The sequence below is a fragment of the Quercus robur genome, chromosome 5 (assembly GCF_932294415.1).
Source record: "Quercus robur chromosome 5, dhQueRobu3.1, whole genome shotgun sequence".
NCBI lineage: Eukaryota > Viridiplantae > Streptophyta > Magnoliopsida > Fagales > Fagaceae > Quercus > Quercus robur.
Window position 1 is genome coordinate 21380506 of NC_065538.1, and position 288358 is coordinate 21668863.

A 288358-nucleotide genomic window follows, 5' to 3' on the forward strand; every position below is an offset into this window, starting at 1 on the left:
GAGGAAAGTCTATGGTGGAGGGCCCTGCTACTCATTTCATATCAAGGCAGAAATTATAAGCTAACCTCTTGGACTTAAATGTAAACTTACATTATAAACACAAAAAGAAATGGAAACATTTACAATTTTTGTGTATTTATGTACTGTAAGTTTATATTGCAACTACAATATAAACATATAGAGGTATAATCACCAAAAAGTTACTAAAACAATATTATTTCAGTGCTTGACGGCTCAATGTATAAGGCAAGTGAGTCTAAGGTCCCAAATAAAAAAGATTTCCAAATTTAAATAATAAAAATATCTATTTATTTATGAAAATATTAATTAGGCCCTGATATTAACCAATAAATAAAAGTATTTTTTTTTAAAAGAAAAACAAGGCCCTCAAATTTTTTTTTTTTTAAAAGATATATTTTTATCTGTTAAGATATTAATTAGAACCCAAATATTAATCGGAAAATAAAAAAAAAAATTTTGTCAGAGAAAAATTAAAAAAAATTCTTTGAATGTCTGTGACTAACTGTTGCTGTTGAGGTTGGGCTGCCGTTGAGTCTGCTCCTTCAAGTTTCTTCTCTAAAAAAAACTATGTTTCTTGTTTTACTTTGCTTTTTTTTTTTTTTTTTTTTTCGTTTTCTTAGAGTAGCATAGGTTTTATAAAACAAAGCCCCTAAAAGGTAATTACATATCACTACATTTCATAGTTATCTATTACATTTTTTATTTTTAAAATAACTTTCCAACTTCAATTTCTTTGTTTCTTTATGAGATGATCGACGCCCAAAAATTCAATGTAGCATATAATATCCTAGACGTTAACAAAAAAAATATTAATTTTCTAATTATAATTTCATTAAATTTTCCAATCACATAATTTTTAGTGAATTAGCCATAAATCAATTGAAAGAAAATGTTAACAAAACTTGAAAACAAAAACTTAATTAATAGTTTTACATCTCTAAAAGTAAGAAAAGTCATACAATGAAAAATATATATCAAAAGTTAAATAACGTTTTTAATTAATATTTAAATATAAGAAAGAGGTACACTTAGTATTATCGCCTTAATAGGCTCCCATAAAACATTGAGTCGGCCCTGTTTCAAGGCAATATAGTTTCATGGGCAAAACTTATCATTGAAAATCAGCTTGTAAGGAGAGCGTATTCAAGAGTTTTTATACACAAGACATTTTAATCTAGCCTCTAGGTAGCCCCTTCTGAGTTTTGATCACAAAGCATCAACTTATTTGATTTCATACTCACTGAGCTATATCTAATTACTTGATGTGATGGTGGGCTCTGATACTACATAATATAAAACTATGAGTAGAAATCATCCTTAAAAATTGACTTATAAGAGGAGGGTACCCAAAACTTTTATACACATATTTAAGTTTTGTGGGGGATAAAATCTGTCAGCGAATATTGGGCCGTGGTTCATGTACCAAGCCCAACCACGATAAGAAGAAAAGGCAAGGAGCGCAGGATATCCCATCCTGACTATGACGTGCCGGGCCTGTTTAGGGGCGTCCGAGGAGGAGTACCTCCTCGGACTCGCCAAGTGAGTGTCAAATTCGCACCTCCCACCTGGCGAAAAGTCACTCAATACGAAGGAATGGTGCATGGCGTCCAGGAAAGGGGGACAGCCACAACTGCCGCATTAAATGCCAAGGAACTACTTTTCCAGCCGCATTAATGTGGAAGGGACAGAAAGGTAGAATCATCTTGGCCAGTGCAACTCACAGAAAAGAAAAAGGATGGCCTATGGGACAGGCACTCGAGTGGAAGGTCCGATGGTTGACAAGTGTAGGGTCATTATCTTAGGAAGGATGCTATATAAGAGAAGAAGATCCCCATGGAAAAGGGGATCGGAAGCTGAAGGAAGAAAAAGATAGAGAAGGAAGATAAAGATAGAGAAGGAGAAAAGAGATAGAAGTATAAGAAACAGCCCCAGGGACCATTACTCCAAAAGCTCGCAGGGATATCCTTACGTTCAACTGGTTGCATGGCATGGTCGTAACTGCGTTTCCTCTGTCAAGAACTAGTTCTGTAACCTACTCTCTACAAATTCATTGTTGAGGGACTTTTGGGCCAGAACCACCTGCCTTTTGTGCCTGAGCCCTAAAAACGTGCCCCTACAATTGGCGCCGTCTGTGGGAAGAACTTGTATCTCGACAAGTGAAACAGCAAGGGATGGAAGGATCAGGTCCGCGCCAAACCGGACGTACAGAATCTCAACGACAGGACAACTTTGTAAACCTTGAACGAGCAAAGGACCAAAATGATCAACGAAAGGGCAGTGTGAACACCGCTCACACGAGTAGAAGTCGCTCGAAAGGGAAAGATCATGCGTCCCACCAGCACAACGAGCAGAAGGCTCTACAGCAAGAGATAGAGGATTTGAAGAAAAGACTGCGGCGAGCCCAGTAAAAACGTCCTTTGCCCATTTCGGATACTAGCAGTGGTGAGGATGATGAATATAGACGAAGGACGAGGACCCCTCCGAGCGAGACGTTCTCCTATGAGGAAGAGAGGCCTCACAAACGCGGCCGCAAAAGCCCACCTTACCAAGGCTTAGTCAATGACGCCATGAGCAAGGCCCTGGATCGGATCTCCCAGTCGCCATTTACCCGTAGAATAGAGCGGGCGGTGCTCCCTCGGCGATTTAATCAGCCAACGTTTACCCTGTACAATGGTCGAACCGACCTAGTGGAACACGTGAGCCAGTTCAACCAAAGGATGGCCGTCCACTCCAGGGACGAGGCGTTAATGTGTAAAGTGTTTCCCTCCAGCCTGGGGCCCCTGGCCATGAGATGGTTTGATGCCCTCCCACCAAACTCCATAGACTCCTTTAAACAGTTGACGCAGGCCTTTGGCTCCCGCTTCATCACCAGCACTAGAGTTCCTCGGCCCCTCGATTCCCTTTTATCTCTGTCCATGCGTGAAGGAGAAACGCTGAAGGCCTACTCGGACAGATATTGGGAGGTGCACAACGAGGTAGAAGGAAGTCACGACGACGTCGCCATCAGTGCCTTTAAAAGGGGCTTGCCGACAGAGCATGGCTTAAGAAAGTCTCTTACGGGGAAGCCAGCCACCAGCGTTCGGCAACTCATGGACAGGATAGATAAGTATAAAAGGGTCGAAGAGGACCAGCAAACCGGGAAGGGAAAGGCGAAGTTTGTCCCTCAGGAGAGAAGGGACTCCAGGTCGGACCATTTCAGTAGCAGCAATAAGCCGAGAAGAGATTATACGGAACAATCGAGATCCACAGGGGCTCAAGTAGTCCACGCCGTGTTCCGAGAGCCATTACACGAGATCATGGAGAAAATAAAGCATGAACCCTTTTTCCAATGGCCAAATAAGATGGCGGGCGACTCCTCAAGACGCAATCAGAATCTATATTGTGCGTATCACCAAGAGCCTGGTCACGTTACTGACGAATGCAGGAACCTGAAAAACTATTTGGATCGGCTTGTCAGAGAAGGAAAGCTAAGGCATCTGTTGCAACGCCCTGAGCAATCAAATGTCGATACCAGGCAAAGCGCTTTGAGACCACCAATAGGCACGATAAACGTCATTCTTGCCGCACCTGGGAGAACCGGTTCCGGCCCGTTCAGAGTAATGTCAGTGGGCAAGTCCCCGGCAGAGCCAGGTGGAAGGGAATCCAGGAGTGCTAGAGGGAGGGCCCCGCCATTAATTGGGTTCACGGAGGAGGACAAGGAGGGAACTATTCAGCCCCATGACGACGCCCTAGTCGTGACGCTCAGAATAGGAGGTTATGACGTGAAGAGGGTGTTAGTTGATCAGGGTAGCGCCGTGGAGGTGATGTATCCAGACTTGTATAAGGGGCTGAATTTAAAGCAGGAAGACCTGTCTCCATACGATGCTCCCCTGCTTAGTTTTGAGGGAAAAATTGTCATCCCGAAGGGCATGATCAGATTGCCTGTGCAAACAGACATGGAAGTAGTGGAAATGGACTTCATCGTGGTGGACGCATACTCACCCTACACAGCTATTGTGGCACGGCCATGGCTTCATACGCTAGGGGCTGTGTCGTCTACCCTGCACCAGAAAGTGAAGTATCCGTCAGAGGGCCGAATCAAAGAGATAGTGGGGGATCAAGGAATGGCCAGGCGATGCATGGTGTCGGCAATTGCTCGACAATTAAGCAACGTGCCCTCCACTTCAACCGGGAATACCTTATAGCAATCAAGAACCCTGGTCCTATCTACCGGTAATGAAGGACCGGCCACGGAGGTGAGTTGCGAAGAGCTGGAGAAAGTGTTTGTCGGATCAGACCCCGAGAGATTTTTCCAGATCGGCTCGGAACTACCAGCACAGGAGAAGTCGGCGCTGATTAATTTCCTGCGCCGAAATGAGGATGTATTCGCTTGGGATCCTTATGAAGCACCTGGGTTTGACTCAGACCTAATACGCCATCACCTTAACGTTAATCCGGCCATTACCCCAAAGAAGCAGCCCCCTCGGCGCCCATCAAGGGAGCATGCAGACGCTGTGAGGGAGGAGGTAGCAAAATTGAAAAGAGCTGGGGCTATCAAGGAAGTGTTCTACCCCGAATGGTTGGCAAACACAGTCGTGGTGAAGAAGAAGAGCGGGAAATGGCGAGTCTGTGTGGACTTCACGGACTTAAACAAGGCTTGCCCAAAGGATCCTTTCCCAATGCCGCGGATAGACCGACTGGTCGACGCAACTGTCGGGCATCCCCGAATGAGTTTCTTGGACGCTTTCCAGGGCTACCATCAGATATCCTTGGCCGTGGAAGACCAGGAAAAAACTGCCTTTGTCACCCCAATTGGTAACTATCATTACAAGGTAATGCCTTTTGGCCTAAAGAATGCCGGTTCGACCTATCAAAGGATGATGACTAGGATGTTTGAACAGCAGATGGGAAAAACTGTCGAGGTGTATATAGACGATATGGTAGTAAAGAGTAAACTGGTGACCAAGCACATCAGGGACCTTGACGAGGTGTTTCACATTCTGAGAAGGTACAAGCTGCGACTGAACGCCTCCAAGTGCTCATTTGGAGTGGGATCGGGGAAATTCCTTGGCTACATGGTAACCCATCGGGGGATTGAGGTTAACCCTGACCAAATAAGGGCCATTCATAGTATGCAGCCTCCTCGGAATCCCAAAGAAGTCCAGAAGCTTACCGGCATGATAGCAGCTTTGAACCGTTTCATCTCCCGCTCGGCGGACAGATGCAGACCTTTTTTCCTCCTGTTGCACAAGTGGAAGGGTTTCGAGTGGACTGAGGAGTGTGATGTAGCATTCCAACAGCTCAAGGAGTACCTCGCCCGACCTCCGATCATGTCCAGTCCCGAGGCCGACGAGGTGCTCTATGCATACATCGCAGTCGCCGATCATGCGGTTAGCCTAGTACTGATCCGAGAGGACAACGGCACGCAACGGCCCGTGTATTACGTAAGCAAGTCGCTACAGGAGGCAAAGACACGGTACCTCCCCCTCGAAAAGGCAATATTGGCTGTCGTGCAAGCTACAAAGAAGCTTCCCCACTATTTTCAAGCGCATACAGTCGTTGTGCTAACCCAACTTCCATTGAAATCAGTGCTCCGTAGCGCCGACTACACTGGGAGAATAGCTAAATGGGGAACCATCTTGAGCGCCTTTGACATCAGATATATGCCACGCACCGCCATAAAAGGTCAAGTCCTTGCCGACCTGGTAGCTGAATTTGCGGAGCCAACCTTGGAAGGGGTGGAAGTGCAGGGATCACCGAACGACGATAGGAGATTGGTCAGCGCGATTTCTGTGCAAGAACACGATAGGTGGAAAGTATATATTGATGGTGCAGCAAACCAAAAAGGTTCCGGAGTGGGGCTCGTTCTAATCTCGCCCGAAGGTATAACCTTGGAGAAGTCGTTGAGACTGGGATTCCCAGCAACGAATAACGAAGCTGAGTATGAGGCACTGCTGGAGGGGATGTCCATGATCCGAAAGCTGGGTGGGAAATGCGCGAGCATATTCTCGGATTCGAGACTCATAGTGGGGCAAGTAATCGGGGAATTGGAGGCGAAAGATGAAAGAATGCGACGGTATCTTGCCCGAGCTAAACGCCTATGCGCCCACTTCGACGACCTCAGTTTAACGCATATACCCAGAAGCGGGAATACCCACGCCGATTCTCTGGCAACACTGGCCACATCCTCGGCTCAGCCCCTTCCGCGGGTTATTTTGGTTGAGGACCTCTGCCGCCCCACGGAAGAGGAGGCTAACGGTATTCGGGTACACAACGTCGGTGAGGGGCCAAGCTGGATGGACCCTCTTGTCCAATTCTTGAAGAACGATTCCTTACCGGACGACAAAGTCGAGGCCGACAAAATCCGGAAGAGAGCTCCTCGATTCTGGTTGTCCGAGGACTCCAAGCTCTACAGGCGTTCATTCTTGGGGCCATACTTGCTGTGCGTGCACCCAGCTGCTACTGAACTCATTCTGGAGGAGTTGCACGAGGGGATTTGTGGAAGCCATACGGGGGGCCGGTCCCTCTCCCACAGGGCTATGACGCTGGGTTACTGGTGGCCGAGCATGCATAAGGAGGCTCTGGAATATGTGAAGAAGTGTGACCAATGCCAACGGTTCGCTCCGAATATACATCAGCCGGGTGGGGTACTTAACCCATTGTCCAGCGCTTGGCCATTTGCACAATGGGGCCTAGACATATTAGGTCCGTTCCCCAAAGCTGCCGGGAACAAGAAGTTTCTTCTCGTCGGCACCGATTACTTTACGAAATGGGTTGAGGCTGAGGCGCTGGCAAACATTAGGGATGTTGATGTCAAGAAGTTTATCTGGAAAAACATTGTCACCCGATTCGGCACCCCACACACCCTAATCTCGGACAATGGCCTGCAATTTGATAGCAAGGCCTTTAGGGAGTATTGCAGTGAATTGGGCATTGTCAACAGGTACTCTACACCAGCCTATCCGCAGAGTAACGGACAAGCCGAGGCAGTTAACAAAACCATAGTGAATGGGCTGAAGAGGAGGTTGGACGACGCGAAAGGGAGGTGGGTTGAAGAACTCGCCCATGTTTTGTGGACGTATCGCACCACGCCCCGCCGATCCACTGGAGAAACCCCCTTTTCGTTGACCTACAGGGCCGAGGCCGTCATCCCATTAGAGATAAATTTTCCCTCCCAGAGGACTGCTACATTCGACCCTATTGTTAACAATGGGCTACTAGGGAAAAGCTTGGACCTCCTTGAAGAGAGAAGGGATTGCGCGATGGTGCACCTAGCTCAGTATCAACAAAAGCTCAAGCGGGGCTATGACGCCAAGGTGAAGTCAAGACCCTTGACGCCTGGAGACCTAGTGCTGAGAAAGGTCCTGGGCAATGCGAGGAACCCTGCATGGGGAAAACTCGGGCCAAACTGGGAGGGTCCATACCGTATCACCTCTGTGGCTGGCATTGGAGCGTACTATTTGGAAGACTTGGACGAACGTGTAGTGCCACGTCCATGGAATGTAAATAACCTGAAAAGGTACTTTTACTAATGAAGAATATTTTACTTGATGTCGCTCCACTGTGCAATTTTCAATACGTGTTAAACAGAACCCAAGTCCTGCATGGCTCCTCGGACCACAGACTTGGGGGAAATTAACCACGCAGCAATTTTCAATACGCGTTAAACAGAACCCAAGTCCTGCATGGCTCCTCGGACCACAGACTTGGGGGAAATTAACCACGCAGCAATTTTCAATACGCGTTAAACAGAACCCAAGTCCTGCATGGCTCCTCGGACCACAGACTTTGGGGAAATTAACCACGCAGCAATTTTCAATACGCGTTAAACAGAACCCAAGTCCTGCATGGATCCTCGGACCACAGACTTGGGGGAAATTAACCACGCAGCAATTTTCAATACGCGTTAAACAGAACCCAAGTCTTGCATGGCTCCTCGGACCACAGATTTGGGGGAAATTAACCACGCAGCAATTTTCAATACGCGTTAAACAGAACCCAAGTCCTGCATGGCTCCTCGGACCACAGACTTGGGGGAAATTAACCACGCAGCAATTTTCAATACGTGTTAAACAGAACCCAAGTCCTGCATGGCTCCTCGGACCACAGACTTGGGGGAAATTAACCACGCAGCAATTTTCAATACGTGTTAAACAGAACCCAAGTCCTGCATGGCTCCTCGGACCACAGACTTGGGGGAAATTAACCACGCAGCAATTTTCAATACGCGTTAAACAGAACCCAAGTCCTGCATGGATCCTCGGACCACAGACTTGGAGGAAATTAACCACACAATTCTTTCATCAAGGGTTAACCGTTCATGATTCACGAAAAGCGTTAAAGGGAGCCCAAGTCCTGCGCGGATTCTTAGCCATGGACTTGGGAAAAATCAGCATTGTAATCGTTGTAGCTCAACTATAAAGTGTGGCAATTCTAACGTCTTCATTCATTATTGTTGGGCTTTAAGACCGATATTCATTCATGATGAAAACAAAATAAAGTAAAACAGCGATATATGTAATTAAATAACTTTTGTCATATCATGTTCAAAATAATTCAGTTCAGAAATATTAGCAAGGATCAAACAAAACAAAGTACAAAAGCGGGACAGACGGATTCCTATTCTACGTCCCTAAGGGTCCTTAGTTGGGGCAGGCTGATCATCCACTGCTGGGTTCTCCGGGGCGATCTCCTGGGCCTGGGCAAGGATCTCGCTGATGCGAAGACTGTCCTCGGGTGACTGGCCCTGCGTAGCTTGCTCCATGCCTCCAGTCTCGGGAATGGGGGGATCTGCTGGAAGAAGCTCAGTGGAGGCGACCTCCCCAGGAGTCTCACGTATCTCCGCAGGGTAAAAGATGTTCTCAGCTTTCCTGAGATCAGAATCTGCGGGGACGGCTGCCCTATCCATGGCCAATCCCCAGGTCGAGGTGACATAATCCCTGCAGACAGTGGCGACTTCCTCTGTCAATCTTTCCTCAGTATCGTGAACCCCACGTTCATACGAAGCCGCCACAGCCTTCTCGGCAACCTCCCTGGACAAGCGGGCCTCCTCCTTTGCCCTTGCAAGCTCCGCCTTAAGCTCTGAAACCGCTTGTTGCTCCGTTGAAAGTCTTTCCTCAGAGTGTCGGAGCAGCTTGCGCAGCTCTTCGGTTTGCTTTTCAGCATTCTTCAGGCCAGCCTCTGCACTCGCATTGGCCTTCTTCACCTCTTTTAGCTCATGATCCTTACGATCAAGATCTCGTTTGAGATCGCTCGCGGCCCTCTCAGCTGTAACTCGGGACTGAGCCTCCTTATGCGCATCCTCACGGGCTTGCTTGGCCCACTCCTCAGCAACATAAATTTGTTGGGTGACCTGCACTCAGACGGAAATGAAGACGATACCAAGATAAGACGACAAGAAAGTTCTCAACACGAAGATAAGATAGAAGATTCCACTTACCACAGCCATGTCCCTCTTCAGTGACATGAAAAGCTCTGGCTGATGAATCTTCCTGAGGCCTTCCATATCACGAGGCAAGAGTAGAGGCTGCTGCAACGCTTCAGCCAAGAACGAAGCTGGCTCACGCTGGGACTCCCATAGGGTCGCATCCCAGAGGATTGGAGCGCCATCTAGCTCGATCCGAGGAGACCACGTTCGTGGTGCCCTCTGAGTGACCGCCTCATCGCGGCTCTCAGTGGACCTGGTTCCTTTTTCTCGGGGCTCTTTCGTTTCCTTGCCTTTCTTTCTAGGCCCGGCTTTCTCACGGGCAACCTATCCCTCCTCCGCCTCTTCTACAGGCCTTTTTCGCCTTAGGTTAGGCATAGGCTTCAGCGCCGCACCCGACGAGGGAAGGGGAGGAGGAGCGGGGGATTTGGAGACAACCTGCCCTTTCGGGAGTTCCTTAGAGGTCTGCCCTTTGGACCTGTTGGATAGGAGACCCCTGAGGCCAGTCCTCGGCTGGAGATCCATCCCTTCTTCCTCTTCTGTGTCCTCGCTGATATCAGGCTGTGTGATGACCAAACCAGTACCAGGAGCCGCTGAGGCACGGTCTAAATCAGCGTCAGAATCAGAGATCTCTACTACTCTGATTGACGCCTCCCCTTCCTCAGTAAACTGGAACTGGTCTATCTGATCCTCTAAGGATGAATGTGAAGAGCCGGCCTCCTCCTCCTCCTCTGGGATAACTACTGGGGGAAAGATACGTTGGGGAGGTAACCGAACAGGAGGCAGATCTGTATCAGCGAGGAACCCTGGTATGGACACGTCAATCCGTGCTAATCTCGGACTACCGGCTCTAATAGCTTGCCCGGCTTCTACCTGGGCTCGAGTGAGCGGAATGTAATCCAAAATCAAGGGAGCCGCCCGAAGTTGTCCGTCCTCGCTAACAAAAATCTCGGACCTCAGGAGGTAATTTAAGGCTGGGACATTGAATAGGCTCAGCCGAGGAGTTGTTCGTTTTTTGTCTGCAAAGGCCGTTAAAAGATTTATGTTAGTCCGAAGAGACATGCAACCAAACCAACAAGTTCAAAATAAAAAAAAAAAAGAAGAGAAAAAAAAGGGGGTGGAGGAGCTTGAAACTAAAGTCCTCCCCACGGCATCTAGTCCTACGACACCCCACCTGGCTCTCCCGCCCTAGTCGGACAGTGAGGTCCGTCAAACCATGGCCCGGAGACGATCAAATGGTCGTCCTTCAAGCCTTTGCTGGACTTCGATAGGCAGGATATCAACTTCACTTCGTCATTCCTAGACTTTAGATAGTATGTGTCGCCGAGCTTATGGCATTCATAAAGATGAACCACGTCGTGCCATGAGAGGCCGAGGTTCATCTGACCGTTCAGGGTTTCGATACACCCTAGGATCCGGAACAGGTTAGCAGTGCATTGATAGGGGGCCAACCTATGACCACGTAGGTAATCCCTAGTTATTCTCCCCATCGGAATAGTCATTCCTCCTTCCACGAAGGCTATCATTGGAATTGCGACCTCTCCTGTTCTCCGTTTGAGCAAAATGTCCTCCAGATGACAGTATTCTAAACCTACCTCCGGTGGGATACGATACTTCGCCCTGAAGCCCGCCATACCGGCCGGAGAATCTACCATTTTCTCAAGCCTACCCATCCCCTCTAATCCTAAAAAACAACTTGAAGGCAATATGATTAATGAAGAATGATGGAGAAGAAGCACGCACTTACGGGTAAGAGGCACGAAGGAGTCTCCAAAAGAGTGGCAGTGGGAGTAAGAACGGACTGAAGGAATAAGCTCTGAGAAGTTCCGAATACTGAAAGGCTCGTCAAAAGTGAGGGACGAATACCCTCAAAGCCTGTTATACTCGATAGAAGTTGAACAGACGCACTCGCGTCTAAGGCACGTGAAGCGCTGTCCACCGTAGATCCTGCCTCCAACCGTTGGATGGGGCGAGTGTAAAACCTCGGAAGTTGCGGTTACTATCCCCAGAATCATTAACTGCCCACAGCATTAATGAGGCACGTAAAGGCGTGCCCTCACCCCCTACACGTGTGAAGCAGTGATTCACCACGAGCCGTCTAGTGGGTATCAAAATCCCGCCTTTTCTCCTCGGACCCAGAAAAAGGCCGGCATTTTGAGGGGCTATTGTGGGGGATAAAATCTGTCAGCGAATATTGGGCCGTGGTTCATGTACCAAGCCCAACCACGATAAGAAGAAAAGGCAAGGAGTGCAGGATATCCCATCCTGACTATGACGGGCCGGGCCTGTTTAGGGGCGTCCGAGGAGGAGTACCTCCTCGGACTCGCCAAGTGAGTGTCAAATTCGCACCTCCCACCTGGCGAAAAGTCACTCAATACGAAGGAATGGTGCATGGCGTCCAGGAAAGGGGGACAGCCACAACTGCCGCATTAAATGCCAAGGAACTACTTTTCCAGCCGCATTAATGTGGAAGGGACAGAAAGGTAGAATCATCTTGGCCAGTGCAACTCACAGAAAAGAAAAAGGATGGCCTATGGGACAGGCACTCGAGTGGAAGGTCCGATGGTTGACAAGTGTAGGGTCATAATCTTAGGAATGATGCTATATAAGAGAAGAAGATCCCCATGGAAAAGGGGATCGGAAGCTGAAGGAAGAAAAAGATAGAGAAGGAAGATAAAGATAGAGAAGGAGAAAAGAGATAGAAGTATAAGAAACAGCCTCAGGGACCATTACTCCAAAAGCTCGCAGGGATATCCTTACGTTCAACTGGTTGCATGGCATGGTCGTAACTGCGTTTCCTCTGTCAAGAACTAGTTCTGTAACCTACTCTCTACAAATTCATTGTTGAGGGACTTTTGGGCCAGAACCACCTGCCTTTTGTGCCTGAGCCCTAAAAACGTGCCCCTACATATATATATATATATATATATATATTACAATTTTGGTATCTATATTTTCTATAACATGATTCCTCTCTTTGATTTGAAATTTTTTTGAAGGTAAAAAAATATCCTATCTAGTAACCAATGGGTTCTCCTACAAATGTTTTAGGAATATGGTCAATAACGTCAAAATATTCCCCATAAAATTCCCTTTCTTGAATTGGATTGTTATGTGTTTCAAAAATACCCCCACGTTCTAAGTTTAAGCATGACAAAACTTGAGGACAACATGTTAGAAATACATCTCTACAGGTAAAACTTTGCCTACAAAATAGGACTACTCTCTTACTAATCTAGATCTTTAAAACAACTTGTAAGGACTAGATTTGATATCCTAGCCCAAGGTGTGAATGGACTTAGGCCCAAAAAGCTCAAAACAATAAATTTGTAGAGAATGGGTTAGAAAACTGGGTTTTAGTTAACCAAACAACAAGTTAGGTAGGTTTGATGACAAAAGAATGAAAATACACAAGTGTAAACTGAAGAAAAATCAGGGGAGAAACATTGTAGCAATCTAGAACCAGACTTATAACATTACCTAAGAACATTATATAAGAACCGTGTCCTCAGACTTCGCCGAGGACATTTTTTCTTTAGTTTACACTTGTGTATTTTCATTCTTTTGTCATCAAACCTACCTAATTTGTTGTTTGGTTAACCAAAACCCGGTTTTCTAACTCATTCTCTACAAATTCATTGTTTTGGGCTTTTGGGACCTAAGTCCATTCACACCTTGAGCTAGGATATCAAATCCAGTCCTTACACAACTCTACTTAAATAATAATAAAACAAATAAATAAAGGTCACCACATTTCACCTTTTTTTCTTTCTTCTATTTTTACTTTATCAACACAACTTACCTGTTTTTTTTTTTTTTTTTTTTTTTTTTGAATTTTCCACTTCCTTAATCCCTAATTTGCTACTCTCATGTTGTTGTTGTTGTTTCCCTTCTAAAATCTCCTTTTCTTTATTTTGAATTTGAAGAAAAATAAAATACCCCTAATATAAAACCATTACTATAACTTCTCATCTATATTTTTAAAATTAAGGCACTGCCACATATCCTTATTTTATTTTTTTAAAATTTTTTTCGGAACTAGGAGTCAATTCCCAATTATCCCAATCACAACTTCTAAGAGATGTCTATTCGAATTAGTAGCATTTGTTCAAATATTCAAAAATAAAAATAAAAAACCAACCCACATAACCATGAATGCATGATTCCATCAAGAAAAAAAAATCATGAATCCATTATCAGTTGCTAGTTGCCACACTTTACTTTTTTCTCACTTCTCCCACTTCATTGCACCAAAAAATAAGATAATTTCAAGCCCAATTTCCACTGGAAAAAATATTGATATTTTAGTAGTTGGTGAAACCATTTTGTTGTTGGTGGAGGGGCCTAAAACTTCACCGTTCATGGCTTTTCCTATCAATCTATTCTCCTACAAGTTTTTTAAGAATAAGAATGTTTATAAATTGTATTTTGTTATTCATTAAATTAATTTTTCTTTCCATCAATGAAGAATTATGACACTAAACCCAAAATAAAAAAAGAGAGTATGATGAGACTTGTAACATATATGTGGTTTCCAATTAGCTCAACTTGAAAGATCTTATCATCGAATAAGAGATCTAGGGTTTTATTCATGTCTACATAAAAAACCAATTGATATCTTGGTCAGATGATAAAGGGCAATAATTAAGAGTGGACGTCACAAGTTGAAACTCTCCCTCTAAAAAAAAATAATAATAAACTCTCTCACTCCGTTTGTTTTAATGGATGTCTCTTTCTTCTTTCTTTTGTCAAGCTCACGTGGGATGGGAGGCCACAATTGTTGACTTATCTAATTTTTTTTTTCTCATTATTTAAACACAGGCAAATAGTTTTATCACAAGGTACTTGAGTTTCATAAATTCGAGTTTAAAAAAAGTGATACATTACTACTGTGGGGCCTAAGAGTCTGATAAGCCCGACCCACTTCATACTAAGGCCCAAGGCACGCACCGAGAAGAGGCGTAGCCGAGGACATACAATGAGAGACCAAATGGCCTAGGGATATAGCTGAGGACGATTCTGTCCTCGGCATCCTAAAGCACTCCTGGAAGAATGAGCAAATACGATATAGGAACAGTTCATGGAAAAGCTAAACACCTCCGCATTGATAGGGAAAGGACCCCTGAACAGTGTGGCGACAAAGGACAAGGGAAAGACTGTCATTACTGCAATTAAGTACTCTGCGCTTGACAGGGTAAATGCTTGCCAGCTTTTACAACCACCCCCAACCACTTTGGGTATGGGCTGATAGGACAAGTATCAGCCCTAGAAAGTTGAACCTACACGTGGACGTAGGAATGAAGGAAAAGGCGAGTATAAAAAGGAAAGAGAAGCAATTACGGAGGGTGGGGGACATATCGTCCCCCGGGTCATGAAATCCTGAAAAAGGAAAGAATAAGAGCACCAAGCCCCTCGGATGAGGTCTAAGGCCGTACTGGGGGAAAAGTCTTATTAGATATGTTAAGTTCACACTCATGCGACTACCATGAATGCCATAACCAACCACTATTCGATGACCTAGGCCTAGCCTTTCAGCCCACGCTCTACAAATTTTATTGTTTAGGCCTTTAACGTGCGAACCCAATATCAATTTGGGATAGTTACAAATCGAGTCCTTACAATTGGTGTCGTCTGTGGAAAGGCTTGTGCGTTAGCACAGGTGCCAGTTAGTCATGGTGGGATCAGGCCCTCGTCGACAAGGGTCCCTCGAAAGAAATAGTTTTGGCTGTGGGGCTAGCTAGGCGAAAGCCTCTCCACCGTTTCCAGCAGTTGTTGTTCTAACTCAGCTCCCACTCAGGGCTACCTTACGAAGTGCCAGTAGCACGGGTAGTCCTAGGGGCCTCCAACATCAAGTCAATGCCCCGTACCCTTGTCCAGGGGTTAACCCTCGAGTCAAAAAACCAAGGTCTTGCATGGTCCTCGGACTCAAACCTATGGGGAAACCAAGTACTTCAAAAAGAAAACCTAAGTTTTGGACAGAACCAAGGTCTTGCATGGTCCTCGGACTCAAACCTATGGGGAAACCAAGTACTTCAAAAAGAAAACCTAAGTTTTGGACAAAACCAAGGTTTTGCATGGTCCTCGAACTCAAACCTATGGGGAAACCAAGTACTTCAAAAAAAAAACCTAAGTCTTGGACAGAACCAAGGTCTTGCATGGTCCTCGGACTCAAACCTATGGGGAAACCAAGTACTTCAAAAAGAAAACCTAAGTTTTGGACAGAACCAAGGTATTGCATGGTCCTCGGACTCAAACTTATGGGGAAACCAAGTACATCAAAAAGAAAATCCAAAATTTGGACAGAACCAAGGTATTGCATGGTCCTCGGACTCAAACCTATGGAGAAACCAAGTACATCAAAAAGAAAATCCAAGTTTTGGACAGAACCAAGGTATTGCATGGTCCTCGGACTCAAAACTATGGGGAAACCAAGTACATCAAAAAGAAAATTCAAGTTTTTGACAGAACCAAGGTATTGCATGGTCCTCGAACTCAAGCCTATGGGGAAACCAAGTACATCAAAAAGAAAACTTTAGTTTTGGATAAAACCAAGGTATTGCATGGTCCTCGGACTCAAACCTATGGGGAAACCAAGTACTTCAAAAAGGAAACTTTAGTTTTGGACAGAACCAAGGTATTGCATAGTCCTCGGACTCAAACCTATGGGGAAACCAAGTACATCAAAAAGAAAACTTTAGTTTTGGATAGAATCAAGGTATTGCATGGTCCTCAGACTCAAACCTATGGGGAAACCAAGTACTTCAAAAAGAAAATCCAAGTTTTGGACAGAACCAAGGTATTGCATGGTCCTCGGACTCAAACCTATGGGGAAACCAAGTACATCAAAAAGAAAATTCAAGTTTTGGACAGAACCAAGGTATTGCATGGTCCTCGGACTCAAGCCTATGGGGAAACCAAGTACATCAAAAAGAAAACTTTAGTTTTGGATAGAACCAAGGTATTGCATGGTCCTCGGACTCAAACCTATGGGGAAACCAAGTACTTCAAAAAGAAAACTTTAGTTTTGGACAGAACCAAGGTATTGCATAGTCCTCGGACTCAAACCTATGGGGAAACCAAGTACATCAAAAAGAAAACTTTAGTTTTGGACAGAACCAAGGTATTGCATGGTCCTCGGACTCAAACCTATGGGGAAACCAAGTACATCAAAAAGAAAACTCTAGTTTTGGACAGAACAACCAAGTACTTCAAAAAGAAAACTTTAGTTTTGGAAAGAACCAAGGTATTGCATAGTCCTCGGACTCAAACCTATGGGGAAACCAAGTACATCAAAAAGAAAACTTTAGTTTTGGACAGAACCAAGGTATTGCATGGTCCTCGAACTCAAACCTATGGGGAAACCAAGTACATCAAAAAGAAAACTCTAGTTTTGGATAGAACCAAGGTATTGCATGGTCCTCAGACTCAAATCTATAGGGAAACCAAGTACATCAAAAAGAAAACTGTAGTTTTGGACAGAATCAAGGTATTGCATGGCCCTCGGACTCAAACCTATTGGGAAACCAAGTACATCAAAAAGAAAACTTTAGTTTTGGACAGAACTAAGGTATCTTATGGTCCTCGGACTCAAACCTATGGAGAAAACTAGTTATTAGAGAATGTCTTAAGTCCTAGACACAGCTGCAATCCTGCTCTATCCTCGGATCCCCAGTTCTAAGGAAACTAACGCAACCGAGTGTTTGGACCTGGTACATTTATATCTCGGCCCTAGGACCGGATGCCAAAAAAGGGCTAAGGCTATAAGTGTTGTCAGGAACGTGGCAAAGCACCATAGTGCTCGGTGACCCTGTCGGATAGTTCATTTCAAGTCGCCCATCCTCGGATGATTACCCCATATGTAAGACAGAGCATTCAGCTGTTATCTTGGTTAGTCTTATATGGTTAACCCACTTCAGGTCGGCGTTATTATGCCTGTTAGTCTTAATAAGTTCAAAGTGATAGCTTTTTGTTAACAAAACACACCAGCACATCCATTCATGAAATAGCTATTGTAGAAAAGAAAGAATACGTAAAATGGAATAACGTCATCTTTTATTAGACAAAGAAATAGTACAGCGTACAATAAGGGGCTTAAGCAAGCCTATACCGAAAGCTAACTACAAGAGCAAAAAGAAAAGCAAAAAGGAAAAGATACGGGGGAGCGTTAAGTCCTTAAAATTCGGCTCTAGCAGCGACTAAGCATATCAGGATGACCCTAGTGATGGAAGAGAATAAGAAGCAGAGGCAAAAGGTGGCACCAGGGAAGGAAGAGAGGAAGAAGCAATTGAACCTAACCCCCGTGCCAACTCTGACTGCAATCAAGCAAGTGTCATATTAGTAGCGCTTGAGACAGAGCGGATGGTACCGACGATGAGAAACCTCAGTGCTGTCGCACCAAAAATCTAATGCGACCTGCACCTGCTTCGGATTTTGGTTGAAGGAAGAAGAGGCTCCTTTCTTGCCTTGTCAAGGGAAAGAAATGCTTTGAGTCTTTGTCTCCCTTGCCCTGATCGGGCCATTGTGAATCTCGAGGAAGCCCAATGCTTCTGGAGAGGGTGTGGTCTCTTTGCCCTCATCCCAGACTTGACTATATCACTCCCTAGGGCTCAGCCACACTGGTAATAGGGGCTATGGGCATAACTGGAAAGGTGGGGATTTGGAAGGCTTAAAGGGTTTGAGAATAAAGAAAATGACCTCCTACTGCATTCCTTATATAGGGAGCAAGTCGGGTGGCATTTATTTTGCACAGATCTCTAAAGAAAAGCTACAAATGTGATAAGTTCCACCCAACTCCCAACACCATCTTCAACCGTTGGATTTGCGTCGCCTCGTAAAGGGAACTTATTAAAGATGCACCTCGTGCACCGAAACGGCAAGAAAGTGGCGTGAGTAAAGCTAAGGGAATGTCTCATAATCAGGAGCATGCCCCAAGCCAATGAAGGGGCACTGACATTGATGAAGGACGAGGCTTGGCAAGCCGTGACATAGGCTCGACGTCGCCAAAACCCTCCTCTCCTTCCGATGGGCTGGAAAACAGGATTTTGAGGGGCTATTGTGGGGCCTAAGAGTCTGATAAGCCCGACCCACTTCATACTAGGGCCCAAGGCACGCACCGAGAAGAGGCGTAGCCGAGGACATACAATGAGAGACCAAATGGCCTAGAGATATAGCCGAGGACGATTCTGTCCTCAGCATCTTAAAGCGCTCCTGGAAGAAGGGGCAAATATGGTATAGGAACAGTTCATGGAAAAGCTAAACACCTCCGCATTGATGGGGAAAGGACCCTTGAACAGTGTGGCGACAAAGGACTGCTATTACTGCAATTAAGTACTTTGCGCTTGATAGAACAATGCTTGCCAGCTTTTACAACCACCCCCAACCACTTTGGGTATGGGTTGATAGGACAAGTATCAGCCCTAGAAAGTTGAATCTACACGTGGACGTAGGAAAGAAGGAAAATGCGAGTATAAAAAGGAAAGAGAAGCAATTACGGAGGGTGGGGGACAGATCGTCCCCCGGGTCATGAAATCCTGAAAAAGGAAAGAATAAGAGCACCAAGCCCCTCGGATAAGTTCTAAGGACTGGAGCCGCTCCGGCCGTATCGGGGGAAAAGTTTTATTAGATACGTTAAGTTCACACTCATGCGACTACCATGAACGCCATGACCAACTACTGTCCGGTGACCTAGGCCTAACCTTTCAGTCCACGCTCTACAAATTTTATTGTTTGAACGTTTAACGTGCGAACCCAATATCAGTTTGGAGTCGTTACAAATCGAGTCCTTACAACTACATATTTCTCAAATAGTAATAAAATACTAATAATTTCAAAAAATAATGGTATCCGGCTATTTTTGCCTCTTCAACGTCTATTTCTTTTCCTTCCATTTTGACCAACAGTTGGTGGATTTTGGTCTCGCATATTCTCTTCCTTCCGCCTCTCTTAACAAAAAAAAAAAAACTCTGTTATGGCCAGCAAAGTGAGCAATGTTATCCTCTGTTTGTTATGTTTGCTATTCTTCGTGGGGCCATCTTCTTCCCTGCTAGAGACATTAGTGCAGATAAGGATGGGTTCGCAGGGAGAACTTACGACTGAAGGTTACGTCCTTGCAGATGATTGTAAGTCTAATCCAGAAAAGCCATGTGTGGCGCAAGAGATTCCTGAGTGCAGGAATTCTACATTTCCATCGGAATATTTCCGTCAATATTATTTCGACCCGACCCTTACGAAGGATGGATTCAAGTTCAATGAAGGTGAGAACCTGACCATTATGGATTGTGAGGCCAAGTGCTTCAACAACTGTTCTTGTGTTGCCTATGCATCTACAAATCTGGATTTCCAAACTGGCTGTCAGATTTGGAGCACACGGCCAAGTACTGCAACGAATTATTCCGAGGGCGACGACATGTACAAAGTAATCCACTTACTCGAAGTCCAAGGTAAGACGAATTAATTCATGCTCGATTTATCAAATTTATGCATATAATTGGTGTATTACATGTACATATATAAAGTATGAACTTACGAAATGCATGAATTTGATGTGTTAGGATTGATTTACTGATTGCTAGATGTATATGTTAAAGTCTAAGGGTGAGTTTTGGTTTAGCTCTTTGATATTTTACCTTTTGAAAAAGTGAAGTGTGGTACGAAATTAATTAAATTTTTTTAAAGAAAAAGCAGAGCTTAAAAAAAAAAAAAATGCTTTTTGAAAAAATAGATCTTTGTTTGACCAACCGTTGTGAAAATTGTAGTTAGACTTAGAGGTGTAAATTACTAAAAATGACATTATATATTATTATTATTATTATTTTTATTATTAATGATTTCTTTTTATTTATTTATTTATTTTTGACTTCTTGTGAATAAGAAATGATTCATTTAATTTTCCTTGAATTGGAAGATGCAATAACTATTTTAAAATTTGATAATTTTGATTATATGAGTCTCTAAGAATTATAATTTTATTAAGACTTACCTTTCCTTTTGTAATTATCATACTCATCAACAGTAACTATTCTTTTTTATTTTGTACTTAAATATAATGAGTAATGCTAGATTCACAACATATTTACAATAGTTTTATAACAAATCCTAAGTAAGAAATTGTTATTTTTAAAAAACACAAGTTCAATTAAAATTTTACTACCAGTGGTTTAAATCATTTAAAAGATGTTTCATTATTTTTATTTTTATTTTAATAATCTATTGTAGTTGTTTGTTTTTATATTAAAATTTGAGTCGTACTCATACCAATATGGTCGATACTGTATCGTACCGGCTGGTACCATCGGTATGTCCTGTACCGGTATGTGCATTGGTTTTTAAACGTCATCATTTCGTACCGGTTTAAATACCGGGCGTACCAGCCGATACAGAAATAAACTTCTTTTTATTTTATTTTATTTTTTTTTTTTTTTTAAGTTTTGTAATTTTTGAATTTTTGTAAGAGTAGAATGGTAACTTATTTGCATTAACTTATTAGTATTATTTTTTTTTTTAGTATGCTAAAGTTTAAAGTCTAAAGCCATGATTTTTTTTTAATTGAGTTAATGTTTTATAGTAACCTTTTATTTTTATTCTAATACACACACATATTTATAAATATATATATAAAAAAATAGTTGTAAATCCAAAACGATATACCAGTATTGATCGGTACCGAATTATATCATTCCACTAGTCAAATTAGTACAACCTCTAGTACGAGATTGACTCCTTGACTCGTACTCATGCTTACACTATATGGCTCAAAATAAGTATTACAAATTATTTAACAAATTTCTCTATGTAACTCATTATAAATGAGTTAAAATGATTTCCATATTATCTTTAGTTCATATATGATTTTTTATTAGGCCGTATGTTGCATGGATATCATATTAATGAGACTATATTTTGTAACATCGCATGATGGAATAGACGGCCGACGACGACTTACTTCTGACGGGAGTGACAACCAAGTCATGTGGACTAGGACATGGGCAAATAGGTGGTGGATATGGCTCATCGTGGCAATAGTGGGAATTATTATCACCTCGTCTTGCTGTTTATTCTTTAATGAAAGATTGATGAAGAAAGGTAATTCTAATTCATGCTCCTACTATAAATATTTTTGGGTATACTATTGATGATAAAAGTACCATCAAATTTTCTAAGTTATAATTAATTTGCGTATATGTTAATTAGAGGAGCGAATAAGGAAGGCACAAAAGATGCTCCTCCTAGAACTTGGAGCTAATGCAATACATTCAACTGTACATGACAAAGTGAAGAAACTAAATAATGATAGGCAAGGTAGTCATGATTTGCAAATCTTCAGCTTCGAAAGCATTTCCGCTGCTACAAGTAATTTTTCAGCTGAAAATAAACTAGGACAGGGTGGTTTTGGACCAGTTTATAAGGTCTCTCTCTCTCATATCTAAATTGAATGAGTTGAAATAAAAGTTAAATATTTATGGTCGATAGTGGAAATCTTATTCAGAAATGGTGAATTTAACATTTGACTATTATTCTAACCAAATCTACCACCTTAACCAATGCTCTCTCTTCATCTATTTAGTTTCTGGTACAAAATTTAAACCAAACCTAGCTTGCTAGGCTAAGCCAATTTATCAACTCAATAAATTAGCACTTGAGCTCAGCCGAAGGTAATCTTCACAGAAAATTAAATAATGAATGTGGAGACCAATTTAAGATGACGTGAGTAAAATTTGACTAGTTTAATATAATTTCAGGGCAAATTATCTGATGGGCAAGAAATAGCAATAAAGAGACTCTCGAGATGTTCTGGACAGGGATTGGTAGAGTTTGAGAATGAAGCTATTCTTATTGCTAAACTCCAACATACTAATCTTGTCAGACTTTTAGGGTTTTGCATTCAACAAGAAGAAAAAATACTAATCTATGAGTACATGCCCAACAAAAGCTTAGACTTCTTCCTCTTTGGTAGGGACATATCTTCATTACTAAGAAAATTTTCTTATGTGGTGATATTCTTTTTTTTCTTTTTTATAAAGTCAATCAATACTTACCATTTGCTTGCAATTATTTCCTATGAATTAGATTCTAGTAAAAAGTCTCTATTAAATTGGGAAAAGCGCTTCAACATCATAGAAGGCATTGCTCAAGGACTAGTTTATCTTCATAAATATTCAAGACTAAAAGTAATTCATCGAGACTTAAAAGCAAGCAACATTTTGCTTGATCAGGAGATGAATCCAAAAATTTCTGACTTTGGCATGGCTAGAATATTTGGGTTGAAAGGATCAGAAGAAAATACAAATAGAATTGTTGGAACATAGTAAGTATACATTGCATTTCAAGTCAACATAATTTAATTTTATTCTATTTGTGAGTGTAAGTATATGTGCTTGTTCATATGCTAAAACTTATTGGTCAATTATTTTTTTTTCAGTGGTTATATGTCTCTGGAGTATGCCATGAATGGAGTTGTTTCAGTAAAAACTGACGTATTCAGCTATGGAATCCTACTACTAGAAATAATGAGTGGCAAGAAAAATAATAGTCGGTATCACTTTGATCATTCACTAAACCTTATAGGATATGTAAGTTTATCTCTTTAACTGTTATTAATTTGTAAATGGTATTTTTAACTTAATAGTTAACATTTTGTGTACAACTGGACTTGTATCAGGCATGGCAGTTATGGAATTGTTAAATATTAGCATTGATACACCATGTTGAATATGCTAGTATGGATGCGGAAGCGAAAGCATAAAGTATAAAACACAATAACACACGAGGTTTACGTGGTTCAGCCTAACGGCCTACATCCACGGAGGAAACCCTAAAGGGCTATATCAATAATATATTAGAGTGTAGTACAAATCCTGTATTACAATGAATCATAACATGTGTATATATAGTAGACTAAACCCTAGACTAATAGACTTCTAGTACAAGTAGGAGACTTGGCTTGCACACAAAGTAGAATTAGGTTTGGGCTTATGCTAATGGGCTAATATATCTTTAACACCCCCTCTCAAACTCAAGATGGAAGCTTGATGAAATCTTGAGATTTGATAAGGTTGAAAAGATCCCTTGAATGAAGTTTGGCTCTGTAACGGTAATTTGACGAAAGTAATGGTCTTGCAGTGTTGATGCGACTTCTAACGGTGGCTTGACTATACCGGAGAGTTTTGACGGCAGTAGTAGGAAGCCAAAGAAGATGAACGCAGCAAAAAAAAACACCGAGGAAGATAAAGATTGCTCTTAAATATACCGCAAGGACAGAAAACCATGGCCACAAGAAGGTGGATCTGATACCATGTTAAATATTAGCATTGATACACCATGTTGAATATGCTAGTATGGATGCGGAAGCGAAAGCATAAAGTATAAAACACAATAACACACGAGGTTTACGTGGTTCAGCCTAACGGCCTACATCCACGGAGGAAACCCTAAAGGGCTATATCAATAATATATTAGAGTGTAGTACAAATCTTGTATTACAATGAATCATAACATGTGTATATATAGTAGACTAAACCCTAGACTAATAGACTTCTAGTACAAGTAGGAGACTTGGCTTGCACACAAAGTAGAATTAGGTTTGGGCTTATGCTAATGGGCTAATATATCTTTAACAGGAATGAAGGTAAGGGTTTAGAACTAATAGACCCAATAATTCTAGACGAGTCACGCCCTCCATCTGAAGTATTGAGATGCATTCATATTGGTCGTTTATGTGTACAAGACCAAGCAAAAGATAGACCTTCCATGCTAGAAGTGGTTTCTATGCTTTCAAATGAAGCTCTTCAACTTTGTCCTCCAAAACAACTGGCATTTTTTATCAACTCTGTTCAAGAAGAATCGTCAGAAGATTCTGAAATCAAGCTAGAAATCTATTCCATAAATAATGTCACAATTTCAGATATGGAAGCCAGATAAATACTAAAACACTAGTTTTGTGAATGTAATATAAAATATACATGCCTGTTTGATAAAGCTATACCCTGTTGTGACTATACGTGCATGTAGATGTGAGTTTAATAGTTTATTAGGAATTTTAATAAGGGGCATGTGCCTAAACCTAATTAGTTTTATCTTTCTTCTTGCTATAAGCAACGAGAAGAATTATTGATTTGCGTGAGAAGTAGTAACTTTACAGGATTAGATTGCTTATGATGTGTGTCACTAATATGCCTTATTATGTATATATTAGTAGTGTACATTGAGATGAGTGATCACACCATAATAAAATATGCACCCTCACATACAATATTATTATTATTATTTTTAGAATCCACTTTTATAACCACTTTGTGGGATGATGTTGCTTCACTAAGGGCACTAACATTTGAGGATGCATACAAGTCTCTATTTTACACCTTAAAAACACACTTTATTTATTTTACCATCTCATTTTACAACTCATTCAATATTTCAATTTCTATTTTTACATACAACTTATTAAAATAATATAAACAAGACAAAAACACCATTTTGGTCCCTACATTTTGGTAGCGGTCAATTTGGTCCCCGTTATTTTTAACTTGCAATCAATTTGGTCCCTGCTATTTATTCACTAACGAAAAATGCATATGTGACAAACGTTTTGCTTTGTTGACGCACACATGGCTAAAATAATAAGATAAAATCAAAGAATTAAATATTAAAAAATCCACGTATGCATTTTAATAAAAAAGAAAATTCCACATCAAACAAAAAATTCTGTAAAAATTAATTGAAAGAAACAAATATAGAAAATGATTTTTTTTTTAAATCCACAATTTCTTTTATTTTCTTTTTCTACTATTCTTGCGCATTATTACCTCCCAAACACAAAGCAATTTGAAAATCCCAGCATTATGAAACCCTTCACCAAATTAAACATACAAATAGAACCTAGCAAACACCAATCACGAACAAACACTGAAAAGATCTCACCTGCCCAAACCGTGTCAATCCTTTCACCTCTCTAACGATTCCACTTCTAGTACGTACATGATATTATTATCCTTACCTATGGCTATGGTGGCTAGCAAGTGAATGAGAACAAAAGAAACACAAAATTAAGCAATGGATGAGTGTGAATTTGATTAAGGAAATCCTAAACTTTGTGGACAAATTTGGGATAATTTTTTGATGATTTTATTCAAGAGTGCTCTACTGGTTTTTATACCAGAACTTACAATATAATCTTCAGAAGAATAAGGACTCAAATAAAAAATAAAGGACTCACAACAACTACTACTACTTAGCAAAAGACACTAAACCGCTTGATAATGTTAACATTGAAATAACAATTGGAGTTGAACTCGAACTCTAAACTAATGCTCCGTTTGTTTCGATGCAAAATATTTTATAGGTAAAAAAATTTACTGTAAAATATTTTCAAGTCTTTGGAATGACAAAATACGTGAAAATGCAAGCCACCACCAGCCACCCCAAATGAGCAAAAACCACCAACAGCCACCCCAGCATAAACCATTATACCACCACCAACCACCCCAAAAACTAGATTTGGAAGAGAGAAAAAAGATAGCCACCACCTAAAAATCTGACTGTTAAACCACAAATCTAAGCACAAACCACCAACAATCCACAACATATGGGCATTAAACCACAAATCCAACCAAACCACTCCATAACCACCCAAAAGAAAGCCAAAAAAAAAAAAAAAAAAAAAAAACACTCACAAACCCATATTGAAAACCCAAAAACCCACCGAGCCAAAAACTCAGATCAGAGGGGCTCGACCACCAATCACCGTAGAAACAACCTGTAAAGACAAAAATGGAACTGCGATCTACTATCAACGTCGACCCACATCTCCATCCCAGCCATCTACTGCCACCCTTAAACCTAGACACCCATGACCCATAAATCATCCCAAAACCCAAATTTGTAAACCACACAACAATATATATATATATAAATTTAAAAAAAAAAAAAACCCTATGGATGAGTCAACGACGGTGGAGGTGGCCAAGAATCTGTGGAGCCGATGAACATTTAAGAATAAAAAGAACTTAGGTGGAGTTGGTGATGGGTGGCGCTAGCAAAGGGTTGAGCTAGTGTTGGGTGGCATCGACGAAAGGTAGAGCTGATTATAGGTGGTGTTGAAGAAGGTGGAGCTAGTGGGAGAGAAGGATCGATGGTGGACCGGGTTATGGGTACAAAATAGAGAGAGCATGAAAGGGAGAGAGAGGCAGATGTATCGGGTGGACTGAGAGAGTGCAAATGTAAAATATTTTACCAATATTTCAAGTATAAATCATTTTACAAATTTTTGCCTCAGTTGTTTTAGTTGACTGAAAATATTTTACTGTTGACCAAATGTTTTACCTTAAAACAAACACCATAAAATATAAAAATATTTTCTTGAAAATATTTTACATCGAAACAAACGGAGCATAATTGAAGATGATATGATGATATCCCACAAGACCCACATCTGGGTCCTAATCCTTTGCCATTTCGACACCCACCCGCGTTGCTTAATTGATCTGAGCAGACCCACCACCATCAAGCCCAACACCACTACCTTAACCCATTGAGATTAAGATTCCCCATCAAGCCCAAGCTCCACCATGACCACTCTGATCTAAGAGAGGGAGAGAGAGAAAGAGAAAGAGAGCTAGTTTGTGAGAGAAGTGTCTAAGTGTGTTTGCTGGGAAATATATGCAAAGAGAAAGAATAGAAAAGAAAATTTGAGTGTTGATAATTGTGTGATTAGTGTTTGGTTTCAGATTTCTGTGTTTGCTAGGTATTGTGTTTGGTAACTGAGAAAATGCAAGAATACAAGAGTAAACAAAAGAAATTGAAGATTTTTTTTTTCAATTCACTTACTTTATTTGTTTTCTTTCTATTAATTTTTTCAAAATTTTTTTGGTTGATGTGGATTTTTATTTTTCATTAGAATGCTTATGTGGCTTTTTTAATGTTTGATTATTTGATTTTATATTATTATTTTGGCCATGTATGCGCTAACAATGCAAATCGTTTGCCATGTATGCATTTTCCATTAGTGAGTTAATGGTAGGGACCAAATTGATGGCAAGTTGAAAATAACAATGACCAAATTGACTTCTACCAAAATATAAGGACCAAATTGACTATAACACCAAAATGTAAGGACCAAAATAGTGTTTTCACCGATAACCAATTTGATTCTCTCTCTCTCTCTCTCTCTCTCTCTCTCTCTCTCTCCAGTAAACTCATACAACCCCCTTCCACCAAAACTCAACCACAAACACCAATTCTTCACCACTAAAATTACCCCAAAAATTTTTTGCCACCGCCAACCCTAGCACCATAGTCAATACCTATCCCAAAAATCAAACTGAAAGCTCGAAAATGTGTTAAAAACACAAGAACTGTTCAAACCTCCAAATCAAAGTTAAACGACTCGATTGATTTTACTCTAACTTATACTAAGTGCGGAATAGAGTAAATGCGAGCAAATAAACAATATAACTACTCTAAGCCATAATCATTAAAACACAACAGTAAAATGAAAGCTAAAAGAGTAGGGAAGAAGAATGCAAACACAAGATAACACGCTGATGTGTTATCGAAAAGGAAACTGAAGTACTCGATGTAAAACCTCTCCGCCGTCCTCCAAGCAGTAAATCGATCCACTAGACAATCAGTTGGGATACACAAATAGCAAGAGACCCTCCAAGCTTAATCTATCCAATGCTCCTAAACCCTCCAAACTCCTACTCTAAAAAAGCTTCTCAGAACCGTGTCTTGTCTAGTTCTCCAGATCCTGCAATACGCCCGATTGCATCCACCAAAGCTTGGCTTCTTCCGATACTTCCCATCAGCACCAAAACCTCACTTGACGCTCTGAAAGGGTGTGGTAAGTGTTTGGGCTATCAACCTCTCAAGGATATGGAAATGGAGAGGTAGGAGTTGAGGAAAATCCACAATGAATTCTATAGAGAATTGTGGGTATAACAATCTCTAACTCTCAAGGATAGTGGCTAGGGTTTTCTCTCAGAAGCACTCCTTAACATCTATGGTTAATGTGGGTATATATAGTGTGGGTATAGAAAGTGTGTATCAGAAATGACAATTCCGCAAAACAGAATGTTTTGCGGGTATCTCGCGGGAAGACCTTACCTGCGAGACACTTGCGAAAACCAATTGTCTCCATCCTATCCTGACTCTTCGCATTCCAGTCATGTGCAGGGCACATGCTTCACTTCGTGGGAAGCTTACTCACGAGCTACCAGCAAAAACAACTTTAGTCTTCAATTGCTTTGAGTCTTCACACTCTCTCTCTCACACACAACCCTTACAAATAAATCCCACATAAAATACAGGGTACATAAGATTGAACATAATTACAATCAAATTTGGCACAGAATTAAAGCCAACATAAACTAGTTGTAAATTACAACTTTACATTCTCCCCCTTTGGCTATTCCATGACAAAACCCCTAAAACAGACCTTAGACTTAAATGTGAGTTTGGGAACAGTGGAAAAACTCACTCACGCCTAATCTAGAAGCTGTGAAGTACTTGCATGTATATACCTGTAACCTGAAACACTCACACACAAACAAAACTTTCATTAAGCTTATGACAAGTTGAATACATGGTACGTATAAGAGCAAGTAAAGTGCGATCAAGTTAATAAACACTATATAACGATTAAGCATATCTTGATCAAACAAGGTCAGTCATTAAAGAATGACTACAATGAACATTTAGCTAGTAAATGCTCATCCGAACATGCAATGCAATAAAGACCAATCACAATGATCAATTGCATTTCCAACACACAACCAATGCACAATACACAAAGTATTTGCATCTAGGATACAATATCCTATAAGGGTACAAGAGTGAGGTACTTAAGATAGTTTAGCAACATCTAAAAGTACAAAAATGCTACAAAGCAATGAAAGAAACACACGAACTGAATATTAAAACCAAAGTACTTAAGCTTTTAAAGGAAAGCAATAAAACTATCAAAGAGTTATAAACACTAATAAAGTTTAAATCGAACATAAAAATGCTAAACCGCCAAGAATGAACCAATAAACCAATGACTATGCTCTGCTCCCCTCAATTGTGCATACTCCCCCTCAAAATTTTCTCCCCCTTTTTGACTGGAATGGCCAAAGGAGCTCGAACTACTAGGACTCTGAATTGGATCCCTACGCCATCGATATATCCTCAATCTGAAAAGATAGAGCAGTAATCTGACCTTGGATGTATGCAAATTGGTCCTCGGTGTGCTGAACATGGTAGTCAAGCATGGTATACATCTGCTCTACCCTAGCAATGAGGCAATCAAGATGATCGGGTCCCTGTGCTTATGCTTGAGAGGATGGTTGAGCAGAAATTTCTAGTGCTGAGGTGAATCTGTCAATCTCCCCCTCAGTATCTCCACCCTCTTCCTCAACATGATCCTTTGGTATTTGTGAGACGCCAGTCTTAGATCCGGTGATGTGAGCTTTGCTTTTGGTCACCATATTAGCACCAATGGGATAGTCTCTTTGTACTGTGGTGAGACCGCTTGGAAGTTTGAGCCTTGACTTTGCAATAAGGCCTATGATGAGAGTGGGGAATAACATGATACTTCTGGAGTTCCTTTTTTCAATGCTCTTGGTCAAGAGATGGAAGATGTGTCCACAGATGTCAATCTCTGTGTGTGTGAAGAGATCGTATAAGAAAATTGTCCTTGGAGAGGACAATGTCGCCAAGTTGGTGACTGGATACAAATTGTGGATCATGACATATGCTAGAGTCCTCATCTCTGGGTTGAATGGAATGATGTTCATTGACTTCTTGTTTTGTGTACCACTAAGAAGTCTCACCATTGGCTCAAGAGAGTCCAATCGATCATCATACTGAACAGTAATCTGTTGAGAAGGTGGACGAACTTTGAGGAATTCTTGGATTGATTCCCTTGTAATAACAAATTCCTTGTGTCTCACCCAACAATTAATGTGGTCTCCATCCACAGTAACATTTGAAAAGAACTTTTTGATGATTTCTGAGTACACATTTCCACTTAGATTTAGCAGCTTCGTCCATGTCCTCTCCTTGAACACATCAGGAATGCAAGTGTCCTCAAGAGTCTCCATTCTAACAACTTTTTCCATAATAATTGTGGCTCGTTTGTAGCAATCGTTATAAGCCATGTCTGCTTCAATGGACTTGAAGTTGTTAGAGTCTGTACGAGGATACTTGGAGGATTTCTTGGAAGCAGAATGCTTGGTGGGAGACATCTGCATAAGGAAACACACAATAACAACAAAAAAATTGCAGAAACACAAAAACAGAACATAAACTTGATTAGTGTCAAGTTAGTCCAAAACATAAGCACAAAGACTTAAAACAGAACACAATAGAGTTAAAACAACATGCTTTAAAAGCTAAACCATATGAATAATAGCAAAATGCAAAAATATAGCAGCTGTGCATGTGTGTGCATCTAGTGTGCATGAGGTGTGCCTAGTGTGTGCTTAGGTGATGCATGGCAAGGCATGGTGAGGCACATATGGGGCAAAGTGTGTAAAACACACACCCAATGATCAAAACATGTTCAACAAGATCAATCATGGGTAATCCCAACAATTGGAACTCATTGGAGTCCAAACTAACAAAACAATGTCACTTGAGCATTTTATCAAACACATGGTATGCAACACTACACTACACATGTGGGCAATGCATGGACATATGAAAATATGCCTAAATACATTATCAAAATGCCACAAGGGGCCAACACAGATACAATCAAGACAAATGGGGCACAGCCTAATCAAGATTTTGAAAATTTTTTGCCCAAAATCATAGTTCCCAACCCCTTTTTCAAAAATCCCCAATTCAACAACCCTAAAACAAATTCTGCATAATCTAGAATGAAAAGCCAAAAAGAATGTTGAGAAACATACCTTTGAAGAGATTTTGTAGAGATTTGTACTTGAAATTAGAGTGTTTTGAGTGAAAATCAAATTTGGGTTGAGAAAGGTTTGAGTGAGGCAAAGGAGGGAACTCAAGAGTGTTTTAAAAAACTGTCACATCAGCCTTATAAAACTGAAAACATGCATTTTTCGCGGGTTAGATAGTCACGAAATTACTCGCGAAAAACACCACTGAAGCACAAAAACTTTCGCAGGAAGCTTTTAGTTGCGAAACAGTCGCAAGACAGTCACGAAAGTCTTTGTCTGAAATTTGTGTTTTCCAGTTTTTGCCTTAACCTCTTTTCGCGGGAAGTGCTTAGTCGCGAGCTTCTCGTGAAAAGGCCTCTGAACAAGTTTTTGAAGACCAACACAAAAATGCATTTTGAACAAAAACTTAAAGCACGAAAGTATAGAATCACTTTCAAAAACATAAAAAATACTAAAAAAATATTTTTGGGTTTGATCGGCAAGCAATTGAGCATACACATCACATTTGAGCATGTACAATCCCACAAATGAAATAAGCATTAATTGAACAAAAACTTGTGTATTGTGGTTGAGTATCAAATGTGGAATAGTCCTTAGACCAGAGTGAAGCTTCAATGATCAATTCAATCAAGTCATACACAATCGGTACTAAGTCAAGAGGTCTATCTCAATTATAGAAGTGAACATATATGACCTCCCACAAGAAAATGATTACAAATATTAGAAGCTTTTCATTTGGCTTCTTTACAAATCATAACATTTGATCATTTTGAACAATACATCTCATTGTGAGATCGGTGCTAGAAATTTTTGATATTTCAATATTGAGAATAAGCCTTTGGCTTTTTGAGCACCATACATTTCAATAAAAAAATCGCTTTCCCTTTTTCCTAGTCAAATACTAGTATGTGTGACAGCTTTTACAGCTCATTATCTCTTTTCATTTTGAGATTTACATTTGCTAAGCTCTTTAAACAAAAACATAAAAATAAAGTGGGAAGAGATATAGGCACAAGTCTATGCAAGTGTCAAGACCATCAAAACTATTGACCAATCATTCATGACAAGTTTGAAGATCTATTTACAACAATCACACATAGTTTTCAAGATTTTTCCCAAACCGATATATGTGCATACAAAACAAGCTAAGATTGTAAATGCACTACGCTATTAGTACGAAGATACTAGGCCAAACTCACATGTGATATACACAACACCAGTAATAAAACTTTTTGGAGATTTTTCAATTTTTTTTATGGATTTTTGAATTTTTTTTTCAACACACTCAAAAACAGAACATGAAAAGTAAGATCAACAAAACAACAAGTACATAACAAAACTTGTAAAAGAAACATCCTATAAACTAGAAGCAATGACACAGGAGAAATATATATGTCATGATGCATGAACCTATGACCCTAAACATTGGAGGAATTAATGCATGGACATAGGAAGTGATCATGCATAAGTACCCTTCTTCACCCACTTTTTATGAGTATTTTGGGTGAGAGCCTTAGATGGTGGGGTACGACCAACATAACTTTCAAATCTCAGAGTGAAGCTAGTAAGGCACAGTGATATGTTCTTCAACATCTCCATAACGTCTCCAATGAGATGTCCCTCACTACCTCCCTTAGCTTGTGCACCCTTTGGCCTTCTCTTTGAAATTTCTTGGTCACACATAGAGTCAATCTTCTTGAGTGCATGAAACTTGAAACAATTCGGCCTTGTGTGCCTTTGTACGCCACAATGATGACACACATGCTTCACTTGAGGTCCCCTTTGATATTTGGATAATGACTTCCCTTTTTCCTTTGGTCTTGTACCAATGGTTCTTTTTACAGTAGCAAGGGTCTCAATCTTAGGCTTTACTTCTTTGAGTTTCACATCATTCTTAACTGATATAAACCTTACTTTCTTCTTGAGTTTGCTGCTAGAACTTCCTTCTCCGGTATAGCCCAAACTGGTCTTATCATGTGAAGATTTTTTAGAGGACAGCACGTTGTCAAGTTTCTTGGTGGAGATGCGCTCAACCTTGACATTACCTTGAATAATTTCAAGTTCAAGAAACTTGATCTTAGAGTAAGCTTCAACCAACTCTCCCTTGAGTCCTTCTATTTCACACTTTGCTTCCTTAAGTTGCACAAGTATACACCTATGTTCTTCTTCAACCTTTTTGCTGCTAAAACTTCCTTCTCCAGTATAGCCCAAACTGGTCTTATCATGTGAAGATTTTTGAGAGGACAGCATGTTGTCAAGTTTCTTGGTGGAGATGCGCTCAACCTTGACATTACCTTGAATAATTTCAAGTTCAAGAAACTTGATCTTAGAGTAAGCTTCAACCAACTCTCCCTTGAGTCCTTCTATTTCACACTTTGCTTCCTTAAGTTACACAAGCATACACCTATGTTCTTCTTCAACCTTTTTCATATTTTTCACAGCAAGGTTTGCAACTTTGGCGTATTTGCCACAATCTTCTAGCAGAGAATCATATGCTTCTTAAAGGTTGTTCTCCCCTTCATTTGGCACACGTCTTCATCTTCCAATTCTTCAATTTCCTCATCCTCAGAAATATTACCAAGTTCATCAACTGAATTGCTCAAATCATCCTTTGAATCAACGGAGGCAATAGCCATAAAGGCCCTATAATTTCCTTCATTGTTACATTCTCCTTCCATATCTGAGTTTGAGCTTTTAGAATCACTAAGGATAGTGGCAAACACTTTACCCTTCCCTCTCAAATAGTTGGGACACTCCTTCTTGAGATGTCCATGACCGTTGCATTTGTAGCACACGATTCCTTGAGGGGATTGAGAGTCCTTCCCATCTCTCTTCTTGAACTCTTTCTTGTCACCTTTAGGGGATGAAAACCTTCCTTTGCTGAATGAATTCCCGCTATTTTTCATCTTCAGAAATTTTCGGAAGTTCTTTGCAAGGAATGCTACCTCCTTCTCCACATCATCTTCTTCGGAGGAGTCATCCATTCCCTCGGTGATGGTTTTGAGAGCAAGTGATTTGCTCGACTTGTGGGAAGGCAGTCCAAGTTCATATGTTTGGAGAGATCCAATGAGTTCTTCGATTTTGATCTTATCCAAATCTTTACTTTCTTCTATAGCTGTGACCTTTGCATGGAAGCTCTTCGGTAAGGACCTCAAAATCTTTCTCACCACCTTAGCATCCTCAATCTTCTCTTTGAGATTGAGCTTAGCAATTACGATTTCATTGAGCTACCCATAGAATGAATCAAAAGACTCATTATCACCCATCTTGAGCTCTTCGAATCTGGTGGTAAGCATCTGGAGCTTTGTGTCCTTAACTTTCTTAGTACCCTCATAGGTAGTCTCAAAAATCATCCAAGCTTCCTTGGCAATCTCCACATGCAATATCTTGTGAAATTCATCAGTAGACACACCACAGAATATAGCGTTAATAGCCTTACTATTTGCATTAGCCAAAGCAAGAGCTACCTTGTCCCATTCAGACTTGGGTGTCATGGGTTTGACATACCCATTCTCGACAGAGTCCTATACTAACTCATCTATAGCACATAGGAATGCCCTCATACGGACTTTACAAAATGCATAGTTGCTCCCATCAAAGAATGGTGGAGCATTGAGCGATTGTGATCGGTCCATCACAAAGGGGTCAAGGATCACACTCAGGTAATAAAACTGCAGCGAGTGTAGTCGCTCTGATACCAATTGAAAGCTCAAAAATATGTTAAAAACACAAGAGCTGTTCAAACCCCCAAATCAAAGTTAAACGGCTCAATTGATTTTACTCTAACTTATACTGAGTGTGGAATAGAGTAAATGCGAGCGGATAAATAATATAACTACTCTAAACCATAATCATTAAAACACAGCAGTAAAATGAAAGCTAAAAGAGTAGGGAAGAAGAATGCAAACATAAGATAATACGTCGATGTGTTATCGAAGAGGAAACCGAAGTACTCGGCGTAAAACCTTTCTGTCGCCCTCTAAGCGGTAAATCGATCCACTAGACAATCAATTGGGATACACGAATAGCAAGAGACCCTCCAAGCCTAATCTACCCAATGCACCTAAGCCCTTCAAGATCCTACTCCAACAAGGCTTCTTGGAACCGTGTCTTTTCTAGCTCTTCGAATCCCGCAATACGCCCGATTGCATCCACCAAAGCTTGGCTTCTTCCAATGCTTCCCAGCAGCACCAAAACCTCACTTGACACTCTGAAAGGGTATGGTAAGTGTTTGGGCTATCAACCTCTTAAGGATATGGAAATGGAGAGGTAGGAGTTGAGGAAAATCCACAATGAATTATGTAGAGAATTGTAGGTATAACAATCTCTAACTCTCAAGGATAGTGGCTAGGGTTTTCTCTTAGAAGCACTCCTCAACATCTGTGGGTAATGTGGGTATGTATAGTGTGGGTACAGAAAGTGTGTATCAGAAATGACAGTTTAGCAAAACAAAATGTTTCGCGGGTATCTTAAGGGAAGGCCTTACCCGCGAGACACTCGCAAAAACCAGCTATTTCCATCCTGTACAGACTCTTTGCATTCTAGTCATGTGCAAGGCACATGCTTCACTTCGCAGGAAACTTACTCGCGAGCTACCCGCGAAAACAGCTTTAGTCTTGAATTGCCTTGAGTCTTCACATTCTCTCTCTCACACACAACCCATACAAATAAATCCCACATAAAATACAAGGTACATAAGATTGAACATAATTACAATCAAATTTGGCACGGAATTAAAGCCAACATAAACTAGTTGTAAATTACAACTTTACACAAACCTCATAGCTAAAAAAAAAAAAAAGAAAACTCAACCTCAACAGCCACCATTCCTACAACCGATTACCACCACCATCAATAACCACCAGAATGACAGAGAAAGAGAGAACCACCAAAACGACCCACCACTAAAACCCAGTAGCCAATCCCAACCCAGCCACTACCAAAACCTGACATCAAAACAACCATTACCGAAACCCACCCAAACAACCACCATCCTACTACCACACACATCCCAACAATCACCAACCAAAAAATAAAAACCCACAAAATCAAAGCAATTGCTGATCCACCATGACAACAACCCCACTTGGAAAGCCATTGAAAGTTCCAAAAAGATCATAGAAAAAGGTACATGCTAGACCACCGAAGATGGGACATTTATCAATATTTGGCAAGAACCATAAGTTCCTTGGATTCCAGAATTCAAGCCCAAACCTAAATCCGAGTAAGTTTTAACTGCCGAACCCCCACTTATGGTTTCACAGCTCATCAAAAATGACCTTCAAACTTGGAAGGCTAACCTTATCCATGACACTTTTGATGATGCCTCTGCTTAAGCCATTCTTTCCATTCCACTTCCTGTCAGACAAGCTGATTTGGGTGCACAATTCTAAAGGAAACTTCTCAGTCAAATCAGCTTTATCCTCTATGATCCTACAAAGAAACATCCCCAGCCCATCCTAGCTGCCCTGGAATAAACTTTTGAAGCACAAAATGCCATTGAGATCCAAAATGTTGTTATGGTGCGTTGGGGTTAATGCCCTTCCCACAAGAGAAAATATCCATCAAAAGATACCCATCTTAGACTTAAGCTGCGTTCTCTACAATTATGAACAATAATCACTTACTCATCTCTTTCTCTTCTACCCCATTGCTATGGCTATTTGGTTCGGTAGTTGCAAGGGGTTCAAAACAAATGAGCATGACATCAATTCCCATGAAGGTATTGTTGATGCTCGATTTTACACCCATAATTTAGTTTTGGAAGATGACTAAAATGACCATTTCAAATACCTAAGAATCATAGTTGCATTACATGCATTAAATCATTAATTGCATATCATAAAAATGATCTTGAGATTCTAACGATCGCAATGGTATGTCCGATCCCAAATCGGACCGTCAGATTGAAAGATATTACAAGATCAAGTTTTCACGGTTTGCACGTATTCATTTGGGTGGAACTGATCACATGTGATTAATTGAAATTAATTTTGATTGGTTAATAATTAAAATTAGTTAAATGAATTTTTGTGATTAGTTAAGTATTTTTCTTAAAGTGAGATTTGTTGCATGGGATTAAAACAAATAAGCTGATAATATTTAAAGATTGTAGATAATTAGGCTTTTGGGATAATTATATTTAAAACTAGTCGCTAACCCGTGCAATGCACGGAAAAGCTATTGACTCTGCAAAAAAATGAAGAAATATTTAACTTCTATACTTTTCCATAGTTTAGAAGTGTTGTCTAACATTGAACATTATTGAGTTGCAAGTGCATAGTTACCAAAACCTACAAAGTAATTTACAATTCTTAAATTAATAAAGCAAAACTTCCAATAGTTATATACACACACACACACACACTCAAAACTAATATAAATTATAAATATATAAACAAAGGCCATGATATGTGGAAGACACACTGTAAACACAAAATTTCTCAATTGCAAAAAATCTAACAATTGAAAAGAAATATGGTTTACAAATATAAATTTGTATTGATGAATAATGAGTACAATCTCTATTTCAATTCTTTTACAAAAGAATACCCTCTGATTCTATCTTCTTTGAACTTAACTCGAACAAGAAATCTTCTTGACTTTAGTTGGAAGATGGATTGATCAGTCTTCACAATAAATCTCTAGCTTTGAGCTTATTAGAGATTTATTGTCCTTCAAGTTCTTCAAGCCCTTCAAATGTTCTTCAAGTTCCTCAAAGATTCTTCAAGTTCCTCAAAGATTCTTCAAGTTCTTCAAAGATTCTTGAGAAAGAATTCCTCTAGAGCTTGGGCCTCTTGAAAACTTGGTGTTCAAAATGAGAGGGGATGTCCTCTATTTATAGTGGTTTCAGAGGATAGACTCCACTTTGAATTAATATGCTTGAAAAGATGTAGTGGACTCTTAATTGGCCCAAATTCTTCTTAGAGATAATTATCTCTATTTATCTATTTTGATAATGATCATATTTTGATAAAGATAATAATCAACAATGATAAATAATTATCTCTATTTAATTTATTTTAATAAAGATAATTATCTATCAATTTTGAATAGAAAATTTATCTTTATTTTATTTATTTATTTTAATAAAGATAATTATCCATAAATTTTGAATAGGAAATTTATTTTTATCTTGTGGGCCAAATGACACGTGGCAAATTTCGATATGCCAATGTGATGTCAATTTGGATGACACATGTCATCGTCTAATTTTATTAATTTAATGACATTAATTTAGAATTTGTCACTAAATTTTGATGTGGCATTTTATAATTGGCTTAAAATTTTGCCTCATACACACACCAAGTTTCAAATTTGAGTAGCAATATGACTTTCTCATAGTAATAACAATATAGACAATTTAAAAACATGAAACAATATCAAAATTATAATACCTAATTCCATTATCTTTTATGTTGAATCCAAACAAATAATTAATTGAAATGAATCCAAAAAAATAATTAATCAACCAAAAATCATAGCTTTTGTAAGGACCTGATTTAGACTTCTAGCCCAACGGGTATCTAGACTTAAGCCCAAAACAATAAATTTGTAGAGAATGGGTTGGAAAACTGGGCTCTAGTGAATCAGATAATAGAAACAATAGGTTTTGATGTTAAAGAGAGAAAGATAACAGAAGTTTATTAAGGAATAATGTTCTTGGATTGGTCCGAGGACACTGATTCTTAAGTATTTACTCTTAAAGCTTTATTACAGATCTGTTTTATAGTTTTTCCTCTCCCCTCCCATGGAGGGTCTTTCACGTTATATAGCCCTCTTTGGACCATCTTGATCCTAAACTTGTTGATCAACTAAGTTCTCACTTGAGTACCTGTCCCATCAGACACCTTCTTTGGCTTTCTGTGAGTTGCATTCGCCAAGGTAGCACTGTTCAGAGGTCTTCTCCTCATAAATGCAGCCAGAAAAGTAGTTGTAGTGCATTTAATGCGGTGGTAGCAGCTTTCCCTTAGATATTTTTTAGTTTCCTTTCTTCTTGCACATTCATGAGACACGTTCCTATCGCTGGAGCTTCTTGGAGGGTTACCTTAGTTGCTAGAATACATGCTTGAGTTGCATTCATCATATCCGAGGAGGAGCTTCTCCTCGGATCACCTTTCGTTCGTTCCTCACTTATGAGACTTTAACTGGGAACCCCTGACAACTACTTGCTCCTCCTCGGACAATTCAGCGTCCCCGGACAAAAACCCAAGGCCCAACATATTATTCTGGGACTTTATCCCCACAGCTTTTAATAAGAAAACAAAAAATCACATGAACTTAAATAAAAAGCATTTAAGGTGAAGAATTAAGATCAATCTACTGATACGCAAATACCAAAAACCCCAAGACTTAAAACTTCAAAATTTATAGAATCTCCAAATTCTACTTCAAAACCAAACCAAATTCAACAAATTTATATATAACATGCCAAATAAAAATTTATGACATAAGTTGTAGCTTTGATTTATCTCCAAAAAAAATAGAGATGCTTTATCTGCCATGTACAATAATAAAAAAAAAATAGTAGAAATTTCAACCCAAAAACCAAGCCCACGAAAACAACGTCAATATAAATATGGAGATTAACCCAAATACTCAAAAGAAAATCAATTCTTAACATAATAAAAGAATAAGATAGAAAGAAAATTTCAAGCACATATGAAAGCAAATAAAAAATTCGACATAAAAGATAAAATTCATTAATAACAATATAAACAAATATCCACTTATTTTGAATTGAAATTTTATTAATAATAACAATATAAACAAATTCAACATAAAATTCATTAATCAAAGAAGAAAGTTGAATCAGATTGCTTGCGTTTTTATTTTTATTTTTTTACATTAGTCTCTATTTTATTTTATTTTATTATTTTTTTTGTTGGGACATATGTGATTCACTTGTTAGGAACATATGTCACTATTTTATGTAATTGACTAATCCTTTGAAAAAACATACTTTACTTGTATTTGGGTAGATCTAGGATGTGTTTAATACTTCAAGAAACTGTGTTTCAAGATCAAGTGTTAAAGCCATACAAGTCTGTCCAAGAAACAAGCTGAAGAAGTGTTGTTCATTAAAGTTCGATAGCTAGCTATCTATCGAGACCTGTAGAGTTGTTGAAGCCTATGGCTCGACAGTAGCTTGACAGATAGGGTATCTATCGAGGTTTATGAAAAACAGAATTTCAATTCTGTTTTAACTCCAATCCGTGATTATGTGTTTGGGCTTTCTTTTCTCATAACCCTAGACATATAAAATGATTATTTTAAGGGCCGTCAAAGAGTTCACAAATTGCCATATAAAATGATTATTTTAAGGGCCGTCAAAGAGTTCACAAATTGCACAAGTGTTAAGCAAAGTTTGTTTAAGCAAATTGTGATCGAAGACAAAATTTGCCCTAATTTATCATTCTTATGAAGAAGTTGCTGTGTTTGTGTACCATAGGATTTTGTGACCAAGTATCTTCTTGATTTTCATCGTGGATGAACTGAAGAACTTTGCAGCCAACAACCTTCTCTAATTGGTGATTGAAGTCGCGTACTGGGATCCGCACAATTGGTTATTCACGTATTGAGAGCCGTGCATCAAAAGGAGAAATTGTCACTACAGAACAAGTCCAATTGAGTATTGGGGTAAGGGTTCAACTGTAGGTTGGTATAAGGTACTGGGATTCCTTTACTTGTAACCGCTTGTTGTGATAATAGTAGAATTTCGAGAGTGGTGACCTTAAAATCACCCTGTAGGGTTTTTGCCATGTTGGTTTTCCCCATTCGTAAACAAATCACCGTGTCAAATTTATTTTCCGCTGCATACTTAGTTTATTGGTGATTTGTTTGTGCTACCACGCATTTACATGTTAATTAACTTAATTAATTCGCTTAGCTAAATTAATTGGTTAATTTATCACAAGGGGTCAATTCGTTTTGGCCTATCATTTTTAAATCCTAAAGTGAAGTTAAGTTTAGGGTTTTAAGATGGTAATTGCTAAGATTTTGAGGAGGGAAGAGAAACTCCTAACAGGAGTCCCTTTTTTTTTGGTTACATGAGTCTCTCTTTTTTATTTTTCTTTTTTTGAATTCTAAAGTGAAGTTAAGTTTAGGATTTTGAGGTGGTAATTGTTAGGACTTTGAGGAGGGGTGAGAGAGTCCTAATAGGAGTCTCTCTCTCTCTCTCTTTCTCTCTTTTTCTTAATCTAACATGAGTTTTTTTTTTTTTTTTTAGTCCTATTAGAATTTTTGTTTTTATATAAATTATCAACGTTTGAGTTTGAGTTTAAGTTGGACTTAATAGAGAGATAAAGTTTTACTCATTGTTAAGTTGAATCAGATTGCTTGCATTTTTATTTTTTTTTATTCTTTTTACGTTAGTCTTTGTTTTTTTTTTTTTTTTTTTTTCCTAAGGTGAAGTTAAGTTTAGGATTTTAAGGTGGTAATTGCTAAGGTTTTGAGGAGGGAAAAGAGACTCCTAACAGGAGTCCTTCTCTTCTTCTTTTTTTCCTTAATCCTAACTTTTTTTTTTTGGTTACGTGAGTCTCTCTTTATTTTTTTTCTTTTTTTGAATCCTAAAGTGAAGTTAAGTTTAGGGTTTTGAGGTGATAATTGTTAGGACTTTAAGGAGGGGAGAGAGAGTCCTAATAGGAGTCTCTATCTCTTTCTCTCTTTTTCTTAATCTAACGTGAGTCTTTTTTTTTTTTTTTCAACGTGAGTCTCTCTCTCTCTCTTTTTTTTTTTTTTTTTTTTTTTTTTAAGTCCTATTTTCAACGTGAGTGTCTTTTTTTCTTTGTATTTTTTGTTTAAGTCCTATCAGAATTTTTGTTTTTATATAGATTATCAACGTTTGAGTTTGAGTGCAAGTTGAATTAATTAGAGAGATAAAGTTTCACCCCTTATTAGGTTTTGATTAAACAAAAATAATTTTGTTTAAAAAAAAATGATAATGATGAGGTTGAGTTTAAGTTTGACTTATTAGAGAGATAGAGTTTCACTACTTGTTAAGTTTGGACTAAACAAAAATAATTTTATTTAAATAAAATGATAATTTTATTTAAATATTGTGCTGAGGTGGAAAATTGTGAGAACCTGAGAGGTTTCGGTTATATATATATATATATATATATAAATAACTAGTCGCTAACCCGTGCAATGCATGGGAAAGCTATTGTGTATAAATTTAATGAAACATAAATGTATGAAACACAAATTTAAGTATAAAATAAATGAAGAATTAAATCTTTATTATCCTCAACTATCCATAAAATGTATGAAACACAAATTTAAAGAAATACTTAATCAATATTTCAAATAAATTGAGAAAAAAAACTTTAAAAGTGTTTTTTGTATCTTCTTCCTTTGTTGCTTCGTAATAGTTATTGAATATGTTCTTTTGTTTTAATTTTAAAATTTAAACTATCAATTAGCGTCTTGCATCTGACTAATTAATAAAATCAAAATTATGCAATGGCAATGGTTGGAATCTTACTTGTAATAACCTAAGAAAAGAAGTGGCACAATTTTATGGGACTTCATACTACATTATTTGATTAATTTTGCTAAAGGTAGCATTATGTATGCAATTAATATACAATTTCTTAAATCATAAGCTATGTACACCCAAATCCATGCATGTTCATTTGGTGTGCTCACTTTTATTCCTTTGCCTTTACCTTTACCTGATTTTGTGGACTTGCTAGTAATCCTCCAACAAAAGCAAAACTGTGAAGACTTGATTGGCATATGGTGGCCTTAACTATTGTTGTTCCCTTTAATATTTTAGAACCCTACATTTATGGTTTTCACATTTTTGTTAGTTCCACATGATTAACAAAAGTCATCTTTGATCTACTTGGGAACACTCATTTGCTTTTTATCTTTACTGCATTACAGATATGACATGGCTTTAAACCATTGGCAGTAGGAGTCGCATGTTCCAAAAAACATTCATTTGTGAACTATAGTAAAACTCATTCGATTGTGAACTATAGTAATTCTCATTTGTGTGCTGCAAGTACTCTTACAAATTTACTCTATCTCAGCAAATAGAAAAAAAGTGTAAAGCAAGGAAAAAAGAAGAATGGTTCATGTGTGAGTGATTGATGTTAATTGATGTGGTCATTTGCCTTTGTCTTATTTTTATAGACCTCAATGTATAGCTTTACGTGTTTGTTTGAATGGATGTAAGTGCTATATAATGTCTCAGTTGTAACCTTAATAGAGTAAACAACTCATTCAGCCCAAGAAAAACAATTGTCTATGTAAATTAAATGAGGAAGAGGCAAAATTAAAGAGCTTTTTTTGGGGTAAATGTTCAAATAATTCAAGAAAATTAAATAAAATTAAATAAAAAAGGGCCCACTATTCTTCCAAAAAAAACTTATTGGTCCCACTATCATGAAATCATTTTTTGTTGAAACCTAGACAAAATCCTTCCTATGAAACTTCAAATCCAACTAAACTGATAATACTCAAAAAGAACATGAAATTAAAACTCAAAAGAAGAATATCAAAATTCAATGTTCAATACCAACCCCACCACAAAATGCCCTATCAAATCAGCAAAACTCTAATGTAATGAGACTTTACAATTGTAGACTCACAATTCATTTCCAATAATATATTGAAAAACACCAAGGCACCTTTAAATCACACTAAAATCCATAATCACGCCATGAAATAAATCATAATCAAATCAGATCCACTTCACAGTTTCCCAACCCCTCATTCACGAAGCTTGAAATTATCTTCTAAAATTATATACCAAATGGATAGAACCAAGTCCAAGTTCAATATCAATCTCGTAACCAATGGTCAAAAATATCAATAAAAATTTCCAAGGTATGACCTCACATTCACATACACACAGTTTATAATGAATTAGAGAATGAAATTGCAATTAATATGATCTCACAGACTACAGTATTTGTAGAAAGCAAATATTCAGTATATGATGTATCATTAACAATAGCTGCATCTTGTGCAGTCCAAGAATCTAATTGTTCATTAACACCCAAATATCAAAAGAATGAATATTAGACAATCTTAAGCTAAACTATGTTTTTTCAATCAGATGAATGCTATAGTAATAATTATAAAGAAAGAGAGGTATGGAAATACATTCTCCAAGAGTCACAAGCATCAAATTCTTTAGTTTATTTTTCTCATCAACAACAGGTTCTTAGGTTCCAAAATTAAGACTTAACTCCTAATTATTTAGGGTCAACATAAATATTGGAGCAATATCATGCACTACACATTCACCTTTTTTTGCATTTTATAATGTTCCTCCTCCATTTAAGAAAAAACACAAGTATGATCACAGAGAAAGTTCATTATTTACTACCTTCATGAACAAAGAAGATTCAAGTAAATGTCATCAATTTGTTATAAGATATGGTTGTTTAGTTATGACAAAGCCAATTTTTACAATTAGGAAAATCAAAACACAAAAGCTTCTTTTAGCCAAAGTTTTTTATTGACGTATTAATATATTTTTTGGCTTGTGACAGATCCAAGCTTCTTTTTAACTGAAATGCTCAACACTAATCTCAAAAAATTTAAATACAAAAGCTGCTGCTCTTGGCCTAATAAGTGAAACTTTTAAATTACATTAACACTTTTTTAAAAATAAGTAGGTTGCTGAATTAAATAAATTCTACTCATTTTTCATATCATCATGACTTATGATTGATACATAACAAAAAGTAGTCAATGACCAATAGCAACTAAAACCAAGAGTCACAAACCATAAAGTGGCTATAAACTAATGCAAGAGTAAGTAAGGCATTTTGTCAAACATGGTGTGCACAAAATTTCAATGTCTTAGTTATTAACGTTTGTTATTATAAAAAAAAAAAAAAATTTAAACAGAAATACACATCCTATTGACAAATTGAACAGTTCCTGTAATGCAACAAATAACACAACAAACAGGCAGAACAAACAAATTGAGGAGTATTAAATATATGGAACTACATAACTAATCAAATTCTGCCATGAATAATTTAAAGCCAGAAACCCAACTCTTCCATGGCTTTTATATTTCTCACCAACATGTCTAACATATGTTTTTATATTGCCAAAGCAAATGTGGTGTAATTTGGAAAATTGACTAAAGTTGTCTAAATCAAAACATACAATGGAAAAACAATATTTCTATCAAATTAGTGGAAGGAACCAAAAAGACAGTAGCATGATAGTGAAGAAGAGATTGAGCAATAATAGTAGCGTGACAGTAAACAATGAAAGGGAACAATGAAAGAAATCAATTTATCGTAGTGATTTTGCTGGCAGACCAGTGGTGCAAGGCTACTTTGTTCTTTCTCCTTAACCTTCGCTGGGTTTCTTTTCGTAGAGAGAAAAGAGAAAGCATAAAACGGAAAAACGCAAAGAAGAAAACAAAAAGTCAACAGTGTCAGTGAAGAAGAGATTGAGCAATAACAATAGCGTGACAGTAAACAATGAAAGGGAACAATAAAATAAATCAATTTACCATAGTGATTTTACTGGCAAACCGGTGGTGCAAGGCTACTCGATTCTTTCTTCTTAACCTTCAATGGGTTTCTTCTCGCAGAGGGAAAAGAGAAAATAGAAAACGGAAAAACGATAAGAAGAAAACAAAAAGTCAACAATATATATAAACAATAAGTAGTTATAAACCTATCTCACCGTCAATACCAATCCCAATATCTGACATATGAATCATAAAAAATTCAAACCCATAGCTCTGTTTCCACTAAAATTTCAAATACACAATCCCAAAGAATCAGAATTTAAAATTCCTTATGAATTTCAAATTTTTATCAAGAATTAAAAGGCTCACAAATCAATGCCTACAGAGAAACTATACATTAAAATCAAGTTTCTAAGTGGTAGCCACATGAACCCAGATAAGAATTCACAAAATTAAATCCAAAAAAAAAAAAAAACCTAACAATACCCAACAACAATATTTGCAAAAGAATTGAATAAAAAATCAAAATATTACTTATGCAACAACAGTAATTCAGTCAAGGAATCAACAAAAAGAAGCAAAGCCAATGAACATTAAAAAACAAATATTTAGAAAGAGAAAGAGAGAGGGAAAGATTAGATACATGATATTAAGAGCATCTCACCTGCATAACTGGGCCTGCGACATTGGAGATTTTGTGATGGCTATGATGGGTAACGGCTCAATCATGGGTGGGAGAGATGGCTATGGTGGACTATCAGGGATACAGAGAGAACAACTTAGAGAGGCAAAGAGAACGGTTGGTTTTAGACTTAAGGGTTTTTTGTTTGAGAGATAGTTGGGTTTTAATAAGAATCAGGTTTGTAATTTGTATTTGGTGGAAAAAAAAATTATTATTATTTATATAAATATTGCTGAAGTAGAAAATTTTGGGAGTTTCAGAAGTTTATATATATAGATTATTTTAAAAATCCTAATTATCAGTTTGGGATGAGGTTTATCATGAAAATAACTCTAAAATTCGTCCAGATATAGTTTTAATATCTGTTTGGATCCACGTTTTGGGTTCACGTTTGCATTTTTTGCCTTTTTTTTTCCTAGCGCGTATGAATAGTAACATCACATGAATTCACTATGCAGGAGACAAAGTGCACTGTTCATGCATTGTTCATGCATTGTTCACGCTTCAAAAACGTGCTAATCCAGTAGCACATTTTAGATTCACGTTCCAAGGCACTTTTGGCATAGTATAACTCAAAATTCAGACTAGGCTATTTCTGGTAAATTTGTAGAGAATCGAATTTCCCTTCAGCTATCAAAATATAAGCTTAATCATAATTTTGAGTAAAAAGATATGATCAAAATAATGAAACTTGTTCTGATCTGAAAAATCAGCTTTCTCTTATCCAAATCTCATTTTCCTTAGGATTTTCCCCATACGTTTTTTTGCTTATTTTTTAAGCTGATTGGACTTAATTTTTAAGCAAACCTAACTTATTTTCTAAGCAACTAACACCTCTATAGATAGGGGAGGCCTCCCAACATTCAAGACCCCTTTTCTGATTTCTCTCTCCCCTTACGTTAGAGAAGTTCTGGAAGCTTTGCTTTAGGACTTTCTTTTCTGTTAAGAGGCCTCACTTAAATCTTTAGAAATTCATTCTCTCTGATCTCTAGGATAGTTCTCTGCTAGTGGATTACGTTCATGTAGGTATGATTCTAACCTTACTTCCATAACATGATTTATTTTAATTCCAAGAACATGCTTTCATCTATGCTTTATTTCCATGAATGTGATGTTTTTTTTTTTTTTTTTTTTTTTGTAACCATGTTTGTCATCTATTATTACATGTTCTCTTTTGCTTTCAAAATTTTTCACACGATTAGTTGATGAACATGCCTAGATCTAGGGTTGAATCTTTTCTTAAGATTTTAGATTTACAATTTTTCTCTATGTTTTTCAAAAATAAAATTAGATTTGCAATTTTTCTCCATGTTTTTCAAAACAAAAGTCAGATCTGCATTTTTCTCTTTGTTTCATTTTCAAACCGAAACCAGATCTGTATTTTATTTATAAAATCTAATCTATATTTTATTTATAAAAATTTGATCTATATTTTCTTTATAAAAATCTTGTCTGTTTTTTTAAAAAATCTGATCTATATTTTTCCAAATAAAAATCTGAATGTTTTTTAAGTAAAAAAAACTAGATCTGCATTTTTGATAAAAAAAATTGGTGTTTTGAAAATAAAAATCTGTTTTTCTCTCACATTTAAAGAATTCAAATCAGATTTGAATTTTTATTAAAAATTCATTCTTTTTCTTTCCCAAAAAACTCAGATCTAAATTTTCACCAAGCATTCTCATCAAATCTTTTTTACGTAAAATAAAATTGTGGATCTAAGGTTCTTGAATTGAAGTTTAACCCTAGGTCTAGGTTTTGACATGGCATTTGTTGCATATCATTTCATACTTTGAATATGGATATTTAATGGTCATTTAAAGTCTAGAAGACCAAACTCTGTTTGGACAGGGTGGATGCCTAACACCTTTCCATCCTATAACCTAGCCACCGAACCTTAGAATTTTAGGTTGGTAGGACTAGTTAGTGCTTTATTTTATTTTGGTAGATTGTATCTAAGACCAAAGTCTTGTATTTCTTTTAAATAGATTATATCTAGGATGAAGAAATTGTATTTGTATAATCAATTAATGAAATTTGAGGTATTTTGGACATGTGAATTTATATTGTATTTTTTCTTATTATTTTTTAAAAAAAAAGTGGCAACTCCACATATAATCCTGAAAAGGGAAGGTGCCGATGCCTAAACCCTTTTCTGAGAGCGCCCAAATTTTCTGGTCTCTCACAAGTATATGCAAACTTATTCTAGAACCTCTCTACAAATGAGCATGATATTACTATTTCACTCTCTACAAATGTTGATAGGATTGTAGAGATTGAAAGATAGAAAATGTTCATAATATAAGGTGAAGAATTAAGTAGATAACTTTTGATTAAACATGAAATTATGTTAGATTAGCAAAGAGGTTGACATAAAATAATAAGGCATGTGAAGATCTCATTTAATCATCTCAAGTAAGTTTACTCAAAGCATAAGGTTAACACTTACTCCTTCTTTGTTTACATTATACATCAAAAAAGTTTAAAGAGTGCTAAAATGCTATGTTTTATGCAGTTTGTTCCTCTAGATTTATTTTTTGTAATTGGAGCTGATATACTAGTGTTGAGGGCCATTTGTGAGAGTCCAGGTAGAAAGAAGGAAAGCCCAATAACAAGGGCAACAAAGAATTGGCAAGCAGACAGCAAAACCATTAGGCCCAAGCGGCAGGAATAATGGATCACAGGCCCAAGAAATGAGCAAATGGGCCTTAAAGAGGCAAGTGAGCTTAAAGAAACCCAGAAAGAGAGAAATAGCATCCCATGGGCAGTGTATGATGTAGAAAAGTGAGAAAGGGCTGCCGCAAGCCCAAAGTAATGCAAACTAAGAAAGTAAGGGGTTTGTGGCAGGCCCATGAACTCCAAGGATGAGAATAAGGTTATTGGGCCGGGGAAGCCCAATGAAGTTAGTAAAAGCCCATGGGAATGCAAAATTAGCAAAAGGGTCAAGGAAGTCCAAAGAAAGCAAATGGGCCAAGGATGCCCAAAAGAAAAACAAAGGGACACAGGAGCCCATAAGTAAGAAAAACCAGTGGTCATACCAAGCCACTGGGAAAAAGAGTAAACGGCTGGCCTAAAGAGGCCTAGCAGGATTAAATCATTACAGCAGGAATAACAGAATAATATGGCAAGAAATGAGGGAAATCAAGAAGTGGGCTAAAGAAATATAAGGCCCATCATCAAATAAAGCCCAGCTCCTGAGAGGAGCGGGAAATCAAAAGGTAGCCCACATAAAAGGTTAAAGAAAATGGACGGCAGTCTGTGCAGAATAGCCTCCAGACCATGGCAAACGAATGGGCAGCAGACAGATTTTGGACACATATGGAAGGAAGGCACGTGCAATGCCCAGGCACCACCAGCCTGTACCTAGCCAATACAGAGCATGGTGAGGTTGGGGGTCAGAGATTCAGAGGGCATGGTTAGGTGGTGGGGAGAGGGGAAAAATCTATTTTTGAGGTTCCGGCTCAGGCTCTTTCGGGGAGGTGTCCTGCTGGGATGACTTATTACCCAAAAGAGGCAAGCTGAGTTGAAACCACTAGGTACATACCATGAGGGTTAGGGAGAGAGAAAGAACCCAGACTGTAGCAGGTAAGGATGCCACGACAGACAAGCAAAAAAAATACTCTTCTTTGTCTGGTGATGGGGGGGTGGTACCCAAACAGAATAGTGATGGTCGGCCAGTACACCTAGACCAGACAAAGGAGGTTAAGGGCTAAAATAGTAAAATCTGGTCACGGCAAGCACTATAAAAGAAGGGTCTTGCCGTGAACAAAAAAAAAAAAAAACCATGGGAACTTGAACTGAAAAAATAGGAATTTGAAAAGAGAAACTAAGAAATAGAGAAGGAAACGAGTGGGAAAGAAAGAAAGAAAACACCCAGAAAGAAAACAAAGTGAGAATTAGAACGGCAGGTATGCACCGGTAGATTGATTCCCTCTCTCCCTCATGAAATCTTGCTCTCTGTGAAAAACCTCAAGGAGCCTCTATGCATAAACCACTCAAGTCCGTTTCCCTTAGGGTAGTTAATCTCTACAGCAGGACCTTTTTTCCTGAGAGATTAATTGTGTTGAGAAGGAACGTTCTTCCCTCTCTGGTTTTGCTCCTACGGACTGAACTTTAGTTGATTTCCTAACATTTTTTATTAACCCTTACATATTAATGCTCTTTCACTCTGTTTTGCTCTTTCCCTTCCGTAAAAAATGATCATTATTGTTGCTGTAACTATGTGTGAGGATTGTTTGGTCATTTCCCACTGAGTGACAAATATTTTAGTTATTCTATTATTATTATGTCTGTCTGCCACAACTTCCCTGAAACAGTTCTGCCTGCCGAGAGCACGTTCCTGGCAAACCTGGCCTAGTTTGCGTACAAGCCGGACCAACTTGAATTGCAACTGGACCGGTCCCGACTCCCTTATCCAGAAAACTTGGGCCTAGTACCGCAGGAAGCAGCCCAATACTGCTAGCACAGCCCACCACTTTACAACTAGCTACTTAATAACATGCTTGATGTCTTTTTCCTTAAAAAAAAAAAAAAAAAAAAAAAAAAAAAAAAAAAAAAAAAAAAAAACTCTCCTCAATATGGCCATTTATTACAAGAGTATTAAAATAATTTCCATTTAATTTACTCTAGAAGAATCTTGATAATAGCTAAAATTTTCATATTTATATCATTATTGGAAAGCATTATCATGCATTTTATAGTTGATTTTGGAATAATGCTAAATAATCATTTTTGTGCTTAATTGAATTTTAATGCGTAAATTTGTTTAAATAAGTGGATTTGTACAAAGAAGAAAGCTAATGGACTTTAATTTACAAGGGCCATGATGAAGTCAAAGAAGGCCAACCCAATTAAATTCAAGTCCAATTGGAGCAAGGAATCAAAGGAAATTTGCACCTAATCCAAGTCCAATTCGGATTAGGATTCCAGCTTGCGGACCAGTTAGTATTTGGAGCATAACTTTTGGCTCAGATGTCCAATCGAGATGATTCAGTTGGGCTGGAAAGCTAACTTAAAGGGCTACAACTTTGTAGTTTATCAAAAGTCCGAATTCTAAAGTTAAATGGGCAAAAAACGTTGGTTAATTGCCTAAAAGCCTGAGATTTTCTCCAAACGGGAATTCAACTTGTAATAGGATTCCTTGACCTATTTAAAGGCTCTTTAGGGAAAAATTTAGAAGGGAATTTCCATAGAACATAATTTAGGTTTTCTTAAAGTTTTTTTATTTTTTATAGTTTTACTTGTGTTATGGCTTACTAGAAGCCTTGCTAAGGCAAGGGGTGAAACCCAACCGTTTATTGGTATGTTCTTAACAATTATTTATTGGTTTTAATGCTTATGTTTTTATGTTTTTGACTGTTTTACTCATCTAGAAAAGTGTTTAGTTCTGTATAATCCTTTGATTTATCATAGACTCTGAGCAAGTTAAATGCTTAGTATTCCTTGCAAACTAATTCACTAGTTTTGTTTTGTCTAAAATCAATCAATTGCATGAAACTACCATAGACAATTAATTCTTTAGTTTTTATTGTTAAATCATCCGACTAAGATCATCCTTCGTATGAATTTTAGTTGAGTTATAAAATAAATATTGTTAAAACTATCAATAGATGTGTTGTGTGTGGATCCCTAAACCTTAGTGCCTTAATATATTGATATTTTCTCTCAATTTAAATTATCTTTACTAAACTATCAAAAATATCTTCAGTTAAACTTTATTATTTTAGTTTTATTCTCTTGTGGTTTGCTAATCAATTCCCTTTTCCCCGTGGATTCGACCTTGGACTTTTCAAGTTATTACTTCACGACAATCCTACACTTGGGAGCATTATTTAAGTCGTAGCAAAACTCTGTTAAACTTTCAACTTTCAAGTGGTTTAACAATCATTAAGATAATTTTGATAATGTTAGTAAAATATACAATTTATACTTTCATTTATTATTAAGTTTGTTATCAAAGTTTTAACTTTATTACTAATAGTTTACAATGAATAAAACTTTATGTTCTAAGTTCTAAAAACTTTTAAATTATACTTCATTTAAAATTTTATTACCAAATGTTTCCAGTTATTTAAAATAAAATTAATATTTATTTAGATTAAAAATCATATAACTTTATGTTTTAATATGTATAATTTATATACTACACACCCTGTATGCATAAAGTGACTCAATACATGTATGTATTACATGTTTCAAAATTAATTAGTTTTTATCGTGTGGCTCTAAAATTATTAATATAGTTTCAACATATATAACTTTTAATTAAGTGCATCACATGGGAATAATACTATCTTTTAAAATAAAATAAAAGAATATATGTGGTCGTGGATCTATTATTGATCTCAATTCAATTGAAATTGAGGTTTTTTTTTTTATTTTGTTTTTTTTGTTTTTTTTGTGAGAATACTAAGTATTTTTCACACACACACACACGAGGAGAGAGGAGAAGGTTTTTTTTAACGAAACTTACAATGGTGTATATCCAAAAGTGCCTAACTCTTGGATACACAGCACAGGCTTTAAACCTCTTTAACTCACACTCATTTTCCAATGTGGGATTAACTCACTGTTTTTTCTATTGAGAATACCAAGTATTTTTAACACACACATACGGGGAGATGAGAGAAGGTTTTTTAAAGAAACTTACAGTGGTGTATATCCAATTGAAATTAAGGTAATCCTGAGTTGAGTTGCTATTACGTTAAATCGAACAAAAATAATAAATATATACGTCAATACTAACATATATATTGCAAGTTGCATGAGTTATAATTTAGAGGTGTATTCCCCCCAATAGCCACGAGTGCCGAAACCTTAAGTGTTATGGACAACTCCTTCTTCAGATTTTTTTTCAAATCAACTTTGATGGAGCCAATTTCAAAGAAGAAAACAAATCTGGGATAGAAGTTATCATTTGCAACTCTTAGGGACTTACGATTGCCTCTTTATCTCAACAGCTACCACACGCTTTTCAAGTTCAGGATATAGAAGCTATAGTTGTAGGTCAGACTCTTGAGTTTGATGCAGAGATTGGGGCTAAGCGAGCTGTGTTGGAAGGTGATTCCGAGGTGATCATGAAAGCATTGGTGGAGGCAGGGACAGAACTAGGATTTGAAGTCGAGAAGGGCAAATATAATTTTCTTGAGGAGGGCAAATATAATTTTTCTTGGGCTTATTTTCTAAAATCTCAAATATATACCTACTATTTAATATTTTTAAAAATTTGGGGGGAGGCTACAGCCCCCCTTAGCTTGTACACGGTTCCATCCCTTGGTGGAGGATGGGGTACTCAGCCTCTCTAAACCCTCTTATTCAAGATTCTAAGTTTTTTACTAGGTCTTCTTCTTAATTTTTTTACTCTCATACAAGTAGAGAAGGTAATAAACTTGCCCATTGTTTGGCTAGGAATTCTCTTACTGTTTTAGATTGTGTTGTATGGATGGAGGATGTTTCACCACAGTTTTATTCTATACTTCAAGCTGATGTAGCTAGTTTTCATTAATAACGTTTCCAATTTTTCCTCAAAAAAAAAAAGAAATATTATATACAAATGTTATGAAGTATCATTAGAATTAAACATCAATGATTATGACGTTCATATTTTATAAATAAATAAATTATATAATTATTAATTTTGATTGTAATATTTTTAAAGAGTTTCTTCTCAATTGGATAGCTCAGAGTTACGTGCTACGAGGGCTGAAGAGTGAAGACCTATCCTTCTTTCATGGAACACTGTATTGACTCTAGAGTATGGACATAAATAAAATTCCAATGGTCCACTATGTTCCCTTGCTCTTTCATTTCTCAAAAAAAAAAAAAAAAAAAAAATGTTCCCTTGCTCTTTCCTATTATTTCAAAAGCGTCCACTCCACTTTATTCCACTCACCCGAAGAAATTTGGAACCATTGACATATTTGGCAAGATGAGTTGACTTGGAAAAAGTTTCTTCTTAAACTAATTTGGAGATAAATCCTTCAAATTCTTCATATATTTTTTATTGGGTGCAAATTTTGAAAATCTGACCATTGAATTGCATGTTCTTAGTATATCATTCATGCTTGCAAAATAAAAAAAAATAAAAAATCAATAAATATATATTTAATCAAGTGTTTAAATTTCAAGTTTTGTGATATAAAATTATGCATAAAATATAAGTTTATTGATTGAATAATAAATGATATTTGATTTGAATGAAATTTGATATGCGTATTAAAAACGTAAAGAATATATAATTCAATAGTTTGATTTTCAAATTTCACATTTAATAAAAAGTTATTAGAAGAGTTTGAAAAATTTCTCTTTAAACTAGAGAAAAACCTTGTCCCCACTAATGGGTCCACACGCTTAGTTACAGGGGTATGAAGAACACTTTTACTTAATTCGCACAAAGCCTTCTGACCCTATGGCACTTGCATAGGAGCTTGGTCCTCCATATTTTCACTTAAAACATGAATTGATCCCTTCCTCTACGTAACAGCAGCTTACCGTAAAAAGACTTTTTTTATGACCAGCAAAGCACATAAATTAATAGGGGCTGAAGGGGGATTCTAGCATTTTACCCTTAATTTTTAAAAAAAATTGGTATATGCCCTTGTTTGCAAACTATATAGGGGCGTGCCCCTGTTTCGATATTCGATTACCCTAAAATCGAGTTCAATTAAATACTCGATTCGTAGAAGATCGAGTTATGCCCGATCAAACTTAAAAAATAAAAAAAATAAAAAAATAAAAAAAAAATTTGCATGGAACTCGACTTTCAGGAAATCGAGTTCTATGCAAAAAAAATTTCATAAGTGTAATTCCCCATATTCAAGGTTCCATATAGTGGCGTTTTTAATCCCTATAGTGACGTTTTAAAGCCCTATAACGGCGTTTTCCTGCAAAAATTTATTAGTGTAATCCCCAGTTCAAGGAGCCCTATAGTGACGTTTTAAATTCCTATAGCGGCGTTTTCCTGCAAAATTTTTTATAAGTCCCCATTCTAGGTTCAAGGAGCCCTATAGTGGCGGTTTTTAAGCCCTATAGTGACGTTTTAAAGCCTTATAGCGGCATTTTGGAACTCGACTTCCCTAAAATCGAGTTCCATGCTTTTTTTTTTTTTTTTTTTTTTTTTTTGTTGTAGTTTTATTGGGCATAACTCAATTTTCTATGAATCGGGTATTTCATTGAAACTCGATTTTAAGGTAATCGAGTATTGAAACAGGGACATATCCCTATATAGTTTCGAAATAAGGACATATTGTTAAATTTTTTAAAAATTAAGGATAAAAGGTTAGAATCTCCGGGGCTGAAGACCTGTCAATCATTGATGAAACGCTGTATTGACTATGGGCTATGGACTCTGGAACATGGAACTTTATTACTGTATACAGTATACGTTCAACATTATTGGTCCACTTTTCTTTCACAATGTCAAAAAGTATCCTGGGGAGGGGCCCCCGTGTGAGAAAGTAGGTAGCGCAGTAGGCCCAATTAAATATTTTCCCATGTAAAATGCATGTGATAGACATTATCACAAAACGACAATAGAGGATTCTAGGCCCACCCCATGTGAGGAAGGATACGTGATAGACCGGACACTACTTTTTGAGTCAATGGCCGACGTAGCAAGGACCTTATGGACATCTATTGCAGTTTGCCGTCTGATCTGTGAAGCCTTGAGGGGTTCTTTTCAATAGTCTCCACACATTCGGATAATAATAAATATTTAAGTATTTGACAAGTTCTAAATATTTTCATTAATAAAAAACAAAGGGAGAAAAAGACCCAAATAAACGAAAATACTCATTTATAAATTCTACAATGTGAGTATATAAAATGTTGAATAAAGTATGTTAGGTTCTAAAGACTTAGGTTTTATATATTTAGAACTCTAATATGTATTGTTGGCAAACCATGATTAAAACAATATGTTTAGTAGTGTTTTAATCTTGCTCAAAGTTGTATGTTTTATGTAAAGTTGGAATTGAGCTGATGCAGAAGTTACTATGCATTTCAGCCTGGCTCGATTGATCAAAGCTTAGGCTCGATCGATCGAATCTCTGGCAGAATGCGTTTTTTTGTAGATTTCCAACTCAGCCCTAGTTTTTTTAAAACGTTTAGGGTTTTCTAATTTGTCCTAAGTATAAAAGGCAAACTCTAGCCACGATTTAGTGTTGCTCATATTGCTGTTTGTGTAAATCTCTTGTGAGATCTAGAGGAACTTTCCTTTACACAAATTTAGGGTTTTCAAGGAGGAGATATTTTCTACACCTTGATGATCAACTCTGTTGCTGCCACTAGAGCTTAAAGAAAACACAAGCGGGTGTGCTTGTATTTGGTGGTGAATCCAAGAAAGAAGGAGTCCGTGGATTCGGAACTTGCACGTGGTCGTGTCAGTAGGTTCTACTGGTGGGTAGCAATAAGAAGTTGAGCGTTGGGCTTGTAAGTCTTATTGTATGAACTTCGATTCTTTCAAGATAGTGGATTCAAGTTTACCTTGAGGATAGCTAGGTTAAATCCTCCTCAGGTTTTTACCTATTTGGTTTCTTGGGTGATCATATTATTGTCTTATTTACTTTCCGCTGTTATGCATGATATGATTGTTTGATTGTGATAACTTAGACTTAGAATTTGGACTAAGTAACAACTTGACTAATTAACTAGGTTAATCCAATTGTGTTTTAAGGGGTCTAAAAACCATCAAAGTAAACAAAATAATGACCAAAATTTCAAAATCTTACCCTAAAAAAAATCACGGCAGGATTACACATTGACTTTTTATGACAGTGCAGGACAATGGTTTTTTAACCCAAATAATTTAAAGAAGTTTTGAAGAGTTATAAAAGAAAACCATAATATGTCTTTGAAAATCATGAAGTCTAAAAATATAATAAACAAACTGTCATATATTAATTTTTTTAATATAAAGTAGAATTACGCAAGATTGTTTTAGTTATTTTTATATAATATATATGACTAAATAAAATTTGAAAAAAAAAAATTTGTAACCAATAAAATAAATGAGTAGTTGAAGCTTCAAACTATTGTTTATATTACATATATAAACTTTAATTCATTACTTTTCTTAACGAAGTTAAAATGTAATATATATAAAAATATATATATAAAAGTTGAGTACAAACAAACTCAGAAATTATGGGTGTTTTAGTGAATGTGAAAAACAACCATCAAGGTTGACAGCTAAATGCAATGAGAAATGATGGCCAGTATGAAACAATATTGATTGAGGGAGATCAGAGATTGACAAATCGGGTATCAACAATAAGGTTAAATCGTTTGCAACACAAATTTCACTAATTAATTTTATCAATTTAGATTAATTTAATTGGAGAACAGAAATTTTCATTGTTTTTTGCCCTGTCAAAGATATTTTATATCGCTATAGTTGGTACAGGTATCATGTTTAAGAGCTCATATTATCATTCAATATTGATACCAACCATGAACCATTCACAAAGGGATACATTGATTGTTAAAGTATCTATTATCTATTATAAGAGGTTAATAATGCAATATTCCATTATGCATTTTATCATGTGAAGGAAAAAAAATGATAGGTTAATTGGAGAGGGAAAAAAAAAAAAACAAAACAAAACAAAGGGAGAGGATGATTTCATTTAGTTAAAATAAAATAAAACAATATATGTGGCGGTTGATCAATTATTGATCTGGATTCGACAGAAATTAAGGTTTTTATGAGTTGAGTTCTTATTATGTTGATTACAAGATAAAAAATAAAATACATATACGTTAATAATAATAATGTATATTGCATGTTGCGCAAGTTATAATTTAGTGGTGAAAAAACTTAATCATCCATAATCCTTTGTTGTTTTATGATTTTTCTGGCATGTCCTTTGATAGGATTAGGCCTTACTTTGTTCCTTAAGGTTTTCCTGCACTAATAAGATCCTGGTTTACCAAAAAAAGAAAGCCATGAAGCATCTTTGGAAATATACTTTACTGACTAGGGTGTGCATATTTCATCAAAAAAAAAAAAAAAAAAAAAAAAAAAAAAAAAAAAAAAAAAAAAAAAAACCAGAAGTAGTAGAAGAAACAAATCAAATGATAATATTATCAATTTTAATTTTGATTGTAATCCTTTTAAAGAGTTACGTGCTTTTGGGGTGAAGAGCGAAGACCTACTTGAATGTTCAAAATGTGTATAAAACACTATGAACGTTTAGACCCTCAATTTCCAAATTATCAATTCAGGCTTATTATCAAATAATTAATGTGCGGAATATGAACATAAGCATATAACAGAATTGATAAACAATCTCAACCAAATAAAATCACATCCACAGCAGAAATTAAATGGAAAATATTAAGGGAAGAGAGATGCAAACACAAGGACAACACAACGATGTATTATCAAAGAGGAAACCAAAACCCTCGGCGTAAAACCTCTCCGCCGCTCTTCAAGCGGTAAATAATCTACTAAAGAATATAGTTGGGATACATGAACAGTAGAAGACCTTCCAAGCCTAATCTACCTAGTGTACCTAAGCCCTCCAAGCTCCTACTCCAACGAGGTTACGTCGAACCTATTTCTTCTTTAGCTTACCAGATTCTGCTATAGCCCATAGCATCAACCAATATAAAATTGGTCCCTTCCTAACTGCTTCCTAAACACCAAATGGCCTTCTCATAGATGTGGGTATGGTGAGAAAATGTTTTGTTAATGTACCTCTCAAGGATGTAACAATGGAGATGGTGAGAGTAGAGGAATTTGAAGAGTCTCTATGTGAAAATTGGGGATGAGTCAATCTTATTTTTCTCTAGGGTTTCTCTCTCAATATTCTCACTAGAAACTCTCTACAATTCGTGGGTATAAGGGATATTTATACTTGTATGTGTTTGGAATGCGGAGAGTCAGTTTTTCCAAAACAGAGCTGGCTGGCAGCTTGGCCTCGCAACTTGACTGAGCTGGGAGTTCTAGCCGCGAGGTAACTGAACGGCCAGACTGGAATTTTTGTCCTGTAGTGCTACAACTGGCATGACGGTTCAGCTTCTTTGCACGCTTGGCACATGTGCAACTTCTGGCGGCTTGCAAGCCTCGAGCTACCCGCGAGATCCAGTTGCGAGTCCCTGATTCTTTTGTACAATCTTGAGCATTTCTTCACACTCTCTCACACACTACCCTTACATGATTCCCACCTAAATACAGGGTTACTAATTGCTAAAATACAGGGTTACTAATTGCTAAAATACAAGCAAATTTGGCACGGAATAAAGCCAACAAGATGGTTGATAAAATTCAACCTTACAATCTCCCCATTTGGCTATTTCGTGACAAAACCCAAAAACAAACTCTAGACTTAACATGTGAGTTGGGAACAGTTGAACAAAACTCACTCACACCTAACTCTAAAATCTGTGTAGCTCTTGAATCATATGAACAAGTATCTCCTAAAACACAACAACACAATATGATCATTTTATGTAGAAAAACTTGTAATTTATATGAGGCAAGTACAATGCGATCAAGCAAAATGGAATTAAGTAATAAACCATGACTTGACCATACAAGCAATCACTATAAAATAGTGACCACAATGCTCATTTACACTTGGAATGAACATCTGGACATACAAGCTAATAAGCTCAATGCAAATCACTTGCATGTCCAACACTCAACCAATGCACAATACATGAAGTATATGCATCTAGGAACAAGATCCTACCAGGGCACAAGAGTGAGAGTACTTAAAGAAAATGCATAACATTTAGCTAAAAGTACTAGACTACAAAGCATAAAGGCTGCATAAGCATGGTACAAACCATAAAAGCCTACAAACACATGGAAACAAACCCTAAAAGCTTACAAAAGCAACATGGGTACAAATGTACCATAAACAAGTACCATAAGATACAAAAGTTTTAATAAAAACAACCATGAGTTTAAACCAAAATATTAACCAAAGTGTAGCATAGTATGTAGCAAACCTATAATAAAAAAAGATTATCCAAAACACAACACCAGAAACTATAGAACATAAGCATAAAGTAAACTACTTAAGATAAGTTTTTGGCATGCTCCCCCTCAAACAGACACTCCCCCTCAAGATCTGCCCTTCAAAAATTCTCCTCTTTTCTGACCGAAATGGCCAAAGGGTCATTGATGAGTGGAAAAGCTATCAAACTTTGCTGAAAGAATGTTCATCTGGTTTTGTATTGCAGCCAGCCTATCAGAATGCTCATTCTGGACAACTCTAAGTCCATTAATCCTCTCTAGGATGATCTGGAATGCATCTGGAGGTACAACTGATGAAGATGAAGCTCTACTCCTCTTGCCACGGCCTCTTGAGCTTGAAGCTTGTCCTGCAGCCTCTGTCTCAGTGTCCATGGGTTCACCTTCAGCTTGGTCACCTTCCTCTTCATCACCTGGGAAACGAACTTATATCCTTGTGATGGTTAGTTTGTTGATGGCTGAGGGTGTAGGCATGAGGCTGATATCTTGAGGGATGGCAACACCTTTCAGTCTAAAAAGCCTCATAAGAAGGCTGGGAAAAATCAGCTTGGCCCTAGAGGTTGTTCTAGTCTCATCCACAATGGTGTCAAAGATGTGAGAGTTGATGTCTATGAAGGTGTTTTCCTTGAGCTCCATGAGAAATATACCTCTGGCATTATTGATTGTAGTCAGCTTCCTAACTGGGTACAAGTTGAACATCATGATAGTGGTTAGACACCTCATGTTAGTTGGGAAGGCAGTAGTGTTGAGGCATCTCCCCTCTCTTACTCCACCAATACGAGATTGGATAGTTTCTATGGATAGCATCCTGTCCTTGTAGTTGGTGAAGTCATGGTCATCTAAACTTTCAAGACCTAGCACTTTATCTATATCACCTACATCTATAGTGAATTTCTTTCCTCTAATCCAACAATTTAACTCATCCTCTCTCAGCATAGCATTTGCATAAAATTCTCCGATAAGAGGCTCACACACTCCAGGCAAGTTACTCAGCAACCTATCCCAACCTCTGCCCTCAAAACAACTTGGAATGAAGGTGTCCTTCAAATCCATCAGGTCTACGAATCTTTCCTGAATGATGGTTGCCCTCAAGTAGAAATCTCTGTATCTTTCAAAGTGTTGAAGAGACCTAAACTTGGTGTTGTCCATCTTCATCCTTTTATCAGCCTTCTTGGCAAGGATCTTCTTCTTTGTAGGAGAAGGAGCCATCTGTAAACACAACAGAAAATGCCACAAAACAGAGCATAATAGATGGACACTCAGAACATTAGTAACACGTTAGTGTCACAGAAAAGGACAGAGTATTGCACCAAAACATTCAGACTTAACACAGTTCAGAATCAGGCATTGAATGAGAAAACTAAAATCAGAAAGGCATAAAACAACCTATCAACAATGCTTATGCATAACACATTTGGACAGTAAGCACAATCAACTCAATCATGAACACACTAGGGTACATCCCCAAGCACATACTTCAACATGCAATAATCAGCTGTATTGAAGTAGTGTAAACAAAAAGATTTGTCTATGAGACATATCTTAATGAGTATGAGATGTTGAAACCAACACAGAGCAGACAGTATCCTCAAGGCAGCAACAGCATATGAAATCAATAGACAAAAATAACATCAAGGTAAAACATTATAACCCCACCAACAACAACTCAACTTTATTGAACCAACTAGACTCAGATTAGTCAACAAAAATTCATATCGGGGGCACCAAACGAGATATCCAACATATTTAGCATCTTAAAGCCAAAAACAACAGAGCCCAAAACCCCAAACCCAACATTAAGAATAAACCCATGTTCGAACAACACAAATCTCTAAACATCAACAAATCTTCACAAATCTAAAAGAACAAAGCCATAAACATGAAATATATAGTGAAATGAGAAAAACCCATACCTTTTTCATGAAGATTGATGTTAAGATGGTGAAGAAAAATGGAGTTTTTGAGACAAACACGGTGAGTTTAGGAGAGTGGTGAAATGGGGAAGACAATGAAAAGACACAAAAGTTCGAGGGAAAAACTGAAAAATTTTAAAAACTCCTCTTAAAATGCAAAACACGTGATTTTCGCGTCTGAGTCAAGTCATGTGCAAGTCGCTAGGGCCAGCCGCTAGAACACTTAAAAACAAAAAATTCGAAATATTTTTTAAGTATTTTTCGCGACTGGAAAGTCTACCCGCGAGAGAGTCGCGAGGTGAGTCGCGAAAATCTCTGTGTACCCCTCACGACTGGAACTTTCACTCGCGGACAAGTCACCATACTGAGCCATGAGAAACATAAAAACCCAAATTTTTGAAAAATATTCTAAGTATTTTTCGCGACTGGGACATTGACTCGCTAGTGAGTTGTGACAAATCTCTGTGTGGGCTTGCGACTGGGGCATGCGACTGGACCAACCCGCGACTGAGCCGCCAGAACAAGGCAACACTGTTTTTGAAATTTTGACAATTTTTGTAAAAACAAAATACTTTCCAAAAACAACTAAAACACTCAAAAATATTTTTGTGTTTGATCAATAAGGATTGAGCATGTGAAAACACATTTAATCAAGTACAATCACACAAATAAATATGGCATTCATTGAACATAGGCATGTGTGATGTGTGTGGATATAAAAAATGAGATAGTCCTTAGTCTAATGTGAAGCTTCAATGATCAATTCAACCAAGGCATACACAATTAGCACTAGATAATATGACCCATCTCAATTATAGAAAAATACATATATGACCTCCCACATAACTTGATTACATAACTTTGAAACTTTTCATTTGGCTCCATATACATCATATCATTTGATCTTTTTGAATCAATACATCTCATTGTGAGATCGACACCTGAAATTTTCGATATTTCAATTTGATGAGATAGTCTTTGACTCTTTGGGCATCAACATTTTTCACAAAAGTCACTTTCCCTTTTTCCTAGTCAAATACTAGTGTGTGCGAAGGCTTTTGCAGCTCATTATCTCTTTTCATTTGTTGAGCTCTTTTAAACAAATAAACAAAATAAACAAGTGGGAAGATATATAGGCACAAGTCTATGCATGTCTCAAGATCAACAAGACCATTGACTAATCATTCATAACAAGTTTGAAGATCTATTTACAACAATCACATAGATGTCAAGATATCTCCCACAATGATATAAGTGCATAGGATACAAGCTATGCTCGTAAATGCACAAAGCCATTAGCACAAAGGTACAAGGCAAAACATGCTTGTGACAAAACTCAACAATGTCGATCAAATTTTTGGATTTTCTACTTTTTATGTGTTTTTGGATTTTTGACAGAAAAGCAAGAAAAAAATTGATAAAAAACAACGATGTAAAAACAAAAAAATAAATAAACAAAAACAAACACAATTTTCCAAAACAAGCTATCAACTCAACATAAAGCACACACCCAAGCAAAGTCACAAAGTATAGGAAGTATTAATGCATGGACATGTTGTAATGCTTATGCATGAGTACCCTTCTTCACCCACACATCATGTGCGTTTGGGGTGATATCCTTATAGGATTGGGTATGAGAGTTAGGACTTTCAAACCTTCTAGTGAAGCTTTCCAAGCAGTTGGTGAATGCTCCAATCATCTTCATCACATCCATAATTCTAGGATCACCATTTCGACCTCTTGATGGCTCAACTCCCAAGTCCTCTTGTCATTTCTTGGTCCTCTTGACCTTTGATCACTAGCATTCCTCAATGTTCTTAGCTTATGACAATTGGGTCAGGTGTGCCCTTGTAGTCCGCAGTGATGACACACATGGTTCGTTCTAGGACCTCTTTGTGATCGTGGAAGAGATTTTGCTTTGGCTTCAGACCTGACCACAGATTGATTACGAGGCTTGTTCAAAACCCGTTGGTCAGCCACATTCTTCTTCTTTTCAACATTTGCCTTCTCCACAGTAAGGGCAACTACAACCGGCTCTTTGGCCTTCACAAACTTCACTTCTTTTGAGATATTCACAGCTAAACTACTTTCTCCGGTGTATCCCAATCCGGTTTTGTCGGAGAAGGTTTTTTGAGAGGAAAGGACATCATCAAGCTTCTTTATGGATACTCGCTCTACCTTGGCATTTGCTTGAACCACCTCAAGCTCAAGGACTTTCACCTTGGTGTAAGCTTCGGTTAGCTCGCCATTTAGCGTCTCAATCTCACACTTGGCCTCCTTGTATCTCACTAGGAGGCTTCGATATTCCTCTTCTGCTTTCTTCATCTTCTTCACAACCGCCTTGGCCACCCTTGCATACTCTCCCGACTTCTCAAGAAGTGAGTTGTAATTCTCTTAAAGACCGGCTGTATCTTCATCTTCTTCAGCATCCGATTCTTCCACAATTCCCATTGATTCCTCATCACTATGCTCCCCAAGTTCTTGCACAAGCAAATTCAAGTCCTCCGAGGACTCAACATGAGTAATAGTCATAAATGCTGAGAAATTCCCTTCTTCATCATAGCTATCCTCCGAATTAGAGGTAGAGGAATATGAGTCACTGAGAGTGGTGGCATACGCCTTGCCCTTCGATCTCAAGTAATTAAGATATTCCTTTTTGAAATGGCCATGCCCATTACACTCAAAACAAATGACTCCTTGAGTAGTTTGGGACTTCTTCCCTTCTCTCCTTTTGAAGTCCTTCTTCTCCTTTCCGAAACTCATGAATTTCCCTTTATCACCAAATTTCTCATTGTTCTTGAACTTTAGAAATTTGCGGAAATTCTTTGCAAGGTAGGCAACATCCTTTTCGACTACATCCTCATCCGATGAATTGTGAGCTTCTACCCTTTCATTTATTGTCTTAAGAGCAAGTGATTTGCTCTTTCTTTGATTTGGCAATGAAAGCTCATATGTTTGGAAAGAACCAATTAGCTCTTGGACTTTGATTTCATCAAGGTCCTTGCTCTTCTTAATTGCGGTCACCTTTGCACGAAAGCTCTCCGGCAATGAATGAAGAATTTTTCGTACAACTTTCGAGTCCTCCGATTTCTCTCCCAAGTTAAACTTGCCGACGACCACTTCATTCAGCTTGCTATAGAAAGAGTCAAAAGACTCGTCCTCACTCATTTTCAGCTCCTCAAACCGAGTGGTCAGCATCTGCAACTTGGTGTTTTTAACTTTCTTCGTTCCCTCGCACATGGTCTCCAATATCTGCCATGCCTCCTTGGCAATGGTAATGTGAGAAATCAAATGGAACTCATCTGGAGACAAGCCACAAAAAATAGCGTTAAGTGCTTTGCTATTAGCATTTGACGCCGTGAGGGCTGCCTTATCCCATGTGGATTTTGCTGCCTCCGGCTTTATCCAACCTATTTCAATGGCATCCCAAACAGCCTCATCTATTGAACACAGAAATGCTCTCATCTGCACCTTCCAAAAGGCATAGTTGCTACCATCAAAATATGGTGGAACATTTAAAGATTGAGATCGGTCCATCTCAATATAGGGTCAAGGATCACACTAAGGTAATGAAATCTGTAAGGTTGAATTTAATCAACCATCTTGTTGGTTTTATTCCGTACCAAATTTGCTTGTATTTTAACAATTAGTAACCCTGTATTTAGATGGGATTGTTGTAAGGGTACTGAGTGAGATAGAGTGTTGAAATGCTCAAGAGTGTGCAAGAAAACAGAGACTCGCGGCTGGATCTCGGGGGTAACTCGCGGCTACAAGCCGCCAGAAGATGCACACGTGCCAGGCATGCCAGAAGTTGAAGCGTCATGCTAGCTGGAGCACTACAGGACAAAATAGGACAACTGGCCGTTCTGTTATCTCGCGGCTGGATCTCGCGACTCAGTCAAGCCGAGAGGCCAAGCTGCGAGCCAGCCCTGTTTTGAAAAACCTGACTCTTCACATTCTATTCTCACCCCAGTATAAATACCCCTTTTACCCACGAAAGAAAGTGAGCTTCTAGAGTGAATTTTGAGAGAGAAACCCTATAGTAAAACAAGATTGATTCATCCACAATCTTCACATAAGAGATTCTTCAAATTCCTCTACTCTCTTCCTTTCCATTATTAAACTCTTGAGAGGTCTTTTACCAAAACCTTATCTCACCATATCCATTACTGTGAGAGGGTTGTTTGGTGTTCTGGAAAGCAGTTAGGAAGGAACCAATTTACATTGGTTGATGCTATGGTTAAGTAGCGGAATCCGAGAAGTTAGAAAAGAAATAGGTTCGACGCAACCTTGTTGGAGCAAGAAGTTTGGAGGGCTTAGGTACACTGGGTAGATTAGGCTTGGAGGGTCTATTGCTGTTCATGTATCCCAACTACATTTTCTAGTGGATTACTTACCGCTTGAAGGGTGGCGGAGAGGTTTTACGCCGAGGTCTTCAGTTTCCTCTTCGATAACACATCGTGTGTTGTCTTTGTGTTTGCATCTCTCTTCCCTTTATCTTTGCCTTTTATTTTCTACTGTGGATGTGATTTTAATTGGCTTAGATTGTTTACCGATTCTGTTTATAGCTTGTGTTCATTTTCCGCACACTAGTTGTTTATCATAAAGCTTGAATTGGTTATTTTGTATTTGGGGGTCTAAACGTTCAAGGGTGTTTTTATACTAATTGAACTTTCAAAACCAATGTAAGTGAACCCACTCTGATACCAATTGAATGTTCAAAATGTGTATAAAACACTATAAACGTTTAGACCCCCAATTTCTAAATTATCAATTCAAGCTTATTATCAAACAATTAATGTGCAGAATATGAACATAAACATATAACATAATTGATAAACATTCTCAACCAAATAAAATCAAATCCACAGTAAAAATTAAATGGCAAATATTAAGGGAAGAGAGATGCAAACACAAGGACAACACAACGATGTGTTATCGAAGAGGAAACCGAAGTCCTCGGTGTAAAACCTCTCCGCCGCCCTCCAAGCGGTAAATAATCCACTAAAGAATGTAGTTGGGATACATGAATAGTAGAAGACCCTTCAATCCTAATCTATCCAGTGTACCTAAGCCCTCCAAGCTCCTACTCCAACGAGGTTACACCGAACCTATTTCTTCTTTAACTTACCAGATTCTGCTATAACCCATAGCATCAACTAATATGAAATCGGTCCCTTCCTAACTGCTTCCCAAACACCAAATGGCATTCTCATAGATGTGGGTATGGTGAGAAAAGGTTTTGTACCTCTCAAGGATGTAACAATGGAGAGGGTGAGAGTAAAGGAATTTGAAGAGTCTCTATGTGAAGATTGGGGATGAGTCAATCTTGTTTTTCTCTAGAGTTTCTCTCTCAATATTCTCACTGGAAACTCTCTACAATTTGTGGGTATAAGGGGTATTTATACTTGTATGTGTTTGGAATGCAAAGAGTTAGTTTTTCCAAAACAGAGTTGGCTGGTGGCTTGGCCTCATGACTTGATTGAGCCGCGAGTACTGAATGGCCAGACTAGACTTTTTGTCCTGTAGTGCTACAGTTGGCATGACAGTTCAGCTTTTCTGCATGCTTGGCATTGTGCAACTTTTGCTGACTTGCAAGCCGCGAGCTACCCGCGAGATCCAGTCACGAGTCCTTGATTCTTTTGCACAATCTTGAGCATTTCTTCACACTCTCACACACACTACCCTTACATGATTCCCACCTAAATACAGGGTTACTAATTACTAAAATACAAGAAAATTTGGCACAGAATCAAGCCAACAAGATGGTTGATAAAATTCAACCTTACACTATTATTCTTTGATGGTCCACTATGACTATGTGCTCCCTGTTCTTTTCTGTTACTATTTCAAAAGCTTCTACTTCATATTTCACCATGAATTGACTCAACACCCCACTTATGTGTCCACACGCTTTGTTACATGGGTACAAAGAACACTTTTACTTTTTTGAATTTAAGAGAGCACGTAATGTTTACTTGGTTCACACAAAGGGAATTGTTTGGAGTCTCAAAGGACCTAACTAAACACATAATTTTTGTCACAACTCGTCATGTGGTGAGTTGTGTAATTGTTTTTGGTCCTAGCATTTTCCTCACACAACACCTCCCAATCCCATGGGCCATGCCATTTGTAGAGCTTTTTTTTTTTTTTTTTTTTTTTTTTTTTTTTTTCCTTTGTTTTTTAGAAGAACTTGTATACAAGCTTGGTAATTTGCACTTAAAAATGAATTGATCCATTCCTCTACATGTAGCTTACCGAAAAATACTTTCTTGTGACATGCAAAACACAAAAACTTATATTAATTTTGGTATTTGTATGTAATTTTTTTTTATTAATACAAGATAGAATTTCTACTCTAACCTACTCTAAGTGTATATGTGCGTGAAACTACATCCTGGAGACTTGAACCACGGCTCTTACCCCCCACACCCCACAAGCATTTATAATTGTGGAATGAGCACCGCACTATGGGTGGGCGGTGGTTTTTTTTATGTAATTTTCAAAATTTTAGATTTAGGGTTATTATTCCATGATTTTAAGTGCATTTATTAATATTTTTCTAGTCAAATTAGAGTCATGTTATATATAGTAGGGTATCAATTACGATCTTTTTTAACAGTTTTTTTTTTTCTCATCAATCAAGTTTAATAGATTTTGGTTTAATAAAAATTCTTAGACTTTTCTACTTTTTTTTTCCTAATAGATTCCTTTAGGAACTCTCCTTGTGAATTTAAGAAAAAAAATTTCTTGAGAAAGAGGTATTTTGTTTCTAATGACTTTCTCCCTGCATCCAAAATTTATCCTTTATTTTATGTGTTTGATATTCTTGATAGTTTGCGGAAGAAATAGCAAAAAATAAAAAATAAAAAAATAATAATAATAATTTCATAAGCCATTATACCACACAATTATGGATTCCAAATAGAAAAAAAATGTCTACCACATGGTAGTTTAGATGGTTATATTTTATTTCTAACACCTTAGTAAACCCTAAAGAGAGATTGGACATGGGATCCTTAGGGATCTCAGCTTGCAGTAGTGGGATTGGTTAATACCTTTAAGAGGCTATTGAATTGACTTAGAACTCTTCCTAATTTTATTCCTTTTTCTTTTTCTCAATCATACACCAAAATATTTTTGACTTTTACAAATTGTAATAATGTCCATCAACACATTACATTGACCCTTGAAATTTAGAGAATTACTGATGTCGCAGAAGTTACAAGAAAACAAACACATTACTTTCTGAATGGAAAAGAAACTAAACACGTTAGCTTTTCAATGAAAACTTCGAATCCACAAGAGGTCCCTTGAATCCACAAGGTGATAGAGTTCTGGAATCCACCAAAGAGAAATAGACAAAGTCAATATTTTTATAAATCTGAAAAACTAAATTGCCCTGAAGGCTACAATATGTTTAAATAGTAAAAGAAACCCTAGAGTGGCTATGAAAACATCCAGAAACCCTAATCGGCACTAACCACATAATTAGGTGGCAAAATAGCAATTTTTGCCAAAAATAGAAAAAATTTGGTAATTGTGGAAATTAAAAATACTATCTCTAAGAGACATCCAAAAAATAGACGGGACTTTATTCTAACTTTTAAATTAAAAGTTATTAACGAAAAAAAATATTTCTATAAATAGCAAAAAAAAAAAAACTTTTTTCTAGCCCTTAACGAAGGAATTTGCCTAAATTTAGGCGACACTTGAGTTTCGAGTTTGGATCAGAATTTTGTTTCCCTTCAACTTGCTAAATTTCATGCAATTCCGACATCGTCACTCTGATGGCCTCTATTGGCACCCCCTTAATCTTTTGTTGTGACTTCCGATACCCTTACTACTCTAGAAAGACCTATGCTATCTGTTCCACATCAATTACATATAAGGTATTTACCTACGTGCAATTTCTCTGTCGCTAGCGAAAGCTAGGGTTTTCCTAAGCTTCTCCAAGGCAGTAGAATTTTCTTGTCCCTTCTTCTTGAAGGCTTGTTTTGTCCCTATAGTAGACTCCTGTCTACTATAGGCTTGTGGTATTTCTTCGTGGGGGTTGGGAAACATTTTTTCTTATCTCACCACAATGGATGAGATTACTGAAGGCTGGAGTAGATTATCTCTACAAGGGTCGAAGGAAGATGGTTTCAAACTTCACTCTAAGATGGGGTCTGAGGAATTTGTTTTGGTCGCAAATTTTTTTACAAAAAGAGTCCTCAATACAGATGCCATTGTGAGAAGTGTCTCTCAACTTTGGCGCTTTTGGAACGGTTTTAAGATCTAGGACCTTGGAAATCACATTGTTCTTTTCATCTTTGATAACAAACTTGATGCCGATAGAGTTCTAGCGAGCCAACCTTGGAGCTTCGATAAGTTTCTGGTGGCTATTCAATGGTATGAAAAAAGTTCACCTGCACGTGATTTAGTTTTTGACAGGGTTCCCTTTTGGGTGCAAGTGTATGACATTCCCTTTCGGTTCGCAAATAAGGTGGTGGCTGAAGGGATATGTTTTGGTATTGGAGAAGTCTGCCCATCAGATTTCTCTGTGATGGAGGGTGGTGATTTTCTGAGAGTGCGAGTCATTCTTGATATTTCAAAGCCCCTCAGTCGTGGACGTAAGGTTACTTTTGATGATGGTTCAGTGGGTTCGGTGTCCTTCAAATATGAAAGACTACCTAATATCTGCTATTGGTGTGGGTGTATTACTCATGGTGATAAAGATTACGATTTATGGATCGATAGCGAAGGCACTCTGCCTATTGAAGCTCGTTAATATGGAGCGTGGTTACGAGCACCTCTGTTTAATCCAATCCGAAAATCCACAGTGGTTGTTCCGGGGTTTTACAAGCAGAAAAAGGAGAATTTACGTCCAACCACTACTGGTGGTCTCGCACCCATGTCTAAGCCGCAAAACCCATCGGTGTCATGATCTGCTTTGGTAGCTCATACACAGAAGGTAACTATTGAATCTCTGCATCCCATTATTACTAATCCTATTTTGAATAATGATTCCAAGATTTCTGAGGATTTTCCTCCGGGTTTTGAGGGTCAAAATTTCAAAAAAGGAAACTTCACACAGCAATTACAAGAGATTGATGAGGAGTTGACGAAATTTGATGGTATGGAGGGAATTGACATGAATGCAGAATCTTTACCTAATCAGGACTCTAATACTTTACTCAACCCTGTTTCTCCAGAGATTCACGTACCACAGATTCCCATACTTTCCGTAAATGGGTTTTTCTCTTCCTAAACTTTAGAGTCCACGTTAGTCAAATCTCCTTTGTGAGATATTTCAAACTCACAGGGAACTCACCAACAAGGCACTCATCTACCTGGATCAAAGTGGACACGTGTTACACGAACTACCCCAGGAGTTTCTGAAATTTTGGATGCGCATGCAAGGGATAAAAGAGTTTTGCATTCAGCTTTCAATCATTGTGGGTTACAAAAGAAGTCAAAATCAGTTTCCCAAGATGATAAAGAAAATAATCTGCTATTGGCGGCTGCTGGTCTCCAGCCCCGCCAGGGCCATGAGTCTGTTGTGTTGGCACTGTCAAGGGCTTGGGAACCGGCCAACAGTTCAGGAGCTTGGTAATTTTGTCCGAGCATAAGATCCTTTAGTGGTATTTTTGGCCGAAACGCTACTGGATGAAGCAAGACTTGGTAGTATTCGTGATTCTCTTCAATTTGGTCATCATCATGGGGTTTCAAAAATTTCCCATGGTGGTGGTCTAGCTTTCTTTTGGAAAAAGGATTTTCATTTGTCAGTCGAATCCTCTTCTCAGAACCACATTGATGTAGTGATAAACAAGGGTAAGGATAATGCTTGGTGTTTCACAGGAATTTATGGGGCGCCTGAAACTCACCTTAGAATGGAAACTTGGAATCTGATACGTGAGTTACAAAGTCAGTTCTCACTGCCTTGGTTGTGCGGTAGTGATTTTAATGAGCTTCTTAAATCCCATAAGAAGCATGGTGGTCGTCTACGACCTTATGGACAGATGGAAAAATTCAAGGAGGTATTGGATGAATGTAACTTGTTAGATTTGGGATACGTGGGTAATAAGTTCACTTGGTCCAAGAATTTTCCTAATGGAGGGATGGTGTGGGAGAGACTGGATAGGGCCGTGAGCATGGCAGATTGGATCGATCTCTTCCTTGCCACGAAGGTGCAAACCTCATCTTGTGTGTCCTCTGATCATAGTTTGATCTTGATTTTGCCGGACAATTTTGGTGTAAAATCACAACGGCCTTGGCGCTTTGAGCAGATGTGGTTCAAAAATAGGGGCTATCGTGATACAATGGTGGAGGTATGGGATAGGGCAGTATCGGGTTTACCCATGGCAGCAGTGGTATCCAAACTTGAAGCTTGTCAACGTAAACTAACACAGTGGAGTAAGCACTCCTTCTGCAACGTCTCTATAGAGCTGAAGGAGAAAAGGAAATTGCTTTAGGTTGCTGAGAGGGAAGCAGCTCAAGGGAAGAATGTTGAAGTTCTCATGCAGCTTAAATCTGAAGTTAGTGATTTACTAAGATTAAAGGAGAAATTTGGCAGCAAAGGAGTCATGTACATTGGATGGTATCCTGGGATAGAAATTCAAAATATTTTCACAACCGAGCTTCTCAACGATTTCGGCAGATAACATTACAAAGCTCCGTAACTCTAAGGGTGAGCTAGTTTCAGGTGAAGAGAATATTTCGGCCATGGTGACAGATTATTACTCAAGCCTTTTCACCTCATCAAGTCCGGTTGGAATTGAAGACGTAGTGCAGTTCACAAAATCGGTGGTGACAGCAAAGATGAATAGCAATCTGATTAGGTCTTTTTCTAGGGAGGAAGTGGAACTTGCTCTAAAGCAAATGGCACCCCTTAAGGCTCCTGGACCCCATGGCATGCCCCCTATTTTTTTCCAAAAATTTTGGAACACTGTTGGAGATGACGTGGTTGAAGCAGTTCTCTCATGTTTGAATTCCAGGACTAGTTTGCCAGGTTTGAATCACACCTTTATATCTCTTATTCCTATAGTTAAAAGCTCTGAGTATGTCACTGAATTTCGGCCTATCGCTCTTTGTAATATTTTGTATAAGCTTGTGTCTAAAGTGCTTGCTAACAAACTGAAAAAGGTTTTGCCCCATATTATATCAAACTTTCAAAGTGCTTTTCAATCGGACAAGGCAATATCCGATAACATTCTTGTGGCTTTTGAATTACTTCATCACATGAAAAGGAGGAAATCAAGGAAAACAGGGCATATGGCTTTGAAGTTGGATATGGGCAAGGCGTACGATAGGTTGGAGTGGATTTTTCTCCAACGCATGGAAAAAATGGGTTTTCACCCGAGATGGGTTGGTTGGATCATAGAGTGCATTAAGTCAGTCACTTACTCAGTGTTGATAAATGGTGAGCCAAAAGGTCACATTGTCCCGACGAGAGGTATTCGCCAAGGGGATCCCCTTTCCCCCTACCTCTTTCTTTTATGCTTGGAAGGTTTGAATGGTCTCATTGAGCAAGCGGTGAATGAAAGACACATTGAGGGTTTTTCTCTTTGCAAGTACGGCCCAAAAATATCTCATCTATTCTTTGCGGATGACAGCCTCCTTTTCTGTCGAGCACGGGTGGAAGATGTGTTAAAAATACAAGAAATATTGGGGAAGTATGAAGTTGCCTCGGGTCAAAAAATAAATTCTGAAAAAACTACCATCTTTTTTAGCAAGAATGTTCTTATGTCTGCAAAGGAACAAGTGAAGAATCTACTGGGGGTCCTAGAAATCAGAGAATATGAAAAATGTTTAGGTTTTCCAGCAGTGGTGGGGCGAAATAAAAGGGCTAGCCTAAATTATATCAAAGACTGAGTTTAGGGCAAACTTCAAGGTTGGAAGGAAAAATTATTATCACAGGCAGGTAAGGAAGCTTTATTGAAAGCAGTAGTTCAAGCCATTCTGACTTTTGCTATGAGTTGCTTTCGATTATTGTTGGCCTTTGTCAAGATATTGAGATGCTTATTCGTAAGTTTTGGTGGGTCAGAAGGGAGATAGGAGAAAGATTCATTGGAGTAAATGGGAGGTGTTGTGTAGACCAAAAATGGAAGGGGGTTAGGTTTTAAGGACTTATGTAAGTTCAATGAAACTTTTCTAGGAAAACAAGTGTGGAGATTGCTACATGACATGGACTCTCTATACAAAGTGTTCAAAATGAAATACTTCCCAAACTGTTCTCTGTTTTAAGCAAAATCCTCCTCTGGCTCTTTTGCTTGGAAGAGTATTTTATGGGAAAGACACTTGATTGAGAAGGGGGCACGGTGGAGGGTGGGTGATGGGCAATCCATTAGGATTTTCCAAGATGCTTGGTTACCAACTGAAAGTGGCAAAATCTCTTCACATCAATCTGATTTTGGTCCGGATGCAACTGTAGCTATGCTTGTAAACTCGGCCTTGGGTTAGTGGAACACTCACCTCATTGACTGGCACTTCTATCCACCAGATACAAAGCTTATAAAATCTCTTCCTTTGTGTTCGATCCCACAACCATATAGACTGATCTGGCCAAAGGAAAAAACAGGAATTTATTCTATTAAATCGGGGTACAAGCTTCTGTGTGAGTGGAAAATGAGGAGTTGAATCAACCACAGATTCTTGACACTGAAAAGAGTTTTTGGAGTAGCATCTGGAAGATAAAAGTCCCAGGGAAGATAAAGCATTTCCTTTGGAAAGCATGTTCCAATTCGCTGCCGACAAAGGAAAATTTGATGAAACGAAGAATCCTACAAGATTCTGTGTGCCAGTGCTGTTTGAATGGTTCAAAGGACAAGGTACACTCATTGTGGAGCTGTGATGGTTTGAGGGAGGTTTGGAATGTAGAGTTTGGCTGGGTGCACGGTTCAATAGTTCAGTGGACCTCTTTCTTCTGAGCTTTTGAAGCTCATTCAGACAAAACCACACTTAGTTGCTATGTTTGCAGCTACGGCGTGGTCTATTTGGTATCACAAGAATAAGCTTCGCCTGGATGAACCCTCTAGACCGTTGGGACAGATTGGGAGATTTGCTTGGGATTACATTCGTGATTTTCAAAATCTGACTTGTCTTCCTTCTTGCTCAGTTCGCACAGCCCCTCGAAGATGGTGTCCACCTGCAGATGATGTGTGGAAGGTAAACTTCAATGGCATAATGTTTGGTGAGTCCGATGAAGTTGGAATAGGTGTGGTTATCCGAGATTCCAGGGGTGAAGTGAAGGTTGCTTTGTCCGCAAAGATCAAGAAGCCACCTACCGTGGATGTGCTGGAGTTGCTTGCTGCCAAACAAGCGGTGACTTTCTCACTTGAAACTAGTACTACTCGGGCAGTGGTTGAAAGAGATTCTGCTACAGTGATCAAGGCAATCTAATTCGATGATTGGGAGTTAGCTCAGGGGGGTCACCTTATTCATGATATCTCTACTTTAAAAAACTCTTTTAAGAGTATTTCTCTCTCATGTTTTACAGCAAGGTAATGCAGTTGCACATGTCTTAGTCCAGAGAGCTAGACATTCTTTTCTTTTATCTGTCTGGGTGGAGCATGTTCCACAAGACATTGTTTCTTTCTTTTTTGCATGATCTTTGTTTTTCTTAATAAGGAGCAACTTGGGTTTTCCTTCTCAAAAAAAAAAAAAAAAGAAGGTATTTACCTATAATTTAATATATTTTTCCTTCTACAACGCTATATTCTCCATAAACCACAACGACAAAATTAAAATCAATGTCAAGTCCCTAGCCTATACAAAATTAAAATCAATGTCAAGTCTCTAGCCTATGTAATACTTAATTTCTTAATTTTATTATTCTGTTGGACTCCAAAGTAAAAAACTCTTTATAAATACTATATATTACTCATTATACATATAACTCAACATGTAATATAAACATATAAAAACATCACTTCATCCACAAGATTAAGTTTATGAGTTTGGGTTCAACTATGTTATAATAATCACTCATTCTTTTCACTATTATTCATTGTTGGAGTGTTTGAGTCATAGTTCTCAATTTATGGTGTTTAAATATTTTATTTTGAGAACAAACCAGGATCAAATTTTAGTTTTTGAGTAACAAGGCTGATTGGCATTGTTGTAAATATTTTGAAAATCATGAACCTACATGATTTGACCAAAAACTCTATGAATGACAGCTGCTGGGGCCTTTTTTTTTCCTTCTTTTCACGTTTCCTTCCCTATTTTTCGTTGTCTCTCTTTTTAAAAACCCTTTTCTATTTAATAACTTTATTGTACATGTTAAATGCGTCGTGACTTTAAAAAAAGAAACACATTCTATTTTTCACTTTTGAAAAATATGTTGGCCGTTTCTTTCCTAATATTTCAAAAACATCAGTTTGATTATTGACTTCCAGTCACCCAAATAAATGTGGAACTTTTTTTTTTTTGGTTGTTGAAACCCTTTGATCAAAGTTTCCACAAAATCTTCAGCAAGATGAATTGGTCAAGGTCCCTCTCCCCCCACTCATACGGTTGACCAAGTCAATTTCTTGAGGATTTGACATTTACGAATGGTGTGTTTTGACGTTAATATATTTTTAAAGAAATGAGTTATTTTTTAAAAGGTATTGCCTATAAAACAATCTTATTTTTTTATGTTTAGTACCGATTTTAAATGAGTTAGAAAATAATCTTCTAATTTCTCTTATTTTAACTTGCAGTAAGATAGAGTTTTTTTCCAAAAAAAAATTAGTTGAAAAAAATCTCTAAAAAATAAGTCATACATTTTAGGTTAACCAAATATAATTTTCCTTTAATTCGTTTTTTAATACTATCAAACACTGAAAAAAAAAAAGAAAAAAAAAAGCAAAAAACTATGTTTGCACAAGATTTTTCATTAAAACAAATGGAGCGGGAGAGTTTATTCTATCCTTCTACTGCATCTCATTTCCATATATATATAGTTTTTCTTTTTTTGAGAGGGAGAGTTTCAACCTATAGCGTTCACTCTTAATTATTATAATTTATTATTAGACTAAGACACCAATTAGTTTTTGGTGTAGATGGGAATAAAACCCTAGATCTCTTATTCAACGATAAGAGACCTTTTAAGTTGAGTTAACTGGAAACCACTTATACAGTACTAGCCTCATCATGACTCTTTTTTTTTTTTTTTTTGGTTTAGTGTCATAATTCTTCATTAATGGAAAAAAAAAGTAATATAATGAATAACAAAATACAATTTATAAGCATTCGTATTCTTAAAAAACTTGTAGGAGAATAGATTGCTAGGAAAAGCCATGAATAGTAAAGTTTTAGGCCCTTCCACTATCAACAAAATGGTTTCACCAACTACTAAAATATCGATATTCTTCCCTTGGAAATTGGGGTTGAAATGATCTTAATTTTTGGTGCAATGAAGTGGGAGAAGTGAGAAAAAACCGAAGTGTGGCAACTAACAACTGATAATGGATTCATAATTTTTTTTTCCTAATGAAATCATGCATTCATAATTATGTGGGTTGGTTTTTTATTTTTATTTTTATTTTTGAATATTTGAACAATTGCTACTAATTCGAACAGTCATCTCTTAGACATTGTGATTGGGATAATTGGGAATTGACTTCCAGTTCAGAAAAAAATAAGGATATGTAGTAGTGCCTAAATTTAAGAAATATAGATGAGAAGTTATAATAATGGTTTTATTGTAGGGGTGTCTTATTTTCTTCCAATTCAAAATAAAGAAAAGGAGATTTGAAAAAAAAATAAAAAAAATTAAAAACAAAAACAACAACAACGTGAGAGTAGGGATTAAGAAATCCAAAATTTCAAAAACCCAAAAAAAAAAAAAAAAAAAAAAAAAAAAAAAAAAACCAAAAAATGAGATAAGGAGATTAGGGATTAAGGAAATGAAAAATTCAAAAAAATAAATAAATAGAAAGAGAGAGAAAAAAACCGGGTAAGTCGTGTTGATAAAATAAAAATATATAGAATAATAAAATAGGTGACCTTTATTTATTTATTTATTTTATTATCATTTAAGTAGAGTTGTTTTAAATATCTAGGTTAGTAAGAGAGTGCTTCTGTTTTGAAGGCAAAGTTTTAGCTGTAGAGATGTATTTTTACCATGTTGTTCTTGAGTTTTGTCATGCTTAAACTTAGGGTGTAAGGATATTTTCGAAACATATAACAATCTAGTTCAAGAAAGAGAATTTTATGGGAAACTTTTATTGACCATATTCCTAAAACATTTGTAGGAGAAGCCATTAGTTACTAGATATGATATTTTTGACTTTCAAAAATGTTCAAATCAAAGAGAGGAATCATGTTATAGATAATACAGATACTAATATAAATTTTTTTTTTTTTTAAGACCAACCAAAATTGCAATATATATATGAGATAGGTTCAAGTTACACCTGGTAACTCTACAAAAGTTACACCTTTTTTAGATCGTAGATTTCTAAAAGATCTAACAGTTAAAAAAAAAAAATCATTAAATATGATTGCTTCCATCTTATTACCTAATTAATACTAGCATTCTCTCTTTCTCTCTCTTTCTCCTCATTTATTGCTTTCCAAGAGATAATATTTTGTTCAACACAACCTAAACAAAAAATCTAATTTTCTGGTTAGACTGCGTTGAAGCAGCAGATAACTTTTTTTTTTTTTTTAATCAGATAAATTTTTCTCATCAGATAATTTTTTTTTTAAAAAAATCCGGTGAAGATAGAAGTATATATTTGTGTAAAAAAAATAAACAAAGAAAAAACTGAGTTTGAACACAGGGGCCACCCCGGTGGGCCATGGCTGCCAAACACCAGTAAACAAAACAAAGAAAAGTTCCATAAAATTTTTAAAAAAATAAAAATCCAATTGGTCCTTTAAAAAAAAAGACCATAAAAATTTGAAAGGTAACAAGTCCAGAGGACCTGAAATCACCACTGAAAGCTCGAAATGTGTGAAAACACAAGAGCTTGTTTAGACCCCCAATTCAAATTACGGCTTGGTTGATTTTACACTAATTTAATACTAAGTGCGGAATAGTGTAAACGCAAGCAAACAAGCAAGAAAGCTACTCTAATCCATATTTAAAGCAACACAACAGTAAAATGAAATGAACAAGAGTAGGGAAGAGAGATGCAAACACAGATAACACCGAGACGTGTTATCGAAGAGAAAACCAAAGAACTCGACGAAAAACCTCTCCGCCGCCCTCCAAGCGGTAATCGATCCACTAGACAATCAGTTGGAATACATGGGTTAGCAAGAGACCCTCCAAGCCTAATCTACCCGCTGTACCTAAACCCTCCAAGCCTAATCTACCCGCTGTACCTAAACCCTCCAAGCTCCTACTCCAACAAGGCTTCTCGGAATTGTGTCTTGTCTAGCTTTCCGGATCCCACAACAAGCTCCATGTTGCATCTGCCATCCTTGGCTTCTTCTAATTGCTTCCTAGTAGCACCAAAACCTCACTGGACACTCTCAAAGGGTGTGGTAAGTGTTTGGACTATTGACCTCTCAATGGTATGGAAATGGAGAGTTAGGAGATGAGGAAATTTCACAAACAAATGTGTAGAGAATTGTTGGTATAACAATTTCTAACTCTCAAGTATTTTTGCAAGGGTTTTCTCTCAGAAGCTCTTCTTTACATTTGTGGGTAATATGGGTATATATATTGTGGGTACAGAAAGTGTGTATCAGACAGTACAGACTGGCAGAACAAAATGTCTTGTGGGTGTCTCGTGGGAAGGCCTTACCCGTGAGATACTCGTGAGACACAGCTGTCTCCATCTATATTGACTCTTCGCATTCCAGTCATGTGCAAGGCACATGCTTCACTTCGCGGGAAGCTTAGTCGTGAGACACCCGCAAGAAGTCTTCTGGCTTCACTTGCTTGAGTCTTCACACTCTCTCTCTCTAACACACAACCCCTATAATCACATCCCACAATAAATACAGGGTACACAAGATTGAATATAATTAAAGTCAAATTTGGCATGGAATAAAAGCCAACAAATTACAAATTTGTAAATCATGACTTTACAATCTCCCCCTTTGGCTATTCCGTGACAAAACCCTTAACACAGACTCTAGACTTAAACGTGAGTTTGGGAACAATGGCAAAACTCACTCACACCTAATCTAGAAACTGTGAAGCACTTCCAGTTTATACTTGTAACCTGAAACACTTGCACACAAACAAAAAATTCATTAAACTTATGACAAGTTGAATACAAGGTATGAACAAGAGCAAGCATAAAGTGACCATGTTTGTAAACATTTGATAACATGTATACAAAAAATTGATCACACAAGGGCAGTCATTAAAGAATGACTCCAATGAACATATAACAAGTAAATGTTCATCTGGACATGTACAATGAAGCAATCACTTATGATTACTTGCATGTCCAATCACACAACTAATGCAAAATACACGAAGTATATGCATCTAGGAACAATCCTACCAGGGCACAAGTGTGAAGTATTCAAGACATTTTAGCAATATCTAAAAGTACAAAGAAAATGCTACACAAGCATTGAGATAGTCACAAAACATAATATTTTAAATAGCTAAGCATAATCCTGAACTATGAGCAAAGCAAACATAGTTAATGTAGCACAAAACTCTTTCTCTCTTTCTCCCTCTATCATATCACTCCCCCTATCATGAATCGTAGGAGCTGTGATGAACTTGGAACATATATACCTATAACCTAAAACACTTGCACAAAACACATTAGCCCCTCAAGGTAAAGCAAGTAATAAAAGGACAAGTATAATGTAACAAGTAAACTGCGATAAAGTAAATATGATGTGAAACATATGAGCAATTTGATCAAACACCAAAATAGTCATATAGAAATGACTACAATAACCACATAGCAAAGCAAATGATCATCCGAACAAGCATAAGAATGTATGCATGTTCAACACATAAACACGATGTGATGAGAGCAATAAAGCATAGAACACAAAGCACCATAAAATTCCGAGAAACCAAGCATAAGGTAAAACAAGGTTTTCTTATAAAAGAATGTCTTCTCCCCCTACGAATGTGCACGTGGATCATATAGAAATGACAAAAGTATACACTCCCCCTTTTTGTCACGAATAGACAAATAAATCAAGAGGAAGGTGGGAAAGAAAAGTAGATATGACAAGGGCAAAAGATGATGCACGAGGGGTACAAGATGAATGAGAAAATGAAGCTCAAACATAAGACAAAAAACATCTTTAAAAAATATGCTACAAAGCATAAAGAACATATGATATGCTAAGGATGATGGAACATGATGTAAACCTAGGCATGACATAGACACAAAAACATGTTATGTGTGCTAAAAGGTCTAAAAAGACTTAACTAGTACGAGTGAAGAGCAAAACATGTCAAGTGTTAGAGTGTGTGCAACAAGGTGCATCTAGTGTGCATCTAGTGTGCATGTGAGATGCATGACCAATGCATGAATAAGCACTCACGGGGCAAAGTGCATAAAACACACCACCAATGATCAAAACATGATAAACATGAATAATTATGGTGATCCCCAAAGTTTGGTACTCATTGGAGTCCAAAACAACGAGAAAATGCCATTTGGGCATTTTATCGAATACTTAGAGTGCACACACTACACATGTATGCTAAACAATGCATGAACATATGAAAAATTTGCCTAAAAACATGTTATTTTGCCACAAAGGGCCAACATCCAAAGCAAATCATCATTTAAAACAAAACCTAATCAAAAAGATTGACAAAAATTAAGTTTTCCAACTCCCATTTGAGTAAATCCCAACTATGAACATAAAACCCCTAAAAACATAATCTAAGGATCAAAATCAATGAAAAGTGTTAAAGATTACCTTAGAGATGTTAATGGAATGAAAAACACTTGAATTTAGTTGGGTTTTGATGTAGAAACATTAAAACAGGGGTTTAGGAGAAGATGTGAGATGTTTAAAACAAATAACCCACAAAATGCCCTTTAAAAAGCTGATCTGGAAATTTTCGGGGGAAGCTGACTCACGAAAGTACTCGCGAAATTTTTCGCGAGTAAGCCTTACTCGCGAGCTACTCTCGAGACAGTTGCGAAACTCTCTCTCCAAAGCTGAAAAAACTTTAAAATTGGACCATTTAACTCCCAGTTGAGCTTACACATGAAATGGGTCATGAAAACACCCAGAAAACATGTTTTTCACACAAAAACAACTTGAAAAACTTTGAAAAACATGGGTGATACAAATCACTTCCAAAAGCAAACAAAAAGAACAAAAATCTTTTTGGTTTGATTCACATATGGTTGAGCACACACACATCACATTTGAACATGTACAATCACACAAATGAAATAGATATACATTGAACATTAAACTTGTGTGTTGTGTGTGTGGATCAATTGTGGAATAGTCCTTAGACTAGAGTGAAGCTTCAATGATCAATTCAATCAAGTCATACACAACTGATACGAAATCAAGTAGTCTATCTCAATTATAGAAATGAGCATATATGACCTGCCACAAGAGAATGATTACAAAATTTAGAAGCTTTTCATTTGGCTTCTGCATAATTCATGACATTTGATCCTTTTTGAATAATACATCTCTTTTTGAGATCGGTGCTTGAAATTTTTGATATTTCAACATTGTGATTTAGCCTTTGGGTTTTTAAGTACCATACATTTCAATTTAAAAGGTCACTTTCCCTTTTTCCTAGTCAAATACTAGTATGTGCGACAAGTTTTTACAGCTCATAATCTCTTTTTCATTTTGAGATTTACATTTGGTGAGCTCTATTTGTAAAAACATAAAAATAAAAATGGGAAGATATATAGGCACAATTCTATGCAAGTATCAAGACAAACAAGACTATTAACCAATCATTCATGACAAGCTTGAAGATCTATTTACAACAATCACACATAGATTTCAAGATTTCTCCCACAAAAATATATGTGCATACATAACAAGCTAAGCTCGTAAATGCACTACGCCATTAGTACAAAGGTACTAGGCCAAACTCACATGTGAAAAGTGCTCAAACATATACGATCAAACTTTTTGAATTTTTCACTTTTTATGTGGTTTTGGATTTTTACACACACAAAATAAAGACATAAAAGTAAGATCAAAACAAAAACAAAACAATACATATAAAGAGATGCATGATGCACAAATGTATGACAATGAAGCATCTAATGCATGAAAAGTCCTACAAAGATCAAAAGAAGTAGATCAAGGACCAAAAGAGCAAAAGCTCAACCATAGGAACCCTTCCTCATCCAAATGGAACTATTGTTTGGAACGAGTGTCTCATGAAAAGCGAGACGAGGGTTGGAAGAATGAGAATCGGAGATGTACATAGACAAGGAGGTAACAACATCAAAAACTTTTTCCAAAAACTTACCATTTTCCCCTAAAACCGATTTAGTTTTCATAGCACAACTTCCAAGAAGCTCAAGTTTCTCTTTTCTTCTGATTCTTTTAAGAGCTTGAAACTTAGAGCAATGAGGTCTTAGATGACCAAAGGCACCACAATGGTGACAAACAATGTGTTTAGGCCCACTAGGCTTTTTAGGAAGGGGTCTGGCAACATGGGTTTGTTTTTTCTTCAACTTATGACATTGAGGTCTTATATGACCAATCACACCACAATGGTGGCAAGTAGGAACAAACTTAAATCCACTCAATTCCTTAGGATGGGACCTAAACAGAGGCTTTGGCTTGAGAGCCTTTCTCTCCACTTTTTGATTTCTTTTGTGTGGAGGAATGTATACCGATTTGTCCTTTGAGGTAGAACACACAATAGACACACAATCGGGTACCACAACATGATTGCAACATATATTTTCTTCCGTTTTAGCAACAGGTTCAGCAATCAAACACTTGGCATGCATCTTAAGAGATTCATTTTCAGATTTAAGATCATCAACAAGTTTGTTAGATAAAACAAGTTTAGCATCCAAGTCCATATTCAAACATTCAAACATTCAAACTCTTTCAGCTTTTCAAGAGAATTTTCAGCAAGGTTCTTATATTTCTCAATCAATTTGTTGGATTCATTAAGCTTAGCAATCAAATCATCATTTTCAAAAATTAACTTGCTCAAATTCTTATGAAACTTGTTAGCCTTTTTCTTCAAGAGTTTGACATTTGGAAAATCAACAACAACACTCATAGATTCATGTAACATGGCATCACAATCATGAGGATAAACACTCATAGAGGCATTTTCACAAACACATGACATGCTACAATCATCAACAACCATAGAAGCATACAAAGCACTATCCATGGCAAAACACACAAGGGGTCAAGGATTACACTTAGGTAATGAAACCAAATCAAGTGTACCCGCTCTGATACCAATTGAAAGCTTGAAATGTGTGAAAACACAAGAGCTTGTTTAGACCCCCAATTCAAATTACGGCTTGGTTGATTTTACACTAACTTAATACTGAGTGCGGAATAGTGTAAACGCAAGCAAACAAGCAAGAGAGCTACTCTAATCCATATTTAAAGCAACACAGCAGTAAAATGAAATGAACAAGAGTAGGGAAGAGAGATGCAAACACAGATAACATCGAGATGTGTTATTGAAGAGGAAACCGAAGAACTCGACGAAAAACCTTTCCGCCGCCCTCCAAGCGGTAATCGATGCACTAGACAATCAGTTGGGGTACATGGGTTAGCAAGAGACCCTCCAAGCCTAATCTACCCGCTGTACCTAAGCCTTCCAAGCTCCTACTCTAACAAGGCTTCTTGGAACCGTGTCTTGTCTAGCTCTCTGGATCCCGCAACAAGCTCCATGTTGCATCTGCCATCCTTGGCTTCTTCCAATTGCTTCCCAGCAGCACCAAAACCTCACTAGACACTCTCAAAGGGTGTGGTAAGTGTTTGGGCTATTGACCTCTCAATGGTATGGAAATGGAAAGGTAGGAGATGAGGAAATTTCACAAACAAATGTGTAGAGAATTGTTGGTATAACAATTTCTAACTCTCAAGTGTTTTTGCTAGGGTTTTCTCTCAAAAGCTCTCCTTCACATTTGTGGGTAATATGGGTATATATAGTGTGGGTACAAAAAGTGTGTATCAGACAATACAGACTGGTAGAACAGAATGTATCGCAGGTGTCTTGCGGGAAGGCCTTACCCGCAAGATACTCGCGAGACACAGCTGTCTCCATCTGTACTAACTCTTCGCATTCCAGTCATGTGCAAGGCACATGCTTCACTTCGCGGGAAGCTTCGTCGTGAGACACCCGCGAGAAGTCTTCTGGATTCACTTGCTTGAGTCTTCACACTCTCTCTATCTAACACACAACCCTTACAATCACATCCCACAATAAATACATGGTACACAAGATTGAATATAATTACAATCAAATTTGGCACGGAATAAAAGCCAACAAATTACAAATTTGTAAATCACAACTTTACAACCACGTAATGTCTGAGGATGATGTTGTTCTTTTCTCCAAAGCCAGCCCAAAGGATGCCTCAACAATCTTTGAAGGCGTTGAAAAGTAATGTAGATGGTTGGGCCAATGCTTGAATCGAAGTAAATCAGGAGTTTTCTTCTCAAAACGCACTATTCTTCAGTCCTGCAGAACAATAAAGCAAACCCACCAAATGAAAAAGCTCAAAGTTAATGCTATGTACTTGGGTGTACCAATGTTTCTCTCCAAAGACCCTACAAAAGATTTTATATTCCTTGAAGATTTTAAATTTCTTTTTTGGTAAGACTGCGTTGAAGCAGCAAGTCCAGAAGGTCTACCTTCCAAACTTTTATGATCTTTTTCTTTTTTTTAAAGGACCAATTGGAATTTAAAAAAAAAAAAAAATTTATGGAACTTTTCTTTTGTTTTGTTTACTGGTGTTTGGCAACCATGGCCTACCGGGGTGGCCCCTATGTTCAAACTCAGTTTTTTCTTTGTTTTTTATTTTACACAAATATATACTTCTATCTTCACCGTAAATTTAAAAAAAAAAAAAAAAAAGTTATCTGTTGCTTCAACACAGTAAAAAATGATACAAAAAAAGATATCTTTGTTTACAATACAAAAAATCTCCTATAATGAATTGTACAATGATTGGAGTTATGCCAATGAAGAAAAAAGGAACAACATAAGAAAAAAATTGATACATAGATCAAAAACTTTAGATATGGGATTTCTTGCTCCGGATGTACTCGAAAAAAGAATTCTATTGTCTAATAATAATGTGACTCAAAAAGAATATTTAACTAAAATATATGATCCTTTATTGAATGGACCCCTAACCAGAAAATTAGATTTTTTGTTTAGGTTGAGTTGAACAAAATATTATCTCTTGGAAAGTAATAAATAAGGAGAGAGAGAGAGAGAGAGAGAGAGAGAGAGAGAGAGAGAGAGAGAGAGAGAGAGAGAGAGAATGTTAGTATTAATTGGGTAATAAGGTGGAAGCAATAATATTTAATGATTTTTTTTAACCGTTAGATCTTTTAAAAATCTAAGGTCTAAAAAATATGTAACTTTTTATAGAATTACACTAGGTGTAACTTAAACCCATCTATATATATATATATATATATAAATTAGCCAGAATATGTTACCCTTTTTGAATTGATCATGACACATTCCTCGAGGGGAGAAAAAAAAGGGATCCTAATTCGAACCGTTATGCTTCCTTTTAGTCATGTTTTGTTTCATTATAAAATTAGGTCAAACCTAAAAAAAAAATTCCGTTAACATTGTTTATAAAATGTATTACTTAAAAAAAAAAAAAATTGATATAACATTCTACGAAAACACACAATGACTTTCTTCCCCTATCTAGTGGCTAGGTTTACATTCTGATGTTGTAGACCAGTGGTCCAACAGCCAAGGGCTAAGTTTATATGTCACACCAAAGACCTAAAAATATTTTATTGTGAAAAAAATAGAGATAATATATGGATAAGTTTAATGGGTAAAATAAAAATTAAATTGAACAATTTTTTTCCCAATAATATATTTATAACTTCATTTTCATTTTATGAGAATTTTTGCTTTGTTGAAAGTTTCAACCTTTTGAATATTTAAGTTTAAGAGATTCTAAAAAAAAATAAAAAAATAAAAAGGAAGATGCTGGATCAAAGCACAAATTATATATTTGGAATTAATAGCTTCCTTTTTTAGATGAACAAATTAATAGCCTTTAGAGCATTGTACTAAAAAAATTAATCATAATTTTAATACCCAAAAAAATTATTTTATTTATTTTATCACATCACTTAATAATACAGTCTATAGTCAATATCAGTTTAATTTTGGCAAAACCCACCTAACCGCCTCTGCCACTAGAACGATAGCTTTTTCAGCAATATTTGCACTTAAATATGAACTGATCCTTTCTCTAACACAGCTTACCAAAAATTCAGATCTTGGTCTTTTTAGCCAAGAAATTATTCTCAAATCTCAGTGCTCCAATAGCCTGATTGGCTTCATCAAACTTTGTGGAGATTTCTTCCCGCTCAAGCTCCACATCACTGAGCTTCTTGGTGGCTAACCTATACAACTTCTCATGCTTTTCCAAGACCTTGTATAACTTTGCATAGGCTATGTGGATGTCATCTTGTTCATCCATCTTCTCAAATTTTGACTCCACCAAGTCCTCTTCTTCATCCATATCTTCAACAATTCCCTCAGTAGGATTTATAGTAGCAGTGAAGGCATTTAGGATTCCATCATCCTCATTGTCAGAATCATCTTCAGGCTCGGTGTCACTTAATGTAGCAGCAAGTGCCTTGCTCTTCCTAATGGTCTTGAGATATGTAGGGCACTCTTGTTTCATGTGTTCGAAGCCTTAACATCCAAAGCATTTTGGTCCTGAGGGAACAGTGTACTAACCGCCATCCCTAGCATCCTTCTTTCCTTTGTCTTAGTTCTTGAACTGAGACGAACTAGATTGCTTATGGTCTTTGTCAAATTCTTTAGCATTGGCATTCTTCATAAACTTTTTGAATTGCCGAGTGATATAGGATTTCATCTTAGAATCTTCATCGTCTAAAGACTCATAAGTGTCACTACTCTTGGCCTTCAATGCCATGCTCTTAGCCTTATTAGATTTCCCTATCCTTGTTGTAGAGAGGGAAAATTCCCGACCTATCACAAGCTAACACGTCACATTACCAAGTCCACAAAATACAGCCAATTACAAGCACCACATACTGCTGCTAGGTTTTGCTATCACTATTCAGAAGCCAACAGAAATTTGCCAAGTGTCATGCAAAAACCAATCACACATCAGCGCACGTGTAAGCGATGACACAAACAGCTTCGCACGTGTAAGCGATGACACAAACAGCTTCGTACGTGTAAGCAATGACACAAGCAACCTCGCACGTGTAAGCAATGACTTAAGCGGACCAATCAGGCTGTGACATGTGTCACCAATCAAGCTCCGCCACGTGTTGCTCACCCACCTCTAAACTCCTATAAATAGAAACCTTCCTAAGACATTTAGGAGGACCAAGACACCAGGAAGGGGACCAGGAAGATTCAGAAGGACCGGATTCAGAAGGGAAAAAGCTCTGCTGGAATCAAGCCCTGAAGCCTCCAAGAACTTCAAGAACTTCAACCCCAAAATCGAAGAACATTCGAAGCAGAATCATCCAGATCATCTACCTAGATCCTAAAGTTTGCGGGAATCAAGCTCAAAGGTTCGAAAACATCAACAAATCATAAATCAGTGAAGCTCTTCGGATTCAAGCCTCCAAAGCCCCGAAGAACTTCCACCACAAATCTTCAAATACAAAGAACATTCGAAGCAGAATCATCCAAACTATCTGCTTAGATCTCAAAGTTCACTGGAATCAAGCTCAAAAGCCTCCAGAAACCTCAAACAACCACAAATCAGCGAAGCTCCACGGATTCAAGCCTCTAAAGCACCGAAGAACTTCCACCACAAACCTTCGAAGACGAAGAACACACGAAGAACACAAAGAACACGAAGAACAAAAGATTTCTAACAAGCTCATAGCCAGAGATTCATTGTAATTCTGTTCCAAAGATCTTCAATCCATTCTTCAGCCAAATTGAAGTACATTGGGTGTTCGAATCAAAATCACATTACTACAAATCCAATCAACAAATCTTTTAAGGAGATCGAATCAGAGGATAACTCTTTTGTAATCACAGAGAATTGTACCACACAATCATCAATACAAATTTGCATTTGTGAAACTATTTCACTTGTTTGACTTATTTCGAACTGAGAAATTTAGTCGCTTACAAATTCTGGCACGCCCGGTGGGACATCTCTACCTCTCATCTCATTCTCCTTCAAAGAAAGAAATCAACATCACCATCTTGCTGCCTACTTCAATGGCTTCTAGCAAGAACATTCAAGCTTCAACAATAGCTGCTTCAACTAAACTTGGTACAACTACCACCAACCACTGCATTGGTGTAATCAATTGTAGCCAACCCAAAGCAAACAATCAACTTCAATCTCAATCAACCAAGGAAGCCAAGGTCCAGAAAATCATCTCCTTAGACCCTCTTATAAGAAACAAGGTCATCAACAAGGACATCTCCACCTTGGAACACCTCAAGTATGGGGGCAAATCCCCTTCTTCCTACACAAGAAGTTGGTCGCACGATTTCTCTCCCATCAAAGGGAACCCAAAAGATGAGATTCCACGTGCTCACATCAAATCACTTTCTTCTCCATCATCTTGGGAAGTTGTGTCAGTCATGATGACTAACACCTCTACCATGGAAGAAAAGATGGCCGAAATGGAACAAAGGGTTGTCCTTCTCACAAAAGCACTTGAAAATAAGGACCTCCAAATTGCAACTTTGATGAACAAACTCGAAGTACAAGATCTTGGTGAATCAAGCCATGGTCATAAATTCACATCTACGAAGGATGACGAAGGGAGAGAAATTGAAAACACTCCCCGACGAGAACAATCTACTTCGGTTGCTTCGTTGTCAGTCTAACAATTACAAGACATGATAACAAATACCATCCGAGCACAATATGGAGGTTCTTCTACAAGTTCTCTCACATATTCAAAACCCTACACAAAACGCATCGACAACATGAGAATGCCAAATGGGTATCAACCCCCTAAGTTCTTGCAGTTTGATGGCAAAGGAAATCCTAAGCAACACATTGCTCACTTTGTAGAAACTTGTGAGAACGTAGGGACTCAAGGAAGCCTCCTTGTAAAGCACTTTGTCCGTTCTCTCAAGGGAAATGTCTTTGATTGGTATACAGACTTAGAACCTGAGTCAATTGACAATTGGGAGCAACTCGAAAGAGAGTTTCTTGACCGATTCTATAGCACACGTCGCACAGTGAGCATGATGGAGCTTACTAATACCAAGCAATGGGAAAATGAGCCAGTGGTCGATTATATCAATCGGTGGCGTTCTTTGAGTCTAGATTGCAAGGATAGACTTTCTGAAATATCTGCTATAGAGATGTGCATCCAAGGCATGCATTGGGACTTCTTTACATCCTTCAAGGGATAAAGCCCCGAACATTTGAAGAGTTAGCAACTCGTGCCCATAACATGGAGTTGAGCATTGCTAGCCGCGGAAGTACAAACCCTCCCATACTTGAGAAAAGCATAAAGGAAGTAAGGAGGAATGACAGGAATGCAAAAGTCAGCCTCAAAGACCCAATGGTTGTTAACACTGTCGTAGTTAAGGTTCCAAGAAGAGGAGCAAAGGCAAATGAAGAACAGCTTGAAAGGTGGCAAAAGAATGAAGTGCGTCGCCTAACCTTTAAGGAACGTGAGCAAAAAGTATATCCGTTCCCCGATGAAGATGTGCCAAACATCTTAGAACAACTATTGCAATTGAAGCTAATTGAATTGCCAGAATGCAGGCGACCAGAAGACATGGGGAAAGTTGATGACCCTAACTACTGCAAATATCATCGCATCATTGGCCACCCAATACAAAAATGCTTCGTCTTCAAAGAACAAATCATGAAGCTTGCCAAAGAAAACAAGATTGATCTAAACTTCAATGAAGTTGTTGGGTCAAACCATGTGACCGTTGCTTGTGATGTACTTCCAACTCTCAGGCAGGGGGCAAACACCATTGGAGCTCACAAGTTGATCGACAATGATGATGGCATAAGGATCGGTCCCATCAATGGGAAGTTCCTTAAACACTTCTACACTTGAAAATCAAGAATTGCTCCTCGGTAAGAGCTTAAACTACCCGCTGTAGCGCTGCAAGAGTACATGATGTCTTCCCATTACCCTTCAAAGCGTACCAATAAGGAGAAATTAATCCCACTCCATGTCAACAATTGCGAGTGTGGCGTAGCGGTTGGACGCCCGTGTCTCCCTTGAGGCCAAGGTCTCGGGTTCGATTAGTGGTGATACCCACTATTACACACTGCGCTCCCCTTTTTGCAAAAAACAACAACAACAACAACAACAACAACAAAAATCATCAAAAAAAAATCTTTTGAACTACGTGATGACTTGATCCCTCTTAAAGGTACGTAGGCAACTTAGTATCTTTTACTAAGTTCAGTCACGCATTAAAAAAAAAATCATTAAAAAAAACATCAAAAAAAGAAGAAGAAGAAATTATCAAAAAAAAAAATCATAAAAAAAAAGAAGTCATAAAAAAAAAAAAAAATCTGTTGAACTACATGATGACTTGATCCCTCTCCGGGTTACCTAGGCAGCTTAGTACTTGTCACTAAGTTCAGTCACATGAAAAGAAGAAGGATGACCAGTCTAACTTGAGGAGTTTTCCAATAGTCATCAATGCGCTTTTAAGATCCCTTTGGTTGGCAAGACATTGCTTAAAGACAAACGACTGTTCAATAGGATGATCAAAGATCGTTGTAGTAGAAAATGAAGACTCTAAGGAGTTGACGTTGCTTAACTTTCTTTGAAATGATGATGAACATACATTGATGCTTGGTTGTAGAATAAAACAAAATCTCCAACTTCTTTTGCAAGAAATGAAGTCTTCATGGCATTGCCCATCTTCAATGGATATTCTCCCACATTTCTGAAATATGCTTTGCATCACTTATCTCCTGGGGGCATCTTCTTGTACCTTGCAAGTTTAAGCTACACCATTTCTCTTCTAGGTTGTGCCACTTCATAACTCTGAAATTAGAATCACATCATCTCCTTTCTGAGTGGTGTCGTTTCACATCATCTCCTTTCTGAGTGGTGTCGTTTCACATCATGTCTCTGAAATCTGGATGACGTCAACTTCCTCCAGAATGATGATAGATTATATATCTGGAGTCGGTGTGGCATTATCTCTCCTCTATGGGCATGTTCGTGCAATGTCAAAATTCTTGGTAGCATGTTTCAACATCTTCAAAGTCTTGGTAGCATGCTCTAGCGTCTTCAAATGTTATGCACCCTTGATGTTTGAGCTATGTTGCCTCTAAAAATTTGGTGCGACTTTAATGCGAGTGCAAGTGCTAATGTGGAGTGTTGTCGTGGCTTCATGGCAAAGACGAACGTTGGCATGGCTTCGGCACAAATGAAGTGTTGGCATAGTTTCATGATAAAGATGAGTGTTGACACGGCTTCGATGCGAATGAAGTGTTGACGTGGTTGCTTCGATGCAAATAAAGTGTTGACATTGCTCCACGGCTTCAATGTAAATGATGGTGCAACTTCAAGTGCTAATGTGGAGTGTTGTCGTGGCTTCATGGCAAAGACGAACGTTGGCATGGTTTCGGCACAAATGAAGTGTTAACATAGCTTCATGATAAAGATGAGTGTTGACACGGCTTCAATGTGAATGGAGTGTTGACGTGGCTTCATGGCTTTGACAAAAATGAAGTGTTGTCGTAGCTTCATGGCAAAAATGAACGTTGGCACGACTTTGGCGAAAATAAAGTGTTGACATAGCTTCATGACAAAAATGAAGTGTTGACATGGCTTCATGGCAAAGATAAACATTAGCATGGCTTCATGATAAAGATTCTTGATGTGGCTACGTTGCAAAGACTGTTGAGATGGCTCTGACGAAAAGACAAGTGTTGGTGCAGCTTCATTACAAAGGCAAATGATGGTGCAATTTTATAGTAGACACAAGTGCAAATATTGCTTCATGACAAAAATGAATGTTGGCATGGCTTTAATACAAGGATAAACGCTGGCACTGCTTCATGGTAAAGACTCTTGATGTGGCTACGTTGCAAAGACTGTTGAGATGGCTCCGACGAAAAGACAAATGTTGGTGCAGCTTAGTTGCCAAGAAAAGCATGCTGCATAACAAAAACAAGTAACAACAAAGAGTTTATCAGAAGAAAATCTCATGGCACGTCTAAAAAAAAAAAAAAAAAAAATCAAAGAGAGAGCTTCATTTCTAATATCTAGCCTGTGGTAAAAAAAAAAAAATCAGTACGAATAAAGGAGGTCATAAAGAAAAAAAAATGTAAATATATATTAAAAAAAAAAAGAAAAGAAAAAAGAAGGCATAATTTCTCTACACTTAGAGTATTATGTTACCCACCAGAGATGCTGCTTGTACAACTCAATGCATACCCCGGTGGCTTTATATAGAAAACTTCTGAGAGACAAGACAAAAAAGGAAAAAGAAAAGTAGGCAAGTCATTAAATGCTGCAACTGAACAATTGGAGCTCAAAGTCGGATTTTGCAAGCTCAAATGCACTCAAAGTACAGAAAATCTGCACCAAAATTTGAAAATAAAAGATGGCATTTAATGCAGAGAAACAAAAAAATGGAGGCTCATCACCTACCTTTTGACCCTCAAGTCTAAACGCAGTCACCCTCCTGACAGAGCAGCTAGCGTAGAGTGGACTAAAAAGTCTAAAATGACAACAAGTCCAACAATGCGGTTTCCCATTCCGGATTTCTACAATTTCTGACAAGATTTCACAAAAAATCAACCCACAGAAATCTTCCAAGGACTTTGATGAACAAAACCCAGAAGAATCTTCAGCGACGGAGCCACCATGCACCGCCACAAACTCCTAAACGTCCCACGGGTTTCTCATTCAAATCTGCACAAGTCTGAGAAAATTTTCATAAAACGGGTGCCACCACTAGATCTATCGGCCTACGATCTACAAAACCTTAAAATTTCAAGCCCAAAACCGGTTGCACGCGCCTCCACGCGCTGCCTCGGACTCGCGACGACCCACGGCCAAGTCTTTCAAATCTGTGCAAATCTGCCCATGATTTTAGAAAACTGACCATACCAAGGTCTTCTACGGCCTTAGATCAACAAAACCCAGAAATTTCAGGCCTGTGCCTCCACGCGCCGCCAAAGTATTCGGCGGTGCTGCCTTCAATTTCACGCGCTTACACGCGCCGATAAGCACAGCCAGCGCTCACACGTGCCACAGTGCCGCACGTGCCACGAGTGCCACACGCACCCTAGCACTGTGACGTCATGGATGACGTCATTCACTGCTGACCCGTTTGTCCAGATTTGACCCAGACTGACCCGGAAATCTGACCCGGTCCGAACTGCCTGAAAAAAAAAAAAAAAAAAAAAAAAAAAAAAAAAAAAAAAAAAAAAAAAAAAGAGAAAATGCTTTGACCAAGCGGACCTTTGACCATGACCAAAAAGTCAAAAATTTCAAAACGGACCTGTCCCACTCAATTTTTCGAGTACATTCCGATTTTGGGACTCATTTCTTCATTCGAGGCTCGAAAATTGTGCAAACGTCCAATTTCCAAAAAGTTGACTTTTGTGCAAATGTTGACCAAACGTCAAAATTTTTAAGATGGACCTATCTTGCTCAATTTTTCGTGTACATTCCGATTTTGGAGTCCGTTCCATCATTTGAGACTCGAAAATTGCATAAATGGCTCAAATTCCAAGATAGTTGACTTTTATGTTGAAATCAACCTAAAGTCAAAATTTTCAAGCAACACTTGCCTTGCTCAATTTTTCGTGTACATTCCAAATTTGGGGTCTATTTCTTCATTTGAGAATCCAAAATTTCTCAAATAGTGTGATTCTACAACTGCTAGCGTTAAAGTGAACTTTGATCAAGAATCAAGACGTTTGAGCAAAGCTTGTCCTATTCGGACTTTCACAAAAAATTCTGATTTTGAAATCCACTTATTTGTTTTGGACTTGGTGATCACCAATCAAACCCACATCTTTGAAGTACTGACGGTGTCCAAAACTTAAGCTCCTGAGATCAAAATTTGAGATTCATCCATTTAAATGGGATCTCCTCAGGGTAATTCTCCAGACTTCATCAAGACTTCTCTCTCAAAGTACAAATGAATTCTCACAAGTGTGTTGGAACTTGAAGTTACACTGGGTCATTAATTCAACCTACCATTCTTGTTCGGTGCCTACCAGTCTCCAACTTACCATTCCCGTTCGGTGCCTACCATTCCAACCTACCATTCCCACCTACCGTTCTTACCAAAAATTCTCAACTACCATTCTTAACTACCTACCTACCTACCATTCTTCATCTCTCTACTATAAATTGGAGGGCCGGGTTCACCAAAAACTCATCAAAAAAAAAAAAAAAAAAAACACTGAATCATGAAATGAAGATTTGCTTCTTTCAGATTTTCAAGTCCTCCTTTTCACAGCCATTTCTTACTATGGCCTCATCATTCTCAACACCTAGCAACCAATTTTGCTTCATAATCAGTTTGAGATCAACCTTCTCATGGTTCGGTTGAAACCCTATTTACAACATCGTTGCAGTTTTGAGATCCAAACAAATTTTGTTTCTCCCCTTAATGACCGCATTTGTCCATAAAATTACTCATAACAAGGCTTGTATCGACCTCCCATGCTTCCGTGGACTTGGTTGGCCAGGAAACCCAAGTCCAGCGGACACACCTGTTCCTAACCTCAGGGCTCCCGTAGTCTCTTTCCAATTGCTTGGTCTTCTAGCAGAAGCAGTGGTTCGGAACGAACAGCAACTTGGCTGGTTTCTAAGACCAGAATCACAAGTTGGCTCCATCTTTCATTTTTCTGTGCTTTTCCAACAAGTGGCAGTAGGTGAAGATGGTAAAAAGTGTTGGGGTATCCTACAAATTGTCTTCCATCCAACACTTAAAACAACCTCCATGGCACCAGCTCATCAAAATTCAGCCTTTGGTGCCTGTAAATGGTCATCAAAGCCTTATTCCATGTCCCCACTACTATGGGACCCAAAGGTCATCGTTGCTGGTACCTCAAAACTCATTTTCTGGAATTACTCCAACTTAAAATCAGCTTGAAGAATTTCAAAAGGTACTCTTCTGAAATTACTTCAACTTAACGTCTGTCGGCATGGTCCCATCAGACAGGCACATTCAATTACTTGCCGCCGGACCTCATTCAGCATGCAATCAGTCCCATATCCAAAGGTGTACTTCCCATAAACATCTACACTAGAAGTTCCCCAACATACAGGGCCAGCACCATGGTGGCATATGTTTTGCCCATTTGCTTTACTTCATCTCCATCTTCTTTATTGCCACCACCAGCATACCCAGAATCCATAAGCTTCTGAAATTACCTCAACTTAACTTGAGTGATACAATTACACACGCACATTAAACCACTTTCCCACATGCCCTCGCTGTAATCCAAAGCATGATCTTCTGAAATAACTTTACCAGAAGTTCTTAAGAACACGAGGCTAGCCTCATGACTCTGCATGCTGCATCCAGCCACCATTCTCTCATCTTCCCCATCTTCTACACCCTGTGATCGCCTTCAACGGTCCAAAATACTCTCTTGAAGTTACTTCAACTTAACCTCTGCTGAGAAGGCTCCATCACGCGAGTACATTCAAATACTCGCAGACCCATTTTCGGTCTCATCAAAGCCTTTCATATGGGTGGGTCTACTCTTCGGAAATTATTTCATCCTGCTAAAAGCTCCACCACCTTTAACTACTTCACTTAAAGAGTTAAGTACCAAAAATCCATTTTTCGAAACTCATTCCCACACCACACTCCGAGACTGTGTGCGTGAACGAGTCTCGAGGGGGCATTTGTAGAGAGGGAAAATTTCCGACCTATCACAAGCTGACACGTCACATTACCAAGTCCACAAAATACAGCCAATTACAAAGCACCACATACTGCTGCTAGGTTTTGCTATCACTATTCAGAAACCAACAGAAATTTGCCAAGTGTCATGCAAAAACCAATCACACATCAGCGCACGTGTAAGCGATGACACAAACAGCTTCGCACGTGTAAGCGATGACACAAACAGCTTCGTACGTGTAAGCAATGACACAAGCAACCTCGCACGTGTAAGCGATGACTTAAGCGGACCAATCAGGCTGTGATATGTGTCACCAATCAAGCTCCGCCATGTGTTGCTCACCCACCTCTAAACTCCTATAAATAGAAACCTTCCTAAGACATTTAGGAGGACCAAGACACCAGGAAGGGGACCGGGAAGATTCAAAAGGACCGGATTTAGAAGGGAAAAAGCTCTGCTGGAATCAAGCCCTGAAGCCTCCAGGAACTTCAAGAACTTCAACCCCAAAATCGAAGAACATTCGAAGCAGAATCATCCAGATCATCTGCCTAGATCCTAAAGTTTGCGGGAATCAAGCTCAAAGGTCCGAAAACATCAACAAATCATAAATCAGTGAAGCTCTTCGGATTCAAGCCTCCAAAGCCTCGAAGAACTTCCACTATAAATCTTCAAATACAAAGAACATTCGAAGCAGAATCATCCAAACTATCTGCCTAGATCTCAAAGTTCACTGGAATCAAGCTCAAAAGCCTCCAGAAACCTCAAACAACCACAAATCAGCGAAGCTCCACGGATTCAAGCCTCTAAAGCACCGAAGAACTTCCACCACAAACCTTCGAAGACGAAGAACACACGAAGAACACAAAGAACACGAAGAACAAAAGATTTCTAACAAGCAATAGCCAGAGATTCATTGTAATTCTGTTCCAAAGATCTTCAATCCATTCTTCAGCCAAATTGAAGTACATTGGGTGTTCGAATCAAAATCACATTACTACAAATCCAATCAACAAATCCAATCAACAAATCTTTTAAGGAGATCGAATCAGAGGATAGCTCTTTTGTAATCACAGAGAATTGTACCACACAATCATCAATACAAATTCGCATTTGTGAAACTATTTCACTTGTTTGACTTATTTCGAACTAAGAAATTTAGTCGCTTACACTTGTTAAACCCAACTCATAGGTTTGTAGATTGCCAACCAACTATGTTAAAGGAATTTTGTCAATATCCTTCGATTCCTTAATCGCGGTGATCTTCGCATGAAATCTCTCCGGTAGAGATCTAAGCACCTTTCTAACAATCTTGGGTTCGTGAATGATTTCCCCAAGATTAAAAGCTGAGTTCACTATGTCCTTGAGTTTGGAATAGAACTCATCAAATGACTCATCCTCCTCCATCTTAATCTTTTCAAAGCTCGTGGTAAGCCTCTGAAGTTTTGAATCCTTGACAGCCTTAGTTCCTTCATAGGTTGTCTGGAGAATAGTCCATACTTCCCTTGCTGTTTCAGTAGAGGATATCTACTTGAACTCCTTATTCGTGACCGCAATGAATAAAGCATTCAATGCTCTGCTATTGAAGTTAGCTGCCTTGATCTTAGCATCACCACAATCGGCCGGCACTTCCATAGGCTTGGTCCAGCCTATCTCCACAACTTGCCACACTTTTTCATCTAATGACTGCAAGAAAACTCTCATGTGTACTTTCCATTATGCATAGTTAGTGTTATCAAATAAAGGAGGTATAATTAGAGACTGTCCTCTATCCATGACAAACAGGGGTCAATGGATCTCACAGCAAAGATTAAACCCTAATCAGAGTGTGCATGCTTTGATACCACTTGATAGGCCAAGAATGTATTGACCCCTTGTAATGAATTAACAAATTAATTAGCCAAGTTATTTAATTAATTCAATTAGCATGCAATACGCATGGTAGCACAAACAAATCACCAAATAACTAAATGCAATAGAAATTAAATTGACATGGTGATTTGTTTACGAATGGAGAAAACCAATACGGCAAAAACCCCATCGGGTGATTTTAAGGTCCCCACTCCCAAGAATCCAATATTATCAAAACAAGCGATTACAAGTAAAGGAATCCCAATACCTTATACTAATCTGTAGTTGAACCGTTACCCCAATACCCAATTGGACTTGTTTTGTAGTGACAATCTCTCCTTTTAATGCACGACTTCTAGCATGTGACTAACCAATTCAATACGCGGATCCCAGTACGCGGCTTACTCATCAACTTGAGAAAGATGTTGATTACAAAATTCTTCAGTTCATCACACAATGAAGATCACGAAACTCCTTGGTTACAAAACCCTACGGTTTACAAACACAGCAGCTTCTTGAATAGGAAGATGAACTAGGGCATATGTCTCCGATTCACAATATGCTTGTGAAAAACTTTTGCAATGAGTTGCATCAGCTGCGACGGCCCTTAAAACAATCTTTATATATGTTTAGGGTTGTGAGAAAAGAAAGCCCAATCATGTATTCACGGATTGGATGAAAATCAGAACTGAAAATCTGTTTTTCATAAATCTCAACAGATAGCCTATCTATCGAGCAGCTGTAGTGCATTGGGCTGAAACAACTTTTTAAATCTCGATAGATACTAGCTGTCGAGTTTTACAATCTAGCATTTCTTCACTTGATTCTTCGACAGACTTGCATGGTTTTAACACTTGAACTTGAAACCTTGTTCCTTGAAGTATTAAACACATCCTAGATCTACCAAATTACAAGTAAAGTGTATTTTGTCAAAGGATTAGCTAATTCTAAATGACATATGTTCCTAACATAATTCACATATGTCCTAACAATTACTACTTCTCACGCGAATCAATAATTCTTCTCGTTGCTTATAGCAAGAAGAAAGATAAAACTAATTAGGTTTAGGCACATGCCCCTTATTAAAATTCCTAATAAACCATTAAACACACATCTACATGCATGTATAGTTACAACAAGGTATAGCCTTATCAAACAGGCATGTATATTTTATATTACATTCACAAAACTAGTGTGTTTTAGTATTTATCTGGCTTCCATATCTGAAATTGTGACATTATTTATGGAACAGATTTCTAGCTTAATTTCAGAATCTTCTGACGATTCTTCTTGAACAGAGTTGATAAAAAATGCTGGTTGTTTTGGAGGACAAAGTTGAAGAGCTTCATTTGAAAGCATAGAAACAACTTCTAGCATGGAAGGTCTATCTTTTGCTTGGTCTTGTACACATAAAAGACCAATATGAATGCATCTCAATACTTCAGTTGGAGGGCGTGACTCGTCTAGAATTATTGGGTCTATTAGTTCTAAACCCTTACCTTCATTCCATAACTGCCATGCCTGATACAAGTCCAGTTGTACACAAAATGTTAACTGTCAAGTTAAAAATACCATCTACAAATAAATAACAATTAAAGAGATAAACTTACATATCCTATAAGGTTTAGTGAATGATCAAAGTGATACCGACTATTATTTTTCTTGCCGCTCATTATTTCTAATAGTAGGATTCCATAGCTGAATACGTCAGTTTTTACTGAAACAACTCCATTCATGGCATACTCCGGAGACATATAACCACTGAAAAAAATAATTGACCAATAAGTTTTAGCATATGAACAAGCACATATACTTACACTCACATATAGAATAAAATTAAATTATGTTGACTTGAAATGCAATGGATACTTACTATGTTCCAACAATTCTATTTGTATTTTCTTCTAATCCTTTCAACCCAAATATTCTAGCCATGCCAAAGTCAGAAATTTTTGGATTCATCTCCTGATCAAGCAAAATGTTGCTTGCTTTTAAGTCTCGATGAATTACTCTTAGTCTTGAATATTTGTGAAGATAAAGTAGTCCTTGAGCAATGCCTTCTATGATGTTGAAGCGCTTTTCCCAATTTAATAGAGACTTTTTACTAGAATCTAATTCATAGGGAATAATTGCAAGCAAATGGTAAGTATTGATTGACTTTATAGAAAAGAAAAAAAAGAATATCACCACATAAGAAATTTTCTTAGTAATGAAGATATGTCCCTACCAAAGAGGAAGAAGTCTAAGCTTTTGTTGGGCATGTACTCATAGATTAGTATTTTTTCTTCTTGTTGAATGCAAAACCCTAAAAGTCTGACAAGATTAGTATGTTGGAGTTTAGCAATAAGAATAGCTTCATTCTTGAACTCTACCAATCCTTGTCCAGAACTTCTCGAGAGTCTCTTTATTGCTATTTCTTGCCCATCAAATAATTTGCCCTGAAATTATATTAAACTAGTCAAATTTTACTCACATCATCTTAAATTGGTCTCCACATTCATTATTTAATTTTCTGTGAAGATTACCTTCGGCTGAGCTCAAGTGCTAATTTATTGAGTTGATAAATTGGCTTAGCCTAGCAAGCTAGGTTTGGTTTAAATTTTGTACCAGAAACTAAATAGATGAAGAGAGAGCATTGGTTAAGGTGGTAGATTTGATTAGAATAATAGTCAAATGTTAAATTCACCATTTCTGAATAAGATTTCCACTATCGACCATAAATATTTAACTTTTATTTCAACTTATTCAATTTAGATATGAGAGAGAGAGAGACACCTTATAAACCGGTCCAAAACCACCCTGTCCTAGTTTATTTTCAGCTGAAAAATTACTTGTAGCAGCGGAAACGCTTTCGAAGCTGAAGATTTGCAAATCATGACTACCTTGCCTATCATTATTTAGTTTCTTCACTTTGTCATGTACAGTTGAATGTATTGCATTAGCTCCAAGTTCTAGGAGGAGCATCTTTTGTGCCTTCCTTATTCGCTCCTCTAATTAACATATACGCAAATTAATTATAACTTAGAAAATTTGATGGTACTTTTATCATCAATAGTATACCCAAAAATATTTATAGTAGGAGCATGAATTAGAATTACCTTTCTTCATCAATCTTTCATTAAAGAATAAACAGCAAGACGAGGTGATAATAATTCCCACTATTGCCACGATGAGCCATATCCACCACCTATTTGCCCATGTCCTAGTCCGCATGACTTGGTTGTCACTCCCGTCAGAAGTAAGTCGTCGTCGGCCGTCTATTCCATCATGCGATGTTACAAAATATAGTCTCATTAATATGATATCCATGCAACATACGGCCTAATAAAAAATCATATATGAACTAAAGATAATATGGAAATCATTTTAACTCATTTATAATGAGTTACATAGAGAAATTTGTTAAATAATTTGTAATACTTATTTTGAGCCATATAGTGTAAGCATGAGTACGAGTCAAGGAGTCAATCTCGTACTAGAGGTTGTACTAATTTGACTAGTGGAACGATATAATTCGGTACCGATCAATACTGGTATATCGTTTTGGATTTACAACTATTTTTTTATATATATATTTATAAATATGTGTGTGTATTAGAATAAAAATAAAAGGTTACTATAAAACATTAACTCAATTCAAAAAAAAATCATGGCTTTAGACTTTAAACTTTAGCATACTAAAAAAAAAAATAATACTAATAAGTTAATGCAAATAAGTTACCATTCTATTCTTACAAAAATTCAAAAATTACAAAACTTAAAAAAAAATAAATAAATAAAATAAAAAGAAGCTTATTTCTGTATCCGCTGGTACGCCCGGTATTTAAACCGGTACGAAACGATGACGTTTTAGTTCCGATGCACATACCGGTACAGGACATACCGATGGTACCAGCCGGTACGGTACAGTATCGACCATATTGGTATGAGTACGACTCAAATTTTAATATTAAAACAAACAACTACAGTAGATTATTAAAATAAAAATAAAAATAATGAAACATCTTTTAAATGATTTAAACCACTGGTAGTAAAATTTTAATTGAACTTGTGTTTTTTAAAAATAACAATTTCTCACTTAGGATTTGTTATAAAACTATTGTAAATATGTTGTGAATCTAGCATTACTCATTATATTTAAGTACAAAATAAAAAAGAATAGTTACTGTTGATGAGTATGATAATTACAAAAGGAAAGGTAAGTCTTAATAAAATTATAATTCTTAGAGACTCATATAATCAAAATTATCAAATTTTAAAATAGTTATTGCATCTTCCAATTCAAGGAAAATTAAATGAATCATTTCTTATTCACAAGAAGTCAAAAATAAATAAATAAATAAAAAGAAATCATTAATAATAAAAATAATAATAATAATAATATATAATGTCATTTTTAGTAATTTACACCTCTAAGTCTAACTACAATTTTCACAACGGTTGGTCAAACAAAGATCTATTTTTTCAAAAAGCATTTTTTTTTTTTTTTTTTTAAGCTCTGCTTTTTCTTAAAAAAAATTTAATTAATTTCGTACCACACTTCACTTTTTCAAAAGGTAAAATATCAAAGAGCTAAACCAAAACTCACCCTTAGACTTTAACATATACATCTAGCAATCAGTAAATCAATCCTAACACATCAAATTCATGCATTTCGTAAGTTCATACTTTATATATGTACATGTAATACACCAATTATATGCATAAATTTGATAAATCGAGCATGAATTAATTCGTCTTACCTTGGACTTCGAGTAAGTGGATTACTTTGTACATGTCCTCGCCCTTGGAATAATTCGTTGCAGTACTTGGCCGTGTGCTCCAAATCTGACAGCCAGTTTGGAAATCCAGATTTGTAGATGCATAGGCAACACAAGAACAGTTGTCGAAGCACTTGGCCTCACAATCCATAATGGTCAGGTTCTCACCTTCATTGAACTTGAATCCATCCTTCGTAAGGGTCGGGTCGAAATAATATTGACGGAAATATTCCGATGGAAATGTAGAATTCCTGCACTCAGGAATCTCTTGCGCCACACATGGCTTTTCTGGATTAGACTTACAATCATCTGCAAGGACGTAACCTTCAGTCGTAAGTTCTCCCTGCGAACCCATCCTTATCTGCACTAATGTCTCTAGCAGGGAAGAAGATGGCCCCACGAAGAATAGCAAACATAACAAACAGAGGATAACATTGCTCACTTTGCTGGCCATAACAGAGTTTTTTTTTTTTTGTTAAGAGAGGCGGAAGGAAGAGAATATGCGAGACCAAAATCCACCAACTGTTGGTCAAAATGGAAGGAAAAGAAATAGACGTTGAGATGAGAAAGTCTGAACATCGGTCCACCCCTACATATGGAGAAATTATAAGGTTCACAATTTGTGACTGGCTGGTGCTCTGTTCTATAAAGCCGGCGCATAAGTGGATTGGGTTTCTAATTTATTTTTATTTTTATTTTTTTCCATGGACCATAGATTTTAGATCTTACATTTTGGAATTATAATCAATTTGGTCTTAATATTTCAATAGTCAATTTGAGGTTTTTTATTTTTTATTTTTTACAATTTACAGTCAATTTACATCGGTCCACCCCTTGTCATGAAGTCCACAATATTTTTGCTCAAAAATATAAAAAATCAATCAACAATTTGTGAGTGGTTTGTGGTCTGTTCTATAAAGCCGGCATATAAGTGGATCATTTTTTTTTTTTTTTAAATCCATGAAACATGGATTGAGAAATCTCTGACCCAAGCCAAGCCATGGATACATTAAAAAATAGGCAAAAATATTATCTTGGTTTTTACATTTGAGGATTATTATCAATTTCGTCCCCATATTTTTGCAATCAATTTGGGCTTTGTTATACTTATATCTTAGTTTTGAATTTTGTTAGCAAAAGTAAAGAAAATTTATGTAATATAAACTATAGTTTCAAGCTTTAATTACTCATTTATTTTATTTGTTTTAATTTTATATGAAATTTTATTTAGTCATATATATTATATAAAAATGACTAAAAAAATCTCGTGTGAATCCACTATATATAGAAAATTAATATATGACAATTTGTTTAAAAAATTGTAGTTGCACGATTTTCCTGGCCCAAACCCTATTGATCAGGCCTTGGCCCAAGGCGCAACACACAATAAATACTTGTAGAGGATGGGTCAAAGAACTTAGCCTCAGTGAGCTTAGTCGGTCTGATGCATGGAGAATATTGTTGCAGGAGAAAAAACATAAGAATGGATATTCAACAGAATATTCTATTTCCTGAGTGCCGAATACATTCTCTGTCTCTCTCTTTGAGGGACTCCATTACATTATATAGCTCTCTCATTCTTATCTGAACCTTACACTTGTTGATCATCTAAGCCCCCACTTGAGTACCTATCCTATCAGACACCTTTATCACTCCCTTGTGAGTTGCAGTAGCCAAGGTAGTACTGTTCAGGGGTCTTTTCCTCATTAATGCGGCCAAGAGGGTGGTTGTGACACATTTAATGTGGTGGTAGCAGTTTTCCATGAGATATTTTGGGTTTTATTCTTTTTTATATGCTTGGAGGATGAGCTGCAGTGGTTGGGGCGAGCTCTTGGTCTGGACTTCGTAGTGTCCGAGGAGGTGTTACTCCTCGGACAGGTTTCTTTTACCGCAGTTGGGCTTGAATAATGTTTTGGCTATGACTTCTTCTCGGACACGATGCTTCTCGGACGGGCCCGTATTTAACTAGCCCATTATTTTGGGCCTGGCCCCACAAAAATTATTTAATACTATGTTTTTAGTCTTCATGTTTTTCAAAGAGAGATATTCTCGTTTTTTTAAAATTCATTTTTAAACTTTAAATATTTTGTTTGAATTTTTTTTTTCCTACACTGTCGTCCATATGTAATCCTACCATGATTATTTTTTTTCAGGTAGGATTTAGGAATTTCGGTCATTCTTTTGTTTACTTTATTTAATATTTTATATACTATTACATGGTGGAATTTATATATTATTTAACTTTTATCTACGAGTTTTTTATTTTTTTTATATATTTGGTCTTTCTCTCTTTTTGTTTTGTTTTATATGTTAATGAAGATATCCAGAACTCGCCAAATACTTAAATATTTCACCAAATGTGTGTGGTCTCTCACTAACATACTCCAAGTAATCATTGAAAAGAACCCTTTAAGTTGCATTTTTGAAAATTTAAATTTGAATTTTAAAGCGATAGATTCAAATACCTTAATTTCAAATCCATAAATATTGAAGTATGTCATATGGATATTCTAAAACTATATAGGTTTATGGATATTCTACCAGCCTGCATTTTCGACCCGAAAGGAATTGAAAATGAAACAAGAATTTGTGTTCACTATCTATGGAGTGGAATGTACACCTAGTTTTCCTGGGATTGTAGTTCAATCGGTTAGAGCACCGCCCTGTCAAGGCGGAAGCTACGGGTTCGAGCCCCGTTAGTCCCGACCTAGGATCCGATGAATCGATCAATTCATCTCTTAATGTAATATTTGACTCACAAAGTGTTTTTGCCCTAACTGGTTGATCATTGATAATACCACTGTAACTTTTGAAGTTTCACACAAGATGAGGAACAAAAGAATGAGGAAGAGAGGGCAGGTGGCAATTAAGCTGGACATTAGCAAATTACGACCTTGTAGAACAAGAATTTCTTCAGTAAATTATGCTCAAATTAGGAATTGATGACTGATGGGTGCGCTTAGCCATGGAAACAGTCCATACTACATCATATTCAGTGCTTATAAATGGTGAACCAAAGGGATACATCACCCCATACATAGGTATAAAGTAGGCTGTCCACTCTCACCATACCTTTTTTATTGTGTGCAGAGGGTCTCTTCTTTGATCAGAAAGGTAGAAGAGTTACGACAGTTACATTGAATTTTATCTTGCACAAATGGGGTTTGTATATCTCACCTCTTATTTGCAGATGACAACTTTATTTTATGCTAATCTACAGTGGAAGAAGGTGTTGGCCTTTTAGAGATTCTAGGGCATTATGAAGCAGCATCAGGTTAGGCCATCAATAAACAGAAGACTTGCATCTTTTTTAGTTGAAATACAAGACAAGTTTTGGAAACAGATATCCAAGGCCTACTGAGGGCTAGGGTTATGGAGGATTGTGAGACTTATCTTAGGTTACCTGTGGTTGGTGGTAAATCAAAGATTAACACCTTTAAAGATTTACAGGAAAGGATAATCAAAAGAGTTATGGGTTGGAAGGAAAAATTTATTTCAAAAGCAGGTAGAGAGATTCTCATCAAAACAATTGCTCAAGCCATACCAACTTACTCTATAGGCATTTTCAAAATCTCAAAAGCCTTATGTGATACCATTAATTCTACACTGGCAAAATACTGGTGGGGTCAAACAAAAGATGAGAAGAAAATTAACTAGATAACTGGAAAAAGTTGTGCAACCCAGAGGATAAAGGAGGTATGCGGTTTAGGGATATACAAGCCTTTAACTTAGCTTTGCTAGCAAAACAAAGCTTGGAGGTGGATCCATAATAACCACTCCTTATTTTATTGGGTCTACAAGGCTAGATACTTTCCTAATTGTTCGTTCATGGATGCTGTATTGGGGAATAACCCATCCTACACATGATCGAGTATACTAGCTGCAAGGGACATAATCCATGAAGGGGCACAGTGGAGGGTGGGTGATGGTCAATCCATTGAGGTGTCCACCCACATGTGATTGTCTCATAAGCCGATCTTCCTAGGAGAGCAACGACAAAACTTGATGGTGAAGAACCTGATAGATGCTAATACTTTACAATGGGATAGGGATAAAATTTTCAACCTGTTTGCACAAAGGAAACGTATGGAAATTTTGTCTATCGCTTTGCAAAGTAATCTAAATTGGGATGTATTGATTTAGAAAGAAAACAACTCCTAAACTTTCTTAGGCAAGTCTACATATCAAGTGGCCATCAGGTTGAAGGAACAAACTCCAATTGAACATTCCATAGCTAGCAGGGTTCGGACTTACTGGAAGAAAATCTGGAAGCTGAATGTGCCCCTAAAGGTTAGGAATTTTATCTAGCAAGCTTGCTCCAATATTCTGCCTACTAGGGAAAGTTTACCCTGAAGAAGGGTGAAGGTGGATGTTCACTGTGAGCTGTGTTGCTAGCAACTTGAATCTGCAAAACACTTGCTGTGAGAGTGCCCCTTTGCGAGAAATGTGTGGGCTTTATGTTCAGGAAAAATCCAAAAATGCTTGAATGAAGCCACTGATTTTTTTTTTTTCTTGTTTCAAATGCTGGTACAAAGATTATCTACACTTGAACTAGAGAAGTGGGCAGTGGTATCCTGGGGGATTTGGAATGCACATAATAAGGTGTATTTTGAGAGAGTTCAAGCCCACCCCAAATCCATTCTGGATGGGGCTATTGGATTCCTGCATGAATACTAGAACCTTATGGCTGCACAAAGGAACTCTTGATAAACATCCAGATTTATGCAATTGGTGTATCGGGCACTACATCTATCTTGAAGTGCAGCGTGTTTCTGCTGGTTCTTTTGCCCCCCGCATTGGAACTTATCTTGCACTTTATTCGTTAGTTTGCAGCATGTTGCACTTTATTTATTTGTCTCTCCCCTGAAACATCCCAAGGTCTTTACTTACTTGCATACAATTATATTAATAATATCTCTATCTTTTATCTCAAAAAAAAAAAAAAAAGTTATTTCAAATTCAAGGATTTTAAGATTTAAAATATCCAAACAAAATATTAAATTTTAATCACCTAAATTTAAATCCATATACTCAAATCCTACTATCCAAACACACCACTGCCTCCCAAGTTCTTTCAAACTCATTTAGTTGTTCGATATCAGACAACAAACACTAATAGATTTGATGTCAACAAACTCCTCGCTACGTTGGCCATTGATTTAAATTTAAAAAGTAGAGATTCGGTCTATCACGTATCCTACCGCAGGGCTGGCCCCAGAAACATCTTTCGTTCTCTATGTATTTTGCTGAAAAGAAAGGTTTTATTGAAAGCAACTAAGAAAGAAACAAGGCCACAAAGTTCAAACAAAAACGCAAAAACTGACCTCAACAATCCTTAGAATGTCACCAAATGGCAGTTGCACAAGTCAAAGAAACATGCTCCTATTTTTTTTTTTTTGATGGGTAAAGAAACCTCTTGTTGTTTATCACATCTTCACATGCATTAATATGGAAAAATAATAGGTTATTATTGGGTATTCTGAGAATATACTCCTTCTGTCTCATATAGAAATGAGTCTCATCTACTAGAATCCACTCTCATGTAAGAGAAATAGAGTATACTCTCGGACTATTTAATAAATCTCCTTTCAATTGGGCCTAATTACTCCCAACTTTACAGTTTATATAAGGCCAAAATGGCCCATTAGCATTAATTTTTGAAATATTTAGCAACAGAGCACTGTTTCGAAATAATTAGGGAAATACCACTTTTTCTGGTACTCGAGCTTGGTGAGCTCGAGTACCATGTTTTTTTAATACACCGTCGCCCCATATTCAAGGAGCCCTATAGTGGCGTTTTTAAGCCCTATAGTGACGTTTTCGGGCTCTATAGCGGCGTTTTTAAGCCCCATACCAGGTTCAAGGGGCCCTATAGTGACGTTTTCGGGCCCTATAGCGGCATTTTCCTGCAAAATTTTTTATAAGTCCCATAACAGGTTCAAGGGGACCTATAGTGGCGTTTTTAAGCCCTATAGTGACGTTTTTGGGCCCTATAGCGGCGTTTTCCTGCAAAATTTTTTATAAGTCCCCATACTAGGTTCAAGTGGTCCTATAGTGGCATTTTTAAGCCCTATAGTGACGTTTTCGGGCCCTATAGCGGCGTTTTTTTTTTTGAGAAGATGTTTGACTAATGAAAAGATGGTACTCGAGCTCACCATGCTCGAGTACCACAAAAAGTGGTAGATCCCAAATTATTTCCGAAACAGTGCTCTGTTGCTAAAAATTTCAAAAAAACATGGTATTGGGCCATTTTGGCCTTTATATTCACACCGTCAGGGGCCCATATACCAGGAAATTGGGGTCTTGATTGATTCATCTTGCTGAAGATTTTGTGGAACCTTCTAATAATGGGTTATAATTTAATTTTTTAACCTGTTTCAGTTTATTTTATTAATGTATCATTTTTAAATTTAATGTAAAAATATCTATACAATGTTTTTTTTTTTGAGAAACAAACACACACACAGGGGAGAGGAAAAGGGGTTTTAACACAAAGACACCACAACTCCGCTCAAAAGCCATGATAATATATAATTTTATTTTTTTAAATTTTTATTTTTTATTTTTTGAGAATCATGATAATATATAATGTTAATTAGGCACATGCACTTGACAATATAATAATAATGCTAGTCCTGTAATATAGTAAGTTGAACAATTGGAAAGAAATAATAAATGACAGAGTGCGAAATTAGGAGTATAATTTCATTGTAATTTGTGTGTATTTTTTGTCCACCACCTATTATTTTGTCCTTGACCCTGTTTGTCGACCTGCCACCCTCAGAAGTAACTTGTAAACCGGCTATTCCATCACTGAATGTTCCAAACTAATATAGTCCAATTAATATTATTAATATTATGTCCAACACTTGTTTATACCAGAAAAATAATCTTAAGAACAAAATATAGTTGGTTATATACTTATATTATAATAATTTATTAGCCTAAATCCACCTGTATTGTTAGAAACAATGACAAATGCTAACTTATTAGTCATAGCATGTGTTAGTTTAGTAATATTGAGAGCATGAATTTAAATGATTTAAAAATTTCATGATCTTAATTAATATTTTTAAAAATTTACAGTTTAATTAGAAACCACCCCAACATTGTAAAGTAATTATATAATTCACCAAAATATTTAATAGAAGGTTTACTTGGCACAATGAGAATCTAATCATTTGGCATAGAGAGAATATAACCGCTTGGCGAAACAACCACGACTTCTAGGACGCAATTTTTATTATATAGTTCTACCATACTAGTTGCTAAACAGTAAAATGCACAAGAAAGCTCGACAAAAAAATTATATATGATACATGTTTAGTATAAATTAATAAATAAAAAAGTCAATATAGAATTTGCTAAAACTTTTTATATATATAAAAAAAAAATTCACCTAGTTTAATAAGAATTTACTTAAAAATTGCAAACAAATAAATTAGAATTATTTTTAGTGTTGAGTGCTTTATCGAAAAAGATGGTGTGTTCTAATTAGTTTAAATTAACATTTTTTGCACTATTTTGTCCCTCTAAAATTCAAATTAAAAAATACATATTAGATGATAACATGAAAAAAGAACGAGGTTTAAAAGGCTTGTGCAATTACGTTAGGAAAAGTTTTCCATCTTATAGTTTAAAACTAGTCACCAAACCACAAAATGCATGGGAAATTTTGACAGAAAATCTTTATTTATAATTATTTTTAACTAAAAGTTCAAAGTTGAAAATTTGTAGGAAAAAAAAAAGCTTACTTCATTTAATTAGAATTTTTTTTAACATCAAACTTAATTTAAACTGGATTTATTTAGTATTGGGATGCTTTGTCAATAAATGACAATAACGTTTTTTTTTTTAATAGAAGATAGAAATTGCATGATCCAAGACCTACTGTAACTTTTTGATTATTATAAAAGACAATAAGTTCTAAACTTTTTTTTTTTTTTTGAGATAAAAGATAGAAGTATCTATTAATATGTAAGCAAAAGAAGAAGAAACAGTATTACAGAGAGTTATAGGCGTTGGCTCTTGTGACAACGTACAACCAAGCCCCAAGCCTATTACATATCTCCCTAACCCCATGTAGGGGAAACAATCTAAAGCTATACGAAAACACAGTCCCACCCACTACACTTTGGAGAATGACTCAAGAGGCTAGTGTGGTGTATCTCAAGAGGTGTTTTGAGCTGCTGCAAGACGCTGGTAGTCCTCCAGTAGTCCAGTGGCATGATCCATAATTGTCCGTGGCTGTGTCTGAACCTTCTCAAAATAGTATTTATTCCGAGCATTCCAGATTGCCCATGACGTCGTGGCCCACCGTTCAAGCTCCGTCTTTGTTAGCTTATCCTTCAGCGTTCGAAATAAGTGAAAGAAGTCATGCACCTGGTTGCTACATTTCTGCACCCTTCCTTTCGATATTGCCCACACGTTTCATGCCATTAGACATTCCCATAGTAAGTGAGAGTTCGATTCAGGCTGTTGACAACAAATGTCGCATCTCGAGTCCACCTTCACCCTCCGGCGGTGCAGATTTTCCTTAGTGGGGAGAATGTTTGAACACGCTCTCCAAATAAAATTCCTGACTGTCGGTGGTACCTTTAGGGCCCAAATTGTCTTCCACACCTTACCATCCATACGAGCATCCGAGTGTTCAGCACCATCTTGATTATGAGGTGGTGTAAAAACTTGTGCTCTCACTCTCTAAATAGAAACTGAACCTTTATTGCTTGAAGAGTAAATGAATACAAGTGTTCATACATACAAGCTCTGCTCCTATATATACAGAATTTAATCTGAAGCAAGCTAAGAAACTGAAAAAATAACTAACTTCCTAAAAGGTGGGAAAATCTGTTACAACTAAATTCCAGCTCATTTACACGTGACTAATCACCTTCCTAATACCCTCTCATACGTGGCATCATCTCCTGCATTGAGTGGAGAACTTGATTCAATCTGGACCATCAAATCTTCCTTTGCCAAATCAGAGTTCTCAGCAACTGTTTGATCAATGCCTTTGTAATCTTGAAGCTGTGAGCTGCTTTGATTAGCAAAATGGACTTCACCTTGATGCAAAGGAGCACTCTGCATTGCCATTTTAACACTCCACCTCAAGAGCAAAGCTCTTGCTTCTTGATTATGCTTTGTGTAATCTGGATATTGAATTTCGTGAGCAAAGATATTGATGACTTCCAGCCTTGCTAGTAGTCTAGAAAAATTTTCAACTCCAAGTGCTTTAGTGAAGATGTCTGCCAACTAATACCTTGATGGTACCATCCAAAACTTTGTTTCTAACTATGTGGCAGTCTACTTCTATGTGCTTTGGTCTTTCATGAAAAACAGGATTTGCAGAGATGTGTATAGTTACCTGGTTGTCACAGTACATCGGCACTAGTCTTTCATGTAGAATGTGCAAATCTCTCAACAAGTAAAGAAACCAAGTTACCTCACAAGTGGTTGTGGCCATGGATCTATATTCTGCTTTAGCAGAAGATCTTGGCACTATGTCTTGCTTTTTAGACGTCCAAGAAATTAAGGAATCCCCTTGCTTTTTAGACTTCCTTGTATCAGGGCAGCCTACCTAGTCTACATCACAAAAGGCCCTCAGTTGCAAGTCTAATTCAATAGGGAAGAATACCCCTTCCCCTGGTGTGCCTTTGATGTATTGCAGGATTCTAGTGGCTGCCTTCATGTGTGGCACTCTAGGTTGAGCTAGAAACTAAGTAAGTCTATGGACTGCATAGGTTATATCAGGTCTACTCAGAGTCAAGTACATCAGTTTCCCTATTAATCTTCTATATTGTCCTGCATCTTTAAGTAATTCCCCATCATCCTTAGACAACTTCAATTGTTGCTCCATTGGTGCCTTGACAGGTTTACAACCAAGCATCCCTGCCTATTTTAAAACCTCAAGAGCATACTTTCTTTGATTGATGCTAATACCTTTAGCACTTCTTGCAATCTCCAAACCTAAAAAGTACTTGAGGGAACCAAGATCTTTGATTCCAAATTTTTGGTCTAACAAGGACTTTAACTTTGCAACACAGGTTGGGTCATTTCTTCTGATTATCATATCATCTACATAAACCAATAGTGCAGTAAAGGAAGAACCATCAGTATGAACAAATAAAGAGTGATCTGCCTGAGACTGTTTGAAACCAAGCTGCAAAATAGTGGTAGAAAGCTTGGCATTCCATTGCCTAGAAGCTTGTTTAAGACCATATAAGGACTTAACCAATTTGCATACCAAAGGAGTGGAACTAGAAGATTCCCCCTTACTGTGAAAACTAGGAGGCAAGTCCATGTACACCTCTTCCTCAAGATCACCATGGAGAAAGGCATTATTTATGTCTAGTTGGTGCAAAGTCCACCCTTTTGCTAATGCAAGAGCTATCAAAACCCTCACAGATACTATCTTGGCAATAGGACTAAAAGTCTCCAAGAAGTCAATACCTTCCCTTTGGGTGTATCCTTTGGCAACCAACCTTGCTTTGTACCTTTCCATAGCCCTATTAGGATTTAACTTCACTCTATAGACCCATTTACACCCAATAGGTCTTTTTCCTCGTGGCAAAGGGGTAAGCACCCAAGTGTGAGTCTGTTCTAAGGCTTGAATCTCTTTATCCATAGCCTCCCTCCAAAGAGGATCTTGAACAGCTTGATGGAAGTATTGGGGTGCTTAATGATCATGACTGACAATCATAAGATAGGACTGATATTTAGGATCCAAATAATAGTAGGTCAAACAATCAACAATGTCATAAGGTGTCCCTGAAGCATGAGAAGTAGCAATTGAAGGTGATATGGTGGTTGAATTGCAAGCATTGTCTTGTAAGTAGATTGGAGATTTGTGAGTTCTGGTGGACTTTCTGGGGGTGGAGGATCTTCATTGATGATATTAGGAACAGAAACAGAAGTATGAAGGGAATTAGATGTGTCAATAGGCAAACAAGTAGGACTAGGACTGGTTGAAGGAGTTGAAAAAGAGGAAGAAGGTTGAATCAAAGAATTGCAAGGATGAGGAGACTCAATTGGAGCATCTGGAATGCTAATAGGAGTAACAAAAGGATCTATAACAGCATTAGAAACAGAAGCATCAACCTCAGTAACAAAAGGATCAGAAAAATCTTTTACATCAGTGGCAAAAGGAAAAATATTTTCATGAAAATGGACATCCCTGGAAACAAACACAGTTTTGGTGGATAGATTCATTACCTTGTAACCTTTAACTCCAAAGGATAACCCAAGAAGACACACTTAGTTGCTCTTGGATCAAATTTAGTCCTATTATGAGAAATAGTGGAAGCATAGCAAAGACAACCAAAAATCCTTAAATGATTATAAGTTGGAACTTGACCAAAAAGAACTTCAAAAGGAGTTTTATAACCTAAAACAGAAGATAGTGTTCTATTAATCAAGTAAGTAGCAGTAAGAATGCAATGCCCCCACATATGTAAAGACAAGTTGGATTGAAATCTAAGTGCTCTTGCTACATTTAAGAGATGTTGATGTTTTCTCTCAACTATGGCATTTTGTTGAGGTGTTTCAATACAACTTAATTGATGCAAGATACCCTTTTGAGAAAAAAATGTAGACATGATGAATTCAATCCCATTATCTATTCTAATGCACTTAACCTTTCTTGAAAATTGTGTTTCTACCATATTACAGAATTGTTCCAAGATGGCTTGAGTTTGGGATTTATGTTTAAGTAGATAAACCCAAGTGCATCTTAAATAGTCATCTACAATAGATAGGAAAAATTTGTAACCATCAACAGTAGAGACTAAAAAGGGTCCCGGGATTTATATTTAAGTAGATAAACCCAAGTGCATCTTAAACAGTCATCTACAATAGATAGGAAAAATTTGCAACCATCAACAGTAGAGACTAAAAAGGGTCCCCATAAGCATGGTTGTCAAAATCGTGATCCGGATCGTAAAATCGCACGATTTTACGATCCCACCTCACCAAAAAGTTTAAAATCGTAGCAGGATCGCAAAAATGGTAGGATCGTATGTAGGATCGTGTCGGATCGCATAGGATCGTATGGGATCCTACCGATCCTACCATTTGGCTTGATTTTTTTTTTTTTTTTTTTTAAGTGGGATTCATTTGGGTAAGATAATCCACCTAAACCCACAAGCCTCATAAGCCCAATACTGAATTAAAGTCCCAAATTTACCCCTATGTCTACATAAAATCTCAAAAAAAACCTATAGTACTTAAGTTTAACGTTTTCAAAAACAAAACCTAAAATATTTAGATGATGAAATGGGATATGACAATGACAGTGATTAGATTAGAAGAATCTTAGAATGAGAATTCTCTTTTGGATTTCATATTTGTAATTAGTTAGTTTACCTTAGATTGAAAATTCTCTTTTGGATTACATATTGTAAATTTGTAGTTAGCTAGTGTTTATACGCTAACTAGCCTAACTTATTTTGGATTTGGAACTTAGAATTTGGAAAACATTTTCCATATGTGTAGATAATATTTTGGTACTTAGTTGCTAATTAAACATGTACTGAACTTTTTAGATACATTATGTCAAAAGTTAAATATATTTTGTTTCGTTAGAATGACATAAGAACGATGTAGTGTGTGCAAATTACATTTTATGATGCAAAATTTTTTTTTTTAATGGATGGATTCATATTTTAAGTGATTATATAACATACAAAGTCACTATCAATAGATTTTTTGCTTAAAATTTGAAAATAGGTAGGATCATACGATCCACGATCCGACCCTACGATCTACGATCCTACCTACCTCCCACGATCTTACGTAGAATCCTGATTTTGACAACCTTGCCCATAAGTCACAATGAATCAAATCAAAAAAATGACTTGAAATATGAGAACTAGAAGTGAAATGTAACCTCTTTGGTTTGGCTAAAGGACAGATTTCACAATCAATCATCTTATTAACATTGTAAAGTGGTGCATTATTATGTTTCAACAATGCCAATTTAGCATTTGATAAATGTCCTAATCTGAAATGCCAAATGTGTTGCTGAACATGAACATTATTGACTGCATGAGCATTATTTATAGAATGAAAAGCAGTAAAATAGTTTGATGAGGTTGAGATGCTCTCTTCTAGCAAATACAAGCCTTTGTACTCCTTACCCAGACCAATTGTGCTCCAATGAGCTAGGTCCTAGATGAAGCAAAGAGTTCCAAAGAATATGAGACAACAAGAAATGGACTTAGCCAATTGACTGACAGAAAGAAGATTAAAAGTGAAGGAAGCAACACACAAAACATTGTGAAGAACAAGTTTTGCTAATATTTGAATAGTTCCTATATATGTAACTAAGACTATTTCTCCATTTGGAAGAGTGACAATAATATAGTCGTAATAGAAATGAAACAAGACACAAAATGCACCATGTGATTTGTGGCTCCTGTATCAATGACCTAATAAGATCCATTAAAGGTAGTCCTATCTATTGTTCTAGTAGAGAAAATGGAATGCTGAAAAGTAGGACTAAAGAACATATTGGAATGATCACCCGACATGAGAGCAGGATTGAAAGTGGGATTGGTAGTGACCTGTGACTGTGAAGAGATACCTACCAGTCCAGAACCTTCACCAGAGACTCCTTCCACATTAGTAGCCATACAAGAAATGCTTGCATTTGCAACATGATGTGTATCACCAAGAGTAGTCCCTATGCCAGTAGTTCCTGAGTTGAGAAAGGCCAATTGTAAGGTTGAATTTAATCAACCATGTGTTGGTTTTATTCCATGACAAATTTGCTTGTAATACAGCACTTAGAAACCCTGTATTTAGGTGGGAATCATGTAAGGGTAGTGTGTGAGAAAGTGTGAAGAAATGCTCAAGACTGTGCAGTGAAGCAGGGACTCGTGGCTTGATCTCACGGGAGGCTCGCGGCTTGCAAGCTGCCAAAAGTTGCACACGTGCAGAGCATGTAGGGGAACTGAACAGTCATGCCACCTGGAGCACTACAAGACAAAAATCCAAACTGGCCATTAAGTTAGCTCGCGGCTTGAACTCGCGACTCAGTCAAGTCGCCAGGTCAAGTCGCCAGCCAGCCCTGTTTTTGGAAAAACTGACTCTTCGCATTCCATTCTCACACCAGTATAAATACCCCTCATTCCCACAAAATATGTGTGGCTATTCAGAAAGAAAAACCCTAAGAGAGGTTTCTTCAAAACACCCACCCAATTAGAGAGAGCTACTCATTCTTAGAGAGAAACCTTTGTAGTCTCTTCTCATTCCCTCTCTCATTGTCATACCTATTGAGAGGAGATTTCTATCCAAACACTACCCACACCAATTTAGAGTGTTGAGTGTTTTTGGAGCTTTGGGAAGCATTGGAAGATGCCAAGGATGACGGATGCTACGGTCTAGTAGCGGAATCCGGTAAGCTAGAAAAGAAAAAGGTTCGGCGCAACCTCGTTGGAGCAAGAAGCTTGGAGAGCTTAGGTACATCGGGTAGATTAGGCTTGGAGGGTCTATTGCTGTTCATGTATCCCAACTACATTTTCTAGTGGATTATTGACCGCTTAGAGGGCGGTAGAGAGGTTTTATGCCGAGAGCTTCGGTTTCCTCTTCGATAACACATCGTGTGTTGTCCTTGTGTTTGCATCTCTCTTCCCTTTATCTTTGTCTTTTATTTTCTGCTGTGGATGTGATTTTAATTGGCATAGATTGTTTACCAATTCTATATTATAGCTTATGTTCATTTTCCGTACACTAGTTGTTTGACATAAAGCTTGAATTGGTTAATTTGTAAATTGGGGGTGTAAACGTTCAAGGGTGTTTATACACATATTTGAACTTTCACCAACTATTTCTCACATTATGCTTTAGAAATAGGGCACTAATTTCCAGTGACCAAAGCACCATCTTCAGGATTGAAAGAAGCTTGATTTGCATTGGCTATTGACTTGCCTTTGGGCTTGTAACCAATTGGATAGTCATGCAATTAGTAGCATTTTTCAGTTGTGTGCCTTGGCATATTACAGTGAGTGTAGAAAGGTCTTTCCTTTTTGCCGTTCCCTTTAGAGTTTCCCATGGAATTGGCATACATTGCCATTGTATCAGACTAAGAAGAACCAGAACCTCCATGTCCAATATTCTTGTGAGATTCCTCTTGTAAAACCAGTGAATAGACTTTACTCATTGAGGGAAAAAGATCTAACAGAAGAATCTGACTTTGAACAGTGTCAAAACTCTCATTCAATCCCATCAAAAACCTCATAACATATGCCTTATTATGAGAATTACTCAAAATCTTCATAGCTCCATAAGAACATTTTGGCATTGGTTCATAATTCAGCAATTGATCCCACAATTGCTTAAATTTGGCATAATACTTAGTCACAGACATCTGATTTTGACAAATTTAAGAAATTTCACTTTGTAAATTGTAGATTTTAGGTCCATTTCCTTGTGAGAACACATTCTGGAGCTCAATCCACATCTCCCTTGCTGTTTCACAGTACATAATGTTGCTTAAGACATCCACATGCATGGAATTGATCAACCATGAAAGCACCATAGTGTTGTAGCTCTCCCAATCTTCATACAAAGGTGAATCAAGATCTGGCTTTGTAATTTTCCCATTCACAAAACCAATCTTCTTCTTTGCAATGAGAGCAAGTACCATTGGTTTGGGCCAGGATTGGTAATTCTTCATTCCTAACAGATGTTGAGTAACAAGAATGTTCCTTGGATTCTCATTGGAATTTAGGAAATAGGGATTAGGATTAGTAGAGGTAGAATCATATGGTGAATTCGAGTTTGTGTGTGTCGATTGATTGTTGACAGGATCAGGGGATGTGTGTGTGGATTGATTGTTTGCTTCAGTGGATGCCATTGAAGGACCTTCAAGCTCTAATGCCATGTAAAAACTTGTGCTCTCACTCTCTAAATAGAAACTGAACCTTTATTGATTGAAGAGTAAAAGAATACAAGTGTTCATACATACAAGCTCTGCTCCTATATATACAGAATCTGAAGCAAGCTAAGAAACTGAAAAAATAACTAACTTCTTAAAAGGTGGGAAAATCTATTACAAAGTAATTCCAGCTCATTTACTCGTGTCTAATTAACTTCCTAATACCCTCTCATACGTGGCATCATCTCCTACATTGAGTGGAGAACTTGATCATATTGAGGCATTGATTCAATCAGAACTATCAAATCTTCCATTGCCAAATTAGAGTCCTTAGCAACTGTTTGATCAATGCCTTTGTCACCTTGAAGTTGTGAGCTGCTTTGATTAGCAAAATGGACTTCACCTTGATGCAGAGGATCACTCTGCATTGCCATTTTAACAGGTGGAGAGCAACTTGGTGAGCCGTTTTAATTGAGAACCTCCTTGCTCTGTTTTCCTTCCACACTAACTTGTCCCTTCTGTGTGTTGCATTCAAAGGTATGACCAAAATCTCGCACCAAGTGCTGGGTGAAGGATTTGAATCATGGATATTTTCGTTGAAATACCAGAAGTTTTTAACTAATTAAATTACAAACCTTTGGCAATTTCTAATTCATTTAAAGTAATATGTTTTCTTTTTTCTTTTTAAAGTAATATGTTTTCTTTTTTCTTTTTAAAGTAACATAGTTTAATATGAAAAGCTCTACTATCTGATTCTTTTTTCTTTTTCTTTTTCTTTTTTTTTAAAAAAAAAGTCTAAGTAAAACCTTAATTTTGGTGGCAACCTTTGAAATTTGTTAAATGTAAATTTAGATTTGATTTCATCAAATAATTTCAAAATTGTAGTTTGATGTTAATAAATATGCAAATTATTGTAAGGTCCCGTATATGATATTGTAAATCTAAAAGCTAAATTAATTTTTTATTTATTTATGATGAACGTTTAATTAATAGTAATTTAATAAATAAAAAGTAAATCAGAAATTTTAGAGAAAAGAACTTTTCAAATTTAATTATAATTTATTAAAAGAATATAAAACCTAATTTAGTTCGAATTTGATTAGTGCTGAGTTCTTTCATCCAAATTAAAAAGATAATATGTTCTAATTAGTTTACACTTACATTAACCTGTCTAATGTGGTAAGATTCTAATGGAGAGCATAAATATAACAGAATTTATAGATGTCCTAATAGGATTCTAACCCCATTAAATATATATATATATATATATATTATAATAATGATAAGCAAAACTGTAAGGCCTCAATAATTTATGTGACAAAATATTAGTCATTCAATCAAGTTTGTGTTCAAAGATAGCCTAGCTACCCATCAATGGTGGATGAGGTTTCACTCATTAACCCCCATGGGCGTGGGGTTTGCTACTCCAAAGTCCAAACCAAAAACAGCCATCCTGGCTCTACTTAGGATTTTCACACAAATTCAATTGATTTAATGCCCCACTTGTTGAAAAGCATGCATTACTATGCAGGCCTGTAGTAAATTATTAGGAGATTATCGTAAAAAACTGGTTTTTAGGTTTTTATATACTAACGTGTTACCCTTAATCACAATTATGGAAAGCATATCAATTATATGCATTAATTTGATAAGTGAGAGCATGAATAATTAGACTTACTAAGGAATTATGTTGCCAGTGGAATACTGGCATCTGTCAGAACAATTCCACGCCCTGTGCTCCAAATCTCACACCCAGTATGGGCCTTCTATATCTATTATAGATGCATAGGCAACACGAACAATGTCTCAAGCACTTGGCCTCACAATCCTTAAGGGTCAGGTTGTCACCTTCATTAAACTTCAATCCTTAGGTCAAGTGGAAAATTTAAATGGCAGATAGCAATTCACAAGTATAAAGATTTCCAACGTTGGATCTACTACTAATGCTGTGTGGAATGTAGATTGAAGTGCACTTCATATTAAATATTTACTTATTCTTTTTTTACCTAAAATGTTATGATTTTATTTTAAAAACCTTTTTTTATTTAGTTATTGTAGGGGGTGGGTTTGAGCGCTCCTTCTATTGGACGAAAGGTCTCAAATCCAACTGGCCTAATACAATAAATTTTTAGAAAATGGGCTTAAGAACTAGGTCTTAGTCTGAACCACAATCACTAGACACGGTTAGGTGCGGGCTGACCAATAAGGAATTGGGTTCAAGCATGGAATGTTATCCCCGGGCATTTCGTCCGAGGAACTTAGTGTTCTTCTTTTTCTCTTTCAATACTAGGTTACAGCGGTTTTCGAGACCATGCAGACTGCTACAGTTTTCTCCTTTTTCTCTCCTCCTGCTCTTTTTCCACGATATCTCATTTTTGGAGGGTCTCTCACATTATATACTTCTTTCCAGTCGATCTTCACCCTCCACCTGTTGATTGTGCAGGTCATTACTCTAGTACTCGTCCCATCAGCCACCTTTCCAAACCCTCTGTGAGTTGTGGCAACCAAGGCCGCACTGTTCAGGGGTCATTTCCTCATTAATGCGGCCAGAATGTTGGTTGGGCGCATTCAATGTGAAGGTGACTGCTTTTCTTTGAACTGCTCCTACACCATACCTTCGTGTGCGTCCTACTGTACTCGTCATTTCTTCGGGGAGCGCTCTAGGAGGCTGCCTTTGATGGCGTGCCGTTCTTTCCTTTTGGATTCTGGAATGCCGAGGACAGAATCGTCCTTGGAAACATCTCTAGGCCATTTGGACTTTCATTGTACGTCCTCAGACATTTTCCTCTCCTTGGCAGGGGCCTTGGGCCCAATACAAAGTGGACCGGGTTCGCTAAGTTCTTTGGCCCCACAATAGCCCCTCAAAATCCTGCTGTCTGGCTCCTCGGACAGAGAGGAGGGTTTTGGTGACATCAGGCCTCTACCATGGCTTGTCAAGTCCTATCCTCCATTAATGCTATAGTCTTTTCATTTGCCCGAGACACATTCCTAGTGCCTTGGTATATGAAGCGTGTCTTCATTAAATGCTGGCGGCTCTGCGCTCCCCACGTTCAATGATGCGATGGTGATCTAACGATGGAGATTTCCTCACCTTTATGGGCGGGAAAACCCGCACAGTTATTTTTAATGGGAGGTATAAATACTCATTTGAACGGACTTGTCTCTTTACCTTTGCACTTAAGAGTTCTTGTGCACATATCCTGAGTTCAGTCAAACTTCCAGCTAAACTCAAGTCTCTTTCCAGCACAAAAATCCTGTCCGAGGAGCTTTTCCTCATTTCTGTAAGTTTTCTTCTCTCTACAACTTGCGTTTTCTCTCTTCTAAGTTTATCTTTCTCTTGTTCCTCTTCTTCTTTCGTCATCCCCTGAGTCTCTTTAACGGTTTCTAGAGATGGGTAAATTAAAAAAGTTGGTTGAGACTGAAGAGGCGATGGAAAAATTCATCGCTGATTATAAGATACCCCCCAATGTAGGTTTGAGGTACTGTGAGGAAGGAGAATGACATTTTAGGAGAAAAGTGGGCGAGGTGGTGATTCCCTTTCTTGCCTTTATAGAAGGGGGTGTGAGAATCCCCATGGGGCCGGTAATGAGGGATTACCTTAGGCACTTCCGATTAGCTCCCACCCAGTGCGCTATTAATGTGTTTAGGATCCTGAGTTGTGTGGATGCCTTAAACGAGAAAATGGGGCTACGATTAACCCACCACGACGTAAACTGGTACTACAACCTCCAACTCCTGAAAGGCAAATCCTACTATATGAAGATGAGGGACGATAAGGTTCGGCTTATTCAGTGCCTCCCCGAGTCCAGCAAAGGGCTAAACAAGGACTTTCTCATTGTGTCTGGGGAGTGGCACGATGGCCTTCCTTGCCCAACGGTGGACGAGGAGCCAGGTGGGGTATCGAGAGAAGAAGAGGGATGATCTTTTTGCCATCATGATTTGCACGGTTTGGTTACTAATATGAACATGTCTTCCTTTTGCAGATCCATACGCCTTTCAACGACACTTCCATCTGACCAACAGGGAAGATTTGGAGACTATTCTCAGGGCGGTAGTTTTTGTAAACGAGGCGGACAACCAAGTCAAAGCCGCTTACAAGATCTTGGGGTACGATCCCATCCAGAGGTCATTCGCTGCCCCGAAGCACGTGATAAGGGCTAATGATCCTCGACTTCCGAAAATCACTGTAGTAGAGCACGGGTTTCTGATCCCCGAAGGATCTCCTGTTCCGGAGGGGATCCTGTTGGCCAGCTCTTCTTCGTCCCACCAAGCAGCGGAAGCCGAGAGTGATTCGGGTTTGCTCGAAGAAGGATTCAGTGTGTTTGACCAGGCTAGTCCGTCCGTAGATCCCGCTGGTGACTTGGGTGACCCTGACCTTTCCCAGATGGATCTCTTGTCAGCGGGGACATCTTCTTAGGCGGAGATGGGTCTTAAGAGAAAGTCCCAGACAAGCCTGTTTGGCCAAATTGAGGGCCAGCCAGGGAAGGAGGCACCAGGGAAGTCGCAATCCAAGCCTTCCCCTCCTCCGCCACAGCCTCAACCTGTTCAGACCAGGTTTTCCCCCGCCCGATCCCAGACACCACCTCCCTGGTCCAAACTTCCTGCTCCTGCCCAATCTACTCTACCTCCTCGGCCTAAGCCCATCGACCCAAAGAGGAAGAGGAATTCCAAGGGTAAAGAGCCAATGGATGGGAGGAAGTCTCGCACATCTCAAGAAGAGGGTGAAGTCCCTCGGCCTCAAAAGCAACTAAAAATTGGGCATTAAGGCCAAGGCAAAGAAGTCAATGCTCAATCCGTGCCTGAGGCTTGGCTTCCTGCCCCAATGCTCCACGGGGAGCCATTAATGGAAAATGCCTCCCTGCGGGACTTTCGAGGCGGCGAAGGCGCTTATGTGGCCGACGCATTGGTGAGGACCCTGCTCCTCTCAATTGACATGGAAGAGTTGAAGAATACGAGGAGGCAGGAGGTCTTCCTCAGCATAAAGAGGTACTTGGCCATGGTAAGGCTTTTGATACTTGTGATTCCGTCGATTTTTGCTCTTTAATTTCCTATTCATAGTGTGTTTGTTCCAATTGGCAGGCTGTCCAGGCCACTTATATGCTGGAGGATGAGGCTAAGAAGCAGAGCAGGTCCTTGGAGACTGAATGTAACAAACGCTTGGACGCTGCTCGGACCCTCAAGAACTCCAAGGCTGACCTCTCTAAGGCCAGGGAGGATCTGAAGGAGATGACCAGGGCCAGGGACAGCGCCGAATCAGGCCTCGCCGGCGCCCAAAAGCAAGTTGAAACCTAGACAAAATGCCTGCTTGAAACTGAAGATCAGCTGAGGATTGCTAAGGAGCAAATTGTTGATCTTAAGAAGAAGCTGGTTGACGCGGAAGAAGCCAAAAACGTTGCGGAAGGCTAGGGACGAGGCTCTAAGGGTCAAGACAGAGGCTGAATTTGCCAAGATGGAGGCCGAGCCCTCCAAGGAAAAAGCAAAGGAAGAGGCCTATGACGCGAGGGTGGCTGATACCCAGGCCATCCTCAAGGCTCAAATCCCTAGGGTATGCCAGCTCTACCGCTCCCAGGTCTGGAATGAAGCCCTCAAACAAGCTGGGGTGGAGGCTTCATCCAATTTATGGAAGGCGGAGAAGGTGTACTATCCTCTGGCCATCCGTGAAACCGCCCCCGCCAAACCAAGACGGTGAGTGCCCCAGAGGAGGTTGAGGTTGCCCGGCTTAAGGCTGCCCCGACTGTGTCCCTAAATTTTTACAAATCTTGAAGTAGCTAGTTTCCCCATGGGTTTGAGTCCGAGGACCATGCAAGACCTTGGTTCTGTTTAGTACTTAGATTTTCTTGGAGTAGCTAGTTTCCCCATAAGCTTGAGTCCAAGGATCATGCAAGACCTTGGTTCTATCTAGTACTTAGATTTTCTTGGAGTAGCTAGTTTCCCCATAGGTTTGACTTCGAGGACCATGCAAGACCTTGGTTCTGTCTAGCGCTTAGGCTCTCTTGGAGTGACTAGTTTTCCCATAGGTTTGAGTCTGAGGATCATGTAAGACCTTGGTTCTGTCTAGCACTTAGGCTCTCTTGCAGTAATTGGTTTCCCCATAGGCTTGAGTCCGAGGACCATGCAAGACCTTGGTTCTGTCTAGCACTTAGGCTCTCTTGGAGTGACTAGTTTCCCCATAGGTTTAAGTCCGAGGACCATGCAAGACCTTGGTTCTGTCTAGTACTTAGATTTTCTTGAAGTAGCTAGTTTCTCCATAGGCTTGAGTCTGAGGACCATGCAATACCTTAGTTCTGTCTAGCACTTAGGCTCTCTTGGAGTGACTAGTTTCCCCATAGGTTTGAGTCCAAGGACCATGCAAGACCTTGGTTCTGTCTAATACTTAGGCTCTCTTGGAGTGACTAGTTTCCTCATAGGCTTGAGTCCGAGGACCATGCAAGACCTTGGTTTTGTCTAGCACTTAGGCTCTCTTGGAGTGACTAGTTTCCCCATAGGTTTGAGTCCGAGGACCATGCAAGACCTTGGTTCTGTCTAGCACTTAGGCTCTCTTGGAGTGACTAGTTTCCTCATAGGCTTGAGTCTGAGGACCATGCAAGACCTTGGTTCTGTCTAGCACTTAAGCGGTTACCAGAATGCGAGGCATGTAATCATGATGGACTTAAAATTTTAACTAGATAAATTCTTTTATTAATAATAATACCTTCTTCGGTTATTTACATTTCATGGACGAGGTACAGTTTTTTCATCTAAGTCTTCTAGGTAGTATGCTCCTATCCCCGCAACTGAAGTAATGTGGTATGGCCCTTCCCAGTTAGGTCCAAGCTTTCCCCATGATGGGTTCTTGGCAGCACCCACAACTTTCCTCAGCACTAAGTCCCCTGGTGCTAGCGGTCTAAGCTTCACGTTGGCATCATATCCCTGTTTGAGCTTTTGGTGGTAATAGGCCAACTGGACCATTGCCTTTTCTCTTCGTTCATCGATCAGATCTAGGTTTTTCCCAAGTAGTTTTTCATTACTATCCAAGGTGAATGAGCTCGTCCTTAGTGTTGGGAAGTTTGCCTCTAGAGGGATAACAGTCTCGACCCCATAGGTCATGGCAAAAGGTGTCTCCCTTGTTGACCGCCGTGGTGTAGTTCGATAAGTCCATAAGACGTGCGGCAGCCCTTCCACCCATCTTCCCTTGGCGTCATCTAGCTGCTTCTTAAGCCCGTTAACTATGACCTTGTTGACAGCCTCAGCTTGCCCGTTTCCCTGGGGATAGGCTGGAGTTGAGTACCTGTTAGTGATCCCCAGCTCGCAACAGTATCTTCTGAAGGCCTTGCTATCGAACTGGAGTCCATTATCTGAAATGAGGGTGTGAGGGACTCCAAATCGTGTAACAATGTTTCTCTAGACGAATTCCTTAGCGTCCACATCCTTGATGTTGGCCAGGGGTTCAGCCTCGACCCATTTGGTGAAGTAATCTGTGTCGACCAGTAGATATCTCTTATTTCCTGCTACCTTTGGGAAAGGTCCCACAATATCCAAGCCCCACTGGGTGAACGGCCATGGACTGGACATAGGGTTGAGGGTCCTGCCTGGCTGATGAATATTCGGGGCGAAACTTTAGCACTAGTCACACTTTTTAATGTATTCCAGGGCTTCCTTCTGCATCCCCGGCCACCAGTATCCCTGGGTAATGGCTCGGTGCGATAGAGATCTTCCTCCTATGTAACTCCCGCAAATCCCTTCGTGTAGCTCTTCAAACTGTAGGTCTGATGCCTCAGGGTGGACACATAGTAAATATGGCCTGGAATATGAGCGTTTATACAATTTGTGGTTCTCGGACAACCAGAACCAAAGAGCTTTTCTTCTTATTCTCTCTGCCTCCGACTTTTCCTCGGGCAAAACGTCATCTTTGAGGAACCTCACCATAGGGTCCATCCAGCTAGGGCCCACCCTAACCTCATGAACATGGCCCATGCCTTTGACTACTTCGTTCGCTTTGTCCAGATGCTCGACGAGAATAATTCGAGGCAGATCCCCTGCCGAGGAGGTGGCAAGCGTGGCTAGTGAATTTGCATGAGTGTTTCCACTCTTGGGGATGTGCGACAAGATGAAAAAGTCGAAGCCCGGCTGTAAGCATTTGACCCGGCTTAAGTACTCTTGCATCTCTGGCCTCTAATTCTCCCTTTACCTGGCACACTACCAATCTTGAGTCTGAGAACATCTCTACTGCCTTTCCTTCCATTTTCTGTACCATGGCAATTCCTTGTAGCAGGGCCTCATACTCGGCTTCGTTGTTCGTGGCTGAGAACCCAAGTCTCAGGGACTTCTCTATGATGGCTTCCTCAGGAGATATTAAGACTAGCCCCACTCCAGATCCCTTTTGATTTGCTGCGCCATCAACGTACACCTTCCAACATGGGGGTCCTGGTGTAGAGATCACTCCAACCGATTTTCCATCCATGTTCTGCTCCTTTACCACTATTTCTACTGGGGGTTCAGCAAATTCGGCTACTAAGTCAGCTAGGACTTGGCCCTTTATAGAGGTCCGAGGCATGTATTTGATGTCAAAAGCTCCCAGAATTGTGCTCCATATGGCAATCCTTCCAGTGTAATCAGCGGTTCGCAGTACAGACTTCAAGGGTAGTTAGGTTAGAACAACCACTATGTGGGTTTGGAAATAATGAGGAAACTTTCGCATAGCATGGACCACAACCATATGGCTTTCTCTAGGGGTAAGTATCTGACCTTAGCTTTATGCAGCGACTTACTCACGTAATAGACCGGCTTTTGGATGCCATTGTCATCCCGTATTAGCACCAAGCTCACGGTATAGGGGGCTACAGTAATGTATGCGTACAAAACTTCATCGGCCTCGGGACTGGACATGATAGGTGGCCGGGATAGGTAATCCTTGAGTTGCTGGAAGGCCACAACACAATCTTCGGACCACTCAAACCCCTTCCACTTGTTGATCAAAAGATAGAATGGTCTACATCTATCCGCCGACCTGGAAATGAATCGATTGAGGGCTGCGATCATCCCAGTAAGCTTTTGGACCTCCTTTGCATTTTGTGGCAGTTTCAGGTCATTTATAGCCTTGATCTGGTTAAGGTTAACCTCGATTCCCCTATGAGTAACCATGTAGCCTAAAAACTTGCCTGACCCCAAGCCAAATGAGCACTTGGAAGCATTCAGGCGCAGCTTATGCTTCCTCAAGACGCCAAAGGTGCTGCCGAGGTCCCCTAAATGCTTGAACATCACTTTACTCTTCACCACCATGTCATCGACATAGATTTCGATGCTCTTGCCCAGCTGTGGTTCGAACATTCTTGTCATCATCCTTTGATAAGTGGATCCCGCATGCTTCAGACCAAACGGCATTACCTAGTAGTGGTAATTCCTAGTTGGTGTCACGAAGGCCGTTTTCTCCTGATCCTCCAACGCTAGTGGTATTTGATGATAACCTTGAAAGGCATCTAAGAAGCTCATCCGAGGATGGCTTGCTGTCGCATCCATTAGCTGGTCTATCCGAGGCATTGGGAATGGGTCCTTAGGGCACGCCTTATTCAAGTCTGTGAAGTCCACACAAACTCGCCATCTCCCACTTTTCTTCTTGACCACCATAGTGTTGGCCAGCCATTTGGGGTAAAAGACTTCTTTGATAGCCCCAGCACACTTAAGTTTCGCCACTTCGTCCCTAATTGCATCGGCATGCTCCTTTGACGGGAGACGGGGTGGTTGTTTCTTGGGAGTGATCGCCGGGTTAACATTGAGGTGGTGGCAGATGAAGGATGGGTCGATCCCAAGGACATCGCAGGCATCCCATGCAAATACGGCAATTTTCTTTTAAGGAACTCAATCAGCTCCTCCTTCTCCTGAAGAGGCAGCTAAGCCCCTACTCGGAAGAATTTCTCTAAGTCGCTGCCGATAGCCACTTCTTCTAGATCTTCACATTTATCCTCCTCAGCAGTTGTGTCAGGGGGCGAAACCGGGGCCTTTGATTGCTATAAATTCTTCTCAGCAGATTCCGAGGACTCCGTATCTAGCCGATGTGAGACGGCCGCCACTACGCATTGCCTTACCGTGGGTTGGCAACCACGGATTTCAAAATCTTGGTCCCCTGACGGGAATTTCACCTTTTGGTGTAACGAGGAAGCAACAGCTCCTAAGGTGTGGAGCCAGGGCCTACTGACGATGGCCGTATAGGGGGAATAGGTGTCCACCATGATGAAGTTCACCTCCACTATCTCTGGGTCGGTCTGAATGGGCAGCCTAATCATGCCCATTGGGATGACAAGCTTCTCGTCGAAGCTCATCAGAGGGGAGTTGTAGGGCATCAAATCTTTTGTTTTTAGCCCCAGCCCCTTATAGAGGTCAGGGTACATAACCTCGGTCGTGCTGCTGCCATCCATCATCACTCTTTTCACATCGTAGTCCCCGATTTTGAGGGTGATTAGCAACGCATCATCGTGGGGTTGGATGGTCCCGATCTTGTCTTCTTCTGAAAAACTCAAAACAGGACGAAAGTTCATTCTAGCCCTCTTCGGCCCTGGTTGGGACTCCTCGGGAGGCAGTTGAGCCACTGCTAATACTCGTGTGGGGCGCATGCCTGTTCTCCTTGGCGCGGCCACGATTACGTTGATCGTTCTTGTGGGTGGCCTCAGGGTAGGATCCCTCATGGCTTCTTGATGGCCTTGATGATTGTTGGAATGATGTAGAAGGTGCTTCAGCTTTCCTTCCCGGACGAGCTAGTCCAGGTGGTTCTAGAGGTTCTTGCAGTTCTCCGTGGTATGCCATGGTCTTGGTGGTATTGGCAATAAAAGTTCTGATCACGCCTCGAGGGTTCCCCCGCCATCTTATTCGGCCACCTAAAGTATGGCTCGTTCCTGATCTTCTCCAAAACTCGATGTACTGGTTCTCGGAATATGACGTTGACAGTCTGTGCATTGGTTGTTCCAGGTTGCCCTACAAAGTCCCTCCTCGGGCGGTTGCTGCTATACCGGTCCGACCTGAAATCCCTCCTCTCTTGGATAACCTTCTCTTTTCCTCTTCCCTGCAACTGGTCTTCCTCCACTTGCTTGTACTTGTCGATCTGATCCATCAGTTGGTGCATACTGGTGGCGGGTTTCACAGTCAGAGACTTCCATAGGCTGTGATCGGTTGGGAGACTATTTTTGAAAGTGATAATGGCGACGTCGTCAAAGTTGTCTTCCATTTCATTGTACGTCTCCCAATATCTGTCCGAGTAGGCCTTTAAGGTTTCTCCGTCATGCATGGATAACGACAACAAAGCGCTTAAAGGCCGAGGGGCTCTGCGGTTCGTAACGAAGTGGGAGCCGAAAGCTTGGGTCAGTTGCCTATACGAATCTATGGAGTTCGTCTTTAGACCATTAAACCACCTTATCGCCACTGGTCCCAAGTTGGACGGGAAAACCTTGCACATCAGCGCCTCGTTCCTAGAATGAATAGCCATCCTTTGGTTGAACTGGCTCATATGCTCCACCGGGTCTGTTCTACCGTTGTAAATGTCGAAGGTTGGCTGCTGGAACCATAAAGGAAGTATGGCCCCTTCTATGTGATGCGTGAAAGGCGACTTAGAGAGTTGATCTAATGCCCTGCTCATGGCATCATTTCCCAAGCCCCTAGGAGATGGGCTTCTGCACCTATGCCTCCGGTAGTGTTCTTCTTTGTGGGAGAAGGTCTAACTTGGGGAGTCCTCGATCTTCGTCTATAGTCGTCGTCACTTTCATTGTCGAAGGGCAGGTCAAGCCTGGAACGAGATTGCCTTTGCTGTGCATGGTGTAGCTTTCTTTTCAAATCGTTTATTTCTTGCTGCACGGACCACTTATCATTTTGTTTCTGAGACATATAGCTCCTAACTTCTTCTGGTTGCGGGACCCGGTTGTTATTTCGTATCTGAAGCACATGGCTGCCCGCGCGAGAGTGGCTCCTGCTGGTTTGAGTGGTGTTTATGCTTCCCTCTCGAAACCTTCCATTCTCTTCATTTTGATCGCGCTCGGGGTTAGGGAAGTTACCCTGTTATTGGGATTTGGCTGGTTCGAGCTGATGGGAGCTTGCTTGATGAGAGCCTGATCCTACCATGCCGGATCGTTGTCCTTACTAACACACAAGTTCTTCCCACAAATGGCGCCAATTGTAGGGGGTGGGTTTAGCGCTCCTTCTATTGGACGAAAGGTTTCAAGCCCAACTGACCCAATACAATGAATTTTTAGAGAATAGGCTTAAGAACTAGGTCTTAGTCTGAACTACAATCACTAGACACGGTTAGGTGCGAGCTGACCAATAAGGAATTGGGTTCAAGCATGGAATGTTATCCTCGGGCATTTCATCCGAGGAACTTAGTGTTCTTCTTTTTCTCTTTCAATACTAGGTTATAATGGTTTTTGAGACCATGCAGACTGCTACAGTTTTCTCCTTTTTCTCTCCTCCTGCTCTTTTTCCGTGATCCCTCATTTTTGGAGGGTCTCTCACATTATATACTTCTTTCTAGTCGATCTTGACCCTCCACCTGTTGATTGTACAGGTCATTACTCGAGTGCTCGTCCCATCAGCCACCTTTCCAAACCTTCTGTGAGTTGCGGCAACCAAGACTACACTGTTTAGGGGTCCTTTCCTCATTAATGCGGCTAGAATGTTGGTTAGGCGCATTGAATGTGGAGGTGATAGCTTTTCCTTGAACTGCTCCTATACCATACCCCCGTGTGCGTCCTACTGTACTCGTCCTTTTTTCGGGGAGCACTTTGGGAGGCTGCCTTTGCGTGCCGTTTTTTCCTTCTAGATTCTGGAATGTCGAGGACAGAATCGTCCTTGGAAACATCTCTAGGCCATTTGGACTTTCATTGTACGTCCTCGAACAATTTTCCTCTCCTCGGCGCGGGCCTTGGGCCCAGTACAAAGTGGGCCGGGGTCGCTAAGTTCTTTGGCCCCACAGTTACATTTCTAGATAATATAAGTTTATTATTATTTTATATGCAACTAGAACAGATGCACCTAAGAAGGATGATAATTTAATATGTTCGACGACATTTATATTTTTTTTAACAATGATGATATCTGTAGGGTCACATTTTTAAGGCCCGGCCCAAGATGTATGGGACCTTAGACCAGTGAGCCCGGTACAATGAATTTGTAGAGAACGGGCCAAAGAACTAGGCTTTAGTATATGGAAAATGGTTATCACTGTGTTCTTGACAATCAAGCTGAGGTGAACTGAGTTTTTCAGAAAGGATTGGTCCTCGGCATGAAATAGGGAGCTTTTCCTAGTGCCTCTGGTTTGTTGTTAGGGGGGGTTCCCTACCCCTTCTGTTTCCCTCCACTCTCTTTTATAGTAGTTTCCTTCCTCATGGATGGGGTTCCTAGGGCAGGTACTTGTCCCATCAGCCACTCCCTCCAGTTGTTGAGAGTGGTTGTAAAGGCAGAAAGGCATGGCCATGTCAGGCACAAGGCACTGAACGTAATGATAGCAGCCTTTCCCTCAGACATTTCCCTTTTCTCTATTGTCATTTTCTGCTTTTAGTTCTTGTCCTGTTCCGTGGGATGATCTGGAGTGTCATTGCCAATTGTAGGTTGCCTCATTTATCCTCAACTTCATCCATGCCGAGGAGGATTCTCCCTATGGCCAAGGAGGGGTTTTTCCTTGGGCTAGGCCCTTGGCCTAATGTAGACATTGATATGGGCCTTCGGGTCTTTTACCACCCACAATAGCCCTTCAAAATCCTACTGTCCGACTCCTCGGACGGAGAGGAGGGTTTTGGCGACATTGGGCCTTTGTCACGGCTTGCCAAGTCTTGTCCTCTATAAATACCAGAGCCTCTTCGCTTGCCTGAGGCATGTTCTTGGTTGTGAGACATTCTTTTAATCTATCCAAGCCGCGTTCTTGTCGTCTCAGTGTACGAGGCGCACTTTTATTAGGATCTCTTCATAAGGCGACACGAATCCAACGGCTGAACGCTACTTTGGAAATTGAGTGAGATTTATCCCACTTGTAATTCCCTCTTGGAGATTTGGGCGAATTAATTGCCACTGGGATTGCCCCCTATAGTAGACACATGGGGAGAAATCATTCTCCATTATTCGCAGATCCTTGAGTTTTTTCAGGTTTCTAACTCCCCAAATGCTCCCCAAGTTCCCACTGTGAGAGTGACTAAGATTTAGGGAGTGAAATGGTCAAGGTCAGGGTAAGGGTGAAGGAACCAAACCCTCTTCAGAAGCCTTAGGTGTCTCCGAGATTCAAAATGGCCTAGTTAGGGCAAAGGAGGCAAAGGCTAAAGATATTTCTCCCCCTTGACTGGACAAGAAAAGAGTCTCTCTTCCTTCAGCTAAAATCCGAAGCAGGTGTAGGTCGCATCAGATTTTTGGTGCGACACAATTGGGACTTTCATCCGGCGCCGTGTGTCACACATGCGAGGGTTCGGGTTTCCCATCGCCGGTACCATCCGTACTTGCTCTATTGCTGCTGGATCTAGATTGAGGATTTATCGTTCCCGTGTACCCCCCCCCCCTTTTTTTATAGTCAGCTTCTGATATAGGCTTGTCTAAGTCTTTTTATGTACATTGTACAATTCACTTATCTAATAAAAAGGTGATTTTATTTCATTTTGTGTACCCGTTCTTTCCTGCAATAATTCTTTTATGAATGGATGTGTTGGTGACTTTTCTTTTGAATATTACTTAGAACTGATGCCATCGATGGTAGAGAGTCGTCACTCTGAACCTATCAAAACTGACGGGTACAGCAACGCCGACTTTAAGTAGGTTGATTATATAAGACTAATCGGGAAAAACATCCACATGTTTTGTGCTGCGAACAGAGTGACCGCCCGAGGACGTGTAAACTAAAGTAAGCTGTTCGAGGGGATCACCGGGTAATAGGGTTCTTTTCCACGTTTCCGATGATATTTATAGCTTTAACTTGCTTTAGGCGTCTGGTTCGAGGACCGAGTCATGATTGAACTTAGCTTGAACGCTTAGAAAGGTACCATCGTGTGTTAGTTTCCACAAAGCCTGAGGTCTGAGGATCACACAAGACCTTCGTCCCGTCTAGGACTTAGGTTTTTTGGAGTGATTAGTTTCCCCATAGGTTTGAGTTCGAGGACCATGCAAGACCTTGGTCTCCGAGGACCTTGCAAGACCTTGGTTCTGTCTACCACTTAGGCTTTTGGAGTAACTAGTTTCCCCATAGGTTTGAGTCTGAGGACCATGCAAGACCTTGGTTCTGTCTAGCACTTAGGCTCTTGGAGTGACTAGTTTCCCCATAGGTTTGAGTCCGAGGACCATGCAAGACCTTGGTTCTATCTAGCACTTAGGCTCTTGGAGTGACTAGTTTCCCCATAAGTTTAAGTCTGAGGACCATGCAAGACCTTGGTTCTGTCTAGCACTTAGGCTTTTGGTTTGGCCCTCAGCTTCTTTCTTCGGAGGGGATTCAACGGACTAGACTACTAGGCCCGCGAGAATTAGCCCTTTGTCAAGTGCACGGGGCACACATTTGACGTTAGAAGCCTCTAGGACCATGTTTTGCTTAGCAACCCTTCCCGCGTAATCAACGCTTCGAAGTGTGGACCTGAGTGGAAGCTGAGTTACGACAATGACGATGTGTTTTAGGAAATAATAGGGAGGCTTTCGTGTAGCCTGTACCATCGCCACAATGGTCTTCTTGAGGGACTGCTACTGACAGGAGCTTGATCGCATCGTGATTAGCCGTTGCACTTGCTAAAGCACAAGCTCTCCCCATAGACGGTGCCAATTGTAGGGTCACATTTTTCAGGCCCGGCCCAAGATACATGGGACTTTAGACCAGTGAGGTCGGTACAATGAATTTGTAGAGAGTGGGCCAAAGAACTAGGCTTTAGTATATGAACAACGGTTATCACGGTGTTCTTCACAATCAAGCCGAGGTGGACTGAGTTTTTTAGAAAGGATTGGTCCTCGACATGAAATGGGTAGCTTTTCTTGGTGCCTCTGGTTTGTTGTTGGGGGGGGGGGTGTTCCTCGCCCCTTCTGTTTCCCTCCACTCCCTTTTATAATAGTTTCCTTCCTCATGGATGGGGTTCCTAGGGTAGGTACTTGTCCCATCAGCCCTTCCCTCCAGTTGTTGGGAGTGGTTGTAAAGGCAGAAAGGCATGGCCATGTCAGGCATAAGGCACTGAACGTAATGATGACAGCCTTTCCCTCAGACATTTCCCTTTTCTCTGTTGTCCTTTTATGCTTTTAGTACTTGTCCTGTTTCGTGGGATGATCTGGAGTGTCATTGCCAATAGCAGGTTGCCTCCTTTATCCTCGGCTTCATCCATGCCGAGGAGGATTCTCCCTATGACCAAGGAGGGGTTTTTCCTTGGACTGGGCCCTTGGCCCAGTGTAGACATTGATATGGGCCTCCGGGTCTTTTACCCCCCACAATATCATTAGTGAATTCAGAATTTTTATTTTGTTACATTTATCTCTTGTTTGCATGTGAGAAATACGGATTGACACATAATCCAACTCGCTTGCAACCTGTTTAGAATCACCTGTTTTAACCTGAACCTATTTTTGTCCTAAACCCAATCAATCCGACTCATTTCTCAGGTCTACCAAAGAATAACTACATTGTCTAAAAATTTTGTAAGGCTACAGGCCACACCATAGATCAATGCAGCTCAAAAGACCTCACTCTTCAAAATTATGCACTTGTGGCTAGCTAAGAATCTTCCGCCCTCGGATGCTCACGTCTATAGAAGTGAGTACTAGTATGTATAAGCAAATAAATTTTCATGTGTCATGCGTGACCTTGTTACCATCAAAAGTGATAAAAAAAAAAAAGGTTTTAATACTTATGTGAAGTAGTTATTGTCATTGAATTTTTTTTTTTTTTTGAAACCAGAACCAAATGACTTTCATTAAATCAAAAGACTAGAATCCAAATACAGAGCATCCATAGCAGGGGGAGGATCCCCCTCCATCCATACAATATCATTATCAGATAACCTAGCAAATTTTGCCAAAGCATGAGCAACGCCATTGGCACTACGCCTAACACAGCTAGTTGAGATGGATCTAAAACCTGCAGCCAAGCACCAAATATCTTCATAGATCAATCCAAGCCGAGAGAAGTTTGGTTGAGCCTGTGAAACTGTCTTCATAACCAGGGCATTATCACCTTCTAGTATGACCTCCATAAAACCAGCGTCTATAGCAAATTCCAAAGCTTCGCGACAAGCCATCACCTCCAATTCTTCACTATCCCTCACAGCACCTCCCTTGGTAGATACAGCAGCCATAACTTCACCATTCCTATTGCGAATAACAGCACCATATCCCGAAGTCGCACCATTATCAAAACTGGCTCCATCAAAATTCAGCTTGAAGAACTCTCTTTGTGGTGGCTGCCATGCTTGACTTATAGGGATGTGGACTGATACAGATACACTCAGTTGGTCCTGAGCCTCAACAAACTCTTTCAAATAATCTGATGCACGTTGGTGAGACCGTGATGGGTGTTGGAAAACAGCCCCATGCAACACCGTGTTCCTCTGTAGCCAAATTTGCCAACAAATCACCCAAAATAAATCCCATTCCTCCAGTGATAGCTTCGGCATGAGACCAGCTACTAGCTGTCTAAAATCCACTTGCTCAGTCCCAAATTTTTGAAATCTGATAGCACTACTCGCCCACACATCCTGTGCAGCCCCACACTCCCAAAGCACATGCAATATCGTTTTTGTAGCTCTATGACAGAAGCAACAACTCGCATCCTCCACCACCCGTCTCTGAACCAAATTATCCCGTGTAGGCAATATATTTTGACATGCTCTCCAAGAAAAGAGTTTTACCTTATTGGGGACCCTTGCTTTCCAAACCCGTAGCCATAAGGAAGTGCTTGCTCTTTGCACTGAAGTCTCTCCTGAGGAACTCTTTGCCATCTTCAATAGCTTAGCGACATGGTACCCGGACTTCACACTATAGCTGCCCTTCTTTGTAAACAACCATACCAAGGAATCTTGCACAACCCGCTTGCTCAAAGGAACCTGAAGAATAGCTTCAGCATCAAATTGATGGAATAAAGCCTGAATCCGTTCTCTATCCCACTGGTGGGTCTGCCAATCTATTAAGTCTGAAACCCTCCACTCCCAAATATCCTCCTCGGGTTGGAACAAAATTTTTCTAGCTGGCTGATTAGGTAACCAACAATCCTTCAGAACATGGATGGAAGCACCATTACCCACTCTCCAATAACACCCTCTCCTCAAAACCGGTTGGGTAGCCAGCAAGCTCTTCCAAACGTAAGAGCTATTTTGACAATCCTTCACCTCAAGGAACTCACACAGCGGAAAATATTTTGCCTTAAAACAATTATACAAAAGAGAGTTTTTATCTTGCAACAACCGCAATCCTTGCTTTGCTGGCATAGCTAAATTAAAGGATCTAATATCTTGGAAGCCCATCCCACCCTCTTTCTTTGACTGTGTTAAAAAGCTCCAGCTTTTCCAGTGAATTTTCCTCTCTTCACCAACTTGGCCCCACCAAAATTTGGCACACATAGCATCCAACTCATCACATAATTTTCCAGGCAATTGAAGCACCCCCATCGTATAGGTGGGAATAGATTGAGCCACTGCTTTTATCAGAATCTCTTTCCCCGCCCTAGAAAGCAACTTCCCTTTCCAACCTTGCATCTTTTTCCAAACTCGTTCCTTAAAGAAAGCAAAAGAATCATATTTCCTCCGTCCAATCAAAGTAGGTAGCCCCAAATAAGAATCAGACCTTTCCACGGCCTTCACCTTCAGTTTATCAATAATCCATGCTTTTTGCTCCACAGATACATTGTTGCTAAAGTAAGCAGAAGACTTCTCTAGATTAATGCATTGGCCAGAAGCATCAGCATAAAGTTGTAGGGTATCTGAAACAACCTGCACTTCATCTTTATTAGCCTGACAAAAAATCAAAGAGTCATCAGCAAAAAGCAAATTAGTTATACGAGGAGCATTTTTACAGACTGCCACTCCATGCAACTTCCCATCTAGTTCTGCTTTAGCAAGGAGCGAGGTAAAACCTTCATCACATATCAGAAATAGATAAGGAGACAACGGATCACCTTGGCGAAGACCTCTAGAAGGATTGACATTGCCATAGGCTTTTCCATTAATCCGAACAGAGAAGGATGGTGTAGAAACACACCTCATAACCCTATCCACCCAAACCTCCGGAAAACCCAATTTTATCATCATACCTTTAAGAAAGCTCCATTCCACCCTGTCATAGGCCTTACTCACATCTAGCTTAAGGGCTAAAGCCCCCTTTTTCCCCTTCCTTCGAATATGCATGGCATGCAAAGTCTCATAGGCTACAAGCACGTTATCAGTAATAAGGCGACCTGGTACAAATGCACTTTGAGAAGGAGAAATTATCTGTGGCAAGATCAGCTTTAACCTGTTCACCAAAACTTTTGAAATAATTTTATATATCACATTACAAAGGCTAATCGGTCTAAAATCTGCCATTTTTTCCGGTTTCTTTATTTTAGGAATCAGAACAATATGAGTATAATTAACATCAGGCTCCATATTACCAGAATGTAAAAAATCTAACACAGCATCAGTCACCTTATTACCCACAATATGCCAAAATTTTTGATAAAAAAGTGCATTCATACCATCAGGTCCAGGAGCCTTTGTTGGTCCCATTTGGAACAACGCTACTTTAACTTCTTCACTGCTATATGGCCTGGAAAGCACCTCCTGCATATCATCTGTGAGTTTATTAGTAACTGTAGTAAGGCAATCTTCCATTCTGTCACACGTGCCTGCTCTAAAAATATTCATGAAATAATTTGACGCCACCTCTGCCACTTCCTCAACTTCTTCCACCCATACCCCATTAGCATTCTTGAATTTTAGAAAGAGAACAATAATACTATTTTTATCTTATATAAAAATAGTAAAGACAACCAGTTAAACAGGTAACCAATCTAGTTGTACCTACTATAGATGAACGACTAAAATTTTGAAGCTATGGTATATTAGAAAAAAAAAGTGTGTGACGTAGAATGACCCACAAATAAAAATCTTGCAATGTTGTGACAAGGGCTTCTTGCCTAAAAAATTATCCATTCTAACTGTAGGATATATATTCTTGTCAGCCAAAAAAGAATAAAAAGAAAGTACCAATAAGGTTATGAATTATAAGCTAGTGATCGAGTTTACATATCTATTAATGCAATTAGTGTATCAAATATGTCTTGTTATCATTATTGTCAATTGATTCCTTGAATCACCCACTCCACTAGAATCCGGATGGTTGACTTTATCTATCACACCTAGCCTAGGAAACTTTTGCCCAAAAATAATTTAATTAATTCACAAAAGCTCAATATCTATATATATAATAATAGGTGAAACTGAGAGAAACTCAAATTAGAAATCCAAATTAGAGTTTTAATTTTGTGTCATGTATCCTAAATTATTTATTTTTAAAGAGTTTTATTTCTTAATTTTAAAATCAAATGTGGGACCACATCATAAATATTCATCCAAGTGAGTTATTAAGTGATGTAGGACACAATTTACTATTTAATTATTGTAATTTATTATTTTTGGTATTTTTATGTAAAAAAAAAAAAACGTTATTTTAGGTTTAGGTAATTTACTTCCTTGTTTTTAGGTGCATTGAATGCTTTTTAGGTCAAATTTGATTTTTGTTATGGTTAGATATCAATTAGGAGTTATTTTAGATTATATTTTCTTGTCAATCAAGTTTTAAGGAGCCCTTAAATAGGCCCTTAAGTCTGTAAACGTTTTTCATAGTTTATTATCAATAAAAATTCAGACTTGTGTCTATTATGTTCTCTGGTGGATTCCAGACCTATCACCCTTTGGATTCAAGGAACCCCTGTCCATCAAAGAGAGCATCGTGTGTACTTCTCTTCAAGCTTCTGCGACATCAGTTGGTATCAGAGCCTTGACTTTCCCTGGTCTGATTACTAACCGGCGAGATGGTAACCACCCCCACAACAACGATGAATAACTTAGTGAGTATTATGTGACGTACAACAAGCACTCACAAATATCTATGCTAGGATGGCGCCGTTGAAGAATGGAAACAATAGGGATAACTGCAGCGGAGACATAACTCACAGGCAACCTATTGGTAAGCAAATTTCATATAGACCTTATAAGAGAATTGCAAGTTTTAATGGTTATTTTTTAAAAGAAGATTTTCTTGATTGGTTACTTGATCTAGAGGATTTATTTGACTATGAGACTATTTGTTATGAGAGAAAAGTTGGACTTGCTTTGTATAAACTTAGTAAGTATGCCTTATGTTGGTGGGAACAAGTACAATCTGAGAGAATCTGACAAGGTAAAGACAAAATTCGATCATGGCCAAGGATGAAAAAGATGCTTGCTATCAAATTTTATCCTTTGGATTGTAAAGAAATCTTGTCGTATACAATACAAGATTATTATTGGCCACGAAGTTCATACTTGAGTTATTTTGAAGAGCCAAATATTCCATTGTTAAAGGAAGAATTATATGTTAAGGAAAATATCATTCTTGAAGAAAATATAGAGATTTCTGAGGAAATTAATGAAGGCCTTGTTATAAAAGAAGAACCTAAAATCAAGATTGTGGAGGAGATTAATGAGGACCCCATTATAGAGAAAGATCTTGAGGTTGAGATAGTAGAGACCATTAAAGAAGAAATTATAGAGGAAGTTGTCAACGATCTCGATGAAATCAAGTTAAATGATTGCAACATTCAAACTCCTATTATTTTATTGGAAGACACCGAAACAAAGTTTATTGATTTTATTGGGGTGGAAAGATTTGATTTGATCATTGACTCTTATTTGGTGAATATTGTCAATTACATGAAGATCAAGGGAGAAGAAGTTCAAGTTGCCCAATTAATGACTTTCAAGTTTAGCAAGAAGACAAAGAAGATGAAGTATTCAAAGTATTTGTTCTCTTGGCATGGGAGATTTCAAATTTCAAAGATGAACTCGAGGACGAGTTTGTTTCAAGTGGAGGGGTTTGATATAGGACACAATTTACTATTTAATTATTGTACTTTATTATTTTTGGTATTTTTATTTAAAAAAAAAACGTTATTTTAGGTTTTGGTGATTTATTTCCTTGTTTTTAGGTGCATTTAATGCTTTTTAGGTCAAATTTGATTTTTGTTATGGTTAGGTATCAATATTTTAGATTATATTTTCTTGTCTGTCAAGTTTTAAGGAGCCCTTAAATAGGCCCTTAAGTCTATAAACGTTTTTCATAGTTTATTATCAATAAAAATTCAGACTTGTGTCTATTGTGTTCTCTGGTAGTGGATTCTAGACCTATCACCATTTGGATTCAAGGAACCCCTCGTGGATTCGAGGTTTACTACCAAGAACTAATAGTTTAGTTTCTGTCCATCAAAGAGAGCATCGTGTGTACTTCTCTTCAAGCTTCTGCAACATCATTAAGTATAAAAACCAAAGAGTTTAGAATAAATGAATTGTAAAAAAAAAATGTGCTTCACAATAATTAAAAAAAAAATGGACAATTTACATTTTATACTTAATAATATCCTTACAAATTTTTTTAAAGAGTTAACAAAATACAAAAATGAGTATCAATAGTATTTAAATTATATATATATATATATATAGGAATTATATTATGCATCTTATTGTATATCTTTAAGTGCATTCCTGTATATGCATGGGGTTACAAGCTAGTTCTTCTAATTGCTTACAATAAGAAGAAAGATAAACGTAATTATGTAGAGGTTTATCGTGTATACCTCTTATTATTGAAAGTCCTAATAAATCATGAAACATACGACTAAAGAGTAAAGACTTGTTTATTGTCCCAAAAGGAAATAGCCTTATACTACATTCATACATATTTTACTATTTATCTAACTTCCATAACTGAATGCGTGACATAATTTATGGAAACATTTTCTGGCTTAATTTTGCAATCCTCTAACAATTCTTCTTGAACGGAGTTGATAAAAAATGCAGGATGTTTTGGAGGTACGAGTTGAAGTGTTTCCTTTGAAAGCATAGAAACAACATCTAGCATGGTAGGTCTATCTATTGCTTGGTCTTGTACACATAATAGACCAACATGAATGCATCTCAATACTTCAAATGGTGGGCATGACTCATTTAGTATGGTTGAGTCTACAAGCTCTAAACCCTTACCTTCATTCCATATTTGCCATGCCTGATACAAGTCCAATTGTACATAGAATGTTAATAAGTTCAAAATTTAATGTATTAATTCAAAAGAATTAAGTGAGAAACGTACATGTCCTATAAGGTTGAGTGGATAATTAGAGTAACATCGACTGTTATTTTTCTTGCCGCTCACGATTTCTAATAGTAGGACTCCATAGCTAAATACGTCAGTTTTTGTTGAAACAACACCATTCATGGCATATTCTGGAGACATATAACCACTGAAAACAAAATTGACAATTGTACTTTAGTATACAAACCTGCATATATACAAATGTACTCATGTTCACAAATAGAATTAAATTGTGTTTACTTGAAATGCAATGAATACTTACTATGTTCCAACAATTCTCTTTGTGTTTTCTTCTAATGCTTTCTGCCCAAATATTCTAGCCATGCCAAAGTCTGAAATTTTTGGATTCATCTCCTCATCAAGCAAAATGTTGCTTGCTTTTAAGTCTCGATGAATTACTCTTAGTCTTGAATATTTGTGAAGATAAACAAGTCCTTGAGCAATGCCTTCAATGATGTTGAAGCGCTTTGCCCAATTTAATAGTGGCCTTTTACTAGAATCTAATTCATAGGAAATAATTGCAAGCCAATGGTAAGTATTGATAGATTTCATAATATATATATATATATATATATATCATCAACACATAAGAAAGTTTTCCTAGCAATGCCTTCAATGATGTTGAAGCACTTTGCCAAATTTAATAGTGGCTTTCTACTAGAATCTAATTCATAGGAAATAATTGCAAGCAAATGGTAAGTATTGATAGATTTCATAATATATATATATATATATATATATATATCATCAACACATAAGAAAGTTTTCCTTGTAATGAACATATGACCTACCGAAGAGCAAGAAGTGTAAGCTTTTGTTTGGCATGTACTCATAGATTAGTATTTTTTCTTCTTGTTGAATGCAGAACCCTAAAAGTCTAACGAGATTGGTATGCTGGAGTTTGGCAATGAGAATAGCTTCATTCTTGAACTCTTCCAATCCTTGTTCAGAACTTCTTGAGAGTCTCTTTATTGCTATTTCCTGCCCATTAGATAATTCTCCCTGAAAGCATATTGTATGAGTCATATTTTACTCACATCATTTTATTTTCTGTGAAGATTCTACCTAGCCCTTGGGCTGAACTCTAGCGATAGTTTATTGATTTTAGAGATTAGCGAGTTAGGCTAGGTCTTACATACAGATTTTATAAAAAACATAAGAACAATAAAATAAATAGAGAGGATTGAGTTAAGATAGTAAATTTTATTGAAACAAAAGTAAATGATTAATTAAATGCATAATTTATTAATAAAATTTTAGGGCAGTTGATAATTTTGATAGTAATAATACAAGTGGTCTTGAGTTCAAATACCTTTCTTTTTTTCAAGGGAAAATAATGCCATTCATTTAAAAAGTTGAAAATTTCAAGTTTTGGTGAATTTAATCATTTAGCTATGATATATATATATATATATATATATTCGATGATTTCAATGAGAAAAAGAGATCTGAACTCTAGATGTCTTAGTTGGAAACATTAGTAGGACGTGCTAGTTGAGTTTCGACGCCCTTTGCATTTAATTATTATTATAATATTTTCAAATTTAATTTCATACATACACACAAAGAGAAAGAGAGAGAGAAAACCTTATAAACTGGTCCAAAACCACCCTCTCCTAATTTATTTTCAGTTGAAAAATTACTTGTAGCAACAGAAATGCTTTCGAAGCTGAAGCTTTGCAGGTCATGGCTAGCTTGCCTATCATTATTTTGTTCTTTCACTTTGTCACGTACAATGGAAGGTATTGCACTGCCTCCAAGTTCTAGTACGAGCATCTTTTGCCTCTTCTTAGAACTCTCCCCTAGTTAACATAAATGAAAAATATGATTTGAAAATTTGTTGTTGCTTTATCATCAGTAGTATATCCAAATTAAATATCTATAGTAGGAGCATTAATTAATTACCTTTCGCTATGTGTTTCTTCAATTTTGTATAGCATAATAGGCACAACAACGTGATGATAATCCCCCCTGCTAACACGATGAGCCATATCCACCACCTGTTTGTCGAGATGCTACCCTCAGTTTGCGCTACACATCCATCCCTTAAATTAGAGGAAGCAGAAGTACAATCAACTAGAGGGGTGCCGCTATCATCAGAAAGTATTCCCAAGTAGTCTATCGTTAACTGTGGGGAATTTGTTTTCTCAGAGTAGCAGAAGAATGTTTCATTCTCATTTGATATGTAGTTAAAGCTGGAGTTGGATTTTGTTAGGCGCAATGATGATGAGTTCCAATAGATTTCCCCGTGCAACAAGATGACCAATTGATCTGGAAGGTTAGGGTGGAGGCCAAAGGTAAAGTTGCCTGAGTCAGGTACATCCTTGCCTCTCCATGATGTTAGTAACCATTCATGTCTCGCTTTCCGGTCAACTCCAAGTTTCATTCCTGGCAGAAGTGTGTGACTAGGACAATCAAAGCTTTGCCACAGTTGTCGCCGTGAATTCTTTTCGCACAGTACAAAATTACCAGTATCTTGTAGAACAGCACTTGCATTAGTAGCTTCATGTCCGGAATATAGTACGATAGAAAGATTCCCATTGTGTGTAATTTTCAAATTCCCATTACAATCAATGGTTAGACTTCCAGGATCGTTAAGGATCGGCTTGTCTCGATTGGCAACCCACACCAAACTGTCTTCACGTGCCCGGTTGTCGTCGTTGTGCCATATTCCTATGTAGTAATGGTTGCTTGTAAGGTTGAAGAATCCTAATTTGAATTTTCCTTCAGCTGAAAATAATTCTTCCCGAAACTTGAGCTCATGACCTTGCTCTAATTTATCATGCTGGGAAGATGGCCCGAAGTAGAGTAGCAAACATAAAAGACCGAGGATGAGTTTTGGAATTTTGTTTGCCATAACAAACAGTTTTTTTATTCTTTTGGGTGAGATGTTGTAGAGGGATGTTGTAGAGGAAGGGATCAGTTCATATTTAAGTTCAAATATGGCAAGACAAGCTCTCTTGGAAGTGGCGTAGGGATAGGGTTGGGAAGGTCTCTTGTGCGAAAGGAAATTTTCTCAACATGTAACAAAAGGTAATAAGCCAGACTGTAGGCCCATAATTGTTAATCAATCACCTACTTTTGAACATTAAGGGTCCGTTTGGATACAGCTGAAAACTGAAAACTGAAACTGAAAACTGAAAAACACTGTAGCGAAATAATTTTTAAATGTGTGAATAGTATCGTGGGACCCATTTTTAATGAAAAAGTTGCTGAAAAGTGAAATTTGTGGGTCCGTGAACAGTACACGATGTGCTGTGATTGGTCCAAAAAAATTTGAAAAGTCAAAGTTTGCAGCTACTGTTCATTGAACAGTGCATGAACAGTAGCCGCAACACCCAAAACGCTCCAAAACGCGTGAAAAAAAAAAAAAAAAAAAAAAAAAACAGACAAAACGCAAACGCAACAATTTTCAGCCGAATCCAAACGCGCTCTAAATTTGAGAGTAAGCGACGGGCGGAATTAGGTGGAAGGATGACTCCAAATAGTTGAAACTTCAAACTTTCAAAGAAAGCAAAAATTCTCATAAAAATGAAAATAAAAGTATGAATATATTATTAGAGAAAATTAAAATGTTCAATCTAATCTTATTTGGTGAAATTTGAGTGTCGCTAAACTCTATAGTACTTAGTATTGTGCGAGTAATTTTCATCAACTTTTTATAGTGTCTTACAGTGTAAAACCTTTAATGAATAAAAATTACTTTTAAAAAAATTATACTCTCTTCAAATGTGTTGTATCATGTTAAAGATTAAATTTTATAAGGGTTAAGTTTTATACCCTTTGTTGAGGTCTGAAAAAGGGTCATAGTGAAATAAGCCCAAAAAAAAAGAACAAGTCCAGCCCAAAAGAAAAATTCAAGCTAAGCCCAAAGTAATAGATACGGGAGACTCATGAGGGAATAAAAGAAAGGCTCAGAGGATCCTGAAGCCCAGAAAAAAGAAGCATCCAAAAAAGAGGACCACGGCAAAGTATAAGAAGCAAGGATCCTCTGGAACCATCAATAAGCATGGATTCCTTCAGGCACAACGAAAAAGGAAAACTGAGACAGATCGATAGAAAGAAGACAGAAGAAGAAAACAAGAAATAAAAGCAAAACATGAGCGACCTCTCATGGCACAGACAGAAAAGGCCTCGGGGAACCAGGACAGGAAAAAAAGAATGATAACAAACGACTTTCAAAAATGGCAGGACAGGATTCCGCCCAAATAGGAAAGAAAAGGAAAAAGAGGAAGACGCCAGAAACGGGGATGCCGAGAAGGGCATACCTTAGCACGCCCCAAAGAAGATGGCCAACCAGGAACTTTCAAAAGAATCAGAGCTGAAAGAAGGAAAGAATGAGAAAAAACGGAAAAGGGGCTTACCGAGACGATGGGAACAGGGCATGCTCTGTTTGCAAAAGAGCAAAACAAGGGAACCAACGGTTCCCCGGGAAGTCCAGAAAACTCCATTATAAAAGGAGGGGATGGGTTGTAAAGAAAGCCAGCAGCGAAAAAGTGAGAAACATAAGAAAGAAGAAATTCTCTAGAAAAACTATCAGAAAAAAAAAATCAAGAGTGAAGAGAAAATATTAAGGGAAAAACAAATATTGCTTCTCGGTATCCTATAAAAGCCACTATTGCACATACTCGGATTCAACGAGAATCAAACTTTGCAAGTTTTGAAGGCTGAAATAGTCATTCAAGACTGCAATTTTTGAGCTTGATTGAACCTTGTATCGCGTCCTAGTGAGCTTTCTGTAATCAAACAGATAATGTATTAATGAAACATTGCTTCATATTTCCCAGGATCCCCACAGCACTAATTTTATCGCTTTGCTAATCCTGTTTCTTTCCTTCTGAATTTACCTTGTTATTTTTTTTTTGGCACTCTTCGATATCCTTGTTTGTCATCTTCTTTATATTGTCAGGAGTATTCTCTGCATCCATTTGATTCTTAAACAGCTCGTTAGCTGCGGTGAGTCAAGGCCCGGTCCACCAAATCCTCCTTTTCATTTAGGCCCGGGATCCTTGGGCCTGAGTGTCACGAAAAATGCACTCTCACACCCTTCAATCTCAATATGGCATATCATCATGTCACATTTTAAAGAATAGACACAAGCACACTTAATCAATTCTAATATCTATATGAAAATCCAACCCAATTAGGAGCTTATTGAGATGTTATCTAGGTATAGTAGGATCCATTGAGTTTTAAGTAAAATACTAATATGACAATCTCTTATTGGATGGTGTATAACATGGGGTTTTACACCCCATTTTTACTAAATTCGGACTCATTATGTTAATACACTTCACTTTATTTGTGGTAGTTTAAGAGTATAAAATTTTTCAATCTCCCAAACACATGGAAGGTGTATAACCTCTTATTTTCTCTCTTTTAAAATTAAAATCTGAATTAAGAGTTAAAAAAAAAAAAAAATCATTACTAAAATCCAATGTTAAATACCTAAAATCCAATATTTCCAAAAGAGGATGACTACCCCAAACATTATATTGATGATTTAGATTTCTTTTAGAATTAAAAGTTTCAAAAAAATTCTTACAAATAAATGAAAATACTCCATTGAGGTTGCATTTGGCATTGGCTGAAAAATGCAGCTTTTTTTACTATTTAGCTTATTTTTGTTACTATTCAGCTTATTTTTGCTACAATTTATGGGTCTCATTGTACTTTTTGGTAATATTCATGAGTCCTACTGTATTATTTCAACCAGCTTTTAGTTTTATCTACAGTACTTTCAGCAAAAAAATTTCAGTTTCAGCTAAATAAGTTGTTCCTAAACGGACACAAATGTACTATATTATAATTTTTTTTTTAAAATGCTAGAATCTTTTCTCGCTTACAGAATATTATTAGCATTACATGTTATGATTGAATTTGTAAAAAGAATTTTCCTAGATAAAAATTAATAAAATCTTATTTAAAATCGAATATGTTACAAGAAAAATTAGTTATATTATCAAATGAAAAGGAAATTTTCACGAACTTGAACGCAAAACCATAATTAGTAGCAATTTTGCATCTCAAAAATCAATAAAAATATATTTTTAAAGCGAAAAAATAAAAATGAAAATATTATTCAATTAATATTTAATTATAAGAAAATGTCTCCCTTATCATATTAGGCTCCAAAAAGCATTGAGCCGGCCATGACAATAAATACAACTACTTTAATTCATGGTGAAATTCAACATTCATATATACAAGAAGAAGTATTCATTGCAGAAGTGCCAAAAAGGCTTTCTTCTTATATGAAAAGCGTGGGAGACATTAACTATTGGGGCCTTTGATTCATGGTGAAATTCAACATTCATATATACAAGAAGAAGTATTCATTGTAGAAGTGCCAAAAAGGCTTTCTTCTTATATGAAAAGCGTGGGAGACATTAACTATTGGGGCCTTTGACCAATTTAATTTGTCAAAATTTGAACTAGTATGTAATATGCCGAAGTGATTAATGTGGCTCATTCACTAAGTCCTATGTCCCATACCAACAAAAGCCAAATGGCTACATTTTTATTCTTTCAAGCACAAGTGGCTACATCTTGTTTTCACTTAATTGATAAAATCTCTAATAATTGAATAAGAGGTCTGGAACTCAATCCCTACCTATACCAAAAATTGATTGATGACTTGGTCTGATGATAAAGAGTTATCATCAGGAGCAGGTGTCATAGATTGAAACTCTCTAAAAAAGAAAAATTTGATAACACATTATAAGATAACTATTTTTTTTTGTTTTGTTTTGTTTTTTTGTTTTTTTGAGAGAGTATTATAAGATAACTATATTTATAATGGAATTGCAAAATTTTAAAATATGTCAACTATCAGTTTATTATAAGGATATTTTACTTTTGAATTTCATATCAATACAATTGATTACTCCAATCTCTTGATTTACTCTAAGCAATTAGTTCCTCGACTTTTGCCTTGAATTTCGGGGAACCTAAATAATACTTTCTAACAACTTCATCTGACCGGAACGAATTCGAAATTTACTACCCAGGAACTAATAGTTTGGTTTCTATCCATCATAGAGAGCATCGTGTGTGCTTTATTCAAGCTTCTGCGACATTAAATTTTATCTTTTTTTTTTATATATATTAAATTTACCGCAGTTGATAATTTGTCAATCTCTGATCTCCCTCAATCAAGATTGTTTCACACTGGCCATCATTTCTCATTGCATTTAGCCGTCAACCTTGACAATTTCTGAGTTTGTTTCTACTCAAATTTTTTTTATATATTACATTTTAACTTTGTGAAGAAAAGTAATGAAAGTTTATGTAATATAAACAATAGTTTGAAGCTTCAACTGCTCATTTATTTTATTGGTTTCAATTTTTTATATCAAAATTTATTTAGTCATATATATTATATAAAAATGACTAAAACAATCTTGCGTAATTCTACTTTATATGAAAAAAACTAATATATAACAGTTTGTTTATAAAAATTTTTTAATATATTTTTAGACTTCATGATTTTCAAAGAGATATTATTGTTTTCTTTTATAACTCTTTAGAACTAGTCAAATACTTAAATACATTATCCGAATGTGTGTAGACTCTCACCGACACACACCAAGAAACTATTGAAAAGAATCCCTGCAGTAGATGTCCATAAAGTCCTTACTACGTCGGCCATTGACTTAAAAAGTAGCGTCCACTCTATCACGCATCCTTCGTCCCATGGGGCGCGACCCAGAATCCTCTATTGTCATTTTGTGGTAATGTCCATCACATGCATTTTAATTTATATGGGAGAAATGTTCAATTGGGCCGACGTGCTCCCTACTTTCTACTCACATGGGGGCCCATCCCAAGGATACTTTTTGAAATTATGAAAGAAAAAATGGAACGGAGTGGAGCAACAATGTTACAACGTATGGTGTATACACTAATAAAGTTCCAAGGTCCATGGTCCATAGTCAACACAGCGTTTCATCAAAGATTGACAGGTCTTCAGCCCCTAAACCACATAATTTTGACTACCCAATTCACAAATTAGAATAATTGGAGAGACTACAATTACAATCAATATCAAAATATCGGTTGTCTACGTGCTTATTCTACTTATCTTGAATTATCAAACATCTACTTCTACTTCTACTCAACTATATATATATATAGAACAAATAGCTTTTCTACCGTAAGCTTGGTTTAGTGTAATTTTTGTCATTTATTGAAGTTTGGTTTGGTATAACTTTTGTCCTTTATTGAAGTTTGGTTTGGTATAACAAATAGCTTTTCTACCGTAAGCTTGGTTTGTATATATATATATATATATATATATATATATAGAACAAATTACTACATTAAATTTTGTTGTGTAAATAGTAAAAATATTGTAGATGAAACATTCTCATCTTAATACTATATTTCCATTGTCAGTGATTCAGTGATATTAAATGTAGATACAGGTCACGGGTGCAGCAACAGACTTAAAATGTAGTTAGTTGTAGGGTTAAAGTTGAAAGTCTGTTGTGCATGACGCACGCCACACGATGTGCATTCAGGTTTGATAACCTTGTTCCCAAAAATTTTGCTTCTAAAAGATCAGAAAAGATCGACCTCGATGGAGCTGTTCGGTTGGGAGCGCGACACGGATTTCAACTTTAACCCTACAACTAACTACATTTTAAATTTGTTGCTGCACCCGTGACCTGTATCTACATTTAATATCACTGAATCACTGACAATGGAATAAATTCTATACCGATGTAGATTTTTACGCCTCCAATATTAACCCACCACATCAGATTTTTGCAATTGAAAAAAGTAGGAACTTCCGCACTAAATCTCACTTTCATTCAAACACGCTAAATCTCGTTCTATTCACTTTCACACACTTATTAAGGAAAAAGTGTGTAAAGCCTATTTTAAGAAATTTTTTATAAAAAAAAAAAAATTTAACGGGGTGCTTTGGAGAGGAGTTTGAGTTATGTTGTTTGGGTGTTTTTGATATACGTGTGGGTAAAAAAGTGTGTAATATTGTTTAAAATGTGAGTTATTGTGTTAGAACTAACATGCCAAACAGGGCCTAACAAATTCTAAAAAAATTAATTACTTTCTTATTTTTTGTGTAAAAAATTTCTAAAATTTTTTTAAACTCTAAGGCTATGTTTGGTAACAGTTTTTGTTTTCTATTTTCAAAAACTTGTTTTTAGAAATATGAAAAAAAAAAAAATTTCTTATATTTTTGAAATCAAAAACATGTTTAGTTAGTTGAAATTTAAAAGATAGTTTTTTGAAAAAAAAAAAATAGAAGATACTAAAATAAGTTGTTACTAGGATTTGAACTCTAATTCTAATTCATTAAATGAGACAGATTTATTAAATTAAATGTGTGTTTTCATTAACTTTTGAAAATTAGAAACTGAAAACAATCTTTTACATGTTTTCGATTTCCTTCACAAATTAAGTTTTGAGAACTATTTTTGTTTTTTGTCCATTTTGAGTTGCCAAACAAGTTTTTTAGTCTAAAAAATAGAAAATTATTTTTGAAGACAGAAAATAAGGGAAAAAAACAGTTACCAAACATACCCTAAGTGTTAGTTTGGAAAACGGCTACGTCTGTGTTTGCGTTTTAAAAAGTGGGTCCCGTGCATTGTTCACAGGACCCGCAAGTATGGATTTCAGTAAGTTTTTCTTTAAAATTAGGTCCCACAGTACTACTATTCACACAATTAAAATTTATTTTGTTACAGTATTTTCAATTTTCAGTAATAAACAATATCTAAACAGACTCTAAGTATAACATATAATATCCATAAGGTCCTTACTACGTCGGCCATTGACTTAAAAAGTAGCGTCCACTCTATCACGTATCCTTCGTCCCATGGGGCGCGACCCAGAATCCTCTATTGTCATTTTGTGGTAATGTCCATCACATGCATTTTAATTTATATGGGAGAAATGTTCAATTGGGCCGACCGTGCTCTCTACTTTCTACTCACATGGGGGCCCATCCCAAGGATACTTTTTGAAATTATGAAAGAAAAAATGGAACGGAGTGAAGCAACAATGTTACAACTTATGGTGTATACACTAATAAAGTTCCAGGGTCCATAGTCCATAGTCAACATAGCGTTTCATCAAAGATTGACAGGTCTTCAGCCCCTAAACCACGTAATTTTGACTACCCAATTCACAAATCTATATATAAAATAATAGGTGAAGCAGAGAGAAACTCAAATTGCAATTTCAAATTAGAACTCTAATTTTGTGCCATGTGTCCAGATTGTAATTCCAAATTAAAACTCTAATTGTGTGACATGTGTCTAGATTCATGTAAGGATCACACCAATTTCAATATGAAATTAGAGTCTAATTTTGAGCCATGTGTCCCAATATATTTTTCTAAATTTAGGTGTCAAGTGAAGACCACACCATACATACATATACAAATTTCCTCAAATCACGTAGGAGTCTTTAATGACTCTCTCGTCTCTTGGCTTTTCACATTTGTTTTTTTTTTTTTTTCACATCAATCCCAATCACTCTAAAATCCTTTCTTAATTTTTGTGCCAAAGAAATTATATATATATTTATAAAATCAAAGCTGAGAGAAAATATAATTTAAATTCTAAATTGGATAATTAATTTTGCATCATGTATCTTATCTAAAATTTTAAATTTTTGTGCATGCATTAACACCTAACACGGAAGTTAGAAAACCACAATAATCAAGTTCATTCACCTAAGCAAAAACATTTAACTTGCACACTATAAAAATCCCTACCATCCCATTCATTGTTCATATAAGCATAAACATACAACCTTCCAGAAACATTCAGCCACATGAATGAGGAGAATTAAGTTTTCGTTAGATTCCATTTTTTCAGAAAATTGCATCCAGTAATGCCTTTATTGTTTCATCCCCATCAGTGTATATTATGTAACATTTATCTTATATATATGCTTTCGAGTTCAAAAATTGTATTGAGTTACTTTTTATTTGTGGCATGAAGGACTCAGGATCATTTATTGAGAGAAGAGTTACTGGATTACGTAGAGTAAGGATACTAAACAAAAATGATGTCGAAGATTTCACAGACTATACATGGGGATACTAGCTTCATTTCTTATATCTATATTTGTATTTTCAATCTGTAATGCTTTATTTATTCACAAATTATGTTTTCATATTATTCTTTCATATCAAGTGCTCACTCAAAGATTGTCATAACCCATTTTTCATCTACAAAGTTTATAACTAATGAGATTATGATCTCGAACTAGCTAATTCCATGCAATAATTTCATGGAGGTTGGGCTGTCAGGAGAGAAATTAAATATTCACACAGAACAAGGGTCAAGTAATATTCAATGGAGAAGGTTTGGAAACTTTAATCATCAAAGACTCACATGGTACAAGGTATAAATTCTGCTAATGCTTTGTCATGCTAATTATTCTTGCCTGAACTATTTCTGTATACTTAATCAGCACTAACCTTATCTTCATGGATTGTCTTTATAGACTCAATTTGATGCACCCAAAGGAAATGACCCTGTTGCATTAAACCTTGGTTCTATGGGAAAAGGGGAAGCTTGGGTTAATGGACAAAGTATTGGGCAATATTGGGTCTCATTTCTTACCCCAGAAGGGAGTCCTTCACAAACATGGTATGCCTTAGAACTTATGTTTGGTACTTTTGTTTGAATACTTAAAATAACAATACAAGCGATTAATTAGTAACAATACACATACAACTATTGTCACTAAGCAATAAAATGCAATTTTTCGTTTGTACTTAATAGTAAAAAGGAAGCCATTAGTTCTATGCTAAAAAATTAAAAATTTGGTCTTCCAACTTTACTCTTATTTCAAACCCATTCTTATACAGTAAAATATTTCTTCATACTTTCAGTCGTCAAAGTGACCATGGCTTCATGAATTTCATTTACTATATATGTCAACATTTTTCATCAATTAGATGATGGTAAGGATTTTTTAAAATATTTTTAAATAGGGTAAAATTTATGTACAATATCTTAAGTACATTACATTAGATTTTTCAATTAAATTCAAATATAGAATTCCAAATTAGAGTTCTAATTTTAAGCCATGTGTCCCAATATATTTTTCTAAATTTAGGTGTCAAGTGAAGACCACACCATACATAAATATACAAATTTCCTCAAATCACATAGGAGTCTTTAATGACTCTCTCTATCTCTTGGCTCTTCACGTTGTTGTTGTTGTTGTTGTTGTTGTTTTTTTTTTTTTTTTTTTTTTTTTTTTTTTATCAGTCTCAATCACTCTAAAATCCTTTCTAAATTTTTGTGCCAAAGGAATATATATATTTATAAAATCAAAGCTGAGAGAAAATATAATTTAAATTCTAAATTGGATAGTTAATTTTGCATCATGTATCTTATCTAAAATTTTAAATTTTTGTGCATGCATTAACACCTAACACGGAAATTAGAAAACCACAATAATCAAGTTCATTCACCTAAGCAAAAACATTTAACTTGCACACTATAAAAATCCCTACCATCCCATTCATTGTTCATATAAGCATAAACATACAACCTTTCATAAACATTCAGCCACATTTTCCACACAAAACAAAAAAAAAAAAAAAAAAAAAAAAAAAAATTCCTATGCCTTCACCACTTAAAAGTTAAAACTAACACAAACTTTCACTCTCGCATAGATCTTCACATTTAACTTTCGTCTATTTCTCAAATGCATAATCTTTTCTCTGAGTTTTTAAAGGCATTGAAGGTAGTTTCTCTCTATCTCCCTTGCTTTCATATTCTTATGTTTTTCCCAATTTGGGCTGCATTTTGTGCAATCGTTTTTTTTTTTTAGTGGTATGATGAAGATTAAAAAAGCAGAGTCTCCGTTAACAAATCACACACTTCTAAGAAAAGGTGAGTAAAAGTTTTCCTTTCTTTTTGTGAAAATTTTGTTTTTGAATTATATATAAATAATAATTAAAAAAACATTATGAAGCAGGCAATTATCACTTAGAAAATAAGCAAGCAAAAAATGAAAAAAAAAAAGTGCTTCACAATATCAAAAATTAAGAATTAATAAAAAAATTTTAAAAACAATATGGACAATTTACATTTTCTACCTAATAATATTCTTACAATATTTTTTAAAGAGTTAACAAAAAATAAGAATAACTATATATCAATAGTATTTAAATTATATATATAGGAATTATACTATGCACCTCAATGTGTATTTTTTAAGTATATCAATGCATATGCATGGGGTTACAGGCTAGAACCATAAAATTTGAATCATCTACATTTTCTAATAAAATTTGCTAAATCATAAATTAGAACCATCATTTGTAATTTAAAATCTCCGAATTTATACATCTAATCTACCAAACAATACCTACTAAATAATAAAGCACAATCTTTCTTGCCCAAAGCATATTTTATGTCACTGTGATGACACTAAACCATACTCATGTGGAACCACACAATAATAATAAAAAAATAAAAGGAAACCATCCACTGATCACACATCACATACCTCCCAGAAATCAATTATACGAATTCTATCAAACTATACTCATCTAAGCTAGAAGATAGATAATACAAACAGCATTTCATATACGCCCAACGTACAATCCACCTATACACACAAACCACTCTTATGCCAATTATTTATAAGCAATTACAAGTAAAGCCCCAGTTGATAAGCCATATCATATAAGGTTTGCTGGTCTGTTCGACTGAAATTGTAAAAAAATTAAATAATGCTAAGTTTTGTTAATAAAATTTTCTGGTTAATAATATGAATTTAAACTTAACTAAGCCTTTTAAACATGAATAAACTCATGATTAATAAATAAATAAAAAAAAAAAAAAAAAAAAAAAAAAAAACCCAATAGTAACACTTAACTAATAAAATGCAATTTTTTTTTTCATTGTCTTATTTAATTATATTCATTCCCGTGCGGTAGCACGAGTTACATACTAGTTAAAATAATTGGAGAGACTACAATTACAATCGATATCAAAATATCAGTTGTCTACGTGCTTATTCTACTTATCTTGAATTATCAAACATCTATTTCTATTTCTACTTCTACTTCAACTCAACTATATATATATATATATATATATATATATATATATATAGAACAAATAGCTTTTCTACCGTAAGCTTGGTTTAGTGTAATTTTTGTCATTTATTGAAGTTTGGTTTGGTATAACTTTTGTCCTTTATTGAGAGAAAAAAAAAAAAAATATAGTAGTATGTTTAAATTAGAACCAATAACAAATTACTACATTAAATTTTTTTTGTGTAAGTAGTAAAAATATTGTAGATGAAACATTCTCCTCTTAATACTATATTTCCTAAATAAGGAAAAACAAAAGCTTTCAGTTAAACACAAAACTTGTAAGGAAAAGGCAAAGAGGTCCTTTTAGTTAGTAATTGGTGAGCCAAAACTCAACGTTTCAGCTAACCTCTTTTTCTTTTTTTTTCTTTTTTCATTTATATGTATTGACATTGGTTTGATACATTGAGATTGCTTTTTAAAAAATATATATTTATATTTGCTCACAAAGTGATTTGGTTTAGAAATAGCTATAAGGGTAAAACAAATTGTCAAAATATTTTTATAATTGTTGAGTTGTTAGTTCTTTATAGGTAATAAAAATAAAATAAAACAATAAAATATTTATTGTTTAAATGTTATATCATTTTGTTGTTGTTACAAACAATTATTAAGGTGCCAATCCTTTATAGGTCAAAATAAAACCGCGTTTTTTGTAGTGAAAACTTACAACAACTGAAAATAAAAGTATTGTAAAAATGTTGAGACATTTTATTTATGTTACAATATTTTCACAACTACTGAATTGTAATTTCCCTATATCTATTACTATTTCTATCTATTAACTAAAAAAAAAAAAAAAAAGTGAATGAGCAAAGGAGCAGTATTTTTTTTTTGGGTTAGTCAATTGAGCCAAAACGATGCGTATTGGTTTTATTAAAATTCACCATTTCTAATGTAGAGAGGGCAAGGGGAAATGAGAAACAAGGAGATAAACAAGAGAAATCAAATTGAGAGAGAATTTTGGCGAAAATCTAGGAAGTGAGATTTTGTGCACATCTCCAGACTGCCATGGCGGCTCCGTTTTTGACTTCTGCTTCTAGCGAGATTAGAGCGTATATGTTCTTATTCTTCAAAGAAGCCTTCGCTTTAGGAGATTGCCAAGAACTTTTGGAAGCTGCTTTTATACAAATGTCATGAATGGAATACAAGTGTGATTTATACAAAGAACTAGTGCTTTCCTACATTAATAAATTTCCAATTTCCTATCATCTTTACAATTTCAACTTTCCAACTATCTTCTCTTTCACAGCCAAGATACTTTAGTTTAGAATAATTTTCAAAGTAAAAATGTTTCTCTTAAATTACTTTTTTGGGATAGATTTGGTGTGTTTTGGGAAAAGCATTGTAGGACCTTTTTATGTTGTTCAAAAATAAGGGGCGGAGGCAATCCCAGGCACTGTGGATTGCCTCTGCCGCATTTTTGAGTAAAAGCTTGCCATATAGATAACTTGGAACTCCAACTGTGTATGCAAGCTCATGGCTATGTATGCAAGGGTTAAGGCTGTGTAGCCTGGCTCAACGCCACGTACGCATCCTTAGGGTTTCTATAAAGTTTTTCTTTCTTCCAAACGCATCTCTCAACTAAAGTGTTTCCATAGGTAAGCCCTAGATCAGCCTTAGACCTTCTAGTGTTATCGTCATTGCCGAATGGAAGCTCAAGTCGTAAGGAGGTACAAAATGACGTGTCTACACATATTAAGGTAGAGGGTGCAAGTTCCTCTAGGCTATTAATAATAAATAATGAGATTTAAAAAAAAATAACAATAATAATAAAGATATTCGTTCTTTATAGGATCTCCATTCCCACTTACAATGGTTCCCACCAGAAGGTAATATCTCTAATTTGTGTAATTGATAATACCATCTATTATATTTTGTTAGTAGTGTTATTGATAATACCATCTATAATACCTTACAGAGGCTGGATTCACCATTTATCATTATAGAATAAGACGCAATAGTGGTACATATCTTAATCAAGCTAATCCAATTAAATCAGTTAACTCACAAAGCATCAATAATCTTGTCATTGCTTACAACAATAAGAAAGATCACTGTAATAAATCATATAGCCCTTATTAAAAATCATAATAAAATCACTAAACAGATGGGTACATGATTGCATAGTCATAATCAGGTACAACCCTTATTATAGGGGCATTTCCATACATACTAGATTTCATGCCTAACTATATTATTTTAGTATTTATCTGGCTTCCATCTCTGAAACTGTGACATTATTTGCTGAACAGTTTTCTGGCTTAATTTCAGAAACTTCTGACTCTTTCACAACTGTGTTGATATAAAATGCAGGTTTTTTTGGAGGAGATAGTTGAAGATTTTCATTTACAAGAAAAGAAACGACATCTAGCATGGTGGGTCTATTTGTTGCATGTTCTTGTACACATAAGAGACCAACATGAATGCATCTCAATACTTCAGATGTAGGGCATGACTCAACTAGTATTGTTGAGTCTATTAATTCCATACCTTTATCTTCATTCCATAACTGCCATGCCTATCATATGTCCAGTGGTACATACAGTGTTAACTATAAACTTCAAAATTTCACATATAGGTTTAGACATGATAAGTGAGAAACTTACATATCCTATTAGGTTCAGTGAATAATTGAAGTGAGATCGACTATTGTTTTTCTTGCCACACACAATTTCTAATGGTAGAACTCCATAATTGAATACATCAGTTTTCATGGAAATTAGGCCATTCCTTGCATATTCTGGAACCATATAACCACTATAGTAATAATTAACCAATGAAGTTTAGTGTATGAATAAGCACATATATACTCACCCACACACACACACACAAACTAGAAAATAAAATAAAATAATACTTGCTTGAAATGAAAGACATACTTACTATGTTCCAACAACTCGATTGGTGTTTCCTTCTGTTTCTTTTATCCCAAATACTTTTGCCATGCCAAAATCAGATATTTTTGGATTCATTTCCTCATCAAGCAAAATGTTGTTTGTTTTCAAGTCTCGATGAATTACACATAGTCTTGAGTATTTGTGGAGATAAACAAGACCTTGAGCAATGCCTTCAATGATGTTGAAGCGTTTTTTCCAATTTAATAAATGCTTTTTAGTAGAGTCTGACATCAGAAAAATAATAGCAAGAAAATGATAAACTATTTTGATTAGTTTTATATAAAAGAAAAAAAAAATAGTAACAATGAACATATGCCCTACAAAAGAGGAAGAAGTCCAAGCTTTTATTGCGCATGTACTCGTATATTAGTATTTTTTTCTTCATCTTGAATGCAAAACCCCAAAAGCTTAACAAGATTAGTGTGTTGGAGTTTGGCAATGAGAATAGCTTCATTCTTGAACTCTACCAAGCCTTGCCCAGAATATCTTGATAGTCTTTTTATTGCTATTTCTTACCCATTAGGTAATATACCCTTAAAGTACATTGTGTTAGTCATATTTTACGAAAATGTACTTAACTCAATCTCTACTTACATTATTTAACTTTTATTTTTATTTTATCAAGATTCTACATAGCCCCTGGTCTCAGCTCAAGTGCTATGTTGTAGATCAGATGGATTGAATACGTAGGTGTTCGAATTTACAACCAAAAAGAAAACGAGAGGATCAAATTTTAAGAGAGAGAGAGAGAGCTAACCTTGTAAACTGGTCCAAAACCACCCTCTCCTAATTTATTTTCAGTTGAGAAATTACTTGTAGCAGCACAAATGCTTTCAAAGCTGAAGATTTTCTCATCATTATTTTGTTGATTCTCTTCACCATTTACAGTTGAAGCTTTTACATTACCTCCAAGTTCTGTAATGAGCATCTTTTGTTTCTTCTTTCTCTCCCCTAGTTAACATACATGCAAAATACGACCTAAAGATTTTTCCTTGCAACATCTGTAAGTTATCCAAAAAAGCTAGAGTGAGAGCATCAATTACCTTCTACTCTATGTTTTTTCCATCGTACATAGAATAAGAAGCAAAAGAAAGTCATAATAATTCCCCCTACTGCCACGATGAGCCATATCCACCGCTTGGTCACTTGCGACCTATTTGCCTTCCTGTTTTCTTTAATTTTTGCTACATCCATCGACAAACAAAGTGTTAATGTTCTACTAGCTATATTATCCATCTATTCATTTTTCCTCTTTTTTTCATTTACAATATGCATCAAGATACATGGACTACTTAGTGCTTTAGAAATCAAAATTATAGAAGACAGCTAAAATATTTTACTTCGGACTTGAAAAGTAGGGTTTTAAATTTAAGATTCTATCCTCATTTTTAAGTTAGGACATAAAAGGGTGGTAACTGGTAAATTGGTAATGTCTCATCCAAACCTAATATACCCCTACCCACCCATCCACTAATAAGTTATAACCGGCTCAATTAAATAAATGAGTTTAATAGATAAAGACCTATATATTTATATACTTTCTTCTAAGAAAATAGCTATTTATGTACACATTTTAAATGGGTATTATAAAGGTAACTACCGAATTGTTTTTCTTCCATCTAAATATTATTTTAAAAAATGATTAAAAATACCTTAAAAACCTTCGTAATAACTTAAATACCCCTTATATCTTCAAAATGATCAAAAGAATTGAAACCTCCAAAAACAACAAAATATTCCGAAATATCAGTGATGAAATAAACCCCAAAATTGGATGGTCATTAAAAAAAAAAAAAAAACTGCGTAATAATACTGATTGGGTTTGTTTATGTTTTGCTAGTATTTTAGATGTAGAACAAGTAGTCGCAAATCTTTTAACGGGAACCGTTTACAGATTCGGATGATTCAAAATCTACTAAAGATAAAGCTTACGGCTGATATTCAACCTTTTTTTGAGAACAAACATTTCAATTAGTTTAGAAATCATCAACAATGCGTATTTATCTATTTTTTACTATGTCCTCAACAAAATAGTTCATTGATTTAGCTTTTTATATCAAGCAGCCAGGTTACCAATACATGTACATGTAATACATCAATTATATGCATTAATGTTAATAATTAAGTCGACCATGTTTACTCCAAAAAAAAAATAAATAAATAAAAAAGAAGGTCGACCATGGAGTAGACTTCTTACCAAGTGCTGAAGTAAGGAAGTATATTGTCCGTGCATTAGGATTTGAAAATCCAATAAATCTATCGGTTGTTCTCCAAATCTCACAACCAGTTTGGGCAACCTGATTTGTAGATGCATAAGCAACACAAGAACAATTGTGGAAGCACTTCGCCTCACAATCCTTACGGGTCAGGTTGTCACTTTCATCAAACTTGAATCCATCCTTCATGGAACTGGAAACTGGAGTAAATGTATCATCATGACTCCTGCACTGCGCCTTACATCCGATAATAAACTGGAATAATGTAAACTGATTTGTAAAAAAATTAGTAAAATTACAATCAACTAGAGTGTCAAACTCATCAGAAAGTCTTCCGAAGTAATCTATCTTTAGTGGTCGAATAACTCGTGTTATGTAATTTTCTTCCATGTAATTTTCTTCCACACCAGTGTAATTTAAGTACGTTTCATTCACATTCGATATGTAGTTAAAATTGTAGCCATGCAATGTTAGTCCCATCGAAGTTGAGTTGAAATGCACACTAGGACTAATCCAATAGAGGCTCTCGCGCCACAAGATGACCAATCGATTAAGGTAAGGTTCCAGATCAAGGGTAAAGGACCCTGCTGCAGGTACCAGCACGCCTCTCCATGATGTTAGAGACCAAGTATGTCTCGTTTTCCAGTTAACTCCCAGTCTCATTCCTGGCACAAGTGCATGAGTAGGACAATCAAAGCTTTGCCACAATTGTCGCTCTGAAATCGTTTCGCGCAGTACAAAATTACTAGTATCAAGTAGAACAGCACTTGCATTACTTGCTTCTTGTCCGGAATATAGTACAATAGAAAGACTCCCATTGTATGAAATTTTCAAGTTCCCATAATCATCAATGGTAAGATTTCCAGAATTGTTAAAGATTGGAGCATCTCGATTGGCAACCCACACTAAATTTTGAAGGCGTGTATTGTTGTCGTTGAGCCATATTCCTAAGTAGTAGTTGTTACTTTCAAGCGTGAAGAATCCTAGTTTAAAGATTCCTCGAGCAGAAACTAATTCATCCCCATCCTTGAGCTCCTGTCCTTGCAATAATCTGTCTAGCTGGGAAGATGGCCCCAGGAAGAGTAGCAAACAGACAAAATCGAGCATAAGTTTCCGTGATTTGCTTGCCATAACAGACAGAATTTGATTTTCTTTTCTTTTTTGCTAAAAAAAACTCAGCTGGATTATGTAGTCCGAGACCAAAATCCATGGACCTTTTAGAAAATGGACGGAAATTTTTGAAGAAAAGAGCTCGTGAAAGGGAAGTTGTTAGAAGACAAGAAAGAAAAAGATGGAGGAAGGGATGAGGAATTGTGCACCAGCAGAAAGTCTAAACGGTAGAGGAAAGTCTATATAGGGTGGAGGGCCCCGCTACTCATTTCATATCAAAGAGCTCGTTAAAGGGGAGTTGTGAGAAAACAAGAGAGAAAAAGACAGAGGTAGGGATGAGGAATTGTGCACCAGAAAGTCAAAAGACAGAGGTACTCATTTCATATCAAGGCAGAAATTATAAGCTAACCTCATGGACTTAGAAGTAAACTTACATTATAAACACAAAAAGAAATGGAAACATTTACAATTTTTGTGTATTTATGTACTGTAAGTTTATATTGCTACTACAATATAAACATATAGAGGTATAATCACCAAAAAGTTACTAAAACAATATTATTTCAGTGCTTGACGGCTCAATGTATAAGACAAGTGAGTCCAAGGTCCCAAATAAAAAAGATTTCCAAATTTACATAATAAAATATCTATTTATTTAAGAAAATATTAATTAGGCCCTAATATTAATTAACCAATAAATAAAAGTATTTTTTTCAAAGAAAAACAAGGCCCTCAAATTTTTTTTTTTTAAAGATATATTTTTATGTGGTAAGATATTAATTAGAACCCAAATATTAATCGGAAAATAATAAAAAAAATTGTCAAAGAAAAATTAAAAAAAAAAAAAAATTTCTTTGAATGTCTGTGACTAACTGTTGTTGTTGAGGTTGGGCTGACGTTGAGTCTGCTCCTTCAAGTGTCTTCTCTAATAAAAACTACGTTTCTTGTTTTACTTTGCTTCTTTTTTTTTTTTTTTTGGTTCATTTTCTTAGAGTAGCATAGGTTTTATAAAACAAAGCGCCTAAAAGGTAATTACATATCACTACATTTCATAGTTATCTATTACATTTTTTATTTTTAAAATAACTTTCCAAATTCAATTTCTTTGTTTCTTTATGAGATGATCCACGCCCAAAAATTCAATGTAGCATATAATATCCTAGACGTTAACCAAAAAAAAAAATTCGAATTATAATTTCATTAGATTTTCCAATCAGATAATTTTTAGTAAATTATCCATAAAATCAATTGGGAAAAAAAATGTTAGCTAAACTTAAAAAAAAAGACTTAGAAGAAAATGAAGATAATAATGATGTGGATGAAAGGATTAGGGGATTAGCCATAAAATCAATTGAAAGAAAATATTAACAAAACTTGAAAACAAAATCTTAATTAATAGTTTTACATCTCTAAAAGTAAAAAAAGTCATACAAATGAAAAATATATATCAAAAGTTAAATAACATTTTTAATTAATATTTAAATATATGAAAGAGGCCCACTTAGTATTATCATCTTATTAGGCTCCCATAAAACATTGAGTCGGCACTGTTTCAAGGTGATATAGATTCATGGGTAAAACTTATCATTGAAAATCAGCTTGCAAAGAGAGTGTGCCCAAGAGTTTTTATACATATGCTTAAGTTTATGCTTTAGCCATGTGGGACACTAGAACTATAACATACCAAAATGCTTTGTAATACTCATCCATTAGTTATTCATTAACCTAGCAAGACATTTTAATCTAGCCTCGAGGTAGCCCCCTCTAAGTTTTGATCACAAAGCCACAACTTATTTGATTTTATACTCAGTGAGCTATATCTAATTACTCGATGTGGTGGTGGGCTCTGATACTAAATAATATAAAACTATGAGTAGAAATCATCCTTAAAAACTAACTTTTAAGAGGAGGGTATTCAGAACATTTATACACATGTTTAAGTTTATACTTAAGTCATGTGGAAAGCTACAACGATCTTCATAAATCACCAAAAGAGTTATCTTTTATTTTATTTTATTTTATTTGGTTATTATTTCTCAACAAAGTTTGTGTAGTACAAAATTACCATTTTGTGATATATAATGTAGAGACTTAAGGTGCTTTTTCTGCATAAAATGACTTTAAGTAGGAAAAAAAATAAAATTTAGAAAGTTTATAGACAAAAAATATTCACACCTTATTGATACAATAGATTGTTAGTAATAAATAAAAAAGTGATATTAGTGATTGACTCAAAGAGAACTAATATAAAATTGACTTAAAAAATAGTGCCCTGTTTGTCATGTATCCACTCCACAGGCCCAGCCCCCAATTTTTTTTTTCATCACATACATTTGTTGTAGAGTTTGAAGTTATAAATAAATTAAACACAACCTATGTTGGGGACCAAAATTTCACAAGAAAGTCCGTTCCATGAAAAGTAAGGAAAAACCATGGGCCAGAACAAAAGAATGTCCAATTCATGAAGTTAAGAAGGACCATAAAGGCCCAAAGTCCCAAAAGGAAGGGGAAAAAAAAAAAAGAAATAATAATAAAGAAGAGGATCTCGGTTAGAAGACATGTAACAAGGATCTCGGTTAGAGGCTATGCAGCAAAAAAGAGCATCAAGGCCCTAGAACCTTTATGTGTCCTTTTGGATCTTGAGAAAAGGACCTTGGCTAGCACATGGGAAAAACATGATATATGTTCAGATTTCCAGCAAAAAAGCCATTAAAAATCCAGCAAAATAGGTATTTTCTTTGTTACCTATGGTCCAAGCCCGTGGGATCCCGAGTGGATTGTAAGGGAGAATTGGTTTGGTCGGTAGGGGAGTGATTTCTGGTGAAAGGAGGATCCCAAAGGTTTCTCTTGGTTCATATATTTGCTTGGAATGCATAAACCAATGGAAAACTCAGTTCCTCCATATGCATGACACCACCCCATGGTTTCCTCTCAATTTTCTTTTTCAACTAAACCTATTATCCAGTACATTCAGCAGTCTACCCATTCCTTTGACTTTCAAAGAATGAATCTTTCATTTATAGCTAAATCCAAATGCCCCTTCTAAGTTATAATTGCCTAATTAAGCTAAACCTCTACCCAACGCACTTTTTTATGTTCCAAATGACATGGTTTTATCCATCAAACGAGGGACGTCCTTACCCAGGGTACCAGACCATGTCCATTATAAAATGAATACTAAGGCATAGTAAAAGGGGGGGGGGGGAGAAAAGTGGGGATTCAGAGGGCGATTTCAGAGGTTCAAAAGATATATTCTTAGAGTTTTAAGAGCCCAATAAGGGAGGGGAAAGAAAAAAGGGACAAAATAAGAGAGAGCAAAATAGTGGGAATTCGTTCCATATCTTTAAGATTATTCAAAATATCATTTAGCCTCCAAAGAAACATATACCAAAATATGCACACATCAAATATCACTTTCTCCTACAAAATCCTCCTCACCTAACTATCTTGAAAGGCAATGCCCAAGCAAAGCCACTTGGACTTGAGTTCCAAATCCCACAAGTCTTGTGTAAAAGCACTAAGTCTGTGAGAATTGGGTCCAGGATCCTCGTGGCTGACTCATTCTCATGAAATTTATCTACATATATGTATATGTATTAAAATGTATATCCTAATCTAAGAAACTAACAATTATTTGAAGATATGTGTATTGTAAAGTGTGTTCTTATGTAGGACCTATAGAGGAAAATGGAAAAGACAAAACTCCATTGCATACTAAATATGGAGAGAGATCGTATAGTTCAGAGAATCAGCATTCTGGGATTACAGGCCTAGTACGTCTGGGGTACCATGACAGTACGTCCAGGGTACCAAGTGAATGAACTTTTTTAAATGTTTACACAATAAAAAATAAGACTTAAATATTCTATTTCAATCTCTTTCTCATTGTGAATATTATGAATAATTATTTTACTTGTTTCGTAAGAGTAAAATGTCATTTTATAATACTAAAACACTTATAATGGTATTTTATTACTTAGGAGGAATCGCTTTTTTGCCTTGAGGAGCTTTATGTGACTTGCGCACAAATTGGTTTGTAATCAGCCCCATTTAGCTGCGGTGAACCAAACCCAGTCCACTAGATAACAAGTAGAGGACCTAGGATCCTTATTTCTATTTGGGCCTGGGTACTGTCCAAAAAAGACCCACACAACCTGTAAAATGAATATAAATTCTTTATCACTTTTTGTGTAAAACACATTGTAAATCAAACACCACCACCCCACAGTTCTATGGGAAAATTTTCAATTGGGTCTGTCTCTCCCTACTTAATTTCTACGCGCAAGGGGGTCCATCCCCTAGGAAACTGGGGTTTGGAGTCTTGACCGATTCATCTAACTGAAGATTTTGTGGAATCTGGGTCCAATTATATTTGAAATTTCTGAGTGGAATGAAGTATACTTTTGAAATAATAAGAAAGAAAAAAATGGAACGAAGTGCACCAATAAAGTTCCAAGGTCCATTAGTCAATAAGGCGTTTCATCAATGACCTAGACTGACAAGTCTTCAGCTCCTAAAGCACGTAATTTTGATTGCTAAGGATAATTCCAAGGCAGGACTAAAATTAAAATCACGTACAATAAAAAATTATAAGATATTCAGCAGTTGTCTACCTAGTTATTCTGGTTATCTAGAGATCCGAATTAAGGAAAGAAATGAAAAGTTATCCATAAGTCCATCTTCCTTAAAAAGAACAATATTTATATAATGTGAGTTATCTTCATTTAACAATAAAGATAGTCCTATAATATCGTCAGCTGAACAAATGACAAGGAAGCATCAATGATGGATTGGGAAATCAGAAGTATAATTCCATTGTAATTTGTGTGTTTCTTTTATCATTGACTTGAATTTTTTTTTTTTAATTTTTAATTTTTATATGTAAGCATTTGATTATGTGCTAGTGTTTAAGCTAGAGTGCAACAGCTTGATACCGATCCTGTGTTTGAACTTTGAACTCCTGCTCAGGAGACATGATTTTTGAGCTTCACATTGCTTGAGGAGTACGTAAATCAAATCCACCCCAGCCAAGCTAAAGTTTTTGAAAATTTTGGCAAGATTGAGTTAGAACATTGTAAGTAGACAAGTTTTTGGAAATTTTGATAAGATTGAGTTTAATATATTTCATTATAATTATTGTTGAGTCAAATTTAGGCATTCACCACTTGGCTCAACTCGATTATAACCTAAGTTTGACTAGATATAAGCTAATGATCGAGATTACACATCTATTACTGCATTTATTATATCAAATATGCTTGTAAAAATTGTGGTCAATTGAGTCCTCGGAGCACCCTGTAGAGTCTAGATGTTTGGCTTTAACACATGCTGAGCTAGGAGTACTCTTTTGCCAAAAACAAATTAGTTAATTCACACAGGCAGTAGCAGTTCTTCTTATTACTTACAGAACGAAGAAAGATAAACCTAATTAGGTTTAGGTGTATACCAGTTATAAGCAATACTAATAAATCATTAAACTAATGGATACAATCACACAAGCATGTCTAGTCACAACTAGTTTTGATAGACATGTGCATACCTACTTCATATATACATGACTAGTGGAGTTCATTATTTATCTGGCCTCCATGAAAAAAATGTGTGACAGTATTTCTGGAACAATTTTATGACTTAATTTCAGAAAACTCATATTAGTCTTCTAAATATGTGGGTTGTTTCGGAGAGGAGAGTTGAAGAGTTTCATTTGAAAACATAGAAACAACATCTACCATGGTAGGTCTATCTGTTGCTTGGTCTTGTACGCATAGGAGACCAACATGAATGCATCTCAATATTTTAGATGGAGGGCATGACTCATCCAATATTGTTGGGTCTATTAGCTCAATACACTTGCCTTTGTTCCATAGTTGCCACGCCTGATACAAGTTGATATGTTAATTGTTATGTTTAAATTTCATGTACAAATTACAAAGAGTTAATTGAGAAACTTACATATCCTACAAGATCAAATGGTTGATCAAAGTAATGGCTACTATTATTTTTCTTGCCACTCACGATTTCTAATAATAGGACTCCATAACTTAATACATCAGTTTTTGTTGAAACAACGCCATTCAAAAAATGCTCTGGAGACATATAACCACTAAAAAAATAATTGATCAATGAACTTTGGTGTATAAACAATCACATATATGCAAATGCACGTACACACACACACTCACAAACAAATAGAATTAAATACTACTTACTTCAAACTCAATGAATACTTACTATGATCCCATAATCATATTTGTGTTTTCTTCTAATTCTTTCAACCCAAATATTCTAGCCATCCCAGAATCAGATATTTTTGGATTCATATCCTCATCAAGCAAAATGTTGCTTGCTTTTAAGTTTCGGTGAATTACTTTGAGCCTTGAATATTTGTGAAGATAGACAAGTCCTTGAGCAATGCCTTCAATAATATTGACGCGTTTTTCCCAATTTAATAAATACTTTTTAGTAGAATCTGACTCAAAAGGAAAAATTGTAGTAAGAAAACGATAAAGATTAATTGATGAATTCATATAAAAGAAAAAATAAATACATAAGCAAATTTTTCTTAATAGTGTGCATATGACATGACTTACCAAAAAGGAAGAAGTCTAAACTTTTGTTTGGCATGTACTCATAGATTAGAATTTTTTCTTCTTCTTGAATGCAAAACCCTAAAAGCTTGACAAGATTAGTGTGTTGAAGTTTGGCAATGAGAATAGCTTCATTCTTGAATTCTATCAATCCTTGTCCAGAACTTCTCAAAAGTCTCTTTATCGCTATTTCTTGACCATAAGGTAATTTACTCTGAAATAATATCATGTTAGTAATATTTTACTCAAATTATCTTGATTTCGACTCTACTTGCATGATTTAATTTTCAATCAAGATTCCTTTGGCTCAACTCAAGTACTAATTTATTGATTGAACGGATTGGATGAGAGAGAGAGAGAGAGAGAGAGAGAGAGAGAGAAAACTAACTTTATAAACTGGTCAAAAGTACCCTCTCCTAATTTATTTTCAATTGAGAAATTACTTGTAGAAGCAGAAATGCTTTCAAATCTGAAAATTTGCAGCTCCTGGCTAGCTTGACCATCATTATTCTGTTTCTTCACTTTGTCATGTACTGTGGAAGGTATTACATTACCACCACCAAGTTCTTGTATGAGCATCTTCTGCTTCTTCTTTCTATCCGCTAATCAAAACATATACAAAATATAACTGGAAAATTTATTTCTGTTTGATCATTAATATTATATAAAAAAAATATATGACGAAGCATCACTTACCTTCTGCTTTGTGTTTTATCCATTTTGCAAAGCATAAGAAGCACCCCAAGGTGATAAGAATTACCACTACTGCCACGAATATGGTGATCCACTTGTTTGATTGCCGCCTATTTCCCCACGTGTTTTTTACTCCCTCCGACCCATTTGGTTGATTCCCTATTTCATATGATTCGAAATCTTTTCCACGTTGAAATGATCCAGAATATAGTGGAATTACTATTAGCCTTCGTAAAAAAAATTTAATGTTCCTATAATTTGTAATGAACTATACGGAGAAATTATGTAAGTTGCAGTTATTATGATAAGCATAGTGCAAGTACACCTGTATGGGTTCATAAAAAAATTAAATAAAAGAAATCTAATTACATAATAAGGAATCATATGCATTAATGTGATAAGTCAAGCATAGAGTAAATAGACTAACCAAATGCCCGAAGGAAGTATATTGTCCGTGTAACATTAGAATGTGGACCAAAAATTGCCGGTGTGCTCCAAATTTCACACCCTGTTTGGGTATCTTCGTTTGTAGATGCGAAGGCAACACAGGAACAATTGTTCAAGCACTTGAACTTACAATCCAGAAGGGTCAGGTTGTCACCTTCATTAAACTCGAATCCATCTATGGCATCCCATGAACCGTAATCTGGATAAAATTCATCATTACTATTCCTGCACTCTGGAAGCTTCACTGCACAATTAGCTAGAGTGAAGTTATAGTCATCATATAGTTCTCCCCAGTCATCTAACGTAAGCTTTCCCCATTCAAATTCCCCATGGTAGTTGAAGTATGCTTCATTCTCATTCGATACATAGCTAAAATTGTAGTTAAATGTTAGGATGTTGTCCTGGCTGTTATTCCAGCGGATGATGTCGTGCCATAAGATGACCAATTGATTTGTAAGTTTAGGGTCCATGCCAAAGGTACAGGAACTCGCAGCAGGTACTTTGCTGCTTATCCAAGATCTCAAAGACCAAGTATGTCCAGTTTTCCGGCTAACCCCAAGTTTCATTCCTGGTGGAAGTGTGGAGTAGGATAATCAAAGCTTTGCCACAGTTGCGCCCTGAATTCAGTTCACTCAGTACAAGATTACCAGTTTCAAGTAGAGCAGCACTCGTATTACTGGGTTCTTGTGCGGAGTATAGCACAATAGGAGGACCCCCATTGTGTGAAATTTTCAAATTCCCGTAGTCATCAATGGTAAGATTTCTAGAATTGTCAAAGATAGGAGTGTCTCGATTGGCAACCCAAACTAAATTCTCCAGTTCGGCATGTTTGCCGTTGTACCATATTCCTAAGTAGTAATTGTTACTTGTAAGGTTGAAGAATCCTAATTTAAACTTCCCGTGCGCTGAAACTAAATTATCCCCATCCTTGAGCTCCTGCCCTTGTACTAATGTGTCTAGCTGGGAAGATGGCCCCAGGTAGTGTATCAAATATAAAAGAACGAGGGTAAGCTTTCGCACCTTGTTTGCAAGCTGTGTTAGAGAAAGGATCAGTTCATATTTAAGTGCAAATATCGCAGAAAAAGCTATCGTTCAAGTGGCAGAGGCGGTTAGGTGGGTTTTGCCAAAGTTAAAGTTGTGGTATATAGTGTATTATTAAGAGATGTGCTAGTATCTTTTTGGTGTGTTAAAATTATGATCTTTTTTTTTTTTTTTTTAGTACAATGCTCTAAAGAGCCATTAATTATATATATATATATATATATATATATGGGTTTTGCCTAAGTTAAAGTTGTGGCATATAGAGTTTATTATTAAGAGATGTGCTAGTATCTTTTTGGTGTGTTAAAATTATGATTTTTTTTTTTTTTTTTAAGTACAATGCTCTAAAGAGCCATTAATTCTATATATATATATATATATATATATATTGTGGCGGGCAAAAATAGGACAGGACAACGATGTGTCAAAACTTGATACTTTCGCTCACACATGCAATTAATTTTTAAGAGATGGGATGCTTAATCAACTTTGAATACCTTTAATTAGATGAAAAGAATTAATTGGAGCTGATAGAATTATCTTTAAGTGTAGTTATGCAAGTATGGGTGAGAAATAGCCTCAAAGGGCCTATATTGAGCTCCTCGAGTTTAGTCCGAGAAAGTCATTACAATTGGTTTTAAGCTACAAAAAGTGGATCCCTTTCCTCTAGGAGCCTCTTTGCCTTATATATTCAAGTAAGGTGTATCAGAGCACTACATCTAGAGGGTCAGGGTTCAATTCTCTTAATACTTGTCCTATTAGGGCCTTACTAGAAGGTTTTCACATTAGGCTATGAGCTATGTTGACATTGTTTAGGGGTCATTTCCTCATTAATGCGGCTAAGTGAGTGCAGAGTATTGAATGCAGAGGTGATAGATGATTTATTTGTCTTTTTCCCTTCCTAGCTTGATGACAAATCTTCCTTCTCATCCTCAGTTTGTGCTCGATAGCCCTTAGCATTGGTTCTCCGCCTCTCGAGGGCACGTTGGTATCCTCAGGGTCCTTGTGCGTCGTAGTCTCCCTGTACCTGCAAAAAGCTGCCCATAGTTTCCTAAGGATATACTGTTAGTGGTTTCCGAGGTCCGTACTCCTGACATTGTCCTTGGCCCATTTGTCCATATTCTTGGATTTTCATCCTCACACATATATAATTTGTGCTTTGATCCTGCCTCTCCCTTTTAATTAAAAAAAAAAAAAGTCTTAAACTTAAATATTCAAAAGGTTGAAACTTTCAACAAAGCAAAAATTCTCATAAAATGAAAATAAAGTTATAAATATATTATTGGGAAAAGATTGTTCAATTTAATTTGTATTTACCCATTAAACTTATCTAAATATTATCTCTATTTTTCTATAAAATATTTTTAGGTCTTTGGTGTGACATGTAAACTTAGTCAGTGGTTGTTGAACCACTGGTCTAGAGAATTAGATCGGAAACTTAGCCACTAGACAAGGGAGGACAGCCATTATGTGTTTTATTAGAATGTTATATCAATTTTTTTGTTTTAATAATACATTTTATAAACGATTTTAATGGATTTTTTTTTTTTTTTTTAAGATTTGACCAAATTTTACAATAAAACAAAACACGACTAAAAGAAAGCATAAGCTTATGAATTAGGATCCCTTTTATTTCCCAGAATGTGTCATGATCAATTCAAAAAGGGTAACATATTCTTGCTAATTAATATATAAATATAAATATATATATATATATATATATGTTACAATTTTGGTATCTATATTATCTATAACATGATTCCTCTCTTTGATTTGGAATTTTTTTGAAGGTAAAAAAATCCTATCCAGTAACCAATGGGTTCTCCTACAAATGTTTTAGGAATATGGTCAATAATGTCAAAATATTCCCCATAAAATTCTCTTTCTTGAATTGGATTGTTATGTGTTTCAAAAATATCCCTACGTCCTAAATTTAAGCATGACAAAACTTGAGGACAACGTGTTAGAAATACATCTCTGCAACTAAAACTTTGCATACAAAATAGGACCACTCTCTTACTAACCTAGATCTTTAAAACAACTTTACTTGTATAATAATAAAATAAATAAATAAAGGTCACCACATTTCACCTTTTTTTTTTCTTTCTTCTATTAGTAATAAAGTTTAATCTTTGATAACAAACTTAATAATAAATGAAAGTACAAATGTATATTTTACTAACATTATCAAAATTATCTTAATGATTGCTGAACCACTTGAAAGTTGAAAGTTTAACAGAGTTTTTCCTAGAGTAAATCAAATGGAAATTATATTAATTCTCTTGGTAATAAATGGCCATTTTGAGGATTCTTTTTTTTTTTTTTTTTTTTTTTTTTTTGGAGGAAAAAGATATCAAGCATGTTATTATGAAAGCTCAAAAATGTGTTAAAATACAAGAGCTGTTTAGATCCCCAAATTAAAGTTACGGTTCAATTGATTTTACTCTAACTTAAATTAAGTGTGGAAAAGAGTAAATGCGAGCGGATAAAGAATATAACTACTCTAAGCCATATTCAATATAACATAGCAGTAATATGAAAGCTAAAAGAGTAGAGAAGAAGAATGCAAACAGAAAATAACACGCCGATGTGTTATCGAAGAACATGGAACTTTTGTTTGTTTTTTCTCTCCCAACATATATGGAAAATGTTAGTTGAATTTTTTCCATAGAATACAAATCCTTTGTACCAATTTTTGTTTATCACTCTATGTTCCATCAATCACACATAGAGTGATACACAAAAAGTAGTAGATATTCAATCATCAGTAATATATCTAAAAAATCTATATTAGAAGCATGGTACCCTTAATTCCGGTTTTTTTTTTCCCTCCATTTAGTGTTGCTTAAGAATCAGTACAACGAGATAATAATCGCCCCCACTGCCATGATGAGCCATCTCCACCACGTGTTTGCTCTCCTGTTTTCTTCTTTATTTGCTACATGGACAAACAAACTTTCAATGTTCACTTCTACTATGAACCAATAGTACTTCTTTTCATTTCTCTTATGATTTAATATGCTTTAACCTTCACAGTCCAGATAAATCTTTTGGAAATTATTGAACTTGTTAAGAAACCAACAATTTGTATTTATCCATTTTTACCATGTCCACAACAAATTAATCAGTTAATTTAGTTTTCTACATCAAGCCACCAGTATATCAAATTACCAATCCTTCACATCAAAGCCGTGGATAGCGTATGATCTTATTTTCTACATGTACATGTAATACATCAATTATAGCTTTAATGTTATAAGTTGGGTGTGAAGTAGACTTACCAATTGCTGAATTAAGGAAGTATATTGTCCTTGCATTTGAGTTTGAAGATCCATTAAATCTTGCCGGTGTGCTAGTCCAAATCTCACAGCCAGTTTGGGCATCCTCAATTGTAGATGCGTAGGCAACACAAGAACAATTGGTCAAGCACTTGGCCTCACAATCCATGAGAGTCAGGTTTTCACTTCCACTAAACTTGAATCCATCATTGTACATGAAAGTGAAATGTGAATAAAATACATCATCAGGGCTCCTACACTCAGGAAGCTGCGCCGGCATACATCTTTCCATTTTTGATGAACCAGAGAAACGAGAAATACAATCAACCAGAATGCCTCTATCGTCAGAAAGTCTTCCTAAGTAATCTATCACCAACCGCGGCGACTTTGTGAAACTCGTTTCCACAGAGTAGTTGAAGAATGTTTCATTCTCATTTGATATGTAGCTAAAATTGTAGTAAGAATCTGAAATACCTGAAAAAGATGAGGTGAAATGCCCTCGTTCCAAAGACCCACTAGTCCAATAGATGTTGTCGTGCCACAAGATGACCAATTGATTTGTATGGTTGGAGTCCATGCCAAAGGTAAATACGCCCAAGTCAGGAACCACCACTCCTCTCCATGATGTTAGAGACCAAGTATGTCCCGTTTTCCGATTAACTCCAAGTTTCATTCCTGGCACAAGAATGTGACTAGGATAATCAAAGCTTTGCCACAATTCCTCTGAATTATTCAGTTCGCGCAGTACAAAATTACCAGTGTCAAGTAGAACAGCACTTGTGTTACTTCCTTCTTGTCCTGAATATAGTACAATAGGAAGACCCCCATCGTGTGAAATTTTCAAATTCCCGTTATCATCAATGGTAAGACTTCCAGAATTGTTAAAGATAGGAGAGTCTCGATTTGCAACCCACACTAAATTGTCCTGGCGTTGACGGTTGTCGTTGTACCATATTCCTAAGTAGTAGTTGTTACTTTCAAGCGTGAAGAATCCTAGTTTAAAGTTTCCTTGAGCTGAAACTAATTCATCCCCATCCTTGAACTCCTGTCCTTGCACTAATGTCTCTAGCAGAGAAGAAGATGGCCCCACGAAGAGTAGCAAACATGACAAACAGAGGATAACATTTCTCACTTTGCTTGCCATTACAGAGTTTTTGATTTTTTTTGTTAAGAGAGGCGGAAGGAAGAGAATATGCGAGACCAAAATCTACCAACTATTGTCAAAATGGAAGGAAAAGAAACAGACGTTGAAGATGAGAAAGTTTGAACATCGGTCCACCCCTTGTCATGAAGTCCACAATTTGTGACTGGTTGGTGCTCCGTTCTACAAAGCCGGCATAAGTGGATTGATTTTCTAAATGTTTTTTTTTTTTTTTTAATCCATTGACCATGAATCTTAGACCTTACATTTTAGAATTATTATCAATTTGATCTTAATATTTTAATAGTCAATTTGAGATTTTTTTTTTTTTTTTTTTTTTTTCAATTTATAGTCAATTTACATCACTCCACCCTCTTGTCATGAACATGAAGTCCACAGTATTTTGCTAAAAAAAAAAAGAAAAAAGTCCACAATCTGTGAGTGGTTTGTGGTCCGTTCTATAAAGCCGGCCCATAAGTGGATTGGTTTTCAAAATGAATTTTTGTTTTTTTTTTTTTTTTTTTTTTCATGGACCATGGATTGAGTAATCTCCGACCCAAGCCAAGCCATGAATACATTAAAAAAATAGGCATAAATATTATCTTTGTTCTTACATTTTAAAGATTATTATCAATTTAGTTTCTATATTTTAGTAGTTAATTTGGTTTTGTTATTTTCAATTTGCAGTTAATTTCTATAAATGAGTTCATAGTAAGCCTAAATTACTGCAAATAAAAAATAACAGGATTTAAATTGACAATGTCTTTAAGATATAGAGCCCAAAGTGATTTTTTTTTCCCCTAAAAAATAACCCAGCCCAAATTTGGCATTGTCTTGTATATCTTCATTTTATTTTTGTTCAATGGACTGGCCACCAAAAAAAAAAAAAAAATCGAAATAGAATAAAAACTGATCTTAAGGCATTTAAAATTTCTTCAAAAGCTAGACTAAACAGGTCCTATACTATGCAAATTTGAACCCAAACTCATTAGTCATTACCCGAACAAAAAGAATAAATAAAAGTATAATTACAAGTTTTTTTTTTTTTTTTTTTTTTTTTGTTTTTTCTAATCCTTGAAAAATGGATCAACCCAAATACAACCTGCTATAATAGGGGGTTGGGTCAGGTTGACAGGCAATTTAAGCAGGTCCACTTTTTAATTTTTCGTTTAAGTAGGTAAAAAAATTTCATTTTCCTAATCTAAAAATCTGTCTTTATTCACAATTTTACTCTCAAATCTTTCATTCTCTATTTCTCACCATCTCATCTTCTTTACAATTCTCAAATCTAGATAACTAATAGCTATGGCCTACGGAAGACCTCACATAAAGGCTTCTTCCCCTGCTCACCAGAGACCCACAAACTATTTCTCCTTGTTATGTTTTCCATTTACTTAAATTAGTGCCCGGTCTATCTCATATCCACTCCACCGGGGCGGGCCCCCAAAACTGGGAAGATGTTCAATTGGGCTTGTCGCTCCCTATTTTCAACTGGGGTCTTGGCCTATTTTGAGGAACCTTGATCCAATTATTCAAATTTCAGAGTGGAATGAATTATATTTCTTGAAATGATATGAAAAAAACAAATTTCAGGTGAGGACTACAATTACAATCAACATCAAAATATCAGTTCTGCTCCTAGTTTTTTTTTTTTTTTTAAGAGAGTTTTAGCTTCTAATTGAACCTCAGATTTCTTATTCAACCATAAATTTTTTTACCAATTGAGCTAACTGAAACTCACGGTTATTCTACTTAATTATCTCTATAATTGAATTATCATAAAAATATATATATACCTATAGATCTGTCTTTTCTTCTATTAATATATGATCCTTTATACACTACCTAATACGGTTATATTTTCAAAGATGCTTCATAATCTTCATAATATTATTGATCAGGTTTTTTAGACTATAAGTCTCGGAGTCGATGAAGAATATTGGCAAGGTCTCTTTAGGGTGTTATATCATACAAAATCCCAGAGACCGTTTTCTATAATTTTTTTTTTTTAATCTATTCAGTTTATTTGATTTATGTACCAAATTTTAAAGTTAATGTAAAAATAACAATATAAGTTTAGGCATATGCACTAAACAATATATAATAATAATGTCAGTTCGGTAATATTGTAAGTTGAACAATTGTTAATAATAATAAACAATGCATTGGGAAATCAGGATTATAATTTCATTGTAATGTGTGTGTATTTTTTATCATCAAAATGATTTTTTTTTTTTCAAATTTAAGCATTTGATTATATGCTTTAGTTTAAGCTTGAGTGCATGAGCTTGATACCAAGATTGTGTTTGAGTTCCAATTCAAGAGCTTGATTTTTAAGCTCAATATAGAGCTTGAGCTCAACTTAAGTAATGAATCAAATCTTGTCATGCTAAGCTTAAGCTTTTGGGTTTTTTGACAAGATTGAGTTCAAAAGTTGTGTGTAAGCTTGACTTGAGTTCGCTTTGATTTTGAACAAATTTTTTATTATTGTTGAGTTAAATTCAACAATTCACTAGTTGTCAGTACTCAATTATAACCTTAGTTATGACCTTATATATATATATATATATATATATATATATATACAAAATAGAAATTCTACTATAGCCTAATCTAGGTATAAATGTGTGTGAAACTCTCTTCTGAAAATTTGAATTCTGGTCCTTATCTCCCACATTCCATAAGCACTTATACTTGTGAAGTGACCATCGTATCAAGGGTGTGTGGTGGTGTTATAACTTATTAACTAATGATCAAGATTACATATCTATTACTACATTTATTATATCGAATATGTCTAGTTAACTAAGCAAGGGGACTTTTACAATAATGCCTCTCGTTGCTTATAGTAAGAAGAAAGATAAACAAAATTGGCTTAGGCGTATACCAATTATTACCAATTCTAATAAAAACCATAAAATACAAGGATACAAGCATGTATTGTCTAGTCACAATTATGTATAGCACTTATCAAATAGGCACGTGTACACATAACCCTTTATATATATATATATATATATATATATATATGTAAGAATATTGTAACTTTCATTAAGAAGAAGATAAATTCAAAACATCCTGAGCCAATGTGGACTTAAGCATACTAGAATTTTCTTCTATCCAAGTTATATAAGTATTAATTCCTTTAGCATATTGAGCCAAAATGCATGCTGGTTGATTTCCTTGCCACTTACAAGACATAGTTGGACCGTTCTAAATGGCAGAGTTGGATTGAATCCTGTCCATTTGGGGTTAGAGCACTAGTATTGGGAGGTGTAAAAACCCTCCAATTGCTATTTTACAACTCAAGACACCCAAAACCCACTCCATCTGGGTTTGTAAACTTAAAAAAAAAATTGAAACCTATGAACAATAAGGTTGCATATATGCAACCTTACTGTTTATAGGTTGTAAAGAAAAAAAAAATTATTTTAATCTTGTGGTTGTGTGTGAAGAGAAAAAAATAGTAGGAGGAAAAAAAGAGAGAACGGTACTTTTTATTATTTTATTAGTTAGTTTATATTATTTTATTGAGTTGTATGTAAAAATAAAAATTGAGATGTTGGGTGAGTAGCAAAATGGGTTAGTAAAATACATAAAGTAGTATTTGAAGATGCAAAAATAAGTTTTTTATTTTTTGCATCCCTAGATACTAGTGCTCTTAGATGGCAAACTCCATCCCCAAATTGGTATTAGTCAATTGGGCTATAAAAGCTATTGAGTATACATATGGAGCTTATACGGTGTAGGAATAATAATGAGAGATGATTTTGGTCATATAATTTCGGGGTCCACACGAAGTCAACCATGGGTCCCAATTTTAGTAGCCTCATCTCTCATGGCTGTGTCCAAAGCAATTGCCATGGATACTAGTGTTTTTAATGCAACTTTGAAACAGATGTAGCACAAGCGCTTCAACGCTTGTATAAAGCAAATTTCAATTGCAAAATTTTGGTCAACTCTTGAGTGATTGGTTAGAGGAGTAGTCTATTTAGCTTATGTAGTGATAGTTTCTAATGTATTTAGCGCTAATTTCTAATGTATGCTAGTAAGTTGGAGCAAGAAGAATAAGATGAAGAAGCTCTTATTGAGTGGAGAGAGAGAGAGAGAGAGAGAGAGAGAGAGAGAGAGAGATGTACTTTCAATGATGAAAAAATTTGTACCTAAAAGTCCCGTCGCTAAAAGTCCTGGTGACGAAAAATTTTGTCACTAAAAGTCCGATTTGATTTTTCTTTTTAAAACGTTTCGTCGCTAAATGTTTTCCTCGCTAAAAGCACCATTCAGTGACGAAAACATTTCGTCACTAAAAACACTTTAGTTTATTAAATCATATTTAGTAATAAATAATTTCGTCACTAAAACTATTTTCGGGTACATATAGTGACGAAAAAGTCCGTTACTAAAACTATTTTTAAGAAAATCCAAGCACATATAGTGACGAAAATTTTCATTACTAAAACCATTTCTTACAAAATTTTGCTACATTTAGCGACGAAATATTTTGTCACTAAAACAATTTTTTGTTTCTATATTTGTGAGATGAAAAAATTCATCACTAAAACTTATTTCCTATTTTTATTTTTTTCATGGCTTTGATATTAACTTGTAACCTATCATTAGATTATTAAAACCTCACATTTGAATAATACATTTATTTCAACAACACATTTATAAAAAAAGATCCATATATTCCACAAGTAAAAAATAAAACAAGTATCCAATTCAAATTCCTTCCATACAATAATTATTTGCAACATATACAATAACTTAAGATGTTTTATAACAATACAAAAAGTGTAGCATAATATAATTAGAACTAGCGTAAGATGTCCTCATATGTTTTCAAGTAATGCCAAAAGTAAATCTCCTAAAAGCCACCAATAAGAAATTTGCACATATATAAAAACAATTAAAATTGTAAAGTAAAAATATTAACTATGTTATAAAAAACATTTCTAACAATGCATTAAGAGTAGTCACACCATGTAGTGTGAGTCAATTACTAAAATAAAGTACTAACCAAAAAGTGTTTTAACTTGAAGTTGAACTGCCCCCATAGGTAAGAGCTTCATCATAACCCTTGCTCCTCAAAAAGTTAAGAATATTCTTTTGGACCTCTTCTTGCTTAGCTCGTGCCTCTTGGTCCCTAGCTCACTCCTCTTGGTCCCTAACTCTTGCCTCTTTAAGCTCAATTATCTCATTTTCTAGCCATTGGATATACTCCACTGAGGAATTAGATGACGCGGTGGTTACTAGAGAAGATGAAGGTCTCATGCCAAGTCCTTTTACAATACCGGACTTCTTCTTAAAAACCAAGTTTGAGATCTCCTCTTGTGTAAGGGGAATTGCATTAGGATCTTGACAATGATACTCATGCACTTTGAGAATATTTTCCTATCATTTGAAAAAGAGAAAGAAACAAACAATCACAACATTAATACTACATATGTTATAGTTTTACAAACATGATAGGGATGGAATGATACATATACATATGACGCTTTATCCTCATGGTGTATCCACATATTGTATTTGGATTGAAATAAACATCTCTGAAGATTTTTGCCAATTCAGGAACTTGACCGTCATTATTATTTGTCTGATTAATTAACATTTAAGTGTTAGATAGATGTACTTAATTAATCACAACATGTAATATACTAAGGTTTAAGAAAATGAAAAAACACGCACCTCTTCATCAACCTTAATAGCAAGTGCCTTTATCTCACATATATGTTTGCTTGAAGTTTTCTTCCTATTTTCAAAGTTCTTTCTTGATTTATTCTAATAAACGACATTCAAGATATTTATTAGACGATGAATAAAAAAGTATACATTTACTTCATCTAAGCATTAATCTAATCAGTTTACAACATAATATAGTAAACATTGGATAATAATAATAATATACGCATAAATAATTTACTAGTCAATCCTCATTGGTCCATCTCCCATCAATGAGTTCAATCCACAGTTCAAGTGTGAGTCGTCTTGGTACCATCACCTCGCGAGCGTGTAAGTCGTCCTGGTGCCATTTGTAACTAACTAACATACATATAATGGAACAACAAAGTCATTACAAGTAATGGAACAATAAAGTTATTGTCATTTATTGTACCATATGGAACATCTATTGTACCTTATGGATTACAAAATTAGATGACTCATCATCATTGTCGTCGTCACAATAGGTAGTACATAATCATCATCTACCACAACACTAACTCTACTTCTTTTCCTTTTTGCACAATTGAACTGAACAAAATCCTTTAGAGAAGTTGAGATATGCTTCAATCCCAAAGCATCGAATCTCTCTTGGTTTTGTCTTATTCTATCCAATCTTGTCATCTCATACCTTGGTATGCTACGAGTGTATTAAGCCTTTTTGGGCATTTTTTGAAACTATGTATTGATATGAAAGATAAGTACAACTGCAACTAACTTAACATCAAAGTCCACACCATTATCCATATCAAGCAACTCACAGGTGCAAAATTTGAACACAATTGCTACTAACTCAACACAACAAATGACCACATCAATATCCGTATCAAGTTCAAGATAAGTACAAAACATCTCAATAACAATTACTATTAACTTTACATATCATAGTCTATACCATTATCCATATCAAGCAATTCACAAATGCTAAATTTGAACATAATTACTACTAACTCAACACAACAAATGATCACATCAATATCTATATCAAGTTTAAGATAAGTACAAAATAATTGTTACTTAGACAAGCATAAAACTTTAAGACAAGCACACAATATTTAAGACAATTGTTATGAACTCTACATATCATAATCCATATCAAAATCAACATTAGGTATGTCATGCTCTTCATTTTGATTAACATCTCTTGAAGTTCCACCTTCAAGAATAACCTCAGTTTCAACATCACCCATACAATAGTTAATAATATTGTCCTCAACATTAATAAAGACAACATCAACAATCGTTTTTTGTTGGAATGCGTCACTATCTTCTGTATTATCATTGGATTCTCCACCCCTAATTTCTAGGATATCAAACACTCCTCTATGTTGGATGGATTGCATAATTTTCCAAGATTCACCCAATTTGGTATTTTGAAGGTAGAAAACTTGTCTCGCTTGACTAGAAAGTATAAAAAGGTCATTTTCATATCACCAACTTGTAACATCAATGCTTGTGCAGTGTGCATCGGTTCTTATTGTTTTCCTTCAACTATTGGTACCAGTATTGTACCATTCACACTGGAGTAAAACAACTTTATGGTGAAACACATACTCCAATTCCCAAATTTTGTACAAATGACCATAGTAGTCGTGCATTTCTCCCTTATAGTCCCCTTCGATACATATACCATTATTTTGGGTTACACGACAATTGTCTAGGTCCCTTGTATGGAACTTTACACCATTGACCATATAAACTGTGTACTCCTTCACATGCGGCTTATGACCATTTGCTAATGACCATAGCTGTTTAGTAGTTTTTAGTGACTCGTTAACTTTCAATCTATTCATCTATAATGACATACAACAAGTGATATTAATTAGTAATAAGTAATGACGAAACTATTTAAATGTTTAATTTTTATTAGTGCATGATTAAATTTCAAATGTCTTATACGTTTTCTAAACCACTTAGGAAACTCTTGTCGTTGGATTTGAGTTATGACTTCTCTAGTAGGATTATGCAATGTGCTTTTGTGTTCACTGTTAAAAATAAGGTAATTTATTTTTAGTTAAGCATTGCAAATAATATTCAAAACTTGATTAAGCAAGACATGCATATAAAATCACATACTTTAAATAAGGCTCTAGCTTAAGACTATTGTACAACAAGTACCAACGAGTAGTATCAAGCAATGCACGAGACAAGTTGCCATCATTCCGCCTACCATTTGTAGGTCGGGCAATCTATGAAAAAACTATTAATCCTTCGCTAGATTCATCAAAATCTTTATTTCTTTCTCTTCGATTATACACAATTTCGATTCCATCAATATACAAAGACCAGTTGTTAATACATTCTTTGAGAATGTAAGCCTTTGCAATCGAACCTTCTGGTCGAGCTTAGTTGGAAACGTATCTTTTCAATTTTCTAAAGTGCCTATGAGGAAAAAATACGTATATTATGTGATTTTATACCACATGGGAAATATGCAATTGATGGATGCATTAAAGGATCAATTACCTTTAAATTGGGTACATCCATTGATTTTGTACCGAGCCTCCTAGAATTGCTTCTTAAGGTAAGTGAACAGTAAGGTGGACCATAACATCAAAGAATGCTGGAGGAAAGAACCTCTCAAGCTTGCATAGTATAAGAACTATACGTTCTTCTAGTTTCTCCAATTCACTTTACTTTAGGGTCCTTAAGCATAAGTCTTGGAAGAAGCTGCCCAACTCAAACAATACAATATTAATGTGTTTATGTGCAAACCCTCGCAACCCAATTGGAAGAATTCGTTGTAGTAGCACATGACAGTCGTGGCTTTTTAAACTAGATAATTTACCATTTTTTGCATTTATTGACCTTGATATGTTGGCTGCATAGTCATCCAGATACTTGACTGATTTCAAATAGTTATAGAAACCATCCCTTTCATTTGGGCTTAATGAAAAGAAAGCCCGAGGCTTGTCATATAATCCATCAGGACGTTGTTTCAAATGCAACGTGTGTCTAAAGTTCATATTTTGCAAGTCTATTCGTGCCTTGTCAGTATCCTTGTTTCTCCCTTCAATGCCCAACAAAGTACCGTAAGTACTCTCACTAATGTTCTTCTCCACATGCATGACATCAATAGTGTGCTTAAGCTTCTTATTCTTCCAGTATGGAAGCTTGTACAAAGTACTTACCTTTGACCAATTTGGCTCCCCAATGAGTTGTCTCTTCTTGTTACTTGGATGCTTTCCTAAAATTATATTTGGCATTCTATCTAGCTATTCTTGTATCTTTCCCACTTGCAACTCTAAAGATTTCTTTCGTTTCTCTGATAAACCATTATGCAACTGACTATGTCTCCAATAATATTCCGTAGGCAAATAAGCTCGATAGTTAATGAATCCAATTTTACTTTCCAAAGCTTCTAAATATGGTTTATTGTTGCAAGTGTAACAAGAATGATAACCTTTTGTCCTCCACCCAAATACACTACCAAATCTAGGATAGTCATGTATTGTCCACAACAAAGTTGCACACATTTGAAAATACTCTTTACTATAAGCATCATAAGTTTCTACACCTTATTCCCACAACTCCTTCAACTCATTAACCAATAGTTTCAAGTAAATATCAATCTCATTTCCCGGTTGATGAGGACTAGGAATAAGCAAGGACAACATAAAATATGGCTCCTTCATAACCAACCAAGATTATAGGTTATAGAGGATAAGTATGACAGGTCACATACTATAGTTGCTGTTTATATTCCCAAAAGGGTTAAATCCATCTGTAGCCAACCCCAATCTTACATTCCGAGGTTTGAGGGCAAAATCAAGATGTTGCAAATCAAACTCCTTCCACTCCTCAATATCAGTCGGATGCCTCATTATCCCATCATCCACACGTTTATATATATACCATCTCATGTCCTTAGCTCTTTGCCCTGACATGTACAATCTCCTTAGTCTCGGTGTCAACGGGAAGTAACGCAATACCTTATGAGGAATCTTCTTACCTTGGGCATGTGTATCCTTGTACCTAGGCGCCTCACACACCAAACATTTATCAAGATTTTCATTTTCCTTCCAAAATAGTTCACAATCATTTTTGCATGCATCTATATGCTCGTATGACATGCCCAAATCACATAATATCTTCTTTGCTTCATAAGTTAACCTTGAAACCAAGTTACCTTTCGGTAAAACCTTTGTTAGCAATTCTATCATCATATCAAGTCTCTTATTACTCAAGTTGGTCATTACCTTTACATTCAACATCTCAATAACAAACTTCAAGATACTATAATCAGTGCAACCTAGATACAACTCATGCTTTGCATTCTCCTTAAGTTTGTTAAAATGACGCACTTCCTCATCTTCGGTTGCATTTCTTGGTTCCCCTCTAATTCGGTCACCTACCAAGGCATTGATACCATCCATATGATCACCATCTGACATTTCATTATCATGAATGTTCTCGTTCAATACACGAGGTTCTCCATGATTATACCATTTAATGTAAGATTGCATAATCCCATGATGAAGCAAATGGATACGCACAGTATGAGGAGATTGTCGATAGCAATTCACACAGTGAATACACGGGCACAGAATATTACTACTTAAGTTCACAACCGCTTTTGCAAAATTAATAAATGCATTGACCTCTTCAATATATGGATGACTTAATCTACCATCGGGTGTCTTACCCATTGTCATCCAACTTTTATCCATGTTTGACTACAATTACAAGATGAATGCTACTTTAGTAAAATAAGGACAACTCATGCATAATGTATTCTAACATTTAAGTCTATAAGCTACTTAGATAAAGTTCTATCACATTCATGAATACACAAGTCTATATTAATACTTAAACAAATATACATTGCACACTCAAACACTCCCAATATTAGTTTAAACCACCTTATAACATCATGCAAGCCACCTACTTGCTCCAACACAATAGCCCACCACAAAATCAATTTCCAACATCACAAGTACAGAGTTTTACAAATATTTAAATCAAATAAAATATTATTCATCACATCTAATCAACAAAACTCATTCACATTTGCAAGAATTGAAAAAACACTCCTAATATGTATTTAAATCACCTTATAACACCATGCAAGCCACTCGCTTGCTCCAACACAACAATCCACCACAAAACCAATCACAAGCATCACAACTATAATGCTTACAAGTATTGAAATCAAATAAAATACTATTCATCATATCTAATCAATAAGGTCCATTCACATTTGCAAGAAATTAAAAATACTCTTAAAATTTAAACCACCTTATAACACCATGCAAGTCATCCGCTTGTTCCAACATAACAACCCACCACAAAACCAATCACAAACATCACAAGTATAGAGTGTTTACAAGTATTGAAATCAATTAAAGTACTATTCATCACATCTAATCAATAAGGTCCATTCACATTTGCAAGAAATTAAAACACTCCCAATATGAATTTAAACCACCTTATAACACCATGTAAGCCACCTGCTTGCTCCAACACAACAACCCACCACAAAACCAATCACAAACATCACAAGTATAGAGTGTTTACAAGTATTGAAATCAATTAAAGTACTATTCATCACATCTAATCAATAAGGTCCATTCACATTTGCAAGAAATTAAAACACTCCCAATATGAATTTAAACCACCTTATAACACCATGCAAGCCACCCCCTTGCTCCATCACAACAACCCACCACAAAACCAATCACAAACATCACAAGTATAGGGTTTTATAGGTATTTAAATAGAGTTTACTTACTATGATCAAGCTAAGTGTACAAGTTTGATTTGTTGACTAAGCTTTGGTCTTTAACTTTCACAGGTCTAAGCCGCTTTCTATTCCCCCACAACAACCCAAACAATCACTAACCTTGTCATCACATTCAACCAGAAACCTTTTCACCAATACTAAAAAAAAAAAAGCCCTCAAATTATGTCACCAATGGGCATTCATCAAAAGCCTTTACAAACTATATGCGAAGAAAATTCAATTTACGGGTCTCCTATTCACCAAACCCATATAGAAAACAATACAAATAATATCAACAAAGTGCACAGAGAGATAAACTCCAAAAACAATTCAATTATGTCACCATGTCCATTCCTAAAGTATTAAGCATTAATTTGACTTACAAAAGGTTCCTATCAGAAAGGCATTTCCTGTAAAATGAAAAAAAAAAAAGGAAGAGAGCAGTCAGTACAACTCAAACATTAAAAAAAATTTCAACATGCATATCGCCGAAGCAAGTGCCGAACACAATTTGCTACTGAATTCTTATTTACAAACAAATAAAGATAACCATAGCCATTCAGATAGTCTCTGTTTGGCTGCTCATAGAATGCATGTAAATGAAAAAGAAAAAAAAGAAAAAAGAAAAAGAAAAAAAAAGAGCTAAAATAAAAACGAATAAACAAAACAATACCAAAAACCTTTCACATTACAAATTCACAGTATTTACCAATGAACATTAAGAGAGACACAAATGGAGCAGAGAAATGGGAAAAGGAGATGAAGAAATAAGCAATGGGTATTCTTTGAAATTGTGAAATAGTAGAAAAAGGATGAGTGACTTACTATGGCGATGGGAACGGAGTTTGTGATGGCTCAAATCGGCGACAAAATGCTCGAATTGGTGACAGTTGGTTTTCTTTTAGGTTATCGGCGACGGTGGGCTTATTGGTGATGGTTGCATTATCGGCAATGGTGAGTGGGCTTATCAGAGATAATTGAGTTCATTTGGGCGATGATTGAGTTCATTTGGCTTATCGGAAATGGTTGGGTCATCGGCGACGGTGAGTGGGATTATCGGCAACGGTTGGGTTCATCACAAGTATCAGCGACGATTGGAGCTTAAGAGTCAAGCTTGGTACTTTTTTGTTTTGGTATTGAAATGGGGCTAGTTTGGGAGTATTTATATTGAAGTCTTTAGTGACGAAATGTTTTCGTCGCTATTGCCCACTTCTAGCGACGAATTTCGGTTTCGTCACAAAAGGAGACAAAATTTGTTACACTTTTAGCGACGACTTTAATTTCATTGCTATAACACTTTTAGCAACAAATTTTAATTTCGTAACTAAAGAAACCATATTTTGTTAATATTTTTAGCGACGAAATTCAAATTTTGTCGCTATAGCATACTTTTAGTGACGAATTGTGATTTCGTCGCTAAAACTGTGAAATGAAAAACCATGATTATTTTTAGTGACGATTATTTTTAGTCACTAAAGCTTCCTTAAAGCGACGAAATAATTTTCGTCGCTAATACTATCCACAGCAATACCTACAGTGACGAAATATTTTGTCACTAAAAATTTCAACTTTTAGCGACAAAATATTTCGTCGCTATAGATTAATTAAGTTTGTGCCAAAGTTTTCCCTATTGGCACCCATTTTTCAGATCACAATAGTTACGGAATTTATTTTTCATCTCTAAATGTTATAATTTTTTTCATTATTAGCGACAAAACTCATATTTCGTCACTAAATCTGTATTTTTAGCAATGAAAAATTTTTCCTCACTAATTTTCATCGCTAAAAATACATTTTGTTGTAGTGGAGAGAAGCATTATTGCAATATTCATCCCTTTTTTTTTTGGGTATCAAGACACATTAAATGAGTAGCACGTACTTTGCAAATTGTGATATAAGGGTCGTCATTTGGAATAGGGGGGCATGAGTAATACCGCTAAGCATGAAATGGCCTGTGTATGATAGGTTCCCCAAAAAAGGGAAAAAAATTCACCAAATGGAAGAGAATAGATGCTATCGAAAGCAGAGTATGTTGCATTATTGCATTCATTAGAAAGGGGTGCTTTCAACTTGAAAACTTTGTTTTGCAATTTGATTCCCAAGGGCTATGTATGTCTTATTTCTTTTGAATTAGGATTTTTTGGGTAATTGTTTTGCATGGTCGGTTATTGTTGTAACTAATTCCATAAAAAAAATAAAAAATTTGGAATCAGTCTTTTTTTTTTTTTTTTTTTTTTTTTTTGCTGAAATTGATTTAATGAGTTTTTTTTTTTTTTTTTTTTTTTTTTTTTTTTTTTTTTTTAAAAAGAAAAAGAAAAAGAGAAGAAAAACAAATAAAGACAAACAAGGTCTCTTGACGGAATAGAAATCTTATGTCTCACTTGTTGTGTTGCAAAATAAATGAGTCTATTATATTTTTACCCATTTTAGAAGAAAAAAAAATTGCTCTAAGATAAAATTATATTCTGGACTGATATAAGGGTGTGTTTGTTTGGAGGTGAAGTAGGGTGGATAGAAAAATATGGAGAGAAAATGGGAAGGAAAACTTTTTTGGAGTGTGTTTGCTGGTTAGGTGGAGAGAAAGAAAAATAAATGGCGGGACTCAGTATTTTCTCCCTAGAACTACCAAAAAGTTTTCTCTTCAAAATGGAGAGAAAATTGAAGAGAGAAATTGGGCATCATTTTTAGATGAAAATGCCCATGTACAATTGCATCTTCACCCACGTTGCTTTTCTTTACACTTTTTCTTTTCTTTTCCTTTTTACTTTTGATTTACTGGGCAACGTTGACTGCCTCTCCTTCTTCTTCTTCTTCTTCGTTTTTTTTTTTTTTTTTTTTTTTTTTTTTTTTTTTTTTTTGTGTGTGTGTGTATTTTTTGTTTAGATGTGTTTTTTTCATGGACATGATTTATATTTTTTAATAAATTTAGGCGATTGGTTTTTTTTTGGTTGTTTATCACTTTTTTTAGTTTTAATTGGGTATCATTTTTTAACAAGGATATATATGTAAATTTATATAAACTCACTTATACGTAAATTTATATAAACTCACTTTTTCTTACTCTCTATTTTTCCACTCCCAACCAAATAAAAATGAAGGAAATTAAAATCTTTTCTATCCTCCCAATTTTCCATCCTTTTATCATTATTTATTTTCCCACTTTTCTACCCCTCCAACCAAACGGACTCTAAGTGTATATGTGTATAAAGGTCCCTTCTGGAGAGTATGCGAAGTGCAAAATTAGGTGGAAGCATGCAAAGAGCCGTTTGTTTTGGGCCAAAAGTTGTGTGGTTCATATAAACCATTTGAATGTTCAATGTTCCAAGAGTCAATCTAGTCATCGTTCGAAGACCATTTATTTTTTGGATAATACACTCTTCGAAGACTTGTCTCTCTCTGTCCCTAATAGAAGCATGAAACCCCAACAAAACATATCCATGATTTGGACTGGACCCTGCCAAATTCAATTATACAACCAATTGCGTCCTTCTAGCGTCTCGTAAAAAATATGCTTATTTGAACGTTACAGATAGTACATAGCTTTTCTTTTTCCCAAGTATTTTCTCATATCCTACTGTACAATATTCAGTTTTGAAGTATATGGGTAGTTAAGTGCACACGAAAAACCCTATTTTTTATTTAGCCAAAAAATATTTGTCAAATAAGAGAATGCGGCATTAATAATAAAAATGAATAAAAAAAAGGGTAAAGATAAATAAATAAATAAGAATTTTTTGTTTTGTTTTGTTTTTTTTTGCTTAATTTTCTTTTACCACTCTTTTGTGAAACCTTGGGTTGGGACAGATTCTGGTCTTTGTGCTTTAAATCTTGTGTCATTTTTTTTTTTTTTTTGATACAAGATATAATTTATACTTTAACCTAATTTAAGTGTATATGTGTGTAAAGCTCTCTCTTGAAAACTTGAACCCCGACTCTTGCCCCCCACACCCCACAAGCACTTGTGTCATTCTTAACTCATAAACAAATGCAAAGAGTCGTTTGAAGTGGGGTCAGTCATAACACCACTTCACTTGCATTCAGCAAAAAAAAAAAAGGGGGGGCATATACAGGGCTGTGTGTACAACGGAATGGTTTAATCTTTTTCCTGCAACAAAAGTGAAAACTCTAGTGTGTGTGCTTCATCGGACCACAGCCCTATTTTGGTCCTTCCCGATGGGATTAGCTTAAAACCTCAACGCCCCTGGCGTTTTGAAAATATTTGGTTAGAAGAGCAAGGCTGCCATGACACAGTGAAGAACGCCTGGAAGACCATCTCCTCGGAACCACCTATGGCCAAAGTTATGATGAACGTCGATACATGCAAAACTCAGTTGCGTGATTGGAGTAAGAATTCTTTTGGTAATGTGGTAAGTGCATTGGCAGAGAAAAAAAAGAATCTAAAATTAGCGGAAGAGGATGCAACGAAAGGAGGGAGTGTGGAGTTTTTTCTTCAATTAAAAACTGAAGTGGCAGATTTGCTTAGAGTGGAAGAAAAAATGCGGCAGCAGCGTAGTCATGTGCATTGGATGATCTCTGTGGATAAAAATTCTAGCTATTTCCATAACCGGGCGTCTCAGCGTTTCAGGAGAAACAACATTACGGAACTCAGAGACTCTCGGGGAAGAATAGCTTCAGGTGATGAAAAAGTTTTTGAGATGATTATTGAATATTACAATCAATTGTTTACTACCTCTAATCCGCATGACATTGAGGAAGTTGTCCAACATACAAAAAAGGTGGTGTCCGATGATATGAATAATTGTTTAACCAGAAATTTCTCAAAGGATGAGGTGGAGAAAGCCTTGAAGGAAATGGCCTCGCTAAAAGCTCCGGGCGTAGATGGAATGCTGCCAATCTTTTTCCAACATTATTGGGAGAGCATTGGGGACGACGTAGTCAAAGCTGTGATTTCTTGTCTAAATTCGAATTCAATTGAACCAGGTTTGAATCACACTTTTATTACTCTAATTCCTAAGGTGAAAAGCCCCGAATTTGTTACTGAATTCCGTCCAATTGCTCTATGTAATATTTTGTATAAGCTTGTTTCGAAAGTTTTGGCCAATAGGTTGAAGAAAGTGCTACCCCATATTATCTCAAAATCTCAGAGCGCCTTTCAATCGGACAAAGCTATTTCCGATAACATTTTGGTGGCCTTTGAGACGTTGCATCACATGAAAAGAAAAAGAACGGGAAAAATGGGTCATATGGCTTTAAAATTGGATATGAGTAAAGCATACGACCGGTTGGAATGGGTGTTCCTGCAAAGGATCATGGAAAAAATGGGCTTTGACTTGAAGTGGATAGGATGGATTATGGAGTGCATAAAATCCATATCCTATTCGATCTTAGTCAATGGCGAACCTAAAGGTCATATAGTGCCAACTCGAGGTATTCGGCAGGGTGATCCTCTCTCCCCTTATCTTTTTCTAATATGTTCCGAAGGTTTAAATGGGTTAATTGATCATGCAGTGGACAACAAGCATATTGAGGGGGTTTCCCTTTGCAGAAATGGTCCAAAGATTTCTCATCTTTTTTTTGCAGATGATAGTGTATTATTCTGCCGAGTTAGGGTGGGGGATGTGGAAAAAATTCAGTAGATATTGGGGAAATATGAACGTGCATCCGGTCAAAAAATTAACTCGGATAAAACGACCCTCTTTTTCAGTAGCAATGCCTCTAGTGCCATAAAGGAAGAAATAAAAAATTTGCTTGGGGTGGCCGAAATAAAGGAGTATGAAAGGTATTTGGGCTTACCGACGGTGGTTGGGAGGAAAAAAAAGGCGAGCTTAAATTTTATTAAGGATATGGTGTGGGGTAAACTCCAAGGGTGGAAGGAGAAATTATTGTCGCAAGCGGGCAAAGAAGTTCTTTTGAAGGCGGTGGTTCAAGCCATCCCTACGTTTGCAATGAGTTGTTTTCAATTACCTATTGGGCTTTGTCAAGACATTGAGATGCTCATTCGGAAGTTTTGGTGGGGTCAAAGGGGTGATAGGAGAAAAATTCATTGGAAAAAATGGGAGGTCTTGTGTCAACCAAAGAGTGAAGGGGGTCTTGGTTTCAAAGACTTATGTAAATTCAATAAAGCCATGTTGGCTAAACAAGTGTGGAGATTGATTCATGATAAGGAGCCTCTTTTTTACAGAGTGTTCAAGGCAAAGTATTTTCCAAGTTGCTCAATTTTTGAAGCTAAAAATTCTACGGGCTCTTTTGCATGGAAAAGTATTTTGTGGTCTAGAGATTTAATTAACAAAGGAGCTTTCTGGAGAGTAGGCAGTGGTGAATCTGTTCGGATTTATAAGGATGCTTGGCTTCCTAATCCTGATGGTCGAATCAGCTCTCCAACCTCATTGACCTGTGCTTTTTTCCACCTGATGCAAGTCTCATTAAGTCTATTCCCCTGTGTTCTACTCCTCAACCCGATACTTTGGTTTGGAGAACAGAAAAATCGGGTTGCTATTCGGTAAAGTCTGGTTATAAACTCCTGTGCGAGCTCCATAACTTTGATATGAATTGGCCCCAAGTCTCGGACTCGCAAAAAGGCTTCTGGAAAACCATATGGAAGCTAAAGGTCCTCGGGAAGGTCAAGCATTTTCTCTGGAAAGCTTGTACCAACTCGTTGCCCAATAAAGATAACCTTATGAAGCGAAAAATCCTCCAGGAATCGGGCTGTGCTCGCTGTTCTGGGGACTCGGAATCTGTTGTGCACGCTCTTTGGAGTTGTAGTTGCGTCCAAGTTGTTTGGGAGTCTGATTTCGGATGGGTGGACATGAGCTTAATGGCCCCTGTCTCTTTCTCGGAAGTTCTACAAAAAATCCGAGTCAAACCGTCGCTGCTTCCGTTATTTGCTGTTACAGCGTGGTCAATTTGGTATCAAAAGAACAAAGCTTGCCTCAATGATAATCCCCTGCCTATTCGCAATATCGCTAATTATGCCAAGAACTACCTTTGTGAATTCAGGGAGCTAGACAATCAGCATTCCCATAGACGCCGAGCTTCTCCTACCAGATGGCAACCTCCTAGTGCGGGTTCAGTGAAAACTAACTATGACGGTGCCATGTTTGCGGAATCTAATATGGCCGAAATTGGGGTAGTAGTCCGCAACAGTGAGGGCTAGGTGTTAGCTGCCTTATCCGAGCAAATCGTGAAACCTCCAACAATGGAAATCCTTGAACTCCTCGTTGCCAGGCGTGCCGTAAGCTTTACCGCTGAGTCGGGTTTTGATCAGTTTATATGCGAGGGTGATTCTGAATCTGTGGTAAACTCCTTAAGGCGAACCGGCATGGAGAATTCTCGAGGCAGGCATCTCATCAAGGATATTGCTTACTTATCAAACTCATTTCGGAGTATATCTTTCGCTCACGTACGTCAGCAAGGTAATGCGGTCGCTCATGCCTTAGCCCAACGAGCGAGACAATTTTTTTCTTCTCTTATCTGGTTGGAGTGTGTTCCAACAGATATTATGTCTTTTGTATTGGATGATTCTTCCTCTTTTGCTTAATATATATCAGCAAGTATCCATTTCTCAAAAAAAAAAAAAAAAAAACCACTTGATTGTTCAATGTTCCAAAAGTCGTCTATCTCTATCCCTAATAAAAGCATGAGAACCCTACGAAACATCCATGATTTTGAGTAGACCCTAGCAAAATCTAGGGATGGCAATTTATGCCTAACCCACAAGTACCTGAACCTACCTGACCCTAATGGGTCGGGTTTTACCCAGTTTGATAAAGAATAGGGTCGAGTATGGGTTTTTTTTAAAAAAAAAAAAAAAAAAAACTGAAATGGGTTCAGGTTTTGTCAAAAACCTGACCCAACTTAGTTAGCCTAAATATAAAATTACAAAAAAACTTACCTATATATATATATCACAACCCTAACCTAAAACTCATTTCTCTCCTTTCTCTCTCAACTCAGCCGCCTCTCTCTTTTCTCTCTCAACTCAGCCACCTCCCTAATTGACTCTCACTCTCACTTGCATCTCATCTAGTCCTTACAGACTCTCACCCTCACTCAAACACTTACATCTCATCATCACCCTCACTCTCATTCACTCATCGACCCACCCTTAGCCTCGTGGAGGAGCACAATTCTCGTGGTGGCTGTCGTTTTTGTCATAGAGGAGCACGCGGTCTGAGTTCTTCTTCTTTTCTTTTCTTTTTGGTTCTTTTTTGGGGGGGGGGGGGGGGGGGAGGGAGGTTCATTTCCTCTCTCAATAGTTTTTGTTTTTGGGTATTTGTTTGAGAATTTAATATGTAAAAATCGGAGTGAATGTTGTGTTAATGTAAAAATATGTCCATAAATGATAAATGGAGTTTTGTTCCTCTCTCAGTAGTTTCTATTTTTGGGTATTTGTTTGAGGATTCAATATGTAAAAATCGGAGTGAATGTTGTGTTAATGTAAAAATTTGTCCATAAATGTAAAAATTGGAGTTTTGTTTCTTCCATAAATGATAAATGGAGTTTGAGGATTTAATTTTAGCAAGACTAATAACAATGTTGATTGATTTGTGTTTGTGTTTATGTTTGGGTTTTTTTTTTTTTTGGTTTATTTATTTATTTATTTATTTTTTATAAATAAGATTGTGTTGGATTGGGCCACGAATTAGGCCTAGAAGTGGCTGGACGGGGCTCGCAGAGACCCGACAAGCCGGGTTTGGGGCGAAAAAAAGACCTGTTTATTAAATGGGCCGGGTCTAGGTAACAGGGCAGGACCCGCGGGTTGGGTATAGGTATCAAAAACCCCAGCCCGAACTCGACCTATTGCCATTCCTACCAAAATCAAAACAAGTTCTCTTTTAAGACTTGGGAGGGTTTTGCAAAAGGTAAACAGGCGGATTCGTTTATATGCAAATAAAAGTGAAATGTCAATTTGTATAGAAAAAATTAAAATTTGAATATTAAATTTGAGAGTATGTGATGGACGGAATTAAAGCATTCATGTCAATTTGTGTATAATAAAAAAATATATAAATTTAAATCTTTTTGTTTAAAAATGATCCATATCAATCCGTATATAATTGTGTAAATTTACAAGTTTGTTATAATAACCATATAAATTTAAAAATATGTCTTTCTTTATGTATCTCGATGATGAAGGAAGAGAGTGGGTAGTGGTTGTTATGTGTAAAGAAAGAGAAACAATTTAAAAAAATCAAGAAAAATTGATGTATATCGAGGATGATGGTTATTCTTTCTTTATGTATCTTGAGGATGAAGGAAGAAAGTAGATGGTGATTGTTGTGTATGAAGAAAGAGAAACAATTTAAAAAACCATGAAAATTGATATTTTAATAAAATCTAGTGTAAAATAGATAATCTGATATGGAGTGTTTTAAAAAATGAATATGAAAAATAGAAAAAGTATATTCTTATTGTTAGGGTCATATTTCTATACATTGGCTTATCCTTTGACAAAACACACTTTACTTGTAATTGGGTAGATCTAAGTTAGGTTTAATGTATCAAGAACTATGTTGCTCAAGCATAACAAGTGGTATTATTAAAGACATTAAAATTGATCAAAGAAACAAGTGAAGAAAACTAGTTTTAGTAATTCTCGATATTAGGCTCGACACTAGCATCTATCGAGAATTAATGGTAAAACTCGACACACGCTCGATCTATCGAGACTTATGATTTCAGAAATCTCATATCTGAAATTCGACCAATGATGACTTGGATGATTAGGGTTTTTCTCTCTACAACCCTAGACCATATAAAAGACTTATTTTAAAGTCATTAAAGACATAGAGACTCAGTTAGAGAACTCATATACTCTGTGAAAAGCTACTGCATTTTGTACGCCTTAGGGATTTGTAACCAAGTACTTCCTAACCTTCAACGTGCTTTGAAGCGAAGAACTTTGCAGCCAACAACAATCAATCAGTTGCTTGGAGTTAGTCATGTACTGGGATCCGTGCAAAAAAAGAAGTCTCTACAAAATCAAGTCCAATTGGGGATTGAAGTAAAGATTCAACTGTAAGTTGGTGTTTTAGGATAGGCCAAGGTAGTGGGAAGATTCCTTATACTTGTAACCGCTTGATTATTGATTAGTGAATTCTTGGGAGTAATAACCTGAAATTCACCTGGTGGGGTTTTTGCCTTGTGAGAGGTTTTTCCCATTCGTCAACAAATCGCTGTGTCATTTAATTTCTGCTGCATATTAGTTTATTTGGTGATTTGTTGGTTCCTCCACAATTTGCATATAGTTTGACCTAATTAATCAATTTGGGTAATTGAATTAATTAATCGGGGTTAATTTATAACTCAACACTTTTGCTAAAATAAACAGAAATTTTTGCACGAGCTAATACAAATACTCTTGGGGTGAAACGATGCACCAAATTATTTAAAATTTCAAGAAAGAAAAATACTCATAAAATGGAAATAAAATTTTAGATATATTATAGAGAAAATTAAAATGTTTAACATATTCTAGTCTTGAGCTTTAAGTCATGTGTCAGTCATAACTCGTAAAAGCATGCAAAGAGCCGTTTGTTTTGGGCCAAAAGTCATGTGGCTCATTTAAGCCATTTGAATGTTCAACGAATCAATGTTCGAAGAGTCGTCTCTCTGTGCCCCTAGTGAAAAGCATGAACCCCATCCATGATTTGGACTTTGGAGTGGACCCTCAATTATGCAATCAAATATACTTATTTGAATGTTTCAGATACCACATGGTTTTTTTTTTTTTTTTTTTTTTTTTTTTTAATTTTTTTTTTAAATGGGTGGGAGTTGCATTTTTTCAACTTTTGAATCCCAATCATTTACAACTATTGCACAACGTATTGTACCTGATCTCAATCCTCCCAAGTATGCTCTCATATCTAGCTGTATAATATTTGGTTCTGGATGATATTATTTCTAGGTTTTAAATAAAAGAAGTTGCATATTCTCAAGAAATAAATAAATAAATAAATAAATAAAGGCTAAATTGTAAACTACACCTCTAAAGTTTTGGATGTTTGTATTTTAAACTCTGAAATTTCAAATTTTGGATTTTATCTCTTGAAGTTTAGGCATGTTTGGATTTAACACTTTGAAGTTTCTGAGTTTAAATTTTACACCCTAAAGTTTAAGAGTATTTGGATTTTATAGCCTGAAATTTTAGAATTTGAATTTTATCCCCTAAAGTTCTAGAATTTAGATTTTACCTCCTGAAGTTCTATTCCATGTCATTAGTAGCCCCCTGTCCATACTTTCCATTTAATGACACATAAACTTGCCACACGCATGTTTTACAATAAAATGATTCCACATCATTACAACACATTTTGATTTCAAGTTTTCGTTCCAGTTTATTTCACAAATTTGGATGATTCTCAACCCTCTCAAGATAAAACTTAAGGCAGTTATAAACTAGTTTAAATATAAATATAAATATATATATATATCAACTAAATAGATTTTATCTATTTGTATCATGTCCTCAACAAAATAACCCCATAACTTTCTACCGAGGTTTTCAGTAATCAGCTAGATTATCAAACCTACAAATCAAAGTTATGCATAGTGTATGTTAGTGTATAGCTTAGACTAGTTTAGCCCATTGGGCTTAGCCCAGTATACTGTACTTGTAGTTTACTCCTTTTACTTGTACTGCACACATATCTAGCCTATATAAGGCTCTCTATTGTACATTATTTCACACATCAATATACAGACTATTCAGTCTTTCTCACACTTTATATTCTTAACATGGTATCAGAGCCAATCCTCTGACTTCGTGGTTCCTGTGGACATCTCCGGCGTTCTTCCGCTGCCCTCGCCTTCATCCAGTAGCCACTGTCAGAAGCGAGTCACCGCCGTCACGCCCACAGTCCCAGCAAATCTCGGATCGCATTGTTCTGCTCATCCAACTGTCAAAGCAAAGGCATTGACTGACAGAACAGACAATCCCGAGCAAAACCCAACCAAGAACGGCCAGAAAACACTTCACACGCGCCCCCACGTGCCGCCTGAAGTTTCTGCCTCACGAGCACGTGCTCCACGCGCCGTCACTCTCACTCACGCGCCCCCACGCACCAGACCAGCCGTTCTCCACGCGCCACACGCGCCCCACACGCCAGCTCCGTTTCGCGAACTGCCACGTCAGCCCTAGTGTGACGTCACCCTGCCACGTTAGCACACGTCAGCCGTTGACTGGATCAGACTTGACCGTTGACTTTGACCGTTGATCGTTGACCGTTGACCAAGTCAAAATTTTTCAACAGGACCTGTCTTGCTCAATTTTTCGCGTAGATTCTGATTTTGGACTCCGTTTCTGCATTTGAGGTATCTAAATATCACTTCTTGGTCATTTTCTTCATTATGGCTCAACAAAGTGAACGAGATATCATACGTCCTATCACCATCATGTTGGATGGTCCTACTAGCTATCATGCATGGTCTCAGAATATGACCGTCTTTCTCAAGGGTCGTAAACTGTGGAGATATGTGACTGGTTCAATTCCTAAGCCAATACCAAACCCTAAGTCCAAAGCCACAGCTGCTGAAGAGCCTTACAAGACTGCTGTTACAACAGATGATTATGAAGAACGTCTAGAAGAATGGGAGAGTATTCAGAGTAAGATCTTATCTTGGTTTATCAATACCTCTATTCCCTCCATTCATAATCTTCTTCCTCGTCTTGAAACTGCTGAGGCTGCTTGGAAATTTTTGGCCGATCGTTATAACTGCACTAATGATTCAAGCTTGGAGTTTCACATTGAATCAAAGCTTTATCAAATGCGCCAAGAGACAGGTCAGTCTATTTCTGATTTTTATTCTCAGACTTCTACTATGTGGGAACAACTCTCTGCTGCAGATCCTCCACTGGTGTGTTCTAAGGACATTGAGCTCTTTGTCAAATATCGGGATTGCCGTAGATTTATGCACTTCATGATGGGTTTACGTGAGGATTTTGAGCCTACTAGGGCTTCTCTACTTACCCGGTCTCCTACTCCTTCTCTTGATGCTGCAGTAAAGGAGCTCATTTCTGAGGAGAATCGTCGGCCCACTTATCACATGACATCATCTGATCATGTCTTGGCTACACCCTCACCACAGCCTCCCATTGTTGCATTCACTGCTCCTCCGCGAATAAACTCCGGGCGTCCCACCTCTCAGTCTTCCAAAGGTGCTCACTGCAAGTTTTGCCGTGCCAAAGGCCATGACATCTCTGTTTGTCGTAAGCTACAGAAATTTGTGCAAGAACAGAATAAAGCTTCTCTTCCTCAGGCAGCTGCTGTATGTCCTTCAGATCCATCGGTTCCTACAGGTCCATCTTTGGCTTCCTCACTTACTACGGCTGATATTGAGGCAGTTGTTCAACAGGTTTTATCCCGCACTTCCACTGCCCTTTCTGTCACCCCAGGTAAACAACCTTGGTTTTTTGATACTGCATGTTGTAACCATATGACTCCTGATGAATCCCAATTTTCTGATAAGGCACCCTTAGAATATCCAATCACCATTTACACTGCTGATGGAACTCCTATGCCTGTTAGTCATAAAGGAACAATCTCTTCTCCTTGTTTATCCCTTAGTGACACTTTTCATATTCCAAAGTTATCCCTCAATTTGCTTTCTGTTGGTCAACTTTGCGAATTAGGCGTAAATCTTCTATTTACTAATCATGGTGTGGATGTGCAGGATCCCCGGACGGGTCAAGTGCTTGGGACAGGCCGTAAGGTTGGTCGCATGTTTGAGGTTCATGACTTGAAAATTCCTTCACAAGTTGTTTCTGCAGCTACTACCACTGCCACCTCCTCACCTGATCTATGGCATGCTCGTCTTGGTCATCCATCCTTATCTCGTCTTCAATTGTTAGCTTCTCAAGGTCATTTAGGTTCAGTTCAGTTTTCAAAATTTGATTGTACTTCCTGTCATTTTGGTAAACAAACTAAATTGCCATTTAATAAAAGTGACTCCTTTTCTTCTGCTCCTTTTGATCTTATACATTCTGATATTTGGGGTCCTGCACCTGTTCCCACTGAGGGGGGATCTAAATATTTTGTCATATTTGTGGATGATTTTTCTCGGTATACTTGGATTTATCTGCTTCACCATAGGTTTGAACTTGTGTCTATTTACCAAACATTTCATAAAATGATTGAAACACAGTTCAATCGCACCGTTAAAGTCTTTCGATCAGATAATGCTCAAGAATATAATGATAAATCTTTCCTATCCTTTTTAGACAGACATGGTACTCTTCCTCAGCGGTCTTGTCCTTACACCTCTCAACAAAATGGTCGTGCAGAACGAAAACATCGTCACATTCTTGATGTTGTCCGCACCCTTCTCATTTCTGCCTCTCTTCCTGAGCGATTTTGGGGTGAGGCCGCACTCACTGATGTGCACACTATTAATCGTATTCCTTCATCGACTACACACAACAAATCACCATTTGAGCTTCTCTATGGTCAAACTCCTGACTACTCCTCTCTTCGGGTTTTTGGTTGTGCTTGCTTTGTCTCTCTTCCTCCTCATGAACGAACAAAGCTCCAACCTCGTACTCGTCTCTGTTGTTTCCTTGGTTATGGTGTGTCTCAAAAAGGGTTTCGCTGCTATGATCCCATTTCTCATCGCCTTCGTGTCTCCCGTCATGTTGAGTTTTGGGAACATCGTCCTTTCACGAGTCTTCAGCAGTTTCCTACATCTTCTTCCTCAGAGTCTCCTATTTTTACTGATCTTTTCCCCCCTCTCTATCCTGAACTTATGGAGGATTCTTTAGCATCGACTGCCTCTCCAGACGACTCATCTCCGGTTCTGTCTCCAGCATATGACCCGCCTGTCTTGGATCCTGTGGCACCACCCTCTCCTGAGTCTCCTATTGGTCCTGAACTTCGTCGTTCCACTCGGGTAAGCATTCCTCCCCCCTATCTCACTGATTATCATTGCTTTTTTGCTCTTGCCACTCTCTATGAACCTCACACCTATCGTGAGGCTCATACTGACCCTCTTTGGCAGCAAGCTATGAATGAAGAACTAAATGCCCTTCATAAGAATCACACGTGGGATATGGTTGATTTGCCTCCTGGTCAGTCTGTAGTAGGTTGTAGGTGGGTTTACAAGATCAAGACCAAGGCTGATGGATCTGTTGAACGATACAAGGCTCGCCTAGTTGCCAAGGGCTTTACTCAGGAGTATGGTATTGACTATGAGGAAACATTTGCTCCTGTTGCTCGTCTTACATCTGTTAGATGTCTCATTGCTGTGGCTGCTGTTCGCCATTGGCCTCTTTATCAAATGGATGTGAAGAATGCTTTCCTCAATGGAGACCTCCATGAAGAAGTGTACATGCAACCACCCCCTGGCTATCCACACTCAGGCAATCAAGTTTGCCGCCTTCGCCGTGCTCTTTATGGCCTTAAGCAGGCTCCTCGAGCTTGGTTTGAAAAGTTTAGCTCAGTTGTTGCTCAGCAGGGTTTCACTTCGAGTCCTCATGACACTGCTCTCTTTGTTCGAAGATCCTCTGCTGGTATCACTCTTATTCTTCTTTATGTTGATGATATGATTATTACTGGAGATGATTCTGCAGGTATCCGTTCTCTACAGAACTTCCTTAGTCAGCATTTTGAGATGAAAGATTTGGGCACTCTCAGCTATTTTCTTGGGCTTGAGGTTACCTCATCCTCTGATGGATACTATCTTTCCCAGGCTAAATATGCTTCTGATCTTCTCTCTAAAGCCGGTGTCACTGATAACAAGACTGTTTCCACTCCTTTGGAATACAATGCAAAGCTCACACCCTTGGACGGTGAACCTATATCCGATGCTACTCGCTATCGTCAGTTGGTTGGCAGTTTGATTTATCTCACTATTACTCGTCCAGATATTTCACATGCTGTGGGTATGGTTAGTAAGTTCATGGATGCACCTCGTTCTGTCCACTATGCTGCTGTTCTTCGGATTCTCCGATATGTCAAAGGCACACTTTATCATGGTCTGCATTACTCCTCTCGATCTTCTCTCGAGCTTCATGCCTATTCAGATGCTGACTGGGCAGGTGATCTGACTGATCGATGCTCTATCACAGGTTTCTGTTTCCTGTTAGGCACTTCTCTGGTCTCGTGGCGCAGCAAGAAGCAGGATGTGGTTTCCCGTTCTAGTACTGAGGCTGAGTATCGTGCCCTTGCCGACACCACTTGTGAGCTTGTTTGGCTTCGCTGGCTCTTGGCTGACATGGATGCTCCACAGCCCACTGCCACTCCTCTTTATTGTGACAATCGTAGTGCTATCTACATTGCTCATAATGATGTCTTCCATGAACGCACTAAGCATATTGAGATCGACTGCCACATCACTCGCCAGCATCTTAAGAAAGGAAATCTCCAGTTATTCTCCATCTCCTCTGCTGACCAGCCTGCTAATATCTTTACCAAGACTCACCCGCCTGGTCGTCTTCGAGATCTTATATCCAAACTCCAGTTGGCTTCCTCCTTGCCACCTCGAGTTTGAGGGGGGATGTTAGTGTATAGCTTAGATTAGTTTAGCCCATTGGGCTTAGCCCAGTATACTGTACTTGTAGTTTACTCCTTTTACTTGTACTGCACACATATCTAGCCTATATAAGGCTCTCTATTGTACATTATTTCACACATCAATATATAGACTATTCAGTCTTTCTCACACTTTATATTCTTAACAGTGTAGTCCCTACTGAACAAGACAATTAATTCCATATCTGATTTGAATATGATATTTATAGTGTAGTCCCTACATAAATTTAGATATATGGAATAAAATTGGACTTCAATTTCAAATTCTAATTGAACACCTAGAAGGATAATTATAGTGTGGTCTCTACATAAATGTACACACATGACGCAAAATTGGACTTTAATTTAGAATTCTAATTTGACTTTCTTTGTGTTTTGCCTATTTATAGAAATAGAAAGAGAGAAAGAGGGAATACAACCACGTAGTATACGGGTAATTATTGGGTACACCCAGAATATCATAAATGCGTACTCCCTTCTTATATAACTGTGGGTCCCACTAATTAAATTTAATTAGTGGGACCTACAGTCAAGTGAGAGGGAGGAGTAAGTATTTATGGTACTCCCAAAGTATTTAATAATTTTCCGTAGTATACATTCTCTTACATAAGAACAATTAATAAATCCATCAAATTTAATTCATAATGAAATTTATTGTTCATACAAAATTAACTGATTGAGAAACAACCTTTAAAAGGGTTACAATCAAAATCGAAAATTCAGTCCTTTTTATTATTATTATTATTATTATTGGTTATAAAATATGCACGCTCCTATAATATTGAATTCCCAACAATGGTTCTAGGAATAGCGTATGCAATAGCCTTAACCATGTACGTTGTCTCGCATAGAGATGGAGCCAGAACTTTGAGTTAAGGGGTGGTTTTACCATTGGCTATGTGCGACAATTTCAACCTCTGACTCTACTACTACTTAATTGCTAAGGGTTTTTTTTTTTTTTGGTAAGAACAAAATTATTTTTGTTTAGAAGTGTTTTAAAGGGTATGGTTGTTTATTTTGGATAAAATTGGTGGATTGGGCTTAATTTTGTTTTAGTTTTACTATTGGTAATTTTTGTTGTTGAGCTAATTTTTTTTAGGCTTGTACTTTTTGTTTTAGATTAAAATCTATAAATTTTTTTATGGTCACTAAAATGAGGAAAATGCTAGAGTTACAAACTTTTTTTTTTATATAAATTTTTGAGGTAATAAGTGATTACTACTAAGTAATAAAATAATGTAAGTAGTGGGCCCGTATGCGAACCAATAAGAATTTGCAACCAAAACAATTTGTAAAAAAGTTTGTAAGTATAACATTACTCAGAAAATAATCAATGATATTGTTTAAGGGGAGTAAAATGTAATTTTATAAAATAAAATTAATAAAATTAGTACACACACACATATATATATATATATATAACAATAGTTATTTAAAAAAAATTAGGGGGGACCATTGCCCCCTTAGTCAAATAGTGGCTCCATCCCTGGTCTCGCAAGCAAAGAGACAAAAGCATCATTGCACTATTCATCTTTCCTTTTTTTTTTTTTTTTTTTTTTTTTTAAATGTATCAAGACGCATTAAATGAGTAGCATGTGCTTTGCAAATTGTGATATAAAGGTTGTCATTAGGAATAGGGGGGCTCGAGTTATAACGCAAAGCATGAAATGGCATGTGTATAATAGGTTCCCCAAATAAGGGGGAAAAAAATCACCAAATGGAAGAGAATAGATGCCATCGAAAGTAGAGTTTGTTGTATTATAGAATTTATTGTATCAAATATGTCTAGTTAGTTAACTTTAAGGTAAGTTCAATCAATTGGAACACCTGGTTGAACCCAAATGGTTAGCTTTACCTCTCACAACTGAGCTAGAACTATTTGGCTAAAAATTAAATCAGTTAATGCTATGTTTGGAAGTTTGGAGGGAGAGAAGAGTAGAGGAGTGGAGAGTAGTGGGGAGGAGAGTAGAGGGGAATGGTTATCCTCCACCTTATTTAGATGTTTTTAAAATTAAGTAAGAGGGAGGGGAATAATTAGCCTTTCTTCATAGTTTGTAATTTTGTTAATATGGTAAGGGTAAATTTGGTAATTCATTTGGTCAAGCATTTCCATACTCTACTCTCCTTCCAAATCTCTCCAATATGGGGGAATTGAAAATGAGGAGTTAGAAGTAGTTAGAATCCCTCCAAATCCCTCCCCCTCCTCCCTTAAAAAACATCCAAACAAGATAATTTAACTTACTCTCCCTCCCTCTACTCTACTCCCCTCTACTCCCCATCCATCCAAACAAGCTATAAGTCTCATGTGAATCAATGATTCTTCTCATTCCTTATAACAAGAATAAAGATAATTTTGATCAATATATATATATATATATATATATTTGCAATTATCAAGACTTCTAATAAAAACATTAGAAACAAGGATACATCTTGACTAGTTATAATCAACAATAGCCCTTATCAGTTATATAGCCCTTATTAGTTATCACAAAGGCATATATATACATACTTTTTTTTTGCTGAGATGGCATATATATACATACTATATTCTAGTATTTATCTAGGTTTCATCATAGAAACCGTGACACTATTTACGGAACAACTTTCTGGCTTAATTTCAGAAACCAAAATCTCTTCCACAAATGTGTTAATAAAAAAAATTGGTTGCTTTGGAGGAGATAGTTGAAGAGTTTCATTTGAAAGCATAGAAACAACATTCAGCATGGTCGGTCTATCTATTGCTTGGTCTTGTACGCATAAGAGACCAATGTGAATGCATCTCGATACTTCATATAGACTACATGAATCATCTAATATTGTTGGGTCAATTAGCTCTAAATCCTTACCTTTATTCCATAATTTCCATGCCTGATACAAGTCCAGTTATACAAACATTATTAACTATTAATTTCAAAATTCCATGTATACAAATTAAGAAAGGTCAAATGAAAAACTTACATATTCTATAAGGTTGAGTGGATGATCAGAAAGATAACGACTATTATTTTTCTTGCCACTCACAATTTCTAATAGTAGAACTCCAAAGCTAAAAACGTCAGTTTTTATTGAAACAACACCATTCATGGCATACTCTGGGGACATATAACCACTGAAATAACAATTAACCAATGAACTTTAGTGTATAAACAAGCACATACATGCTCACAAATAGAGTTAATTAGATTGTACTTGCTTGAAATGCAATGAATACTTACTACGTTCCAACTACTCTATTTGTGTTTTCTTCTGATTCTTTCAATCCAAATATTCTAGCTAACCCAAAATCAGATATTTTTGGATTCATCTCTTCATCAAGTAAAATGTTGCTAGCTTTTAAGTCTTGGTGAACAATTCTTAGTCTTGAATATTTGTGAAGATAAACAAGTCCTTGAGCAATGCCTTCAATGATATTGAAGCGTGTTTTCCAATTTAATATGTACTTTTTAGCAGGATCTGACTCATTTTACCAACAACAAAAAAAAAAAAAAAAAAAAGCAAGAAAATGATAAGTATTGATTGAATCTATATAATATAAAAGGGAATATGTATCATCGCATAACCAAATTTTCCTAGTAATGGACATATGTCTTACCAAATAGGAAGATGTCTAAGCTTTTGTTGGGCATGTACTCATAGATTAGTATATTTTCTTCTTCTTGAATGCAAAATCCTAAAAGTCTTATGAGATTAGTGTGTTGGAGTTTGGCAATGAGAATAACTTCATTCTTGAATTCTACCAATCCTTGTCCGGAACTTTTTGAAAGTCTCTTTATTGCTATTTCTCGTCCATTGGGTAATTTTCCCTGAAAGTATATTGCATTAGTCATATTTTACTCTCATTACCTTAATTCAATATGTACTTTCATTTTCTAACTTTCTAGAAAGTTTCTAGCTATCCCTAGGGCTTACTCAAAGTGCTAATTCATTGATCGGATTAATTGGATTAACTAAACTAAGTCTTGAGTTCAAATTTTATCCCAAAAACAAAAAGAAAAGGAGAGAGAATTAGGTTAAGTTAGGTCTTAGATTCAAATGGTTATCATAAAGAAATCCATAAGTATAAAAGCACAACAAAGTTTATAAGATTTTTCACAACTGCAAAAATGGCCGGTTGTGATTGTTGTGCTAATCAAAATCTATCACTTCACCATACAGTAAAATTTGTTATATTTATACTTTTTAGTAATGTTGTAAAGAAATGGGCAGAGAACTGACAGGCCTTACCTTATAAACTGGTCCAAAACCACCCTCTCCTAATTTATTTTCGGTTGAGAAATTACTTGTAGCAATGGTAAAGCTTTCAAAGCTAAAAACATGCAACTCATGGCTAGTTTGCCCATCGTTGTTTTGATTCTTCGTGTTGTCATGTACAGTGGAAGGTATTGCATTACCTCCAAGTTCTTGTATGAGCATATTTTGTTTCCTTTTTCTCTCCCCTAATTAACATAAATGCAAAGTATTAATTGAAAGTTTGTTACTACTTGATCATCAGCAATATATCTAACAAAATCTATGGCAAGAGCATTGATTACCTTCCGCTACGCGTTTTTTATTTATTTTTGCATAGCATAAGAAGAAGAACAAGATGATAATGACTCCTCCTACTGCCACAATGAGCCACATCCACCACCTGTTTGGCTTTGCTGCATTGACAAACAATTTTTTACCATTCTACTGGCAATAGTATTTTTGTTCGTTTTTCTTCCTCTAATAATTTACTGTGCATTAAGATGCATGTACTGTTTGTGCTTTATTAAGATTGAACGAATATATTACATGCATTAAGCTTAAAGTGAATTACAAGCTCTGTTTGTTTATATACTAAGTTAGTAACAGACTTTGACAGAAAATAATAATAAACTAGCAACAACTATAGCATAACAAACTCCAAGTCAGCTTCCCAGGTGGTAACTAATGGTTTGTTTGGATTGAGGTAAGGAGGGGAGTAGAGTAGAGTATATTTAGTACAAAATTAATTTATTTTTAGCTAACTGTACTCTACTCCCCACTACTGCCCCTCCTTCCCCCCTCCATCCAAGCAGGCCATAACTTCACTATAAGAATATTCCTATGTAGGGGCGGAGCCAGGAATTTTGGTTGGAGGGCCAAGTTGTAGTACTAATATATTTATCAAAACAACCCCCCCCCCTCCCCCACACACACACATATATACACACACACACTTTTTTATTTGATAAATTATATATATACACACACCCAACCAAAAAAAAAATTGCATAGTATTTTAAATCAAAATTATGTTTGATGACGATCTTTCATAAAATAAAATTCATTTTTAGTGTGAGATTCTTTAAAAGTTCCATTTTCAATACAAATTATCATATTTTATACTAAAATAAGTAAAAAAAATCTTTTAACCAAACTAATGAAATTTTCAAAAACATGACTAATTCAAAACTTGGAGGAATAAGTTATGCTTTAAACATATTTGAAGCTATTCTGCTCTAACCCATTATGTGACAACTAAAAAGACATTTCATGTGTAGTTTTAGTGATAAGATTTTTCTAATAAGTCAATGAATTCTTAATTGCCACATAAAGGGTTGAAAGAGATAGATCCAGACATGTTTGGTGCCAAACTTTGTCAAATATTTAACAGATTTAAGAGCACATTTTACAATAAAAATAAAATTGCAAAAAATAAAGTTATGTTTCTATAACTATTAGACCATTTTTTTTTTTAAAGCATCATTGGATTAGTTCAAATATTTGGGGGGCTAACTCTTATTTTTGTAAGCTAAATTTTTAAAACATTAAAATATTTATATATATAGGAAAATTTCAAAATTTTGGGCCATGTACATGGGTCCGTCCCTGTCTATGCTACCTGCCATTTGTATTTAAATTTACAAAACTACATGTCATATAAGCTCTCTTAACAAGCATTGACATATTGATCCTTCAAATATTCTGAGATTCTCTTATATTTTTGTTTTTTGTTTTTTGTTTTTTTTTTTTCCAAGCTAGGACTAGGACTCTATGGTAGTTATTGTAAAGTTGTTATTTACAACTATTTTGTGTTGGCTTTATTTCCGTGCTAAATTTGATTGTAATTCTATTCAATCATTTTTTCCATGTATTTATGTGGGATTTTTATTGTAAGGGTTGTGTGTGAGAGAGAGTGTGAAGACTCAAGCTTATATTGAAGATCAAGTGGATTTCGCGACAAGCTCACGAGAAGCTAACCCGCGAAGTAGCCATGTGTTGAGCACATGACTAGAATGCAAAGAGTTATGACAGCCTGGTTTTCGTGACTGTCTCTTGGGTAAGGCCTTCCCATGAAATACTCGTGAAACATTCTGTTTTGCTATCTTGTCATTTCTGCTCTACCAAGTCTTTACCCACACTATACATATCCTCATTACCCACATATTGTAAGGAATGCTTTTCAAAGAGAAAAACCTAGTATACACACTTGAGAGTTAGAAATTGTTATACCCATAATTATCTACACTTTTCCTTGTGGTTTTCCTCTATTCTTACCTCTCCATCCCTAAATCATTGAGAGGTTGATAGCTCAAACACTTACCACACCTAATTTGAGTGTCAAGTGAGGTTTTGGTGCTGTTGGGAAGCATTGGAAGAAACCAATCGTTAGCAGATGCAACCGACTGAATTGCGTGATCCAAGAAAGCTAGAGAAGACAAGGTTTTGTCAAACCAGTTGGTAGCAGGAGCTTGGAGGGCTCAAGTACATTGGATAGACTAGGATTGGAGTGTCTTTCGTTATTCGTGTACTCTAACTTATTCTCTAGTGGATTGATTTACCGCTTGGAGGGCGGCAAAGAGGTTTTCCATTGAGTTCTTTGATTTCCTCTTGGATAACACATCTTGTTGTTATCTTGTGTTTGCATCCTTCTTTCCTAATATTTGATGAATATAGCTTATAGTAGTTTTATCATTTGTTTGCATGCATTTACTCTTATTTCACACTTAGTTTAAGTTAGAGTAAAAGCAACCGAGCTATAACTTTTAATTGGGGGTCTAAACAAGCTCTTGTGTATTCACACATATTCGAGCTTTCCGTTGGTATCAAAGTAGGTGCACTTGTTGTGGTTTCATTACCTAAGTGTGATCCTAGACCCCTTGGCTTGCTATGGATAGTGCTATGGCAAAGGCCAACATGAAGCATAGTTCATGTGTTTGTGATAATGACTCTATGAGCATCTTTGGAGACTGTCCTAGCAATGAACTTTTAAAGTTATTCAATTCTAAGGAACATGATAGAATTTTTGTACACATGTTGAATTGTTTAGAGCATAGGAATCATGATATTCAAAATAGCTTGTGTGAGTCGAATTCCATAATTGCAAAATATAGGAGAAGGAATAGACATTTGTGTGATAATATTGATGGTTTGAAAAGAAAGCTTCACTCATCTATGAATGAAATGAAGGAAGATAAGTCTTGCTTTAATGGTCAAGAATGTTTATCTCATGCTTGTCTTTTTGTCCATACCGCATTGAAAGTGTTTAATTCATGTTTGTGGTATCTTGACAGTGGGTGTTCAAGGCACATGACCAGAGATAAAACACTCTTCAAAACTCTTTAAGAGAAGGAGGAAGGTTTTGTGATATTTGGAGATGGTAGCCACTCACAAGTTCTTGAAAAAGGAACTATCAATATTCTGGGACTTCCTTTGTTGACCAATGTTCTTTACATCAAAGGGTTGAAAGTGAACTTGCTGAGTATCACCCAAATATGCGATGAAGACTTTCTAGTTCAATTCTCAAAGAAAGGGTGTCTAATTCTCAGTGAAGAAGGTGTACAAGTCTTGAAGGGACTTAGGACCACTAACAATTGCTATGGTGTTATTCCCAAGCCAAGCATATCGTGTCGGAGTGCTCGAGTAAATCATTTGGAGTTATGGCATCAATGTTTTGGGCAAGAAAATTACAAGCAAGTGGCAAAAGTCTTGAAGCTTGAAGCGATGATTGGTTTGTCGAAGTTTGGAAAGATTGAGAAAAATGTTTGTGGTCCATATTAATCGGGTAAACAAACTAAATCAACCCATCCCAAAGTAAATGTAGTTGCTTCATATGGATCTAATGGGTCCAACAAGAATAGAAAGTATGGGTGGAAAACGATACATCATGGTTGTGGTTGATGATTTCTCAAGGTACTCTTGGGTGGAATTCTTTAGAGAGAAGTCGGAGGCATGCAACAAGATGGAAAGATTATGCAAGAGGCTCCAAAATGAAAAGGGAGTTCCCATAGTCAAAATCAGGAGTGATCATGGGAAGGAGTTTAAAAATGCAAAATTTGAAGTGTTTTGCAAGGAACATGATATCAAAAAGGAATTCTCCGCTCCAAAGACCCCACAACAAAATGGGGTAGTTGAAAGAGAGAACTGGGTGATCTAAGAGATGGTGAGAGTAATGCTTCTCAACAAAAACATTCCATAGAAGTTTTGGGCTGAAGCGGTGAACACATCATGCCACATTGGGAATAGGATTTTCTTCCAAGCAAGAACAAAGAAGACATCATATGAGATTTGGAGGGAAAAGAAGCCGAAGGTGAAGTACTTTCGAGTATTTGGAAGTAAATATTACATTCTCAATGATAGGGAGAATCTTGGGAAGTTTGATGCTAAGAGTGACAAAGAGATCTTCCTAAGATGATCCATAAATAGCCAAGCATATAGAGTGTACAATAAGCACACTAAGACGGTGATGGAATCGATAAATGTGGTTATAGATGACACCAGTCCGGAAAAGGATGTTGATGAGGATGGCGAAGCACCAAGCCTCAAGAAGAATAAGGGTGATGATAACATGTCTCAAAGTGATGATGGTGAGAGAGAATCACTGGAAAAGAAGTCTACACCTACTACATCAAGAAGGGAGACTAGATCAACACAAGGGTCTTCAAGCCCACCCACCCCTCCGGAAGTTCAAGCTCCAATTTCTCGTGATGGGGAACCCTTCACTTCCAAGAAATTGTTGTCAAGAGTAACTCTCAATCATCCCAAAAGCAACATCATTAGTGATTTAGATTAGGGACTCCGTTTGAGAAGAGGACCGAGCTATAGTGTGAATCATGTGACGTATAACTGCTATCTTGCTCAATTTGAACCCACAAAAGTGGAAGAAGTCTTGAAAGATGAGAATTGGGTAGAATCCATGCACCAAGAGTTACATCAATTTGTTAGAAATGATGTATGGGAGTTGGTACCAAGGCCCAAGGATACACATGTAATCAGCACCAAGTGGATCTTTAAGAACAAGATTGATGAAGATGGTGAAGTTGTTTGAAGCAAATTTAGATTGGTGGCTCAAGGATATACTCAAGTTGAAGGCGTAGACTTTGATGAGTCATTTGCTCTGGTAGCAAGACTAGAGTCAATCCTAATTCTTCTTTCCATAGCAAGTATTATGAACTTCAAGCTATACCAAATGGGTGTGAAGAGTGCATTTCTTAACAGACTTTTTAACGAAGAAGTGTTTGTTGAACAACCAAAGGGATTTCAAGACCTTCACTTTCCGAACCATGTTCTAAGATTGAAGAAAGCATTGTAAGGGTTGAAGCAAGCACTAAGGGCATGGTATGATTGTCTCACCACATACCTTTTAGATCATGGTTTCAAGAGAGATCAAGCCGATCGAACACTTTTTGTTAAAAGAGATGAGAAATCTCTTCTCATTGCTCAAGTATATATGGATGACATTGTATTCGGATCCATAATTGAACACCTTGCTCAAGATTTTTTGGAAGAAATGAAAAAGGAATTTGAAATGAGCATGATGGGGGAGCTAAACTACTTCCTAGGTCTTCAAGTGAAACAATGGAAAGATGAGATATTTTTATCTCAAGAGACGTATGCCAAAAATCTTGTAAAGAGATTCGGCTTAGACTCCAAGAAGCATGCATTCACTCCTATGAGTTCCTCGATAAAACTAAGCCTTGATCCATCTGGTGTGGAAGTAGATCCAACACTATCAGAGCATGATCGGCAGTCTTCTCTACCTTACTATGAATAGGCCGGACATTACCTTTAGTGTAGGGTATGTGCACGATTTCAGGCAGCACCCAAAGAGTCCCACTTGACAGTGGTCAAATGAATTGTTCGTTATATCAATGGCACATCCGACTATGGAATTTGGTATTCAAGAGACTCAAATGAGTGCTTAGTTGGATATTCGGATGCTGACTAGGCCGGGTGCATTGATGATAGGAAGAGCACCTTGGGTGGTTGTTTTTACCTCGGAAATAACTTGGTGGTGTGGGTGAGCAAAAAGCAAAATCCAGTCTCTCTATCAACGGCTGAAGCTGAATACATCGCAATGGGGAGTTGTTGTGCACAACTATTGTGGATGAAAAAGCTCTTACATGATTATGGAATCACTCAAGACTGTGTGTGTGTTCTGTGATAACACGAGTTCCATAAACCTTACAAAAAATCCAGTTCAGACTCGAAGTTGAAGCATATCAAGATTCGGTACCACTTCATTCGAGACTTGGTGGAGGAGAAGATTATGTGCCTAGAGTTTATCAACACAGACAACCAAAAGGCAAACATATTTACCAAACCTCTCGATTGTCCATGATTTGAGTCTCTCTGTAAGACCATTGGTGTCGGTGTCATCCCTTGACTTCTATCTCTTGTGTGATCTTATGCTGTTCATTGTTGCATACTTGTTATATAGGTGTCACTTGTTTGGTTCGATGATGTTTCTTTTTCAAGTTTGTTTTGTACTTGTTGTTTTTGTTGATCTTACTTTTCATGTTTGTATTAAAGTGTGTTGAAAAATTCAAAAACCCATAAAAATTGAAAAAACTCTAAAAAGTTTGATCGCTTGTGTTGTATATATCACATGAGAGTTTGGCCTAATACCTTCGTACTAATGGCGTAGTGCATTTACGAGTTTAACTTGATATGTATGCACATTTTCCAAGTGTGAGCGTCATCTAGAAATCTACGTTTGATTGTTGTAAATAGATCTTCAAGCTTATCATAAATGATTGGTAATTAGATTTGCTTGATCTTGATACATGCGTAGACTTGTGTCTATATATCTCCTCACATTTTTTTTTTCTTTTTCAAGAGCTCTACAAATGTCAATCTCGAAAAGAGAATTTTGATCTGAAAAGACCATCGCACATACTAGTATTTGACTAGGAAAAAGGGAAAGCGATTTGTACTAAAATGTATGGTGCCAAAAGCCAAAGGCTAAATTGTCAAAGTTATCTTAAAATGTTTATGGTATCGCATCTCAAAAATTTGAGCTGTTTTGATCAAAAGTATGTAAATGGAAGCAAAACAAAAAGCAGTCAATCAAGTATAATCACATTGGTGAGGGGACATATATGTTCATTCCTACAAGTGAAATAGGTCACTTGACTTTGTACTAGTCATGTATGACTTGATTGAATTGATCATTGAAGTTTCATACTAGACTATAAACTAGTTCATACTTGATCCACACACACAACACACAAGTCTAATGTTCAATGAATGCTTATTTCATTTATGTGATTGTATGTGTTCAAATGTGATGTGTATACTCAATTGCTTGTCGATCAAACCTAAAAATATTTTTGAGTATTTTATATGTTTTTGAAAGTGTTTTTATGCTTTTGTGTCTTTAGAGTTTTTGTACATATTGTCTGTTTCTTGTTTTACTTAAAAACTCTTTCAGAGGAATTTTCACGAGAAGTTTCGTGAGTTAGCTCTTCCCACAAAAATGAGGATGGCAAAAATTGAAAACACTAAATTCAGACAAAAACTTTCGTGACTGTCTCGTGAGAAAAATTTACCCGCAAAACAATACATGCTTCAGTGGCATTTTTGCGAGAAACTTACCTGTGAAAATTGCGTGTTTTCAGTTTTTGAAGGGCAGACTATGACGGTTTTCAAACACAACCCCTTTGCCGCTCTTAAACCTCTCTCAACCCAAAACATATTTTCTCTCAAAAACCTAACAAAAACTCAAGTTCAATCAACTCTAAGTCTCACTAAGTTATGTTTCATCATTCTTTAATCCTTGATTCCTTAGTTTATGTCTTAGATTCTAGCATTTCTTGGTTTGGGTATATTTTTGAAAAGGTTGCGAAAACTTAATATTATGCAAAATTTCTTGATTTTCTTGATTGGGCTCTATCCCATTTTCTTTGATTGTGTTTGTGTTGGCCCCAAGTGGAATTTTAACATGTATTTAGGCAAGATTTTGACATGTTCATGCATTGTTTTACATGTTAGTTATGTATGTGCATACTAGGTGTTTGATAAAATGCCTAAATGGAATTTTGATGTTCTTTTGGACTTCGATGAGTACCAAACTTTGGGGATTACCATGATTATGCATGTTTATCATATTTTGATCATTGGTTGTGTGTTTTACACACTTTGACCCAAATGTGCTTAGTCATGCCTTGGTCATGCATCACATATGCACACCACATGCACACTTGATGCACACACTTGTTCACTTGACATGTTTTGCATTTCACTCATGCTAAATAAGTTTTGTTACATGTTTAGCACTAATAACATGATCTTGTGATAGTGTTTTATGTTCTTTGTAGGACTAGTTGTTTAATTTGGAACTAACTTGCTACTAATCAAGTTTGTTATCCTTTTGTGTTCCATTTTGTTCTTTGATGTTACATGATTGTTCTTGAAGATGTCTGCATTCAAGAAATCAGCTATGAAAGGAAGTAGTAGCAAAGGAAAAGAACCGATGATTGATGTTGATAGCCTCACCCCAAAGTCAAAGAAGACTCGATCATCGATAGGATTTTATGATTCCGACAAGTTCAGATCATATGCCGCATCTCAAGCCTGTGAGAAGTACTTCAAGGATGCTCCCTTGTTGGTTGAAAGGGTGGTTGAGCAAGCGTCTTTGCTTGATACGAACATTCCGAAATGGTTCGCCGTCGAGGATTAGAATTTTCTACTATCCAACTTTGACGAAACATACAAAGAAATGGTGAAGGAATTCTATGCAAATGCCATTTATGATGAGGATGAACTGAAATGTTGGGTTAGAGGATAGGATCTCACAGTGATACCCTCCTATCTTGCCATCATTTTGCAAATCAACAGGCCAGTGTTCAAAAAACCACTGGTGTACGATGACTTGGATCTGAAGGCAAACTTGCTTCGGGAAACTTTTGGAGAAAAGTTGGAGTTATCTCCTAATGGGAAATTAGTTAGTGTTGCATCACTATCTCCCGAATTGAGGCTGTGCATAAAAATCATGTTTCACAACCTATATCCTCTCTCAAGCACAAGGTACATGAATCTTGGTCGGGCTTTATTCCTTCATGACCTGATCATTGATGAAAAAATCGATATTTGTTCTCATATCTTCCATATCTTGAGCAAGACTGTTGAGAGAATTGCCTCAAGGAAATGCCTTCCTTTCTGTTGCCACATTTCAAAAATCTTGAAGCTCAAAGGCGTTCATCCATTGGAAAATGAGTACCCTTATCCAAAGCAAAGTCCAATCAATATTCTCACTCTTAATGCTAGCATCGATCACAGTCGAAAGGGAGTCAAACAAGAGAGTCATGCTCCTCATGGTGGTTCACGCTCTAGCTTACATCCTTATGATGAGAAGTTAGACAACATTATGTCATCCATCCAAGACATCAGTAACAAGCTGATCGGACTTTCATCTATTACGCCCTCCTAACACGTCTGTTTTGACATAAAGTTCACGTCTTTCCAAACTCAATTGGACCAAATTCAAAGGAGCTAGAGGAAGATGAGGACTAGCTATTCCATGACAAAAAGGGGGAGATGGTTCATGATAGGGGGAGTGTAATGATAAGGGGAGAAAGAGCTAGATTGAAGGGGGAGCACTGGAGATGAAGAGCAAGAGCAAGAAAAGCCTACATTTAATATTTTGTTTTATGCTATTTACATTGCTTTCTTTTAAATCTTTAAAGTACTTTAGTTTAAATTTCAATTTATCTTTAGTACTTTCTTTGTATTGTTTGCTTTGTAGCTTATTAGTACTTTTAGATTATGTATGCATTATCTTTAGTACTCTTCTTTTGTGCCCTTGTTGGATCTTGTATTCTTGATGCAAATACCTTGGTGTTTTGCATTGGTTGTGTGTTAGACGTGCAATTGATTTTTGCGTTGCTCTTAATTGCATTGCATGTCCGGATGATCATTTACTAGATAAATTTTCATTGTAGTCATTCTTTAATGACTGTTCATGTTTGATCAAGTTACACTTCATAGATTATATCTTGTTTAATACCTTGATCGCATTTTACTTGTTCCTATATGTACCTTATGTCAACTTGTCATGAGCTTAATGATAGTTTTGTTTGTGTGCGAGTGTTTCAGGATACAAGTGTATATGGTGCAAGTGCTTTGTAGCTTCTAGAATTTGGAGTGAGTGAGTTTTGCCATTGTTCCCAAACTCATGTTTAAGTCTAGAGTTTGTTTTAGGGGTTTTGTCACGGAATAGCCAAAGGGGGAGATTTTAAAGTTGTTATTTACAATTATTTTGTATTGGCTTTAATTTCGTGCCAAATTTGATTGTAATTCTATTCAATCATTTTTTCCATGTATTTATGTGGGATTTTTATTGTAAGGGTTATGTGTGAGAGAGAGTGTGAAAACTCAAGCTTATATTGAAGATCAAGTGGATTTCACGAGAAGCTAACCCGCGAAGTAGCCACGTGTTGAGCACATGACTGGAATGCGAAGAGTCATGACAGCCTGGTTTTCACGAGTCTCTTGCGGGTAAGGCCTTCTCACGAAATAATTACGAAACATTCTGTTATGCTATTTTGTCATTTCTGCTCTACCAAGTCTTTACCCACACTATATATACCCTTATTACCTACATATTGTAAGGATTTCTTTTTAGAGAGAAAACCCTAGCACACACTTGAGAGTTAGGGATTGTTATATCCACAATCATCTACACTTTTCCTTGTGGATTTCCTCTACTCCTACCTCTCCATTTCTAAATCCTTGAGAGTTTGATAGCCCAAACACTTACCACACCTAATATGAGTGTCAAGTGAGGTTTTGGTGCTAGTGGGAAGCATTGGAAGAAGCCAATCGTTGGCAGATGCAATCGGGTTGAATTGTGTGATTCGAGAAAGATAGAGAAGACAAGGTTTCGTCAAACCAGTTGGTAGCAAGAGGTTGGAGGGCTCAAGTACATGGGGTAGACTAGGCTTGGAGTATCTTTTATTATTCGTGTACTCCAACTTATTCTCTAATGGATCGATTTACTGCTTGGAGGGCATTGGAGAGGATTTTCACCGAGTTCTTCGGTTTCCTCTTCGATAACACGTCTCAGTGTTATCTTGTGTTTGCATCATTCTTCCCCACTCTTTTAATTTTCATTTTATTGTTGATATTTGATGAATATGGCTTAGAGTAGTTTTATCGTTTGTTCATGTTAGGACATATGTGATTCATGTTAGGAACATAGGTTAATATTTAATGTAGTTGGTTAATTTTTTGACAAAACGCACTTTACTTGTATTTGGATAGATCTAGGATGTAAGGTTGAATTTATTCAACCATCTAATTGGCTTTATTCCATGCCAAATTTGCTTGTAATTCAGCATTTAGTAACCCTGTATTTAGGTGGGTTTGTTGTAAGGGTAGTGAGTGAGATAGAGTGAAGATTGCTCAAGAGTGTGCAAGAAAACAGAGTGTCGCGGCTGGGACTCGCGGGTGGACTCGCGGCTGCAAGCCGCCAGAAGCTGCACACGTGCCAAGCATGCTGGAAGATGAACAGTCATGCTAGCTGGAGCACTACAGGACAAAACAGGACAACTGGCCATACGGTTAACTCGCGACTGGATCTCGCGACTTGGTCAAGCCGCGAGCCACCCCTGTTTTGCCAAAACCTGACGTTTCACATTCCTCTCCACTCTAGTATAAATACCCCTTTAACCCACGATTGAAAGAGAGCTTCCAGGGAGAATTTTGAGAGAGAAACCCTAAAGAAAAACAAGATTGTTTCACACACAATCCCTACCTTAGAGTCTCATTAAATTCCCTCACTCTCTTCCTCTCCATTGTCAAATCCTTGAGAGGCATTATACCAAACCTGGTTCTCACCATTATCATCTCTGTGAGACAGTCGTTTGGAGTTCTGGGAAGCAGTTAGGAAGGAGCCAATCTTCATTGGTTGATGCTACGGTGTAGTAGCGGAATCCGGGAAGCTAGAAAAGAAAAAGGTTCGGCGCAACCTCGTTGGAGCAAGAAGCTTGGAGGGCTTAGGTGCACTGGGTAGATTAGGCTTGGAGGGTCTATTGCTGTCCTTGTATCCCAACTATATTTTCTAGTGGATTGATTACCGCTTGGAGGGCGGCGGAGAGGTTTTTCGCCAAGGTCTTCGGTTTCCTCTTCGATAACACATCGGGTGTTATCTTTGTGTTTGCATCTTCCTTCCTCTCTATCTTTGCCTTTATTTTATCTGCCGTGGTTTTATTTTTGTTATGGCTTAGATAGTTGTTTAACCAATTTCATATTATAGCATATGTTAAGTTTCCGCACACTAGTTGTTTGACATATTGCTTGTGTTGGTTAAGTTAATTTTTGGGGGTCTAAACGTTCAAAAGTGTATTGGTACACGTTTTTGAACTTTCATAGGATGTATTTAATACTTCAAGAAACATGTTGTTCAAGTCTAGTATTAAAGCCATGAAGATTGGACCAAGAAACAAGTGAAGAAGGGCTATTCATTAAAGCTAGACAAATGGTTCGACAGTTGTGGACAGATAGCTCGACAGCTGCTCGACAGACAGCTATTTATCGAGATTTAATGAATGAAGCTCGACAAATTCTTGATCGATCGAGGTATCTATCGAGATTACAGGAATTCAGATTTGATTTTCGGCCCATGATGACATGTATGTGTAGGGTTTCTTTTCTTACAACCTTAGACCTATATAAGGCTTATTTTAGAGGCTGTAACATATGAGAATACAAGGAGAACATATGCAAAAGGTAACTGATGCCTTATTCTCTCTGAAAGAAGCTACTGCGTCTTTGCACCTTAGGGTTTTGTAACCAAGTGCTTCTTGATCTTCATTGTTGATGAAGTGAAGAACTTTGCAGCCAACAGCTTCTTCTAGTTGGTGTGTTAGTCATGTACCGTGATCCGTGCAACAAAAAGGGTGGCGTTCATATATTGAAGAGTTTAGAGGTTCTGAAGCGATAAAAGGTTTTTGCTGTGAGTTTATCTACGGGGATTGTAAAGTCTAGGGACAAAGGTTTTGTACTAGATCTAAAACTTCTCTTTACTATAGTGAATTGCTTTTCAGGAAGGTTTCCTCCCAGGTTTTTTACTGTGTAACTAGTTTGTTTGATTGGTTTTCTTAGGTCATCATATCTTGTCTTATTTATTTTTTCGCTGCATGATTTTGACATGATATTGATGTTTGTTTGTTTTAACAAGTTTTATTCATAATAAATCTAATTAACAACTTGGGTTTAAAACTTGTTAATTCTATCAATCGGGGTCTAAATTTTCCAACAAGTGGTATCAAAGCAGGCACATTTTAATTAGGTTTTAATCTTTGCTGTGTGATCAATTGACCCTTGTTGTCATGGAAACTCTTTATTTTTTTTTTTGATTTGCATGATCTTGTGTTGAATGATGATGATGATATTCAAGATGCCTACTGCAAGCTTTATAATTTTTGTATGAAATCGCTTGAATGTTCTACAAAATTAAAAGCTAATTTTAGAAAGGTCAAACTTGAAAGAGATGATTTGATTGCAAAATTGGATGAAGCTAATAATTTGAATGAGAATTTTAAAAATAAAATTTCATCTCAGGTAGACAAAACTAAGAGTTTGGAAGAGCAACTAGTTGAATTTAAAATTGAAGTTGAAAAATTAACTAGTGCCAAATTTGTTATTGAGCCTAACTCAAAAGAAAAAGATTTTTATATTCCTCCATTTAAAAGGAATAATCAAGAGTTGAAGGCTAATATTGCTAGGATAGACAAAGGTAAACAATATGATGTTAATGCTGAAGTTTCTAAACCTATGTCTAAAACTCCTCCTAGGTTGAATAAAAATTCTGAATTTGTTCCCACTTGTCATCATTGTCATATTGTTGGTCATATTAGGCTAAATTGTCCTAAGTTGAGGTCTCTGTCAACCTCTAAGGTTAGACCTCCTTCTAGGAAGCCGAGTAGCTCTAAAACTGCTCATGTTTGTCACCATTGTGATATTTCTAGACACATTCGTCCTAATTGTTTCAAGTTGTTTCCTCATAAGTGAGTGTCAAATGGGTCTCATCTTTTATCTAAAGGCTCTATACCTATTCTTAGTGAGTTATTAAAAGTTTTGAGCTTCTTGACTCAATTTTAGGGGAATTCTAATTCCTCTATGTCCTTTAGTAGTCATACTAGGACACGTGCTTTTCCATCTTCACGGCCAATGACTCGTGCTGCGTGGGTGATAAAGGATCCTAAGACTTAATTGTCTCTCTGTTTTTCCTTTGCTTTAATTCTTTCTATCTAAAGTTGGACTTTCTTTCTTGATTTCTTATTTGTTTTTTGAATCATGCTTTCATATATTTGCATCTAGTTTTATGCTTTGCTTTGCTTAACATGTTTTTTGTTTGCTTATTTTCAGTTTTGTTTTATTTTTTTTTTCATATAAAAATAAATAAATAATTGAAAAATACAAAAATAGTGTGTGTTTTGTGTACATTGGTACTTGTATACCTTGGATGGCCATTAAAACAAAGTTTTCTAAACTTTGTATCTCTCGTAGCTTAGATGAGCATTTCTATGCACAACTAAACAAGTGAGCTTTGTGGCTCTTGTTTGTGATAAGTAAGATTAAGTTATCTCTTGTACTTAACACTCGTATCACTCTTTTTGACGGGAAGGACTAGAAAATCCTAAGAGAAAGGCATAAATAACTATCTCACCACTGTTGCCCGTCAATCATAATATGACACCTGTATGCTTCGGCATAGCAAAAGTATAGTGTCAATGACATTTGTGTGCTTCAACTTAGCAAAATTGGAATGTCAAATGCTTACCATCATTGGGTATTTCTTTTCTCTCTCTTATATGCCCATGCATGATTTGCTTAAATAAAATATGCAAAGAAAATGAAAAGCAAAAAGATCAAAATACTTTAAATATGATTGCAAGCGTGTATTCTAGGAGATGTGGGAGTTATAGGATATACCTCAAAGGTGATAGTCTCCATCAAACAGTTATGATTGTGTGTGAGTTATAGTGATTTTCTTACATCTCAAATCATCATAACATGTATACACTTATACAATCTTGCGATGTTTTTCACACACAACATGCAACATTCTTTGCTACTTTTGATATATGTACAAGTACAATGTGATTTGGCCATCACAAGATTTTACATATGTTAATATATGCTCACTAAACTGTCTTAACTTATTTTTGAAATATAAAATTGGTTAGACTTGTTTAGTATGTGTGTGTTTTTGGGATCATTGTGCTTAAAATTGTTGTTGAGAGATGATTTTGAGAGGATAATATGGTGTTTGGATCTTTGGTTGAGTTGTGTGCTTGATTGCATTCATGTATGTGTTTTTCTCTTCTTTCAAAAACTGTTTTTAAGCAATCTCGATAGCTCCTCGACACCTCTCAACACCTGGCTTTTCTATCGAGATCTTCAGCTAATTTTTATCGCAATCTCAACACCTCTTGATAGCTAGGTGTATCGATCGAGAACTCTCCTGTCTGCTCGATAGCTTCTTGACACCTCTCGATCGATCAAGATCCTCTTGCATGCATTGTTTTTCACATGTTTTGCATCTTTCTTTTATCTTATCATCTATAGCATCTTGTTTCATTACATTCATGCATTTTTATGGATTTCTTGTGCCCCCTTGATCATCCTTGATCATCTTTATGTTTCTCGGGTGAAGCTTTCTAGCTTCTTGTATCCTTTATCAATCATGGCAAAAGGTGGGAGAAATTGCAGAAATATGTGGTTTCTTTTTAAAGATTCTATATGTTAGGGGGAGAAATTGCAGAAATATGTGGTTTCTTTTTAAAGATTCTATATGTTAGGGGGAGAAATACATGCCTCTATAAGGGGGAGATGTGTTTCATCTTGTTAGGGAAAGTGCTTACTTCCTTTTTCTTATACACTGGTCTTGTGACCATATTTACATACATTGTGCTTATCTTTGATATATATGATGATGTATGTTTTCTTCACCTACCTTTAAATGTGTTGTTTCTTTTCTATCTTTATACACATGCTTCTTATTACTTGTATGCAATCTATTATTTCTGTTTCACACTAAGATGTCTTGATGAGTTTTGTTTAAAGTGTTTCAAAAACACAGGTTGTCAAAGTCTACTTACCATAAACTCTCTTCTTGCAAAAATTTTCAAGAGTTTGTGTTCGGATAAATTTTATTATATTCAACAAGTGAATATGAGTTGAGTGATATATGACTTCTCTCATATGTTCATTTGTTTGTTGTGGTTTTGTCATAGATTGCCAAAGGGGAGATTGTTAGGACATATGTGATTCATGTTAGAAACATATGTCAATATTGAATGTAGTTGGTTAATCCTTTGACAAAACGCACTTCACTTGTATTTGGGTAGATCTAGGATGTGTTTAATACTTCAAGAAACATGTTGTTCAAGTCTAGTATTAAAGCCATGAAGATTGGACCAAGAAACAAGTGAAGAAGGGCTATTCATCGAGATTTAATGAATGAAGCTCAACAGATTCTCAATCGTATTAATTTGTATTAATTTCCGCTCTTAGCTCTTTATCTTTGGATTGCTTTTAATCTTTGTAAAACTTAGATGAGACAAGTTTAGAATTCACCTAATGAAGCTCTATTGCAAACAATTTGAACTAATTAGACCACTTCTGATGTGATTTGTACTTACCTGAATGAGGCACGACTGAATGCCTTTAGTTTGGAAACTTATGCATGTTGACCTTTTATTTTTTGAAGAGTGAGTCTCTTTTTTCTTTTTTTGAAAGGGGATGATTGATTTTACGTGTTTCAGAGAAAGTGGATTATGCATAGCCGAATGCCCCTAGTTTGGAAAATAGATGCATGACTTTGGAAAATCTTGGTTTGGTTAATTTTCTTTTCTCTTTTTTGAAAAAATAGATGGAAAAAGCACATCTAAATGCCCTAGTTTAAAAAATCATGCAAATTTTTAAGAAACTTTATTGCACAATCATTCATTTTTTTAGTGGAAAAACAGAGTCAAAACGGACCCATGAAATGCCCTAAAACACAAAATAGGGTGATTGGGCCATGGTTGGGCTGGTTCCAATTGGTAATCTTGGAGTGCCTATTGGCACTTGGGGAGTGCCAATTAACACTTTGGGGTGCCGACAAGCACACCCAATTTTGCCCTGATTCCTCGTGCTTTCCCAACGCGTTTTCTGTGTTTTCTGGATTTTTTGAAAAATATTTTCTCCATTTGGGACTGTGAAACACTTTCCTAGTCAGCTACAAACTCTTGAAACCTATTTAAACCTGGTTAGGGACAAAGGTAGCTTATTTTAGTATCAAACCTGCAAGCAAATCTCTGGATCAAATTTATCAATAAACAACAATCACATGCAAGAGTTATCCATGGCTAACAATCAAAATTTTCCTCATTCAACCATTCATGATATCAATAGATGGGTTGGTAGCTTTGATTTTGGCACCAAGACCAATTTCATAGCCTACAAACTAGAGGGAATCAAGGCTTTTAGGGATGTCAAGATCAAGTGGAATTTTCTCCGTGCTGTCGTGAAGTTCAGGCATATTGAGGACCATGTATTCCAATTTAGAACTACTGAACTTTGTCCTATAATTGAAGGGTTTTCAGCTATTCTGGGTTATGATCTTGGCAAAAAATTCGTAACAATTTCTTGTGATCTCAAACATAGGGAGATCTTGTCTAATGCTTCAAGGCTTCCTACTTCAATTACTAGTATCATGATTGTACGCCACATGGTGAATTTTCATGCAGTTGTTTCAAGAATTATTAACAAACATACTCATGGTGTGTCTGACAACATGCAGAAAAATTTTGGCTTAGCTCTTTGCTTCATGGAAGAATTTTTGCTTTGCTTAGGAAGGCCTGGCTTTGTGGATGCTCGAGCCATAGGTATCGGGAGCCAAGTTAAGGATGGCGATAATCTTGCTTCTCTGATCTTGGAAGAAACTCTTTTAGGACTAGATTCTGTATTTCTTAATGGAGAGTCGCAACACTTTATTGGGAGTTCCTTGACCTTGTAGGTATGGTTGATGGAAAGATTGGACATGATTGCCACACCTACTGTTGCTGATTATGGTCCTAGAAATTTTCTCAGTAGGATTGTCCTCAAAACTGAGTGTCAAACTGAAAGCAACAAGGTAAAATTTCTAAACAAAAAATTTAGTGTCTCAATTCAATGGAATTGTTATTGGTGGAAGTGTCCACCTCCGTTGTTGTAGTCTCCGGGATCAGATTACATCTTCATAGTTGGATTAAGGAGGGCAACTTTCTATAAGGCTAATAGACTCTTGAGAAAATTCCAATATGAGCAAGGAATGCCTAGTGGAAGAGGAAGAAAATATTTCACTCCTATTGACACAAATCCTACTTCGATGAGGAACATGCTGTTGGGAAAAAGGTTGACAAAATTGCAGATATGGAGGCTCACATGGCTACTATGAGAAAAATATTTCTTAGAGACAACCAGGGAAAAACATGAGGCTAACAACTATGAGTTTAAAAGGATGGACAAAGATGACAAAGTTCCTACCACAAATGGAACCAACAAACAACCAAAGGAGAAAAGACTAAAGAAAAAATGATCTTCTTATTTTTTGGCTTTGAACATGTTTAAAAAAATTGCTTAATGGGTAAAAGTTGGGTTTGGGGAAATTGTGATTGGACCAATATATGGTTGCCTACGTACCTCCTTGGTAGAAGGATCAAGTCATCATGTAGTTCATTTTATTTCCCTTAACTTTTGCCTAGGCCACCCTTTTGGGTTTTCAACCTAGCAGGCTCTTACACTCTCTCTTTCTTTCTTTTTTGCTCTCCTATTGCGTAGGTTGCCTTTTTGAGTTTTCAGCCTACCCTTTTTTTTTTCATGCCCTAATTTTTGCCTAGACTACCCTTTCGATTTTTCAGCCTAACGAGGTTTTTTTTTTTTTTTTTTTTTTTTTTTTTTTTTTGAACCTAGTAAAGAAAATAACATAATTTACAACAACTTCAGACGTGGTGTTTTCAAACTACCACCTCAGACGTGGTATTTCTTCAATTGATCCATATTGGTTGGCTCGATGAAAGGGTTTGCATCTAAGTCCATCAACCTTACTGCCCCCTAGAGTATATCTACTTGATAATATATGGACCTACCCAATTTTGCTTGAATTTTCCATTCATTTTTTAAATCGAGGCTCATATCTCTTTCAACACTAAATCTCCCAACTTCAAATATCTTGTGTTAGGACATATGTGATTCACTTGTTAGGAACATATGTCATTATTTTATGTAATTGGCTAATCCTTTGACAGAACACACTTTATTTGTAATTGGGTAGATCTAAGATGTGTTTAATACTTCAAGAAATTGTGTTTCAAGATCAAGTGTTAAAGCCATGCAAGTCTGTCCAAGATTCAAGTATGAAAAGTGCCTGTCATTAAAGCTCGACAACTAGCTCAACAGCTAGCCATCTATCAAGCTTGAAGAGCTGTTCCAACCCCGTGGCTCGACAGCAGCTTGGCAAATAGGGTATCTGTCGGGTTTATGAAAAACAGATTTTCAGTTTTGTTTTGACTCTAATCCATGATTACGTGTTTGGGCTTTCTTTTCTCACAACCCTAGACATATAAAAGGATTATTTTAAGGGTCATCAAAGAGTTCACAAGTTGCACAAGTGTTAAGCAAAGTTTTTTCAAGCAAATTGTGACTAGAGACAGAATTTGCCCTAGTTCATCTTTCTTGTGAAGAAGTTGTTGTGTTTCTATACTATAGGGTTTTGTGACTAAGTATCTTTTTGATCTTCATCATTGGGATGAACCGAAGAACTTTGCAACCAACAACCTTCTCTAGTTGGTGATTGAAGTCGCATACTGGGATTCGCGCAATTTGTTAGTTACGTACTTAGGAGTCGTGCATTGAAAGGAGAAATTGTCACTACAGAACAAGTTCAATTGGGTATTGGGGTAAAGGTTCAACTGTAGTTTGGTATAAGGTACTGAGATTCCTTTACTTGTAACCGCTTGTTATGATAATAGTGGAATTTCGGAAGTGGTGACCTTAAAATCACCCGGTGGGGTTTTTGCTGTGTAGGTTTTTCTCATTCGTAAACAAATCACCGTGTCAAATTTATTTTCCACTGCATACTTAGTTTATTGATGATTTATTTGTGCTACCACACGTATGCATGTTAATTAACTTAATTAATTCACTTGGCTAAATTAATTGGTTAATTTATCACAAGGGGTCAATTCGTTTTTGGCCTATCATCTTGTTCTTACCTTCTTGTCAAAAGCTTTCCTAAGTCTCCTTTGGTAACCTTGAATGTGATACAAGGCCTTGAGTCTTTTCTCATCCATCATGCATAATTAGTCATACCTACTCTACAACCAATCTACTTCAAGAATTTCACTCTCTAATACTGTTCTCAATGAATGAGCACCTATTTCAGTTGGGAGGACTGCTTCCATCCCATTCACCAAGGAGTAAGGAGTGGCTCCTGTGGAGGACCGAATTGATGTCATATACCCCAAAAGTGCATAGGGTAACTGTAGATGCCAATCCTTTTAGTTCTTCATGCTCTTCTTTAAGATTTGCCTTATATTCTTGTTTGAAGCCTCAACTGCTCCATTGGTCTGAGGATAGTAAGGTGAGAATTTATGGTGCTGAATTAAACTGTTAAAGTAGCTTCTCTATTTCTCCCTTGAAATGCAACCCATTGTTTGAGATAATTTCATGTGGTACCCCATATCTATAAATGATATTAGTCTGAATAAACTGAGAAAATTTCTTCGAGTTCAAAACCATATATGAGGCAGCTTCTACCTATTTAGTGAAGTAATCAATGTCAACAAGTATAAATTCATGGCCATTGGATGTTGGTGGGTGAATCTTCCCAATAATATTTATTTCCCATGTAGAGAACGGCCAAGGTGAAGTCATGGTATGTAATGGCATAAGTGGCAAGTGCTTTGGATTTCCATGGACTTGGCATTGATGGCATTTCCGAACATGGGTAGCAGTTTGCTTCTATAGTAGTCCAGTAATAACCTTGTCTCATTATCTTTCGTAACAACATATGTGCATTCATATGTGGCCCATAACTTAACTCATGAACCTCTTCAATTATTTTCTGTGCTTCCTTGGCAGTCACGCAAAGGAGATGAATTCTGTTATATGATCTTATGTAAAGCCTCTCACCACAAATAATATGATTAGTGGACAACCTTCTAATGGTCAATTGGTCATTCTTATCTGTAGACTTTGGATATGTCTCATCCTTAAGATATTGCAAAATGTTAGAATACCATTCACCTTCCCTATCCATTCCCTCATTTTCTTCTATTGACATGCAAGAAGCTGGCTCTTCTTTTTGTCCCACCACTATTGGCTGAGCTTCATCCTCCTTAGGCCCATCCATCATGGATGCCATTGTTGCTAAAGCATCTGCAATCTAATTCTGCATTCTTGGCACATACTGGTACTGAATCTTACCAAATTTTGAGGCCAACTTTTGATGACATTCATGATAAGACATCAACTTTTCTTCCTTGATCTTCCATCTATTCTGAATCTGAGAAATTATCAAGCATGAATCACCATATACTTCCAACTTTTTTACTCCCAAACCTAGGGCCGCTTGTAACCCCATAATTCAAGCTTCATATTCAATGGCATTATTAGTGGCAGGGAAGTTGAGTTTACCAGAGAATGGGATGTGTATCCCTTTTGTCGAAATTAAGAGAACTTCAATGCCACTTCCATTTTGATTAGTTGCTCCATCAAAATACATCTTCCATGATTCTAACTCTATCCCCATGATATCCTCATCCGGAAAGTTTCCCTGGATTTCTTCAGCTTCTTCAGGTGAACAATGGGCTAAGTGATCAGCGATTACTCTCCTCTTCATAGACTTTTCAGTTACATATTTAATATCAAATTCTGACAAAAGTAAAACTCGTTTAGTTGTCTTCCCATCTTACATAGGTTTCTCCATCAAATATTTCAAATGGACTATTCTTGCAATTAACAAGACCTTGAAAGCAAGCATATAATGTTTGAGTTTTTGGGTTGCCCATACAAGCGCTACACATGTTTTCTTAAGTGGTGAATACTTGTCTTCATAAGTCAACATCTTCTTGCTAATGTTATAAATTGCATTCTCTTTCCTAGACTCCTCCATGTAATGAGCAAGCAAAGCCATCATTACTATATCTGTAGTTGTGAGATACAACAACAATGGCTTTTCAAGTACTGGTGGAACCAATATTGGTAGCTTCATCAGATAATTTTTAATCTTTTCAAAAACTTCTTGACATTGTTCATTCCACACTAAGGGAACTTCTTTCTTGAGTAGTTGAAAAAGAGGCTCACATGTCATGGTAAGCTGGGCTATAAATCTGCTAATGTATTGTATCCTTCCTAGAAATCCTCAAATCTCCCTTCTAGTCCTGGGAGGCTTCATCTCCATAATTGCTTTGATTTTGTCAGGATCCACTTCAATTCCCCACTGACTTACTATAAACCCAACAGTTTTCTGGATGCTACACTAAAAGTGCATTTCTTTGGATTCAACTGTAATTTATAGAATTGGAATCTTTCAAAGAACTTCCATAAAGCTGGTATATGCCCTTCACAGTTTTTGGACTTCACTATCATGTTATCAACATAAACTTAGACTTCTTTGTGGATCAAATCATGCAACAGATTAGTGGCTGCATGTTGGTAGGTAGCACTAGCATTCTTAAGGCCAAATGGCATGACCTTGTAGCAATACATCCTCTATGGAGTAATGAAGGAGGTCTTCTCCATATCTTTTAGAGCCATCTTTATCTAATTGTATCTTGAAAAGCTATCCATAAAAGATAGCAAGGCATGTCCTTCTATGTTATCAACTAAGATATCAATGCGGGGCAAGGAAAAATCATCTTCCAGGCTAGCCTTATTAAGATCTCAGAAGTCTACACACATTCTCATCTTCCCATCTTTCTTTGACACCAGAACCATATTAGCTAACCATTCTGGGTAGTTAACCACCTTCAGAAATCCTGCATTGTACTGTTTCTCAACTTCTTCTTTGATCTTAAGAGTCCACTTTAACTTCATTCTTCTCAACTTCTACTTGACCGGCTTAATGGTTGGATCTGTTGGAATGTAATGTTGCAATACGTCTGTATCAATCCCAAGCTTGTCTTTGTAGGACCATGCAAATACCTCCTTGAATTCTATCAGTTGGGTGACTAATGCATCTTTCTCAAAGGAGGTTAAGGTGTTGCCCATTTGTATCATCTTAGGTTCATCATCAGTTCCCAGGTTAACAGGTTGGTTTCTTCTTTTATAAGTTCTACATGCCCTTATTTTAATTCCTTATTATTAAAAGTTTCTTTACCAATTTTTGAAATAAAAACATTCAAAGCCAACAAATAAGTAGAATAAAAAATCATATTGTAAGGAATAGAGTTCTTAATAGACTTAACAGAAACAAACTCTATAGGAACACGATCACAAACAGACTCAATAGGAACAATAATATTAACAGAAACATACTCAATAGGGATAGAGACAATGTTTTTCGTAGGAGTGATTGGCTTAGTGGTCTTGATCTTCTCCAAAGAGTCTTCCATGGGGTGTGTGACTCACTCTCATGCCCAATTCTTCAACTCAGCTATGGCTTCAATGATGGTGGTTGGCTCCCAGTAAGTTCTTCTTCCCTTAGCATCAGTACCGTAGGGTCTTCATCCATATAATTTGTGCCTTCACCATCAATCTCCATGTTCATGGGCATGTCAGACACAAGCATCCAGGCGCTCTATGTTGTCCATCCAATCACCAAATAGATCTTGCTTCCCTTTGTTGCTTGGGTGGATGTATTGGGGGAAGTACTTTGACTCATTCCTTCCCATTCTCTCATCTTCATCTTCAAGATTCTATAGAATTAGGTTTTTCTACTGTGAATCATCAGCTTTCTGTCTAACGTGACCAATCTAGCGTCTATGTCATCTTTTTCCTCAGTATATGGGGTCAGTGAGCCAAGTTCTGAATTATGGAATGACCCTAACTTAGGAATTTCTCTACCATGCTTGTCATATAAAGGGCTTGATCATGAACTAACATCAGTAATGCAGCTCCAATCTAAGGTTCGCCCATAGGGGTAATCATCGTAATCTATACCATCAACTTCTGCAGCCTCCTCTACTTCTTCATCTTCAAGTTCTACATCATCTCCTACATCTTCACCTTTAGCTTCTAGTTCATTTTATTCATCTTTATTTTCTACATCTTCCTTTATATTGATAGGCTCAACTTTGCCATCATCCTTTATATCTCCATCATAGTAGTTCACGTCATCATCAAAATGGTCTTCATAGATCCTACATCTTCATCCTATCCATTGCTAGAGGGTTCTCCTCTATCATTACCACTATATTGGCTATCATAATCTTGACTATTGTTGCTGTCACTATCATTATCACTATTGTTGTTATCCTCACTATCTCCACTGTCACTATTGCTACTATTACTGCTACTATCACTTTTACTGTCACTACCTTCATCATCATCGCTATGGGCTTTTCCCCTTCCTCATCTTCATCATTTGTTCTTGCTTTATATGGGCTCTTCAATGCATGTTACAAGCTTCCCAATACTCTTCTTCTTCTATATTGTAGATGGCATCTCCTAGAAGTGTGGTCATTGCATCAAGGTCCATGTAATCAGCCCAATCAGTTGGGACCTTTCCCCAATTTATGTCTTCCTTCTTCAGTTCTAAAAGCTTATTGTCACGATTAAAGAATAGCTCAAACTCAGGCACCATTGTTTTCAACTTAGGATCATACCTCAATTCAGGGAATCCCCAATAGCGTTGAATATCTCTAGCTTTGACAAATTTTCCGTTCAATATGGGAGTGTAAGGCTTTAGGGGTTCTAGGGAACAAGGAAGTCCTTTTGCTTTGGCCTCTGCACGGACCATTCTTCTCACCTCCAATTCTAGCAAGTCATCATCAGTAGGCTTATAACCTAGTCCAAAAGGTGAGGTGGTAGTAGGAATTATTGGAACTTAAGCGGTTGCCTCTTTCATAGTTTTCCCTAAGTTCATCCCTAGAAGATAATACATTCTCCTCATCATTGCCCCCACAATATTGTTGCTAAAGGGAGCAAAGTCCATAGGAATCTTTTCTGCGTCCTGTTCTTTTCTTCCAAAACCAGGCTTCTCAATTTCAAAGCCATCTAATGTTAATGGCTCTTTCTTAGAATCAATATCAAAAATGTGGATATTGAGTCGTTTGAATGGGGTTCAAACTGTCTTCCCCCCTATATGGGTGTTGGGTTGTTTGATTGGGGTTTGAAGTATCTTCCCCCATATATGGATATTGGGTAGTTTGGGGTTTCCATAGTGTCTTCACTCCATATATCATACCCTGCAGTGGATGTCATACCCATCAACTCTTCCCATGTCATCATAAAGCATTTGGGTAGGACATAAATCAACTCAAACGGGTCATTTTCTCCTTCCTCTTCAGTCATCAAGCAATTAATCCTCGGTCCTTTTCCAAAATTATGGTTGGACAAGGGATTATTGGTGACGCTAGGCCTTATAGGCAGTGCAATCACCTTAGTGTCCATTAAATCTTGAATTGTATATCGAAGGCCAAAACACTTGTCAGTGTCATGGTTGGGACCTTGATGGTAGGCACACCTTTTACTCACATCATTTTTTGTAGGTAATGGGCTTGGGATTAGTCTTGGGTCTAAGGGTTTCAAGAACCCCTTTGCTTTTAATTTTTCAAACACTTAACTTACGAGCATATTCAACTCATGAAATTCCCTTCTAGGCCTTGGAGGCGGCCCTTGTGATATTTGCACGGGGGCAATGGGGGCAATAAGTTGGTAAGGATCATTTTGTATATATTATAAACTTTTCCAGTTTTAGAACTAGACCCTAAATTCTTTTTAAACCTCAGTGCATCCTCATTTTTTACAGTGCCATTATTCACTGCATCCTTAATTTGGGTACCAACAACAATTAAAGTTTTAAAATTTTAAAAATACTGAGCAAAAAATACTTATGGTACATAGGTAACAAGTTTTTTACAACCATGGTTAATTGTTCTTCTTCACTTGGCCTATTCATCATCTATGTAGCTTTAGACCTCCACTTGGTAATGAAGGCAGAGAAAGACTCTTTTGGCTCTTGTTTAGTGGTCTCCAAATCTCTCCTCCTCACATCCACTTCTAAGTTATACTTGTATTGATTGTGAAACTCACAGCAGATGTCCTCCCAACTCCTTGCTTTAGCATCATCTAGGTTGAGAAACCACCTAAAAACGGCTCCGGTCAAGGTATTTTGAAACATTTGAGCAAGTAGTTCTTCAGTTGCTCCTAGGGGCTGCATAGTCCTCATGTACATCTTCAAATAGGAGTTTGGGCAGCCAGTCCCATTGAACTTGTCCAAGGTCGGCATCTTGAACTTGGGAGGCAATCTCACATTGGGGAAAAGTGAGAGTGATTGGTAATCCATAAGGTCTTCCATCTTGCGGGCTCTTTTGATCATCTCTTCCACCTTGTTTATCCTCTCGTTAATCTTCTTCTCACCCTCTATGATAGGAGGATTCTAATCGGTCTTGTTCTCCTCTTGACCACCCTTTAGGTTTTGAAACTACTGTACGATAAGGTTCATGTCTTCTTGTAGACAACTAAATTTCTCAGTTCGAAATGAATCAAACAAGTAAAATAGTTTCACAAATGCGAATTTGTATTAATGAATGTCTGGTATAATTCTCTGTGATTACAAAAGAGTTATCATCTGATTCAATCTCCTTAAAAGACTTGTTGATTGGATTTGTAGTAATGTGATTTTGATTCGAACACCCAATATACTTTAATTTGGTTGAAGAATGGATTGAAGATCTTTGGAACAGAATTACAGTGAATCTCTGGCTATAAGCTTGTTGGAAATCCTTCGTTCTTCACGTTCTTCTTGTTCTTCGTGTTCTTTGTGTGTCTTCGCAAGTTTGTGGTGGAAGTTCTTCAGGGCTTTAGAGGCTTGAATCCGTTAAGCTTCACTGATTTGTGATTTCTTGAGGTTTCTGGTGGCTTTTGAGCTTGATTCCAGTGAACTATGAGATCTAAGAAGATGATTTGGACAATTCCTCTTCGAATGTTCTTCGTATTTGAAGGTTTGTGGTGGAAGTTCTTTGGGGATTTGGAAGCTTGAATCCGTAGAGCTTTACAAATATGTGGTTTGTTGAGGTTTCTGGAGGCTTTTGAGTTTGATTCTAGTGAACTTTGAGATCTAGGAATATGATTTGGATGATTCCTCTTCGAATTTTCTTTGTATTTGAAGGTTTGTGGTGAAAGTTCTTTGGGGCTTTGGAGGCTTGAATTCGTAGAGCTTCAATGATTTAGGGTTTGTTGAGGTTCTTGGAGGCTTTTGAGCTTGGTTCTAGTGACCTTTGAGATCTAGGCAAGTAGTTTAGATGATTCTGCTTTGAATGTTCCTTGCATTTGAGGTCGAAGTTCTTGAAGTTGCTGGAGGTTTCAAGGCTTGATTCCAACAGAGTTTCAATACTTCTGAATCTTCTTTGATGCTACTTGTGCTCTAGATGGCTTGATCTCTTCCAAGATGTCTTGGTCTTCCTGAAATGCCTTAGGAAGGCTTTTATTTATAAAAGTTTGGGGGTGGGTGAGCGACACGTGGCGGATTCTGATTGGTGACACATGTCACCGCCTGATTGGTCCGCTTATGTCATTGCTTACACGTACTGGATTGCATATGTCATCGCTTACACGTGCTGGACTACTTATAACATCGCTTACACGCGCTGATGCGTGATTGGTTTTTGCATGACACTTGGCAAATTTTTGTTGGTTTCTGAGTAGTGATAACAAAACCTAGTAGCAATACATGGCACTTTGTAATTGGCTGTATTTTGTGGACTTGGTAGTATGACGTGTCAGCTTGTGATAGGTCGGGAATTTTCCCTCTCTACACTTCTCTTAACTGAATTTAACTTGCTACTATGGTGTTTAGTAGCTCTTGAGTGTTCATGGGTTCTTCAGTGTTTGGATGTTCTCCCCTTCTACTATAGTGATGGAGTCTTTAGACTTCTTGTGGCTTGGACTGTCTTGTAAGTAAAACACAGGATTGTGATGTTGCCACTGTGGAGTGCCTTCTATGCTTATGGGCTTCAATACTGTGAGGGGCTTGGAACTAGAATTGCTAGCTTGAACGTCATCCTTGGCTTCTCTTTGGAGTCTTCCCTCTAATCTTGACCAAATTCTCCCCTAAGAAAAGGCTTGGTTAGGTCAAACAAAGATATGTCTCCATCTACATCAACCTATTAACCAAACAAACACACACAAAATGCAATGCAATTTTAACATGGATCGGCCTAAGGATAGGTTCTAAGTCATTACATTATAGGATGGGTTCGTTGTTTTATTGTTTCCCATTGCTAGGACATTACACCTCTAAATTTGTAATGTGATGAACATTAAATTGATCCAAATGGCATGGTCTATCCTTTGTAGTCAACAAGAAATGATCCAGTGACTTTGGGCTATGAGTTGGTGAATTCACCATTGGGTACCTGAATCTAATGAAGACCGATGATCCATGGTTACTACTACCGTATGTTGAGATGGGTGCATGCTAATTTGTTGTTTTGATGGCACACATTATGATAGTTAGGGAAAGCTTTTAACAATCAACATGGCAACACAGACAAAAAATATCATGTGGACATCTGAAGACATAGACAACCAAACAAAGAACAACATCATACAAAACAAGGGTATATAATTGGTCACTTAAAGTCTAATACAAAGCTTAGTCCTCAACATCCCCAGCAAAGTCACCATTGTGAGAGACCGCCATGGTTTGGGGTGCTCTCAAAAAGAGATTTAGACGCTTAGGGCACCTCTCTTTTGGGTAACTATGTGAAGTTGCCACTTATTTTTTATACAAAAAAAATAAAATACAATTACATGACCAAAAATTCCTCAAATGTTATCAATTGATTATAGAAATACAATTTAGTAGAATAACTTTACAAGGCTTTGGCCCTAAATACAATCTATGTAAAAATTACGAAGCTTTGATCCTAGTTACAACCTACCAAAACAAAAGATAAAATACTAGTCTACTATCCAAAATCCAAAGTTCAGGGACTAGATTACGAAATGGGAAGATGTTAGGCACCCATTCCGCCCAGACAGAGTCTGGTCTTCTAGACTCTAATGACCATTATATGCCCATTGTATGACATTGAATGATATGCTATTACATATGTAACAAACACTTAACAAAATTAATTTAAACAAATTTGTCTTATGAATATGCCCTCTTTTTAAAGAAAAATCAAATTTGTTTTGCAAGGTTGAGAAAAGTGAAATTTGGTTAATAAAAATCAAATCTATTTTGTAAAGGATAAAAAAAGAAACAAAAATGAGATTTGTTTAATAAAAATCAGATTTGTTTTGTAAAGGATAAAAAATGGGATTTGGTTAATAAAAATCAGATCTGTTTTGTAAGGTTAAAAAAAAAAAGAGATTTTTAAAAGATGATTCATATTCATAATTCAAATCTATTATGCATGCATCACATATTTATAGAATGACATAAAAAAAATAAAATAAAAATAAAAACTTTAACCTAACTATTAATTCATTCTTTAAAATTCAAATCTGCAGTTTCTTATTTAAGAAGAAAACTATTTTAGATCTGTATTTAATGAAAATACTGATCTGTTTTGTATGCTTGAAAAATATAGATCTATTTTGTGACTAGAAAAATTTTTAGATTTGTATTTAGTGAAAATATGGATTTGTTTTATGACCAAAAAAATTTTCAAATCTGTATTTAGTGAAAATATAAATCTATTTTTATTTAAAAAAAAAAAAAAGAGTTTTGGTGATTAATTGTAGATTTTGAAATCGAAGAAAAATTAAAACATGTTAAACAATTAAAGAACATTCTAACTAAGCATACAAACATGGCATATATAAACTCTGAACAAGATCATAATAAAATCAAACACTTATTAACAAAAATCATGCAATGAACAACTCAACATGTCAATTAAGAGACAAGAAAAATAAACATAAGAATGAAACGAAATACCTACTTGCATGAGCGTACACTTCAATGGAAGAATATTTTAGAAATTAAAGAAATTTTCACTTCTTTGAGGTCTAAAACACTTTACTTATAGAAAAGAAGTTCTTAAAGACAAGACTTCTAAAATGTCTTTAACGTAAGGGGAGCAGAGAGGTCAGAAAAAGAAGGGCCCTTAATTCTGATCTTTTTCCTCTATTTATAGAGGTTGGGATGCTTGAAAAATAAGCTAAGTAAGATCAGATATGAATTGGAATGCGTCCTTATCTCTAAAAAGTTGAAAAAGATAGGTTTTATCTTAATCAAGAAGTTCTCGGGCCAGGCCAAGCATTTGGGCCAATCAGCACTCCAAGATAGTCGACAGACCCTCTTGGGTGCGAGCCCCCTTTTCAATTTTGGTTTGATTTGGACTCCTTTTTTTAGAATTTTTGAGCTGGGAATTGCACCTAGACTCGTTTTTAATTCATATTCTAAAAATCAATCCCTTTTTCCTGATATTCAGGTATTTAAAAGTAATAATTATTTGATAGATAAATATTCTAAAAAGACTTAATTATCCACAATTTCTTTGTTATCTGATTATCCACTTTATTCTCATGCAAGCAGGCTTATTTTTTATACTAACCAACAACCAATCACATAATTATTTAATTAATTTTAATTTTTTAATTAATTAGAATTAATTTAAATTATTTACGCATGATCGATTCCACCCAAACAAAATGCATGCAGATCGTGAAAACTTGATCATGTGATATCTTTCAATCTGACGGTCTGATTTGGGAATCGGGCATACCATTGTGACCATTAGAATATTAAGATCATTTTTATGATATGCAATGAGTGAATTCATGCATGTAATGCAACTCTAAATTTTGGGTATATGAATGGTCACTCTAACCATCTTCCAAGATTAAATTATGGATGTAAAGTCGAGTGTCTACAATGTCATTTACCTTCAATCTTTTGAGAACACCTACCTAGTTCTAATATTGTTGTCTCATCTAATCCTAACTTGTATGAGTTGGCTACAACCAAGGAAGGGGGCTTGCATTTTGTAAGGTTGAATTTATTCAACCATCTAATTGGCTTTATTCCGTGCCAAATTTGCTTGTAATTCAGCATTTAGTAACCCTGTATTTAGGTGGGATTGTTGTAAGGGTAGTGAGTGAGATAGTGTGAAGATTGCTCAAGAGTGTGCAAGAAAACAGAGTGTCGCGGCTGGGACTCGCGACTGGACTCGCGGCTTCAACCCGCCAGAATCTGCACACGTGCCAAGCATGCTGGAAGATGAACAGTCATGCCAGCTGGAGCACTACAGGACAAAACAGGACAACTGGCCATACGGTTAACTCGCGACTGGAACTCGCGACTTAGTCAAGCCGCGAGGTCAAGCCGCGAGCCACCCCTGTTTTGGAAAAACCTGACGTTTCGCATTCCACTCCTCTTCAGTATAAATACCCTTTTAACCCACGATTGAAAGAGAGCTTCCAGAGAGAATTTTGAGAGAGAAACCCTAAAGAAAAACCAGATTGTTTTACCCACAATCTCTACCTTAGAGTCTCATCAAAATCCCTCACTCTCTTCCTCTCCATTGTCAAATCCTTGAGAGGCCATTATACCAAACCTGGTTCTCACCATTATCATCTCTGTGAGACAGACGTTTGGAGTTCTGGGAAGCAGTTAGGAAGGAGCCAATCTTTATTGGTTGATGCTACGGTGAAGTAGCGGAATCCGGAAAGCTAGAAAAGAAAAAGGTTCGGCGCAACCTCGTTGGAGCAAGAAGCTTGGAGGGCTTAGGTGCATTGGGTAGATTAGGCTTGGAGGGTCTATTGCTATCCTTGTATCCCAACTGTATTTTCTAGTGGATTGATTACCGCTTGGAGGGCGGCGGAGAGGTTTTTCGCCGAGGTCTTCGGTTTCCTCTTCGATAACACATCGGGTGTTATCTTTGTGTTTGCATCTTCCTTCCTCTCTATCTCTGCCTTTACATTATCTGCTGTGGTTTATTTTGTTATGGCTTAGATAGTTGTTTAACCAATTTCATATCATAGCATATGTTAAGTTTCCGCACACTTGTTGTTTGACATATTGCTTGTGTTGGTTAAGTTGGTTTTTGGGGGTCTAAACGTTCAAAAGTGTTTTTGTACACGTTTTTGAATTTTCAATTGGTATCAGAGCGGGTACACTTGTTGTGGTTTAAATACCTAAGTGTGATCCTTGACCCCTTGTGTTTATTTGCCATGGATTGTGCTTTGTATGACTCTTTGCATGATTTGGTTGGTGATGAATGTAACATGCCACGTGTTTGTGAAAATGTCTCTATGAGTGCTAATCCTCATAATTGTGATGACATGTTAATTGAATCCATGGGTGTTGTTGACAAACTCTTGAAGAAAAATGCTAAGAAGTTTCAAAAGAATTTGAGCAAGTTATTTTGTGAAAAGGATGATTTGATTGCTAAGCTCAATGAATCCAACAAATTGGTTGAGAAATATAAAAAACTTACTGAAATTTCTCTTGAAAAGCTGAAAGAGTTTGAATGTTTGAATATGGACTTGGATGCTAAACTTGTTTTGTCTAACAAACTTGTTGATGATCTTAAATGTGAAAATGAATCTCTTAAGATGCATGCCAAGTGTTTGATTGCTGAACCTATTGTTAAAAAGGATGAAAATATTTGTTGCAATCATGTTGTGATACCCGATTTTGTGCCTAGTGTGTGTTCTACCTTAAAGGACAAATCGGTGTACATTCCTCCACATAAAAGAAATCAAAAGGTGGAGAGAAAGACTGTTAAGTCAAAGCCTCTGTTTAGGTCTCAACCTAAGGCTCTGGATGGATCTAAGTTTGTTCCAACTTGCCACCATTGTGGTGTGATTGGTCATATAAGACCTCAATGTCATAAGTTGAAGAGGGAACAAAACCATATTGCTAGATCCCTTCCCAAAAGGCCTAGTGGACCTAAACACATTGTGTGTCACCATTGTGGTGCCTTTGGTCATCTAAGACCTCAATGCTCTAAGTTTCATGCTTTTAAAAGAATCAAAAGAAAAGAAAAACTTGAGCTTCTTGGAAGTTGTGCTAAAAAGGATAAACTGGATTTGAGTGATAATAGCATGTTGTTAAAAAAAGTGTTTAATGCTCTTAACTCCTTGTCTATGTGCATCTCCGGTTCTCATTCTTCCAACCCTCGTCTCACTTCTCATGAGACACTCATTCCAAACAATTGTTCTGTTTGGATGAGGAAGGGTTCCTATGGTTGAGCTTTTGCTCCTTTGGTCCTTGATCTAATTCTTTCGATCTTTGTAGGACCCTTCATGCATTAGATGCTTCATTGTCTTGCATTTGTGCATCATGCATATCTTTATATGCATTGTTTTGTTTTTGTTTTGATCTTACTTTTATGTCTTTGGTTTGTGTGTGTAAAAATCCAAAACCACATAAAAAGTAAAAAAAAAAAATCAAAAAGCTTGATCGACGTTGTTGAGTTTTGTCTCAAAACTTGTTTTGCCTTGTACCTTTGTGCTAATGGCTTTGTGCATTTTCGAGCATTGCTTGTTTCTTTGCACTCATATCACTGTGGAAGAAATCTTGAAATCTATGTGATTGTTGTAAATAGATCTTCAAACTTGTCATGAATGATTAGTGAATGGTTATGTTGATCTTGAAACTTGCATAGACTTGTGTCTATATATCTTCCCACTCTTTATTTTTGTTTTTGCTAAGAAGAGCTCACCAAATGTAAATCTCCAAATGAAAAGAGATATTGAGCTGCAAAAGCCTGTCGCACATTCTAGTATTCGACTAGGAAAAAAGGTAAGCGACCTTATATTAAAGAGAATGTTTATTCAAAAAGCCAAAGGCTTGTTCATTAAAGTGAAATATCAAAAATCACTCTCACAATGAGAGGTGATTGTCTCAAGAGATCAAAATGATCAAATGTTATGGAGTCAAATGTAAAGCTCCAAGATATGTTATCAAGTTTTGTGGGAGGTCATATATACATATTTCTATAATTGAGATGGATCACTTGATCTAGTGCTAATTGTGTATGTCTTGGTTGAATTGATCATTGAAGCTTCACATTAGACTAAGGACTATCTCATTGTTGATATCCACACACAACACACAAGTTTATGTTCAATAAATGCCATATTCATTTGTGTGATTGTACTTGATGAAATGTGTTTTCACATGCTCAATCTTTGTTAATTCAAGCGCAAAAATATTTTTGAGTGTTTTAGGTGTTTTTGGAAAATATTTTGTTAAAAAATCTGAAATTTTTCAAGAAACCCAGTTTTGCCCTGTTTTGGCGACTCAGTCGCGGGTAAGTCAAGTCGCGAGACTCAGTTGCGTCTTCGCGGGTCATTTTTGGCAACTTGTTCGCGAGTGGAAGGTCCAGTCGCGAGGGTTACTCAGAGATTTTGGCGACTCAGCTCGCGACTCCCTCGCGGGTAGACCCTCCAGTCGCGAAAAACACTTAGGAAATTTTTCAAAATTTTGTCTTTGAGCATTTTGGCGGCTTGCCCTGGCGACTTAACTCAGTCGCGAAAATCGCGTGTTTTGCATATTGAGGGTTATTTTCAAAGTTGTTTTCAAAAAAATTTCATTTTTCCCCTCATGCATCATTGGCATTGTTCGTACCTTCATCTCTTGCCCTTGTTTCTTCTTGACCCTTTGTCTATTCCTGACAAAAAGGGGGAGAGTATACTCTAGAGTATGTTTCGGAGTATTTTGTCATTTCTTTATGACTCTTGTGCACATCCTCAGGGGGAGAAATTCTATTTCACATGCACATTTGTAGGGGGAGAGATATTCCATAGGAGAGATGCATATACCAAGGGGGAGAAGACATTGTGTTAACTAGAAAACCTTGTTCTATTTGTTTTCTTGTTGGCTTTATGGTGCTTTGAGTTATGCTTTGTTGTTCTCATTGCATCATGTTTGTGCTTTGGACATGCATTTATCCCTATGCTATTATGCTTCATTGAATGCATGTTCAGATGATCATTTGCTTTGCTATGTGATCATTATAGCCATTTCTATACTTGTTATATTATACTTGTCATTTATTACTTGCTTTACCTTGAGGGTCTAATGTGTTTTGTGCAAGTGTTTCAGGGTACAAGTATAAATATGTTCCAAGTGCATCACAGCTTCTCATCATTTTGAAGGGGAGAAACTTTAAGCACTTTTAGTTTATATTGTTTAAGTTTTTATTCAATATAATGGGTTTGTACCCATATGCTTATGTAAGCTTTTAGGGTTATGGCTTTATGCATAGTTTGTAGGCCTTGTGGTATGTACCATGCTTAAGTGCAGCCTTTATGCTATGTGAAATAAGTATTTTAAATCTAAATGTTCTGCATTGTGGTTTATGTACTGTCACTCTTGTGCCCTTGTAGGATTGTTCCTAGATGCATATGCCTTGTGTGCTATGCATTGGTTGAGTGTTGTACATACAAGTGTCTTGCCTTGTGCTTGTTAACTTGTATGTCCTTGTGTTCATTCCAAGTGTGAATGAACACTGTGATCACTACTTTGTGGTGTTCACTTGGTTGATCAAGCCATGGTTTGTTCATTAACTCCATCTTATGCTTGATCTCTTTTTGCCTGTTTCATATGCTTTAATAATTTTCTGCTTACAATGATCATGGTGTATTGTTGTGTTTCAGGAGTTTATGTTCATATGATTCAAGTGCTTCACAGCTTCTAGAATTAGGTGTGAGTGAGTTTTGATCAACTGTTCCCAACTCACATGTTAAGTCTAGAGTCTGTTTTAGGGTTTTGTCACGGAATAGCCAAAGGGGGAGATTGTAAGGTTGAATTTATTCAACCATCTAATTGGCTTTATTCCGTGCCAAATTTGCTTGTAATTCAGCATTTAGTAACCCTGTATTTAGGTGGGATTGTTGTAAGGGTAGTGAGTGAGATAGTGTGAAGATTGCTCAAGAGTGTGCAAGAAAACAGAGTGTCGCGGCTGGGACTCGCGACTGGACTCGCGGCTTCAACCCGCCAGAATCTGCACACGTGCCAAGCATGCTGGAAGATGAACAGTCATGCCAGCTGGAGCACTACAGGACAAAACAGGACAACTGGCCATACGGTTAACTCGCGACTGGAACTCGCGACTTAGTCAAGCCGCGAGGTCAAGCCGCGAGGTCAAGCCGCGAGCCACCCCTGTTTTGGAAAAACCTGACGTTTCGCATTCCACTCCTCTTCAGTATAAATACCCTTTTAACCCACGATTGAAAGAGAGCTTCCAGAGAGAATTTTGAGAGAGAAACCCTAAAGAAAAACCAGATTGTTTTACCCACAATCTCTACCTTAGAGTCTCATCAAAATCCCTCACTCTCTTCCTCTCCATTGTCAAATCCTTGAGAGGCCATTATACCAAACCTGGTTCTCACCATTATCATCTCTGTGAGACAGACGTTTGGAGTTCTGGGAAGCAGTTAGGAAGGAGCCAATCTTTATTGGTTGATGCTACGGTGAAGTAGCGGAATCCGGAAAGCTAGAAAAGAAAAAGGTTCGGCGCAACCTCGTTGGAGCAAGAAGCTTGGAGGGCTTAGGTGCATTGGGTAGATTAGGCTTGGAGGGTCTATTGCTGTCCTTGTATCCCAACTGTATTTTCTAGTGGATTGATTACCGCTTGGAGGGCGGCGGAGAGGTTTTTCGCCGAGGTCTTCGGTTTCCTCTTCGATAACACATCGGGTGTTATCTTTGTGTTTGCATCTTCCTTCCTCTCTATCTCTGCCTTTACATTATCTGCTGTGGTTTATTTTGTTATGGCTTAGATAGTTGTTTAACCAATTTCATATCATAGCATATGTTAAGTTTCCGCACACTTGTTGTTTGACATATTGCTTGTGTTGGTTAAGTTGGTTTTTGGGGGTCTAAACGTTCAAAAGTGTTTTTGTACACGTTTTTGAACTTTCACATTTTATATTGAGTGACAGCAGAAATTACAATTTTGATGTTAAGGCTGAGTGTTGTGGACTTGTAGAGTTTGTAAAGGCTGTGATTGATTGTGGGTATTTAAGATGCGTATTTTATTTTAGAATTAAGGAGAAAGAAAAAGACAAATTCTATATCAACTTTCATTCTACAATATTTATCTAAAGTTTTTTTTTTTTTTTTCATTGCTTGAAATGAATAATTATAATGGATATATATGTGCAATCTATAATTGTTATTCTTATGATGAACTCATTATTAGCAAATTTCTATAACAATTATGCTATAATATATATATGTACAACATCCTCCAAAACCATCTTATATGAAATATTATAAAATTATCTGTGCATTGCACGTGGAACTTACTAGTTACGTATAAGTGTATACCTCTTATTAAAAATCCAAATAAATCATTAGGGAATAGCCTTGTCAAACATGCATGTATATACACTACTTTCATACGTAAAAAGTGTATTTTACTATTTATCTAGCTTCCATTTGTGATTGTGTGACATTATTTATAGAACATTTTTCTAGCTTAATTTCGGAACCCCCTAATGATCCATCTTGATTAGTGTTGACAAAAAATGCAGGCTGTTTTGGAGGGAAGAGTTGAAGAGTTTCTTTTGAAAGCATAGAAATAAAATCTACCATGGTGGGTCTATCTGTTGCTTGGTCTTGTACGCATAAAAGATCAACATGAATGCATCTCAATACGTCAGAAGGAAGGCATGACCCATCTAGTATTGTTAGGTCTATTAGCTCTAAACCCTTACCTTCATTCCATAATTGCCATGCCTAATACAAGTCCAATTGTAAACAAGATGTTAGTAAGTTCAAAATTATGTATATATATATTTAGAGTTATGAGAGAAACTTAAATATCCTATAAGGTTGAGCTGATAATCAAAGCAATTGTGACTATTATTTTTCTTGCTGCTCACAATTTCTAATAGTAGGACTCCATAGCTAAATAGATCAGTTTTCATTGAAACAACACCATTCCTAGCATACTCCGGAGGCATATAACCACTGAAGGAATAATTCAAAAATGTACTTTATTGTATAAACAAGCACAAATACACATCCACACGTGTTCAAAAATAGAATTATATTTTGCTTACTTGAAACGTAATGAATACTTACTATGTTCCAACAATTTTATTTGTGTTTTCTTCTAATCCTTTCAGCCCAAATATTCTAGCCATTCCAAAGTCTGAAATTTTTGGATTCATCTACCCGTCGAGCAAAATGTTGCTTGCTTTTAAGTCTCGATGAATTACTCTTAGTCTTGAATATTTGTGAAGATAAACAAGTCCTTGAGCAATGCCTTCAATGATGTTGAAGCGTTTTTTCCAGTTTAATATAAAGCTTTTAGTAGAATCTGATACAGAGTAAAAAAAAAAAAAAAAAAAAATTGCTAGCAAATGATTAGTATTGATTGATTTCATATAAAAATGCGTGTGTGTGTGTCATCATATAAGAAATGTTTCTTAGTAATGAACATATGTCCTACCAAAGAGGAAGAAGTCTAAACTTTTGTTGGGCATGAGCTCATAGATTAGTATTTTTTCTTTTGGTTGAATGCAGAACCCTAAAAGCCTGACGAGATTGGTGTGCTGGAGTTTGGCAATGAGAATAACTTCGTTCTTGAACTCAATCAATCCCTGTTTAGAACTTCTCGAGAGTCTTTTATTGCTATTTCCTGCCCATTCGATTGTTTACCCTGAAAGCATATTGCATGAGTCACTATTTAATTTTCTATGAACCTACTCTTGGGATGCACTCAAGTGATAATTTATTGATTTTACGTATTGAATTCACGAGTTAGGCTAAAACTTAAAAGTACAAATTATGTAAAAGAAAGAAAGAGAGAGAGGATAGCTTTAAGGTGGTAGATTTTATTAGAATAAAAGTTAAAAGATTAAAACTTTTGGACTATTGGTATTTTGTGACAATATTAGCACATGTGGTCATGAGTTCAAAACATGTTTCACTATCTACTATAACTTTTATTTAGAAGTTGAAAATCTCAAGTTTTAGTGAATATAATTTTTAACCATTATTCTTTTGGGTAAATATCATTTTGCTTCCAAACATATTTTTTATGTGTCAAAATGATCCTAATTTTTTAAATTATCAGTTTTATTCCTGATTTATTGAGATTGTATTAAAATAGTCTTCATCCAAATGTGATATATGAAAAATGCTGACATATATAATAAAAATAATAAAATTAATTTCATGCAACTTAGGCTGCCACATGGATTTCCACATGGCATGAATTTTAAATAAATAATAAAGAAAGGAGAAACTAAACTAATTAAAATTATTTTTCTTTCTTCTCGCCCTTCTTCTATCTTCGCTCAAACCCAAATTTCTTAACCTCTCCACGTTCTGTCATCTCTCAAATCCAAGTTCTCAAACAAATTATCTAAGGTAGGGAGGGTGCTTACGATTTCACCAAGAGAGAGAGCCATGGATATCTTCATTTGTAACATATATGAAACGTGCCAATTAAGTTACAAAACTCTTAGCATTTGATTATTATTCTAATATGTTTAAATTTTATCTCTCTCTCACACACACAAACAAAGAGAGAGAGAGAGAGCGAGAGAGAGAACCTTATAAACTGGCCCAAAACCGTCCTGTCCTAATTTATTTTCAATTGAAAAATCACTTGTAGCAGTAGAAATGCTTTCGAAGCTGAAACTTTGAAATTTATGGCCAGCATGCCTATCATTAATGGAAGGAATTGCATCATCATCAAGCTCTTGTAAGAGACACTTTTGTCGCTTCTTAGAACTCTCCCCTAGTAAACATACATGCAAACATGACTTGAAAATTTGTTTATGCTTTATCATCAATAGTATATATAAAACATCTATATATAGTAGGGCCATAAATTACCTTTCGCTATGTAATTTTTCAATTTTGAATAACATAATAAGCACCACAGCGTGATGATAATCCCCCCTACTGCCACGATGAGCCATATCCACCACCCAATATCTGCCCTTGACTTGTTTGCCAACATGCTATCCTTGAAAGTAACTTGTTGGCCGGCTAAAGGATAGAATATAATATATGTATATAGTCCCTCACTACTATGTTTCCGAATATGTTGAAATTCAAATATTAAAAAAAAAAAAATCCAAATATGCTATTTATATCATGGTTCTAACAACCAATCTGGTCAATGAATCGCTCATGTTCCCAATTCCCAGTTTTTGAACAGTTTTTTATTGATTTTAGTCAGTTTTAAGGGTTTTTACCTGATTGGATTAGTTCCTCATTCCCGGTTGAGCAAGTTCGACTGGTTAGTTCGGTCCGGTATATAAAATAATAATCTATATCATATAATATCCTATACAATAAAAAAAAAAAAAATAGATACAAATTTATTTTTTGCTCTTATATTCTTCTACTATAATTTTTAAGTTGATAAAAATTTTAATTTGATTATAATCCAAATTCTCCATCTAATCCTAAGTAACTTCACTAAATTACAGAAATTTTAATAGATTTTAAGAAAATAGATATACATTTTTTTTCTTACCTTCTTCTTCTATAATTTCTAAGTTGATAAAAATCTTAATTTGATTATAATCTAAATTCTTCATCTAATACTTTTCTTATTATAATTTAGTTGATAAATAATATCAATTTGATTACAATCCAAAATCTTCAACTAATTCTTTTTTATCTAAATTATCTTACTACATGTCTAAAAAAATGTTGTACAAGTAATAAATAAAAAATAAAATAAAAAATTCTTGGTTTAGTAAAAAAAATAGCAAAATTCTTGGTTTAGCTGGATTTTATGGTGAATCTTAGTATTATATCACTATTTCTTTTATACAGATTGTTTATAGTAAAAACCTTTAAAAAAATTAGATACTTTTTTATGTTAGTTAACACCCGTGAGTTCTACATTCTCATTTTTGAAGTTTTAAAAATATTAATATTACTATTTTTGTGTATGTTATAAACTTATAATAAGTATTACTGTTTACTAAAAAAAAACTAATATACAGATTAAGAGTGTATTTTTTTAATTGAATTCTTAGAATTTGTATTTTACTTTCATTATTATGGTTGCCAGTAGGCATTTTTAATTAAAGTGGTTGCCTATTAGATAGTTTTAGTAACATTAATTCTGACCAATTTCATAAATTCTGGTTTAGATATTTATGATATTTGGTGTTGTGATTTTTGTTAAAAAAATAATAGCCTCATCATAAATAAGGTTCTTTTTTTTTTTAGTTAAGTTTTATAATTGTCAATTCATCCGAATTTGAGGTTTACATGTTTTTTTACAAATTTTAGAAGTTTCATGAGGCTTGCTTCAAAAGATGAATAAATCTATATACAAACATATGATTTCAATGCTATTAGTGTTCATTTTTTAGAGCTAGCTCATGAAACTTCTGGCTGTATCAGTAGTTTGCAAAAACATAAAATTTATGAATAAACGTTATAAAAAAAAACCCTAAATTGGAACGAATGAACAATTATAACACTTAACCCAAAAATAAATAAATAAGTCTCGTCGCATACTCTCAATATATGGAAATAAGATGAAGCGGCAGGATAGAAAAAATGTTACGTCCCTAAGAAATGGACTTGGTCATTAACTCACCGTATGGGTCGGGGTGAGCGGGACCTTGACTAATTTATCTTGCTGAAGATTTTGTGGAAACTTTGATCCGAAAGATTCAATATTTATTTGGGTGACTAGAAGTCAATAAAGTTGAAACTTTTGTCTTATCAAAAAATAAAGTAGAGGTTTGAAACATTTAGGAAAGAAAGAGGAAACACAGTGATAGTGGACCAGCGGAGCTCCAATCCTATGTCCCCAAGTGAAGACTATGAAGTTAGTACAGAGTACCATCAAAGATAACAGGTCTTCAGCTCAGAGCTCAGGGATTGAGATCACCTGATACAATACCATTCTTCCCTCTCACAAAATATTTTTTCCCTTTTCACTTTTTAGCCTTTACTCTTTTAATTATTTTTAACTTTTTTTCTTCGATTAAATATTTGCTCTTTTCAAGTCTTAATCTTAGTTATTGAAAAGAATTGCATCAGGTGATCCCTGAAGCATGTAACTTTGAGCTATCCAATTGAGAGAAAACTCACGAAAAAAAGATTATAATCAAAATACAAATGGGAATGAAGTCCCACATTAAATAATAATGAGAAAAATAAGTAATTACTATAACATAATTGGAGTTAAACTCATAAGCTTGAGCTTTCAGGTTAAGTTGTATCTTTATATGTTATATTATATGTTGAGTTATATGTATAATGAGTAAAAAAAAAAAAAAAAAAAAAAATCATATGTATAATGAAATCAAGAAATTAAGTTACATAAGCTAAAGACTTGGCAATGATTTTAATTGTTTTAGTGGCTTATGAGGAATATAGTATGGTAGAAGGATAAACATGTGAAATTGTAAGTCAATGCATGTATTATATGTAATTCTCTAATCTTCAAGGGTTAATTGCAATGTGTTGATAGACATTATTAGAATTTGTAAAAGTCCAAAACATTTTCATGACATGATTGAGAAAAAGAAGGAATAAAATTAGAAAGAGTTTCAAGTCAAGTCAATAGACTCCAAAATGTATTAACCAATCCTACCATACCACGCTAGTGGTTCAAAACTACTAGGTGGTAGACACTTTTGTTCTATTTAGAACCCATGATTGTGTGGTATAAGAATCTTTGAATTCAAATATATATATATATATATATATATATATTGTATTGCTTCAGCAAACTACAAGAATAGCAAACATAAAAATAAATAAATAAAATGGAAGATAAATTTTTTATGCAAGAAGAAAGTCACAAGAAATAAAATACATCTGTCTCAAGAAAAAACAAATCATTGAATTCACAAGGAGAGCTCCTAGAATCCACCAAAAAAAAAAATAAATAAATAAAGAAAAAAGATTCTGAATTTTTATTAAACTAAAATATGTTATTTAATTTTCGTTTACAAACTTGGGGCCCAAAAAACATGATTGATGAGAAAAATATGCTAAAGGAGATCGTAATTAATACTTTACCATAATATGACTTTAATTTAACTATAAAATCATTAAATGCACTTAAAATCATAAAAATAATAACCCTGAACAGCTGAACCTAAAATTTTGAAAATTACATAAAATTATTCAAATTAATCAGTTCCTGTTTTGCTTGTATGCTATGTTGATTTTGCTGTAGTATCCTTGGCCAATGTGCTAAGTTAAAGTTTGTTGATACCAAATTCCCGATATTTATGTTACAGGTTGTTGATTGGCTTACGTGTGAACTGGTTCTATTGAGAGCCCACCCCATCCCTTTTCACATTGAAGAAGTCAAAGCTATCCAATTACAAAGATAATATGAAAAACAATTCAGACTAATCTATGTTTATAATTGTTGCAGGAATTGACAATTGATATATTGTAAAGATTTATCTTTTCTATGTATTAGGTGCAAAGATTTGTTTTTTTTTTTTTTTTTTTGGTATCCCTCATTTAGTGTCACATATTTATATGAAATACATAGAGTAAATAATTGAGAGTCTCAGCACAAATTTCACAATATTACTTGGAATACTAATCATTGTAGTTTCCATCAAAATAAACAGTGCATCGCACGGTTAGCAACTAGTTATATTTGAATTTGGCTACCTTATTTGTTAAACAAACGAACATAAACAATATTTTCTCGAAAGTAAGCCCAAGCTAGTCATAAATTACTCATTTCATATACAACTCTACTCTCATCTCTATATTTAAAAAACCAAAAGGTATTGTACAGATGTTCTAACTAAGAAAGGGGTGTTTTCAACTTGAAAACTTTGTTGTGCAATTTGATTCCCTAGGGCTATGGATATCTTATTTCTTTTGAATTAGGATTGTTTGGGTCATTGTTTTGCATGGTCAGTTATTGTTGTAACTGATTCCATCAAAAAGAAAGAAAAAAAAAAAAAAAAAAAAAAAAAAAAAAAAAGACATGTTCCTTAAAAAAAAAGACCAATTCCAATGTCTTCTTTTTTTGTTGAAATTGATTTAATGAAGTTTTTTTTTTTTTCCCAAAAAAATAAATAAAGACAAACAAGGTCTCTTGACCAAATACAAATCTTATTTCTCGCTCTTTGTGTTGCATAATAAATGAGTTTATTATATTTTTACCCATTTTAGAAAGAAAAAAAAAATTGCTCTAAGATAAAATTCTATTTTAGATTAATTTAAGTATATATGTATATAAAATTTCCTCGTAGAGAGTATGCGAGTACGAAATTAGGTGGAAGGATATATGGCTCCAAATTGTTCAAGAAAGCAAAATGCTCATAAAATGAAAATAAAGGTTTAAATATATTATTATAGAGAAAACTAAAATGTTCAATTTATTTTCTATTTTATGAAAATTAAGTGTCTAACGTACATAGTACTATATATATATCCACAAGTAATTGCACTACCTTCAAAGTTCTCTTATTAGAAAAATCCTAGAGTAAAAATCCTGGATGTTGGAGACAAACAGATTCTGGTCTTTGAGCTTTAAGTCGTGTGTCAGTCATAACCCATAAGCATGCAAAGAGCCGTTTGTTTTGGGCCAAAAGTTCTGCGGTTTATATACAATGTCCGAAGACCTTTTTTTCTTTTTATTTTTATAACACATTGTTCGAAGACTTGTCTCTCTCTGTCCCTAAAAGAAGCATGAAACCCCAACGAAACATATCCATGATTTGGACTGGACCCTCCCAAATTCAATTATACAACCAATTGCGTCCTTCTAGGCTTCTAGCGTCTCGTCAAAAATGTGCTTATTTGAAAGTACATGGCTTTTCTTTTTTCCAAGTATATTCTCATATCCTACTGTATAATATTCGGTTTTGAAGTATATGGGTAGTTAAGTGCACACGAAAACCCCTATTTTTCATTTAACCAAAAAATATGTTTTAAATAAGAGAATGCGGCATAAATGAAAAAATAATAATAATAATAATAAGGGTAAAGATAAAATAAAATAAATAAGATTTTTTTTTTTTTTTTTTGCTTAATTTTCTTTTATCTGTCTTTTGTGAAACCTTGGGGTTGGGACAGATTGTGGTCTTTGTGCGATAAGTCTTGTGTCATTCTTAACTTATAAAAGCATGCAAAGAGCGTTTGAAGTGGTGTCAGTCAAAACACCACTTCACTTACATTCAGCAAGAAAAAAGAAGAAGGCATGTAGTCCATTTAAACCATTTGATTCTTCAACGTTCCAAAAGTCATCTATCTCTATCCCTAATGAAAGCATGAGAACCATACGAAACATCCATGATTTTGACAAATTCAAAACAAGTTCTCTTGTAAGTGGCGTAGGGATTGGGTTGGGACTTAGGAGGGTTCTGCAAAAGGTAAACATGCGGATTCGTTTATATGCAACAAAAGGTATGGTTAGGTTTTGAGTTTGTAATGTTGGCAAACCATGACAAAACATGACAAAACCTAAGTCTTATTAGTTTAGAATGGTCTACATTGAAGCCCAAGACAAAAAACTCAAGTTTGGGATAAAAACTAATGAGTTACAAGCTGGTTGGTTCAATCGATCGAAAGACAGATTCGATTGATCCAAAATTGCATATCAGCAAAATCAGCAAACATAAAAAGGCCATAATTTATTCGTTTGAAGCCCAAATCGCGAGCCATTTTTTCCAGTATTTAAAGGACATTATAAGCTAACCCTAGGTGCAGTTTTGAGAGTTTTTTTTTTAGAGAGATTAAAGTGCATCTTGTGCCTCTTTTGTAGATCTAGGGTTTTGTACCCAAAAGCTCTCTTATGTCTTCTACCGGTGTTATTCCTTGAAGAATCTCAAGATCAGGTATTGTAGAAGTTGCTGCCTTCTCTTGTCATCAAAGGTGTTGATGATCTAAACCTTCAAGGGTGGTCTTGGAGTCACAAACATGAGAGTTTGTGTTGCTAAACCTTTGAGTGGGATCTCAAAGTCACAAACGGGGGTGTTTGTGTTTTGCAAAGGCCAAAGAAAGAAGGAGTCCGTGAATTCGGAGCTTGCACGTGGTTGTGTCAGTAAGTTCTACTGGTGGGTAGCAATAAGAAGTCGAGCATCGGGCTTGTAAGTCTTATTGTATGAACTTCAATTCTTTCTAGTGGATTTGCTTTTTACCTTGAGAATAACTAGGTTAAATCCACTCCAGGTTTTTTACCGGTTTGGTTTTCCTGGGTTATCATATTGTTGTGTTATTTATTTTTCCGCTGCTTTGCATGATATGATTGTTTGATTGTGATAACTTATATTTGGAATTTGGACTAAGTAACAACTTGGCTAATTACCTAGGTTTATCCAATTTTGTTTTAAGGGGTCTAAAAACTAACAAGTATGTTTGGATACCGCTTATTTTATTGAAAACTGAAAATACTGTAGCAAAATAATTTTTAAATATGTGAATAGTGCCGTAGGACCCATTTTTAATAAAAATTTTGATAAAAAAAAGAGATTTGTGAGTCCCATGGACAATGCACAGGACCCACTGGAAAAGATAGAAACATGCTTAAAATAAAAATAAAAAAAAATCGCTAATGCAAACGCTATAATCAGTATCCAAATGATCATTAAAAGTGAAAAGTCAATTTGTATAGAAAAAATTAAAACTTGAACATTAAATATGAGAGTATGCGATGGGGGGAATTAAAACATTCACATCAATCTGTGTATAATAAAAAAATATATTTAAATTTAAATATTTTTGTTTAAAAATAATCCACATCAATCTATGTATAATTGTGTAAATTTACAAATTTGTTATAATAACCATATAAATTTAAAAATATATTATTCTTTATGCATCTCGAGGATGAATGAAGAGAGTAGGTAATAGTTGTTATTTGTAAAGAAAGAGAAAAAATTTAGAAAATCAAGAAAAATTGATGTATATCAAGGATGATGGTTATTCTTTCTTTATATATCTCGAGGATAAAGGAAGAAAGTGGATAGTGGTTATTGTGTACGAAGAAAGAGAAACAATTTAAAAAATCAAGAAAAATAACATTGTAATAAAATGTAATGTAAAACAAATAATTTGATATGGAGTGTTTTAAAAAATGAATATAAAAAATAGAAAAAGTATATTCTTATTGGTAGGATCATATTTTCTATGTATTGGTTTATTATTTGACAAAATATACTTTATTTGTAATTGAGAAGATCTAAGTTGGGTATAACATCTAAAGAAGTATGTTGCTCAAACATAACAAGTGATATTATTAAAGATATGAAGATTGATCCAAGAAACAAGTGAAAAAATCAATTTAAGCAATTCTCGACATTAGGCTCGACACTAGCATCTATCAAGAATTAATGGTGAAACTTGACACACACTCGATTTATCAAGACTTATGATTTTAGAAATCTCATATTTGAAATTCGGCCGATGATGACTTGGATGATTAGGATTTTTCTCTCTACAATCCTAGACCATATAAAAAACTTATTTTAAAGTCATCAAAGACACATAAACTCAATTAGAGAATTCATATACTCTGTGAAAAGTTACTGTGTTTTGTGCACTTTAGGGTTTTGTAACCAAGTACTTCCAAACCTTCAACATGTTTGAAGTGAATAATTTTGCAGCCAACAACAATCAATCAGTTGTTTGGAGTTAGTCACGTATTGGGATCCGTGCAAAGGAAGAAGTCTCTACAAGATCAAGTCCAATTGGAAATTGTAGTAAAAGTTTAATTGTAGGTTGATATTTTGGGATAGGCCAAGGTAGTGATAAGATTCCTTATACTTATAACCACTTGATTATTAATTAGTAGATTTTTAAGAGTGATGACCTAAAATTCACTTGGTGGGATTTTTTCCTTACGAGAGGTTTTTCCCATTCAACAACAAATCACTGTATCATTTAATTTTCACTGCATATTAGTTTATTTGGTGATTTGTTGGTACTTCCATGATTTTCATATAGTTTGACCTAATTAATTAACTTAGGTAATCTATATATAAAATAATAGGTGAAGCAGAGAGAGTGTGAAATTGAATTCCAAATTAGAACTCTAATTTTGTGCCATGTGTCTAGAATCTGAAATTGAAGTTGAATTTTGCATCATGTGGCTAAATGTATGTGGGCTCATTCTCATTAAAACCACTTCTATGTATTGGGTCAAGTGAGTTACTGTGCTAATTAAGTTTTTTCTTGATTTTGTAGTCAAACGTGAAAACCAAAGAGATTAATATCGGTGATAAGAACTTGGTTTGGATATATTGCATAATTTTCAAAAAGATAGCAAAGGTAGAGTTTGCATCTTTGTTATAAATTGCTTACAAAGTTTACATCTTTACATTTGCACTGAGTTTCAGATTAAAGTGCTTTCTTCTTAGTTCTGACGCTGAGTTTTGTTTACTATTCACTTACAAAGCTTGCATCTTTACATTTGTTATAAATTGCTAATATGTGATTAGATGCACATTATGCCTAAAATTCACTATCCTTATATTTGGCTTTTTGTTCAGATTTGGCACCTATAACAATGAAGAAAGCACTGCTGTGGACCGATGGATGATACTTTTTGCAGGCTACAAAGGAACTTAGTGATCAATGGAATCTCACGCGAATTGGAGAGGACCCAGCTGTAGATGTCTGGATGGTAGATGTGAGTCACTATGTTTTTAAAATGTTCAGTGAAGGTAAAGGTTATGAACAATTTAAATTTTCCGGAGAGAGATTTATTATTCTATATTTACGCAAGTTTAGTTGCCTTCTTGGAGTGGATCACTCCACCCTGTCTTTCTACTGGAATTTTTTATTCAGATTGTTACAATTTAATTCGAAATTTTATTTGAATTTTCCTATTGTTGTTACTATCATATATTATCATTCCAATTGTTCAATTAGAATCTGAAATTAGAGTCCAATTTTACTATACACGTGTACAATCTAATTATTTTTAATTTTGTTGTCATGTGCAAAAGCCAATAAAATGAAATTAATAACACATTAAACACTCATGCTTTGGGAATCGGTAGTACCAATCTAAATCCATTGGACCTGCTTCGTGATAATACAACTATGAAGGATGTATAAAAACACGCACAAACCCCTCTCTCTATAAAAATAGATTGGAGAGAATTTCTTTTATCAGCCATGGAACTTCAGAGGTTTTTTCTTCACACAAATCTCCATCATGTTACAAAATGACCCATCGTAAAACTACAAAATGAGTACAACTCTGAGGTTTTTTTTATTTATTTAATTTAAAATTTTTTAAGCTACGAAAATTTCAATCACCAATAGAGATTGAAGATTCAAAAGCGTGAATGGATCTTTTGGATAAACATTGTCACCAAGGTTCATCTTTCTGTGTAAAATATATATACTGCTAAGTTTTGTTAATGAAATTTTCTGATTAATAATATGAATTTAGACTTAACTGAGCCTTTTAAACATGAATAAACTCATGATTAATAATATATCCATTCCCGTGCGGTAGCACGGGGCTACGTACTAGTTGAATTAATTAACCAAGGTCAATTTATAACTCAACACTTATGCTCAAATAAACAAAAAATTTTGCACAAACTGATACAAATACTCTTGGGTGAAAGGATGCACGAAATTGTTTAAATTTTCAAGAAAGAAAAATACTCATAAAATGGAAATAAAATTTTAGATATATTATAGAGAAAATTAAAATGTTTAACATATTCTAGATACAACATATTCTAGTCTTGAGCTTTAAGTCATTTGTTAGTTCTAACTCCAAAAAGCATGCAAAGAGCCGTTTGTTTTGGGCCAAAAGTCATGTGGTTCATTTAAGCCATTTGAATGTTCAATGAATCAATGTTCGAAGAGTCGTCTCTCTCTCTGTCCCTACTGAAAAGCATGAACCCCATCCATGATTTGGACTTTGAAGTGGACCCTCAATTATGAAATCAAATATACTTATTTGAATGTTTCAGATACTACATGGTTTTTTATTCCCCAAGTAGGATTTGGATCAGTACAATTACCCCCATCTTCTTCACATTTTTTTTAAAAAAATTTTAATTTTCCCTTTTTAGCTTTCATCTTTTACCCTTTTTTTTTTCAACTTTTAAATCCTAGTCATTTACAACTATTGCGTCAAGTATTGTATCTTATCTCAATCCTCCCAAGTATGCTCTCATATCCTGCAGTATAATATTCAGTTCTGAACAATATTATTTCTAGGTTTTAAATAAGAGAAGGTGCATATTCTCAATAAATAAATGCTAAATTATAAATTACATCCCTAAAGTTTCAAGAGTTTGTATTTTAAACTCTAAAATTTTAAAATTTGAATTTTATCTCCTAAAGTTTAGGTGTGTTTGGATTTAATACCTTGAAGTTTATGAGTTTAAATTTTACACCCTAAAATTGAGGAGTATTTGGTTTTTTTATCCTAAAATTTTAGAATTTGAATTTTATCTCCTAAAGTTCTAGAATTTAGATTTTACCCCATGAAGTTCTATTCCATTTCATTAGTAGCCCCGTCCGTACTTTCCGTTTAGTGCCACATAAACTTGCCACACACATGTTTTATTTATCTAATAACATGATTCCACATCATTACAACACATTCTGATTTCATGTTTTCGTTCTAGTTTATTTCACAAATTTGGATGATTCTCAACCATCTCAAGATAAAACTTAGGGCAGTTATAAACTAGTTAAAAATAATAATCAACTGAATAGATATTATCTATTTGTATCATGTCCTCAACGAATTAACCCCATAACTTTCTACCGAGGTTTTCAGTAATCAGCTAGATTATCAAACCTACAGATCAAAGTTATGCATATATGGTATAGATCAAAGTCTTTTTTTTTTTTTTTGTTTGATAATTTGTACTACATCAATTATAAATAACAAATTAATGTGATAAGTTCAACATGAAGTAGTCTTACCTTTGTATTCAAGGAAGTATACTCTCCATGCATTCAAAGCCAATTTCAAAAGTTGGCACTGTGGTCCAAATCTTACACTCGGTGCCATCTTTTTTTTTTTTTTTTTAAAGAGAGTTTTAACTTATAGCATTCGCTCCTGATAATAGTTTTTATCATTAGATCAAGACACTAATCGATTTTTGGTGTGGGGGGAAATTGAGCCCCATATCCCTTATTCAATCATTAGAAATTTTACTAGTTGAATTAATTGAAACCTACCAGTTGGTGCCATCCCTTTTTGACTTTGATTTGCATAAATGAACATCTATGCTAGCTAATAAATGTTTTGTTTAGTTCAGTTTTTTTTTTTTTTCATCAATTAGGTAGATTGTAGTTCTGTTAATTTTTTCATCAATAAAGATTGAATTTTATCAATGACAAAAAATGGATGTTCCGACTCTACACTAAAAGAGAAGTGTTTTGTCCACAACATTTTCACAACAAATCTAAGTTAGCAAGTTATTACAGGTTTTAAATTTAAAGTCATTACTGAAATTATTTTTTTGTCTACTAGTAACAGTAAGTCAACAAGTAACAACTTGCCACAAAATTTGTTATAAAATATTGTGAAAATGTTGTGGACATAGCATTTCTTTATTATTATTATTATTATTATTGATGTGAGCGTTGTTTCAAGGTAGTTTAAAAAAGGTGTAACTCTTGTGAAGTTATACTAGATATAACTTGAACCCATATATATATATGTGTGTGTGTGTGTGTGTGTGTAATCTATTTTTATGTTTCTTTGCTTCAGGTCTGAAGCCCTATCAATTACGTAATCTAGCTTATCAATATGTAACTTAAAGCCCATTTGGATTGAGGGGTGAAGGGAAGGGGAATGGAGGAGAGTAAAGTAGAGTTGACTAAAAATATGCTAATATTGGGTCAATTCTACTCTACTATACGTACTCTACTCATCCTCCCTCCACCTCAATCTAAACAAACCATTAATGTTGCATATGCACTATGCAACAATGAACCTTGCGTATGTAACATTATAATTTTTTTATTATATATATATTTCAACATTTTTCTACCTTTTTGGCTGATACACTTTTTAATGTTCTCATTGACAACTAGAGGCTTAAGTCATTAGGGATACAAAATAAGGTGTTTATATATAGTTAGCCATGTGGGCCAAATCACATTAAAACTTTGATTTATGTCTCTCTTTGTGTCTACTTTCTCACAAATTGACCTCAAAATTTCATCTTAAATTTGAGGGGTATGTTATAAATATTTATATAGGTTTATTGTGCAAACCTAACTAGTGGTACACCTTAAGATTAGTACTTGAATATTTTAGGACAAAGCTATTTCATTTAAAATTTTATAAAGGGTCAGGCTATTTGTTGTGGGTAAAATTGACTGGTTAAGCTTAATTGTTGTTAGCTTTACTATAGGTAATTTTGTTGTTGGGCTAATTTTTTTGGGCTTATATATATTTTTTAGATTTTAGATCTATAAATTTTTTATGGCCTTTAAAAGGAGGAAAATGCAAGAAATACAATTTTTTTTTTTACAAATTACCGATGTGGTGAGTGGTTACTGATAAGTTAAAATGTGATGTAAGCGGTTGGCCTAGATGCGAACCAAAAAGAATTTATTATCTCAGTAGTTTGTAAAAATTTTGTAGAAAAATTTGTGACTATAGCATTACTCGTAAAAGAATCAATGATATTATTAAGGAAGGCAAAGTGTAATTTTATAGAACAAAACTGCTAAAATTAGTTCATATGTAATACTAATATTTAAAAAAGAAATTAGGAAGGGTCATTACCCCCTAACGTCCAACTATGCCTCAGTCCCTGATTGTAAAAATGGTTATCTTTCAAAGGGAATGCTACCAAAGGAAAAAAAAAACATTGTATGATGCATAATACCCATAACAAAAGAAATCATATGATAATTGCTCTAGTCGCTTCTTGAACCAAAGGCTAATGACTAAAGGGTAACTAATATCTTTAAATTTGTTTTAGTCCTTTTATATGCCATAATTTGCTAGAAAACTCCAACTAGTTATTGCCATTACTTCCATTTACCTTCTTTAATCCTAATAGTTTAATGCTCTGGATATATCCAATCATCAACCAATAAAATTGAGACATAATTATGATATCAAATATTTTTTATCACAAGTGCTAATGTATCATTCTATGTAGATTTGAGAGACAATTGTCTTGGCGCTTTGATTGATCATACAACAACAATCATATTTCAAAGGGGAAACCACTAAAACTAAACATTCTACTAGGTATGTGAATTTTTTTTTTTTTTTTTGAATGGGCCAATTAATAGATTTGTAGGTAGGGGTGTGCATGGATTAGGTTGGGTCGGGTTGAGATGATTTTTTTACCCAACCGACTATGGTGGGTTAAAAAAATCCAACCCAACCCATCACAGGGGTACAACCAAACCCAACCCAACTCACATGGATCAAGTTAGGTCGGGTTGAACCCATGGGCTGGACAGTTTTTTTTTATTACAATTATTATTAACTTGAGCTAAAAAATATATATCCCACTACCACCTGATTTGATAAATAAAATATTCATAAACTAGTATTCTAACTCAGTCATAAACAAAACATATCCAATTAAGTTGATAAACAAAATACACATGACCTAGTATCCCAACTCAGTTATAAACAAATAGGAGTGGTCTGGGAGAGTGGGAGTGGGAGGCGGCAGAGAGAGAAATAAGATTGTTAGGGTTTGTAAGGTAATTGAGTTTTAGATAGGACAAGTTAAATAAGAGAAAACATTATTAATTATATAATATATTTCTAAATATATATAATTTAAAATTTAAATATATAGGTGAGTCAGGTTGGGTTAGGTAGGTTTGTGATTGTTATGACCCACACCAAACCCAACCTTCTATTAAAGAAATTTTCATAACCCAACCCAACCCACCAACAACTAAAAACCGACCCAACCCAGTGGGGTGGGTTGGATTGGGTTAGTTTAGTTTTGGTGGGTTGGTGGGTTGCCTACACACCCCTATTTGTAAGGGCACAGCTTGTTTTTACCCCTTTGCAAATTAATTAATTAGTCAAATTACATACAATAGCATGGTAGCATAAACAAATCACCAAATAACTAAATGCAGCGGAAAATAAATTTGACACAAGTGATTTGTTTACGAATGGGGAAAACCACCGAGGCAAAAATCCATCTGGTGAATTTAAGGTCTCTACTCCCGAAAATTCACTATTATCAATCATAAGCGGTTACAAGTAGAAGGAATCTTACCAAACCTTTTAGCCCATCCTGAAATATCAACCTACAGTTGAACCTTTACTCCAGTACTCAATTGGACTTGTATTGTAGCATGCACAGATCCCAGTACGTGACTAACCAATGATGCACGAATCCTAGTACGTGATTAACCAATTGATGCACAAATCCCAGTACGTGACTAACCAATAATGCACGGATCCCAATACATGACTAACTCACCAACTTGAAGAAGATTGTTGGTTGCAAAGTTCTTCAATTCATCAACCGTGAAGATTAGGAAGTTCCTTGGTCATAAAACCCTTGGCATAAAGACACAGTAGCTTCTTTAAAGAGAATGATGAACTAAGGCACTATCTACATGTATTATTCTTGCATCACCCCTGTGACGGCCCTTAAAATAATCTTTATATAAATCTAAGGTTGTGAGAAAAGAAACCCTACACAAATACTTAAGGATATGCGTGTAACCAGATCTGAAAAACCTAATTTTGTAATTCTTGACAGATACAACTTGTGTCGAGCTTCAACATTAAATCTTGATAGAAAGGATTTTGTTGAGATTTCTGTCGAGCTTTAATGAATAGCAGTTCCTACACTTGTTCCTTGGTCAAATTTACATGATATCAATTCTTAACTTGAACATTTGTTTCTTGAAGTACTAAACCCATCCTAGATCTACCCAATTATAAATAAAGTGCATTTTGTCAAAAGATTAGCCAATTATATCAAATATGTCCCTAACAATCTCTCCCTTTGCAAATTCGTGACAAAACCACAACAAACAAATGAATCATGAGAGAAGTCTTAAATCACTTAACTCATAACCACTTGTTGAATTACAAAATAAACTCTTGAAAAACTTTGCAAGAAGAGAGTTCTTTCACAACCTATTTTTCTGAAACACTTAAACAAAACTCATTAAGGCATCATGTGTGAAACAAAAATAAAGATTGCGTTCATAAGGAAACATGTGTATAAATGATAGAAAAGAAACAACACATATAGAGATAGGTGAAGAAAAACATACATCATCATCATATATATGAAAATAAAGTACAATGTATGTCATAAATGGTCACAAGACCGGTATACAAGAAGCTAATGCAAAAAGAAGAAAATAAAATTACTTATAAACCTCACTACATCCCTCAAAAAGATATACACTCCCATTATCAAGTCAATAAGAGGTCATCATCTCGTCATCACTAAGAGAGCTAGCATCATCCTCATCATCACTATCATCATCGTCCTCATCAGTCGAGGCCTCTGGAGAAGGAGAGGGAGAGGGAGCAAAGCCACCGATGCGAGCTTGTTTGCGGGCAATGTGACCGACTCGGGTGTTCATCTAACACATCTCAGCTGTGAGATAGTCAAGACGAGCATCCATCCGCTACAGCTGTGCCATGATGGCATCAAGAGTCACACCAGCTACCGAGGAAGAAGGAGCAAAGGTGGAAGGAGCTGAAGAAGAAGGTGGAACAGCAGAAGCTATAGAATCATCCGTCTCCATATATGGCCGCTTCGGTCAAAGCTGGGCCTCGCTCTACTGTACAAAACTAGCGCTGATGGCACCCATGGTGGTGAAGAAAGGAAAGGAAGGAATGGAAATGTGAAAGTGTGTGAGGATACGCATGATAGCCAAAGGGAAGATGAGCTTATCACGTGTAGTGATATCCAAGTACACATCTAGAATAGATGTGATGAAGTAAGAGGGAAAGTCAATGGAGAGGTCCTCTAAAAGAGACAAAAGAAAACAAGCACAAGGCTCAATAATGGAGTTATAGTGAGACAATGGAGTAAGAGTAAAAGTCATCACCATGTTAAGGAACCTCAAGCCTTTGGAAAATCTCGAGCATGGGGTGTTTAGCTTACCACCCCATGTAGAAGGAGTTTCACAAAAGTGAGAGAGAAGCTCGTCTCTAGACACTATTCAAAGATGCTCACAGTCAGGGTAGTTAGGATGCGTCACCTAAGAACGTGTAATACCTCGAATATAAGATCCGGGTAACTATGATACATGTACCTCTAAATGTAGTAGCATACTGAGCTACAGAGGTATCAATGCTGTGTATATTGGAGTAAATCTCTTGTATAAACATGACAGGACACCTCAAGAGTCTCTCAAGTAGAGATTCCCAGCCCCAAGTCCGAATGACAATAGGAAGAGGAGTGTCAGTAAAATCTGATAGGATAACTTGGCGTTCTAGATGAACACCACATTTCTAGAAGTTCTCCAAGAAGTCCTTTTAGGCTTTCTCATCTCAGAATCAAATGTGGAGGGGGGGTGGAAGAATCAAAAGTAGAAGACTCAAAACCTTAAAGAGGATTGATTCTAAGCCGGAATGGATTTACGTGCTCTGGGTGCCATGGTGCGGTCTATCCAAGAGAGAGAGAGAGAATAAAACACATCGCAACTCAAAATAGGAATGAAAAGATATAATGTATGTATGAAGAATGCGTGAACATGTGACGTGCAAAATTTAAAAGCATCATGGGTAAAAACCCAATCCAAACCTACCAGCACTCAATCAACAAAAATCAATCACATATCTAAAATGCATGAAACATTGTTATAATGCAAAAAGAATGCAATGCATGAGCATATAACATCAAATCAACATAACCCAACCCAAAAATTTCACAAAATTCTCAAAAAGCCCAAAATTTTTCAAAAACCCAAAACCTAGGTCTAAAATGCATGATTGCATGAAAATGAAGGGATTTAGGATGCTTACATAGTGATTGAGGCTTAATCTAGGCCCAAAAATTGAGTGGGTGGGGAGATTTGAGTGAGAAATGGAGATATGGGGCGAGAGAGAAAGGTTTTCTATCGAGAGAGAATGAGAGAAAGGTTTTCTGTCGAGAGAGAATGAGAAAAGTGAATCTGAAATCGCGCCTCTACCTTAAATATAAAACGCAGCTCGATGGATTGAAGATTCTATCGAGGATCTGTCGAGCACTAAATCTCAATGGAAATGAATCTGTTGAGGTCCTGTCGAGGATCTGTCGACGGCAAAACTCACCTCGATGGATCGAAAAATTGTTGAGAAGCTATTAGGCAGACAGAAAGCTCAGAATTTTGGCTCGATGGATCAAAAAAGCTGTCGAGAATCTTTCGAGAAGAAACCCAAAAATCTTGATCGATCGAGAATTTGTTGAGATCTATCGAGAAAAGAGAAAGAAGGCTTGATAAAAAGGGAATTTGTCGAGGATCTGTTGCGAAGCTATTGAGGTTGAAGTAAAGAAGTTTTTTTCAAGAAGGGAAAAACAGAAAGAGGTGAATGCAACAAGCAACCTACTCAAACAAAGATCCAATCAGCATGTTAAGCTCTTAAAACATCTCTCAACATATAAGCATAGCATCCATAGATCCAAAAACACACACACACACTAAACAAGTCTAACCAATTTTATATTTCAAAAACAAGTTAAGAAAGTTTAGTGAGCATATATTAACACATGCATTCCTTGTGATAACTAAATCACATTGTACCTGCACATGTATGTAACAAAGAGTTTTGCGTGTTGTGTGTGAAACATAGCAAGAGTGCATAAATGTCTCACATTATGAAGATTTGAGACTAGAGAGAATCAAATACACTCACACACAATCATAACTGCTTGATGAGGACTATTACCTTCGAGGTACATCCTATAACTCTCACATCTCTTAGAAACACACTTGCAATCATTTTTAAAAGCATTTTGATTCTTTTTGCTTTTATTTTTCTTTGCATATTTTATTTTTGAACATATCATGCATGGGCATATAAGAGAAAGAAGAAATAACCAATTATGTAAGCCAAAACATCACAATTTTGCTATGCCGAAGCACACAAGTGTTATACATGATTGGCGGGTTTTAGTGGTGAGATGATTATCTATGCCTTTCTCTTAGGATTTTCTAGTCCTTCCCGTCAAAAAGAGTGATATGAGTATGAGATATAAGAGACAATCTTAATCGTACTGAACCCAAACACGAGCCACAAAACTCACTTGCTTAGTTATGCATTGAGATGTTCATCTAAGCTACAAGAGATACAAACTTTAAAAAACTTTGTTTCAATAGCCATCTAAGGTACATAAGTACCAATATACACAAACACACACTATTTTTTTGTATTTTTCTGATTTTTCTTTTTTTTTTTTTATGAAAAAAAAAAAATAAAGCAAAAACTAAAAATCAACCAAACAAAAACATAAAGAAACACACAAAGCATAAAACTAGACTGACTCAAAAGGTAGAAAGCAAAACAAACAAGTAATACATAAACATAGAGGGGGAGAGAGAGAAAAAGTGACTGAATCACTTTGAGCCTTTTTCCTTCCACACCTTGGAAGGACACTTCCTTTGTGCGAACCTTTGATCCTAAGGAGAGGGGGAAGATCTCCAAAAGGACCCATAGATGGTGAGATTTGACCTTGACGACCAAATGATAACACATTGCTGCTCTGTTGAGTGGCTAACCACTTATAGCAATTTGGACGAGTGTGTCCCAAAGCTCCACAGTGATGACAGAAATGCAACTTCTTTTGTTGAGACTTTTTGTTGTTTTCCTTCTTAGTCCTAGGGTTTCTAGTCTCTTTCTTCTAAATTTTAAAGGGTGCTCCTAGAATAGATTTGCCTTTATCTATATTCTCACTAGCTATTTCAGTTTTAGATTCATTATTCTCAAAATTAACATTATTAGCAGGTGAGACAAACACAATTGTACTAGTGGAAGCAATATTAGAAGAAGAGAAATCATACCCCAAACTGGTTTTGTCATAAGCAGCTTTCTGAAAACTCAGCATCTCATTGAATTTTGCACTAGAAGTCCTCTCCAATAGAGCTCTAACCTGGAACAGTTTTGCCTCAAGCTTCTTTGTCCTTTCAGCCAAGAAATTGTTCTCAAATCTCAGTGCTCCAATGGTTTGATTAGCTTCATCAACCTTGGTAGAGAACTCCTCTCGATCTAATTCCACATCACTCAGCTTCTTGGTGGCCAGCCTATACAGTTTCTCATGCTTCTCAGAAACCTTGTACAACTTAGCATAGGCTGTATGGATGTCATCTTGATCGTCTATTTTCTCAAATTTGGATTCCACCAAGTCCTCTTCTTCATCCACTTCTTCTATGATCCCCTCAATAGGATCCATTGTGGCAGTAAAAGCACTCAAGATTCCCTCGTCATCACTGTCATCTGACTCAATCTTAAGCTCGGTATCACTCAAGGTAGCAGCAAGAGCCTTGCTTTTTCCAATCGACTTGAGATATGTTGGACACTCTTGTTTCATATGTCCAAAACATTGGCATCCGAAGCACTTTGGTCTGGAGGGAATAGTGAACTGACCGCCATCCTTAGCATCCTTCTTCCTTCTGTCTTGAATTTTGAATTGAGCAAAACTGGATTGCTTACAATTTTTGTCAAAACCTTTCACATTGGAATTCTTCATGAACTACCTAGTGATGTAAGACTTCATCATGGAATCTTCATCACCTAAAGACTCATCAATCTCATTACTCTTGGCCTTCAGTACCATACTCTTACCTTTGGTTCCTTTCCCGAGTCTAGTCAAACCCAATTCATAGGTTTGCAAGTTGCCAATCAACTCCATCAAAGGAATGGAGTCATGTCCTTTGATTCTTCAATCACTATTATCTTGGCTTGAAATCTCTCAAGAAGAAATCTGGGCACCTTTCTCACAACCTTGGGTTTAGGAATAGTTTCCTCAAAATTAAAGGCTAAGTTGACTATGTCCTTGAGTTTGGCATAGAACTCATTGAATGACTCATCCTCGTCCATCTTGATCTCCTCAAAGCTTGTAGTAATCCTTTAAAGCTTGGAATTTTCAACGGCCTTAGTTCCTTCATAGGTTGTCTGAAGAATGGTTCATACTTCTTTTGCAGTTTCAATTGAGAATATTTTCTTAAACTCCTCATTCATGACCGCACTGAAAATGGCATTCAATGCTCTACTATCAAAGTTTGTCGCTTTGATCTTTACATCATCCCAATCAGTCGGCGCTTCCTTTGGCTTAATCTAGCCTATCTCCATAGCTTGCCACATTTTCTCATCTAAAGACTGCAAGAAATCTCTCATATGTACTTTCCAATATGCATAGTTAGTACCATCAAATGAAGGAGGTATAATAAGAGACTATCCTCTATCCATGACAAACAGGGGTCAATGGATCACACAGTAAAGATTAAAACCTAATCAGAGTGTGCCCGCTTTGATACCACTTGCTAGATTAAAATAAATTTACCCCTTTGCAAATTAATTAATTACCCAATTTAATTAATTAGTCAAATTACATGCAATAGCGTTGTAGTATAAACAAATCACCAAATAACTCAATGCAGTTGAAAATAAATTTGACACAGGTGATTTGTTTACGAATGGGGAAAACTATCGAGGCAAAACCCCATCAGGTGAATTTAAAGTCACCATTCCCGAAAATCCACTATTATCAATCACAAGTGATTACAAGTATAAAAAATCTTACCAAACCCTTTGGCCTATCCTGAAATACCAACTTACAGTTGAACCCTTACCCCAATACCAAATTAGACTTGTATTGTAGCTACAATCTCTTTGTTCAATGCATGAATTCCAGTACGTGACTAACTCACCAACTTAAAGAAGATTGTTGGCTGTAAAGTTCTTCAATTCATCAACAGTGAAGATCAAGAAGCTCCTTGACACAAAACCCTTAGTGTAAAGACGTAGTAGCTTCTTTAGAGAGAATGATGAACTAGGGCACTATCTGCATGTATTATTCTTGCATCACCCCTGTGACGGCCTTTAAAATAATCCTTATATATATCTAGGGTTGTGAGAAAAGAAACCCTATACAAATACTTAAGGATATACGTGTAATCAGATCTAAAAAACCTGATTTCGTAATTCTTGACAGATACAGCTTGTGTCGAGCTTCAGCATTAAATCTCGATAGAAAGGATTTTGTCAAGACTTTTATCAAGCTTTAATGAACATCACTTCCTTCACTCGTTTCTTGGTCAAATTTGCATGACTTCAATACTTAACTTGAACACTTATTTCTTGAAGTACTAAACTCATCCTAGATCTACCCAATTACAAATAAAGTGCGTTTTGTCAAAGGATTAACCAATTACATCAAATATGTCCCTAACATACTATATAGGAGTTTCGAAAGCTTTGTGTGTGTCCTTTCGCCCTAATGAGGCATGAGACAGCCGCATGGCAGGGCTGGGCCTCCTTGCTAGCTCATTTTCCACAAGCTTCTAGTTCATTCTGGTCCTATTTTCTCCCTTTCTCTGTCCTATCTTTTAGTGGCTATTTGAGTGCCTTTCTGAAGTCGAATTTTTGCGTTCTTATAGACATCAGAAAGGTCTTGTAGTCTATTTTTCAAAGGTACATGCTTTATTCCATTCAAAACAGTGGTCGTGAAGATATTCTAGCAGGAAGAATGGTGGTTATGTGCAGAAATTTGAAAGGATGACCTTTTTCCTATAAATTGCATGTGATATCTTTGAATCCCGAGATGATATTGTCAAGCAGTTTTTTTCATGACATAGATAATTGATCATAACTCATGAAAGTTCCAACTTTTTGCATCATTCATGGTTAGAACTAAACAATGTTTAGTGCAAAGACACCCCAAAAACAACAGCTTTTTTCTCGAAAAATGGATTTGGTGCAATTTGTTCTAACTTTGTGAACTTACTTTATGGTCTTGCCTCTTGGTGATCTCCGTTTTGGCCAAGGAAGGTGTCGTTGTAAAGGTTGTGATTCCTATTTTCTTAATATGCTTCTCTATTGTACAGATTCTCGGGTTGGAGGTTTGGAAAAAAGGTCATGATCCTGCATAAAGTTTCCACTTTAATATTTTTGGTAAATTCTTTTTATTCAAGTGGAGTTTTTGTCGTCAATTACACCAAATTGAAGTTCATCATGAAGCCTTTCTAAAGACTCCTCTTTTTGGCTAATTAGGGGCCGTTTGAATATAATTTAATCGAGATTAAACAAGAATCAAACTTTGCAAAACTGAAATTCTTTTTATCAAAGATTCAGTATTTTATAATATCTTATTCATTTCAACATCGATTTGGGATTGTGAACTATCATTTTAAAGAAAATTTCATGATTTTTAACATGAGCACAAATTCATTACAATGGGATGGTTGGACTTTTGGTCAAAACCTAATTAGGCCTTGATCAGGGTTGGTCAAAATTAGTTAATTGACTTTAAATGGTGGATTAGGTTAAAACAAGGTGGAATTCAGGTATCATATGAATTTTGGACTAATTTGATTGTCGACCAACTTGGTCAGACTTAATCAAACTTGGTCTAAAATGGTATTTTGAGCTCTTAAAGCATCAAAATGATTTACTAACGTCTGATCAAGGCAAATTATATTATTTCAAGCAATTCCTTATTTTTCTATATTAAAAATGCATTTTTGACTTTATAGAACTTAAATTGGTATTTTAACATACAAATTGAAGCTAACAAAATACAGTACCCACATAAACCACTGAATAATTACACATATCAAATATGTCTTTGTTAGCACTGTGGTAAATTAATTCCTTGTAGCACCCACTGGAACCCTGATGGTTGGCTTTACCTATCACACATGAACTAGGACACTTTTGCCCAAAATTAATTAATTAAATTACAAAAGCTTCAATAGTTCTTCTAATTGCTTTCAACAAGAAGAAAGAAAATGCAATTAGGTATAGGCATATACTCCTCATTAAAAATTCTAATAAACCATTAAACATACTACTAGAAGCTTGTTTAGTCCCAAACGGCTATAGCCTCATTAAATATGCATGCATGCATATATACTATATTCATACATATATAGTGAACATATTTTACTATTTATCTAGCTTCCATTACGGAATGTGACATTATTCATACATAAATCGATGGAAATTGATGACTCATGCGTGCGAAAAAAACCAACATTTATATGTGTCTATACTTGATGTACTCTGTAACTGGTGCAATTTATTATATTAGAGTTTTATGGAAGTAAAATTGATGATGTTGACTACACATGCGCGTAAAGAACTAATTTGAAAAAGCGAATAGATGGACTTTGAATTAGGGTCTGTTTGTAGTAGTTAGTGCTCTATCTCACTCAATCTTGCCTACAAAACTATTGGATTGAATGTTGTTTTGCAAGTTAGTTATGCATGCATATCTGAAGAAGCTTAGCAATACCTTCAATCATGTGGTGCAATAAACAGGGTGACTAACTTGACATAAATATGGCCAGCCAAAGCGTTTTTGTTTTTGTGGAACATGTTACTATCTAAATTACATGGTCGTCATTTCTTTTTTTAATTTATAAAACACATGGAAGGAAACTTTTGTTGTGGTTTAACAGAAAAACTAAAACAGACAAGCAAATGGCGAAAACTAAAACAGAACATATTAAATCGGCATCAAGAACTCATTCAAATCACTCAAAAACAAAATCTCAGGCACAAATCAAAACTGAAACAGTAGCTTCATTGTGGTTTAACAGAAAAACTAAAACAGACAAGCAAATGGCGAAAACTAAAACAGAACATATTAAATCAGCATCAAGAACTCATTCAAATCACTCAAAAACAAAATCTCGGGCACAAATCAAAACTGAACAGTAGCTTCATTTTTTTTAGGGGAGAAAAAAAAAACTTGGAACACACACCTTACGAATTCTGTAATTCTTCTCCCATGATAATTGGGCAACTTGTCATCCTCCTTCCTTCGGGTGCAAATCCCTAATGAAGAATTGCAGACTGACATGTTGCTTTGCATGGAGCCTTTTTTTAGCAGAAACTAAAATCAAAACTTTTTCCCTTCCAATTGAGAGAAAGAGAAAACCTCCGATCATCTGATGTTTTAGGAGTTGAGGCAACTAACGTGCGTAAAGAATTAGATAAATGAAGAGTCATTCAGTTCGATCGGAAAGGGAAGAGCCGAGAGAAAGAGTGTGTGGGCATTATGTTATAGGGTAAACTTTAGAATCTGTCAAGCAAATCTGTTATATATGCTCTTCCAAGACAATTAATTCCATACGTAATTTGAATATGATAGCTATTGTGTAGTCCTTACATCAATTTAGATACATGAAACAAAATTGGATTTCAATTTCAAATTCTAATTGAACACCTAGAAGGATAATTATGGTGTGATCCCTACATAAATGCAAACACATGACGCAAAATTGGACTCTAATTTAGAATTCTAATTAGACTTTCTTTGAGTTTTGCCTATGTATAGAAATAGAAAGAGAGAGAGAAAGAGAATACAACCACATAGTATACGGGTAATTATTGGGTACTTCCATAGTACTATAAATGCATACTCTTCCCTCTTACATAACTGTAGATCCCACTAATCAAATTTAATTAATAGGACCCACAGTCATGTGAGAATGGAGAGTATGTATTTAAGGTACTCCCAAAGTATTCAATAATTTTCTGTAGTATACTTTCACTTACATAATAACGATTAATAAATCCAACTAATTTAATTCATAATGAAATTTATTGTTCATACAAAATTGACTAATTGAGAAACAACCTTTAAAAGGGTTACAATCAAAATCGAAAATTCAGTCCTTTATTATTATTATTATTATTATTATTATTATTTTGGTATAAAATATGCACGCTCCTATAATATTGAATTCCTAGCTATGGTTCCAGGAATAGCGTATGCAATATCCTTAACCATCTACGTTGTCTTGCACAGAGAGAGAGCTATAACTTTGAGTTAGGGGGGTGGTTTTACTATTGGTTATGTGTGACGGTTTCAACCTATGACTCTACTACTACTTAATTGTTGAGGATTTTTTTTTTTTTTTTGGTAAGAACAAAATTATTTTTGTTTAGAAGTTTTTAAAAGGGTATGGTTGTTTATTTTGGATAAAATTGGTTGATTGGGCTTAATTTTTTCTTTAGTTTTACTATTGGTAATTTTTGTCGTTGAGCTAATTTTTTTTTTTTGGCTATATTTTGTTTTAGATTTTAGATCTATAAATTTTTTTTATGGTCACTAAAATGAGGAAAATGCTAGAGTTACAAACTTTTTCTATTAATTTCTGAGATAATAGGTGGTTATTACTAAGTAAAAAAATGATGTAAGTAGTGAGCTCATATACAAACCAATAAGAATTTGCTACCAAAACTGTTTGTAAAAAAGTTTGTGAGTATAACATTACTCTTAAAATAATCAATGATATTGTTTAAGGGGAGTAAAATATAATTTGCTAAAATTAGTACACACACACATATATATATATATATATATATTTAAAAAAATTAGGGGGGGGGGGGGGGGGGGGCATTGCTCCTCCTAGTCCAACAGTGGCTCTGTCCTTGGTCCCGCAAGCAAAGAAACAAAAGCACCATTGCACTATTCATCTTTTTTTTCTTTTCTTTTTTTAAATTATGTATCAAGATGCATTAAATGAGTAGCACATGCTTTGCAAATTGTGATATATGGGTCGTCATTAGGAATAGGGGGGCTCGAGTTATAATGCAAAGCATGAAATGGCATGTGTATAATAGGTTCCACAAAGAAGGGGAAAAAATTCACCAAATGGAAGAGAATAGATGCTATTGAAGGTAGAGTTTGTTGTATTATAGCAATTATTGTATCAAATATGTCTAGTTAGTTAACTTTAAGGTAAGTTCAATCAATTGAAACACCTCTTATAACCCAGATGGTTAGCTTTACCTATCACAACTGAGCTAAAACAATTTGGCTAAAAATTAAATCAGTTAGTACTATGTTTGGAAGTTTGGAGGGAGAGGAGAGTAGTGGGGAGGAGAATAGAAAGGGAGTAGTTATCCTCCACCTTATTTGGATGTTTTTAAAATTAAGTAAGGGAGAGGGGAATAATTAACATTTCTTCATAGTTTGTAATTTTGTTAATATAGTAAGGGTAAATTTTGTAATTTATTTGGTCAAATATTTCTATGCTCTACTCTCCCTCCAAATCACTCCAATTTGGGGGAATTGAAAATGAGGGGTTAGAAGTAGTTAGAACCCCTCCAAATCCCTCCCCCTCCTCCCTTAAAAAACATCCAAATAAGGTAATTTAACTTACTCTTCCTCCCTCTACTCTACTCCCCTTTACTCCCCATCTATCCAAAGAGGCTATAAGTCTCACGTGAATCAATGATTCTTCTCATTGCTTATAACAAGAAGAAAGATAATTGTGATCAAGAATATATATATTTGCAATTATCAAGGCTTCTAATAAAAACATTAGAAACAGGGATACATCTTGACTAGTCATAATCGAGAATAGCCCTTATCAGTTATCACATAGGCATATATATACATACTTTTTTTTTTTTTTTTGAGATGGCATATATATACATACTATATTCTAGTATTTATCTAGGTTTCATCACAGAAACTGTGACATTATTTACGGAACAACTTTCTGGCTTAATTTCAGAAACAGGATTCTCTTCCACAAATGTGTTAATAAAAAAAATAGGTTGCGTTGGAGGAGATAGTTGAAGAGTTTCATTTGAAAGCATAGAAACAACATTCATCATGGTCGGTCTATCTGTTGCTTGGTCTTGCACGCATAAGAGACCAACATGAATGCATCTTGATACTTCATATAGACTGCATGAGTCATCTAATATTGTTGGGTCAATTAGCTCCAAATCCTTACCTTCATTCCATAATTTCCATGCCTGATACAAGTCCAGTTATACGAACATTATTAACTATTACATTCAAAATTCCATGTATACAAATTAAGAAAGGTCCAATGAAAAACTTACATAATCTATAAGGTTGAGTGGATGATCAGAATGATAACGACTATTATTTTTCTTGCCGCTCACAATTTCTAATAATAGAACTCCAAAGCTGAATACGTCAGTTTTTATTGAAACAATACCATTCATGGCATACTCTGGGGACATATAACCACTGAAATAACAATTAACCAATGAGCTTTAGTGTCTAAACAAGCACATACATGCTCACAAATAGAGTAAATTTGATTGCACTTGCTTGAAATGCAATGAATACTTACTATGTTCCAACAACTCTATTTGTGTTTTCTTCTGATTCTTTCAATCCAAATATTCTAGCTAACCCAAAATCGGATATTTTTGGATTCATCTCTTCATCAAGCAAAATGTTGCTAGCTTTTAAGTCTCGGTGAACAATTCTTAGTCTTGAATATTTGTGGAGATAAACAAGTCCTTGAGCAATGCCTTCAATAATATTGAAGCGTGTTTTCCAATTTAATATGTACTTTTTAGTACGATCTGACTCATTTTACAAAAATAAAAAAATAAAAAATAAGCAAGAAAATGATAAGTATTGATTGAGTCTATACAATATAAAAAGGAATATATATCATCACATAACCAAATTTCCCTAGTAATGGACATATGTCTTACCAAATAGGAAGATGTCTAAGCTTTTGTTGGGCATGTACTCATAGATTAGCATATTTTCTTCTTCTTGAATGCAAAATCCTAAAAGTCTTACGAGATTAGTGTGTTGGAGTTTGGCAATGAGAATAACTTCATTCTTGAATTCTAACAATCCTTGTCCAGAACTTTTTGAAAGTCTCTTTATTGCTATTTCTCGTCCATCAGGTAATTTTCCCTGAAAGTATATCGCATTAGTCATATTTTACTCTCATTATCTTAATTCAATGTGTATTTTCATTTTTTAACTTTCTAGAAAGTTTCTAGCTATCCTTTGGGCTTACTCAAAGTGCTAATTCATTGATCGGATTAATTGGATTAACTATACTAACTTAGATTAACTAGAGTAAGTCTTGAGTTCAAATTTTATTCCAAAAACAAAAAGAAAAGGAGAGAGAATTAGGTTAAGATAGGTCTTAGATTCAAATGGTTATCATAAAGAAATCCACAAGTATAAAAGTACAACAAAGTTTACAAGATTTGTCACAACTGCAAAAATGGCCGATTGTGATTGTTGTACAATAAAAATAATGCTGGTGAAGACCCCAATAATAAAAATGATGTTGCGCTAATCAAAATCTATCATCTCACCAAACAGTAAAATTTGTTATATTTATACTTTTTAGTAATGTTGTAAAGAAATGAATAGAGAATTGACAGGCCTTACCTTATAAACTGGTCCAAAACCACCCTCTCCTAATTTATTTTCAGTTGAGAAATTACTTGTAGCAATTGTAATGCTTTCAAAGCTAAAGACATGCAACTCATGGCTAGTTTGCCCATCATTGTTTTGATTGTTCACGTTGTCATGTACGGTGGAAGGTATTGCATTACCTCCGAGTTCTTGTATGAGCATATTTTGTTTCCTTTTTCTCTCCCCTAATTAACATAAATGCAAAGTATTAATTGAAAGTTTGTTACTACTTGATCATCAGCAATATATCTAACAAAATCTATAGCGAGAGCATTGATTACCTTCCGCTACGCGTTTTTTATTTATTTTTGCATAGCATAAGGAGAAGAACAAGATGATAATGACTCCTCCTACTGCCACAATGAGCCATATCCACCACCTATTTGGCTTTGCTGCATTGACAGACAACTTTGCTGCATTGACAAACAAATTTTTACCATTCTACTAACAATAGTATTTTTGTTTGTTTTTCTTCTTCTAATCATTTACCATTCATTAAGATGCATGTACTGTTTGTGATTTATTAAGATTGAATGAATATATTGCATTACGCTTAAAGTGAATTACAAGCTCTGTTTGTTTATATAGCTAGTAAGTTAATAACAGAGTTGGACGGAAAATAATAACAAACTAGCAACGGTTATAACAACCTACATGAGTCATGACTCCACTATAAGATTATTCCTATGCTACCTGCCGTTTGTATTTAAATTTACAAAACGACATGTCATATAAGTTCTCTTAATAAGCGTTGACATATTGAGCCTTTAAATCTTCTGAGATCCTCTTCCCTCTGTTTTTTTTTTTTTTTTTTTTTTAAGCAAGGACTAGGACTCTATGTTTGTTATTATATTACGACACCTTTTGTTTTAATTTATTCCGCAAATATGGATGATTCTCAAGCCTCTCGAGATAAAACTTACGGCAATTGATCTACTAGTTAAAAACTCAATAGAGTTGATTTTATCTGTTTTCTACAAAGGTCTTTAGTAAGCATCTAGATTTTCAAACCTACACATCAAAGTCATGCATATATCGTATGTTCTTAGCACATGTTCTACATCAATTAAAAGCAAAATATGTGATAAATTCAGCATTAAGTAGTCTTACCTTTATATTCAAGGAAGTACACTTTAGATGCATTTTCAGACATCTGAAAATTTGGCATGGTGGTCCAAACCTTACAGCCGGTGCCATCTTCCTTTGAAGGTTCAAAGGCAACACAAGAACAAATGATCAAGCATTTGTCTTCACAATCCACATGGGTCAGGTTGTCATCCGCATGAAACTCATATCCATCAGTATCCACAAAGTAACCTGAACGTTCAGCAAATGTAATATCATGGCTCCTGCACCCCGGAAGCTTTTTCTTCACACATCCTTGATCATCTGAAGCAAGGGAAGGAAAACTACATTGAACAAGCAACCTTTCACCTAAATAAAGCTTTCCCAAGTAATCTATCCTTAACCGTGGGAACGTTTTGATGTCTTTATTTGCCGAATAGTTGAAGTATGTTTCATTCTCATTCGATATCTTTGAAAAGGCGTAAGAGGAACCTCTTTGATCTTGTAAAGTGAAACCATTTATTGGCTTGTGCTGGTAACCCTCATCTTGCGAAAACCCACCTGTCCAATACTCCTCCTCGTGCTGCATGATGTTGAACTCATTTCCAGGTATAGAGTCTTCGTTCATGCCAAAAGTAAAGGCCCCTGTGTCAGGTACCACATCACTTCTCCTTGATTTTAGAGACCAAGATTGTCCACTTTTTTTGTTGAATCCCAGTTTCATTCCTGGCAGAAGTGTATCAGTGGGATTGTCAAAGCTTTGCCACAATTCCCTCTTCACAGTTCCATCTGAATTCAGTTCATGTAGTACAAAGTTACCAGTGTCAAGTAGAACAGCACTACAATTACTGGCTTCTTGTCCTGGATTTAGTGAAATAGGAGGAACCATTTCGCTGTATGAAATTTTCAAAACCCCATAGTCATCAATACTAAGACTTACAGAATTTCCAAACAGTGGAGCATTTGGATTGGCAACCCACACTACATTCGTGAGGGAGTCACCATCATACCATATTCCTAAGTAGGAATTGTTACTTGTAAGGTTGAAGAATCCTAATCTAAACTTTCCATCAGCTGAAACTAATTCACCTCCATCTTTGAGCTCCTGTCGTTGCACTAATGTGTTTCGCTCCTGGGAAGAAGATAGACCCAGGAAGAGTAGCAGACATAAAAAATTGGGAATAAACTTTCGTGCTATGCTTGCCATGAAAGACAGCCTCTGATTCTTTTTGGTAATTAGGTATGCTGCAGAAATGTGTTTGTTCACTGTGTACATAATGACGGTAATTAAAGAAACGGTTTGGGAGGCTTTAATTGCGAATGGTACGTATGTGGTTCATATTCTTCTAATAAATTATGGTAAGATCATGGTCCCGGTACTAATCAGTCGCCTATTGTTTGAAATTTTCAACTTATTAAAGGATTGATTGGTTTCAACTGCTACGCTGACTCATGCACTTGAGAGGGCCCACAAATTTTAACCAATCAGTAAATTTAGAATCCCAAAAATTTTCACAAAAGTTTTTTCTTCGTTTGTTCCAAATTGTTAATTCTATTTTAGAAAATTTTAAAAAAAATTTGAAGGGAACATTAAAATTATGGGAAATAGTTTCTGTCTAATAAACACAACTTTCAACTTCAAATCATGATTTTGATTGCTTTTGTTTCAATTAAGTGTGTAGAACTCTATAAAGCAGTCTGTGTGTAATAACTAATATACACTCATTTTTAACAAAGAGAAATGCTAACGAGTACTTTTAAAGTACTGGTTAAGAATTCAGTTAAAAAATTATTTTATGGGAAAAGAAAAAAATAATTAATATTTTGACAACTTTTTTTATTTCCCATAAAAGTGATATTAAAATTTTTCTAAAATAGATTATTAACAAATGTCTTAAGGGCACTCGTTAGCATGATCATTTAACAAATTAGGATGAGGATGTGAGGTTGCATAATTATTTTATATAAAGAGTAATCATGGGACTACGTGTACTTATCTCTTAGTATTTTTTTATTTTTTAAATAAAATTTCACACTCTTTTTGTGGATAATGAATAAAATTTTGCCTCAAATTTTTTTAATTCTTTATATAAAATTATATATATATATTCTTAGAGTCCACATTCACATTTTTACTTTTAAAGTTTGAGAGTGTTTAAATTTTATACTCCCAAATTATGAAACTTCATAGTATCAAATTTAAACACCTCAAAACTTTAAAAAGTAAAATTCAAACCCCTCTAAAACTTAGAGGATAAAATTCAAATTCTAAAACTTCAGGATATAAAATCCAAACACCCAAAAACTTTAAAGGTGTAATTTGCAATTTACTATTTATTTAATTTTCTCTTTGATTTTCTTATTAGTATTTAATATCTTAATTGTTAAAAAAAACTGATAAATAAAAAATCAAAATGCTAGGACAGCCTAACCACTCAGGAAACTTAAGTCATTTGCCTAAGGCCTCCTCTATTAACTAATATAATATATCTATATTTATTTGTCTTAACATTTTAATTAAGGCTTGCTTCACCCAAAAATTAAAAAGTAAAAATATAAAAACAATTAGCCTCCCTTTATTTTCCAATTGAATGCATTGTGTACTAAAAAGACCCATTGTATCCAAAACAGAAAAGCATTCTTTTTTAAAAAAAATTTAAAACGGGAAGATTAAGGCCCGCTATATCCCACGTTTACACCTCTGTACGTATTCTGACATCACATCATTTTGAACAAACCTTATCATCTTCTCCACACACATTCACTGGTTTACTCCTTTGCACCTATTATCACGTGGATTGATGTACCACTTTTGTTACCTTCTTACATTTAAAAAAAAAATTAATTAATTAGTATTTCTCTATAAAAAAAAAAAAAAAAAAAAAAATTAGTTTCAACTTTCTATTTATACAGGTTGATTTTAAAAAAAAATTAAAAAGAAGAAGATAGAATTGGTCCTTTTTATTCTAAGTGGGATATGTAATTTGTATATTTTGAGTAAAAGTAATTTTTATAGTTGCATTTCATAAAAAAGTTTTTTAAAATTAAAATTAATAAAAATACTATTTAATATTGATTATATAGAAAGAAAGATTAAGTAGATTAGCCTTATTATTAATAAAAAAATAAAACGTTAGTGGAACTTGAATATAAAAAATTGCGGAACTTGAATAAATTTTTTTTAATAATTTTACATTTCAAAAATCAAGAAAAATATATATTAAATAAAAGAAATAAATATATTATTTAAATATAAGAAAAGGCTTTTTTGCCCCAAAATTGATTTGAGTCGCCCTTTGGTTGCTTAACCTTATAGATGGTATTTGTATTTAGTTTAATTGTAGATTTTTTTTTTTTTTTTTTTTTGTCTAATTCAATGAGTAATATATTAAATTTGTTTTTATTATGCGTTGGGACTATTAGATACTTTTAAGGATAAGTGAAGTTGTATTGTATTACTTTATCTAGTGCATATTATAATTACTAGTAAAATACATTCATGTTTCCATCTCAGAAGAAGAGAAGAATAGAAATTTTTTTATTTAATGTTTAAATATAAGAAAATGAATCAACTCTAGTTTCAAGTTATACTTGGTGTAACTTTAGATAATGTTACACAATATATATATATATATATATATATATATTGTTTTTTTTCTTTTTTTTTTTATCGAAAGCAAATAGTTACAAATTTATTGTTGGATTACATTTTTTTTCTAAATCTTCCATACTTGCAAAAAAAAAAAATTATTTATTTAATTTTTTTTTTTTTGATACACATACTTGCAAAATTTCAAGATGATTAGGGATTAAAACTATCTCATCCATAAATTGTTTAAACTTCTAACTTTTGTATATTAAAATTATGAATAAAATATAATTTTATAAATTAAATAGTAAATAATATCCTCACATTAAATTTGGTATGCATATAAAGTACATAGAGAAAATGTAATTTAAGAATAATACTTTCAAAATTTTAATTCAATAAAAAGTTAGATGGTATAATTCTTAAAATTACTGTGTAACTTGATCTTTTACTTAAAAGAATAACAAACGTGTGCAACATGACCTGGTTTTGGGTGAAACGTCATTATTTAGATTTATGACCCCCTTTGCTGTTTGAAATTTTCAAGCTCCCATAGCCATCAATAGTAAGACTTATAGAGTAGCCAAACATTGGAGCGTCTAGTTGGCAACCCATGCTACATTCGTGAGGCGGTCACAATCGTATTACCATATTTTGAGTTGGAAATTGTTAATTGTAAGGTTGAAGAATCCTAATCCTAAACTTATCAGCCGCCAATGTTGAATATATATGATTAATGTAAGCCAACAATTGTTTGGAAAATTGCCTCAAATTCCTTTTCATGAAGAAAAAAAAAAAGCTATTTATTGGAGTGGAAGAAAAGAATATTCCTTTTTAAAGATCGTCTTCATTGCAAGGGAGTCAAATTGTATCGGAGGCTGTTTCAGTTTAGTCAAGGAAATAAAATATATCGATACTGGTTGATACCAGTATACCGTTTTGTAAATACCCGATATATATATATATATATATATATGTTAGTATTTATTTATTAATTTTTATGTTTATCAATATTGAATTTAAAATCCACATATTTTACAAGTTTAAATATTAGCCTAAGTACATTTATCAATATATTAGCCTAAATAACAATTTTTTATATAAAAAAATTCAATTTTTTTTCTTTTTCAATTTTTTTATTGTATCGGTCGAAACGCCAATACTAGACGAAATATCCGAAATATGCCATGTATAGAGTAGTACAACCTAGTATTTTTTTTCCCCTAATAAATTTTGGAGGATTACTAGTATGAAATATTTCGCTAGTACAGCCAATACTTGCGTGGTATTAACTTCCCTAATTCATTTTCCAACAAGGAATAAAAATTAAAGTCTTATAAATAGACAATGCTATAAATGATTTAAAGACTTGGGCAAAATACCCTCACTATGGGATAAGGGAAAGAATAATAGAAACCAAGAGATAATACAAGAAAATTTTCCCTGGGAATGTAGCACAAGGAGAGACATAATAAAGTTTGGGATTTCTTTACAAAGGTATTTTAATTATAGCGCACAAATTAAGGAGATGATATTGACAACAAGGTGCACTCTATGTGTGTGAGTGCAAAGAAAAGTGTAGGGGCTTGGGCCCAAGTGACCAGGAACGGCTTGTGTGACCAAGGCCCAACACTATGGGTATAGGGTCAATCCATTGGTAAATATGCAAGAGTCTAAGGATTAGCGTTCAGGGGAACCCTATTGTGTTCGGGCCAGGTTGGGCCCAATACTAACTAATAAGCCAAAGGGAAGCTAAGGAGGGGACGGTCAAATTTAGGTCGGTGACCAAGCACTGTTAATGCCTTTGTGAAACTTGCTACCGAACACTATTTGGCATCTGAAACAAGTTCCAAGAGAATTCTCAGAAGACATGATGATTCCATAGGATTCTGGCAAAAGTGGAAATGCGTGTGAAGTGATGAAATGATAATGATGAGTGCCCTACTAATGAGAGACTATAAAAGGGATGAGGAGGCAAACAAGAAGGGTTGGTTGGAAAACATGGGGAAAACATTGGGAAAAAGGGGTAGAAGCAAGGAAAGGGGGATATATACACAAAGGGAAGGGAGTGTGAGTAAACTAGCTCAGAGAAGGATATAGTTTGGACTATCTAGGTGAAGCTTGAAGCTCAACTTGTAGGATTGCAAGAAAGCCCACAAATAAATAAATTGGGGCCCAAATCCTTCACACAGTATTATAGCCTAAGGAGGTTTGGGGACCACAAAAAGTAAGGAAATTTTTCTTTAGTAGTGAAACATACACAAGGGAAGATAAATTTGGAGTTTTCTCCAAGGAGAAGTTTTTGGGTGCTACAATCACAGAAAGTTATTGTATTCAAAGGGATTGAAGATCTATAATTAATTTTATTGTAGTGGATATTTATTTCGATTATGGAGTTTGTCCCGCTGTTTCTCTTTTCAAAGAGAAATGGTCTTAATGTAAATTTTTGTGTTTTTGTGTTTGATTAATATTTTGGCTAAGTAATTTTTTGTGATAATGTTTTTAGTGATTGATTAAAATTCTTAGATGATTTTCTTAATTTACACAAGGCTAGATTGAGACCCAACATGAATTATGTGGAGAATTTTGCACCCAAATGGAATGGGCTTTACCCATCCCATTAAAGGATATGGAGGTGAGTTTTTTTTTTTTTTTTTTTTTTTTTGACGCCTGAGTCCTGCAGATTTGGGCAACTAGGCAAGGGTATCACCCTAACCCGATTTGTATATTGATTTTGGCTTTTTTTTATCATCAATATTTTTTCCTTCAAGCTTCAGTAGCAATAATGGAAGCATTGCGACTGTGCTAGAAGAAAGTTCGAGAGGTAATAATGGGAAGCCATCCCAGAACATTGATAACTGATAGAATTCATCCACCGTGCATGAATGCTTCAAGTTATGCACAATTCCTATTTGAGATATAAGATACTGCAAGTCTTTTTCAACGCTGCAATTTCATTATGCACAGAATGATTAGACAAAAATTAAGTCAATTCACTCTCACAATAGCATCAATGATTCTTCTCATGGCTAATATTTACAACATGAAGAAAAATAATTGTGATAAGAGTATAGACATATTAGCCCTTATCAAAACTCCTAATAAAACCATTAAAAATATGGATACATCTTGTCTAGTCTAATTCCGGTATAGCCACCCTCACACAAGCATGTATAATAAACTATATTCATACTAACTAGTGTAGTTTAGTATGAAAAAGTTTAGGACAACAAAATTCCACAACATTTTTCTAATACTCTTATTCTGAGTTGTGGTCTGTATTTTCTTTTCTTTTTTATTCCATCTAGAGTAAGCTAATACCTCAACTTATTATAAATATATTGTAAGAATTCGTAGTGCCCATAGAAGAGCTATTTTAGTATTCATCTAGCTTCCATCATAGAAATTGTGACATTATTTATGGAACAATTTTCTCGCTTATTTTTAGAATCTCTCTCTTTTCCAAATGTGTTAATGAAAAATGCAGGTTGTTTTGGAGGAGATAGCTGAAGAGTTTCATTTGAAAGCATAGAGACAACATCCAACGTAGTGGGTCTGTTTGCTGCTTGGTCCTGTACACATAAGAGACCAACATGGATTCATCTTGATACTTCATATGGACAACATGACTCATCCTGTATTGTTGGGTCTATTAGCTCGAAATCCTTACCTTCATTCCATAATTTCCATGCCTGTTACAAATCCAATTATACAAAGATTATTAACTATTAAGTTCAAAATTCCATATACAAGTTAAGAAAGCTTAAATCTCAAACTTACATATGCTATGAGGTTGAGTGGAGAATCAAAATAATGGCAATTATTACTTTTTTTTTTGCCGCTAACAATTTCCAATAGGAGGACTCCAAAGCTGAATACATCGGTTTTTATTGAAACAACACCATTCATGGCATACTCGGGGGACATATAACCGCTGAAATAATAATTAACCAACGAACTTTAGTGTATGAACAAGCACATGCATACACACACACACACACACAAACTCACAAATAGAATTAAATTGTGCTTACGTGAAATGCAATGAATACTTACTATGTTCCAACAACTCTCTTTGTGTTTTCTTCTGATCCTTTCGATCCAAAGATCCTAGCCATGCCAAAATCAGATATTTTTGGATTCATCAATTCATCAAGTAAAATGTTGCTTGCTTTTAAGTCTCGGTGAATTACTCTTAGTCTTGAATACTTGTGGAGATAAACAAGACCTTGAGCAATGCCTTCAATGATATTGAAGTGTGTTTTCCAATTTAATATGTGCTTTTTAATTGGATTTGACTCAATGTAGAAAACAATAGCAAGAAAATGATAAGCATTGATTGAATCTACTGTACATAATATAAAAAAGAATATATATCATCACATAACCAAATTTTCCTAGTAATGGACATATGTCTTACCAAATAGGAAGATGTCCAAGCTTTTGTTGGGCATGTACTCATAGATTAGTATTTTTTCTTCTTCTTGAATGCAAAAGCCTAAAAGCCTTACTAGATTAGTGTGCTGAAGTTTCGCAATGAGAATAGCTTCGTTCTTGAATTCTACCAATCCTTGTCCAGAACTTTTTGAAAGTCTCTTTATTGCGATTTCTTGTCCATTAGGAAATTTTCACTGAAAGTTATTGCGTTAGTCTAATTTTATTCACATTATCTCATTCAGTATGTATTTACATTAATCAACTTTCTTGCAAGATACTACTTAATGTGTGGGCTCACTCAAGTGCCAATTTATTGAATTGATTAACTAGGCTTTGTCATAAGTTACATTTATGTCCCAAAAACAAAAAATATAGAGAGAGAATTAGGTTAGGTTAAGTCATAGAATCAAATTTTTATCATATATAAGAAATCAATAAGTCTAAAGATAACAAATGTCATTTGATTTTTTTTTATAATGGTTGAGATAAGATAGTAGGTTGTGATTGGTGTCAATAAAAATAATGTAAGAGATGACCTCGGTAAAAGTGATGTTGTGTGGATTAGAATTTGTCATCTCTACAAGTTATGGAAAAAATTATAAAAATATATTATATGTATAATGACCTAAGGAAAAGTGCTAGTCACATCTGCACTATACCTTAAAATGATTAGTTACAATTGAGGTTCCTTGTAGTTGTTAATAAAGTCTAGTTCAACCCAGTGTATGTTCGATGTGAGACTCATCACACATGCACACATATTACACAATCAATCAAATTGGGGCATCACAATATGGATAGCATTATTGGGGAGAAATAGATTGAGAGGTGTCAAGAACTTACCTTATAAACTGGTCCAAAACCACCCTCTCCTAATTTATTTTCTGTTGAGAAATTACTTGTCGCAACATAAATGCTTTCAAAGCTAAGACATGCAACTCATGGCTATTTTTCCCATCGTTGTTTTGTTTCTTCCCTTCGTCATCTAGAGCGGAAGGTATTGCATTCCCTGCAAGCTCTTGTATGAGCATCTTTTGTTTCCTTTCGCTCTCTCCTAATTCACACACATGCAAAGTATTACCTTTTTTTTTTTTTTTTTTAAATATGCTTGATCATCAGTAAGTCTAACAAAATATTTAGCAAGAGCATCGATTACCTTCCACTTTGTGCTTTTTCTGTTTTCCATAATATAAGAAGCACAACAAGATGATAATGATTCCCCCTACTGCCACAATGAGCCATATCCACCACCTGTTTGGCTTTGCTGCATTGACAAACGAAGTTTACTGTTCTACTAGTAACAGTATTCTTTTCTTTTCTTTTTTTCTCTTTTTGTTAAGGTTCTAGGCTCCAGTAGTCACAATATTAGCCAATTCTCAGACAAGTAAGTAATTATGTTTTAGTTTTGAACTAAATAACATCACACATGCATGGATCACATAAAGACTCCAAAATGATGACACAAGAAAACTAATGAAACAAACCTTTTTCATTATAAAATCCTAGAAGGATTTAACTGTCAATCCTTGAGGCAACAAATCCACTAGAGTAGAATAGAAGTTTATACAAAAAATTTAACTCTAAATCTAATGCTACCTTATGTAGTACTTACAGAAATAACCACACATAACTCTGATATTCACAAACTCCTCCATTCTGACTTGTTGCACATGAACTTCTAGTTCGTGACTCTGAGATCTACTTTCAAAAATTTGTGCCAATAACTATGATTGTAAACTAGATGCAGCAAATTTACTTAATCATTGGATATTTACCATGCAAATAGGTCTCTAGTTGATGCTTTAAGAGAGTTTGGAAAATTCCAAATTTGTGTACAAATTCACTATTGTCACATGTGTGTAAAATCGTGCTCTAAGACTTGCTAATATTGTGTACTTGAGATGCTAGATATCCTAGATCCAACAACTAAGAAGAACTGCTAAAAAACCAATCTACACAGATCTCAATCAGTTCAAATGTGTAGTTCGACCGGTCGAGTTAAGTGATTTTGGACCTATTGACGTCCAGTGCAACAACAGTCCAATTCTTACATTCTTGAGTCTTCAACTGTTCAAACCTTTATTTGTCTTGATCAAATAACTGACCCATACCAATTAACTAGACAAACTAGATTCTAAATTGTTACAATTGTTCATAGTTTGCCAACCTAAAAATATGGACGTAACAGTCACCTTTT

General features: G+C 36.3%; 10 protein-coding genes, 1 long non-coding RNA gene, 1 other non-coding gene and 3 pseudogenes across 14 annotated transcripts; 3 read left to right on the forward strand and 12 right to left on the reverse strand.

Annotated features, from left to right (window-relative positions):
- Positions 1–19280: 19280 nt before the first annotated feature.
- LOC126725492 (G-type lectin S-receptor-like serine/threonine-protein kinase CES101) lies at positions 19281–23096 on the forward strand. The gene is made up of 6 exons (XM_050430254.1): positions 19281–19863; positions 21347–21505; positions 21614–21828; positions 22162–22372; positions 22490–22727; positions 22842–23096. The coding sequence occupies exons 1-6, from the start codon at positions 19392–19394 to the stop codon at positions 23008–23010; spliced, it is 1464 nt and encodes a 487-aa protein (XP_050286211.1). The 5' UTR covers positions 19281–19391; the 3' UTR covers positions 23011–23096.
- A 24226-nt stretch (positions 23097–47322) lies between these two features.
- LOC126729032 (uncharacterized) lies at positions 47323–51874 on the forward strand. The gene is made up of 2 exons (XR_007656462.1): positions 47323–47468; positions 51258–51874. It is a non-coding gene; the product is annotated as an uncharacterized LOC126729032 (long non-coding RNA).
- A 48234-nt stretch (positions 51875–100108) lies between these two features.
- LOC126725493 (G-type lectin S-receptor-like serine/threonine-protein kinase CES101) lies at positions 100109–145883 on the reverse strand. Of its 2 annotated transcripts, XM_050430256.1 has the most exons (7): positions 103840–104461; positions 102196–102354; positions 101873–102087; positions 101325–101535; positions 100971–101208; positions 100708–100858; positions 100109–100618 (listed from the first exon to the last, which is right to left on the reverse strand). In XM_050430256.1, exons 1-7 carry the CDS (start codon positions 104309–104311, stop codon positions 100304–100306), a joined length of 1761 nt encoding a protein of 586 aa, XP_050286213.1. In that variant the 5' UTR covers positions 104312–104461; the 3' UTR covers positions 100109–100303. The 2 variants fall into 2 exon arrangements, with proteins under 2 accessions (XP_050286213.1, XP_050286212.1); XM_050430255.1 differs by lacking the exons at positions 101873–102087; positions 102196–102354; positions 103840–104461 and adding exons at positions 144599–144813; positions 144917–145883.
- On the forward strand, positions 106489–106562 carry TRNAD-GUC (transfer RNA aspartic acid (anticodon GUC)). The gene has a single exon. It is a non-coding gene; the product is annotated as a tRNA-Asp (tRNA).
- LOC126725497 (cysteine-rich receptor-like protein kinase 10) lies at positions 142426–144126 on the reverse strand. Its single transcript, XM_050430259.1, has 4 exons — positions 143803–144126; positions 143274–143511; positions 143009–143159; positions 142426–142924 (listed from the first exon to the last, which is right to left on the reverse strand). The coding sequence occupies exons 1-4, from the start codon at positions 144035–144037 to the stop codon at positions 142610–142612; spliced, it is 939 nt and encodes a 312-aa protein (XP_050286216.1). The 5' UTR covers positions 144038–144126; the 3' UTR covers positions 142426–142609.
- A 13435-nt stretch (positions 145884–159318) lies between the features above and the next one.
- LOC126727973 (G-type lectin S-receptor-like serine/threonine-protein kinase CES101) lies at positions 159319–160529 on the reverse strand. Its single transcript, XM_050433868.1, has 4 exons — positions 160526–160529; positions 159996–160233; positions 159719–159869; positions 159319–159630 (listed from the first exon to the last, which is right to left on the reverse strand). The coding sequence occupies exons 1-4, from the start codon at positions 160527–160529 to the stop codon at positions 159319–159321; spliced, it is 705 nt and encodes a 234-aa protein (XP_050289825.1).
- LOC126725494 (G-type lectin S-receptor-like serine/threonine-protein kinase CES101) lies at positions 160338–163639 on the reverse strand. The gene is made up of 3 exons (XM_050430257.1): positions 162207–163639; positions 161053–161193; positions 160338–160960 (listed from the first exon to the last, which is right to left on the reverse strand). Exons 1-3 carry the CDS (start codon positions 163354–163356, stop codon positions 160743–160745), a joined length of 1509 nt encoding a protein of 502 aa, XP_050286214.1. The 5' UTR covers positions 163357–163639; the 3' UTR covers positions 160338–160742.
- A 6492-nt stretch (positions 163640–170131) lies between these two features.
- On the reverse strand, positions 170132–171005 carry LOC126727975 (G-type lectin S-receptor-like serine/threonine-protein kinase At1g67520). The gene is made up of 4 exons (XM_050433869.1): positions 170985–171005; positions 170619–170883; positions 170333–170524; positions 170132–170136 (listed from the first exon to the last, which is right to left on the reverse strand). Exons 1-4 carry the CDS (start codon positions 171003–171005, stop codon positions 170132–170134), a joined length of 483 nt encoding a protein of 160 aa, XP_050289826.1.
- Positions 171006–171037: 32 nt separating this feature from the next.
- LOC126727976 (G-type lectin S-receptor-like serine/threonine-protein kinase CES101) lies at positions 171038–173148 on the reverse strand (annotated as a pseudogene).
- A 1712-nt stretch (positions 173149–174860) lies between these two features.
- On the reverse strand, positions 174861–176700 carry LOC126725496 (G-type lectin S-receptor-like serine/threonine-protein kinase CES101). Its single transcript, XM_050430258.1, has 2 exons — positions 175385–176700; positions 174861–175041 (listed from the first exon to the last, which is right to left on the reverse strand). The coding sequence occupies exons 1-2, from the start codon at positions 176523–176525 to the stop codon at positions 174956–174958; spliced, it is 1227 nt and encodes a 408-aa protein (XP_050286215.1). The 5' UTR covers positions 176526–176700; the 3' UTR covers positions 174861–174955.
- A 9064-nt stretch (positions 176701–185764) lies between these two features.
- LOC126727977 (uncharacterized) lies at positions 185765–186916 on the reverse strand. The gene is made up of 2 exons (XM_050433870.1): positions 185993–186916; positions 185765–185875 (listed from the first exon to the last, which is right to left on the reverse strand). Exons 1-2 carry the CDS (start codon positions 186914–186916, stop codon positions 185765–185767), a joined length of 1035 nt encoding a protein of 344 aa, XP_050289827.1.
- Positions 186917–207011: 20095 nt separating this feature from the next.
- LOC126727978 (G-type lectin S-receptor-like serine/threonine-protein kinase At1g67520) lies at positions 207012–210310 on the reverse strand. Its single transcript, XM_050433872.1, has 7 exons — positions 210304–210310; positions 208988–209098; positions 208680–208891; positions 208048–208258; positions 207671–207854; positions 207414–207564; positions 207012–207323 (listed from the first exon to the last, which is right to left on the reverse strand). Exons 1-7 carry the CDS (start codon positions 210308–210310, stop codon positions 207012–207014), a joined length of 1188 nt encoding a protein of 395 aa, XP_050289829.1.
- Positions 210311–246204: 35894 nt separating this feature from the next.
- Positions 246205–268373, reverse strand: LOC126727979 (G-type lectin S-receptor-like serine/threonine-protein kinase At1g67520; annotated as a pseudogene).
- A 6747-nt stretch (positions 268374–275120) lies between these two features.
- Positions 275121–279465, reverse strand: LOC126725498 (G-type lectin S-receptor-like serine/threonine-protein kinase CES101). 2 transcript variants are annotated; one of them, XM_050430261.1, is made up of 7 exons: positions 278181–279465; positions 277352–277483; positions 277044–277255; positions 276344–276554; positions 275971–276154; positions 275714–275864; positions 275121–275623 (listed from the first exon to the last, which is right to left on the reverse strand). In XM_050430261.1, exons 1-7 carry the CDS (start codon positions 279409–279411, stop codon positions 275312–275314), a joined length of 2433 nt encoding a protein of 810 aa, XP_050286218.1. In that variant the 5' UTR covers positions 279412–279465; the 3' UTR covers positions 275121–275311. The 2 variants fall into 2 exon arrangements, with proteins under 2 accessions (XP_050286218.1, XP_050286217.1); XM_050430260.1 differs by having other exon boundaries at positions 275971–276208; positions 278181–279463.
- Positions 279466–284721: 5256 nt separating this feature from the next.
- LOC126725501 (G-type lectin S-receptor-like serine/threonine-protein kinase CES101) overlaps positions 284722–288358 on the reverse strand; it is a 7291-nt pseudogene continuing 3654 nt past the window's right edge.

Bases quoted from the DNA above. Each gene is read 5' to 3' on its own strand.
- LOC126727978 (XM_050433872.1), bottom strand. The intron at 208,892-208,987 runs GTAATCAATGCT...TATGTTAATTAG, and splicing joins TAAAAAACGCGTAGCGGAAG to GGGAGAGAAAAAGGAAACAA. The intron at 208,259-208,679 runs GTAAGGCCTGTC...ATATACTTTCAG, and splicing joins GTTTTGGACCAGTTTATAAG to GGAAAATTACCCAATGGACG.
- LOC126725494 (XM_050430257.1), bottom strand. From the start codon at position 163,356: ATGGCAAGCAAATCACGGAAACTTATGCTCGATTTTGTCTGTTTGCTA. The intron at 161,194-162,206 runs GTAAGAAGTCTA...CGATGGATGTAG, and splicing joins CTTCCTTACTTCAGCACTTG to CAAAAATTAAAGAAAACAGG. The intron at 160,961-161,052 runs GTAATTGATGCT...TATGTTAACTAG, and splicing joins GAAAAAACATAGAGTAGAAG to GGGAGAGAAAGAAGAAACAA.
- LOC126725492 (XM_050430254.1), top strand. From the start codon at position 19,392: ATGGCCAGCAAAGTGAGCAATGTTATCCTCTGTTTGTTATGTTTGCTA. The intron at 22,373-22,489 runs GTAGGGACATAT...CCTATGAATTAG, and splicing joins CTTAGACTTCTTCCTCTTTG to ATTCTAGTAAAAAGTCTCTA. The intron at 22,728-22,841 runs GTAAGTATACAT...TTTTTTTTTCAG, and splicing joins AATAGAATTGTTGGAACATA to TGGTTATATGTCTCTGGAGT.
- LOC126725498 (XM_050430260.1), bottom strand. From the start codon at position 279,411: ATGTACACAGTGAACAAACACATTTCTGCAGCATACCTAATTACCAAA. The intron at 277,256-277,351 runs GTAATCAATGCT...TATGTTAATTAG, and splicing joins TAAAAAACGCGTAGCGGAAG to GGGAGAGAAAAAGGAAACAA. The intron at 275,624-275,713 runs GTAAGTTTTTCA...GACTTGTATCAG, and splicing joins CACTCAACCTTATAGATTAT to GCATGGAAATTATGGAATGA.
- LOC126727973 (XM_050433868.1), bottom strand. The intron at 159,870-159,995 runs GTAAGTATGTCT...TTATTACTATAG, and splicing joins AATCGAGTTGTTGGAACATA to TGGTTATATGGTTCCAGAAT. The intron at 159,631-159,718 runs GTAAGTTTCTCA...GACATATGATAG, and splicing joins CACTGAACCTAATAGGATAT to GCATGGCAGTTATGGAATGA.
- LOC126727977 (XM_050433870.1), bottom strand. From the start codon at position 186,916: ATGGATAAAAGTTGGATGACAATGGGTAAGACACCCGATGGTAGATTA. The intron at 185,876-185,992 runs GTAAGATTGGGG...TTGGTTATGAAG, and splicing joins TTGCCCTCAAACCTCGGAAT to GAGCCATATTTTATGTTGTC.
- LOC126727975 (XM_050433869.1), bottom strand. From the start codon at position 171,005: ATGCATATGATTCCTTATTAT. The intron at 170,884-170,984 runs GTAATTAGATTT...TTCTCCGTATAG, and splicing joins TGCATATGATTCCTTATTAT to TTCATTACAAATTATAGGAA. The intron at 170,525-170,618 runs GTAAGTGATGCT...TGTTTTGATTAG, and splicing joins GATAAAACACAAAGCAGAAG to CGGATAGAAAGAAGAAGCAG.
- LOC126725493 (XM_050430255.1), bottom strand. From the start codon at position 145,868: ATGGCAAACAAAATTCCAAAACTCATCCTCGGTCTTTTATGTTTGCTA. The intron at 101,536-144,598 runs GTTTTCTCTCTC...ATATAATTTCAG, and splicing joins GTTTTGGACCAGTTTATAAG to GGCAAATTATTTGATGGGCA. The intron at 101,209-101,324 runs GTAGGGACATAT...CCTATGAATTAG, and splicing joins CTTAGACTTCTTCCTCTTTG to ATTCTAGTAAAAAGTCTCTA.
- LOC126725496 (XM_050430258.1), bottom strand. From the start codon at position 176,525: ATGGCAAGCAAAGTGAGAAATGTTATCCTCTGTTTGTCATGTTTGCTA. The intron at 175,042-175,384 runs GTAAGTCTACTT...TTGTCCATGTAG, and splicing joins CTTCCTTAATTCAGCAATTG to CAAATAAAGAAGAAAACAGG.
- LOC126725497 (XM_050430259.1), bottom strand. From the start codon at position 144,037: ATGACTCATACAATATGCTTTCAGGGAGAATTATCTAATGGGCAGGAA. The intron at 143,512-143,802 runs GTAGGTCATATG...CCTATGAATTAG, and splicing joins CTTACACTTCTTGCTCTTCG to ATTCTAGTAAAAGGCCACTA. The intron at 142,925-143,008 runs GTACGTTTCTCA...GACTTGTATCAG, and splicing joins CACTCAACCTTATAGGACAT to GCATGGCAAATATGGAATGA.